General features: G+C 40.3%; 1 protein-coding gene across 1 annotated transcript; it reads left to right on the forward strand.

The window, feature by feature from the left end:
• The first annotated feature begins 47,714 nt into the window (after positions 1–47,714).
• On the forward strand, positions 47,715–193,968 carry LOC120543375 (collagen alpha-1(XXIII) chain-like). Its single transcript, XM_039776417.1, has 32 exons — positions 47,715–47,747; positions 73,706–73,713; positions 75,184–75,210; positions 90,442–90,468; positions 94,669–94,695; positions 97,041–97,067; positions 107,321–107,392; positions 109,137–109,253; positions 117,196–117,231; positions 121,069–121,095; positions 122,801–122,827; positions 130,740–130,793; positions 140,756–140,818; positions 141,211–141,264; positions 141,492–141,536; positions 144,056–144,100; positions 146,328–146,405; positions 152,799–152,822; positions 154,130–154,183; positions 154,299–154,343; positions 156,408–156,497; positions 158,151–158,213; positions 162,017–162,073; positions 164,793–164,819; positions 165,378–165,449; positions 168,101–168,145; positions 169,172–169,198; positions 177,377–177,430; positions 178,631–178,717; positions 182,313–182,381; positions 188,989–189,027; positions 193,616–193,968. Exons 7-32 carry the CDS (start codon positions 107,321–107,323, stop codon positions 193,616–193,618), a joined length of 1,374 nt encoding a protein of 457 aa, XP_039632351.1. The 5' UTR covers positions 47,715–47,747; positions 73,706–73,713; positions 75,184–75,210; positions 90,442–90,468; positions 94,669–94,695; positions 97,041–97,067; the 3' UTR covers positions 193,619–193,968.
• Positions 193,969–206,409: the final 12,441 nt, after the last annotated feature.

Below are 206,409 nucleotides of genomic sequence, written 5' to 3' on the forward strand. Positions count from 1 at the left end.
TAATATTTAAAGTAGTAAGAGGAGAAGAAGAAGAAGATGTCATCAGTTGAAAGTAAGACAGGAGTCAAGATGAGCTGTTGGGGTGCCAACAGACCACCTTGTTTACTCAAAACAATAAGTATGTTCTTATTAACAAGTGCATATTGTCACAATAGGAAAACAAATGCAAAATGTAACCTTAGGCTGCAGTTTATTTGCTTTGGAGGGCAGTCAGGCTTCAGGGTTGGCATTCAGTAGTGTGGGTGGCTCATCACCTGAATGGGACCGCTCCTTCTGACAGCGTCCTGCTTTTATAGCTCATGGACTGAAAAGGTTGGGGTCAGATACCCACTATGAGCATCTTCTTGTAGCTGTGGGTGATAAAAAAATGAGAAAAGTCAGCGATCATGGCCCCTTTTGTCCCATGGTGGTAGTGCTTACCTCTGACAAGCCTGGAAGGTGACCCTCTGATGCACACACGTGACACAGGAGAACCTAATAAGGTAGGATATAGCGCTAAGCTGCATGTAATTGTTGACACTTTGCAACAACCTCAAGAATAATTTGGTAGCAAGCACTAAGATGGAAGGATCAAGACACGCACACTGAATGAGAGTAAAGCTTGATAATGGGAACGTTTATTTAACAATGAATGACTCACAGTACACACTCAGAAGAATCACCTTCCTGCTGTTATGGCCACAGGAAACGCCTTGTAAAATATCAGTTACTGAAATTAGCCATAACTGTTCTGGCTCAGCTTTTAAAGTCACATTTAATCTTCCAGTTTGCCCTATTAACATTCAGGGTAACATGACGTGTCCCTCTTTGTGATCCTCCCTTTTCTTCAGCAAGGCTCTATTTATGTAATGTCTTTGGAGTCTCCGCCCGCCTTCATGAACCTTGAACTTTCCTGGGCTTGTAATTTGTGTAATGTAATTTATGGAGTGCAGAGCTCAGCAAACCTGGGTGATATTTTACTGTTAATCACCCATCCAGCTCCTCCTGTCTTCAAAGTAATATGCTGTTAACGACAATGCAGTTTGCACCCATGGTCACTTCTGTGTTAATAATAGCTCATGGACTCTCCCAAATACTTGTAAATTCAGGAGTAATTTCCCAAAGTGGGAAAATTGAAAAAATATACTTTAACTTCTACTCTTAAGTGAAGGACCAAATTTGCATCATTCCAAGATTTTTGAGTGGGTTAGGATCGTTGTCGTTTGATAAATATGGGCCCAGATCTAACAATTTTAGCCACACAATTACCCTGACCTGAGCAGCTAGCTGTGGCTTCTCATTATGCTTGATCTTACACTTACGCATCTTCTTTCCACACAAAATGTTCACACAAGTGAGCTGTTAATCAGATCTGTGAGCTCTACTAAGGTCCACAAAAAGGGAAAAGAAAAGGACCCCGAACATGTATAGTATCTACCAAACTCTATGTAGCAACGCTGTGGCTGTGCTAATAGGCTGCAGCTGCTTGACAGTCATTTATCATAAGATCCTACCTTTTGCCATTTTGCACACACGTGGTCAGATGGTTAACTGCAGGTCCACCACACAGAATGAAGAGGCTCTTCCTGTCAGAGCAGAAGTTTACAATTAGGGTGTTCTTTTAGTGCATGATTACCACATGAGAGAGCAATGAAGACTTTATTCTTTCTGTGCAAAGCAGCAATTTGTCATCTTTGCAATGCAGTCCATGGGATGGGATCCAAAGTCACAAAAGGTCAAATTGAATTCATTTCATATATTTCTCTTATTTACATTTTTTGTCATTTATGTGGCTCAAATAATTTCCAAAAATGACAGAAATGCTGAGTGGAGTTTTGCCATCCATTCCATGCAAGGTTAGGGTTAAGTTTTCTGAACTAGCTGAACACTTTTTTTGTGTATCTTACGGATTTTGGTCTGCTGATCATAAAGATGTCCTTTGAATGTTACTACCACATACCATTTTATTGCATTTGCTCGTTTTTGTGATTTCCTGTCATATTATATAAGTATACACTGTATTGAAAAGTTAAGCAAAATGACCCCTTTAATTGGCTAACTAGAAAGATTACAATATGCCAGCTTTCAAGGCAACTCAGGCCCTTTCTTCTGGCAAGATGCCTGAAGAAGGGCCCTGAGTTGCCTCGAGATCTTACATATTGTAATCTTTCTAGTTAGCCAATTAAAGGTGTCATTTAGCTTAACTTCTCACCACATCCATAATCAATCAATCAATCAATCAATCAACATTTATTTATATAGCATATATTCATACAAAAAATGTAGCTCAAAGTGCTTTACAAAATGAATAGAAAAATAGAAGACACAATAAAAAATAAACATAATGACTTACACGGTACAACACCCTAATACTATAAGTATACTTGTAAGAGAAAGGCAACACCACAATAAAAAGTTGGAGTACGACCCTGGTAACCCCGTAAAATTGTATGAAATAAAAATGGCAACGAATGTGGAAAGGTCTTTTCAGACATGAGTTCAGGATGGAACTGATCCAAGGTGGCGGATTGTCCATCTTTGCAGACTTTCAGTAGGTAAAGATGGGTTTGGGTAGAATGATATTGGAAATGACATCAGGCTGCAAGGCAGACGAGACACATAAACATAGAAGAACATAGAAGACACTGGCTCTTTACTGGCAGTTTAGAGTTCTAATTTAACAGATAAGCTGTCTTTTAGGATGGTGTCTGATGTTGTGTGGAGTTGTTGACTTGGTATGGAGGACTGTTCTTGTGTTGGAATGCTCTCTATCTCTTGGCGACATGATGCTTTCTTCTTGGTCTGCTGTGCTTTCCTCTGCTTTCTGTTAAGCTCTTGGCTGTGTCCTCTGAACTTCATAGTGGAAAGCGTTACTCATTCTGGCATAAACGTTTAGGCTCTGAAGTTCACTTCTTAAAGTAACGATTGCTTCTTGGTATTCTGACTTTAGTCACTGAAACATAGCTTGGCTTGGCAGAGTGGATCTCAGCTTTAGTTCCCCAAAGATAGAGTGGCTCAAAGGCTTGTATTTTTCAGAGAGAGGTCCCCAGTTTTCAAAGAGAACAGAGAGATGAGTGCAGCTTGTTTTGAAGGAATTTGGGATCTTGGGTGATTGGATCAAAGTCACTTCCAGTTATAGAAGCAGTGCCTGCTCGTAGGCATCTTATTTTGTCCATCAGGTCAGCCACTCACTGAACTATAACTCTTTATTCCAACTTGGATGACTGAAGCTGATTTCACATTGCACCACTTTTTTGTCATGAGGTATTTCAGATTTGCTGATCACTGCTGCTGTTCGACAAACTATGTCCAATTACGTGACTGAAAATTGCAGCCTATATGACATTTATTGACCCTAAGCTGATCTTCCAGTGCCCCCTTTTCTAAAAGCCAATAGCATGTTTCCTGATGGGAAAGTGCTTTGCAGAGAGTTCAGTGCCAATCTCTGCCCTTTACTCTTCTTCCCATACTGTTATGACACGTAAAATTCGAGGCATCAGACAGACGAGCTTCTCTTCTGTTTGTAAGATTTGAAACACGCGTGTTCCTTATTCCTCATCACTATATTCTATGTGGTTCGTTTGGTTGTCAGATCTCATTCGTACACAGCTGGCCCCTTCATATAATGAAAAAAATAAAACAGAATAAAGGGGGGTTAGCAATGGTTTATCAATACTGTATTACTTCTATTTTTGTATAATTGACTAGCAAACAGTGGGCACAGCTACTCAGCATCTCTAGTCAGAATATGCCAGACTATCGTCAAAAATCTTCAGCTTGGAGTTAAAAATTGAGGAAGAAGAAATATCTCTTATATTAGCAGTCAGACATTTCCACAGCTTTGTGGTCCTTTAACTAAAAACTTGACCTCCCTCTGTATTTCAATTAATCCTTGGAATCTTAAAGTATGTTGACATTTTGAGATCATAAGTGTTTCATCATGTTATTAGATCACCTGAGAAATGCACAAACACAGAAGGTACCAATATAACCTTTTAGGTTCTTTTCTTAATGGGGGATCAGAATAATTTTAACTTCTTACCTGTCATTATTGTGTCCACGTATTCAATCCCCAGGACCTCTAATGGCAGGTTGCTCACTGACTGTGACCGTCATTCATATTCACTCCTTTACTTTAACCCAGTTTATCACCAATAGAGACTTCACAAATTATCCTTCATGCCCTGTCCATGCTCTAGACAAGGAATGATTAATCAGCACTTATCAATGCTAGTAAATCAAAAACTGGACACAGACATTGAGTTTAAGGTATTACATAAAAACTTTTGCATAAAAACAAATAGCAGCAAATATAAGCAATACAAAAGATTACTGTACCTGGGTGGATTCATGCAGTCTTCATTTAATACCTTGTGCAGTTTGTATCAAGTGTCTCCGAATTACTCCTAGGAACTGCACTAAAATTTTGAATTGGATAAGAAATTGACCTACCTCAGAGTAGGACATGAGAAGTAGTGATGAGGTGTCCTACACCAACTCCCAGCAAGGAGTAGAAGTTCATGCTTGAGTCTGAATGACATCGCAATTTTATGAAACCGTGAGCCACAAAATGTCATACATGAAGGCGTTTTGTTGATTCCTTGAAAATCATAATGCCGTTTTTTAGTTTCCTGATGTTAATGCTAAACCTTCACCAAAATAATAATAATAATTATACTTAGAATATTATTATTAATAATAATAATAATATTATTAAGAATAAGAAGAGTAAGGAAAACACAATAAGGTAGAATATTTCATTACGCTACATGTAATTATTGACTCTTCACAACAACATCAAGAATAATAATAATAATAATAATAATCCATGACCACCTGTGTGTTGATATTGTGATGGAGCTTGTGATTCATATATACTACGTGCTCCTGCACACTTTAGGCAAAGATTTTTATGTGTGTGCTATGAATCACACCAGTATCTCCAGTAAAACAGGTGATTTGCATGAGTAAATCTTGCTTTAATGTTTTCTCACATGGACTTCTGGGAAAATGTGCAAATCTGTGTATTACATCTCACATTGTGAAGGCATTCAAAATTTGGTGCAAAATTTGAGAAATACAGACGACCCCCGAAATTTGAAGGGGTTACGTTCCTAGAGCACCCACAAATTGTGAAAAACCACAAATTTTGGATGAGGTCAAGAAAATGCCCTTAAATGCCTATTTTTATATTTTAAACCCTAAATATGCCCCCAAAACATTTTAATTTCATTTCAAACTCAGCTTAATACATTACTCTTTTAAAAAAAAGAATGTAAAGGTAAACCCGTATACTGTACAGTACTGTACTGCTATGTCTCCCGCAGTGCTAGAATGTAAAATACTGATGTTACCCCTATATGTACTGGAATTTATGCAAGTGCGTTTTCTTTGGTATGCACTGTCGTTTTCTTTGGTATAAGTAGGGAAAATACGTAATAATTTAATTTAATTTCATAAAAATATAGTAAAAATGTACGGGTTCTCTCCAGGAATGAATGATATTGATTGAAGGTGATGATGATGATGAATTAACTGTGCAGTACAATGAAGGTATGTAATGAGATGACTGCCTGCACAGCAAAGCAGAGGATTTACAGCTCTTTGGGTGACTACTGCGGCATAACATTTTAGTTCTTGTAGCAAATCCAGTAGTTCAACCTTCTCCTGGAGTGTCTTAAACTTTTTCTGGCACTTAATGTTCATTGCTAGAAGCCTTAGAAGGTGCAGGGCGTTTGGGCGCCATCTTAGGGCTTTAAGAAGACCAAAATGAAAAACACAAGAATACTCAGCAAAACACTTCGAGACAGCTACACGCAGTAAACTGTTACGATGCGAGAATGCTAGGATGTATCTGCCAGAGATGCGTCACAGAGTAGCAGCCAATCAGCAGCAAGGAGAAATGAATAACACTCTCAGATTGGCTACTTTCACCATCATAAGCCGCCTTTTCCTCTATGGTTGCTTCGTGTTCTCTCTACAGCACAGTATTGCCATGAAAAAAGCCGTAAAAAATTGGATAGGATAGTTGTGTTGCGTTGCGTATTAGTTAGGTTCTAAGATAAAATCCACAAACTGTGAACTGCAACTTTATGGGGTCTACTGCAGTTGGTTGCGATACACCCAAATCAGTGCTGTTGCAAAGCTATATTTTACACTTAATGTTACCAACACTTTCATTCTGGCTGACAGCTCATGGATTATCTGTGTAGATAGAGCAATCATGGGACATATAAAATTTGTTGTGAAAAATATTTCCTCTCATTGTCATCAATTGTTTCCAAAACATTCTGCCTTGTGTGTGCTGCTCCCTGACTGAAGGTCATATGCTGGCAGCTCCTAGTGAATTAAGACAGCTCACAAGCTTTTCTAAATCCAAGTGAAGTTAGGGGTAGCTTCCTAAACCCAGAAAATCGATTAAACACTTTTACTCTTTTTTTTTTTTTAAGACAAATTTGCTTCAGTCTGAGATTTTTGGGCCAGGTAGAGCCATTTTCCTACTCTGAAATGCTTAATAAACACAGGTACAGATATTATTTTCCCAGATGGTCCATTTCCTTAGATTATTGATTATTTATTATTTGTAACCAATAAATCAATCTTTCTTTGCTTTTGTGAGCAATATGTTCTTACTTATTACTTGTCTTGTTCAGACCCTACTTTTTGCTGTTTTTTATCCAAGTGTGAGGTAAATGAAACTGGCAAAATCAAATCAAAGCCTCCTGTATGGAACAATGGTCCATCATGAACTCACTCTCTGGAATCAGAATGAAACTCATGCTGACTTCAGAAGGACATAAAAAGTGCACCCAGACAGTGACCATGCCAGGAATTGAACCCTGGTTCTTAGAGTTGTGTGGACACAAAACCTCCCACTGTGCTAGTAATTTCCAGCCAAGCTTGAAAGAAGCAGCACAATAACAACAACAAACTCTTCATTTGTCAGAAAGATTTGGGTTTTCATCCCTGCCATGAAACTGCATACAGTAAGTGTACAGGTTAAGGGAGCTGACAAAGTAAAAGGCTTACAATTTTTAAGTTAAATTAAACGCAAACATATTTGATTAAGCAATTAAAAGAAACCATATGCTGGTGCATGGAACTGCCAAGCACTCATGCTTTAGACCGTGGCGCCCCACAGCCCCTTCAAAGACCCTCATCTTTTTATGAGCTGGTTGTCTCAGGCCGAGCTGCTCCTGCTGCGGTTCCTTTGCTATTGTTCTGCTTCGGTACATCAGAGATGCTTGGACAGGTCGGCGTGTTGCTGGAAGGCCTTTCCACTGCTTTTTTTCCAGCTCCAGCTGCCTATCAGATAGCCATATTCTGTTTGCAGATGAGCTGTCCACCCCTGGCTGACATCTAGACGTGAGGCCATGCAGGAATGTGCAGGGTTTTAGGTCTCCAGGTCAGGAAATGGGACGTGCACAACAGTCAAAAATAACAGATATTTGATAAAAATAAGTGTGCTGTGAGGCTGTGCCACCAGTGTCAGTCTGACAAGTGCTAATTTGATTCAATCCAGTTAATCCAGTTTATTTTTATATAGCGCCCTTCACTGAGTGAAGGCTCAGAGTGCTGTAATAAGTTTGCAGATAAATGCAACAACAAACTTTACAACTTAATAGTTAAAAAATGCACACAATGAAACATACAAGTTAGTTAAAACATGCAGTTAAACAAAGCAATTTCAAACTGTAAACCTGTTAATTGATGTTGAGATCTGAAACTTCTACCATTGACACAAGCAGTATGTGTTAAAGTGTGTGTATATATTTAGTGGCCGGGTGCAGATATGACATTTCACTAAAACCAATCTGAGGCGCCAACTGAGCTTTCCCATTTTGTTAACAGAAACTTCAAAAACAAAACAGAATGCCCCTGAGGTGTTCTTAGTCTTGCCCTTGGGCTTCAAACAACACCAGTTTGCTTGGGAGCTCCTTCCGGCAGGTTGCTCTTGCCAAAATGACACCTCCTTCTATGCAGCCAGGGTTCTTATGGTCAGGGAACCGAAAGGGGTGGAGTTAGGTGCCATCACTGGGTGGTTTTAAGGAGAAGCTACTTTTAGCGATAGTGCCCCCCTCTCATCCCCAGCAGGTTATTACATATGACAAAGGCCGTAAGGAGATCCTCCGATGTGCAAGTGTGACTAAATATAAACCAAAAACTGAAATCTCACCTTCATAAAAGTATTCAAACCCTTAATTCAGTACTTTGTAAAACCCCCTTTGGCAGCAATTCCAGCTTGAATTCCTCTTGGTAAGTCTCTACAAGCTTTTAACCTCTGGCACTTTATCACATGTTCCATGGGGTGTAAGTCTTCCTTCTACCATGTCTAAACCGATATGTCACCACTGACCAGCACACGGACATGGTGCAATATTTGGGGATCCAACCTGGCTACAGCCATATTTATTAACTGCCATTTCAACAACAAAAAATATTTCTGTAGGACACATTCGAATATTAAAAAGATGCACAGGTAGATGAGAATAGGCCATTCAGTCCAACAAAGCAAAACTGCCTCAAATTAAAGTAATTGTGTGCTGCTCGCACATCTCATAGGCAGTTACAGAGAGCTTCTTCTTGCTTCATTGCTTCGGTCATAAGACGACATCCATCTCTCTCTCTCCCCAGTTATATCTCTCCCAGAAGGGGTGGGTCTTTAAACACCCAGTAGAGGCGGGGCTAGAACGTAGGTATTGCTTAGCTTACCTGAGCCATCTGGGTGGACCACTAGCATGCATGCATGACAACAGATAGATTTTAAACAGACTTTTATTATTACAGTCCTATTAACAGGCATCAGTCTATATAACGTACATGAAACATTTACCCACAGTATAAAAGTAGACATCCATTTCTGTAGAACATAACACGTCATTTTTACCTCAACTTTGTTTAAATATGTTTATTTAATTAAATAAATAATAATATGCAAATTCACCCTTCAGTCTACTATGAATTGTAAATCTGTATTATTGTCCGCATGTTGATGCCCTTCCTGACGTAACCCTCCCCATTTATCTGGGCTTGCGACCGGCACGAAGAAACACACTGGTTCGTGTATCCCCTGTGGCTGGGTTTATGAATGTATATTGTGAAAATGATGCAAAGAATTTATCTGCCAGGCAAGAGGAAAGGAGGAAGGACTAAGAGAAGGTTTATGGATGTGGTAAGAGAAGACATGCTGGTGATGGGTGTGACAGAGCAAGATGTAGAAGACAGGAAAATATGGAAGAAGGTGATCCACTGTGGCAACCCCTAACAGGAGCAGAAGGAGATGTCTGCTATGAATTGGCACCTTGAACATTAATAAAGTGTCACTGGTTAGTTAATGTCTTCTAGTTTTTAGAATGACCATCTTCGCTTGACTTGAGAAGTTGCCAAGTAAAACTTGCTTTTTAGATCTTATAGAGGCAGAACCTCCAAATACTGTATAACAAAAAGGAAAAAGTATGCATGACATAACATTCAAGCACATTCTAGGCACTGTAGCCCCATTTCAAGGTGGCAGGGACCAGGACTGGGTAAGATGCTAAAAAGTAGACCTGGACATACACACATACACGCACACACACACACACACACACAGTAACAATTTGCCAATTAACATAACCTAGATAACTATAAAAACACTTTTGTAATTAATTCCTTCTTTGCTTGTGTATGTCTGACCATTTTAATTTTCATGAAATGATATTTAGTTATGGATAACGTTAGGGAATAACTGAAGTGAAATGCAAATTTTATTACAGCAACTGACCATTATAGATATCACATTATTGCTACACTCTGATTTTAAAATTATAGTGTCATTAAATAGGTAATCTTTATAACCTGCAGATAATGGAGCTGTGACTTTAATTTAATGTACACTAAATAGTACTGACTGACTGATTTATTCTGTGCACAATGGCTTAAACACCACAGGGTCCTTCATTCATAGCTAGATAATCATTTGTTTTTTTTGCTTGCATTTTATACTTTTTTTGGTTAGGACGATCATTTAACTTGTTGCAATTTAAAGTATCGGTAGTAGTGAGATGCTGATGCACTTGTTCTTTAACTGTTGGCACTCAAGCATCTGGGAAGCCTTTATAATAGAAACAATTTTCTGATGCAGAGCTGGACTTGCAGATGCCGGATTTCCATCCTGTGCATGTGGAAATAGCCATGACAGTGACAGCGTACCTGTACATTCAGTCTGCCTGTGTTTCATCAACTTGTATTGGGGATCTGTTTGCTGTCAGTACTGGTAATCTGAAAAAGCTATGTGTAATATAGATAGAAATGAATGATATAAACAAGCAGATAGATAGATAGATCTATATCTATTGTATTATATAGTGCTTTTCATTATCTGTTTGTCTGACTGTTTGTTTATTATATAGTGGCTTTCCTATGTACAGTGGTGTGAAAAACTATTTGCCCCCTTCCTGATTTCTTATTCTTTTGCATGTTTGTCACACAAAATGTTTCTAATCATCAAACACATTTAACCATTAGTCAAATATAACACAAGTAAACACAAAATGCAGTTTTTAAATGATGGTTTTTATTATTTAGGGAGAAAAAAATCCAAACCTACATGGCCCTGTGTGAAAAGTAATTGCCCCCTTGTTAAAAAATAACCTAACTGTGGTGTATCACACCTGAGTTCAATTTCCGTAGCCACCCCCAGGCCTGGCCAGGCCACACCTGTTTCAATCAAGAAATCACTTAAATAGGAGCTGCCTGACACAGAGAAGTAGACCAAAAGCACCTCAAAAGCTAGACATCATGTCTGTTCGTCAACTCAAGCTGAAGCGATCTTGGGTGCTGCAACAGGACAATGACCCAAAACACACCAGCAAATCCACCTCTGAATGGCTGAAGAAAAACAAAATGAAGACTTTGGAGTGGCCTAGTCAAAGTCCTGACCTGAATCCAATTGAGATGCTATGGCATGACCTTATAAAGGCAGTTCATGCTAGAAAACCCTCAAATAAAGCTGAATTCCAACAATTCTGCAAAGATGAGTGGGCCAAAATTCCTCCAGAGCGCCGTAAAAGACTCATTGCAAGTTATCGCAAACGCTTGATTGCAGTTATTGCTGCTAAGGGTGGCCCAACCAGTTATTAGGTTCAGGGGGCAATTACTTTTCACACAGGGCCATGTAGGTTTTAATTTTTTCTCCCTAAATAATAAAAACCATCATTTAAAATCTGCATTTTGTGTTTACTTGTGTTATATTTGACTAATGGTTAAATGTGTTTGATGATCAGAAACATTTTGTGTGACAAACATGCAAAAGAATAAGAAATCAGGAAGGGGGCAAATAGTTTTTCACACCACTGTATCATATAGTGCTTTTTCTATCTATCTATCTATCTATCTATCTATCTATCTATCTATCTATCTATCTATCTATCTATCTATCTAGTGCCTTTCATATGTATCTCTATTGGTGGGTATCCCTTTGATAGAAGAAGCACTATAAAAACACAGACATAGATAGTGTAACCAGGATGAGATGCCACTGAGCCCAAGACCCAATAATTCCCAATGCAGTCACAAGTTCAAATAATGGATTTTAAATACAATAAAATAAATCACAGCCAATTACCATAAAAAATCAATGAAACTCTTTCTTCTCTTTCCACCTCCAGTTAAATGTTGCCTGCTGCCTCCCGACTCTGACGCCCCGAGGTAAGGCAGTGGGCTCCTTTTATACTAGACCTGGAATGGCTTCTAGTGACCCCACATGACTTGAAGGGGGGCACTTCCGTGTTGTTTGAGAGCCAGGGCAGTCCTCCCTCGACAGTGCCCTCTTGCAGCACCCAGGGACTCTTGACAATGTTGACCTTCTGAACTCTGTTTCCCATGAATCCCTGTGGGTGTCCAAGCTGGGACACTGTGGACCACTAATATCTGAACTTATGGGGGAATGAAACTGCTTCTGGCCTCCGGCGTCTTGTTGTCCACCCCCTGACACCTTCCATCTTGACAAGAGGTCATAACATTGTCCAGTTAGGTTGCTCATCTGTCCTCCATGGCATGCACAATAAATAGATAGATATGAAAGCACTACATTATAGATAGCTATATATAGATAGATCAGTGAGGTATGCTAATAAAATGGGGATTAAATGTAATTATACATCAGCCATATAAAATACACACAATTTCAGAGTCAGAGAGGTTTCCTCTTGGCACTGAGACCCCAATGCTAAGTGAGTCTATTTGTCATGGCCATACTAATCCCCTCCAGAGAGTTTATTGAGTAAATTTTCTTTTCCTCAGAATTGCCCTCTTTGCCGACTTCCTGGATTTAGACATTTAAACAAGCACTCATATGTAGGTGAATGACATTTGCTCCCAGCTGTTCTGTAACAGTTCTTCTGACATCCTTGAGCAGGACAGCAGGCACTTTATAAATAAGGCACAATCCCTTCATGCATTGGAGTTGTTCCTAAATGTATTGAAGCAGTACTGCGAGCAGCAGTCTGGGAAAATGATGGATGAGAGTGGAAGCCACCGGAAGATTAATGTTGTGCCGCCGCTGCCTTTTTTCAGCTCTTTGTTGGCTTTGCTTTCTTTCTGCTCTTCTTCTGACAGGCTCAAATAAAGGCCTCATGTGACTAAATATGCGTGTAGAGAAATAGTCGTGTTAGGAGCACATAAACAAATAAAAAGCGAGCCATGATGTGCACAGCTGGCAGGATTTGTTACTGCGTGGCCAGCTGTTTCAATTTACCCAGCGTGCATATCAAACCGGTACATCTCCGCCTGATGTGGTGCAGCAGGTAAGGCCGGCGAGGGGCTAAGCGGTGACCCCACGTGCCTTTAATTGCTTCACAGATTTCTTAACTCATTTGTTGGCTGCAAACCTACTTCGTTTTTTTTCTTGATAAACAGGAGAATAGATTTACATGTATTTACTGAGCTTTAGTGACCTTCAGAATTCTTAATTATTCTAATCTTTGTTACCTGTCCTGCACTATCTGGTTAGGTAACGTACTAAGCAAGATTTACAAAATCATTTCTATGATTGAAACAAAGACCATCCCATTAGGAGACATTACTACCTAAATGTGTTGCATTTACCTGTTTAGCAAACAGAACACACACAGCTGTCATTTGTTTCCCTTTGCAGTACTGAGGCACACCTGACATGTGAAGTGACTCCCTCACAAAGTCATTGAGCAGGACTGTTTGCATCTAATTCACTAGGCCCTTTGGGGGCCACACTGCCTGATAGATTACATAAATATCAATGATGCAATGTCTGTCAGTGTGAAGAATGCATGCTTGGACCTTCATAAAAGCAATCGAGGCTCAAGCAATCTGAAATAACTTCTGGCTTTTAAAGGATATGAAAAGAAAGTGGACAGTGCATAAAAACAATGCTTGGAGCTCTTTCCATATGGAAAGGTTTTGGAATTTTCGATCACGGGGATAAATATCCAAAGCCAAATGTACACTGTCAGTCAGAAGCTACCATAATGGGCCTCTCTGTGTTCACCATATTTTCTCTGGTTTCTCTTTAAAAATAATTCAGAGCAAGTGTTCATGGGCTTGGCAGGATTTCAGGAACAGTCGAATGTTCTGTTTTTGGTTCTTCCTTTCTTTAAATGCATAAAGCCATCAGGAGATCAAGCTGAACTGTGTGTTGGCAGCAAGAGCATGGTTAAAGATGCTGTTAAAAACACCCTGGTGATTTCTTTTTCTTTCTTTCTTTCTTTCTTTCTTTCTTTCTTTCTTTCTTTCTTTCTTTCTTTCTTTCTTTCTTTCTTTCTTTCTTTCTTTCTTTCTTTCTCCATTTCTCCCTATTGAGTGGATGAGGTTGAGTGGCTTCTTTTATCTTGGACCCAGGAGTATATTTAGAGCACTTCTGGGCTGAGTGGAAGTCCCTGATGACAAATCCCCACAGCACCCTTCTTTGGAATCCAACAAGGCTGACCTATGGGACTGTAGTTCTCAGCGTGCCTTGTGGGTTTCCATACTGGTAGCACTGCCCAGAGATGTTCCCACCTAACATGCTGGGGTAGCATGTAGTCTTGACCAGGTGTTTCCCTCTGTCCTTCCTTCACACTGGCCTCCCAGCCTTGTTTTGTTCCTTGGTTCAACACTGCCGGGACACCAGTGTACCAACTTTCAGACTGACATCTTCTGGCTAAGGCACAAAGTACTTGGCCTTTATTCTAGTGCCTCCTAAGGTCTGGCCTCCTATTCAGGTAAAAGCAATATTAATATTTGTGATGTGCCATCTGTTGCAATACTAATGCAATGCATTGTATCCACCTGAAAATGGATGTGTTTGTGTAAATGTTTGTGTATCTGTCTGGTTGCTATGTTTCTGTTGTTCCAAAAGATAGCGCATAATAAACATTTGCAGTAACAGAATGCATTTGTCATTCCAACAGATGGTGCTTTACAAACATTTGAAATAATAAAAAGCATTACTACAAATGTTTGTGATGCACCATCTCTTGTAATGGAAAATGCAATGCATATGTCTGTGTTACATGCCATATGGTATGGGATTCACAAAAGCAGCAGTGTTAATGTTTTTGATGCACCATCTGTTGGAGTGACAAATACAGTGTGGGTTTAGTTTTTTCTGTCCTCTTGGCCATCTGACCTTATCATTGTACTCATCTATCAAGACTTACAGTATAATACTTTATTGTATACAAGGACGCTACTCTTCTACTTTTATATATATATACTAGCAGAATACCCGCGCTTCGCAGCGGAGAAGTAAAAAGAAAAGGAAACATTTGAAAAATAACGTAACATGATTGAGAATGTAATTGTTTTGTCACTGTTGTGAGTGATGAGTGTTGCTGTCATATATATACAGTATATATATATATATATATATATATATATATACACACACACATATAATAATAATAATAATAATAATATAAACATATATATATATACACACACACATATATACATACATATATATATATATATACATATACACACATACATATACATACACACACATATATATAAACATATATATACATACATATCTACATATATATATATACACACACACTCTTTGGGGTGCGAGCAACTGTTGCTGGGGGTGCCAGAATTCATGAAGGAAGAAAAATGAAAAACATTATTTGTACAAAATCTTAATTTATTTATCCATTCCAAAATAATTAAATGGGCAGGCTATTTCGTATCAGTGTAATACGCTGCTTGTTAAAACGGATAACTCCCGCTCTTACGTGCAAGTCTGCGAGGATATTATGAACTATCGTTTCTGTTCAAGTTCTATTTAAATTTTAAATAGAAGGAATTTTTATTTAGTCTACAGAATATTATTCCGGAATAAATCAACTCAAACCTTAAATAACTTACAATATTTTGCCCTCCATAAAAATATATCCTGTCTAAATTATACAAGTTAGAAATAAAGTAAACGTTAAAAGAACAAACATTCAAATTTCTTTACTCTTATGTAATTTTATATAAAAATAAACTTAAATTTTAAATATCCCAAAAGATTTTGCTCTCCATAAAAATATATCCTGTCAAAATTATACAACTTCAAATATGAACATGGTGCATAACAAAACCTGGAAATATAAATGAAATGTGTTCTTTTCAGCAATAACAAATCAAATCATTCAGTTGTCTTTGCTCTTATGTCATTTTAGAGCTGGACGCCTGGCATCTTTTTTTGGCCACAAGTTCGTTTCTGTTTGCTGTGAGGTTCTGTGTTGTGGAGATTCTCAGGATGGATTGCAGGTGCTCATCAGTGAGGCGACTCCTGTGTGCTGTTTTGTTAGTCTTCATGACTGAGAAGAGCTTCTAACACAGATATGTGCTACCAAACATGCACAAGGTTCGAGCCGCATGTAGACAGAGCTGGAGCATTTTTGCGGGAATGGAGTGAATAAACTGTGCGGGCTGTGCAGTATTGTACTCTGCCTTCAGTGTCCCATTACACTGCAGCTCAATCACCTCCATCTGAATCTGCACAGGTGCAGTTTCCACATCGACAGCAAATGGGTTGTGAAACAACTCAAAATTTTTTTTTTTGTTTTCAAAGTCACCAAAGCGCCGTGCGAACTCAGTGCACAGTGCGCTCAGTTTATCAGCAAACTGTGTATTTGGGAACACCGTAGTGTCGACTTGGTTCAAGATTACTTGGCAAAAGGAAAAGTGGGGCAAGTTGCACTGGTGCATTTGTGTCTCCCATAAAAGTAGCTTCACTTGAAATCACTTTGTGATTTTGCACGGGTAAAAACGTCTGCTGAAGTGTCAGATTCTTCTTTAACTCTTCTGCTTTCTGTATCTTGTGCATTGCATTCAGGTCTTTCAGGTTATCTTGATGTTTTGTCTCATAGTGCCGTCTTAGATTAAATTCTGTAATTACAGCCACATTAGCTCCACAAATGAGACACACGGTTTTACCGGCAATGTCAGTAAACATATACTCAGCCTCCCATCGGTTTTTAAAGGCTCTATGTTCAGAATCACCTTTTCCCTTCTGCATCGTGTGGGCTAGCTTCGCAATAACTTGCAGCATCATAAGCTAGACTTGATTAACGCGGTAAGTGTTCGGCAAGGCAGCTGAAGCGCTGCATTATGGGATCTGTAGTTTATTGTGTTACCAGTGCTTCATATCCCCGGGCCATTAATAACAATAATATATAAAATGATCTCGCGGGCCGGATATAATTACACGCCGGCCGGGTGTGGCCTGCGGGCCTTGAGTTTGACACATATGGATTAAATAGAACTTGAAAAGATATATTTTTTCAAATGTGATCGCGCAATTCAGATCGAGTTGACGTGCACTATAGTACATCGAGCCTGCGTGCTATTGTGGTTTTACCTGCGTGCCTCAATAAGTTACCCTCCCCTCGCTCTTACTTTTTTACCGTTCATCTAATGAATACACTGAGTATGGCTTTACCAAAACAATCATTGATCGCGAATAAAGTATCCATTATTCATAAAGCTTCAATTGGTGATCTGTCTTTCTGCGTTAACCGCATAATTTTTCATACGTCTCAAACCAAGGGGATGCGAGGCTAAAATGAATCGGGAAGCGCGTACATACTTAGTTCATCCCCTCTCGGGAATCGAACCTTGGACGCCAGCGCTAGAGGTGAAGCCTCTACTATTGCGCCACGGCATGTGGCTTGTCTATTTGAGCGTAGCAGTGTAATTCGGTTTTTGTTCAGCACTCTTTGGAACTGTTGCTTTTTGTCTACGCACTGCGTAAGTTAATGTGAGCCGCTGAACATGGTTTTATATGTCACTCGCTCGCTTCTAATTGTTTCTCTACCTTCTTAATTATATAATGTATGTTTTCTTCAGCGGTTTTTGGAGCTCTTCCTGGTTTTCTACGTACTGCGTGATTACGTTGGAGGCATGATGATGTCACACGAAACACCGCCCCCCCCCCCGGCTTTCGAGCTCAATTCCATTACAGTATATGCAGAAAAAAGAGCTTCCAGTTATGACCGTTGTGCGTAGAATTTCGAAATGAAACCTGCTTAACTTTTGTAAGGAAGCTGTAAGGAATGAGCCTGCCACATTTCAGCCTTCTACCTATACGGGAAGTTGGAGAATTAGTGATGAGTCAGTCAGTCAGTCAGTCAGTGAGGGCTTTGCCTTTTATTACTGTGTATACAGGTATATATATATATACACACACACACTGTATGTGTGAACTCATATGTATTTATTTTATGTATTTTTTATTCATTATTATTACCTGATTTTATTTGATTTTTCTTTTCTTGTACCTTTCATTTTAACATTTTGTAAAGCACTTTGAGCTAAATTCTTTGTATGAAAATGTGTTATAGAATTAAATGTTGATGTTATTACTACAAATATTTGTGATCAGACTTCTGTTAAAATGACTGAGGCATAGCATTCGGAGGGACACACAGATACACTTATCTTTTTATTAAGGTGGAAATTATATCATATATTATATAATATTATATTCTCAAACTCATTTACTCCAACATAGAGTCTGGATTCCAGAGCCTATGCCAGCAGCACTTTGTGCATGGCAGGAAACAACCTTCAGTATAGGCTGTTGGTCCATTTCAGTTTATTATATTATATTCTTACCAGTAATGGCGCAAATACACTTGACTTGAGCATTCCTAGTTTTCATCCTTTCTCTATCTCTGTTTATCATTCGTTTGCTCAGAGGTTGATGTTCTTGCTGCTTCCTGAGCAGCTGTTCTTTTCTCCACCCTAGTGGCCTGCTTCTTCTCTTCTTTTCACGTTAAAACTGATTAAGTCAGTGTTTGTGTTGCATTTACTTTGTACGTATTCCTTAATTTTTCACTTAAGCTTAAGTCTTCAATCTGCCTCAAGAATGATATAAGATATGAAGAGGTAGGGGAAGTGACGGCGAAAGAGGGAGGGATGAGGACGGCGCCCATACGTATGTGTCGCACAGATCTCCTGCTACCGAGAGTTGATTCTACAATAGAATAAAAATAAAAAGAGGAATAATCTTGGAGGTCAATCATCACCCCAAAAGCAGATAGTAGATGTCACGTAGTATTTGTGTACCAATAGGTCAAACGGTGATTTAAAATCCTGTTCAAACAAATGAACAGCCAAGGTAGAATATTATATATTATATTGCATTATATTATATTGTATTATACTAGGGGGCTGTGCCCCCTACTCGCTTCGCTTGCCCACCTCCGTGTTTGGTTTGCTGGATATACAATTTAAAGAGATTGTTATTTTCATGGGAATTGTTACATATGCATTATTTTCATTTTTACTTTAAAAACTTTTGTAAAAACAATACTTGTCCTTTATTTCCGGCCCTGGGCGTGGTTACATCTCTTTATCGCAGGACGTATAACGCTGCTCACGTTGTGAAGGGGTGGGGGGGGTTTGAGGGGCTGAATGCACGCTAAGAAGATGCCATCAGATCATCTGCTGTTGTTCTGCTGCTGGTGAGCTGCCTGTTCTGCTTTTCACATGTTGTTGTTTTAAAAGCTGTGAGCACATGATGCATGTCTGCCAAAAGCAATCCAACAACTGTAGGTTAAATGTCCGCGGACTTGTTTTAAATGATGGCTCACTGCCTTGTCTCGCTTGACGTTGTAAAAACAATACTTGTCCTTTATTTCCGGCCCTTGGTGTGGTTTAATGTATGTCTCGCAGGACGTATAATGCTGCTCGTGTTGTGAAGGGGGTGCAGCGTCGATTATTTTAAAGCCTGTACGGCCGCTGTCTTTTTTGCCACTTCGTGTCTCTGCTGCTCGCGTTGTGATTGCTTCTTTGTGATCATAAATATACACCTGACCGAATTGTGTTTTCTTTGAAATTAAACTTGTCGTTGCTTCAACTGTTGCGGGACCACAGATTCCCATAGCGTAATGTCCATTATTGTGTAAATCTACATTTTGTGCATTGAATGATGCGAAGGCGAAAAGACTTTGTTTTTTGTCCTTTGTCTTTTATTTCTGACCTCGCTTGGTCCTGCTATTTTTTCAATTACTCCTGGTCCTGATGATTAATTTCCTTTTGTTTGTGCTAATGCGATCTTTACTATCTTTTTTTGATACTGTAGCGACTGACATAATAAAGTGTCACAAAAGTTTTACTTGAACAATCGCAGACTTCGTAACCCCAAACACAACTTCTAGCACCCTCTCCAACCCCTCATCCCCCGGGTCTCACCCCCCTCCCTTACCGCATTAATCAATACCCTGCTATCAGTCCTCCTGCTGTACTCGGCCCTCCATCAATCAGACCTAACAGTCACTTAAAACAAAAAAGGCTTCAACCTGGCTGGGATGCTACAATACTTTTGAATTTTACTGCTTTCATATTCTTTACCTTTCTCTGCATGTGTATTGCGCCATCGTTTGTTTGAGCCTTTCGAATTTCAATGCTTTCATAATCTGTTATCTGCCTTTTTTACTCTCCAATGCTTTTGGGTCTCTTTTCTCCGTGCTGCTCTTTCTTCTTTGCTTAGTCGTTGCTGTTTCATATAGAACGTATTGTCCTTATACGCCTTATATGTGCTGAGAACACAGGATCTGTGTGTGCAACATGCCTTTACACGACTGAGTGTTTGCTGGCTCTGCTCTCTTATTTGATATTGTTTGCGTCTCGCGGGTCTTTTAAGTGTCTTCAGAGAAGATCACGTCTCATCACCCTGCTTTTCTTTTCTAGGATTTTTTTTTTATTTTATAGAGATTATATTATATTATATTATAATTATAACACAACATAACATAACATAGCATAATACTCATTTGTGTGTCTCTTCAGCTCCTGCTTCAGGCTGACATAATAGCAGAGAGAGCAGCACTTAAGGTGGACTGTTTATCATAAAGTAAACATGAGTATACTTTACACATGTATGTTTCCTATAAATAATTGCATTTCCTTTGTGTAGCTGCTGCACCAATTACATTTTTTGACTCTCCTCTGCTGTCCACACGTGTTTCCTACATTTAGGTTGAGGCAGCGAATGTCTGAGGCCTGTTTTTTTGGCAAGTTGTTTAATACTTGGTGAGTCACTGATGTAAGCTTAATCCACTTACTCTATTAGGGGGAGACTTGAAAAAAATGACATAACATTACTAATAGCTCATGAAGTCTGCATGGCTAGGTCTGAAAAATGATGGGAGCAAAGTGAATTTGGTGTTTGTCTTGATTGTAAGAAGTCTATTTGCTATGCACAAGCTCAAGGCTGTACATCTACAACAGAGATAGAAATGTAAGGCACTACATGCAGTAATTTAGCCAAGCAGCCTAAACGGCTCGTCTTTTGGGATGGGGGAGGAAAACCCACACGGGTTCAGGTAGAACTTGTAAACTCCTCTGAGAGTACTGTTAGACATGAAAGTTTAGTCCAGGACACTGGATCCATGAGAGGTGGCCACCCTAAATAAAAAAGGGAATGTATCTTTCAGTAAACCTTTCATTTGGAATTTTAAAGCCTGGATGGTGAACAGAAGAAGGGCCAGATATTCAAACAGATAAATAATTTATAAGGCAGTGACTTTATTACAGTCTATGAAACTCTTCATAAAGCAGCCCCCGGCTGGTGAATGAAACCTTTGATCCTGTCATCATCACATAGCACTCTGTCGTCATATTTTTAGTTTACTTGACAAATGTTTATAAAACTTGTTTCTCACAACTTACAGTTGCAGTGGTCTTGGGCTAAAGTATTGGATGTAAGGCAGGCCCTCACCCTGGATAGGATGCCTATCCTTTGTAGTGCCCATTCACAGACACCCACACTCACACAGGGCCAATTTACACACTCCGCTTATTGATGGCTGTGAGAATTTTGGTATTTAACCACAGTACAGTACCTGGAAAAGATATTCACACAGGCTGCATGATGCAGCAGTGATGTGCTACAATGCCACCCACACTTTATAATCAAACAATCTTTACTTTATATAGCACCATTCACTATGCATAATGATAGAACAAAGAACTTGAAAACATTCCAGCTACATATTTTATCCTGCTAAGCATAAGACACATCAAAGAAGAAGGGGCCCTTGGCTTAAATTATTGTGTCACACTAGGGAATTGGTTGACTAACGATTAAAGTTTTTAGATGCATACTCACATTGTCATACCCACTTAAAACTATTCATTGTCACAGGATGCCCAGAACTGTCCTGGCAGCATCAGGTGTCGTGCAGGACCCAACCCTGACTGGAACACCAGTCTGTTTCTTAGTCTACTAACAATCTCAAACCCGGCTTTATGTAATTGGGAGTCATGGTGCATGGGACCTTCCTCAGCAGCACTGGATACAAGGTAGAAAAGCCTGGGTGCCAATCCATCTTAGCATATGAATATACGTTCCGTTATACTGTATTTTATTGCTACTGTCCATACATAGTCACAGCAAGAACATACACACTTTACACAGATGGTTTCAGAGTGAGAATTTGAACTCCAGTTCTAAAGGGTACCTACACTGTGCTACCATGCTGCAATCAAACTTTAATTTATATAGCATCCTTAACTGAGCATGGTAATAAGACACTTGAAGAACATACCTGCTTTATATTTTAGCTTTCAACAGTCTTGTTCCTAAGCTTATGCTAGAAATTGGGACACTTGGCTTTAATTTCTGTTGTTCTGTTGTACTTGAACGAATCTGCTAGACTAGTACACAACATTTAGATATTACGCAGTTCTTAGTTTATGGTATTAATAGAGAAAAGGGCAAGTTGTAGCAATTAACTAGGCTCACTCTTGTCTTCTGTTTATTGGCCAATAAAAACATTTATACTTGTCATGATGAGGTTGGCTGCAGTGGGCCTCTTCCTGAGCTATTAGATTCACTCCAGGTGTCCTACGGTTCCAGACAAAAAAAAAACGTAACAAATAGGGCCTGTGTTCTGATTGGAGAATTAATGCTATCTGAGTTTTCAGGTTTCCCAGTACAGGCTGTCACTGCATAGGTATTAAGGTCACCTAGTGACACTTGAGTGTTATAAATGACCACTTGAGCATTAGAACGGCAGTAGATCCCAAGCAAACATTTAACACACCAGAAATTCCCAGTGTCCTGTAAATACAAGCACATTCAAGGGGCTCCAAACAGATGAGGACATCTAATTGGCCAGGAATGTTGTTTATCAGACGACCTCTTCTGCACGCGAGGGCTTTGAAAGCCAGTCTCTGTTAACAATATTAGACACGGCTAACTTTGGAAAGGCTCAGGGTTTTATCTTTTCCCTTTTAATTTGGCATTTCAAATCTTACCTTCATGTAAATTTTTTTAAACCTCTCTGCAACATTGTGCTTATTATTTTCAAGCGTCTATTGTATAGCTGTTTATTCACTCTTTATTATTTTCAAAATATTATACTGTATACAGTATATATATATATATATCTACATACACTGTATATATACGCACAAACACACACAAAGGATTTTTAAAAAGTTTCCTCACTTTTTTAAACTCTACTTATTAAGAATTTCAAAAACAAATGATATCACTTTTCTACATAGTCACCTTCATTTGCGATGCAACTTTTTAATGACCAATTACTACTCCTCCCACCTTCACTGTTTCCAACAAAAATATAAAAGTGAGGAAACTTTTTGAACGTCCCTTGTGTGTGTATGTATGTATATATATATATATATATATATATATATATATATATATATACTGTACAGTATACTGTACATATTTCCTGAAAAAAATATAGTGAAATATTTTAATCATTTTTTTTTATCCTACTGCTAGCACAATTTTAAGTTTAAGCTCATGTCAATATAATTCAGTGAAATTCTTAGTTGCGTGTCTCCCACAGACTAGTGGCAGCCATATAGGTTGTAAAACCTATCTGAAGGACAAGTTCATTTCAGTAAAATGTTTGGCTTAGGGTTGCCCTCAAAATTACAGGTCCTATATTAAAAGAAGGCTAGCTGACTCCTTGTTAGAGAAGTTATTAGCTCAAATACCCAGCGTTGCCCGGGATGAAAATAAAGTGTTTTTATTTTAATTGTTTGAGAAAAATATAATAAAATAACACAATTTTAAAAATAAAAATAAATTAACAAGCAATGAAGACTCACTCACTAACGGTCTTGTGTTATGTTATTATCCAATTGACTCTCGGAACTGGCCAACTCTATTTAATTTCAAAAGCAACAAGGGCATGGTGGCGCTTAAACATAAAGAATGCTGGCAGTTACCTCCACTTCACCCTCTGGTGGTTGTTCCGAGTGTCAACTTGATGATATCATGCAAACAAGACAGCAAGATCACCCTCCACCCTACCCAGAAGATGGTGTGTTAGGTTGATTTCACCCTACAGTATTTTTTAGTTGACCAATGAGAAATGTGTACCAAGTTTCATGAAAATCACTCCAGTCATTCGGAAGTAATGCTGGAACATACATATAGGGTGGTCCAGATCTAATTATGCAATTTTCATTGCAATATAACTTATTAAGTTTATTACATAGAAAATCACACGAAAAATCCCGGACCATCAAGAAGCGTGCGGACTGACGACATGAAGAATCATCTTTGCGCTGAACTGGAATCATCCCCGCATAAATCAAAGTCATCCAGACGATCTGGATCTGCATAATTAGATCTGGACCATCCTGTACATACACACACACATACATTAATGTTTATATATATATAGATATAGTAATGCAAATTAAAGCCATCCATGAATCCATTTTCTGATATCATTTTTCACTTTTGGATTCTTTCTCAGCAGAATTGTGCCTAAGTCAGAATTCAGCTTTAGTTGGGATGCTGAGCCCCTTCTAGTGATGGGTGTTTTGCAAATAATTCATTCTGTTTGGTCAACTCTTTTAAGTGAATCATGGGAATCAATTTGTGAGCATATACAAATCAACTCAGGAGAGCACACAAGGAGTGCTAAAGTGATGTGTGATGCCAGCAGCCACTTTTGTTTAGATGCACATGTGCAAGTGCTGCCTGTGAATCATGCTTATCATTCATTGCCAGTGAATGAGAGCTCTGTCATTGATCATTCTCTCATTCATCATACAAGTATAATACAGTAACCGCACGTTTAAATTGGAATGATTTAATTTTATTGTTTTGTATATTTTATTAACATTGTTTTAAACAGATATATAAGCAAAAAATAAACACATTCACTAATGTACCTATGTACAGTCAACAAATTAGTCACACAAAACTAAAACTTATAAAAAATATTATTCTAAATTCTAAAAATTATTTTGCTTTCAACTTTACTTTGGCATACACTTTTAAACAGCTCATTGAATGCACCAAGCATGTGCCATTCACTAAATCTTTCCAGTCTGAACTAATTGCTCATCACAAGGTTATCATTCATTTAATTCACAAACATATTCATTTAATTTGTGAACTAACTCATTACCTGAGGAGGAGTCACACACATTACGTTCATTTGATTAGTAAACGAGTCACACGATTCTCATTCGTTTAATTTGTGACTTGACACATTATCCAAGAACGAGTCACACAATCCTCACTCATTTGATTTGTGAACAAATCACACCATTTTACTTCATGTAGTCACATGAATTCTCATTTATTTAATTTGTGAACTGACTCATTACCTGAGAAAGAGTCACATGATTCTTGTTCATTTGATATGTGAAAGAGTCATAACAATTCACAGTCCTAAGAATGAGTCACACAATTCTCGTTCACTAGATTTCTGAACTGACTCATTACCCAAGAACAAGACACACAAGTCTTGCTCATTTATTTTGTAAATGTGTTACCTGATTCTCATTCATTTGATATGTAAGAGAGTCATAACAATTATTCACAATATTTGTTCATTTAATTTGTGCACTGGTTCATTACCTGAGAACGGAATCACATGATTTTCATTCATGTAATTTGCGAAGGAGTCACACAAGTTAAGTTCATTTGATCTATGAACGATTCTGGTTCATTTGATTTGTGAACTGGCTTGAACTTGTCTTTTTTTAATTATGCATTGTCACACTTTATACTTTCAAAGAGGTAAATATTATACAATATGAATTACCAGCATGTCTACTTTCTATATATAAAATCCTAAAAGTGCAATGGTGACACTTTTAGGTCACTTTTTTGTCACGCTTAAATGGGGCTTATTTTAAAAGCTGCATATATATGTTTGGCATCATTCTTTTCAGTATGTATCGAACTTTAATGTGATGTTGTTAGATTTTCAAATTCTTATTCCATTTTTAAATTCTAAACTAAAAAATATCAAGACTTTGTGCCAAAAGATTTAACCACGCTGGGGGCCGGAAAAAAAAAACAAAGAATAGAACAGCTGATGTACACGCTTTTAAATGTTTGAAGTGTGGAACGAGATGCAGATCACATGGCATGGCAGCAGCAGCAAGCCAGCAGCTGATCGAGCAAAGAGAAGGTAAAAATAAAAACTATTTGTTTCTCATTGTATCACCGTTTAAGAGAGGGTTTTGGAGGAGCGACGGCGTCTCCTTGGGGTGCGTTCAGCCCTCTTCTTTACAACGTCAGCAGCAGAGATGTGAAGCGGCTGGCGAGCGAAGTGAGCAGGATGGAACCCCCTAGTTTAAAACATAATAAATTAAATAAATAATAGTTTGCAATTCATTCTGGGGAGACTGATTAAAGTTTTTGTTTTTCAAATCTGTAAAGTAACTCGAAATGCCCCTCACTAGCACCTTAATGCACATGCCAGAAGACTCAGTAGTTAATTCTGCTAACACACAGTTCCAGCACTCTCAATTTGAATGCCACAGTTCCATATGGTTTTTGCATGTTCTGCCATTGCCCCAAAAGATAACTGGCTACTCTGAATGGGAGCTGTGATGCACTGGCACTCCATGCAGGGTCGGTTCCTGCCTTGAGCCTCATGCTGCTGAGAAAGTCTCTGACCCACCGTGACACTAAATTTGATTAATATTAATGTAATTGATGTGCTTTTGTGTTTTAGGAAAGAGTTATGCCAGTACTGACCATCCATTTTCCATTTCTAGCTGTTAAGTGTGTAGACAGAGAATTCCCAGGGAAAAAGGATGCTCTGGGCAAGTTGAGGGGATAAGGAAAAGGATGAGTGAGGATTGAGCATTCACAGGTTATGTGTGTTAGTATACCGTACCTTTAAAAATGCATTTTACTTTATCAGAAACTTGAGGTGCATTTTATGATTTTTTTTTATTTTAAATTGTATATTTCTTTTCTTCATGAAGTAAAAACTTGTAAGGTGACTATGAAAACAAAAATCAAAGGATGTAAAAATATAATCTTCATGAGCACTGCAATCATTTCCATTAAAGGGCGGTGACTTCACAGATTAAAGCAAGGAAATCTTTAGTCAATTGACTCTGGAAGGGGGTGAGGCACAAATCAGCTACCTTATCTCTGGTCTGGGGGTGTCACCAGAGCGGAGCGTTTGAAGTGCCTGTCAGCAGACCTCTATAAGAGAAACAGACACGTTACAAGAGAGAGAGAGCCGGCAGCCGAAACTATGAGGTCACGCTTCAGAGAAGTAAAATCTGTTAAAAGCGGGCTTTGGAGTCCACCCACCCAATAGCCTCTCCAGGGGGGTTTGGGGGGGTGCCACATTGGGTGACAGCTTTTGGGTGATGTTTGCACAGTGTTTTGTGTTGAAATCACCAAGGGGGACACACTCAATGAAACAATCCAGTGCCATTAATAGTGGGAATTACCACACTGCATTAAACAGCCAAGTGTCCGTGAACTTCATTGTTTAAAATATAATCAACTCTCTGTTAAAGAGCTCTATTCATTATTTCAACCAAGAACTTGTGGGGGTCTTAATCCAGCATTGGTTACCACACTGAGTGACAACAATCCCATTGATGGCTCTGCATCCACCCATTCAGTGTTACACCCACTTGCTCTGACTCTGAGTTTCGTAGCTGATTCTCCCAATAAGAATATAGGAGAGCCTCTCTGGGGAAGTGGAGGTTTACAAGGGAACGGGAACTTGGGTCACTGTGGTTTTACAATGCTGAATACAAACACAGTTACATTGCTCATACACACAACAACTCCACAGAATAAAACCAAACCAATCCAGCCTTCAATGCCACTTTATATAGTAAGATGCTTTATAACTTGTGTACTTTGACACCTTATGCACATGCTGAAGGTGAATTTCTACATCACGATGCTATCTAAGACCACATTGACAGCCACTGCTTGCACGTACGATAACTTAATTGGATTAAGAAGCTCTCTACAACCTCACAGATCATATTTTATTTTTGCTGCTGAATGCAGAGCCTACGCTAGCCTAACTGGCACGTGTACCATTTTCAAAGTCTTTATGTTTTTTGGTAAAGATAATGTGGAATTTCATTATGCTTACCAATAATGAATTGTACTTTATGGGCTTTTAATTCTTTGTGCAGTATATAGTCTTTGTTTTACACTGCTGCAAGGTTGGATTCTTTTTGAAACTGCTATAACCCTAGTCTGCTGCTATGCCTTTGCTAGAGGTGAAAGGTTAAGTCAAACATGTATATATTTTAAAGCGACCCATCTAGCTTTGTTATTGTATAGCTGAGCAAAGCAGTTCATGAGAATAATTAATTAATCAGTTTGTGGTCTCATAAACCGAAGTCACATGAAAAATTCCTTTTTAAGGACTAATTAATCATTTCTCTCGCCAACCAATATTATATATCCCACTTCTGACACCATAAATGATGGCGGAAAAAGTGAGCCACATTAGACAGTTATGAAACAGTAGGCCTTTTCTTCTAGTGTGTTGATGAATTCAAGACTAAAGGTCTTGAATCAATTGACATACTCTTAATAAAAGACCTCCTGTGTGATAATTGTCTAATGTGGCTCACTTTTTCTTCCACAATATAATGAGTAATATCTCCGTGTCCCGCACAGGAAATAGGTCATCTGTATCCACATGTTTGGGATATCAATCTGTTGTTCTCTGAACCAAACGCCTCTTTTTTCAGAAGCTTAAATTCTGTCTGAGGTTCTCAGTTAAATGATCACAGATGTGTAATCCTATTGATGGATTAAGCACGTGACTAAAGCAAGTCATCTCAGAATTACATGTCTTGGTATTGTGCTCGCACCACTCCAAGTTCACCAGTTTTGTTTCATAAACACAGAATATCTGATTGGTCTGAGATTGCCTATTTAGACTTGAATTGGTGATTTTGAATACACTGAAGGATGTTCACTCCAAAGTGCTCTTTCTGCAATAGTGATGGGCATTTTGATTCGCTTTACTAATTCTTTTGATTCATTTGATTCCTTTTTAAGTTTAGACACATTACATAAAGTTTTGTTTCCCTTCTGATTACAACAAATATATATAATTTAATAATGCACATATAATTTTAAGTGTATGTATGTATATATATATATATATATATATATATATATATATATATATATATATATATATATATATATATATATATATATATATATATATATATATATATAATATACTAAAATACCAGCGGAGAAGTAGTGTGTTAAAGAAGTAATGAAAAAGTAAAGGAAACATTTTAATAATAACGTAACATGATTGACAATGTAATTGTGTTGTCATTGTCATGAGTGTTGCTGGCATATATATACAGTATATATATAGATATATATATACACACACACACACACATCTATAAACATATATATACACAATATATATATCTATATACATATACATACATATATACATATACAGTATATATACACATATACAAATATAGACATATATATATATACATATACACACACATATATATATATATATATATATATATATACATATATATATACACTAACCTAAAGGATTATTAGGACCACCATACTGATACGGTGTTTGACCCCCTTTCGCCTTCAGAACTGCCTTAATTCTACGTGGCATTGATTCAACAAGGTGCAGAAAGCATTCTTTAGAAATGTTGGCCCATATTGATAGGATAGCATCTTGCAGTTGATGGAGATTTGTGGGATGCACATCCAGGGCACGAAGCTCCCGTTCCACCACATCCCAAAGATGCTCTATTGGGTTGAGATCTGGTGACTGTGGGGCCATTTTAGTACAGTGAACTCATTGTCATGTTCAAGAAACCAATTTGAAATGATTCGAGCTTTGTGACATGGTGTATTATCCTGCTGGAAGTAGCCATCAGAGGATGGGTACATGGTGGTCATGAAGGGATGGACATGGTCAGAAACAATGCTCAGGTAGCCCGTGGCATTTAAATGATGTCCAATTGGCAGCAAGGGGCCTAAAGTGTGCCAAGAAAACATCCCCCACACCATTACACCACCACCACCAGCCTGCACAGTGGTAACAAGGCATGATGGATCCATGTTCTCATTCTGTTTACACCAAATTCTGACTCTACCATTTGAATGTCTCAACAGAAATCGAGACTCATCAGACCAGGCAACATTTTTCCAGTCTTCAACTGTCCAATTTTGGTGAGCTCGTGCAAATTGTAGCCTCTTTTTCCTATTTGTAGTGGAGATGAGTGGTACCCGGTGGGGTCTTCTGCTGTTGTAGCCCATCCGCCTCAAGGACCACACCCCTAAATGCATTGAAGCAACTGCCATGTGATTGGTTGATTAGATAATTGCATTAATGAGAAATTGAACAGGTGTTCCTAATATTCCTTAAGGTGAGTGTATATATACATATATAAATATACACACATATATATACATCTACATATCTACATATATACTGTATATACACATATGGCCCCGGCCGGGCTGGAGCCCCACGGGCGCCAGGAGGACATGAGGAGGGCTTGTGCCTCCTCCAGACCGCGAGGGGCCCGCCCTGGTTCTATTGGGAGCCACGGGTCGAGGGCATGGAAGCCCTACCCTGTAGGGGCCCGTGGTTGCCGCCAGGCGGCGCCCCGATGCCGGTTGATCCCATGCAGTCGCCGCCGGAGCTGGAGCCCCGCCGGGACGCCTTGGAGGACGAGAGGAGGGCTTGTGCCTCCTCCACACCGCGAGGCGCCCGTCCTGGTTCTGTTGGGGCCACGGGTTGAGGGCATGGAAGCCCTTCCTGTAGGGGCCGTGGTCACCGCCAGGCGGCGCCCGATGCCGGTTTATCCGGCGGTTGCCGGTCGGGCAGGAGCCCGCCGACGCTTGGAGGACCGGAGGAGGGCGAGTGCCTCCTCCAGACAGAGTGGGGGCGCCCGCCATGGTTAGGCAGGCCTCGGGTACAGGGCTTTGAAGCCCAGCCCTGTAGGGACCCGTGGCCACCGCCAGGCGGCGCCCCGGTGCCTAATTATCCCGGGAGCCCGGCACTTCCGCCACACCAGGAAGTGCCGGGGGGAAGACTTTGTGTGACGCCCGGAGAGCTGCCAGGAAGGCAGCCGACACTTCCGCCACACTGGGGCGTGGCCAAGGAGCAGATGGCGGAAGCACCTGGGGCTCATCCGGGAGCCTTATTTAAGGGGCCGCCTCCCTCCAGTCGGTGGTGGAAGTCGGGAGGAAGCAGACGGAACTGGAGAGAGAGGACGGAGGCGCCAGGAAGGCACAAAGACTGTGGCCCTGGACTTGGGGAGATCGGTGCGAGAAGGCACTGGGGGTGCACGTGAGCACAAACTTTGTAAATATTAGTGTAAATAAAGTGTGTTGGGTGAAACAATGTTGTCCGTCTGTCTGTGCCGGGCCAGGTTTCACAACACATATATATATACAAATCTACATATATATATATCTACATATATATATTAGGGGTGGGACTCGATTAAAAAAATAAATCTAATTAATTAGAGGCTGTGTAATAATTAATCTTGATTAATCATATGTAATCACACATGAAAATTTGCCCCAAATCGCAAATGTTTTTTTTTTTCTTATTTAAAAGGGTTTTAGTGGGCGACAGAATCAAAAATAGACATGGACATGAATATTGTAAACTCAAGCTCTTTTCATTTCTGAAACTAAAATGCTTTTAAACTGCATTTCAATTCAAAACAGAAACAAAAATATCATCCCTGGTTAAAATTGGGTAGACTTAAAAATAAAGTGGTATTTTAAGTACTTTAAGTACATTTTCAGAATAGTATTGTCTTTAAATAATAATAACAAAAATTTCAACATAAAGTGCAGTTTTTCTTCTTAAAAAAATAAGTCAGAAACATAAAAGGTAATTTGACCAGCTTCACCTTTAAACTCTGAGTAACCTTAGCCAAAATTATTTCGTGCATTAGGCTAAAACAGTGTGATCATTGAACATTTTGTAATTAGATGTAATTAGAATTACTAACGGTCACGGAAGTCCAATGATCCCCAGTAAAAGCCGCAAAGTCCGCTTTCTGTAATGCATCTAATTTTGCTTGCTTTTCAGTGTGCACAAAACCACGCTTTTATCAAGGCTTCCGTCGAGTAGTCTTTTGAAATGAAAATTGCCTCTGATCAGTCGTAGGAACGCGCTTTATTCCGACTCTAACATTTAGCTCTGATGTGTGCATCAATGTAATCGATGTACCAGGAAATCATGCATTGACAAAAGTTCCCCTTTGCTTGGAATTGAAAGTGTGATTAAATGCGTTATTTTTTTTAATGCGTTATGGAGCACATGCATCGAAGCTTCTCAGCTGTGCTTGTGCTAAGAAAAGGAAACATTTTAAAATAATGTAACACAATTGTCAAAGTAATAGTTTTGTGACCGTTATGAGTGTTGCTGTCATCAAGGATTTGATTATCATTATTTCTTGCAATCAGGTTCGTATTTGGAGGATGTGTTGTGTTTAAGTTATATTCCGTGTTTGTCAACCTTTGTAAAGATAACAGGTTTCATTCATCGAAGTGTTCACCACTTAAATCGGTACTCGTCAATGTAAGATGTTCAACAGGCATTCCCGGGATTAAGTTGTCGAAATTGCCTGCGAACATTTAGCGGTAGCGTGTATATGAACTTAATTTAATCTTTTCCAGTCCTGCAAAGTCAGTTGAGGTGAGCCGCTCGGAGTACATGCATCGAAGCTTCTCAGCTGTGCTCATGCGATCTCGCGATGTCAACGGATTTATTTAATGTTAGCTAAGACCCGGCACTTAAAATTTTCTTGCTACAGCAATTTTAACTCCGTTATAAAGTGATCCAAAGTCTTGTTTATACCTCGTGTCTTTTCATTAAACTTGTATCTCGCGAATACCACATTCGTCGTAGGCATAACAAACGACAGCGGGAGTGTGTCTATAAACTTAATTTAAATTTACGGTTCACACCGTGCTTTGTTTCCGCAGTAGCTGCATGTATGAATATGCTTGTATGCATCACTCGCTTCATAATCTTTTGCTGCCTTCTCAATTGTGAAATGGCGTTTTCTGTTCAGCACTCTTTGGAGCTCTTCCTTTTTCCGTTTTCTACATACTGCGTTCAGAGTCATTTCACGTGATTACGTAGGAGGCGTGATGATGTCAGACGCAACTCCGCCCCCCACGGCCATCTAGCTGAAGTCCATTACAGTATATGTAGAAAAATAGGTTCCACTTATGACCATTACGCGTAGAATTTCGAAATGAAACCTGCCCAACTTTTGTAAGTAAGCTGTAAGGAATGAGCCTGCCAAATTTCAGCCTTCTACCTACACGGGAAGTTGGAGAATTAGTGATGAGTCAGTGAGTCAGTCAGTCAGTGAGGGCTTTGCCTTTTATTAGTATAGATATATAATCCTAAATTGGCCCTAGTGTGTGGTTTGTGTGTGTATGTTTGCCCTGCGATGGACTGGTATCCTGTGTTTTTTTCCTGTCTTGCGCCCTGCAGTTTAGTGAAATTTTAGCACCTATCCAATAAGTCCAAATAGTAGAGTAAGTAGCAATAGACAGTGGGTCCAAATAGTACATTAAAGTGCCATAAACAGTAAGGAGCAATAATACAGCATACAAATGAGAATATATATTTATATATTTGAATTTACAGATAGTAGTACATTATATGCAAGGAAGAGTAAATAGATATGAATACTGATCAGTTAGTAAAGGTACAAGATGTGATGCTGTCAGCCCATCGCAGGCACTGTCTATGCTGCAGGACAGTAGTAGTTGGCAGCAGCACAACATTAAAACCACCTGCCTAATATCATGAAAGTTCTCCTTGTGCCACCAAAACAGCTCCGACCTGTTGAGGAGTGGACTGCCCAAGACCTCTAAAGATGTCCTCTGGAGTTTGGCACCAAGACATTAGCGGCAGATCCTATAAGTCCTATATTGCCTTCTTCCTATAGTGTATTCTTCTGCCATCTCTGTGAGTGAAAAATCTTTGTCAAGTCCAGGTACAAATTCTCTTCTGGATTGAGATCTTGTTACAGGACATTCACATTGCCTGCTGCACAGATATATATCCCCACAGACTGATGCTTCCACCACCTTAATTCACGGTAAAGGCGGTGTGCTTTTGATTATCTGCAGTGCAATATACCATTTAGTCCGATGGCCAAAACGGTCCATTTTGGCCTCAACAGACTGTTGTATATTCTTTTAGCCTCCCATGAGTCTCCTGTGTGTCTTCAGATGAGATGTCTTCTGTGGCTTTTCCCTCTACCATTCTCCCATTAGGCTGTGACGGTTGAAGGACCTGGGCAACAGTTTTTGTCTGCACTTTCTCTTAAATGTCAGCCACTCTAGCTTGTGACTAATTCGGAGTTCTGTCATTCATCTTCTTCAGTTTCTTTGGATGGCCTGCTCTAGCAGATCTATAGCTTCACCACACTCATTTCATTTCTTAATGACTGGTTTAACTGACTATTCATTGACTTGAAGGCTGAGTCTATTCCAGCAGTAATTAAGCAGAAGCCAACAAATAACCGTGAATACAGTGCCTGAACATTACAGCACCCACTCCTGCATACACCCATGGGGGTTCATTTGTACTTGCTCATTCACACAGAACACATAATTTACAGAAAAGGATGCAACTAGACAAAGAGTTCACACTGGCCTTAGGAGAACATGCAAAATCCACACTCATAGTACCTAGGCTTGGATTTGAACCCAGCCTGCTGGAGTTATATGGTAAAAGCATTCATTGCTGTGCGCATACCATTTGTGTTTTCATGCCTGAAATGACTGGCAGGGGTGGTACTCTAGTGCCCTCTACAGGCCATCTGCCCTGGTTATCTTTTTTGCACTCTGTCATACAATTTCCACATGTGCCTTTTGGCCAGGGGACCAATACCATTAGTCTTGACTCCAGCTGACCCCAGTCGTAAAGAGCCATATCTCATAAAATAAAACAAGAATTGAATAATATTTATATTTACAACAGAAAAGAAGCCACTATGTCACATGTGAAGAATGTAAATAGCTATCTGCATGGCTATCCAGAAGAAGGCCGTTATTTTCAAATGTTCAACAGGATGTTTCTCTTTTACACTGAGGGCCTTGTGTAGCTCTGCCACAATTCATACCGTCTGTCACTCGATATCAGTTGAGGCTCAAAATGAAAAAAAGTTGCAGTTTTATTTCAAGATATTTCATTGCAGTCTCAAGACTTTTGACATTATGGTCTTCATAACAGGTTTGATTGTACCACATAATTGAAACCATAAGAGACAAGATGTTTTTATTAATGGGTCCTCCTCCTGCCCAAGTGGCACTAAACGATGTGTGAAATCAAATATGGTCATCCCAAGGAGAGCCCACGGGATCGATGACTTGGTGGTTTATTATGAAATGTCGCCTACGGTGCTTTTCTATTTTGGTTTTACCCTTTACTGTGAAGCTATTGTGGTTTATGGAATGTGCTGACTGGCAGAGAGTGAATTGTGCTATGTGCCCATCACTGTCAGAGATCAAGCCCAGTCGTGGTGAGTTAACCAGTGTCAAGTTAATGACACGCGCATGTTCTCTTCGGGTTTTTGATACCTCCTGCCTCCTTCTAAAGATATGTTAACTGGTAGGTCTGACTTGGTTCAATGCGGGTGTACAACTGTGTGTACCCTGTGATTATTTAAAGTCAAAACATTTGGGAGACAGTATTTTAGCGAGTGGGACCATGTGATGAGACATAGTCAAAAACACAGCAAAAAAAAATCTTTCCGTTCTATCTCCAAACCCAATAGAAACCCAAAGATAGTTGCCAAAAAATATTTTTGCTTGAGAAAATTGCTAGTCTTTTAGAGGTTCGTCCACAGTGTTGGATAGTTATGTTGGTAAATGGTCTGACCTTTATATGGTCAAGTCTCTAACATTACGAATAGAGTGTTTCGGATGGCAGTACTGGTAACAGCATTGTCACTGGAAAAAATAGCTTCACCTGAGAAATCCATCATGGCATCTTAGAAAGGCCAAAAATAAGTTAACACTAATCTATATCTATATTAAAGACAAATACCACTGACTCACTCATCACGAAATCTCCCAAATCATGAGGACTTGGGACTTGAAATTTGGACTGTAGGTTACCCTTGGCCCATCGGTGCTCACTAAGAAGCGGTTTTAAAAATTCCGTGGTCCAGGCACGTTCTGTCTGTATGTATTTCCGCCTTTCACAAGAGCATTACTTAACGGTTTAGATCTGGTTGTATTCTATAATTTGCTTGAACTTTCCGGTTGATTTTGTGACTTCTCTCATTGCTCTAAGTACAATAGTTCGCTTTCGGTACCGATGTATTTATGCAGATCCAACAGAGTGGCTGTGGGCCGAGAGCAGGAGGGTGGGGCCTTCCTCAGTCACACGCCAGCCTCTGTTCGAGTCAGTCTATATCTCGCTAAATGTTGGAGTGCACCTCGCCTCCGCTTAACTAGAAATACCTGTTTGTTCAGCAGACATTATCATCTACAGATTGTTAAGGAGTAACATTTGACGTTTTTGTGTGAGAGATCAGAGCTCCATGTGTTTTAAAGGGTAGCTGCTGATTGGCAGAGACATCACGGCCATGGGCTCTTTTCCCCACACAGGTGACGGTCTCCCATCAAAGCTGAACACGATCAGATACAGTGCCAACATATATTGATTTTTAATGTTTGTACTGTTTCATTACTATGTGGGAGAAGCCACGGGGTACAGCTCGTTAATTAATATTATTTTTAAAATGTACTTGAAATTTGAAATTCCCACTTTCAGAAACCCCACATAAGAACAACAATGATTATAAAGGTGTAAATAGAATTTGAGAAAAAATAAAAACAAAATAAATTGTAAGACAGTGGACTGACATCCTGTCCAGGATTGATTCCTTCCTTACACGCAGTGCTGCTAGGGTAAGACTCCGACAACATGCGGCACTGTATTGGAATAAGAATTTTTGAAAGATGCCAGAATAAATGAACAGGCAGGTGGATGAATGAAATTGTCCACATGGGGAGCGACTGAGGGGGTTTACTTAAATGTACGATGTTATCGACTAGAATCTCTTCTTGTCAACACTGCCTTGTACCCAATACTTTTGGAATAAGACCTCAAGTGCTTTGTGTCTGTGTCTTGTAATATGTTTCAGTAAATGAGTGAATGGATGAATGAATGAAATTGTTTACTTATGACTCATTGTATGAATTTGATTAATTATAATTTAACCATTTATAATTATAATCAGGCAGACCTTCCAGGGTTGGTCCCTGCCTTGCTCACAATGTTACTCGAATAAAACACTAATGCCATATTTTAATAAGAAGGTTTGGAAAAATGAATAAATGAAGGAATGAATGAAATTGTCAGTTTGTGACTAATTGCTGTTAGTTGCATAATTGTATCCTGTCAATTAAAAATTATAACCTGACAGTTCTTCAAGGTTTGGTTCCTGCCTTCACAAAAAAACTGTTGGAATAAGACTCCTGTCCCATGTGACCCTGTATTATAGTAAGCATATCTGGAAGTTAATGAATGAATGAAATTGTTCAGTTGACTGATGGCAGCCATTTGCATAAGTATACCGTCTAATGAACTAGCAGCTGTGCTGATGTTGATTCTTACCTTGTATCTAGTCTTGCTGGGATAGGAATTCTACACCACGTGACCCTCTTGGAATAAATGAATGAAGAGTGAATGAAAAAAAATGTCCACTGCTGACTAATTGTGAGAATATGCATAATTATAACCAGGCAGGTATTCCAGGTTTGGCTCCTGCTTTGCACATAAGTCCACTGGCATAAAACTCCAATACCATTTGACTGTGCATTGAATTAAGCAAGTTTGGAAAATGAATGAATGAATGAATGAAATTGTTTAGTTGACAGACTAGGGCAATTTCCATTAATCAATCAATCAAATTGTCAATTTTTTTACTAATTATGGGTATTTGATTAATTCTAACCTTGCAGTGTTTACAGTGTTGGTTCCTGCTTTGCAAACAATTCTGGTGGAATAAGCATGGGTCTGTGTATTATATTGATTAGATTTATAAAATAAATAAATTAATTAATTATTTAATTAAATTGTTCAGTTGACTGACTGTGGTCATTTGCATATGTACAGTCATTGTAGGAATTGGCATAATTAAAACCTAGCAGGTGTTCCAGGGATGGTTCTTGCCTTGCACACAATGCCATATAAACCTGTATAATAAGAAGCTAATTTTGACTGGCTGAGGTTGTTTGCATCAGTACCCTTACGGACTGTCATCTCTTCTGGGGACAGTTCTTGTCTTGTGTCCAGTCCTGTTAGGATAAGATTTCAGCACCATATGACCTCGTATTGGAGTAAGGATTGTTTGCATAATGAATGAAGAAAATGATCCCTTTGAGACTTCTATCTATCTATCTATCTATCTATCTATCTATCTATCTATCTATCTATCTATCTATCTATTAAATAGTGTCTTTCATATTTCTCTATCTATTATATAGCTCCTTTCATATCTATCTATCTATCTATCTATCTATCTATCTATCTATCTATCTATCTATCTATCTATTATATAGTGTCTTTTACATCTATCTATCTATCTATCTATCTATCTATCTATCTATCTATCTATCTATCTATCTATCTATCTATCTATTTCTTTCTGCCTTGCACTCCAATGCTGTTTCACCCTTTATTATAACAAGTAAATCTGGAATAAGCAGAATGAATGAAATTGCACAGTTGATTTTGACTGAGGCTGCTTGATTGAGCATACCCTATGATGGGCTGGTATCTAATTTAGGGTTGGTCCTTGCCACGTGCTGATACTTGTTCTTGCTCTTCTTTATAATTTCTTCAGAATTGATGGATGATTGTTTCTTTCTAGCAGCATTATTGCATTGCAGATGACAAAGGGCTGTAATCAGAAACAGATTGACTAGCCCCTGCTCTAATCACTAATTAAGATTTCATATTCTTACCTCACGTTTTTTCCTTACTCACATATGAACATGGAGCAAGGCACGGGGGCTGGGGGTCTTCAAGCATTGGTCTGTTACTGTTTCTGAATGTCGTCCCGCACATCCGGCAGACTGTTAAGATTTATTTCCAATGGGCAGAGCTTCAAACAAGCTTTTAACTAATGATTTCCTTATATTAGCAAATTAAAGATGCAAAAAAAAGAGTTAAAGATAGATTACATATTTTTTGGCAAATGCTGAGATTTTGGCTGATATGTGATTGTTAAAAGTCCTGAAAAGGAACCGTGTGATGATGTCATGTTTCAGGGTTGAGTTTCATGGCTGTTTTGTTTGAGACAGTCGGTGTTCATTATTTCTGACACACATTCCTTCTAAGCTAAAGGCATTGTGGCCTGGTGGCTAAGGCATTGGACCATAACCTTATAATACAGGTACATTAGAAGTTTGACAGACGAGAGAAGACAATTCAGTCCGTTTATCGCTGGCCTTGTTTAGCCAGTAGCTAAGATGTCCCAATAACTCATCCAGATTCTTCTTAAAGGTTGTTAAGGTTTCTGCCTCTGTCTCAGTAGTTTGTTCCAAAGTCCCACAATTCTTTGTGTAATGAAGTGCTTCCTGGCTTCAGTCCTAAATGCACTTCCTCTTAATTTCCAACAGGCGTACTTGAATATGTGATTCACTGTTTTGCCAAAAGAATTCGTCTGGATCTACTTTATCAATGCCTTTGAGAATTCTGAAGACCTGGATAAGGTTCTGATTTAAACTAAACATTCATTCTGGTGCCCACATAACCAGCCTCACCATTTTGGATACATAACCACTGCATCTGTCATGCCGCATAGTTAGAAAAATTTCTGCCCAGGTGTATCTCCAAATCTGACGTCATTATCACCATGCAGCCCTTGCGTCCAGCATGGACACGTCAACTATAAACTAATCAATCCTTCTTTCTGTGCATCTCCACATGCTCTCATATGCCCATCTGACTGCCACTTCTCGATGCTACAATTCAGGTAAAAGTTGGCACCATCTCCATAAGATGATCGAAGCCTGGATGCCAGTCTACAGCATAGCAGTGCCCACTCACACACACAAACCCATAGGGTAAATGTATCTAATCAACACATAACCTCAGTGTTATATTGTAATATTCGTAAGCCCACTTCCAAGTCAGTGTCATGGGGTCCAGAACCTATGCCAGTAGCATCGGAAGTATGGCAATAATGAATCCTAGATGGGGCATAAGTTCATTGCTGGACCACAAACAATTATCAGGAGAGAGACTCAGACTCATTACACAGGATCAATGAGGCAGCCATGCTAATCACTGCACCACCATGCCTCCCTTTTGTTCATGGAGGCATCTGAAAATACTGGAAAAATGATAATCTTGTCTTTCAGAGTTAAAAAGAGTGATCTGAAATTGCCTTGCTTTGACATTTTCCCACAGACAAAAACACTTGACTTCTGACTAGAGAGTCAGTTGAACTTTCATCCCATTGTGTTTCTGATAAATATAATCAATGTGTCACATCTACATTGGACCAGACCTATCATGTCTTCCATTCAGCAGACCACCAATGCTTTGTTAATGTCTTCAGGGAGTGTGAATCATACCATACGGTCTCTGTCACTTGCTTTTTCATTTGGGATTGTGATGAGCTTGAGGAATGGCCACATTTCTCACAGATTTCCACGAATGATGCTGCCCAGATGCATTTGACAGCTTCAGGGCCAGCTCTGGCATTACTGCTGTTTTAGGCGACACTGTTAATGGCACCTCTTTGTATGACACAAGTGTTTCTCAAATGGAGGATTATTGCTATTTTACCTCTACTATAAAATATTTATTTTGCAATCTAGTAGTTTAAATGGATTATGATGGATTTAAATGGATTTATGCACTTATTAGCCACAACATTAAAACCACCCACCTAATCTTGTGTATGTCCCTCTCATGCCACCAAATCAGCTCTGACCCATTGAGGAATGGACTCTGCAAGACCACTGAAGGTGTTCTGTGGTATCTGGCACCAGGTCTTGTAAAGTGTGAGGTGAGGCCTCCATGGATTGGAGTTGTTTTTCCAGCACATCTTACAGATGCATAATCAACTTGAGATTTAGAGGCCAAGTCAACACCTTGAACTCTTTTTCATGTTCTTCAAACCATTCCTGAGCAATTTTTGCATTGTGGCAGGGGACATTATTCTTCTTAAACAGGCCACTGCCATCAGGGAATAACATGGTCATGAGGAGGTGTACATGGTCTGCAACAATCTTTAGTTGGTGGTATGTGTCAAAGTAACATCCACATGAATGCCAGGATCCAAGGTTTCCCAGCAGAACATTGCCGAGAACATCGCATAGTACATCCTGCTGCCATCTTTTCCCCAGTTAAATGATGCAAATGCACCTGACCGTCTACAGGATCTTAAAGAAAACATGATTATTCAGACCAGGCCAGCTTCTTCCATTGTTCCGTTGTGCAGTACTGATGCTCATGTGTCCATTGTAGACACTTAAACAGTAGACCGGGGTTGGCATGGGCACTCTGACAGGTTTGCGGTTACTATTGATAGTTTCTAACCACTGCATACTGGGAATTCCCCACAAGACCTGCCATTTTGGAGATGTTCTGACCCAGTCATCTATCTATCCTGCCTGCCTGCCTGCCTGCCTGTCTGTCTGTCTGTCTGCCTGCCTGCCTGTCCGTCCGTCCATCCGTCCGTCCGTCCCATCCATTGTTAGTTCTTACCAAGACCTATTAGAATATTCATGGGTGTATGCCCATTTTCTTTGTGGATTTTGTATGTCCCCCCAGTATTTATGTGGGTTTTCTTCCCACATTCCAAAACAGGAGCGTATTAAGTTAACTGATGACTCTGCAATGTGAATGAGCGGCGCCCTACGACTGACTCGAGCCTCATCCAAGGTTGGGTCCTACTTTCAGCTTGAGGCTGCCCTGATAGGCACCAGCCTCCCACAGCCATAAATTGTTTTTATGGTGCAGTAAGGATGTTATGTTTTATGTTAGAAGTAGTAAGGCCCGAGAGCAGTAAAATGTTACGACAACATTGTCCTGTCAAAAAACATGAGTATGTTATGTAGCCTTGCAGCCACCCAGACTGGAGTCACATATTCTGAAAGCATTCAGGTGTCATTAGATGATGAGTGGGACAGCTGCCTTAAAGATCTGCCATAAAAAATAAAAATAAATAAAAAGATTACCTCGAGGGAATTTCAATTGGCATTTTCCTGTAAAGTGCCAGCAGGTGCCCTAGGCATTATTTATTTTAAAGGTAGAAGTTGTGTGAACAAAAGCAGAAATGTAAAAAAAAGCCATGTTATGGCAAAGGTCACACTGTGCTGCTCCGAAGGACATCTGCTTCACAGAAAGCTTGTTCCTGCTTGAAGGCAATAATGCATGGAGGCGGAGAGACCACCACATAGGCTGCAATTTCCCCACCTCCCTTTAATTCTAATGAGATCACATTACCGGATGAGGAGGAATTTGTCCATTCATCCCTGGTTTGAAAAACCCAGCCAGCCGCAACCTGAGTTCCATTCATGAAGACGCACCATACATTTGTGCTCTCCTGCCTTCAGACCCACCTTACTAGTCCTGCTTTATTTACAGGTGCTGGCCATAAAATTAGAATATCATGACAAAGTTGATTTATTTCAGTAATTCCATTCAAAAAGTGAAACTTGTATATTAGATTCATTCATTACACCCAGACTGATGTATTTCAAATGTTTATTTCTTTTAATTTTGATGATTATAACTGACAACAAATGAAAGTCCCAAATTCAGCATCTCGGAAAATTAGAATATTGTGAAAAGGTTCAATATTGAAGACACCTGGTGCCACACACACTCTAATCAGCTAATGAACTCAAAACACCTGCAAAAGCCTTGAAATGGTCTCTCAGTCGAGTTCTGTAGGCTACACAATCATGGAGAAGACTGCTGACTTGACAGTTGTCCAAAAGACGACCATTGACACCTTGCACAAGGAGGGCAAGACACACAAGGTCATTGCTAAAGAGGCTGGCTGTTCACAGAGCTCTGTGTCCAAGCACATTAATAGAGAGGTGAAGGGAAGGACAAGATGTGGTAGAAAAAAGTGTACAAGCAATAGGGATAACCGCTTGAACCCTAGAGAGGATTGTGAAACAAAACTGTGGGGGAGATTCACAAAGAGTGGCCTGCAGCTGGAGTCAGAGCTTCAAGAGCCACCACACACAGACGTATGTAAGACATGGGTTTCAGCTGTCGCATTCCTTGTGTCAAGCCACTCTTGAACAAGAGACAGCGTCAGAAGCGTCTCGCCTGGGCTACTGCTGAGTGGTCCAAAGTTATGTTCTCTGATGAAAGTAAATTTTGCATTTCCTTTGGAAATCAAGGTCCCAGAGTCTGGAGGAAGAGAGGAGAGGCACAGAATCCACGTTGCTTGAGGTCCAGTGTAATGTTTCCACAGTCAGTGATGGTTTGGGGTGCCAGGTCATCTGCTGGTGTTGGTCCATTGTGTTTTCTGAGGTCCAAGGTCAACACAGTCATCTACCTGGATGTTTTAGAGCACTTCATGCTTCCTGCTGCTGATGAACTTTATGGAGATGCAGATTTCATTTTCCAACAGGACCTGGCACCTGCACAAAGTGCCAAAGCTACCAGTACCTGGTTTAAGGACCATGGTATCCCTGTTCTTGATTGGCCAGCAAACTCGCCTGAACTTAACCCCATGGAAAATCTATGGGGTATTGTGAAGAGGAAGATGCAATACGCCAGACCCAACAATTCAGAAGAGCTGAAGGCCACTATCAGAGCAACATGGGCTCTCATAACACCTGAGCAGTGCCACAGACTGATCGACTCCATGCCATGCCACGCCGCATTGCTGCAGTATTCCAGGCCAAAGGAGCCCCAACTAAATATTGAGTGCTGTACATGCTCAGACTTTTCATGTTCATACCTTTCAGTTGGCCAACATTTCTAAAAATCCTTTTTTTGCATTAATTGATATTCTAATTTTCCGAGATACTGAATTTGGGACTGTCATTAGTTGTCAGTTATAATCATCAAAATTAAAAGAAATAAACGTTTGAAATACATCAGTCTGTGTGTAATGAATGAATCTAATATACAAGTTTCACTATCTATCTATCTATCTATCTATCTATCTATCTATCTATCTATCTATCTATCTATCTATCTATCTATCTATCTATCTATCTATCCAAGTGTTATTGGCAGTTCTTTTAAACTTATATGTTCTATATGCTCTATGTTCTAAGTATATCTGGGAATGTTGGTTTCCATTACTCTGGGACATTTCTGCACAGTTCTTTTGGATTTAAAATAATTATAGAGCACAGTAATAATTTATTTATTAACAAGTTCACAATGAAGTGATTCGATTTTGTTTTACTTATGGGCACCACCATGTTTTGATTCCCATTTCTGGTTTGCTGGTGGACGTTGTTTTGAAAGTCACAACATCTTATGTCATCAGAGGGTTGATTTAAATACTGGCATGACATTTAATTCATTATCTGTGATTTGGATATGAACAAAATCAAACACAGAGAGAATTTCTCTTGTCTCATTTCTGTTTTCCCTTGGATATTGATTTTTGCTTAATGGTTAGGCTTTGGTGCAAAAGTAACATTGTATCGTTTTTGATTTACTTGTGGTTAGGACTACATTTCATCTGATGGTCTTTATCCAGTCTTTGGGCAGAATACTAAGGACTTTATTTCAACCCTTTGATCGTATCATCTCTGTTAGTTTGTCTGTTTATTTATTTGCTAATTATGTAAAAACATCTGAAGAGATTTTCACAAAATTATGCCAATGGCTTGCCCAACTTACAATGTAGGCTATAAAATGTGTCCAACATTTTATCGAGGGAAGTGGTTTCAACTCTCAAATTATACATTATTCCAAAATGGTTACATCAATCTTAATGAAATTTTGCATGTTTAATAAAGCTGATTCATCTTAAAGTCCAGGCTGTATGGCATTTTTCGAAAATGTCATTGAAATGAGCAGCTGTAATGGGTTGTGGCAAAAAATGCATCACTCCAAAATGGCTGAGTCATTAAATTTTACATGCATATTACTGCTGATGCAGGCTGAAATCTCAAATTTAAAGTCTTTGAAAAGTTCCATCGAGAAACAGGGTTGTAAGATGGATGCCACAAAACCGAGACTGCATTATGACACCAAAACGACTCAGTCAATGGTAAAGAATTTGGCATTTTGTTTAGGTTTGGCCCTACTTGCAGTCAAGGTTACATTCTGCATCAGTGATTCAATGGAAATGACAGTAAGGCCAAGTTGTGGTGTAATGGGGAAACAACATAAAAATTGTGCATCTGTTATAAACGGCTTTACCTACTTTCACAAACTTATTGTTGATGCACTTTAAAATCTAGTCTTTCTAGAATTTCATGAATTTCATTGGTGACCCATAATGGGAAGCCAACACTACAATCAGTCAGTCAGTCATCGTCTAACCCGCTGTTTCCTAACTTAGGGTCACGGGGTCTGTTGGAGCCAATCCCAGCCAACACAGGGCACAAGGCAGGAACAAACCCTGAGCGGGGCGCCAGTCCACCTCAGGGCGCACACACCCATCGACACATCAAGCACACACTAAGGACAATTTAGTATTACCAATACACCTAACCTGCCTATCTTTGGACTGTGGGAGGAAACCCACGCAGACACGGGGAGAACATGCAAACTCCACGCAGGGAGGACCCTGGAAGGGAACCCAGGCCTGCTTACTACGAAGCAGCAGTGCTACCACTGCGCCACCGTGCTGCTCCCAATACTAGAGACCACACAAATTACTCCAAAACAGCTGTGTGGATGTTCATGACGTATTGCATGTATATTACAGTTAACAGAATTTAGCACATAAAGTTTAAAGAGTGTCAAAAATGTAATTATCAGTAAGGGACTCAATAGAGAGAACAACACAAAAATCTGAACTTCTGCCAGCTTACGTACCATATAACTGATTCATTATTCAAAAAGCCATCTAGTTTATTAATGTGGTATTAAACATCAGTCAGTAAACCAGGAAATACAAAGAAGTGGCATCAAGTTGCCAGTGCCAGCAAGGAGTTATTGCAATTATAGAATGGAATAAGACGCAAAAAAACTAATTATTGACTTATGATAGCAGATAAATTGATAGGCATTGAACGTGGTGGATGGGACAGCCAACAATGTCAAAAGGGTCAATATTTAAAAAACACAATCAATATTTACTTTGTTACCTTGGCTTATTATTTAGCTGACGCCTTAAGCTAAGGTGACTTTCAACATTTATTTTAGACACATATGGAGCACAGGCAGGTAAAGTGACATACTTACGGTGTTAGAAGTGGGATTTATACCTACAACCTCATGGTCTGAAGTCCAGCACCTCAGCCAGTACACCATGCTGTCTTATACAGGTACACCAGGGCAGCTCCAGGTACTGTGGCCAGTCTAATTTAAATGAACTTCTGGGCTGTATTGAACTCTTCAGCCAAATTTGTTCTGCTGTGGAATGGTTTTACTTGCAGAATCTGCTCATATTCTATCGTTACAACCATAAATGTAATGTGCAGGTTAGGTTAACTGGCAGTTGGACCTGTCTGAGTGTCTGTGGCATTGACCCCATTCAGGAGGGCTTCTAGCATTGACAGAAGAAGCTTTGAGGATTTAAAATGGATGGATGGATGAAAGATGGAACTTTCAACCTGAAGCATGGAACACCATTTAAATGTGTTTATTTATTTTTACTAAATGTCACGGTTTTGGGGTTTGGCTCCTATACTGCTTTTGGCAACTTAGTGTTATTGATTGAACATGGGGCCAACTTTGGTTGCCATGGGCCGGTTTTGCTTGCCCTCACTGGGCGTCTTTTCTCACTGCTGTGAGAAAAACAAGATACCATTAGTGACAGCGCCCCCTCTCGCCCCTCTGTGGAGTCACATACCCAGTCAAGCCCTGAGGGTGATCCCCAGTCATACATATATGATACCCAATAAATGAGTGGCAAATGAAGTTGTATCCATTTGTAAGACAGTTAATTAATTCATGGAGTATGTGTCTATATCCTGCAAGTGGAGAGGTGAAATTCTTTATAAGTTACAGGTTTTAAGGAATTAAACAATGCATTTAACTAAGAAAATAGCCCCAGTGGGCTGCTCCAGAGCCTTGTCAAGTGTTGGCACATTCTCCTGATGTGCTTTTGGAATTATATCCAGGTAATCTCATTTTCCTCTAACACCCCACAGATGTGTGTCTTAGGGCACTGGATGTGTGCCTATGTATGCCCTGTAAAGAACTGCCCAATTGGCTGATTTCTTCCTTCATCCTGGGATAGGATGCCACACTATGGGCTGCACAACTCCAAAATTAACAAAGCATTTACACATGATGGATGGATGGATTTAAATAATAGCCCGTTATCACATGTACATCAGAAAACATTTCCATCTCATTTCAATGCAAATGGCAGCACTAAAGGTAGCAGACACTGTATATATTTTCAGTCAACATGTGAAATTCCAGCCTTGTGAAATTTATTGCTTTTTGAACATGTTCCTAGAGTTTTCTCAAACTAAAAACATAATAACAGGTATAACAAATGAGCCAGTTGGGTTTTTTGGACAAGTTAATATTCAGTGGCTTGGAGAGCCCCCCAATTAAGAGCAATCAGTAAGTTTAGAAATGCATGCTTTATTTTTTCAGTTAATGTTTTAGGGAGGGGGTAACACCTGTTTTGAGGGCTTGCGAGTCCAGATGGTCTGAGGCAACCCAAAAAAACGCAGAACAGGACGGGACATCTGGAGAAACAAATAGTCCCACTGCTTATGCCTGTCAAGAAAAAGAAAGGCTTTGGTTTTGAGCAATCTGAGCAAAGAATTAATAAATAAATAATTACTGTTGTATTTTCAGGCCCTCCAGGGAAACGAGGAAAGACAGGAAGACGAGGCGATCCTGGTAAGTCATGTTTGTTTTATTTATTTATTTATTTGAAAATTTGGGCTTTTAAAAGGATTCTGAGTGTATTGACTTTCACTTCAGATCTTAAGTAACGGCTCTAATGTTTTTATAGGATGTGGATGCTCTGTTATTATTAAGCTGAGGTCAATCGGGGTGTCATTAGGTTTGGTCGTCCTTCTTTAGTCTTGGGTGGTAAGATAACAAATAAAAGAGGGCAGAATGAAGAGAGAAGCCACTTGGAAATGGATTTCAGCTGATGGCACATACAGCAGTAGGTTACTACTGAACTTGAGTCACAGATGACAGGGAATTCCGCCATGTTTTTTAAGGAGCTCACTTGGTGCCCATTACAGCTAACTCAGCAGGAGATAGATAGATAGGACTGTCCAATATAACATCAAGTCAAGATCTGAAGGTCCCTAAAGTCCTACAATCCACAATTTGCACAATTTATTTTAAAGTAACAAACTAGAACCCCCTGTACTAATTCCTTTTATAATTTTAAACATTTCAGTCACGTCCCCTCTTAACCTCCACTTGCTTTCATGTGTATGCAAAAAAAATAGATATGAAAGACACTAAATAATAGATATATAGACCTGGATTAAGTGGGTTCCTTACTGTTTATTTTAATGATACTTCATGACTGCAGTTATCTTAAGATTGGGCCTGGTGGTAAAGTGTGTGGCTGCCCAAGGCCCAAAAAGATGATTTGGGGGTCTCAGCACTAACCAACCCAACACTCCCTAATCTCTGCATTCTCTTTTCAAACATTCCTAAAATTTGAATGCATGCTTGTTTACATTTTTCAGTAACGCAACACACAACGCTCTTATTTGTATTCAAGATGCAATTTAAAATTTGTGGTAGAGCAGATGTATTATACAAAACTGGAGGCCTGTCTGCCACACACTAATTACAGTGCCTATAAATAGTATTCAACCCCTTTGAAGTTTTTAAATTTTATTTTTATACAACATTGAATCATAGTATATTGAATTTGGCTTTTACGACACCAATCAACAGTAAAAGATTCTTAAATGTTAAGTGAAAACAGACTTCTGTAAAGTAGTCAAAATTAATTAGACATAACAAACAAATGATAAATGATTGCATAAGAATTCACCCTCATTTAATGTGATGCCCGTAAATAATCACTGCCCATTTCAGCACATTGGTTTCAGATGTCCCGGAATGAGTTCCATGGAGGTTACTTGTCTGGGGTTCCACTTGATTGTTGTCTAAATGCACCTGAATGTGGAAGGGCCAGCTTGTGGGGAGTCAGTATGGTGGACTAGCCTGCAGAATGAAGACAAAAGCAACACAACAAGCACAAGTCAGGGGATGGGGACAAGAAAATCTCTGTCAGTAAATACCCAACTAAATCAATAATGAAGAAATTGAAAGAGTATGACAGAGTTGGAATCTACTGAAGGATGCAAGGGCACCAAGAAACCTCTGAAAAGTCTAAAGGACTCACACAAGCACAAGTGAATGACATTGGAGAGACTGGGTAGACAAGAGCTGTGCCCAGGTGCTTTTGCCAGTCATTGCTTTACGGCAGAGATGCAAAGAGAAAAATAACAGGATATTTTGGACAAAAGTGCATAGAAGACTCTGAAAAGGGTTCTATGGTCTCTGTCAGTCTAAAAGCCATTTTTGAAAAATGCAAAAAAAACACCATCCCAGCATTCCAGTGGTGCCAGCATCAGGCAGTGTGGAAAGTTACTGAGGGTAAAATGAATGTAGCAAAATGTGGAAAAATCCTGGAGGAAAACCTGATGGGATATGCCAAAAAAAAAAATTTTTTTTCCAGCAACACTATGAACCCAAGTATAAAGCCAAAGCTTCAAAATATCAATGATAATATCATAGAGTGGCCAAGTCAGAGTGCAGATCTCCAGTCCAGTGGGTCATTTGTGAAAAAGGCTGTTCACTCACTGCACCCATGACACGTAACAAAGCTGAAGCAGTTCTGAAATGAAGGAAAGGGAGAAAAACGGCGGAGGTGACAGAGACCTAAGCGCACAGGTTTAAAGCTATCACTGCTGTCATCTACTAAACATGGACTTGAAGCGGTGAAATACTTATGTAAGGATTTATGCTGTGTTTTAAATTTGTAATTAATTTAGAGCACTTTGCAGAGATCTGTTTTCACTTCAACATTAAAGAGTCTTTTTCGTTTGATCCAATGTCAAAAAAGCCAAATTAAATCCACTGCGATTAAATCTTATATAACAATAAAGTGGGAAAACTTCCATGGGGGTGAATACTTTTCATAGACCCTGTGCATCATCAGTTACAAGTTAAACGTTACTGCACAATATGGTCTAACTAAACTAGTTTGGAAAAAAGAGTTCTTGAAAAAAATGATGGACACAAACGGAGATTGAAACAAATGAATACAGTGAAAGCAAGGAAGGAAACAGGGAGAGCCAAAGAGGGAGGATGAAAATCCATCCATCCATCCATTTTCCAACCCACTGTATCCTAACTACAGGGTCACAGGGGTCTGCTGGAGCCAATCCCAGCCAACACAGGGCGCAAGGCAGGAAACAAACCCCAGGCAGGGTGCCAGCCCATCACAGGGGAGGATGAAAATGTAGCACTTAAATGGTCTTTTGGAATGTTCTTTGTTAAAAAACAAAAAAACAGAAGTGAAGACAAACAGTGGACACTGGTGGTGATCTTGGCAAGATTACTGGTGAAACACCTAAACACAGAGCCATCTCAAATGAGAGGTGAAGCAGGCAGCCACCCAGATGGCCTAGCACAGGCCAGAAACTCAAATCCCACAATCTACAATCCTGCACCTCACACGCTTAGCAATACACTTTAGACATTTCAATACGTCCTTATGTGTTTCTCTCCTCTTTTCCACAGAGAATGTTCACCTTGGGCACAACTGACCCAAAATTAGACTTGGCTGCTTGTTATAAAACCCCTGATTTTGTGTCCCTCAAAATGTAACAAAAATCCTTTGCCAAACATTATCTGCATAATGGTGCGGACGTCTAAGTATTTCAAATTGGCAGTCCCATGTGTGACTTGCATAAGCCTGAATGGATCAGTGCCGTCACCTTTTTTAGTTTTTTAACATGATGTGGATTCCCCCTGAGGGTCATTCAGGTCCCATTGCCTGTTTCACTCTTTAATGCAACACTGGGCTATGGGGTAGGAATTGGGTGGGCACCCTAGTAAACATGAAACACATGTGAAATGCATTTTTTGATTTGTAAAATACAATTTTAAACATAGTTTTTAAAAATATATTACTACCTATATGAATGTATTTTACAGTCTTCTTCTTTCGGCTGCTCCCATTAGCAGTCGCCACAGCGGATCATCTATTTCCATCTCTTCCTGTCCTTGTCATCTTGTTCTGTCACACCCGTCACCTGCATGTCCTCTCTCACCACATCCATAAACCTTTGCTAAGGCCCTTTTTTTCTCTTGCCTGGTAGCTCTATCCTTAGCACCCTTCTCCCAATATACTCAGCATCTTTCCTCTGCACATGTCCAAACCAACACAATCTCGCCTCTCTGACTTTGTCTCCCGACCATCCAACTTGAACTGACCCTCTAATGTCCTCATTTCTAGTCCAGTCCATCCTTGTCACGCCCAATTCAAATCTTAGCATCTTTAACTCTGCCACCTCCAGCTCTGTCTCCTGCTTTCTGGTCAGTGTCACCGTCTCCAGTCCATATAACATAGCTGGTCTCACTACCGGCCTGTAGACCTTCCCTTTCACTCTTGCTGATACCCGTCTGTCACAAATCACTCCTGACACTCTTCTCCACCCACTCCATCCTGCCTGCACTCTCTTCTTCTCCTGTCTTCCACGATCCCCATTACTCTGTACTGTTGATCCCAAGTATTTAAACTCATCCACCTTCGCCAACTCTACTCCCCTCATCCTCACCATTCCACTGATCTCCCACTCATTCACACACATGTATTCTGTCTCGGTGCTTCTACTGACCTTCATTCCTCTCCTCTCATATCTCCACCTCTCCAGGGTCTCCTCAACCTGCTCCCTACTATGGCTACAGATCACAATGTCATCAGCAAACATCACCGTCCATGGGGAATCTTGTCTAATCTCGTCTGTCAACCTGTCAATCAGCATTGCAAATAAGAAAGGGCTCAGAGCCGATCCTTGATGTAATCCCACCTCCGTCACTCCTACCGCAGACCTCACCACTGTCAGACTTCCCTTATACATATCTTATACAACTCTTACATACTTCTCTGCCACTCCCGACTTCCTCATTTGGGATGGCAAATATCATCCCATTATATTAAAAGGGTGACAGGGCAGATCCAAGCAACTATAGGCCAGTAAGCTTAACATGCATCACAGGAAAATTAATGGAAGGAATTATTAAGGATAAGATTGAGCAACACATGGCAAGGACAGGAGTTATTCTGAACAGTCAGCATGGGGTCAGAAGAGGGAGGTCGTGTTTTACTAACATGTTGGAATTCTAAGAGGTTGCAACAAAAGCATACGATCAAAGTGGAGCATATGATATTATTTATCTGGACTTTCAGAAAGCATTTGATAGGGTGCCACATGAGAGGTTGGGCATCAAGTTAAAAGAAGAGTTCAGGGTGATGTTTTTAGATGGGTGCAGAATTGGCTCAGACACAGGAAGCAGAGGGTGATGGTGCGAGGAACCTCATCAGAACTGGCCGATTTAAGAGTGGTGTTCCACACGGGTCAGTGCTAGGGCCGCTGCTATTTTTAATATATATAAATGATTTAGATAGGAATATAAGTAACAAGCTGGTTAAGTGTGCAGATGATACCAAGATAGGTGGATTAGCAGATAATTTGGAATCCGTTATATCATTACAGAAGGACTTGGATAGCAGACAGGCTTGGGCAGATTTGTGGCAGATGAAATTTAGTATTACACATAGGAAGTAAAAATATTAGGTTTGAATACACAATGGGCGGTCGGAAAATCGAGAGTACACCTTATGAGAAGGATTTAGGAGTCATAGTGGACTCTAAGCTATCAACTTCCCAACAGTGTTCAGAAGCCATTAAGAAGGCTAACAGAATGTTAGGTTATATAGCACGATCTGTGGAGTACAAGTCCAAGGAGGTTATGCTCAACCTTTATAATGCACTGGTGAGGCCTCATCTTGAGTACTGTGTGCAGTTTTGGTGTCCAGGCTACAAAGAGGACATAGCAGCACTAGAAAAGGTCCAGAGAAGAGCGACTAGGCTGATTCCAGGGCTACAGGATTTGAATTATGAGATAAGATTAAAAGAGCTGAGCCTTTACAGTTTAAGCAAAAGAAGATTAAGAGGTGACAGGATTGAAGTGTTTAAAATTATGACGGGAATTAGTACAGTGGATCGAGACTTGTATTTTAAAATGAGTTCATCAAGAACACGGGGACACAGTTGGAAACTTGTTAAGGGTAAATTTCGCACAAACATTAGGAAGTTTTTCTTTACACAAAGAACGATAGACACTTGGAATAAGCTACCAAGTAGTGTGGTAGACAGTAAGATGTTAGGGACTTTCAAAACTCGACTTGATGTTTTCTTGGAGGAAACAAGTGGATAGGACTGGCGAGCTTTGTTGGGCTGAATGGCCTGTTCTCGTCTAGAGTGTTCTAATGTTCTAAATACAATACCACAGCTTATCTCGAGGCACCCTGTCATATGCTTTCTCCAGGTCCACAAAGACACAATGCAACTCCTTCTGGCCTTCTCTAAACTTCTTCATCAACACCCTCAGAGCAAACATTGCATCTGTGGTGCTCTTTCTTGGCATGAAACCACACTGCTGCTCGCTAATCATCACCTCACTTCTTAACCGAGCTTCCACTACTCTTTCTCATAACTTCATGCTGTGAAAAAGTTTAGAAAGCTATTACAGCATACAGTATTTAGTATATAATTTCAATGTTAGTTATAATATACTGTATCATTTTTTAGAGTTTATATTATGTTAAACTGTTTTCCCCTCTAGTGGGCAATTTTTGAAACTTTTTGGGACTTATGTACTTTGTGATTCTTCAGTCACAACAACCGTTCGGTGCTAAGTAGATGTGAATGTGGTCCTCTAGATGACAAGCGAATCGGAAGGCCTTTTTCATAACATCTGGTTTTAGACAGTTTCCAATTATGATAAGGCCGAAGCTCCTGCGTGTGGAAGTAAAATCCCCTCAGTATCTCTGTTTTTCATTTTTTGTTTTTTTGTGGAGGCAGTTTGGTAGCGTGACTGTTGTAGCTGCTGCCTGCTGCTTTTTTCAGGTTGCAATACCTTGCGTGTGGCACTTGAATGTTCTCCCTGTGTTCTTGTACATTTTCTTTCAGTCCAGAGTCTTTTGGACTCTAAATCATCCCAGTGTGTGTGTGTGTGTATTTGTGGCTCATGATGGCCTCTTTGCATTCCATTCTGCTGCTTAACTTTTCATTTTTTTTTTTTTTTAGCTGAAGTGGCCTATTGCCAATTTTTTTCCTTGATTTTTAAACACAAACTGATGTACCGGAAAGTTGGACAGAATGAACTTCATATACCATGGCAAAATGCCCTTCGGTTATTACACAAATAAAACAATAGAATAAAGATACAGAATGTTGGTTGTACTACAACACTGTAATGAATAATAGGTAGCGGTTTGGAAGGGCTGTCATTGGAGGAGTACAGGTACACTGGGAAGTTGTGGTGATCACACTGGCCGAAACATGGGCACGGTGGCAATGATTTTGTCTGAATGGAGTCTGGCTGCAAGCAGTGAATAGAACAGTGACAAATAAGTTGTGGTAATCCGGAGGTCCTGTTTGACATCCCGTGTTGGCTGAAGGATGAAATTTTAACTCTTGTCCTATAAAAGTTCAGACCCCTTCACATTTTACACATTTTGTTATGTTGCAACCTTCTGCTAAAATCATTTAAATTAATTTTTTCCCTCATCAAGTAACACGCAACACCCCAGAATGACAAAATGAAAACAAGATTTTTGAAGTTTTTGCAAATTTATTAAAAATTAAAAACTGAAATATTCCATTGACATGTATTCAGACCCTTCATTCAGTACTTAGTTCTGGCGGCCATTCCAGCCTGAAGTCTTCTTGCATCTGACATGACAAACACACCTTCATTTTGAGATTTTCTGTTGTTTGTCTCTGCAAGCTCAGTCAGGCTGGATGAAGACCCTTGGTGGACGGTCTCTCCTGGGATGTGGCTGGGCCACTCACTCACATTCTCAGAGTTGACCCTAAGCTACTTTTGCTAAATGTGTATTAATAAAAGGTATTATTACTAATGTTTGTTTATAATGCAGTGTTGTTTGGAATGACAAATGCAATGCATATATCTGTGATATATTCTATTTGGTATGGAATTCCTAAAATAAGTGTTAAGGATCCACCATCTATTGATGTTCGAGACATAGCAACAGGAAGAGCACAGAAACACAGAAACTTGTCCTTTTATTAAGGAGGATTAGCTGTGCTACCCATCTACAACAGGTTGAAATCTGTATAATGAATGTAGACCTAAACATTAACATTTGCAGTGCCCTGTCTATTGACCTTATGATCTACTGAGATCACATAACAACCACACAGGAAGGATCTAGGACACAAACCCTGGTCTCCTTATTATGAGTCTGCGACGCTACCACTGTGCCTCTGTGCCACACACAAACATATGTAGTAATGCATATTGTTGGAATGACAAATGTGTTGCATTATATTACTACATTCACTTCAAAATACAGTCCAATAGAGGGTTCACTACAAATGTTAACACTGAGGTCTACATTGATTTCTAAGATTCTAACCCGCCTTAGATGGGTAGCACAGCTAGTGCATTATAAAAGGATACGCAGTCTGCCAACTAATACCACCCATCTAGTACTTTTAATCAAAATCAGATACTTTTCTTTATGCGTACAACAACAACGACATTTATTTATATAGCACATTTTCATACAAATGATGGAGCTGAAAGTGCTTTACATGATGAAGAAAGAGAAAAAAGACAAAATAAATATGAATTAAAATTAGGGAACATTAACATAGAATAAGAGTAAGGTCCGATGGCCAGGGAGGACAGAAAAAAAAAAAAAAAACTCCAGACGGCTGGTGAAAAAAATAAAATCTGCAGGGGTTTTGAGGCCACAAGACCACCCAGACCCCTCTAGGCATTCTACCTAACATCAATGACCTCAATCAGTCCTCATTGTATTCAGGTTTCTCATGGAAAAACTTGATGATGACGGTCATGTGGACTTCTGGCCTTTAATCTATCAATATAGGGACATCACGGTGCCTTGATCAGGTGGTGGCGGTGCAGATCGCCACCACAGAAAACCGGAAAAAGAACAGTAGAGAAAGTAGGGTTTAGTACGGATTTTAGAGCCACCATGAATTATAATGATAATTAATTGAATATACAACAACAACAATGTATTTCTTGTATAGCTCAAAGTCATGCAACAAATGCCTCAATCGGCTTTAACAGGCCCTGTTTTTGACTGCCCCCAGAGACTCTCTAAGAAAATTGGAAAAAAAAAAATTGAAAAAATTTTGGGGAGGACAATTTAAAGAGAGACCCCTTTTTCAGGTAGTCTGGATGTGCAATGTATGCCAAAAAATGCACAGATTATGTGTGCAGTGCCAAATGAACTATTTCATCACATATGTATTAAGATAATGGCATGTCCTGAGCCAGCACTACCACCACAGGCTCTGACTAACCTGCATGTAATGTGACATCAGCTTTATTTATTTGCCCCTGTGATCTATTATTCATTTCTTAAATAGATCTTCTCCGTTCAGTTGTTTGGTTCCTTTATTATTCCAGACTAAGGGTCATGAAGACAGCGTCCCCTATCCTCCGACATGATGCTCTCTTCAAAGTCATTTGAATACATTGAAAGCCAAGTTAAACTTGTACAGAAGAAAATTAACACAGTAAATCAAAAAGAAAATAAGCCACTTTGTAACAAGAGTATACACTGATATGATTGGTGGGGGGAGGACAACTCCATTCCCTTGTTGTGCTATTTGGTTTTTATAGCTTCAGGTGGACTGTTTTATTCACTTTCCTTTACCTCCTATGGATACAAAGCCTGCGATTTCTCCATTCACTACTAACTAACAGGACATATTGCCTACAGAAGTTCATACCTTCAAATTCATGGGGTGGAATACTTAAGGAGAAAGTAGCTTTTTTAAGGCTGTGTTTTAAAAAGCCCCCTAATTTAAACATGTGAAGAGACAGTAAAAATTAAAAGGAGAGCCGGAGTCAAAGGGGCTCATTTCCTGCTTTCAGTGATTATTGCTGTCACTTTGTCTAGACATTTAAAAAAGCAGGTGATCATATCTGCCTATAAAAGTGCTTGTTTGGCCAGCCGGGTGAATCTTGTCCGTAATTGTAAACTCCTGCGTCCAGCTGCTGCAATTCCAAAGCCATTACCCCGGACCTAAGATCACGTATGTCTATTACTTTTCTGGCCTGATTCTTCCATTAGATTGCTATGTGCAGCGTGCATCACACAAGAATTGTCTGTGACAGCTGAGCCCTGTGGGGTCATTTTATGGTTCTAAATTTTAGTTGTAACCGAATCAAAACGATTCATTTTGCTTCTCAAATGTGCCTTTGTACATCCAAAGCATTCAGCCAAGTGTTTTCAGAAAAGTCTGTAAAAGATCAAAGTTTACTACTTTTGTATTTTAATTAAATTCCACTGCTGTACAAGAATAAAGAAGCTTATAATTGGACACTGGCAACATGGTTGGCTAACATCACTAGGCTCTTGACGGGCTCTTGATTATTAAAAACAATACACAGACAGTTTAGTATCTTATACAAAATACCAGTGGCCAGGGACCTCATTTATAAAGCTTTACTTGGATCTGAGGGTAAATTTATGCACACACCAAATAAACAGAACAATGTGTACGCCAAAACAAAATCAGCAGTTTACCCTTTATAATGAAGTTACCTCCAACATTGTCCTGAAACATCCTTATATGGAGTATGCTTATCAGCCTCATTTGTATGCATTCACAATGCTTCAGAACTTCATTGGCTCCTGACACATCTAGACACACCCACCTGCATTCCAGAGTATCTGGCTGTGCTACGCAACTGAGAGCACCAGATCATGAGCAGAATTATAGCACATCTCCTCTGTGTTCTGGGGGTTGAGGAAAGGCACAAGGCACCATCGTCTGAGCAGGCAGCTGCCATCACCTGCCACATATAATGACATGATTGCTGTTACAATGAATATTTACAAGCCATAAGAAAAACTGAGGGTTCAGCCAGTGACCTTTAAAACAAGCCAGCTGACATGTACATTGCCATCACGTCAGACAAAGTGATTTTGCCTCATAATAAATAAATCATGGGTAAATTCAGGCCACCAAGCCACAACGTTTGTCAGAGACATCTTGGCATCACCTTTCACTTGTATGTTAATGGAATGTCACTGCTCATAGTTAAAAAGAGTTTCATTTTTGCCAGGTACCCTTATTGTAATATAAGTGCACTAAAGTGCTCTGATTAATGAAGACAGCTGAAAAGATCATCGGTGTCTCTCTTCCTTCCATCATGGACGTTTACAACATATGCTGCATCCGCAAAGCCACCAGCATTGTGAATGTCCCAACACACCCTTCACACTCACTGTTTACACTCCTGCCGTTGGGAAAAAGGTACCGAAGCATTTGGGCCCTTACCACCAGAACGTGTAACAGTTTTTTCCCCCAAGCAGTCAGATTCCTGAACACTCATGGACCGATCTGATATCTGTGTTCTGCTCTGCAATGTTGCACATGTTTGCACATTTGACTCACATGCACCTTGTTATATATTATGTGTCTTTATGTTATGTGTCGTGGATTCTTCGTTGTCCTGGAGGAACGTTGTTTCGTTTCACTGTATCTTGAATCTTGAATCCTGATGCAGATTGCATTTTTATGTTTGTTATGTTTTATGTATGTGCACCCACACCATACAAAAACTGCATGTAGCGCCGGTCAGTTAATGGCTTCCAGCATAGTAGACATGACGGAGTGAAGGTTGATTGACATATTCTTGACCTGCCAGGCAATTCCCTGAGAAGTGACAGCCAATATAAACTGATGACAAACCAAAAAAGCTCTTCAGTACAAATACGGAGCAAGTTTTTTTTTATAGATCCAAATGTTTGCATTTGAAGCTGTGTATAGACATTTTAAGCCTCTTTTTGTGTGTACGCTAGCTATATAAGTTAGGACCCTGGACTGACCTGGCAATATTGAGGTTAACATGTCTGTGTCTTCACCACTGGGTGGCAACACTGCTTTCTTTTTCTAAACCTTGTTTTTAGGTTTATAGAGTCCTTATCGTCTCATCTACAGAGCAGAGTGAAATTCTAATTTTCACGTGGTAATCAATGTGCAACACGTCACCACTCTCCAGTGCCATGATTAGTGAGTAGACCTGTTTGACCTTAGAACTTCTGTTTTCTTTACCGAAGATTACTTCTGAAACTAGAAGCTGTAGGCAAAGCTGGATCTCAGATTGGTTAACTGGCAGAAATCAAAGAATACAGACAAGAGGAGAATGGAATGGGGTTATCAGTGGAGTCCCTCAGGGATCTGTCTTTGGACCCTCATTAGTTTTTCTGATTTATATCAATGACATAGATTATGGCGTAGTTAGTAAATTTGTGAAATTTGTAGAGGGCGCTAAAAATGGATGGACAACAGATACCTTGGAGGCCACAGAAAGAATTTAAAAAGACTTGGACAAGTTTAAAAACTGGACACACAAATGGTGAAGCAGTGGCAGTAGTTGCTGTTCCACTTTATGATAGATAGATAGATAGATAGTTAGATAGATAGATAGATAAATAAATAAATGCATACAAATAAACATACATAATACGTACATTAAATAAAAAAATAGCATGGCAAGTTTGAAAAAATTATGTCATTTATGTGACCAGCAGTGTGCCTAGCAAAGGGGAAATAAACAGCAAATCCAATTTCTTTATCAAAAAAAGCTAAGCACCTTCATGCCATAATGGAATGCTGTTCTGCCCTCCTCCCAAAAAACCAACCCAACCCGTACCAATTTGCCAACCATTGAACAGTAAATTTTTTCAGTAGCAGGATAAAGTTCTTTTTTTTTTACAAGGTGGCTCATTTAGGTGGGATGATGGTGGTTTGGTGGAGGAGATGAAACCCCTAAAATCTATGCACTTATGGTTCCTTTCCAGAGTATTTATATATGTATATCAAACTAAAAGAAATACAGCAATTATGAAAAGAGGAAATGAAGTGCTGGAGAGTGAGGGGGTTGGTTTGCAGGGTTCAATGAATTTATTTGAGCTTGTCATGTGGAGTTGGAATTTTAATATAGAAAAATGTGAATTGCTACATGTGGGCAAAAGGAACATCAATTATGTGCTTCTTTTGATTTACCTGTTAATGACAAAACAGCTAAACTCATTTATTTGGAGGGGTATCCACATACTTTTGACCATATAGTGTATTAATGATTAGGAAAAGCCACGCATTCATTTTCAAACCTGCTTATGATTGGAAAAATACAAAAGTCACTCCCTTATTAAACAACAAAAAAGGACAGCTCCAAAACATTTATGCAGTGGCACCCGCTTCAGCAGCCCATGTAAATGTTATATGACCCACAGTATGTCTGTATATGTAAAACTGGCATTGCCACCACTCAAAGAAGGTTTGAAATCCAAGTAATCAACGTAGACCTCAGCATTCATTTTTGTAGTGCACATCATGCAATGCGTATGTGTATTGTATTATATTGACCCCCTTCTTTGTGATGCCCACTGCACGCCCAACCTACCTGGAAGGGGGTCTCTCTCTGAACTGCCTTTCCCAAGGTTTCTTCCATTTTTTCCCTACAAGGATTTTTTTGGGAGTTTTCCCTTGTCTTCTTAGAGAGTCAGGGCTTTGGCTGTCAAAAGGCAGGACATGTTAAAGACCATTGCGGCACTTCTTGTGTGATTTTGGGCTATACAAAAATAAATCTGTTATGTGCCATTTCGCATAGGATTCGTAAAAGCAGTGTTAATGTTTGTGATGCTTCGTCTTTTGGAATAACAGAGATACAGCAACCTGACAGACACAGAGACAGATCCACATTCACAAATTCTTTTATTAGGTGGATGGCAAAGCGTCTGGCATCTGTCCATGACTGGGCATACTGTCACCCCGTGTCCATATGAGGGATTGGAATGGCCGATAAACAAAGGCAACAAGACTTCCAAAGAAAGGAGGACATAAGGGCTAGCATATCCTGTTGTACAGAGGCTCCTACACGCACAACGTAATTTAAACAGATGGACTTACCATTGTACCGCTGAGACCATTTTGCTGTGCTAGTATTATATAAATTGACAGTACAAGCTTAGAAATGCCTTCTTATGCAAACAACATGTCCTGTTGCTTAAACAGTACAAGACGTGTACTAGTAAAGCTGTGTAATGATTCAACATTATAAATTATGGAGTGAAATCCATGTTCCAGGCATCTACTGGCCTTCTGTTTCTCAGCTTAAATGCCTCAAGGCATCTTACAGCTCTGGGCTCAGCTACACTACATCGACATTCACTGCTTTTACAATCAAGATGGCCTGATTTTTATCAGATGAGCCAGCACATCCATAAGGTATTTAGCGTCTAAGTGCATAAGCAGACTATGGGAACCGTGTTGCCAGGATTTGGGATCATGACCTGCCTCTTTTAAGTGTGTGCTGTTCAGTGAGTTGCTAATGCACATTCTTCTCTCTTATTAATAGACTTCTGCAGAGTGACAAATGTTATCATTTGGGAAAGCCCAACACTGCCCCAAGTGGTCAAATGTTGAAAAGGATTGTGTTGACACATTTGAGCAGTTCAGCACATTACATTTCTGTTTCCATTTATTTGTTCAAACAGACACTTTTATCCAAAGTAACTTACAAAGGAGGTCAACGTAATCTTGCAAAACTTAGTCTTGGGGATTATTTGGGAACAAGTGTGGCAGAACAAGGTGACAAAATTGATCACCACATGTTAAGAGCTCAGAACAAAATACAGGCAAGTTACAATTCTTAGGTTACAAAAACCTAACATTAGTTAGACACAAATTTACCAAACAAGCAAATTTTGAAGCGATTCATAAACACATTGAGGTGCTTAGAATTTCTAATTAAGATTGTGCAGCTCGTTCCACCATCCAGGAGCTACATATGAAAAGAGTAAAGTAAAGTGGGTTGACAGAAGCCACTTTTAAGTAAAAGGCATTTAAACAGGGCAGGATGAAAAAGACTGATGAGGCAAAAACTGAAGGCTTTAGGCAGAACTACAAGCAGTATGTCTGGTGAAGACCAGGCACTGCTCACCTGCTCTCTAATACCATCTTCTACTCTGAAGCACGGTGAAGGCACCATCATGCTATGGTGATGCAGGGACAGGTAGACTGGTCAGAACTGAGAGAAGGATGAAAGCAGCCCAGATCTGCTCCAGTGTGTGGACACCACCTCCGACTGGGACAACAGTTCACTTCTTAGCACAGCAATAACCTGAAGCATATAGCCAAGACAATGCTGGGGTGGCTTTAGAACAAGTCTCTCAGTGTCCATGGGTCACCTAACTATAACCCAGACTTAAACCCCATAGAACATTTGTGGAGCTATCTGAAGATGACATTTTACAAATACTTCCATTCTAATCTAACATAGCCTGTGTGGATCTGTCAGGAAGAATAGGATAAACTGTCCAAATCCAAATGTGCAAAGCTTGTAGAGACATAGCCAGGATGTCTCAGTATCGTCTGCACCATGATAGGACTGACACTGAAGACTATGAAGGCTGTTCTGGAAAAGAGAATGGTGGAAATATTAGATGTCATCATGAACAGTTCTGCCCTCCTCCTTCTAGAGGCGCTCTCTCAAGCACTTTTAGGCACTGGCTCATTCCTCAATTGTGTAATACAAAGAGCCTCGCAGGGTCTTTTCTAACGGCTGCAAATAGACAATTCAGTGCTTTTACCTGACTTCCCTTCCTTTACTTTAGCCAGAAGTCATAGGTTTAGTACAAACTTCAGTTTACTACAGTTATTTGGTACCATAATGTTTATTGTATTATGCTTTTTTTATTCAATTCTCTTGTATTGTGCTTTGAGTCAATATCTGTGCATTTTATGGTTTATTTTTTGCTGTAGTATGCATTTAAGTTTCCCTTTGGGTATTAATAAAGTATATCTAGTCTAATTTAATCCACTTTGATACAAGCATACTGTAAATGTCTGTGTGTCTTTGTATATGTGTGTTTGTCTGGTTGCTATGTCTCTGTCATTCCGACAGATGTTGCATCACTAACTTTAACTCTGCATTTACAAATCCCATGCCAAATGGCATATAACCGAGAAATATGCATTTCATTTGTCATTCCAACAGATGGGCCATCACAAACATTTGTAGTAATGCTTTTTATCATTTCATATATTTGTAAAGAACCATCTGTTGGAATCACAAATGCATTCTGTTACTGCAAATGTTTATTATGTGCTATATTTTGGAACAACAGAGACATAGCAACCAAACAGATACACATTTACACAAACCCACAGACACTTGTCCTTTTTTTAGTGCATACAATGCATTGCATTAATATTGCAACAGATGTCGCATCACAAACATAAATACTGCTTTTATGAGGCTCATACAAAATGGTATATAGCAATGACATATGCATTGCATTTTTAGTTCCAACAGATGGTGCAATAGACATTTGTAATAATGCATTTATAACTTTAGATGTTTGTGATGACAAATGCAGTGTATTTTAATACTATGCATTGCAAATTACATTCCAATTGATGGTGCACTGCAAGCATACATACTGATGTCTACATTGATTACTTGGATTTCAACCCATCCTAGACTAGTAGCATGCTTGTGTAAAATAAGATGGCAAACTGTCCTGGATTCTTTCCTGCCCTGTGCCCTACAGCCCTACAAGTTTCAAAAGTGAATTTTGTCTTGATAGACAGAGAGCATATAACAGTTTGGGGTACCACCGTAATAACCCCATTTAAAGACACAACAATAGTTAAAGAGAAATGAAAGTTAACAGCCTCAGCCATGGCTCAAATTTTTAGCTGATCGCTGTTGAGCAGGAGCTCCATCCCTGTAGGTGCTGGTCAAAAAGTGAACAGCAACTTTTCCAGGTTGCCGGTATGAAACATGGATCCTTACAGCATGAGTGGCTCTTTTGGGTTTGGTGGGGAAGTGAGGTCAGGTGTCTTCTTGGGCTTGCCCTTCAGCACAACAAAGGAGAGTAGAGAAGCAGTTAGAAACAGTACCCTCTCTCATCCCGAGGTGGAATTACTTACCTTGCCACAGTCTTGACATTGTCACGTAAATGGGCACACATGCGTGATAATTGATAAAAATACTCATGCAGTGGAATCTCTTTTCAGGTAAATGAATAAATATAATTCCTAATCTGAGTAAAGCCCATGACACATTAGATGACTGCTCCAGCAATTTTCAGCTATAGCCTTCGTTTACATAATCTTAGTCTGTCAGAGATACTCGTGAAGACAATCGCATAATGTGACTTACTGCACTGACCCCATCTATTCTGCGATTGGCTACAATAAAATCAAACTGGTTTAATTTCATTGTTTGTCAGAGGGGTGGGTTGTGTGTGCAGCAGAGCCAACAACCAAAGACCTATAAAATACCTGGGAGTGCAGCTTGATGACAAATTGGACTGGTCTGCCAATAATGATGCTCTGTGTAAGAAAGGTCAGAGCCCACTATACTTCCTTAGAAGGTTGGCGTCCTTCAACATCTGCAATAAGATGCTGCAGATGTTCTACCAGACGGTTGTGGCAAGTGCTGTCTTCTACGCGGTGGTGTGCTGGAGAGGCAGCATAACGAAGAAGGATGTCTCACGCCTAGAAATACTTGTTAGAAAGGCAAGCTCTATTGTAGGAATAAAGCTGGACAGTTTAACATCTGTAGCAGAGCGACGGGCACTGAGCAGGCTCCTGTCAACCATGGAGAATCCACTGCATCCACTGAACAGGATCATCTCCAGACAGAGGAGCAGCTTCAGCGACAGACTGCTGTCACCATCCTGCTCCACTTACAGACTGAGGAGACCCCACACTATGCGACTCTTCAATTCCACCGGGGGGGGTAAATGTTAACATTATACAAAGTTATTGTCTGTTTTTACATGCATTTTTATTACTCTTTAATTTAATATTGTTTTTTGTATCAGTAAACTGCTGCTGGATTATTTGAATTTCCCCTTGGGATTAATAAAGTTATCTATCTATCTATCTATCTATCTATCTATCTATCTATCTATCTATCTATCTATCTATCTATCTATCTATCTATCTATCTATCTATCTATCTATCTATCTATCATCCAGGAGTGTAAGACATAGAATGTAGCGATGAGGAACATGCATGTTGTCAACTCCGCAAACAGAAGTCTTTCTGATGTATCATGTTTTACGTAATAAAGCAGAATGGAAAAAAAAAAGAAAAGGCCAAGATTGCAGGTCAACTTGCCACGCGTGTTAACTCTTCCACCCATCCATCCATTATCCAACCCACTATATCCTAACTACAGGGTCATGGGGTCTGCTGGAGCCAATCCCAGCCAGCACAGGCAGGAAACAAACCCCAGGCAGGGCACCAGCCCACTGCAGATGTTAACTCTTTGTACTGTTAACTCTTTGAAGGTAGTGCAGTATTGCCTGTCAGAAATAGGAGTGAGCACACCTGTGCTGGAAAACTGTAACTTGGTCGATAAAGTAGACATGCTCAGCGGTTGTGTGTCATGTGATTTGACGTAAGAGCAGCGAATGCGGTCGGTAAGTCTAACACATGTTAAAGAAGTGGAAAAAGAGGAGAGAGACCCACCAGTATCATTGACAAGGCAGGAGAGGAGGAGAAAGTCAATTCAGGGGCAGAACATTATGTGATTAACACTGCCACCCAATTCATCTTTAGCTGACTGGCTTTTCAAGTGGTGAGACGCCCTAAGTTTTCAGTAATAACATTTTGATTTTGAAGCTTATCTTAACTGTGTGGAAATGGTGAGATTTTTCCAAGTTGCGGTGTTAAATACCTTCGCCCACACATTTCTTGTTTTCTTAAAATTTTATTCCTGACCGTAATATTTGCCATAATAAAGTCCAGCTTCCTGAACACTCCAGACGTGTAATCGTCTTTTTTTATTTTCTTCTTCTATTTCTGTGTGCCCCTTAACCCCCCAGCTGTGTCTGATTACCACTGGCGTACCTCCTCACGACCACCAGAAGCCTCCTCACCACCTGCGGTGCGGTAACTGCTCTCATTTGTCTGTGGAAGTAATTAAAGAACAAGGCAAGTCGATCAGGTTGGCTAGAGGCACCCCAGTGAGATGGGGCATAAAGGGCAGCCAAAACCAAGGGTTATTACAGAGGATGAACGTGCATTTGCAGGAACTGCATGTTATCATATTCCGTATTCTTCTGATGTAATCTGCATCCTATCTAGGTCTGGAGTACATGATGGTCTATAGGAATTTAGTCAGATTTGACTATTTAACACTTATTAGGATAACGTCGGTGGAGGAGATTGTGTTTGGGGCGGGTGAAACATCACCAATCACCAACATCGGAGATGGTTAATCATCTGTCAACCTGCAGGAATTAAGCACTGTGCTTTTCCAAACAAATATCTTCTCATTCTCAAGTCCAAGTGGAGGTGTTTAAATATCTCAGAGTCTCGCTCATGAGTGAGGCATGAAGGGACTGGGAGATCAACAGGTGGAACGGAGTAGTGTTTGCAGTAATGCAAATGTTCCGGTCAGTCATACTGGTCAGTCTGTGTTCCAACCCTCACCTGTGGTGACAAGCTTGACATTGAATGAGATTGCAGATACAAGCAACAGAAATGATTTTCATTTGCAGGGTGTCTGAGCTCAGCCTTAGAGATAGGGTGAGGAATGCAGATATTCTGAAGGAGCTCAAGATAGAGCTGCTACTTCTTCACATTGAAACAAGCCAGTTGAGGTAGTTTGAGCATCGGATTAGGATGCCGTCCTGCAGAGCTATCTCAGGCATGTCTAACAGTGAGGAGACCTCGGGGAAGACTAAGGACATGCTAGAGAGATTATATCTCTTGTCTGGCCTGGGAAAGCTTTGGTATCCCCCATAGAGGATGTGGAGAAGGTGGCGAGGAAAAGGGACTTCTGGGCATCGTTGCTTAGACTGCTGCCCCCTCAACCCGGACCCAGATGAGCATCAGAAAATGGATGGATGGATGTTATCCAAATCATAAATCAAGATTCAGGACATCCAGATACCCATAAAAAGCACTCATGGTATTAGAGGTTCTCACATTTGATTGTTATATGACTTTGAGTCACAGTGGACTTTATTTGGATTTTTGGCTCTAGCCAACAGAAATAGAATCTTTAAGTGAAAGCAACATTAAATAATTAATCACATAAACTGATCAGCCATAATGTTATAACCAATATTGTGTGGTTACCCTCATGCCCCCAAAACACCTTTGGCCCAACCAGTCATGGGCTTCAGAAGACTTCTGAAGGTATCCTGTGGTATCTGGCACCAAGAAGTCATCTTCATGTCACCAATAAGGGATCTCCCTCTGCCTTTACAGTGGATTCAGTACATTTTCAGACCCCTTCACTTTTTCCCGATTTTGTTATGTTGCAGTCTTGTACTAAAATCATTTAAATTCATTTTTATCTTCACCAAGATATTCAATACTTTGGAATGACAATGCAAAAGAAGGATTTTAGGAACTTTTGCAGATTTCTTAAAAAAACAAAACCTGACATATCCCACTGACACAAGAATTCAAACTCTTCAGCTCAGCACTTAGTTGGAGCCCTTTTAGCAGCCATTCCAAACTGGGCTGAGATGGACAGCTTCACGCACCGCCATTCTTCACATCATCATTAAGATGTTTCAGCACTTTGTATGGAGTCCACCAGCAATTATGAAAGTCACACACCTGTCTATGGAAGGTCCACAGGTGAGCAAATGAGGTCAAAGGAACTGCCTGCAGAGTGTAGAAACTGGATTGTGTTGATACTGGATCTGTTGAAAGCTACAAAAACATTCTTGGAGCACTGATTGTTTTAAAGAGCACAGTGGCCTACAAATTTCTTAAACAGAAGACGTTTGTAAACACCATGACTCTTTCTAGAGCTGGCTGCCCATCCAAACTGTGAATTTGTTGGTGAAGGGTCTTAGTAAGATAGGTGACCAATAACCCAGTGGTCACTCTGGCTAAGCTTCAGAGAACCTTTGTGGAAATTTGAGAAACTTCCGGAAGGATAACCATAAAAGTAGCACTCCACTGATCTAGCTTTTTTTGGGAGTGAACAGACAGGAGTCTGTCTTTAGTAAAAAGACATTTTGAAGCCCACTTGGAGTTTGCAGGCAACTAAGTTGTCAGACTGTGAGAAACAAGATTCACTGGTCTGATGAAACCTGGATTAGCTTCATGTCTGGAGGAACCAGACTTCGGTCATCACTTGTATAATAACATTCCGATGTTATTGGAACGCATTATGGTGTGGGACTGATTTTCAGTGGCAGGATCTGTGAGACTAGATGGGTTTGAGGGAATGCTAAACAGAGAAAAGTATAGAAATATCTTTAATGAAACATGCTCTAGGGTGGTCTGGACCTTAGCCTGGGATGAAAATTACAACAGAAGAAATCAAAAATAACATAGGACTGCCTGAGAGACAACTCTGTGAATGTTCTTGAGTGACCCAGCCAGAGACTGGACTTGGATCTGAAAATAGCTGTCCACCGACGGTCTCTATCCAATCTAACAGAGCTTGAGAGGATCTGTTTTGAAACCATTCATGATTGTTTTTTTAAGTAGGCTTTGGGTCATTGTCATGCGGAAAGTCCCATGGCGGAGACCAAGTTTTATGATACAGGGTCCTGCGTTGCATTCCAAAATTCCTTGTTAATCTTTGGATTTCATTATACCATTTCCAGTTCCAAGGAACCCAGTGCCAGAGGCAGCAACCCAAAAGCATTAGTGACCCACCTGTGCTTTATTTGATGTGTGTGTATGTGTGTACTCTATACACACAGACACACACACACACAGATGGATTGTCACCCTGGCCAGGGATTGTTCCTGATTTGTGCCAGATGCTTGCTGGATTAGGCTCCAGTCCCCTGCGACCCTGTTAAAGATTAAGTGGCCTTAGAAAATGGTATGGTATGAGATACAGTATATAGTAAGGGTGGCCAAGTAAGCAGATAACCTGAGGAGTCAAAAAATGACTGGTAACCTGCTATAATATATATACTTAAATATATATGAAACTGCACAAAAAATGAAGGGAACACTTAATTATTACAGTCTAACACCAAGTTAACGAAGCTTCAGGGATATCAGTTTGTCCAGTTTGAAAGTGATTGTGAAATTGTGAATCAACGTCACCTGCTTTGGTGCAAATGAAGGTGACAACAGATGCAATGGAGAGGCAAGAGTGAGATAGCCTCCAACAAGGGAATGGTGGCCATAGACATTTGCTTTTTCCTTGTCCTTCCTGAAAGATTGCATTTTGCTAGTGTCCTTGTCACTACTGGTAGAGTGAGGCGGTACCTGCAGTCAATATGTGTAAGTGCCATTGCATGAAGGTCTCTGAAGAAGGCCCATTTGTAATATTTTGAAATTTCCTTTTTTTCAGTTTTTGCTAACCTAAACTTTAAATTTAAACGTTTGGCAATTTACTACTTACCTTTTCATTATTTTAGGTCATTCTTTGTTTTTCAAATAATTACATTTGAGAAAAAAATGGAATAACTTTTGACCAGTAGTGTGTGTGTGTGTATATATATATATATATATATATATATATATATATATATATATATATATATATATATATATATATATATATATACTAATAAAAGGCAAAGCCCTCACTGACTGACTCACTGAGAAACTTTTAAGTGCTGGGTCTTAGCTAACATTAAATACAGCCGTGGACATCACACGAGATGGCACCAGCACAGCTGGGAACCTTCGATGCAAGAACACCAAGCGGCTCACGTAAACTGACGCAGTGCACAGACAAAAAGGAACAGTTCCAAAGAGTGCTGAACAAAAACCGAATTACACAATTGAGAAGGCAGCAAAAAAATATGAAGCGTGTGATACATACAAGCATATTCATAAGTGCAGCTACTGCGGAAACAAAGCACACAGTGGAAAAAGTCAATGTCCCGCTAAAGGAAGACAGTGTAAAAAAAAAAAAAACGTGCATGCAGTGTGTCACATCTAAGATAAAGAGGAAGATGAGCTGTTTATTGATACAGTAAGAAACAAATCGATGAATGAAACCTGTTATCTGCACTGAGTATGTACACGCGCTTCCTGATTCATTTTACCCTCGCATCCCCTTGGTTTGAGACGTATGAAAAAATATGCGGTTAACGCAGAATCATGTTACGTTATTTTAAAATGTTTCCTTTTCTTAGCACAAGCACAGCTGAGAAGCTTCGATGCATGTACTCCATAACGCGTTAAAAAAATAGCACATTTAATCACACTTTCAATTCCAAGGGGAACTTTTGTCAATGCATGATTTCCTGGTACATCAATTACATTGATGCACACATCAGAGCTACAAAAATGTTAGAGTCGGAATAAAGCACGTTCCTACGACTGATCGGAGGAAAATTTCATTTCAAAAGACTACCCGAGCGAAGCCTTGATAAAAGCGTGGTTTTGTGCACACTGAAAAGCAAGCAAAATTAGATGCATTACAGAAAGCAGACTTTGTGGCTCTTACTGGGGCTCATTGGACTTCCATGACCGTTAGTAATTCTAATTACATCTAATTACAAAATGTTCAATGATCACACTGTTTTAGCCTAATGTACAAAATAATTTTGGCTAAGGTTACTCAGAGTTTAAAAGTGAAGCTGGTCAAATTACCTTTTATGTTTCTGACTTATTTTTTTAAGAAGAAAAACTACACTTTATGTTGAAATTTTGGTTATTATTATTTAAAGACAATACTATTCTGAACATGTACTTAAAGTACTTAGAATAATACTTTATTTTTAAGTCTGCCCAATTTTAGCCAGGGATGATATTTTTGTTTCTGTTTTGAATTGAAATGCAGTTTAAAAGCATTATTGTTTCAGAAATTAAAAGAGCTTGAGTTTACAATATTCATGTCCATGTCTATTATTTGATTCTGTCGCCCACTAAAACCCTTTTAAATTAAAAAAAAAAAATTTGCGATTTGGGGCAAATTTCCATGTGTGATTACATATGATTATTCAAGATTAATTATTACCCAGCCTCTAATTAATTAGATTATTTTTTTTAATCGAGTCCCACCCCTAATATATATATGTAGATTTGTATATGTATATATATATATGTGTGTGTGTGTATATATGTGTATAGATGTATATATATATATATATATATGTGTGATGTGTGTATATATATGTTTATATGTGTGTGTATTTTATATGTATATACATTGATTACGTTATTTTTAAAATGTTTCCTTTTCTTTAACACACTACTTCTCCGCTGCGAAGCGCGGGTATTTTGATAGTAAAGATATATATATATAAATATATATATATATACAAATATAATATATATATATATATATATATATATATATATATATATAAATATATACCTGTTTAGAATATTCGTGTTTGTGTATATATGTATATATATATATAAACTGCTCAAAAAAATTAAAGGAACACTTTGAAAACACATCAGATCTCAATGGGAAAAAGAAATCCTCCTGGATATCTATACTGATATAGACTGGGTAATGTGTTAGGAACGAAAGGATGCCACATCGCTTGATGGAAATGAAAATGATCAACCTACAGAGCCCTGAATTCAAAGACGCCCCAAAAATCAGAGTGAAAAATTATGTGGCAGGCTAGTCCATTTTGCCAAAATGTAATTGCAGCAACTCAAAATTGTACGCAGCACTTTGTATGGCCCCTGTGTTCTTGTATACATGCCTGACAACATCGGTGCATGCTTCTAATGAGATGACAGATGGTGTTGTGGGGATCTCCTCCCAGATCTGGACCAGGGCATCACTGAGCTCCTGGACAGTCTGAGGTGCAACCTGGTGGCATTGGATGGACCAAAACATAATGTCCCAGAGGTGTTCTATTGGATTTAGGTCAGGAAAGTGTGGTGGCCAGTCAATGGTATCAATTCCTTCATCCTCCAGGAACTGCCTGCATACTCTCACCACATGAGGCCAGGAATTGTCGTGCACCAGGAGCCACTGTACCAGCATAGGGTTTGACAATGGGTCCAAGGATTTCATCCTGATACCTAATGGCAGCCAAGGTGCCTTTGTCAAGCCTGTAGCGGTCTGTGTGACCCTCCATGGATATACCTCCCCAGACAATCATTAACCCACCACCAAACTGCTCATGCTGAATGATGTTACAGGCAGCATAATGTTCTCCATGGCTTCTCCAGACCCTTTCACTTCTGTCACGTGCTCAGGGTGAACCTGCTCTCATCTGTAAAAAGCACAGGGCACCAGTGGTGCATCTGCCAATTCTGGTATTCTATGGCGAATGCCAATCGAGCTGCATGCTGCTAGGCAGTGAGCTCAGGGCCCATTAGAGGACAGAGGAAGTCTTTCTGGTTGTTTGGTCAGAGACATTCACACCAGTGGCCGGCTGGAGGTCATTTTGTAGGGCTCTGGCAGTGCTCATCCTGTTCCTTCTTGCCCAAAGGAGCAGATACTGGTCCTGCTGATGGGTTATGGACCTTCTATGGCCCTCTCCAGCTCTCCTAGAGTAACTGCTTGTCTCCTAGAATCTCCTCCATGCCCTTGAGACTGTGCAGGAGACACAGCAAACCTTCTGGCAATGACACGTATTGATGTGCCATCCTGGAGAAGTTGGACTACCTGTGCAACCTCTGTAGGGTCCAGGTATCGCCTCATGCTACCAGTAGTGACACTGACTGTAGCCAAATGCAAAACTAGTGAAGAAACAGTCAGAAAAGATGAGGAGGGAAAAATGTCAGTGGCCTCCACCTGTTAAACCATTCCTGTTTTGGGGGTCATCTCATTGTTGCCCCTCTAGTGCATCTGTTGTTAATTTCATTAACACCACAGCAGCTGAAACTGATTAACAACCCCCTCTGCTACTTAACTGATCAGATTAATATCCCATAAGTTTCATTGAGTTTATGCTATGTTCTGATTAAAAAGTGTTCCTTTAATTCTTTTGAGCAGTATATATATATATATATATATATATATATATATAAATATATATATATATATATATATATATATATATGCACAGAGTGGCCTATATTTATGTATATGATTGAAAAGACATTATTATCAGGAAACTACCAATATTATTAACAAGTAAAATAATGTAACATGAATATAAAAACCTTAAATATCTTTTCATCCCCTGTTCTCCACCAATGCACCATCCAAATCGATACGATTAAAAGAAGAAAAAAATACATATATATATATATATATATATATATATATATATATATATATATATATCATATATACGCACTGCTATAGTGAAAATCGATTCACCGTTATTCTGTATTTCAACACAGCAGGGGTTGCCCGGTCCAGCACATCATTACTCCCATTTTCAGGCTACACAGTGATGCCATTTTCATGCAGTAGTTTAAATGCTACAGCCTGTGAAACGTGATATATACATAAATATGGCCACCCTGTATACAAATATATAAATAAATATTTAACAGTTTAGTAATATTAAGTAATTTAGTAATTTAATTTATATGTATCTGAGCTGTGGATCAAGACTGTTTCTAGCTTTTTCACAAACAGACAAATAATGTGACTTTTTTCTCTCTCTTTTTTGTCTCCTCAGGGTCTCCAGTAAGTGTAGCGGTTTTGTGAAGATTTCCTTTCTTACTTTTTTTTATTCTGGCTTGCTTGCTTGCTGTCCCTCTTACTTTCTCTCTATCATTCTCTCTGTACTTTATCCTGGGATGCATTTGTGGTTTCATCAAAGCGCGTGGTGCTGCTTGGTAAGAAAATTGGTACCAGATGATCCAACTTTTGCTCAGTAGAATGTAGACAAATACAGCCTTTTTCAGCTTTCCTGCTTCACACAATGCCCTGAAGGAGTTTCTTTCTCTCTGCAATATAAGAAAGGGGTCAATTAACCCTCCCCTCCCAAAATATAAAAAAAAAAAACATGCTTAGTGAAGCTTTTTTGGTTCTGTTGTGGGTCTAAGAGTTTCAGACGCCACATTGGCATTGTCAATATTCAGGCAACTGTAGATCAAAGTGAGTCATTCCGGCTGATGGTGGGTACAAGAGGAGGAGCTACAACAGCCAATCATTGGGTCCATTAATGGGCAGCCTTGCCAGTACATGCAGTAAATTCTAATTATGAGCAGGCTAATGGAACACTTTCCCTTAACTAACACTGTTTATTAGACTGAGGAAAGGCTGCATCAGCAGTTATGTGCAGAATTCTGAAAAAGCTGGGTATATATAAAGCCTTTCATTAACCTTAATAAAGTTTAAAACTTTCTAGAATCATTTATATTTTAAGTCACCTCTGCTTGTCTGTTTATTTTTCAGTTTTACCTGCTGAAACCCTTGTGAACATGACACAGAGCTCAAAGAAGTCTATCTATCTATCTATCTATCTATCTATCTATCTATAAAGCCATCCAGATCTATCTATCTATCTATCTATCTATCTATCTATCTATCTATCTATATATTCTATAATGCCTTTCAGATCTATCTATCTATCTATCTATCTATCTATCTATCTATCTATCTATCTATCATATAGCTCCTTTCTTGTCTCTATCTATCTATCTATCTATCTATCTATCTATCTATCTATCTATCTATCTATCTATCTATAAAAAAATTGAATTAAATGGCAAACAAATATAAATTCAAACAATATGGAAAACTCCAAGCAAACTAAAATTCAAACAAACCGGGAGGCAGCATTGCCTTGTGGGTAGGGCTGCCATGTCCCTAGCATTGACTCACTTTGTAAATCTGAGGAAATTTCTTAATGTGGCAAGTGTACGATTTTAATCAAAAGATGAAATCCTTTTTGAAACAGTTTGTGATTGTGGATTACTTTGCCAAATGTTATTGTATTTTATGTCTACATGATTACTACTGAGTGACTCGTTGGACCTTTTCTCCGTCTCATTAATTCAGGGTGTCCTTCATGTTTTTGATGTGGCCCTGTATGATGTTGTCATGCTGAATGTATCTTGTTAAATGTCAGGCACTATATACACATGTGCCATTGAGTGTTTGCATGTTTTAACCCTTCAGTTGCTTTGTACTTTTTTCTAATCCTCACAGGGTGTGCCAGGAAGAGACGGTTATCCGGTAAATGATTTTCCTTTGTTGACTCTCTCTCTTTCTCTTTAATTTTGGACCCTTTAAATTATAATTTTACTTTCTTCTTTTTGAAATAAATTTGATGCCACATTTTCAAGAAATGGAATTTAATTAATTGTAGTATTCATAAGTCATCTATAACTTGCTGCTTATGGATGCCTTATAAATTGTTTAAATAGATGTGAGAGTGTGCACTGGATTCAAACTCCTTCACTTTCTGCACAGTTTATTGTGTTATAGATTTAATTTAATCTGGATGAATTTGTAATTGTTGCCTGTTCAGTCTTCATTCGGTAACTCATGATGACAAAGTGAAAACATGTTTTAAGAAAGGTTTGAAAATGTATTAAAAATCTAAAAATACTTAATTCATAGAAGTATTCAGTTTTAGAAGCCCCTTCAGCAGCAATTTGATCTTTAAGTCTCCTTGGGTAAGTCTCTATAAGGTTTGCACACCTTGATTTGGGCAGGAAGCATTCCTAAACTGCCCACTTCTTGGAGCGTTTCAGTCTGGGGTTTTGGCTGGGATACTCAAGGGTTTTCTTGGCTGCATGCTTTGGGTCATTGTCATGATGAAAGTTGAACCGTTATCTCAATCTGAGGTGGCATGCACACTGGAGCAGGTTTCCTGGGATGATCTTAGTGTATCTGGCTGCCTTCATCCTTCCCTCAATTTCTACTTTTCCACCATAACATGATGCTGAAACCACTGTGCTTCACTGTACGAATGGTATTAGGCCGATGATGAGCAGTGCCTGGTGTTCATCCGACTTAGTGCTTGGAGTTCTGCCCAATTGTCTCATCAGATCAGAGAATCGTTTTTCCTCCTGCTCTCAGAATTTTTTAAGCTGGCATATGCCTTTTACTTAAGAGTGGCTTCTGTCTAGTAACTCTACCATAAATGACTGATTGATGAAGTGCTTCTGAGATAGTATGGTGTGGTACCAAAATTCTTCAGTTTCACCATTCTTGAGGCTACTGTGCTCCTGAGAACGCACCAAGCTTTGGAAATGATTTCATCCTCTTGCCCTGATTGTTGCCTCACCACAAATTCATCAAGAAGGTCTATCCTTGGACTTCACGCCTTGGTTTTTGACCTGACCTGCAGTGTGAATTGTGGGACCTTCTATACACAGGTCCACATGTGCCTTTCCAAATGATGTCCAGTCAATTTAGCCTGCCACAGGTGGACTCCAGCCAATTTCTAAAAACATCTCGAGGAGAATTAAAGCAAACAGGAGGCACCAAAGCACAATTTGGAGTGCCACAGCAAAGGGTCTGAATACTTCAAGAATAAGAGAATTCAGCTTTTGATTTTTAATAAATGTTCAAACCTTTCTGCAGATGTGTTTTTAATTTGTCATGATGGGTTATTAAGTGTAGATTGATGGTTAAAATGTCAAATGTATCATTTTAAAATTAAATGTACAACACAATAAAGTGTGCAGAAAGTGAAGAGGTCTGAATACTTTCCAAATCCACTTAAAGTAAATCTGTGATTGGTCTGGATATGTCAGACTGTGTATGAGTGTGTGTGTGTGTGTGTGTGTGTTTGTGCATTTGGGATTGTTCAACCATCACCAACATTTTAGGATGTAAATAAAAATGAGAAAATGTCACAGTTATGGTAATGTTTAACTACATCTTTTTTGAATACAAATGACGGGGAGGAAACCTCATGTTTGTTGTTAACTTCTAATCATAGTAAAATGGGTTAATTGAGATATATATATAAAGGAAGACTATTGTCTGCCAAACATTTACTCATAAAAAATTATACATTCATAAATCAACTTAAGGGCAAACTGTTCTAGACAAACCCCAGCTTAGTTTAGCAGAAAGTGTTTCACAATGAGGTAACTTTACAGCTCTGGATCGCCTTCTAGTGATTAAAAAGGTGTAAAATACAACTATTTAATCATTAATTGTGCAGTAGAACCCCTGTATCTGTGGACTCAGTTTCCGTGGTTTTACTTTTCCATGGTTTCCTGTTGCCTGAAAATATTAAATGGTTAATTTCAAAAATAAACATTTGCTGTATTCTATGTGCAGAAAACCCAGCATATGCCAGCAGTGTGGAAAGGCTTGCCTTTGTGACTGACATAATTTTTGCCTTGCTGATGGACCTAGTACAGTATAAACCATCCTTTAGCCTCTAGCATTCTCACCTGGCAGTCCCAGTGAAGCGCTATACAGGCATATTACTCTTTCTTCTGCTGAATAATGTGTTGGCTGAAACGTCCTCAGTGTTGGTGTGTCAGTGAGAGGATGTGCAGCATTGTTTATAATGACTCTCAGGTTTGTCTCCATTCTTTCCTCTACCCAGTACCTCCACAGAGTCCAGAATGAGCTCCATTACTGAGCCTGCCCTTTTTATTAGCTTGTTGATTCAGTGGGCCTCTCTTGAAGTGATATTGCCATCCTAGCACACCATAGCATAGAAAATTGCACTGACCATCATAGAGTTATAAAAGATATGAAGGATGTCACATCCCACATTAAAGGAGTGCAGTCTTCTAAGAAAAAAGGACCTGCTCTGCCCTTTCTTATATACGGTAGTTCCTCTGTGTTCTGAGACCAGTCCAAACTGTCATTGATGTGGACCCCCAAGTACTTGTAGGAGTGGACCACCTGTACATCCACTCCTTGAATAGTGACCAGACACGGAAAATCTTTGGTGAGATGGAAGTCACTGAGCAGTTTCTTGGTTTTGTTGATGTTTAGTTGCCATCAATTCTGTTTGCACCAAGAAACGCCAACTGACTCCCCTCCTTTGTCTCACCCCATTTATCAGTACAGCCTATTAGTGCAGAGTCATCTGAAAATTTCTGCAAATGACATAACCTGCTGTTATATTACTAGTCTGAGGTGTACATAGTGAAGAGTACAGCAGCCAGGCCTGTTCATTGTGGTGCTCCAGTGTTGCTCACATCCGTATCAGAGACACAATCCTTAAGTCTCACCTGTTTCGGACTGCCTGACAGATAAGCCCATTATCAAGGATAAAACATAAAATAATTATTTCCTGATTCCTTTTGTTGTCACAAACACACAGAAGTATCTGAGAATTTTTTAAGTGACATGACGTACTGCTATATTTACAGTCTGAGATGTCCAGATTGAAGAGAAAAGGAGACAGGGCTGTTCTTTGTGGCGGATGTTGTTTATTTCACAGCACATGAAGGACTAAGCATATTTTGTTAATTAAGAAGTATTACTGATACATTTCCAATATTCAGTTTTAATTATCCCCTTTTAGGCACACTCACTGAAAACAATCAGTCCACAAATGCATGGTGGAGAACATGCAAACTTCATGCAGAGTCTGGAGATGTGAGTCCGGAATGACAGATTCGCTCTACAACTCTGCCTGTGTTAAAACATCTGTACTGAACTTACTTAACTTCAACCGGATTAAAATGAAGTGCATACCTAAAACATTTGTTGAGTTTTTGTCACTTGATTGCTCGCTAACTTCGTACTTAATCACTCCCTCGACACCTGTCACTAGACAACCAAAGCTTGCATATGCACACTGTTACTGGCAGCAGCAGACAATATCTTTGTGAAATAGCACAATGATTATTTGAAGTAACTTGATCATTTTTGTGAAATAATGCAATTCTTTTGTGAAATGATGCAGTACGTTCTTCAAAATGATACAATTGTTTTGCAAAATAAAAATATTTATGAAGTAACGCAATACTTTTGGAAAATAACCCAATAATAATTGAGAACTAATGCTATACATTTGTGAAATAACACAATTTTTTTAGTGATGGAAATAAGCCTCTGTAAATATGCATAACAACATGAAATATAAAAATAAAGAACATGAAATATAATGGTTATTATATATTGATGTATATTTTGTGGAAGCCCCTTGGGAATGTTTAGAGGACAGTAAAATTCAGTTTAAAAGAAAAGTCTCATTACTTGTTGACGAGAGAGCAGGAGAGTTAATAAGAAGCCTTACAAGAAGCCTTAATAGACAGCAGTTTTTGTTAGAACTCCAGAGGGCGACATTTCTGTTTGTAATTACACCAGTGAGCACAGTTTTATTTTGCTGAGGAAGTAAACAAAGACAGCTGGGTTGGCACCCCAACATTTATCTTAGTTATTAACTTGTTATCACGACCACACTATTAATCACCTTAACTCGGTCAGCCGGAAATCGATGCATGACTGTATTAGTTTCTTTACATTATAGTTGATATATGCTTACAAACACCTTTGTTAGTCTCTTTTGACCTTGTCCTTTGGCTTATGATTATTGCTTAGTTTGTGTGTATTTCCTGTTTTTTTGACTTTCTTACTGTGCCCCCTGATTTCAGTTGTTGGTTTCATGAACTGAGTTTCTGTTTCTCGATTCTTGATCCCCTACTTTTGATCTTGCCTAAGGTTACACCTCTTCTTCACACTGCTACTGTTTAGTACAGGCGGTACAAACAGGAGGTCTAATCACGCAGACACTTAACAGAAAGCAATGGTTTTCAAAGTGGAAGATTGGCTTCTAGACTATTTGAAGGAGGTTATTGACCCCCAAATTATAATGAGGGCCAAAAGACATCCATTAAATCGTCCGTCTGTTTTAAAGCCCTTTCAGTAAAGGATGCTGTAAACAGAAGAATTTACAAGGTTAAACATCCTTCTTTTTTACTGTAACCACTGTCTTTTTGTAACTCCTACTTTAACGGCAACCATCCTGCACTGTAAAGAATCATCAGAGTGACCATCAACAGGACACAGGCACAGGGAAAGTCTTAATAGATCATTTACTTTATGAAAACATCTATAATCTTTATCTATAAAAACTTTAATAGAGTTTCCTCACCTGATTCAAGGCCTACTTTAATCTTGCTGTAAGTGCCACCCTTGGCTCTTACCCTCACTCACCACTGGCATGGTATTTGTGACTTTCTCCTTCTGATTCTTCTTGAGCTTTCCCTGTCTGGGAGTATGTCCACATCACTACGTTTTCATTTAAAATATGAAAACGATTTAAAGCTGTACTCTTATTTTAACATAGTTTACGAAAGTATCTCTGTCCACCTTAAATATCTATGATGTAGCCGATCATCTACACTGGGCATGAAAGCTGCCAGTCATGTGATTAATTGCCAAATTTTAGCGACAAATAAATTATTTGCCTTTTGTACATTGTAAACGTCATACCTGAAAAGGAACCCAGAATGACTAAAGGATCGGGGAGTTAGCTTGTTCAGAGTATATACTCCACCGACATGCTAGAGGGCAGGCTGGGAATCATAATCCCGTAAGACAGCCCTGCTGGGTGTACCGAGGGAGCTAAAGGGATTGACCTTCCCTACTTTATGACACTTCCGCCTGACCTGGAAGTACCTTTTGCTGGACTGTGCCCAAACACCTGTACTTTATGGGTGTGGCTTAAAAGGGGAGTCGGAGTTGGCAAGCAGAGCACAATGATTGAATCTAGGAAAAGAAGTGTTAGGAGGAAGCAAATGACACCCCCTAACTTTCACAGCATGTGTGCAGCATTCACACCTTGCAATATGTGATTTAGATGCATCCAGGTAAACAGTGAAACAAATGCCATAGAAAACTCCTCTGTGTCCACTATGTTGGGATATGGTTTACTCCACCGGCAGTTAAAGTATACGTACTGGTGACCCACACCCGACCCACAGAGCCTTGTGCTATAGCGGGTCCACAGCTCCCGTCAAAAAGGCCAGTTTTAAATAAATAATCACCGCACTCATGGCTTAGTGAGGGGACGTGATTGTGTGGCTGAAGCGGGTCCTGGGGAATTTGTGATGTGGGTGTTTCTCACCTAAGTGCACAGGTGAGAGGCGGTCCACATCCGTAATTGTTCCCGGGAGCCGCTGATTGCCACAGGTGAATCACACCCCCGTTATAAAGAGTAGCGCGAGGCGGCTGAGGGAGAGAAGAAAGAGAAGGAAAAGGAAGAACAGAGGTTGCAGGAAGCAGGATGGAGAAAGTCGGTGCGAGCAAGCGAAGGCTCGCAGGCAGGCAGCTGGACAGTTGAACCCTAGCAGGGGTGTTTGGCCAACACCTAGGGCAGTTGGAAGTGGTTGCTCCTGCTGAGCATTTTATTGAGGAATGGGAGTGACCGGCAGTAGGACGGCTGGCCGCATAAGGCAGAGATGGCAGCGGGAGTCGGGAGTCTTGGGTGGTGAATTCCCTGACGTGAGCATCCTGGTCGTTAGGGAAGCCAAGTCTCGATCTGGAGAGTGCTAGACCGAAGCCAGGAACCGGGAAGCCTACAGACCAGTTGAGTGGAAAGGTCAGCTGGAGGTAAGGCCACTCTTCTGTTGCAAAGCCCGATGGGAGAAGCAGGGGAGTCGCCAGGTAAAAAGAAGACACCAGGCGTTGTTTTTTGAAAGAAACTGTTTCCAGCATTGTTTTAACCTCATTTTTGTTTTTAAAAGACTTTTTTCCATTGGATGTTAACTTTCACTTCACTTCTGTTTTAATGGATTATTTATTTAAAGATTTGATGCATTGCACTATTAATTGAACACTTGTTTTGTATTTGCTTTTTGTTGATTTTAAATGAAAGCACTTGGCACTTTAACACCATCCCCTTGCTACATTGTAGTGCCTCACTGCCGTGCTCATCGGTAGCATTACCGACAGTGCAGGGTTCAAGGGCTCCCGGAGCAATCAATCGTTTGGTTGATATATTTTTAATTATGACACAATAAAACTGTGTCAAACCCAGTTATCCCACTTGCAGTACAGAAATAAAGTATTGTATTTCAATGCAGTTAACATGTTGGATTGCATTTAATTTTGGTAATGAATAGTTTTCCATACACTTCACCATCCTGTTTCGGCTGATGTGGGAATACCCAGTGTATAAATGGTTGAATCATGTGCATTTTCATTTGTTTTTGTATTTGCCAAGATATTTTTGTAAAAAGTATAAAATGGCAGTGTGATTCAAAGATCGTTTTTGCTTAAAATCACTATTTTTAAATGAAAACTTAGTAAAAGCAGATGTAGCCTCAGTTGAAGTAAAGGCAATGTGTATAAAGTGATAAAGTGTGATAAAGTCAACCTGGAATTATATTTGTGTCCTCTGCTTGCTTTTCTCTGCTATTATAACCAAAATAATTCAGGAAACAACAATATCAGCAGTCTCAACATGGGGATTAATATCCACTAACATTCTGGCTTTGAAAACTGGACATATTTGGTAGAGTTTAAGTCTTTTTCTATTCACTTATGGAGCCTGATACCCCTTAGCCTCATTGTAAGCTGTATGAACAGACAAGATATAAAAAAACACTTCACTTTAGAACATAATTATTTTTTGCCAATTAATATAAAACCATGACTGTGAAGAATTAAATTGCACCTGAAGAACACCAAACTTGTCCTTTCACGCACAAATGCAAGACTGCCTCCAAGACCCCTAGTGGAAAATAAGTGTAACAACACTGAATTCAGAACTCGAATCAATTCTTCAGACAAAAGTTTATGGAAATCAGAAACAAACTAATCCATCATGCAGATAAAGTGGAGACCATAGTGACGTTTAAAAAATCATCTGCCTAAAATATCCTGAAGACCCAGACGGGGACATGCCATTAGGATAGCCTCTCGGTGCCAGAAAACCTGCAACAGACTGAACCGCTTCAGAAATGGATGGGACAACTTTGTTCTCAGCTCGCCGAACACATTTCATAAACTGAACGTTTTTCTTCTCTCATTTTTAAAATTTTTGCATGTCCTTTGGGAGCTGAGGAGCAGCACCAACATTTATTGCAGATGACTCCTATGTCCCCATTAATCAGGGATCTCAAGACCGTACAAGATCTGTTAACTATCAACATCCAGCCTATAGTTTGCACATTCAAGAAATAAAAAAAGTTAAAGCCATTGATGATTTATAGTGCTCCTAATTATCAAAGCAGATCCCCCTTCTGAAGGAGAACAATGCCTCGCATGTGAAATGTCAAAATACATTTGGTGATTAATGGAGAAACCGTCTGTAGGCTTGAAGCTTGACCCACTGCAACAACTGGCCCGTTGTGGTCATTAATGCGACTTCCATCTGAGGCTGATAAAGATTATGGCAGTGCTCTCTCATGCTACTCTGCAAGATGTTATTGGGACATTAAAGTGTATTTGTTCAAATTTATGGCAAGGAGTCATCATGGTGAGTGTTGTTCCTCTCCTGAGTTTTATAACTGATCTTTTCATCTCCATAGTGTTTGAGAAATGGCAGACTTTCTTTGATAAGACTGTTTGAACAAAAACAGATTCAAAGCTGCCACTATTGTGGAAACTTACAAATATGCAATAAAAAGACAGTGGTGGGAGCAGACAGTCAACAGTGAACCAAAGAATAAGCAAGCAATGTATAATTCTGCGAAACAGTGCCTATAAAAAGTACTCACCACCATGGAGGTTTTTACATTTTATTGTTAAACAACATTGAATCAGTGTAGTTAATTTGACATTTTGACACTAAACAATAAAAAAGACTCTTTAATGTGAAAGTGAAAACAGATCTCACCCCCTTGAAGTCCGTTTTTAGTAGATGGCAGCCATGACAGCCTTGAGTCTGGGTGCTCATGTCTCTGTTAGCTCTGCCATTCCTCCCTATTCTTCTTCTTTGTAGAACTGCTACAGCTCAGTCAGGTTGTGTGGGGATTGTGAGTGAAGTTCAGCCACACGTTATAGTTTGGTTTGAGATCTGGACTCTGACTTGGACACTCCAGGACATCCACATTGTTGTTTTGAAGCCATTCCTGTGGAGCACTGTTACTCTTTCTTGCTGGAAAACAAAGAAAGCAAAAAAAAACAAAGGTTTTTTCTTGCAGACTCCATCGAGATTTCCTCCAGGATTCCCTGTATTTTACCACATACATTTTTCCCATCCAAGCCATCCAGAGCCTGCTGCAGAGAAGCATCACCGCAGCCTGATGTTACCACCTCCATGCTTCACAGTGGGGATGGTGTGTTTTTGATAATGTTCAGTCTTTGGTCTGATGGACAGAAAGCTCAATTTTATTCTCATCAGACCATAGAAGCTTCTTCCAGGTGACTTCAGAGTCTCCCACATGTCTTTGCTGAGATATGCTGAGATTTTCTCCTACAAAGCTGTAACTAGCGATGCAACCGAGCACAGTTGTTGTATATATATATATATATATATATATATATAGACACACTAGGGGGCTTTTCCACCCTTGCTCGCTTCACCTGCCAACCCCCCAGCCTATGTACTCGCCAGCCACTTTGCATCTCTGCTGCTCGCGTATGTGGATTTCACTTTCACCAAACAACAAATCTTGTAATTCTCGCGGATAGGCTTCTTCATTGGGAAGAAACACTACTTTTCCCTGATGTCAACACAAATTAATGACACTTCTGTCATATCATCTATGTCCATATATTCGATCTCTTTACACTGTTCTGTTATTTCACTGAGTAATAATTTCCGTTTGTTAGTACTAATGCGATCTTTACTTTCAGCTTTTTGAGACTTTTAAATTTTAGTACTTTCATAATCTCTAACCTGCTCTGCATGTGTATCGCGCCAACGTTTTTGAACCTCTTTACAACATTCTACTTTGTCTTCTACTCTTTGTCTTTTATTTCTGACCCCACTTGGAGCTGAAAGCGTAGGAACTGTGTCTGACAATAGCATTTACAATGGACCGTGGGTGTGCCAGCCACTTCGCGTCTCTGCCGCTTGCATATGTGAATTTCACTTTCACCAAACAAAAAATCTTTTAATTCTCGCGGATATGCCTCTACATTGGGAAGAAACACTACTTTTCCCTGATATCAACACAAATTAAATCTCTGACAAAATCTACATACTTTTGTCATATCACCTATATCCATATATTCAATCTCTGTTCTGTTATCTCACCGAGTAATAATTTCCGTTGATTAGCGCTAATGCAATCTTTACTATCAGTTTTTGCGATGGTTGTAAATGTTTGAGAGGAGGGCGGGACTTTTCAAAATCTCTTGGCAAAAAGTCTCGTCTTGCAGGACCTGAAATTATCTCTCGCGGGAGTTGAAGTTATTTTCGAGAAAGTCTCGTCCAAGGATTTCCTTTTATAAATGAGAGATATACACACACACACAAGCACAATTGATTATTCTCGAGAAACAGAAAACCATTATCATGATTAAATCATATAATTTACAATATAAACATAAACATTTATAGAGTACTAATCATATAGTTATCTAATTAATTAATTTAAACTTCCAGCTAAATAACTGGTCAAATAGCTAAGAATTTCTTGTTAGTAATTTAGTCAGTCAATATATATGTAAATATATACACATACATACATACACTACAACAAGTCAAATGTTTCAGCCATTTAATATATACTACAGTATACAGTATATGCTGTTCTGTATGTTGATATTTTGACTTTCCTCTCTCTTTCTCTGTGCCTCCACTCCAGGTGAACATTGTCAGCTCTGACTTACCTGGGTATGTTAGATTGGCTTCTTTTATACCAGACCCAGGAATTCTTCCAGTGTCACAACATTAACAACATTGCAGTCCATTAGAACCACAATTCCCAGGCAGCTTTGCGGTTGTGCACACAGGAGTCCTCACTGAAGAATGCTACCACTTGGCACTTTGGTGGAGCCTTCTCCTGTCCTCCTCTTAAGCTGACCTCCTGACTGATCAAGTGAACCATCGACCCAGGCTCTTCATCCTTTGTGGTCCCCCATTAATCCCATACGAAATGTCAGTCCATCCGTGTCTTCTGTTACTATATATTCATATGCATACATAAGAACATAAGAAACCTGACAAATAATAGAAAGATTATACAGTATATATATATATTTTTCCCCTCAGGACAAATAAAGTTCTATCTATCTATCTATCTATCTATCTATCTATCTATCTATCTATCTATCTATCTATCTATCTATCTATCTATCTATCTATCTATCTATACAGACGGTGACAAATGTGTTGGTACCCCTCCATGATAAAAGAAGAGTCCACAATCGTCTCTGAAATAACTTGAAAGTGACAAAAGTCATTGGCACCCATCATTGTTTATTGTATATTTAACAAAATTCAGACTACACTTTAAAATTTTTGATTCAACAGAATACTTCAAATAAGAGCATTGATCAAAATGTCATGGACAAAAATGATGGTACCCTTAACCTTTAGAGTTTACAGTCACTGCGCACAAGCGTTTCTTCAAGCTCTCTATGTGTCTTCTGCACCTGTCCAACGGTTGTTTGGCCCACTCGTCCTCAGCAAATTGCTCTGGCTGCATCAGGTTTGAATGGAGCCTTTTCTGGACTGCATGTTTCAGTTTTTTCCATAGATATTCGCTAAGGTTTAAAATCGGGGCTCATAGAAGGCCACTTCATAATAGTCCAATGTTTTATTCTTAGCCATTCTTGGGTGCCTTTTGCTGAGTGTTTTGGCTTATTTTCTTAATGGAGGATCCAAAGCCTCAGAGGATCCTTGCCCATTGCCCCATGCACTCTTCCATCAGCAAGACAGAATTTTACTTGTGCTCTTTCCCTTAGTTGTACATGAGGAACTTTAAGCTTTTCATAAGGGTATGAATGCTACCTGTATCTACAACTGCCCCTCCAGTGACACCTCACACTTGTATGAGCATCACTAAGAGTTCAGCTGGGCTTTCCCTCGTTGTTTGGGACAGGGGGCATCCCAAGGCATGGAACCCTTACAAGACCCACCAACCCCAATGGCCATCCAGTCCTTTTCCACTTGGGACTCCAACTTTACCAACTCATCCACCTACATCACAACTCCCCTCAGAATAGTTGCCACCTGAGGGTCACATGCTTTAAGGGCACATTGCAATATCTCTTACTCATGCATGTCAGAACACCACAGAAAGGCACAATGCACAGAATTCAAAGAAAAAGTCCTTGAGGCTCTGTGATGGCTTTTACACAAAGTTCCAGAGGTTCCAACAGCGCCTGGTATTCATCTGAGAGAAAGGCATCCAGAAAGACAGTACAAATCTCCACCCATTTGTTACATTTGTGCCGCTCCATAAACCACCAAACGTGTTCCGGACTACTGAGTGCCGTGTTCAGAAATACCCGCAGTTCAGCACCACTGAGAGGATTCAGATCCACGAACAAGTCGACCTTCCTCTACAAAGTCGGCGATGCTTGTGAGTACACACTTTATATAAAACAGCAAATAGAGTAGATGCAAACAGTTGTATTGCAGCTTGATATTCTAATTCATGTTAGCTAAAATTGCACAGTTAGTGTTGTTAATAACTGAAATCCCCATTGGAAATACTGGCAAACCTGCAGTCTCCTTGCAGAAAGTGCCCTGGTTTACTGGAGTCCAATGCTCTAAGTGTTGGCACTATTTGCAGTGCCCCCTTGATATCAGTGTCGGTATTATTTTTCTATAAAGTGACCATTAAACCTGCAGTGGGCTGGCTTCCTGCCCAGGATCTGTTCCTGCCTTGTGCCCTGTGCTGGCTGGGATTGGCTCCAGCAGACCCCCGTGACCCTGTGTTAAGATATAGCGGGTTGGACAATGACTGACTGACTGACTGACTGACCATTAAGCCTGACAAATGTGAAAATCCCAGGACTATTTGCCTTTTAGTTTATGTAACTTGTCCAAAGCAAATGGAGGTTCCTCTGTCTGGCAGTATTTTTCATCTGTGACGCTAAATTTAAAGGTCATTAGAAATGGACTGCAGATGCCCCCTGGGCAGATTGCTGGTTTACATATTTCTAGATTCTACAATTGGTTTCTAGCTAAATGATACACCACATGCCAGGAGAATTGTGTCACCAGGTCCTCTGTTGTGTAAGGCTGCATGAACACAAAAAAAACTTGTTTCTCATTTCAGTGCCTTTAAAGTTTAGAGTTGCGGGAACCACACTGTTTTCTCAGGTGCTGACAAGAATACAATCGTTTTGTTTTCATGGAAATCTGTGTTTTCTGGTCTGGCTCATAAAATGGAAAGCTGCGGTAGCACATAAGGACTTGTGGTCTGAGGTGACTAAATTACGATAAGCACTTTTTATGTTCTTTTTCTTAACTCTTTAACAGATGCTGGGATGTCTGTATAGTCTTCATAGAGTCTTGTGTTACCCTTCTAGAATTATATACTGGCACAGTAGTTAGTGTTTGCTCCTCATAGCTCCAGGGACCTGGGCTGAATTCCCAGCCGAGTCAATGATTTCTCCCCTCATCCTGGAGATATCTGTCCTGTTTTAACTGTTGATCTCTCTGGTGAAATGATGTCCATTTCCAAGTTGCTCAGCCTTGCAACCTAGATAGGCTTTAGATCTCAATGATGCTATAATGAACTGAGTAGATCGAGAAACTGGATTTATAAATATTTATCTTCTGTACCTGCATCTACCTAGCTGTATCTCTTAGTCACATGCCACTGTTGTCGAACAAACCTTAACACTCTTAAAAAAAAGCATCAATGGCAACACTAGAATAAGGCCTACCTATACCACATCTGTTAGTCACATACCGTAAATATGATAAGAGCTTGATCGAGAGAATTTGATTTGTCACCCGAGGGGAAAATTTTCGCAATCACTTCAAATGAAACTCAGCACAGTTATTAACTTTGGAACATGCTAGAAGCATACTGAATTTGAATAGGCATGAATTGCCTTTGTATTTGTTATACAATTTTCGTATTATAGAGTAGCAATCATGATCATGGACTGTACTTTATTTCCATAAGAGAAGTGAACAATAGCCTACAAGTCATGTCACTTATCACAGCTTTATCTTTTTTTCACTCCTACATGCACTTCTCCTTCACTTCCACTGGTGTATTCCTTTATGTGATTCACCATTTAGTTGAAAGAATCCTGCTGAATCCACTTTATCGCTGCCTTTGAGGATTTTAAAGGCCTGGATGAGGTACCCACACAGTCTCCTCTGCTTGGGACTAATCAGGTTTAATTCTCTGAGTCTGTCACAGTAAGACATGCCCTTTAGTCCCAGGATGCACTTGGTTGCTCTTCTCTCCACAGCTTCAAGTGTTGCCATGTCTTCCTTGTAGCGTGGTGAACAGAACTGTACACAATACTCCTGTGGTCTCACTAGTGTGTTATAATGTCCCTTGACTTCTATTCAACAGTGTTTACAATATAATCTAACATTTTATTTGCCTTTATAATCACTTCTACACATTGCTTGCTCAATTAAAATGTTGTATGACCACAAAGCCCTAAATCCTTTTCACAGATTGTTTCCTGTAGCTCAGTGTCTCCCATCTTGTATTTGTAATTGACATTACTTTGCACATGGTATAGCACTTTGTACTTTCCTACATGAAAGATTCTCAACACAGTTATTACTTTTGGACCATACTAAAATTTGAGTAGACTTGACTTGCCTTCATATTTATAATACAATTTTTGTATTGTAGAATATCAATCATGATCATGGACCATACTTTATTTTCACATGAGCCTACAAAATTTATCACAGTTTTAAATGCACTTTTCCTCGTTTCCATTAGATTTCCTCAGTACGTGATTCACCATTTAGTTGAAGGCAGGAATTAGGTCCCCACACAGTCTCCTCTGCTTGAGACTAAACAGGTTTAATTCTTTGAGTCTGTCATAGTAGGACATGTCCTTAAGTCTTGAGATGTTCATGGTTGGTCTCCTCTGCACAGCTTTACAGTTTTTTCTTTTTTTCTTACAATGAATTTGGAGATGTGCCAGTGTACTCGGGTGTGATCAGTTAGCTCCTAAAGAAAGAGAGGTCGCCTGGGCTCATGAGAGAAAAGGGACTGTGCTTGAGCCACCATAGCCACCACTTTGTGCAGTCCATTAATGAGAATGTTGAGAAAATTGATGAAAAGATGGATGTGTGAATGGATAAAATAAATTTGCAAAAATGTTGGTTTATTTTTTCCCTTTGATGTGCCTCATTTGCTATTATGGTGTTACATCATTCGATGTGAATAATACTTTAACATTCAGGAAACCTGAAGGGGGAAGAAAGCTTTCTCAAGGAAAGGTAAATAGCACAATCTGCGCTTAAGTGCCTGCATTCACAGTTGGTTAACACAACTGTGTGAAACTGCTTAGGAACTGTTTTGCTTGGGGCATCTCATCCACCGCTGTCTCCTTAAAACCTTCTGCATGCCATGCGTACTGTATGTGCTGTTTGTGTAGAGTTTAACTTTTATTAAATTGCTTTTATTTTCTTTTTCATTTTAGGGTCCACTTGGATTGGATGGAAAGCCGGTGGGTAGCCAAAATGATAAGAGATATTCTACATTAATAGAATGGAATATTTTTTTTTATTTCACATATATTTGTGTAACTCTGGCAATGAGACGTTTCTGTAGTGACTGCACAGGGCAAACGTCGTTTTGAATAAAGATGGAATCAGATGATGGATCATAATGGATTAGGTAGAGCAGCTTTTTTTATCTTAGACCTTGGGATACTAGATCATAGGCCGTCGGAAGTACTTCTAGGTCAAACAAAAGCCCCACAAAGTAGGGTTTACTAATCCCAGCAGCTCCCCTGATGCATTCCATGGAACTCAAGAGGGCTGCCCCATGGGACTACAGGTCTCAGCGTGCCCTTCAGGTGTCTGTTTGGGAGTCCTAGCCCAAGGATACTGCCATCTAGTGTATCGGGGGAGCCACTAGTCCAAATACATTGTCTCCCCCGTCACTCAATTATACTGCCCTCCTAGACAGGTAATGAACTTTGGTCCATCTCTGCAAAGACTCTAGCATATTCACTCTGAGGTTGCCACCTCTTGCCAAGCTTCTGGCAAATGCAGAGAATAGCACGCCTTTCTTCTTGTCCATTTAGTATGGAAGTATTGGCCAGGTGATAAATCATACACTATCCTGGCCAGATCACAATAGATAGATATGAAAAACACTATATGATAGATAGAGAGATATCAAAGGCACTATATGAAATGGTGCCCATTGCACTCAAGCGCTATTTAAAGTAACGGTTGTTGTTTTATCTTTGTTGTCCCTACTTGATCCTTCAGTCTTCTAAATTAACCGACAATTCCAACTCAGGGGAATGTGGCATTTCTGTGAAGGTCTTGTTCCTTGAAGCCAAAACAAATTCCAGCTGTAATGGAAAAAACTGATTTGGAAAATAAATGGATGGAGAAACAAATGATAGCCTCAGACCCAGCCAGCCCTTTTTACATTTCAGAGTTCTAGTGCCCATTTCTCTGTTTTGGTCTTTTGGTCTAATTTAGTGAGCAGTAAATGAGGAGTCTAAACAGACTTCCTGTGTTAAGTATGTTTATTTAAAGAACATTAATGTTCGCTGCCTTCGTTGTCCCACTTTGTGTCATTTTTCCAATAAATGTTTAGATAAATTTCCTGAAACACTTTAAGTTTCCTAACAACAAATGAGTATTTCAAGTAAACTCATTAAAACAAAAGTGAAACTTTTATGAGTTTCATCACGATCAATCCTACATTTATTTTTTGTTTTAATATAGACTGCATTTTTAAGCAGCAGACATGTGGAAATTAAGACCATTTGCAAACATTTTTCATAGGGTAGTTCAACACGGGATTCTCTTGACATGTTAAAGAATATCAAAGATACTCCTGGGAAGAGAGGTCTGTAAGCGATTTCTATCAGGCAGCCAGCTTCTATTTACCCATTTGTCTTAATTCTAAGACTTCTAATAGTTTGCTTTTGAGAATTTGTAAGTACAAGTTCCAGGTGTGAACTATTAGTTAAGAGTGGTATAAGTATAACGTGACCAAGAAAGCAGACTAGGGCAGGCAGGGAGAAGGGCGGGGGAGTACCAGCTGGGTCACCCATTTTAACTGGAACAAAAATAACAGCCATGCAGCGGTAAAACAAGCAAAGAAAACACATTCAGTGTCAGCCTTTCAACGATAATAGTGGCATCAATTGAGATGAAGCTCTGAACTTCTCGGTATTGCAGGTCAAATACTGACACCAGCTTTCCTGGCGGTTCCTTTTTATATCACTGGTGCCGGAAGAGGCGGAGACTTCTCAGAGCATTGTGGACAGAGCTATTGCTGTGTTCCATTTAAGGTGGTAATTCCAAATTTCCAAGTTTCTAGTTAGAATTTTAAACTGGAACGCCCCCTTATGCTGAATCTGCAACTCAGAAACTCAGTGTTTGGTCTGCCAAGTCAGAGTTTGTGTGACTTCAGATTATGAAATCAATCCAAAATGGCAACAGTTGCCTGTTCTTAGCTGACAGGAGTGGCACCCGGTGTGGTCTTCTGCTGCTGTAGCCCATCTGCTTCAAGGTACAATATGTTCTACATTCAGAGATGCTCTTCTGCATACCTCAGTTGTAACAAGTAGCTATTTGTGTTACTGTTGCCTTTCTATCAGCTCAAACCAGTCTTGCCATTATCCTGTGATGGCTGGCATCAATAAAGCATTTTCACTCAGAGAACTGACTCTCACTGGACATTTTCTGTTTTTCTGACCATTCTCTATAAATCCTAGAGATTGTTATACATGAAAATCCTATTAGATCAGCAGTTTCTGAAATACTCAGACCATCCTGTCTTGCACCAACAACCATGCTACATTCAAAGTCATTTAACTCACCTTTCTTCCCTATTCTGTTGCTCAGTTTGAACGTCAACAGGTCGTCTTGACAGTGTCCACAGGCCAAAATGCATTGAGCTGCTGCCATGTAATTAGCTGATTAGATAATTGTGTTCACCAGTAATCGGACATGTGTACCTAATAAAGTGTCCGGTGAATATATGTATGTATTAATATATGTATACATACATACACACACACACACACACACATATATATATATATATATATATATATATATATATATATATATATATATATATATATATATATATATATACTAGCTGTGTCAGCCTGGACTCCTAGAAACTATTGAAATTGTCAGAAAAAAATTAAAATGCAGAGTTGCCGGTTTTGTTTTGTTGACGTGCTCGCTCCCCTTCTCTATCATGAGGCTAAGTGGGTTTCTCTCTCCTCTGCAGTTTCACTTTGGCGATGGAGTCGCTTTCTTTCAGCTTCATGCTGTAGCCTCGTACTTCCTTCTTCTTCCAACTCGTGAACTTGGGGCTGCCTTGCCAGCTCTTTGAGCTTCATGCTGTAGCCTTGCACTTCCAGGCCAGACAGATAGACATACACACACTTTCACGCATTGACGTTTATATATATATATATATTGTGGTAGATAGGGGGCCCTCTCGCTCCCTTGAACCCCTGTCCATGACTCCAGACACCAGGTAAAAGTCCTCAAATCGACTTTATTTTGTTGCCACAGTGTACAAAGCACACTCTCTTCCACAATACTCATATAAATACTCAATAATCACTATAAACCACAATCCTCCAGCTCCCAGACACGTTGCCACCCTTCCACCCAGCTCAGCTCGCCGTCTGGGAGCTCTCACAGTCCTTTTATATCACCTGACCCGGAAGAGTTCCCAATCCCCAGTCCATGCGATTCTCAATCACTTCCGGGTCAGGTAAAAGCTCTTCTCTTCAACCCGGAAGCCCGTTGCTCTTCCTATGACGAACTTCCGGGTCATAGGGCACGAAGAAGTCCTCGGTCCTCCCTGCAGCTCCCTCTTGTGGCCCCCATGGCATCCATGAGGGCTGTGCATCAAAACCACATTGTCCATGATGCCCTGCTGGTCTTCTGGGAACCTCCCTGCTGCAAGGAGGGCTCCGCCTGGCGGCTTGGGGGTATTGGCTGGGATAAACGGCCGGCCATCCACCACAATATATATATATAAATATATATATAATATATATATATATATATACACCGTATCAGATAAGCATTTTGCTCTATTGAGATTGCATGTCCATTTATTACTGGCATTCAACCCAAGCCACAGAGCAGTGTGCCACATTAGTGCACAGGTGACAATATATCGTAAAATCCTAAGGTCTGTATGAGTGTGCGTGTGTGTGTTTGTGTGTTTGGACCCTACAAGCAATCTGATCGGTCAGTTTGGCTTTGGTAATACAAATGAAAGAGTAAGTGCGAATGTGATACGCACAAATAGATATAAAGGTGTAGGAGTCACTTTCAAAGATGAGATGTATAAAAGGGAAAGGAGGCAAGCAAGGTGCCACAAAAAAAATGACAGAGTCTGAGAAGTAGGCTTTATAGGAATGCGCTCAACAGAGGGAGAGCTAGGCAAATAAGGTTTAGACATACATACTGAGGAAAGGCATTGAAGGTACTCATAGGGCAAAAGAAAACAAAAAGTTTCAAATGATTTCATTACCTTTCTTTCACAGGTAACGTGGCTAGAAATATCATAACTAATTTTTTTCCTTGGATTATGCAACTAGCTAATGTTTGCTCAAATTTAATTTTGGAATAATTAATAATACTGTCTTATAATAATAAAAAATAGATTTACTTAATATTTCTTTTCTCATATCTTTTTTCAGGGCCTACCCGGACTGAAAGGTGATAAGGTAAGAAACATTTTGATTGAAAGCTTTAAATTCTCTTCCATCTGCTGTGGTGCCTTTAAGGTTTCATTTACTCCAGAGAACCTGCACATGTCATTAGACTCTCAGTTTTGACTTCTAACTGGGATTCATGCTGTTCTATTTCAAGCCTTTTATGCAAAGGGCAGCCAACCTGACCATCACCATGCAGAATTTTCTTTAACAGTTCATAAAAAAACATTCAACGACATCTTTATGGCGCTTTTTGTCTTGCTCACTCACAGTATGACATACATAGAATTGGTGTGATTCTCATTAGCTGGAGGAACCTGAGGAGCCTGGAGGTGGCAGCTTTACATTTCTTCACTGGGTTTGCTCCAGTCAATCCTGTGATTGAGTTATAATGGGCAAAATTAAAGATCTGAATTCACCAACATATCTCCTAAGCCAGAGAAGATGATTGAATGTCAGCAATATTTAAAGTATCAGGTGATGCTGTGGTTAGTTTCAGCCTTGATGACTGGTGGTTGGCATCGCGTCTTTTAACATTTAAACTCCAAGATCCTTGGGAAGGGGGTGGTTGGTCGGGTCAGTATTAAGAGGTTTTAGGGGTTTTTTCTCTCTCCCTGTTATCTCACAGTTGAGTACCCCAGTGTCCCTACTGTAAAGAATTCACAAGACATGGGTTTAAAGGTGCAGGGCATCAAGCCAGTTAGACATGTTTACTAACAAAAAAAAGCCCACTTGACTTAGCAACAATAATAAAAACAAGAGAAAAGGAAGACAAGTGTTGAGTATGTTTGCATCAAAATAACGTCATTGAGAGCTCTGCCTCCAGTGGTAGCAAGTTCAAAAGTAATGATGTCCCGTTGTGGGTTATCTGGTTAAAAGTCCAAGCCTGGAAGCGGTGGGGTTTGGATGCTGCATGGGAAGGATGGGGATAGGCGTTGCCTCCCAGGGTTGGGGATTACACTTAGCAACAGCACCCCCTCTTTCTTTGGAGTGGTTCAATATGCATGTGCATGATAACACATGTATATATGTTGTAGCAGGGTGTGGGAATGACAAGTCTTCCAGACAGCAAAAGAAAGTTTGGGACGCCAAGTTGGGGGATTCTTCTTTTTATTGTCCGTGGACACCAAAACAGTGAAAGCAAAGACATAACACTCTTTGGTGTGCATCTTTTATGTGGGAATTCAATAAACAAGAGGAGTCGATTGCAGTCAATTCTAGCGGAACTCCATCCAGTGGTTGCTCAAGCCAACAGATGACACCTGGGGTTTTATGGTGGCTGGACCAGAAAGGGTGTTGCCAAATGTCTTCACTGGGAGGCTTTCATCAATGCCTAGTATTGATCAGTAAATGAATTTATTTATTTATTATTTCAGTCATCAATCAGTCAGTTAGTCATTGTTCAACCTGCTCTATCCTAACGCAGGGTCACGGGGGTCTGCAGGAGCCAATCCCAGCCAGCACAGGGCGCAAGGCAGGAACAAGTCCCCGGGCAGGGTGCCAGCCCACCGCAGATTTATTCTTTCATTCATTTATTTATTCTTTAATTTATGGCAAGGATTTATTTATTTACTTTTAAGTCATGTTTTGTCCCTCTATAATGCAGGAACTCCAAAGGGAACACAAGATTGCACTTAAGTGGTATACTACAATTTGTTAATTTAATTTTCAACACTTATGCAGGCATATTTTAGTCGATTACTTACAATATACAATATGTGTTTTATTATCGGTTCATTCATTCTTTAAACCCCCTACTTTCACTTGGCTGCATCCCTCTGCATGAGGCATCAGCCCATTAAAGTCCATTGTGGTGCTCACTCATTTACAGCCACTCTCCCTGATCCAAGGCCAATTAGCCTAACATGCAGAAAGTTTTACATCAAAAAAGTTCAAGTAATTGAATAAAAATGAATATACGGTAACCGTGTTCTCAAAACCTCAGGTTCACAGGGAGCAAAGGGGCAGAAGGCAGAAACCAAACCTGGATGAGTTGCCAGTCCATCACATGCCTCACTCACTCACACAGCCACCCATTCTGTGCCAGTTTAGAGTCAAAAGTCAGCCTGACATGCACATAATGAGATGTAAGAGGAGAAGATGTGCAGGCAAAAGGACTCAATGTGAACCAGGGTTTGTTTGTGCAACTGATGCTGCTGAGATAAGCACTGATTGGCCCCAGAAACTGAGTAAAGCAGCTAAATAATAGGCAGTCTGCATTTAATGGAAGTGGAAAAAAACAAACTTTAATCCAGATTGGTTAACTTTTCACATTTTAAATTATGTTGTACTGTGCACTGTGTACAGATTGAATGTAATACATGAGTCATTAAATAACACTATAACATGTTTTGCAGGGTGAGCCAGGAGATATTGGACCACGGGTAAGCTTATTTTAAGATAATTCAATTCTGGATGCTGTAGATAATATAAGAAACAAGGTTTAGATTCAAATCACTCCCCCGGTAATGTAATTGATAATTTCTTTTGCAGGATTGCTTTACCTTTTTGTGATGATATGTGTAGCATCTTTAATGGTACCCTGGAAAGCTCAGAAGAATGCAGTTCAAATTAGAAAGCTTGAAATATTTTAGCACGCAGATGAAGGTGGCATACCTGTAGATCACATCTCATGAATATGAAGAGTGTGCTAAGTAGTTGTCATTCTGTTTGTACTGTGGTTTAGCAGTTAGAATTCCATAAGTCGAGAATAACTGAAATTATAGTATGGGTCACCTGTCATTTATCTCATATCCTACTTCATATTTTTTAATAACAATTCATGAAGGTTTACAATACCGTGTATGTGTCCTTCAAGCACTTGAGATAACATTTGCAACATTAAGCAATATTGATCAGTTTTAGAAGGGGTTTAGGTTTTGTTCTAAGACTTTGTATCTCTCACTCCACACACCCCAATAGTTGAACTGAAGCTCTAAACATGCCTCCACTCATGGCACAGCATGGCAAAACCGTTTGTCCCTTGAAAAAGACTGGGCAGACCAGTAGTTTCCTGTCAAAACATAGTAATAGTAGTAATGAAACAGAACAAACATACAGTCATGTGAAAAAGTAAGTGCCCCCCATGAAACGTCTTTTTCATATCAACATTTCATCTTCATTTAACCAGCAGCTATAGATAAAGGTGATGCCATTTAACAATCAGTATCTTTAGATAAAGGTGATGTATTTGGAAAAAAAAACAACTAATAATTTGAATTCAATGAAAAATGAACAAATATGCCATCTTGAATCAGGTGGGCTACAACAGCAGGAGCCACACCAGGTGCCACTTCTGTCAGCTCAGAACAGGCAACTGAGTCTAAAATTCACACAGTTTCAACAAAATGGAACAATAAAAGATTAGAAAAACGTTTCCTGTTCTGATGAGTCTCAATTTCTGCTGCGACATTAAGATGGTAGGGTCATCAACATGAAAATATAGATTCATCCTGCCTTGTATCAGCAGTTCAGGCTAGTGGTGGTGGTGTAATGGTGTGTGGGATATTTTCTTGGCACACTTTGAGCCCCTTAGTACCAACTGTGCATCGTTTAAATGTCACAGCCTACATGAGTATTGTTGCTGAATATCTTCTGATGGCTCCTACGTCACAAAGCTCAAATCATCAACTGGTTTCTTCAACATGACAGTGAGTTCGCTGTACTCAAATGGCCTCCTCTGTCACCAGATCTCAATCCAATAGAGCACCTTTGGGATGTGGTGGAACAGGAGATTTGTATCATGGGTATGCAGCCAGAAAATCTGCAGCAACTGCGTGTTGAAATCATGTCAACATTGGCAAAAATCCCTGAGGAATGTTTCCAGCATCTTGTTGGACTTATGCCACAGAGAATTACAGCAGTTCTCAAGGCAAAAAGGGGTTGAACCCGGTACTAGCAAGGTGTACCTAATAAAGTGGCCAAAGATTATATATTCTTCTTTCTGAAGGCCTCAGAGAGCTCTTTCGATCACAGTATGGTGAAAACACACAATTGTACAACAAAGAGCAAACAAAATGTCTGAGTTAGCTTAAATAAGATTGCAGTAGACACAATCCTTTCTAATGATGTTCTAATCATTTGGACCCGATTCTAATTTAAGATATTTGAGGTAGTGGTAAATGAAGGGGTGCACTTACTTTTTCCACATGCAAAATTTGCATTTATGTTTATTTGAATTAAACAAAAGACATCAAAATGTAAATGTGCTCTGATGGTTGTTATATCACCTTTACCTATAGGTACCTAAGAATAAAGATCGTGAAATATGTAGACATATGTTATGAAAGAAAAAACATTTCATGGGCTGTACTTAATTTTGCACATAAGTGTAAATAATGGAAAAAGCAAAAGAAATAAATGTATAAATCCACCTTTATAAAAGGATAAGTGCCTGTGCATCTGGCTGGTGGCTATTTACAGAAGGTGTCATTCCAAGAAAAGGGGAATCACAAATTTTGCAGTAAATTGCATTGTTTTTATCATCTCAACAGATGGCACATCACAAACAACAGCACTCTTTCTATGAATCCCATACTAAATAGCATATACAAGAGACATATGAATTGCATTTGTCATTCCAACAAATGGTGCATTACAAACATTAGCACTACTTCTACAAATCTCATACCAAGAGACATATAACAGAGACAAATATCCTAACAGATGGCACATTCACAAGAATTTGTAGCAATAAAATGCATTGCATCTGTCATTCCAACATATGGTTCATCACAAACATTAGAACTGCTTCTACAAATCCCATACCAAGTGGCATACAACAGCGATATCTGCATTTCAATTGTCATTCCAACAGATGTGTTTTATTACTACAAATGTGTGTTATTCGCCATCTGTTAGAATGACAAATGCAATGCATTTTATTACATTATGCATTACAAAAGCATTCCAATAGATGGTGCACTGTAAATGTTAATGCTAAGGTCTACGTTGATAAGTTTGAATTCAATCCATCTTTTAATATTTAGCAATTTTTTGTCATAAACAAAATGAAACAAGCATATCTCCGAGTGTTCTCCTGTGTGCTTCTGTTCGGAAGGTTGTTTATGTGTAATTTCCCACCTGGAAACTCATACTTTTCATATTTCCAATATTACATTTTGTTCCTGATAATCTCAAACCTAAGAGTTATCTCATAGCGCACCCAAAGTAAGTTGAACATGCATAGTTATGTGAAATGTAGAATATTGTATACAATATGTCCGACCAGTATGAGATGTTTTTATAAATTCATTATTTTTTAATTAAAGTTTTACTTTTACTATCATTATTTTTTATGGTCTATATTAAAACCACATTGTCTATTAGTCTCACTAGTTTGGTATTTTAGGAATCTCCTCCTAAAAAACAAGACCTTTGTAAGTAATGCAGGAGAGTATCATATAAAATATTGGTGAATTGCAAAACACTAGAAGGGTGTGTTAATGGTGTGCTGGCTGTGTCTTTGGAAAAAAATCATTTACCTCCTGGGAATTCTGCCTCAGGGCTCCAGGAGATCTTGGTTCAGTTCCCATCCTAGGGCTACAACGAGTACGCCTACATCAGAGCTGAATTGAAGAAGTCAGTTTATTTCTCTTGTTCCTACAGTGTAAAGATGAGAAACTTGAAAAACAAATATGGGATTTGGCCTTTCAACTCAACAAAGCCCATCAGGCCTATTCTCCCACCTTTTCAAATGTTTCATGGGTACTTTAATTTGGCCTGATCTACTGTATGTGGGTGTGCATCCCATCTGGGGTACGCTATGTGCAAGGCTATGCAGATGGACTCCAGCGCCTCACACAGAACTCACCCATGGACAGAGGTAACTGCTGTGCCACCATGCCACCAGTGGAATGATCAATGAAATCAAAATAAGGAAACAATGCTGCAACCTGCTTGATTTGTAAATCAGTAGGAAAAAACAATAAACCAAATAGTATTTAATATTATATATAAATATATTATATTGTTATACAATAATATAATGTTGTAATTACAGTATTTAGTTCTGTTCAAGAAACAGTTGTAAATACACATTTAATTCAATTTCTGTACACTTTATTGTGTTGTAGATTTAATTTTAAATGGTTACAGTTGCTCAATTACCCATAATGACAAACTGAAAATATGCTTTCAGACTTAAAAACTGAAATCTGTCATTCCTAGGGGATAAAACTATTTTTAAAGCTTTGAGTATTCCCAGGAGCACAGTGGACTCAATAATTGTGAATTGCAAGAAATCACCTGGACTCTTCCTGGAGTAACTGAGTAACCGGGCAAGATGGGCCTTGGTCAGGGAGGTGACCAAGAACCCAATGATCACAATTACAGGGCTTCAGAGGTCCTCTGCTGAGGCGGGAGAACCTGTTGGAAGGATGGCCATCTCAGTAGGACTCCATCAATTAGGCGTTTATGGTGGAATGGCCAGACGGAAGCAACTCTCAAGTAAAATTCTTACTATTTGACACCCTGCTTGAAGTTTGCATTTAAATAACTTTGAGAGCAGGAGGAAAAAGATTCTCTGATTTGATGAGACAAAAACTGGTCTTCGAGCACTGTGTCTGGTAAAGACCAAGCACTGCTCAACACCTGCCTTATGCCTTCTCTGCAGTGAAGCATAAAGGTGGCAGCATTATGCTATGGGATGGCAGTGCAGGAACAGGGAGACTGGTCAGAATTGAGGTTAGGATTAATGCAACCAAATACAGAGAGGTCCTTGAAGAAAACCTCCTCAGATTGTTGACACAACAATGACCCAACGCATACAGCCAAGACAATGCTGCAGTGACATCAGGACAAGTCTGTGAGTGTCCTTGAGTGGCCCAGACTAAAAATCCATAGAACATGTGTGGAGAGTTCTGAAGACTGCAGTTTACAGACACTTCTCACCCAGTCTAACAGAGCTAGAGAGGATCTGCCAGGAAAAATGGGATACACTTCCCAAATTCCGGTGTGCAAAGTTTGTACAGCCTTACCCAGGAAGACTCAAAGCTGGAATTGCTGTCCGGGGGGCTTCTACAAAGTACTAAATGAAGGACCTGAATACATCTCGGAAAAAGAGTTTTTTAGTTTTTGATTTTTTAATAAATTGGCTAACCTTTTTGAAAACATGTTTTTTTTTTTGTCGTTCTGGATTATTGAGTGTAGATTGATGGCCATAAATGGCAAAGTTATCCCATGGAAATGAAATCTAAAACTCAATTAAGTGTGCAGAAAGTAAAGGGGTCTAAATACGTTCTGAATCCCCTGATAACTCCTTGAATGTTAACCCTGGCCGTTATAATATGTGCAATCACACTGTGGTTTCAAATGTGTCTGACTGTTGTATTAAATCAGTCCTGTGTTGTATCCCCAGGGATTTGACAGCCTGGCGCCTTTATACAGTAATCAGATTCTCACCGTGAAGGTTTGTGTGCCCCTGTGTATTTAATTTGGTCAGACTTCTCTCTGTGCTCTGGCCAGACACAAGTCTTCTTCCAGACTCTCCTTGTGTAATTTACTAATACTCTTATATCACTTTTCTGACATTTCAACTCCATTTTACTCTGAAGGTTCTACAAGAAGACAGGGTCTATTCTTTTAGTAATGGGCAGAAGGGAGGGATTCACCGCCTTGGTATTTTTCGCATTTTATTGTTGCACAGCTTTGAATTTCAGTAAATTTAATTTAGCTTTTTTGACACTAATTAACAGAAAAAGTCTCTTTAATATCAAAGTAAAAACAGGTTAGGTGGAATCTGGCCGGGAGGCCTTTATAACGGAAGGAGAAAGATGAAAAGATGTTCCAATAGGCTTAGTTAGTGGTAGCTTTCCCATTTGGTAGGCCATTATAAGGGTAGGACTGAGGGAGACTGACTCTCAGTGTCTTGTGTTTCCCAAGTACACTGGGTGGCATTGTCCCACTGGTTTGGCTCCCGTTTGGGCAGCCGCAGAGCTGCATGGGAGTTGTAGTGCTAGTGAAGAGCCCTGTTGGGGTCCTCGGGTGCTGCAAGCGGGAGCTGCTGGAGGCGGCCTCTTCTGTCATGGGGAGGTTATATATGTCCTAGAAGTTCCTCCTAGGTGCAAAATGATGACCTCCAAAGGGTCCAAAGGGTTCTGCTCCATTTCACCCAGGCGAGATGGAGTCAGGTAGAAAAGGACAAAGCTCACCTAGGGGGAGTGGAGAAGAAAAGAGAGAACAGAATGTATTTGGTGTTCAATTGAGATAGAAGCCTTTGCGATAGTATTTTATTAAGTAAAATATTTTATTTTAACCTGTGAGGTTGAGTCTGGGGTTTGGTGGTGCTGCTATGCACCCTTAGTGATCACACTGTGCAAAGTGGTCTAAACTAAGTACTTTGTACAAATTTATACCTTTTGGTGAGGTATTGTTGTTGGTATTAGTGTTGGCAAAGTCAGCAGGGTGCGCTTACCCTGTGGTCTGATTGTGGATCCCAATGCCCCAGTACAGTGACAGGGATATTGTGGTGCAAAAATGGCACAGTTCTTTGGATGAGAGGTCCTGACTCTCTGTGGTCATAAAAGGTCCCTGGACATCTTTCATAAATTGAGGGGTTTATCTTGATGTCCAGGCTAAATTGCCCTCAATGGCCTGGTCATTCTAGCCCCCTAATCATCCTCTGTCTCTAATTAGCTAACTATATCTCAACCCTTCACCACCTAACAGCTCATTTGTGGTGAGCATACTGGTGCAAAAATGGCTGCTGTCGCATCATTCAGGTAGATGCTGCACATTAGTGGTGGTTGAAGTGGCACCCCACCCACTCTGTAAAGCACTTTGAGTAGTGAGAATAAAGCTATAAAAATGTTAAGAATTATTATTATTGTTATTATTATTATTAAAAATATTTATACTCTTTCAAGCACTGTATATAAATTTTAATACCGGTAGTTGTAAAGGTGAATAAAAAATAACATTCTCAAAGCCAGTTAAACCAGTTTATGGTTATGGGGAACAGGAACTATCGCAGCATCCTTGGGATATTAAAGAGGAATCCACCCTAGACAGGGAGCAGCTCCACCTCAGGGCCCAGTCAAGTAAATGCCCACACAGTGCAGCACAGTGGTTAAGCCTGTGGAGTTAAAACCTAAAGACATGAATGTGACCCGGTGTGACCGTAAGCATGTCACTTCAACTGCCTGTGCACAACTGGGAAAACAAAAAGAAACGTAAGCAATTGTACCTCAGATGTTGTAAGCCATGTTGGATAAAGATGTCAGCCAAATATGTTCATTTAAAATGTAAGAATTACCAATTCACCAAAAGAAAATGGGAGCAAAACCTAACCAGAAAACTCCCACAGATTTGGGGAGAAGGTGCAAGGGAAGGAGATTTGGACTGAACATGTCAGGCTGAATCACTATGCCACCATGATCTATGTTCATTATAAGATATTTTACAAAATGCTAATTTAAAACGTTCCAAGGCACCTTCATGATAAAAGTGAATTGTGCAAACTATCAAATTTCACTCGAACCTAAAATAACTGAACTTTATACTCTAATTGATTTACACATAAAATCATCATAAAGACCTAACATGCTTCTACACTAAATGGCCAAATGTTTGTGGACACCTGACCATCACACCTATATGAGCTTGCTGGACATCCTATTCCAAAACCATGGACATTACTATGGAGTTGTCAATCTTATTCCCCATACCCCACCCCACCCCCCCAAGAATAAGAGTGGGATACTGTACTGGAAATTTGTGTCCATTCACCCAAAAGAGGATTTATAAGGTCAGGTGCTAATATTGGACGAGAAGACATGGTCTGCCAATTCATCCCAAAGGAGTTCAATAAGGTTGAGGATAGGTCTGTCTGCAGGCACTTGAGTTCCTCGAAGTGATTATGCTCCTGACTTTGTAAAAAGTGGTTGAGTTTTGCAAGAAAAGGGTGCCACTAAGTTGCCTAAAATGTCTTTGTGTGCTATAGTATTAAAATTGGAACACAAGGGGCTGAGCCCCAATCTTTGCCATTACTCCCACCCCACCAAATGTAACAGTAAGGCACTATGCAATCAAGAAGGCAGCATTGCCCTGGCATTCGCCAAACCCTGGACTGGTCCAGTGTGATTTATCAGTCCACCGTTCCACTGCTCCAGAGTCCAATGGCAGAGTGCTTTACACCATACCAGCCGTGTATTGCATTGTCCATAGTGATCTTAGACTTGTGTGTAGCAGCTCAGCTATGGAAACCCATTTCATGATGCACAGTTCTTGTGCTGAGGTTGCTTCCAGAGGCAGTTTGGAACTCTGTTGTGAGCAATGGCACAAAGGATAAGCTCCACTCTTTGAGTCTGTGCGGTCCACCTCTTCATGGCTGAACTGTAGTAACAACTTGAAGCTTCCACTTCACAACAAAAGCACTTATACAGTGGGATGCAAAAGTTTGGGCAACCTTGTTAATAGTCATTATTTTCCTGTATAAAACGTTGGTTGTTACGATAAAAAATGTCAGTTAAATATATCATATAGGAGACACACACGGTAATATTTGAGAAGTGAAATGAAGTTTATTGGATTTACAGAAAGTGTGCAATAATTGTTCAAACAAAATCAGGCAGGTGCATAAATTTGGGCACCACAAAAAAGAAATGAAATCAATATTTAGTAGATCCGCCTTTTGCAGAAATTACAGCCTCTAAACGCTTCCTGTAGGTTCCAATGAGAGTCTGGATTGTGGTTGAAGGTATTTTGGACCATTCCTCTTTACAAAACATCTCTAGTTCATTCAGGTTTGATGGCTTCCGAGCATGGACAGCTCTCTTTAACTCACACCACAGATTTTCAATTCTATTCAGGTCTGGGGACTGAGATGGCCATTCCAGAACGTTGTACTTGTTCCTCTGCATGAATGCCTTAGTGGATTTTGAGCAGTGTTTCGGGTCGTTGTCTTGTTGAAAGATCCAGCCCGGCACAGCTTCAGCTTTGTCACTGATTCCTGGACATTGGTCTCCAGAATCTGCTGATACTGAGTGGAATCCATGCGTCCCTCAACTTTGACAAGATTCCCAGTCCCTGCACTGGCCACACAGCCCCACAGCATGATGGAACCACCACCATATTTTACTGTAGGTAGCAGGTGTTTTTCTTGGAATGCTGTGTTCTTTTCCTCCATGCATAACGCCCTTGTTATGCCCAAATAACTCAATTTTAGTTTCATCAGTCCACAGCACCTTATTCCAAAATGAAGCTGGCTTGTCCAAATGTGCTTGAGCAGACCTCAAGCGGCTCTGTTTGTGCTTCCTCTGCATCACTCTCGCATACAGCATCTCCTTGTGTAAAGTGCGCCGAATGGTTGAACGATGCACAGTGACTCCATCTGCTGCAAGATGATGTTGTAGGTCTTTGGTGCTGGTCTGTGGGTTGACTCTGACTGTTCTCACCATTCGTCGCTTCTGTCTATCCGAAATCTTTCTTGGTCTGCCACTTCGAGCCTTAACTTGAACTGAGCCTGTGGTCTTCCATTTCCTCAATATGTTCCTAAATGTGGAAACAGACAGCTTCAATCTCTAGGACAGCTTTCTGTATCCTTCCCCTAAACCATGATGGTGAACAATCTTTGTCTTCAGGTCATTTGAGAGTTGTTTTGCGACCCCCATGTTGCTACTCTTCAGATAAAATGAAAGGAGGAGGGAAACTTACAATTGACCCCCTTAAATACTCGGATTCACCTGTGTATGTAGGTCAGGGGTCACTGAGCTTACCAAGCCAATTGGAGTTCCAATAATTAGTTCTAAAAGTTTGGGAATCAATAAAATGACAACGGTGCCCAAATTTATGCACCTGCCTAATTTTGTTTGAACAATTATTGCACACTTTCTGTAAATCCAATAAACTTCATTTCACTTCTCAAATATCACTGTGTGTGTCTCCTATATGATATATTTAACTGACATTTTTTATCGTAACAACCAACGATTTATACAGGAAAATAATGACTATTAACAAGGTTGCCCAAACTTTTGCATCCCACTGTATTTGTCCGAGGCAGATCTAGCAGAGCAGAAATGTCACATTCTGACGTGACAATGATTGCATCTTATGACAGATCCACTGAGCTCTTTAGTGTGACTCAGTAGAGACTGAATGGCTGTTCGCTTGTGTTTATGAACTTGTTAACTATGGGGGCGGCTGAGTTCAGTAATTTGGAGGGGTTTCCTCATGCCATACTTTTGGCCATATAGTGTACACAGGTAAAGAGTAAATGCACCTTACAGTGAAAAATCTGTGTACCCAATGCTTCCATGCATCCATTTAATTTTTTAACATGTTTTATTCTATTCAGCATTCTGGATCTTTCAAAGGAATGCCAGTCCTTTATTGAACACAACTCCATAATAAAGTAGTGTGATTTGCCAACTTAACAGCTTTTGTTAGAACACAAAGGTCCACATACTCATCACATCACAGCCAGAGCTGCAGGTTTATTGCTTTTCTTTGGATATTCCGCTATTCCATACAGATGGAGTGTTCCTACTGTCTCTTCTTTCCAATTGCTAACATTTTGCTCCTTGTCTCCAGAAGTGGAATTACAGCTGTGCCTCTTTCATCTTCTGCCTGTTTTCCTAACCCTCTGGTGACTTTCTCTTTCAACCTTCCTCCTTTTCTTCCTCCACGCCTTGGCCAGATGGTCTTTCCACGATTCGATCATGGATTCCTCTCTGGCGATCAGCCTAACTTTCAAAGACGGATTCTGAAGGTAGAGCTAAACGTCCTCTAACTCCTCTCCTTCTCTCTGTCTCTGCTTTACTGAGTTCCTGCATCTCAAATTGGTCACATCTGGCTTTCAGTATTGCATGAGCCGTGTTAATGGCGTCTGCATGAAATATTGAGTGTCAAGCTGAAGGTGTGCTTTTAAAAGAAATCTGCTACTTATCTCATCCTGTAAATTACATTGCATTTGGAGGCCTTTGACAAAGGATATCACAACAGTGAAGTTACAGATTCAGAATATTAATAGTATGATGAAAAAGAGACAGAAAGGCAGGCACATTACTTTAAAGGCCATCAAGCTGCAGAATTCTCACTTCTTCATGTCCAAATTACAATGGCAGTCTCCATATGAACCAAAGAACCACAGCCATTTGCAATTAAGAAGATTGTAATGATTTTAATTTGTCCTGGCTTGATGATATAAAACAGTTAAATTTACAACATCATAAAATATAAAGTCAATCAATGATGTCTGTCATTCAAAAAAAAATGCACAAACACAATGTAAAGTCAGAAGGGCTAAAGAGTTCCTTTCTGTCTATTATATAGCATCTTTCATATCAGTTTACATATCTTATATAGTGCTTTTCATATACCTACAGATCTATGACTTTTCCTATCTACCTATTATATAGAATCTTTCACATCTGTTTACATATATAGTGCTTGTCCTGTCTTGATGCATATCTATTCTTCTGTACAGCCTTTGCTATCTATCTGTTATTTGTACCTTTCACATCTATTTATATATGGCATATAGTGCCTTTTCTATCTAAGTACAGAGCTATTCTATGTTCTGTTAAATCTGTCTTGCCTATTATATAATACCTTTCAAATCTATTTACATACCATTTTTAGTACCTTCACTATTGATCTAAAGATCTATTCTATGACCTTTACTTGTTATGTATGTATATAGTACCTTTCATATTTATTTACAGTTGTGCTTGAAAGTTTGTGAACCCTTTAGAATTTTCTATATTTCCGCATAAATATGACCTAAAACATCATCAGATTTTCACCCAAGTCCTAAAAGTAGATAAAGAGAAACCAGTTAAACAAATGAGACAAAAATATTATACTTGGTCATTTATTTATTGAGGAAAATGATATAATATTACATATTTGTGAGTGGCAAAGTATGTGAACCTTTCTCTTTATCTACTTTTAGGACTTGAGTGAAAATGTAATGATGTTTTAGGTCATATTTATGTGAAAATATAGAAAATTCTAAAGGGTTCACAAACTTTAAAGCACAACTGTACATACCTTATGTAGTGCCTTTCCTGTCTAGCTACGAGTTTATTATGTGATGTTTCCTATCTATCTACAGATCTATTTTGTGGTCTTTGCTATCTTTATATCTATTATATAGTTCCTTTCACACCTATCAACATGTCTAATATAGTGCTTTTCCTATATACAGTAGCTACAGATCTGTCGTCTTTCCTGTCTATTTATTTTACAGTCCCTCTCACATCTACAGTATTTGCATATCTTATATAAAGCCTTGCCTATCTATCTACAGGTCTATTCTATAGACCTTTCCTATCTGTCTTGATATAACATTTTTAATATCTGTCTTTTATCTTCTATTAATTCAGTCTATTATTTAGTATCTATCTATCTATCTTGTAATTGATCGTATTGACTACATGTTTATGTGTTGCATGCTTTTAAGAGTTCAGCAATTTTGTCTGTGGCCATTAAAATATTTTTTTTTCTGTTAGGGTGATCAAGGACAGGCAGGACCTCCAGGCCCTCCTGGTCCACCTGGTCCTCCTGGGCCAAGAGGTCCCCCTGGAAATACTGGCAAAGATGGCCCACGAGGACCAGTGGGAGAACAGGTATTGCTTTTTACTTGTTGGTGGGACAGTCTTTGATTGGTTGATACTCTGTTAATTTTTGAAGACTTCATATTACAGAGGCTACCAAAGTGAATGAAAGAATTCCTGATATCACCAACCAATTCAACATTTTAGATATCTGCAATAAACTGATTGGTTGTTATTTGCTTCACAAGAGCTCCACTCACAAACACACACATGCTTTCAAAGCAATTGTCAGCACCAGAGGGACGTCGTTTGAAAATGAGTGTTGTTTACTCCCAGTCAAGGCAGTACATGAATAAATATAAATTGAGATAAGAACCACTGAACAAGTTCAGGACCAGAAGATCCTTGACTGATGCTTTCCTCACCGTGTCTATCTGAGTTTTCCTCCACATACTTGGATTTTCCTCTCACATTAGTCTAATTGGTGAGTCCAGAGTGTGCATGAGTGAGCTCTAGTTCCATGTTCAAAGTTGTTTCCCACCTTGCAACTGATACTGCATCAATTTGCTCCAGCCCTACCATGACCTGGTATTTAAGAATGGTCAATTATGTTGTCTTCAATTCTTAGGACTGTTAACATTTAGGATTTGTTCAGAAAGTCTGGCATTAAGAATTAAGATAATGTTGTGTTCATTGTGTTCATAATTACATCTAAACACTTTGAAATCACTTCAGTTGCCCCTCCTGACACACAAGTATGTCTGTTTAACTTGTCTTGAAGTCCAGTTATGCAAAACATTGAGTCCCCTCCTGTTTTTTTGGCCCTCTAGACCCGATAAACCCAAATTTGTAAACCATTTTTGGTCCATATTATGTGCAAAAAAATTACACCCTTATGATAAATAGTAAAGAAATAGGTGTCTTCACCAAAAATGATCAGAAGGACTTGAAGCTTTGAGTACCATCTCAATCGACTTCAGGGGTTCAACCACTAATATGAATAGTCAAACGTACTCCTTTTCACAAAACCTCCAAAAAATGTGGATTGGCAAATCAGCATGTTAAGTGTTAAGGTTGTTGATCACTAATATGATCATATGCCTTACTGGTGGACGTAGACCTCCCTAAAAGACACTCCCAGAACCTTAAAAATGACAAATTCCAAATATAATCATGTGGGGTACCATTTTAGAATACTTCAAGGTTAGAGAATATAAATATGATCATATTTTTGATCCTTTACTAGGGGTCTTGCCCTCTATGGATTTCTACCAGAGGGTGAAAAATGACAAATTTCTATTACAATTGAGACTATTTCGATTTTAAACGTTTACATTGAAACACAAATTTTTATATTTCAAATATATGACCTAACTATCTGTATTTATTACTGGTATGTCATTTTACCTCATGAAGCAGGGTTTCCAAAAAGCAGACTATCATAAAAGACAGCAGTTCTAACATCCAAAACACCAGGGGCCAAATCACCAAAGCTGGAGCTTTTATTTAAGGGTCAGAAGTAGCCAAATGTATTACCACATTTAGCATAGAATGTGCCACTAGTAGGTTATGACAAGTACCGTATGTTCTGAGATGTTTCAGAGGGGGAAGACAGAAGTTTCAAGGAAATAGTGATGGTTGAATTGCAAATGATTTTTTTATTTATTTATTTTTTTTTTTTTAATGACTCTTTACAGAGAGTCTTGTGAATCAATTTGCAAGCACCAACAAATTAAATCAACAAAGCTCAACAGGATTGCAGTAGCATATGCCTCACCAGAGAAAGAGGTACATATACTGTATTTGATTATCATACATTTGATTCTCATATATTTGATCCATGAATGGATCATTACCCAATAACAAGTCCTGCGGTTCTTGCTTATTTGATTTATGAATGGACCATTTCCTAAGAATAACACTTATAATTCTCGTTCATTAGATTCATGAACAAGTTATTACTTGAGTTTGAGTTTCATAATTCTCATTCAGCTGATTTACGAATAAATCATTATCCAAGAACCAGGGGCATTATTGTCATTCATTTGAGTTATGAGTGATCATATCCTGAGAACAAGGCACATGATTCTTGTTCATTTAATTTGTGAACTGAAACATTACCCAAGAATGAGTGTCACAGTTCATATTCACTTACGATTCTGTGATGTTTCATATTATTTTATTTATGCACTTTAACTGTTTTGTCATTCTCTGTGTACTGAAAGGAGGCAAAGTCAAATGAATGACCACAATCTTTAATGTATATAATTTATTAAATACAATAATGTATGAATTTTTTAAATTATTCTTTGCAATGTGATCAGAGCTGACTGCCATCCCTGGACTTTCCAACCTCATGTTTTATTCATGAATCACTTAGACAGATAATTCAAAAGAACTGAATCAGTAAAGTGAATCAAAAGCCCATCATTATAAGGTGAAATAGCTATTTAAGGTAGGGAAGACAAAAGGTTTGAGGTCAGGTAGTTCAGCTCACTAATCATGTTGTGAAATAATGGTGACGTGTTGAATGCCTATTAGCACGTGCAATGAATAGTTTCAGTTGACTCAGTACGCATGACAGTAAGTTCCCTATAAACCTATAATACCTCAGCAGAAATTGAGGGTTGCAAGGCGTTACATATGGTGGCTGTCCCAGCTGAAGCTTCAAAGGGGTCCACCCTTTTGGCCTTAACATATAAAAGATAGGGAAGATCTTCAACACAACTGAGAAGAGATGAAAAAAGAAATCAGACAATGATTATTGAACAAGACAATACTCCCTAAAGAATAAAAAATACAAAATAAAAAAATGCAAACATATTTGGTAACATAAAATACATTTAAAAATAGGAAATAAACAAATAAAAAACAAAATAAAAAGCCAGGGAGGGATCCTTGGCCAAACTGTGACACTGATCTCTCATCACCCTGAATTAGATTACGTAAATTTGGCAATGAGATGTTATTTATTTTTTTCATTTTTCAGTATATAAATAGTTAAAGACCGCATCTTGTAGTAAATGTCTTACAGCCCAAGCCACACTGTTGCCATGTGTGACCCCAAGTAGTTCAACTCTCTTGTGGACGGTCTAATTGAAGCAATGTGGAAATGACTGCACCGGAGCTGCCACCATAAAACACTGAGCCAGTGACGCTGGTCATTTGTTTTGAGAAAATCCAGTTGAATTCCACCATTACAATTCCAGCTGTAAATCAATCAATCAATATGGATTGTATATGTCATAATTATTAAACACAACCAATTACATCAACATAAGGTGCTTTACAAAGCAAGAACACAAAATATATGTGAAAATCTAAATTCCCTTTAAAATATTGTATTATATTGTATATATATATATATATATATATATGTATGTATATATATATATATATATATATATATATGTATATATATATATATATATATATATATATATATATATATATATATATATATATATATATATATGTATATATATTTTTCGGACCTCCTCATTGATTATAGGTGGGCCTAGGAGGTGAGCATGTGCCAACTCGCATATCTCCGCCCGGAAATGAATTAGCAACAACTTCCGCACCTCGCCCTCATGGGTAGCCACCGGTACAACAGATCATTTCAAGGACAAAGAAGGGTTCCCGGTGTGGATCCGTCCGCTGTCGAGCTGTTAGGCAGAACAATGCGTCGGGCAAAGCGCGGGAGTCATCATTCCACTGCTCCCTCTTATTGATGGTCCAGGCGCAGAGGGTCTTGGGGCCTGGGCCGGGAGAGTTCCTGGCTAGTCCCTTCTCCGGCGGAATCTTCGGGTCAAGGTCCGTAGCCACGGAAGGTCCCCGAGACACCAGCGCCCATAGGGCCTGCCCTTGTGACGGCGTGGAGGCGCGGGAGGGTTGCCTTTTCCCCTCATGACAAGATCCAACGAGGCCCCGGGAGCGGCGAACGGCTTACCGCTGATTCTTTTCGACCAGTCTTGTCCCAGGATCACTGGGAAGGGGGGGTCAGGTAACACAGCGACCGCCATTTGGATTGGTTCCCCTTCCATACGATATGACCTAGTCCCCCATGTACACAGGTAACCAACAAATGTTGCTTTAACCACTGTTGGTAAGGCGAAACGGCGAGCAACAATGGTAATGTTGCTGCGGAATCAAACAAAGCCACCACGGCGTGCCCATTTAGCAACACCAATCGGATCGCCAAGGGATGATGTCCAGCTGCAGTCCATAGGCTCCGGGCGATGTGATGGGGCAGTTTGGCAGCAGGTGGCGGTCTCGCCACACTTGAAACAGCAGCGGCGGACCCGGCCTCTCTTGGCTCTGGCTGGCGCTTCTGCAGCGCCGAGGGGCTCGGGGTGGCCGCCCGTCCCTGCGGTTCCAGCGAGCAGGCTTTTCTGACCCCCAAGTCGGAGGACCGCCAACTGGCGCTCCAGGGCGTCGAGGAGGCCCGACATGTTTGATAGGCGTGCCCGGACCTGCTACTGGGCATTGATTGACCAGGCCTTCACAGGCCACCCGCTCGACGATATCTTGCCCCAGAACTCGAGCGCCTAATCGGGTCAAAGACCCAGTTCCGCCATTCGCCGCCTGCTGGCCGGGCTAATGCCGTAGCGGGCCAATATTTCGGGCCGTAATTAGCGGCCTCCTCCTCAGGGAGGTCATAATAGGCCATGGGTCCCTTTAGGTATGGCGCCAAGATGGGCGCCCACTCGGACCGCTGCCACTGCTCCGGTGGCGTCCTCTCAAACATGCCCAGGTAGGCATCGGCGTCCTCGAAGGGCCCCGGTACCATAGGAAGGCGGCTGCCTGGGCGAGTCTGGTCTCGCCCGTTGGGCTTCCACTAACCTGGCCTTCGTGGCCTCCATATAGGGCCTGGAGCTGGGCGTTCATTCCCTGCAGCACGGTGTTCAGGTCCTGTCCCTCCGTCATTCGGGATCTCTTATCCTGCCGACTCGCCACTTGTAAAGGACCGAGAGACAGTATATTGTAAAACAAAAACAGGTATATAAACTAAACAGTTCATATGCGGCGCGACTCCTGGCGTCGCGGCCATATGGGGAGGAGCGGAAGTGGAGGAATGTGGGAAGGACCGCAAGGGAGGATGGGAAGGATGGCGTCAGGGCAAGATGGCGGAGGAAGGGCGGAAGTATCGCACTGCGGTCATCCATGCCTATGGTGCAGGAAGGTCTTTTTTCCTATGAGGAAGCAGAGGGAGAAAGTTAATACCCCACCATTCCCTAGTGGTTTCCCAGGTGCTGTCGAATCAATCCGACCTCCTACTCGCGTGCGTGACAATATATATATATATATATATATATATATATATATATATATATATATATATATATATATATATATGTATATATATTTTTTCCCTTAATTTACTGGCACTCATCCAGGTCCAAAACAGAGCACAGTACACATTTGAAAATAATGGATACAAATCATCTGCACTTAATAAGAGCCTTTAGGGATGGGGCAGACTGGAATGGGCTGAATCAGGTTTGGAAAGCTCCAGAAGAAATTCTGCTGACAGGGCACCATCCTTGATATTTTTAGAGAGAGAAAGACATGTGAATATTGTAACTGACGTGCTCAGGGTCACACTGGAAGGTGGAGCAGGAAATGAAATCTGTGGCCTTGTGACAGATAGATAACAAAGTAAAAAAAAAAAAACAATGTAGTCAAAGTAAACTTAAAATTTACAAGTATAGGAGAAAGGTAGTCACAGAGCAAATAAATAGAGAAAGTAACTCTAAACCATTAGCTGAGTATATTTCCATTGAGAAGCAGTCCATACTTTTGCTCGGCTGCTGCTCCGGCTCTGGGGACTGTTCGTTCTTGCCAGCGGACCCCGGAGTGCAAAGCCTTAAACACAAGAAAACACAAGAAAACTGAAACCAACACAAGATGTTCAGTTTTCAGGAATGTGGGCCATAAATCGTGTGGTTCAGCCGCCTCTGGCATGTTGTCAGCCTTGGAATGCTCCACAAAAGCCGCAGTTGCTTTAACCTCGGCTCTGTAACGGGGTGTTTTTCAGCCGATTATTATTTCCAGATAAAAGAATTATTGAGTATCATTTGTCTTTTCACTTACAAACATCTCCTTCTTCATATTTGTGGAATGATATATGATCAATCTTTTTAAAAGCAGCCAATAACAAAATAAAGGTTAAAAATGCAGCCCTGAGTGAACAGTTCACTTCCTAACTGAATGAATATGTGACGCTGAAAGAGTTCAAGTGCCATGTTGAATTCATTTGAATATTGCGATATGTTGCTGGACCAGTTAGGTAAATTTACACTGAGTGCTATCTGTGGTGTCAGGAGGAATTAAACTCAAGTTGCCCATGAAAGGCAGAATTGTACTTTGTAAACACAGGGACACTTTTTCAGTTGCCTACAGCTATGATTTTGTTTATAAAGTCTTGCAACCAGATGATAATGTTTGAATTTTATTTTTAAATGTAGTTGCCTTGATTAGCATGTCGCTTCCAGGCATGTTAAATGAATGACGTGGGGAAATAAGAGAGTGGTGATTTACATGTGAGAAACAGTGACCTCTGGTGGCTAACTCTTGACATTAACCAACAGGTGGAATTAACTTTTAAAAAGTCCATCCATTTCTCTTTCTAACCTGCTTATCCAAGGCAGGTTTACAGGTCAGCTGAAGCCCATCCCAGTAGTCATCAGGCACAAGGTAGGAACAACACCTGGACAGGGAGGCAGTCCTTCGTAGGGTGAACACACTCCAATACACACACACACACACATTGAGCAACACCAATTCATCCAGCCTTCATACTGTATCTTTAGACTGTGGGAGGAAGCCGATGTGGATATGCGGAGAACATGTAAACTCTTGGTAGGGAGCACTAACCTTCTTTTTTGCAAAGCAACAGCGCTGACCACTGTGCCGCTGTGCATTCTGCCTAGATTACTAGTAAAATACCACCTTCTAAACCCACAAATAGAGAAGGGGTCAACAAACACCCAGACATAACTAGACATACAGTCACTGGTTCAAATAAAGTTTCTTTTTATTGCACCCTTGTGCTTTTTACAGGTTCTTTTTTCAATTGACAAATCCCAGTCACAATTCCTTATTCTTATTTCTTTTCCTCCTTAATTGCTCTCCAGTGAGCATCGTCCACCACCTATAGACTCCAGCTTCCAAATGCAGGTGAGGAGGCTTCTTTTATGCCAAACCTGGGATTACTTCAATACCACAGCACTGCATGGAAAAAGCTGTTCCAGGTCAGGCAGAAGCCCTCACAAAGTAGGCATAGCCCTGTAGTTCCATTGGAGGAACCAAAGTAGTACTCCAACAGGGCCACTCATCAGGGCCACAGCCCTCAGTATACTCAGTGGGTGTACAAGGGGAATTCCACCAGAAGGATGCTGCCACCTTGTTTATGGGGGGTTTGGGGAGATGCATCGCCCAGGGTATCAGTCTCCCTCTGTCCTTCTGTTATGTCTTTCTGGCCTGGCTACCCATGCAAGTTATTGATTATAGTTTGATGGTCAAACATGGCCAGTTTTTTCATTTTAAAATGAAACCTATAATACCATAAAGTGTGCAGACAGAGACGGGGTCTGAATACTTTGGGAATCCACTGCATTTCTCTGATAAAATGCCTATCATGCTTACCTAGTTTTTCTAGACCTAAGACAGATAACATGGATGGCTACAATTAAAATAAATCCTATGCTTATGAACAGAGGAAAATGTGAGTCAAATACACTGAGCATGTAATGTATTGTGATTATTTCATAATTCAGTTATTGTATTCTTACATCATAAACTATGTTAGGTTTTGTTTAAGGCAATGTTTTGAGGGTCTTAGTGTAGTCTTGCTTTTCTTTAGTATACAGTGTATTATAATGCTTGATAATTTACAGTCTCTGCAAGTTTTCTATAAAACTGTACCTTCTGAAAATAACGAAGCAGCCAAACAATTCAGAGAGTTTTTAGGTGTTCTTATTATCACTTATTATAATTTTTTATTGTACAGGGTGAACAGGGTGAGCCTGGTGAGGATGGAATTCCGGTAAGTACACCATACTGCAGTATTTTAATGGCCTGGGCACATACTTAGACCCACTCAAATGACTAGCAAATCCACTTTCGATTGCATTGTCTTTAATATGAAACATCAAGTGGTCCCAACACATGTGAAAAGCAGAGGGAAAACAGAAGAAACAATCAAAAACAACAAAATATATTCATATTTTTACCACATTTAAAATTATTAATATTTTACACGTAGGAAGAGAATACTTCACGTTATTGAGGTTATCAGTGGCATCTTTCAAGGGTTTGTCCTTGGGCCCTCATTACTTTTGCTGCGTTCTATTAATAATATTAAGTTTAGCTTAAATTAGTAGACTATGAAATTTTCAGATAACACTAAAGTTGGACCAATGGCAAACACTAAGGAGGCAGCAAAACAATTCAGATAGATTTAGTCAAGCTACAGAACACTTAAAAAAGTGCAATGTGCTACACGTGGGCAAAATGATTGTCAATTGTAAGTACAAGATGGAAGACACTAAGCTACAGGAAGCAGCCTCTGAAACAGATTTATGTTGACACAACAGTCTCATCATCTAAGCAATGTGCAGAAACAATTAAAAGGACAAGTAAAATGTTAGGTTATATCACCAAAAAAAACGTTGAATATAAATCAAGGGACCTTATACTCAGACTATGCAGTGCTCTAGTGAAACCATATCTGGAATACTGTGTGCAGATGTGGTCACCACAGTACAAGAAAGACATATCAGCACTTGAAGCTGTACACAGGAGAACAACCAAAGACCTTTCAGGACTTAAGGACATGCCCTACTCTGACAAACTCAAAAAATTTAAGCTTTTTAGTTTTGAGCAAAGTATGGTACATGAGAACCTAATTCAGGTCATCACACTTCTCAAATGCATTGATAAAGTAGGCCCAGTAGAATTCTTTCATCTCAAAAGTGAATCCCATACTCAAGAACATCGGTGGAAATTGAGGAGAAGTGCATTTAGGACTGCAGAGAGAACGCACTTCTTTACACAAAGACTTGTGGGAATCTTGAACAAACTACCAATCCGTGGCATTGAAACAAAAACCACGATAACCTTTAAGAAGTATCTGGATGAGATATGGGGACTGATTAGCTATTAGCTAAACTAATGAGCAACAACTGAATGGTCTGTGCTCGTTTATCAAATGTCTTATGTTTACCACTTTTAAGTTGCCATTCAGATTTCAAACTGATTGGCAAAAACAAACTTGGCCACACTTAATAAAGTGTCAAATATAGTAGTTTGTTTGTGGGCATGCTCATCAACATTTGGTAACTGTTGTGAGAAGGAGTCACAAACGTGACTAAAGGGGTTGACACCTTCAAACAAAAGTGTATAAAGGCAGGCCCAGATGAGGCACACCCAATCCAGCTTGCTCCATACAACTAACTTCTGGCTTCGGCCTGGCTAGGCCCAAAGTGGGGAAAACTGGTTTAACAATCTAAAATATGCAGAAATGTCCCAAAATATATAAAAAATGGCCCACAGGAGAGAGAATTATATTATTGCCTTGGCTTGTAAAGAAGAACAACAAAGAATCTTTGTAAAGGAAGAATAGGAAAAACAGAGGAATATGCTCAAAAGAGCAAAAAGGGATAGAAGCTGTCTTTCGTAATCACCAAAGATGTTTTTCAGGAAACAAAACTTTTGAAAAAAGAATATGTTGTCCAGTGTAATCATACCAGAGTCAAAGTTGCTTAGATCACACATCTTTCCCATTCCAACATTTGACTGAAAACCAACTAAATCTTTCATCCGTATCTATGTGCCATAATGACTGAACTGTTTCCACATGATTGGCTGTTTGGAGGGGCAGACTATTTGCATTAAAAACAGGTGGTCCTAGTAATGTGGCCAGTTAGTATATGTTACAGCTGTTTATATGTTAAATTATAGGCAGGGATTGAATCTGCAATGGTTGCTCTACTGTTGTGGATAACACTTAGTGAATAAAAGAGAGTTGTAAGCTATTGTTATACATTAACTTCAAATAGGGATGTCCTTTATTTACACCTACATGTGGAGTCCCACATGTTCTTGTTAATGCAGCATAGCAGACTGAACAAATCTTAACAGAAAGTTTCCTTTACATAAATAACTATGTTTTTACTGCTGCCCTTGGAATCTGACCAAGCCCAGAGCAGCTGCACAATCAGAATACCACTATCATAGCAGCTACAATACTTGGTAAAAATCTGTTTGGGTTTCAGTGATCTACACTCATCCTTGTTTAACCTACTCACCACAAAATCCCAGACCAGCACTCAGTGAACACCAGTAAAGAATAGAAAATGTGTATTTACAACTTTACAAATAGTTTTCAACACGAAATCCCAAACATCAGATACAATTCCTGAACAAAGCTAGAAATTAGGGTGCATGATGCAATTGCTATTATTAACCCATTTCATCACTGTACTTTTACTATCCTTAATGTTCAGTAAGAGGTTGAATGAAGCAGGAAGGAATCCCCAGAAAGCTGACACAAGTAATATTCACATTATGTCCTACCAGAAACTTAGTTGGGTGCTCCAGAAAAAAATACAAACAAAAAGGTTTGTCTTCTGAGACGCGTCTCACTTGTAGCTCTGGACAGAATTTCCAATGGCTCCAGTGCTAGCACACTATTGTTTTTCTTCACCCCGATGTCTCTGTTTCTCTCTTCTCATATCTTTCCTGGTCAAATCTCCTTTAGGCCAACTATCTATACAGTGTCTCCTTCTTAAAGGTGCAGATCCCCATTTAGAAGCAAATCCACATTAACCCATTTACCCAGGTGTACATTTAAGGAGAGGGCAAACTAAAAAAAGGCCAACAGTGCATGTGGCACTCATTACGTGTTTATCTTATATATATATATATATATATATATATATATATATATATATATATATATATAAATAAATGTCTATGCATGGAAGTGTGTCTGTCTGTCTGTCTAGCCCGGAAGTGCGAGGCTGCAGCATGAAGCTCAAAGAAAGCAACCAAGGTGAAAGTGCCAAGAAAAGAGAAATTCGTTTAGATAGATAGATAGATAGATAGATAGATAGATACTTTATTAATCCCAAGGGGAAATTCACATAATCCAGCAGCAGTATACTGATACAAAGAAACAATATTAAATTAAATAGTAATAAAAATTAAAAGAAATTAAAATAAAATTAATGTTCGCATTTACTCCCCCGGGTGGAATTGAAGAGTCGCATAGTGTGGGGGAGGAACGATCTCCTCAGTCTGTCAGTGGAACAGGACAGTGACAAAAGTCTGTCACTGAAGCTACTCCTCTGCCTGGAGATGATCCTGTTAAGTGGATGCAGTGGATTCTTCATGATTTAGCTGCTAATACGCAAGCAAGGTGAGCACATCAGCAAAACGAAACCACACTGGAAAGAGAACTTCGCTTAGCTTAGGCTTACACAGCTAGTTTACATATAATGACTACAAAACATTTCAAACACACCGATGAGCATCCAGATAAATGGTATGGTCCAGAACACACCACTGTATTAAGTATTATGTAAAGTTCCAAGCTAGTTAATCATTAAGGGTCATGGGTGAAACCTAGATAAAAGAAATAAGACTTCTTATATGTAAAGTTAAATATTACATCATTTGAATGAAGCAACCTTCTTTTATTCTCACATATGAAGCTTCACTTTTTAAAAGATTTACAGAAATGTAAAATTTGTAAGTATATTTGCATGAACCCAGTAGGCGAAGTAAATGAATGAGGGGTATTAAAAAGTAAAGAATTCATTTTAAATGTGTTAAATGTGTGGCTGGATAAACATTCTGAACAATTATTTCTGATTTACAGGGTCCCAGAGGGCCTCCAGGACTCAAGGTATTGTGTTTTTCTATAATTACTTTATATATAATGTGAATTTCCCCTTGGGATTAATAAAGTATCTATCTATCTATCTATCTATCTATCTATCTATCTATCTATCTATCTATCTATCTATCTATCTATCTATCTATCTATTCTGGTTTATTCACTATTTTGTTGTATACAAGTTTTGTTTATTCAGATAATTTGGTTTAAAGTGAAACTTATATCACTTCTCAAAATGTAGCAACATTTAAAAGTGAAAAGAGACACAGTGATAGTAAAATTGGAAGTATTTGAAAATTTCTCATCTGGTGTCTATTCCTACTTGCACCCAATACTGATAATTTAGATAGGCAGATCACAAAATGAATTAATCAATGGATGGCTGGACTATGGGTGAAAGCTCATCTTTGCAATAAGTCTGAGCATTAAGTGGGTTTGAGGATGTATGTATGAATACATTCATTAAATAATGTGCTAAATTAATATTTTATTAATTTAAAAATCCCACTCAGTCTATAATTTGTATTTACAGCTCCAGTGATTGGGGTTTATTGTCCAGCATATTTACAGTCTTGCCATATCTACCGTGGTGTTTTGTTTGACTCTGGCTATGCTTCACATACATTTTGGGCTAATTTGTAGAATCCGAACTGGCATGAGAATGCACCCCAACACACTAATATACCATCTAGGATTCTTTTCTGTTTAACACAACTACCTGAATAAAGTGCCTTTAAAGAGTATTTGCCCCTTAGAAGTTTTCACATTTTATTGTTATCCAACATTGAATCACAGTCGATAATAACACATAATGGTCACATAAGTATTTATCCGCTTTAGTGTGACAGCCCTAAATTGTCACTGGTGCAGCCCACTGGTTTTGAAAGTCACAGAATTAGTTCAATGGAGGTCAGCTGTCTGGGGTTTCACTTGATTATAGTCTGAATGCACCTGAATGTGAAAGCAGCAATTTGGCAAAGAGGAAGGCCGGGGAGAAATGGCAGAGCTACTAGAGAGAGAGAGACAGAGAGACTTGAGCACACAGACATAAGGCTGGCATGGCTTCCATCTACTAAATGCTGACTTCAAGGAGGTCAATACTGATGCAATGAATTATTTTGTGTTTTATATTTGTAGTTGAATTAGATCACGTTGTTCAGATCTGTTTACACTTTAATATTAAAGAGTTGTTTTCTTTTGATTATTATTGAAAATGGCAAATTAATTGCACTTTGTTTCATTCCTGTATCCACCTTAATAAAAGGGTATATGTCCATCCAGTTGGTACATCTCTGTCATTCCAACAAATGGCACATTTGAAACATTTGTAGTAATAAAAGGCATTGTTACAAATGTTTCAAATGTGCCATCTGTTGTGCATTTTATTACAACAAATGTTTTTGATGAGCCATCTGTTGGAATTACAAACGCAATGTTTTTTTATTACTACATACGTTATAATAGATGATGCACTTCAAACCTTAATGCCGAGGTCTACTTTGATTACTTAGATTTCAATTTGTTTTAGATGGGCAGCACAGCTAGTATAACAATAAAATGGCAAAACATCCAAGGGGGCGAGGCTAAGCTATACATTGAAAATGCCCACAATACAGTAAACTATTTATGAAATTACATTGTGCATTATAACTCTGGAGAAGACTATCTCATATACTCTATCCTAACATCTCCCTCTCTTTTTGTTTTTCCATAGGGCGAAGCTGGAATTCAAGGAAGAAAGGTAGGGATATTCATCAATGTAATGAAAAGTTGTGACTGACTGCTTCTGTGGAAAGTGGCCCTAGGATTTCATCAAATGATGAAAGTTATATTATAAGTAATATTGGTACGAAAGTACAGCAATATCTACTGGGCGCTGAGCTTGAATGCCTACGTGTGTGGCCTTGCTCAAGGCATACGACTCAAATGTTCTTTAATTCATTCCACCTTCAAGACAAGCTATGCAAAAAACAAACTGTCTGAACCCAGTCTGATCACTTACAGCGAGAAAGATTACTAATATGGCCTTTGTTTCAAATAGCAGCTTTATTGGCCAATATACAGTACAGAATATTTTAAAATTACAAAATAATTTGATATTGCATATGCAAATCACAGTACTGTGATGGGAACATTGTGCTGTAAAAATGGCGCATGTGACGTAAAACCAAGGTCCTGACCCTCTGTGGTCATTAAAGATCCCTGGGCATCCCTCGTAAAGAGTAGATCCCGATATTCAGTCTAAATTGTCCACCACGGCCTAGTTATTCTGGCCACCTAATTATTCCCTGTCTCTAATTGGCCATCTCTCTCACCTCTTCACTACCTATCAGCTAAAGCGTGGTGAGCGTACTAACGCAAAAATGGCACCAGTCACATCGTCCAGGTGGATGCTACACATTAGTGGTACTTGAAGTGGTTCAACACACACTGAAGCACTTTGGGTAGTGAGAAAAATGGTATATTAATGTAAAGAATTATTCCTATTGTTAAATCTGCAAAGGGGATGGAATGCTTTCTTCACACCTCTATGGAGCTGGCCTACATTTGCACCCGTAATTTTGTGAATGTTCTCCAGTCATTTTGTTTTACTCCCATATCCCAAAGACAAACATGTTAGGTTGAGTAGTACATTATTACTTATCACTTCACAATTGTTCCTGTCCTCATGTGTGTTACAGCATTGCATTCTTGGTAGATTTGTAATTCACCTTTTGATAATACCAATGAGTGGTGCTGTAGCTGCACTTTTCCAACGTTTTCAAAAGTCTAAGGCTTCGGATTTATAGAAGGATTCATGCAGTGAGTGTGACATGCATGCAAAAAAATTAAACATTCCAAGAGTCTTCATTTCATGAGTTTTTTTTGTGAAATTCAAAGCAAAAACAGCTCACGCCCCTTACTAACATGAAATATGTAGAAATAAACCCAAACCATTGTGGAAATATCATTCAATATAATATAGGATATGTACTTTAAGTGTATATTTTAAAATTATATCTCAAATAAAACAATGTAACACACCTGAGTAATCACAAACACCTGTGATGCCAATTGTGCCAAACATTATGGTGCCCTGAAATGAGCAAATGTGTAGAAAAAGTGTTGTCATTTCTACATGGCATAACCCTAAAATGGAAGTCTGCAATGTGCGCTTTAATCACAATGTCTGAATTGTTTGATTTGTAATTTTAAACTGTGGAACAAAGAGATAAATCAAGAAAAAATGTGTTTTTGTCCAAAACATTAGAAAAGTGAAGGGGTCTGAAATACTTTATGAATCCACAGTTTATATTTTCATGTAACGAATTAAAGATTAAATTTATTTATTATGTTTGTATATTGACAAGCCTCACAATGAACATGTGCTTAGTGGCACCTGTATGTATTTTGCATTTTTCTTAAAAGTAAACTGTTGCTCTCTTTTTTAGTTCAGTTACATCTGGCCTACTACTGTCAATGAATGCTCACATATTAAATTAAAAAAATACTCAGAATTTTATGTTGTACCATTCATGTTGCTATTTATCTCAAGGAGCTTTATAGATCCGTTGAATTGAACAGGTAGATTAATGAGATGTCAGGGAGCAGCCTAATGGGGTGCACTCTAGCTGCCACTTTGTAATAATTACATGATCATAACAGATGATCTCTGGCTGGACAAATCCCATGCGAATAGTGCTGAGCACATATGGACTTTGGAAAAGCTGTTCAAAGTTACTCAGCCTGATCAACATGCAATAGCTTTTTTTTAAAATGCTGTATTAGAACTGGACCTAAAAATAGTTTCTGTTATTAATTTCTGTTCTCCCCTTCCTGTTATTAGGGGGGAATACAGAAATGATGGATGATTCTAAAGCGGCAGCTCAAAAGCACAACAGCTACACTAAGTTCATTTTTAATATGCTTCTCCATCAGTTTATTACTGAACCTACTTGAACCAGTTCAGATTCACCAGGCCAGAGCCAGTGCCGGCTGCTAATGGGATTGGGGCACCAGACTATCATGGGGCCAGTTTAGGAAAACACTGGGCAATTCAGAATTGCCACACAACTGTCCAGTCATACAGCACACATATGCACACACTAGACTTGCTGAATTTATACCTGCAAGTAAATTGAATCGGAAAGTCATTCATTGATAAGTGGAAAAATGCACAGTATGTTGTTAGAGATACAGACAAGGGAAGAACATGAATACTCAATACATACAGTGACTAGGTCTTTATTTGAAGCAACGACCCTGAAATTGTGAGGAAGCAGGGCTAGCCATTGCACTACCATATGGTACCCTTGTAAGTTTTCCCATTTTATTATTATGCAACATTGAATCACAGTTCTTGACACTGAATTACAGAAAAAGTCTCAATCTTTGATTGCATAAGAATTCGCCCCCTTAAATATGATGCCCCTAAATCATCACTGGAGCATCCAAATCCATAAATCATTCACAGTGTGCTGGGGAAAGAGTAAAGTCAATATCTGGTTGAACCTCCTTTGGCAGCAATAACCTCAAATATAACTTCAAATATAACCTCGCTTTGCTCGCCAACCCCCATGTTTGATTTTCTAGATACACACTTTTAAGATTTTTTTTCTTTGAATTGTTGCTATTTCATTAGTTTCACTTTTATTTGAGAACTTCTGTAAAAACAATATTTGGAATCTTTCGTGTCCTAATATGCCGAATCTTGCTAAAATGAGGTCAGTGAGACGTATGTTTAATGACTTTGTACCCTAATTCAGGATAGGTTTCTCTGTTTGGAATTTCAGCACAGACAAAATGATCAACATCATCAACAGTTAATTATTTTTTTTGCAAAGTGACCAATAAATGCATGTGAGGTAAACCACATTTTTGAAATTCTCTGACTTAAACTTCAAAACCTTACAATATTTACGTACTTCTGACATATCACCTATGTCCATATATTCGATCTCTATTTGCCTTTTCGTTGTTTCTCCGAGTAATAATTTCTCTTTTTTTGCGCTAATGCGATCTTTTCTTTCTTTTATTTGACACTGTCATTTTTTTTCTGCTTTTTTATTCTGTATCCTGCTCTGCATGTGTTTGGCCCCTTTGTTTTTTAACCTCTTTATGACATTTTACTTTGTTTTCTACTCTTTTATTTCTGACCTCGCTTTGTCCTGCTTTTTTTCTAGTGACACCTGGTCCGTGGTGATTACTTTTCCGTTTGTTTGCGCTACTGCGATCTTTGCTTTCTTTTTTTTTATACTTTCTAATTTTCCTACTTTCATATTCTTTAACTTTCTCCACATGTGTATCGCTACCGCTTTTTTTTAGCCTTCGAATTCCACTGCTTTCATAATCTCTAACCTGCTCTGCATGTGTATAGCGCCAACGTTTGTGAACGTCTTTCTGAAGTTCTACTTTGTCTTTTACTCTCTGTCTTTTAATTCTGAGCCTGATTGGACGTGCTTTATTTCAATTCCACTTGTTACAGGCTGATAATTACTTTCTTTTTTTCTGAATTTGCACCTAGATTATTTTTTCTCCAACGCTTTTGAGTCTCTTTTCTCCGCGCTGCTTTCTTCTTTGCTTAGTCATAGACATTTAATTTATAACATATTGTCCTTATACGTTTAATATGCGCTGAGACCCTGGATCCGTGTGTGCTCCAAGCCTTTACATGAATAAGTGTTTTGCTGCCCTTTGTCTTATTTGATATTGATTGTAAGTAGGGCGTGTCTTGCAAGAATCTCATGTTCTACGTCATCGCGAGATGGTCCTGGGTCAATCTCTTGGAACAATGCCTCATGTTTAAAGTCCACACGAGACGCTTCGTGGCCATTTCTTTCTTTTCTTCTCGCAGGTCTTTTAAGTGTCTTCCGTGATCTTAACGTGAAGATCACGTCTCGACACCCTAGTGTTTCTCTCCAGAATTGTTTTTTTATAATAGAGAGATGTCTAATGACATCTTGAGGTCATCCCACAGTATCTCAATTGGGCTTTGACTGGGCCAATCTCTTTTTCTGAAACCATTCTGTAGTAGATTTACTTTGACTATTTAGGATCATTGTTCTGCTGCATCACACAGCACCTGCTGAGCTTCAGCTAGCAGACAACCATGCTGACAGACATTATCCTGTAGGACACCTTGATAAATGTAGGAATTCATTTTTCCTTAAATGATAGCAAGCGGTCCAGGCCCCCAAGGCAACAAAGCAACCCCTAAATCATGACACTCTCACCATTCGTCACTGGTGTGATGATGTTTTCATATTATGTTGTGGCCATTTTTATGCCATATGTACTGCCACATACTCCTCCTGTCAAATTAAACCTTAGTTTCATCAGTCCATAAAATCATTTCCCAGTAGTATTGTGAAGTGTCATGGTGATCCCTTTGGCAAACTTTGGAAAACACCAACTCCCTCTTTTGTGTTCTGCCATGGACACCATGCCTGTTCAATGTTTTGTGTATGGTAGTCTTATGAAAAGAGATGTTCTTCTGTTCCAGTCATTCCTTCAAGCCTTTAGATGTTACTCTAGAGTTATTTTTATTATTCTGGGAGAGTAACTACAGTACTAAATAGCCTCCATTTATTCACAACTTATCTAACTGTCAGCCAGTCAGTCATTTTCCAACCCGCTATATCCTAACACAGGGTCACGGGTGTCTGCTGGATCCAATTTCAGCCAACACAGGGCACAAGGCAGGAACAAACCCCAGACAGGGTGCCAGCCCACCGCAGCTTATCTAACTGTGCACTGATGAATACATAAATTCTTTTTACCTTTATACAAATCAACAGTTCTTGATTGTAGATCTTCTAAGAGATCTTTTTTATGAGACATGATTCCTATCAGCAGATGCTTCTTATGAATTGTAGGCTCACTAAGTCTGTTTTTATTGGTCAAAGTAGTCTCAGCCACACCTCCAATCTCATCTCATTTGCTGGACTCAAGGTCTGCTGACTTCTGACTCCTGTTACCTTTTGTTAAAGTCATCAGCATAGGGCTTCATAGACTTTTCTGCAAATTACAATACACTGTGAATGTCTGAATAATTTTTAATTTTTCTTTTTGTTTAATTTTGATTTACTTTGTTAATCTCCAAGGGGAAATTGTCATTTTATGTGATCTTTTTGGGGGTCAGAGCACAGAGTTAGCCATTGTACAGCACCCCTGGTACATATTTCAGGTAAAGGGCCCATTATGTATTCAATATGTACAAAAACAATCCAATAAGTTGTGTGTTCTTATCTGAAACAGGTTGTATTGTTTATTATTACATGAAGATCAGTCATATTATAAGACTGATTTATATATAAATGTGATGACTTCTAGAGGAAATATGTCTATATACTGCTTGTTTCAGTAAATCTGTGTGTTGTCTGAGTAGCTGTGGTTATTTACTTTACATAAGGAACTGCAGTCTACCCAGCTAGCAAGGCTACCGATGCATGCCATCATACTGTGCTTCAACCAGATCTCAAGCACCACCTATCCTTAACGTGATGTATAACACACCAACATGTCTACTGTCCAGGCACACACCCTTGCAGGGTTGCTGTCTTTATATGAACAGGGTATCTGATATGAATGAGGGTACTACGGTAGGTTTAGAAAATGAGTGGATGGAATTGTTAAATGACCTCATTCACAATGAAAGGTGTATTATCTCTCTATTATAATAAAAAAAATCTTGGGGAACGAGACGTGACTTTCCGAGAAACTTTTTGGAATGAAGTCCTGTGAGACGGTGACTTTTAACATGAGATTCTTTCAGGTCACGCCCTACTTATAACCATTTTCAAACAAGACCATGGTCATCTAACCTCAGTCGCTCAGAGCTCTTATAAATTTTATCAGGACAATAATTTTATACGTTCTAGGTGACACGTCAATGACTAAGCGAAGAAGAAAGAGCATGGACAAACATTCAAAAAAGTCGATTTATTTATTAGACAGAAGGAAATGAGATTTGCTCACGGGCCGTTATACATTGAGTTGTCATGATATAAGTCCAAACACGGAATCAAAATTCAATGCGATCTTGAAGAAAAGTTAATTTCAAATATTGTTTTTACTAAAGTTTTAAAGTAAAAGTGAAAATAATGTAACAATTCCCATGAAAATAACAATCTCTTTAAATTTTATATCCGGTTAACCAAACCCGGGGGTGGGTGAGCAGGGGGCAGAAGCCCCTAGTGAAATTAAATAATTAACTGAAAACCACAGGTATATGTTTGCATGTGTTTTGGGGTATTCATTTTACATTTTTTTGACGCTAGGTTTATTTTATAGCTAAGGTAAAGTTAACTAGTCTTGAACTGGAATTGGTTTAATGGTTCCTTATTTTTTATTTTTTTTTTTTCCTGTTCTTTATTTTGCCTTATACAATTTCTCATATTAGGAATTTGTTAGTTTTCGCATACCCCTTGGGGTCAGAGCGCAGGGTCAGCCATTGTACAGCGCCCCTGGAGCAATTGAAGGTTAAGGGCCTTGCTCAAGGGCCCAGCAGAGTAGGATCTCTTTTGGCAGTGATGGAGATTTGAACCGGCAACCTTTGGGATACCAGCACAGATCCTTAGCCTCAGAGCCACCACTCCGCCCCAAAGGTTACCAGATGTCCTGTATTTTCAAGGGCAATCACGTATTTCTTGCCCGATGTTGGTGTCCTGGTTAATTTTTTTAAATTCCTCATCAGAGTGGTGTCTTTTTGGCTAAGGATCTGTGCTGGTATCTGAAAGGTTACCAGTTCCATTCCTGATACTGCCTGAAGGAATCCCACCCCGTTGGGCTCCTTGACCAAGGCCCATAACCTTAAGAAAACTTTGCCCCAAGGATGCTGTACAATAGCAGACCACATGCTCTGACCCCCGAAAAGTCATGTGAAAAGACAATTTCTCTTCAAAGGTTAACAAAGTAAAAATTGTCTAGTATTGTAAACATGACTCATTTCTAAGGTCATTAACAGAGCAGTACACAAGTCACTGTGTGAAGGGCACATTGGAGCGCACATCCTTCAATGCATTAAAAAAATCCCTCTGTATTCCGTATTGATGAAGCAAAGCTTACAAACTAGGAACTGCGCAAATGTCAGATCAAGGTGCTCAATTCTGACGGTTCACTGAGAAGTACCACCCCCAGCCCAGTGGGACACAAAGACACTTACATGGTAAAAAGTGGGTCACAACACCAAAAAGATTGAGAAACACTGGTTTAAACTACACAAATAATAAAGTACTTTATGATAGAGAGATAGATAGAAACTTTGTATTAATCTCAAAGGAAATTATAGGGTTAAAACAAGAATTATCACAATCTTAAGTTTGTAAACAAGGTACAAATACACGAGTGGCTTTGAAGGTTTTACTTGTTTGGTTTTATTCTTTAGAGTTGTCACATGTATGAGCTTATAAAAGTACTGTATATCTATACAGATTTGCAGAAGAGCGACACCCCCCAGTTCCTGCTCCCTAATAACCTCCCCCTTCTTCAGATGGGTTTTCTGGTATTCCTTTAAGAAGAATCTGGTCGCCCTAAATCTAGAATAATTTTTACTTGTTTTGGTCAGTTTTTGTTACTTAATCTTGTAACACTTGTTTCAAAACACAATGTTTTGTAGACCTCATCTGTCAAAAGTGTTTGTTAAATGAATAAATGAAATGTCAACTTTTTTCCAGGGTGATGATGGTGAACCAGGACCACAGGGGACTGAAGGACCACCAGGACCAAAGGTAAGTAACAAGTCATGACATAAAATTCAAATGAATTCTTCGTCTTCTTTCGGCTGCTAAATCTTTTTAGGAAAAACAGATGATAACAGGGTGGAAGTCTCCGTTAAGATGAGAGTTGTATAAAGGATGCACTGTAGCAGTGGTTCTCAAACTTTATTCCAATAAGGTCCCCTCAGTGTATCACAAGAATATGTGAGCCCCCACCTCTCTATAGGCCATGACATTAACCCTAGTGCCTGAATTTACTAGATGTGACTATAAACTACCAGGACAGTGTTCAGAGGCCTAACCATGTTAAGGAGGCTAATGGAATGTTGGGTTATATTGTGCCCTAATGTGTACAGAACAAGTCCAAAGAGCTTATGCTCAAGCTTTATAATGCACTGGTGAGGCCCCATCTGTAGTATTGTGTGAAGTTTTGGTCTCCAGGCTACAAAAGGGACAATGCAGCACTGGAAGAGGTCTAGAGAAGAGTGACTAGGCTGATTTCATGACTACAAGGGATGAATTATGAGGAACAATTAAAAGAGCTAAGCCTTTTCAGTTTAAGTAAAGGGAGATTAAGAGGAGACATGACTGAAGTGTTTAAAATTAAGGTATATAAAGGTATTGCTGGATGTCATCTACATATGAGTGAAACCTACCCCTGCCAACCCTCTAATTAACCCCACATTTTAAACCAGAATGAGATTTTCTCTTTGCCTACGGCATCTTACACTCTATTGCAAACAAACTAGAAAGAAGTTTTCTAATGAAAGTTCTCAACTGAGACATGTAAAGTGAAAACAGTAGATGTCCAAGTACTGAGCTCTGCAGAACACAATATTTAACTTCTAAGTATAATAATGGAGTCCTGTCAGCAAAGTTTTGTACATATTGAATTTTATTTCTTAAATATGAACTAAACCACATAAGGACAGTGCCTGTGAGCCCACAAAATTGAACAATCGATGGTGTCAAATGCTGCGCTTAAATCTAACAACATAATTACTGTGAAATTTTCTTCAACAGAGGATATATCAGAATGTTGTATACAATACTGGTCTATGAAAGCGCAAGGTTATTTAAGTTAAAAAAAAGGTAAAAGATGGGACATGGCTTCTTGATTAAGGGATGTGTGGAAATGAAAGTTTGTTGGCCCTTGAGCACACTAGACAAACAACAGTGCAAAGATAACGCCATCTTGTTCATATGATATGGTCTGGAAGTCACGACTTGAGCTTTCCTGAAAGGAACCTTCATTCAGTGTGATGTTGCTGCCCCTCATTGCTAGATTGGTATATGCTTTCCAGAAGTTTACTTTTTTGGTTTATATTTTCCTGTCAATCAGCCAACACACCTTTGCACAAGTGAAAGCTTCAGCTAGCATTCCGTAAACAGAGCTGCTGGAGGAAACACAAGGAGCTGGCTTTACAAGCCTCTCCACCTGAGTTTTCCACTTTCCTTTTCAAGTCCTGGAAGCCTTTTCATGTTTGTGGGAATGCTCATGAAAGTACTCATGTGCTACTGAAGCCCTGTTCTTTCCAAAACACACAATCAAGAAATAAAAACCAGACTGCCAGCTTCTCTCAAACAATGCCATGCCTTTCAGAGCAGTCATATGGTACTGCTTGGTTCTGCTGCCCATTAAAGCCAACCTGGCTCTGCTTTCTATTTGTTTATTTTTCATCAGTCTGCCGGTGACACATTGTGAGCTCACTGCTGGCATGGACTACCATGCCGCAAGAGCTGCCTCCTGGGTAATAAATAACATGCTGGTAGTCAAATATTTCTAAATGACAGACATCTTTTATGCAAAAAAAAAAAAAACTTGGCATGGCGTATGCTGCCGGCTTTTAAAGTTGCAACACCACGAAAGACAGGAGATATCAAAGTGTTATGTACAATGGATTCAAAAAGTATTCAGACCCCTCCGCTTTCTGCGCAATTATTGTGTTGTAGACTTCATTTTAAATGGACACAACTGCCATTTTTGCCCACCAATCTACACTCATTAATCCATAAAAACAAAGTTAAAGATTAGTTTTCAGAACGTTTTGCAAATTTATTAAAAATTGAAAGCTGAAATACCCCCCATAGAAGTTTTAAGACCCTTTGCTTTGGCACTCCAAATTGTGCTTAGGTGCCTCCTGTTTGCTTTAATTCTCCTTGAGATGTTTCCGGAACTTGATTGGAGTCCACCTGTGGCTAACTGAACTGATTGGACAAAAACCAAGTCATGAAGTCCAAGAAACTCTCTCCACAATCAAATTTCAGTGAGGCATAGATCAGGGAAAGGGGATAAAACCATTTCTAAAGTGCTTAAATATTTCCAGGAACCTCAACAATTGTGAAATGGGAAACTTTTGGAACTTTTGGAGTTTGGAACTCCCAGGACTCTGCCCGGAGTCAGCCGTCTAGCTAATCTGAGTAACTCGGCAAAAAGCGTCTTGGTCGGGGAAGTGAAAATGAAACTAATGGTCACTGCAACTGAGCTTCAAGGGTCCCATGCTGATATTGGAGAACCTTTCAGAAGGATGACCACTTCAGCAGCACTCCATCAGCGAGGAATATAAAATAGATTGGCTAGACGGAAGCCACTTTTGAGTAAATGGCATGAGCGCATGAAGAAAAAGATTCTCTGGTCTGATGAGACGAAAATGGAACGGTTTAGGCAGAAGTCCAAGCTCTATGTCTGGTGAAGACCAGGCTCTGCTCATCACCTGCCTAATACCATCACCTGTGGTGAAGGATGGTGGTGGCAGCATCATGCTATGGGGTGCTTCTCAAGGGGAAGGACAACAGAGACGGTCAGGAATGAGGGAAGGTTGAATGTAGCCAAATACAGAGAGATCCCTGAAGAAAACCGTATCCAGAGTGCACACCACCTCAGACTGGGACGACCATTCATCTTTCACAACAATAACCCAACAAACACAGCCAAGACAGCGCTGGAGTTGTTTTGGAGACAAATCTGTGACTGTACTTGATTGGCCCAGACTTAACAGGTGTGGAGAGACCTGAAGATGGCAGTTTACAAATGCTTTCCATCCAGTCAAACAGAGCTTGGGAGGATTTGCCAGAAGGAATTGGATAAACTGCCCAAACTCAGTTGTGCAAAGCTTGTACAGACTTCCCCTAAGAAGACGCAAACCTGGAATTGCCGTCAAAGTGCCATCTATGCATTGCTGAATGAAGGGACTCAATGCTTCTATGAATGAAATGATTCCAGTTTTTAATTTTTTTAATGTACAACCCCAAATCAGAAAAAGTTGGAACAGTGTGGAAAATGTGAATAAAAAAATAAAGCAGTAATTTACAAATTTCCCTTAACTTTTATCTCATTGCAGACAGTATGAACACAAGATAATTCATGTTTTTTTTGGTCAACATCATTTGAATTGTAAATAAACATCCATTCTTGCCATTCAGGCTTGCCATTCCAAAAAAAGTTGGGATGGGGGCAATTCAGGGGTAGTAATGAGGTATAATAACTAAATAATGATGTGATTTGAAACTGGTGATGTTAACAGGTGATTTCAATCATGATTCGGTACAAAAGCAGCTTCGAGGAAAGGCCTACTCCTTTAGGAGCAAAGATGGGCAGAGGATCGCCAGTTTGCCACCAAGTGCGGGCAAAAATCTTTGAAATGATGAAGAAAAACTTTTCTCAAAGACAGATAGGTAGAAATTTGGGCATTTCTTCCTCTACAGTGCATAAAATAGTGAAAAGAATCAGGGAATCTGGAGAAATTACCGTGCGCAAAGGCCAAGGGCGCAAGCCTAAACTGAATGGCTGTATTCTCTGAGCCCTCAGACGGCACTGCATTAAAAACCGTCATTCATCAATAAATGATATTACTGTGTGGGCTCGGGACTACTTCAGGAAGTCACTCTCAAGCACTACAGTACGTAGTTACATTAGGAAATGCCAGCTAAAACTGTACTGTGCCAAATGGAAGCCCTACATAAATAGTGTACAGAAGCTCCGTCGACTTCTCTGGGCTCGGAGGCATCTGGGATGGTCCATTGTGCAGTGGGAACGTGTATTGTGGTCAGACTAATCGGTTTTTCACATCTTTTTTGGAAGAAATGGACGCCATGTGCTGCGGACCAAAGAGGAAAAGGACCATCCAGACTGTTACCAGATACAAGTCCAAAAGCCAGGGTCTATCATGGTATGGGGTTGTGTCAGTGCCTTCGGCAAAGGTAACTTGCACTTCTGCGATGGCACCATCAATGCTGAGAAGTATATCTCAGTTTTGGAGGAACAAATGCTGCTTTCAAGACGACATCTTTTCCAGGGACGCTTATATCCCATGCTTATTTCAGCAAGACAATGCCAAACCATATACTGCGTGCATAACAAAGGCATGGCTGCGTAAGAAGAGGGTGCGGATGCTTGACTTGCCGGCCTGCAGCCCTGATTTGTCTCCTATAGAGAATGTTTGGTGCATTTTGAAATGAAAAATGCGTCAACGAAGACCCTGTACTGTTGCGCACCTAAAACGTTGTTTGCAGGAAGAATGGGACAAACTAACACCTGCAACACTTAGTCACTTGATTTCTTCAATGCCTAAACGTCTTTTAAGTGTTGTTAAAAGACAGGGGAACTGTACAAAGTGGTAAATGCTGTACTCTCCCAACTTTTTTTTAAATGTGTTGCAAGCCTGAATGGCAAGAATGGATATTTATTTATAAATCAAATGATGTTGACAAAAAAAATGAAATAAAATTTGAGGAGAATTTATAACTTGCTTTTTTCTTTTTTTATTCACATTTTCCACACTGTCCCAACTTTTTCTGATTTGGGGGGCTGTATTTGCAAACCTGAAAAAGTGAAAACATGTTTTTACTTTGTCATAATAGGTTATTGGGTGTAGATTAATGGGCAAAAATGGCAACAGTATCTCTCCACCCATCCATCCATTATCCAACCCACTATATCCTAACTACAGGGTCACGGGGGTCTGCTGGAGCCAATCCCAGCTAACACAGGGCACAAGGCAGCAAACAAACCCCAGGTGTGGCGTCAGCCCACTGCACAGTATCTCTCTATTATATAAAAAAATCTTGGGACGAGACAAGACTTTTTCAGAGAGACGAGAGGAGACATTTTCAGAGAGATAATTTCACTTCCCGTGAGATGAGACTTTGTGCCAAGAGATGAATTGAAAACCTAACAGTTCCAAGCAGGAATGGAAATAAAAGACAAATAGTAGAAGAAGAAAAGACAAAGTAGAACGTCTAAGGAGGTTCAAAATCGTTGGCGTGATACACATGTAGAGCAGGTTAGAGATAATGAAAGTACTAAAATTCGAAAGTCTCAAAAAACTGATAGTAAAGATCACATTAGCACAAACAAATGGAAAGTATTACTTGGTGAAATAATGGAACAGCAAAAAGAGATTGAATATATGGATGGATGATATGACAGAGCTACTTCAAGTTTAATTTCAAAGAAACTACAATTGGGTCTGGTTTATATTTATGATCACGGAGAAGCGATGCAACATGGAATTGAAAGAGTTAAACGATTGGACGTATTAGAAATTCAACAGCCAATAATGGATACAAATCCATAGGTCCAAAAGTATCGTACTTTACACGAAATTTATCTAAAAAACACAGGCAAAGAAGTTTTCTTGGATAAAAAAAGAAAAGGTTTGATAATGGCAGGCACAGCAGGAAATCTTAGATGCTGTAAGTAAGATATTGTTTCGTTCCTTTTCTCATAATTCGGAAAACTTCATATTTTCTTTCTTCAGTTACTTTCTTCCATTTCAAAATAATTAAAACCATTTAAATTAAATTAAATTAGATAAACTTTATTAATCCCAAGGAGAAATGTAGCTGCAGCAGAAACAAAGACAGACTTTTAGGACAAACGATACAATAAATCAATAGACAGATAAACATATAAATAATAAATAAATGTATATTATGCAGAAATTATAAAGTGAATTTAAAAGCGTTTAGTCCGGGATGTTGGAAGGAACCATTGAATTGTATTATATCAGTGGGCAGAAAAAAAACCCAGAGGGGCTCCTCAGCACACCATGAATTAATGATGCTACGTTCATATGCTCTCAGACTATTCAGAACTCCAAGATGTGATGTTTCACCTTCCCACTTCAGTAAATTCGCATGGGCTACCAGTCAGACTATTAGGAAAAATGTGAGGTTGCTGTAGATTTATAACTTGGTTAGCAAAAAAAAAAGAGGTTAATGGCATTTTTGGTGAAAATAAAGACAAAATAAACAAATTGAATATGTATCACTTCATCCCTAATGCATTTAGGCCAAAAAAATGGCTTTACTGGCTCACCGGGCTATATGATTAACTCGGACAATTTGGGTCACTTTTCTTTGTACAAATCTGAGTTGTAATTCCATAGTTTGCTGAGCATTCACATGGTATTTCTGACTCAACATCTTGGATTTACCGTCTGTCTTAGAACATGTAAACACAGCATGAGCCTGTGACTAAAAATGTTCCAAGAGATCATCTCCTGGAGGGGACAGAGGGAATTTCTTTTGTGATGCCATCCAGTTTTACCACTATCCTCTTTTCCACAGAACTTCAAAAGATCTCTGGTCTCAGAATTAATTTAAATAAAATTGTGCTCTTTCCACTGAATTCCCAAGCATACAATATTAGATTCGACACCTTCCCTTTTATCATTGCAGATCAGTTTAAATACCTAGGGGTAAATATCACAAGTAAACATAAAACTCTTTATCAACAAAATTTCACCGTCTGTATGGAGAAAATTAAGCAAGACTTGCATAGATGGTCAACCCTTCATCTCACTCTAGCAGGGAGAATTAACGTTGTTAAGATGAATATCCTTCCTATGCTTCTCTTTTTATTTCAAAACATTACAATATACATTAATAAATCATTTTTTAAGCAATTAGATTCAACCATAACCTCATTTATTTGGAACTCAAAACATCCACTTATCGAAAGAGCGACCCTGCAAAGACCTAAGGCAGAAGGTGGCATGGCTCTACCCAACTTTCAGTTTTATTACTGGGCAGCAAACATACAACATATAAAAACCTGGACATGGACACAAATAGACGAACAGACACAGGCTTTGTGCGCAATAGAAATAAAATCCTGCAGTACTTCTTTATATTCCCTGCTTTGTGCCCCAATAAATGCAAGTTATCACCAATATGCTAATAACCCAATTGTGCTTCACTCACTCAGAATATGGAACCAAAGTAGAAAGCTTGAGAACAGAGAATCTTTTATCTGTGGCACCTCTGCATGAGAACCACCCTTTTCAACCCACGCAAACGTATGCAGTTTTTAATATCTGGAAAACATTTGGGATTAAATTACTTAGACATCTTTATATAAACAACATCTTTGCATCCTATGAACAATTACATTCCAAATTTAACTTTCCAGCAACACATTTCTTTCACTATCTTCAAATTAGAAACTTTGTTAAACAGAGCCTGCCGATTTTCCTTATCTCCCACCTTCCTCTATGCTGGAAAAAATATTGCTCAGTTTCGAGGACTCAGACAGCATTTCTGCAATATCTATACTAATAAAAGGCAAAGCCCTCACTGACTGACTCACTCACTCACTCATCACTAATTCTCCAACTTCCCGTGTAGGTAGAAGGCTGAAATTTGGCAGGCTCATTCCTTACAGCTTACTTACAAAAGTTAGGCAGGTTTCATTTTGAAATTCTACGCGTAACGGTCATAACTGGAACCTACTTACGTACATATATACGGCCATAGCCTGCAGCTCGGTCGCCATGTGAGGCGGAGTTGCGTCCGTCATCGTCACGCCTCCCATGTAATTGAGTGCCTGCCCATATAAGGCTGTCCGTCAGCAGCAATCCAATAGACACGCTGCCGCTAAATATTCGCAGGTGAAGGACTGTGCTTATGCAAACGAAGATGAGATGATCAGGGATAGACTAGTGTTTGGCACAAACTCAGCGAAAGTGCGAGAGAAACTTTTAAGTGCCGGGTCTTAGCTAACATTAAATAAAGCCGTGGACATCGCAAGATCACACGAGATAGCACAAGCACAGCTGAGAACCTTCAATGTATGTACTCTGAGCGGCTCACGTGAACTGACTGTGAACGCAGTACGCACACAAAAAGCAAGAGCTCCAAAGAGCGCTGAACAAAAAATGCATTACACAATTGAGAAGGCATCAAAAGAATATGAAGCATGTGACACATACAAGCATATTCATAAGTGTAGGTACTGCGGAAACAAAGCACACGGTGGAAAAAGTCAATGTCCAGCTAAAGACTGTAAAAAATGTGGTAAATTGAACCACTTCGCTAAACTTTGCAGAACTGGGAAAGGTAAACCCATGCATGCGGTGTGTGATGTCTCAATAAAGAGGAAGACGAGCTGTTTATTGATGCAGTAAGAAAGGAACAACCCTCTGAATCTGAACAAGCCTTTGTAGACATATCAATAGGAAAGCAAGGTGTAAAGCTTAAGTTTAAATTAAGTTCATAGACACACTGCCGCTAAATATTCGCAGGCAAATCCACAAGTTAATACCGGGAATGCCTGTTAAACATCTTAGATTCATGAGTAGCGATTTGGGTAATGAACACTTCGATGAATGAAACCTGTTATCTTTACAACAGTTGGCAAATACGGAATGTAACTTGAACACAACACATCCTCCAAATATGAACCTGATTGAAAGAAATAATAATAATCAAATCCTTGATGACAGCAACACTCATAACAGTCACAAAACAATTACATTGACAATCATGTTACGTTACTTTTAAAATGTTTCCTTTTCTTTTTAATAACTTCTTTGACACACTACTTCTCCGCTGCGAAGCGCGGGTATTTTGCTAGTATAAAAATATTTTACAGTCCCTCCCTTTAAACGATCCAAGAGGACAATGGGAAAAAGATCTCTCACTCAACATATCAGAAAAGGAGTGGAAGGTAGCAATGCAGAGAATTCACTCAAGCTCCCTATGCGCAAAGCATACAATTATTCAACTCAAAATTATATATCGAGCACATCTGTCTCGCTTAAAACTGTCCAAAATGTTTCCAGGGTGAGATCCAACCTGTGAACGTTGCAATCAATTTTCAGTCTCAGTGGGTCACATGTTTTGGGCCTGCACCAAATTAACATCATTCTGGACAAAAATCTTTAAGTGCCTTTCAGACAGCTGTGGTGTCCCAATCCCTCCTAACCCATTAACAGCTGTGTTTGGTGGGCTCACAGAGGGGCTTCAAGTTGAGAAGGACAAACAAACTGTGATTGCCTTTACAACACTATTGGCATGCAGACTTATTTTGCTAAACTGGAAGAATCCTAACTCTCCTCTTTTAAGACAGTGGGTAACTGATGTTTTATATTATTTGAAATTTGAAAAAATCTAATTCTAACTTAGAGGATCTGTACAGAACTTTTTCAACACCTGGCAGGATCTAATCAATAATATTTTAGAATAAGCTCTTAAAGCACTGAGGAAGTAGATTCTCTCCCCATTTCTTTTTCCTCTCCATTTATCTGTATCCGCCTATTAAACTCATCAATGTATTTATTTTTAAGTTTTATTCCATTGGCCATGCTCTCTTTCTCAGGGGTGGGTGTTGATTTGTTTTCAATCCTATTTTTTTGTAAAAATTGATCTATTTGTATGGAATGATTAAAATACAATCAATACAATTTAAAAATAGAAGAGACTTTGTGCTGCAGGTTTGACAAGGCGAATGACAGGAAGAAAGCCATTCTTTAAAAGGACAAAATAGGGCCATGAAATAATGGCTGTGGACTACTGCAGACTGTACAAAGTGGAATGTAACTGGAGACCACAGGTGTGACAGTTGGAATTCTGGAATTTCCTCAGTTTTGCACATGGGGCTGGCAGTAATGGAGACAGTCTGGACTGACAAGAATGAGTCAATCCTTTTGAATCCTGAAGAATACATATTAAATGATATTTCTTCTCTTTAGGGAGACCAAGGAATTATGGGCTTACAGGGAGAAAGAGGACTGGAAGGTCCAGGGGGAGCAAAGGTAACATATATCAATAAGTATATTTAAAATTTTTGAAGGAAAATTCAGAGCTGATTCCCTGAAGATAAAGACAGATGGTAAGATCTTGTCAAATGTGGCTCAGCTGTCTGACTTGGACCTGATAGCTCCAACAGTCATGTTTTAAATGTAATCTCTATAATTTATTTGAGTTTACTGCAGTTGTTTTCATATGCTTACTATATGCATCTTGATAGCTAGCTAGATTGATTGATTGAACTTTATTTGTCCCCAGATATGTAGGGGCATTGCTCAGGTCTACAAGAGAAATCAAGGATTAAACTGAACTGTATTTTTACCACTTATTGTTCAGTTATAAAGTCTTACTCTGCACGTATCCATCTTAAAATTCTTTTGATCTTTTCCTTGTCCAGGGAGACAAAGGAGAAATGGGAGAGCCCGGCCAATTAGGGACTGGAGGAATTAAGGTTAGTCCTGCAGCTTCAAAACCTGTGGTTTCAAGTGCAAAAATAATTCTGTTATGTTCTTTACTAATAACATTTATCATCTTGCCTTCAAGTAAGCTTTTGGATGAATGACAACTCAGTGACAAGATTAAAAAATGACAAATTAAATACAGGAAGAATATGATGATGTTTACTCTGCTTGGGAACTGAAAGGAACTCAGACTGTGTTTTGTTCTTTTTTCCTACAGGGTGAGCCTGGAGTACCTGGCATTCCTGGAACTCCAGGCGTTAAGGTACATCATTTGGGACTGTTTCCTTTTTAAATAAAGGCTGTGTATCAGGGGATTTAATATATCTGATATGAAAAAAACCATGCCATTTATAATATTAGATTTTAATATAAACAAAAGCATGAGACAGAAACATTTTAATGTGAAAGCCTCTCTGGAATTTTTTTTGTATTACTATAAATAATAGTAATTTGAATAGCTGATTTTTGTCATAGCTGATTTGCACATTTTAGAAAAGAGTGAGAAAACCTTATTTTTGCTAGAGCCATAATGAAAGGAAATATCCATAAATGTGAAATAGAATGTCTTTCTGTCTGTTCCCTATACAATCCTACACCTTTTGACTAATCTGGACCAAATGTTGCATAGTTTTACTCTTTAGAACCATACAAACAAGATAGACTATTTTAGAACTTTAAATTTTGATCCTAGGGGTTCTAGCATTTTCTTTTTTTTCTGTGAGCTACAGTTTGCGCATCAGTGCCACCTGCTGGCTCAGAACAAGTGAAACATTTGAACAGACTGAAGCCAAACCAGCAGACAAAATGACCAGAGCTTAACAAGACTCACCTGGGAAATGGCACATGCTGCTTTTATAGTGCTGTCCATAATGTCTGGGACAAAGACACATTTTTCTTTGATTCCCTCTCTGCTCCACAGTTTAAAATTACAAATAAGGCCATTCAAACTTTGTGATTACATTTCACATTGCAGACTTTCATTTAAGAGGATCTGCATACATTTCAGCAGCAATGAGGCTTGATTCAGAAATTACGTACTTGGAGGATTTTTGCTGATGAAGACAGCACATTGTTGCAGCTAGATAAAAAAATGCAATTCTATTGAAATGAAATTCAAATTTGTTCTGATTTTGTTCAGGTTTGATGCTCCATTATTTCAGTACCCATATTGAAACCTTAACACACAAAGTGTAGAAAATTCCTCTAATTACAATGAGAGGTCTACGACATACCCAAGAACGTCTTACCCTTAGTAAGAGTTTAATTCAATAGGTTCAGTAATGGATAGAACCTTAGCTCTTATCTGATCCATTTTTCTGATGATGACTTTCTGTAAATCAGGAAAGAGAGAAAATAACCACCCATACAAATGAACACAGTAAAAAATACAGTACATATATTAGAGAAAACCAAACATAATTATACATATATTCTCCCTTAGAAATTCAAAAATAAAGAAAACAAAAAAAATAATGATTTAAATGGTAATATTCTTGAATAATCACCTCTATAATGGAGTTGAACTAGTGGAAAGAAAAGGAAAAGGTTACAGAGGGAACATGATTATTAACTAGCACATACCAGTATATGTTAAACAGATACACACCTCTCTTTTATATAGATAGATAGATAGATAGATAGATAGATAGATAGATAGATAGATAGATAGATAGATAGATAGATGAAAGGCACTATAAGATAGATAGATAGATAGATAGATAGATAGATAGATAGATAGATAGATAGATAGATAGATAGATAGATAGATAGATAGATAGATACTTTATTAATCCCAAGGGGAAATTCACATAATCCAGCAGCAGTATACTGATACAAAGAAACAATATTAAATTAAATAGTAATACAAATGAAAAAAATAAAATTAATGTTAGCATTTCTTCCCCGGGTGGAATTGAAGAGTTGCATAGTGTGGGGGAGGAACGATCTCTTCAGTCTGTCAGTGGAGCAGGACAGTGACAAAAGTCTGTCACTGAAGCTACTCCTCTGCCTGGAGATGACACTGTTCAGTGGATGCAGTGGATTCTTCATGATTGACAAGAGTTTGCTTAGTTTGCTTTATTTACTTTTACCCCACAATAAAAAGACCCCCAGTCCCTTTTTTACCCGAGCATCCTTATCTCTGTATATCTTCTAAAAGATTCAACCAGCCTATGTAATCCACAGTTAATTCCAGGTTACATCAAAGTCTAAAGTCGAAAAACATAGTGCGCTTTCCCTTGAAGCTATAATGGAGTGTTCTCATCAGTTTGGGGCCAAATCCTGTCCTTGAAGCCATTGAACGTGTCACTCAGGTATCATTGCATTAAACCATCTCTCAATATGAAGCAGATGACGCAACCTTCAATAGTAAAAAAAAGGCAGCATCTCACACAGACATCCTCCAATGGTCCATCCACCACTTTTAATCGCACATCCACACATGTCGCTGTCTTGTGCTTTTTTTGAATGCCCCTTGAACTCCCTCTCCAGTTTCCTTCTTTTTGCTTTTCCAGAAGCGTACCTCCTTTTTTGAAGAAAATACATCACCTTACGTCACAGAACAGCACATTACACTAGGACCCACAGACACAGCTTGACCACCTTGTCCCCTTAAATTAATATCCTACAATTATTTAATTCCCAAGACATATATTTTCAAGGAGAACAAGTTGGCAGAAACAGATCAAGTAGACATGATATGTAGAATCAGCTACAGCAGAGAGAAGCGGTCTGATAAAATCTAACATGTGTATCTTTTCTGTCTCTATGTTTTTTGTTCAGGGAGAACCTGGAGACAAAGGCGATGAGGGTCCTGCAGGTCCAAGAGTAAGTGGTACACTTTATATTAAAGAAGAAAAAGTCTCTTAATGTTAGATGAGGGCACTGGTGACAGTGTTTAACATGCAATATGTGATGTAGTTATATATATATATATATATATATATATATATATATATATATATATATATATATATATATATATATATATATATATATATATATATATATATATATATACCCTGTATATATATTGTAAAAATAAATCTTGGAAGGAGACAAGACGTGATTTTCTCTGAGACACTTTAACATCCCACGAGACAAGGCAGTGAGACAAAAGGACAGCTGCTGTACAGGCTTTAAAATGATCGACATGCAGTGCGACAAGCAGAACACGCAGCTTGGCAGCAGCAGAAACAGCAATCCAGCAGCTGATTCGCCCTGAACTCCTTAATGTGCGTTCAGCCCCCCCTTCACGACGCAAGCGGCAAAGATGCGAAGTAGCTGGTACGTAGCCTGCCCCTTGGGGGGTGATGGGGGTGGGTGGGTGAGCGATATATATTGTGACAGATAGGGGATGCTCTCACTCCCTTGAACCCCTGTTCACGACTCCAAACACCAGGTAAAAGTCCACAAATTGACTTTATTAAATCGTCACAGTGCAAAAAGCACACTCTCCACCACTATACTCATAAATCACAATAATACAAACAATAAACCAATCCTCCAGCTCCCAGACGTGTGGCCGTCTGGGAGCTCTCACAGTCTTTTTATATTCCCTGACCCGGAAGTGTTCCCAATCCCCAGTCCATGTGACTCTCAATCACTTCCAGGTCAGGTACAAGTCCTTTTCTTCACCCCGGAAGTACGTCATTCCTCTTGTCCATGTGTGCTTCCGGGGCATAGGGAAAATACCCGTTATTCCTCCCTGCAGCATCCCCTAGTGGCCCCCATGGCATCCAGCAGGGCTGAGTATAAAAACTATAATGTCCATGATGCCTTGCTGGTCTTCTGGTGACCTCCATACTGCAAGGAGAGTTCCACCTGGCGGCTTGGGGGTATTGGCCGGGATAAACCAGACACCAGATAAAAGTTCAAATTTTGGATAATAATATCCAAATAATAATAATGTGCACAAAGCACCCTCCACTATACTCATAAATAATCAATAATTAAATTAATACAATAAACCTCCACTCCAAGACGCATTGTCACCCTTCCTCCCAACTCAGCTCAACCGTCTGGGATTTCCCACAGTCCTTTATATTCCTTGACCCGGAAGTGCTTCTGATCCCTCAGTCCATGTGATTACCCAGCACTTCTGGGTCAGGTAAAAATTCCTCTTTTTCTTCAGCCCGGAAGTACTTCACAGTCACGAGGACAGAAGAAATAAAGTACTTCCGAGCTGAAGAAAAAGAGGAGTTTTCACCTGACCCGGAAGTATACTGAACATACGAGTCCTTGAGCCTCCCTGCAGTGTCCTCTGGTGGCCCCCATTGATCCAGCAGTTTCCCTGTGAAGGTACACTCCAAGGTCCATGATGCCCTGCTGGAATTCGGGGCATCTCTATGTTGCAGGGAGGGCTACACCTGCCGGCTTGGGGGTATTGGCTGGGATAAGCTGCCAGCCATTGTCCACAATATATATACATACTATATTAATTCTTGAGGAGAAACTGTCTTTTCACATGACCTTTGGGGGTCAGAGCATGGGGTCAGCCATTGTACAGCTCCCCTGGAGCAATTTTCAGGTTAAGTTGTCAGTCTTTACAGATGGAACTGCAACAAGGTTAAGGGGGCACAAGGTTAAGGGGACATTAGATGGGAGGATTCAGGCTGGTGCAAGAAAGGGATATCAAGGAATACAGCAAATTCTTGAATTATTCTATGATTATGTTTGAATAATTCTATATTAAATTGCTAAACTGCCAAATTATTTATCTTAATAATCCAGTTGCTATATCTGTGTCATTCCAAGAGAAGATGCATCACAAACATTTGTAGTAATAAAATGCATTACATTTGTCACTCCAACAGATGGCTCATCACAAATATTAAAAACGATTCCAATAATAAATGGCATATAACAGAGACATATCTATCTATCTATCTATCTATCTATCTATCTATCTATCTATCTATCTATCTATCTATCTATCTATCTATCTATCTATCTATCTATCATGTAGTAAGCAGTAAAAAGAATGTTTGTTGTTAATTGTACTAGTTTCACAAAATACATTTTACATTTATTATTTTGCATGTTTTCCCATCAGGGATTGCCAGGGCCAAAGGGTCAGCAAGGACCAACAGAAATTATTGACTATGATGGAAGAATACATGAAGCATTTAAGGTAAACAATGAATAAAGAATAAAACATTTAATGTGACAGACGCCTGTTTAGGAAGTGTAGCCCCCAAGTGGCTAAAGCATTAAGGAGTAAAGCAGTTCAGTTGCTACCAATGACTGGCGAAGAGTGAGTCAATTCAACATACAAGGTCCAAATTTAAAAACATGAAAACATTCATACTGCACCTGTAATACACTATGGAGAGGTTTTATAGGAAATGCAGTTTGTGCCAACTGGACAACATCTAACATAGAGAGACTCCAGAAAGTATTCAGACCCTCCATGTTTTTTTTTGCACTTTGGTATGTTGCAGCCTGATGCTAATATAATTGAAATTTTTTGCTCTTATCAAACAAACCACAATACTGTACCCCATAATGATAAAACAAAAACAGGATTTTTTGAATGTTTACAGATTTCTTAAAAACATAAACAAAAAAAATATATATCCCATTGACACAAGTATTCAGATCCTTTGCTATGACACTTGGAATTTCACTTAGGTGTATCTCATTCTATTGATCATCGTTAAGATGTTTCTACTTCTTGTTTTGAAATCCACCTGTGGTCAATTCAATTCATTAGACCTGAGTAGAAAAGGTGCACAGCTGCCTATGGAAGATCCCACATTTGATAAGAGAGGTGACCAAGAACTCAATGTTCACTCTGGCAGAGCTCCACAAAACCTTTGTGGAGATGGGAGAAACTTCCAGTAGGACAAATGCAGCTCCTATACTCCACCAAGCTGGGTTTTATATGGGTGACACATGGAGTTTTCAAAAAGCCAGACTGTACTGTTAGCCCTCAATTCTAAGCATTGCATCAAGAGCAAACCAGGCATCGCTTATCACCTGTACAATACCAACGTTAAACATGGTGGTGGCTGCATCATACTGTAGGGCTGTTTTTCAGTGGCAGGGACTGGGAGACTAAACAGTGCTGAGGGATTGGTAAACAACAACAACTAATAATAATAATAATAATGTATTGTGTTTATATAGTGCCTTTCCCATGCTTAAAGTGGTTCACAGAAATTCACTTAAACAGGGCTTTTTTAATATTGCATAAAACACTAAATACAGATAAATACAGGATATACAAAGCATTGAAACTGAATTAAAGACAAAGAAACAGAATAAACTAAAAAAATACAAATAGTACAGGAAAAATCTGAACAAATAATATAATTTGTGATACAAATGCAAATCATCCTGACCACCTTGGTGGAGAGTCTCAACTGAAAGAAGAGTCAGGATGTCCGGGTCAGTTAAATGCCTTCCTGGACAAATGAGTTTTGGGTGAATTCAGTTGGCTGATGTCATTAATTTAGGGAGGTCATTCCAAAGTCTGGACACTATAGAGCTGAAGGCTCTGTCACTCATAGAACGCATGTTACTTTGGGGCACAATAAAATGGCCGGAATCAGTGGACCTTAGTAGGCAGCAGATGAACAGAGCAAAGTGTAGAGATTCTTTTAATGAAAACCTGCTACAGGGCACTCTGAACTTCAGATTGGGCTGAAGGTTCTCCTTTCTGCAGGGCAAAGCAAATAAAACACAGGAGCAGCTATGGGGTAGCTCTGTGAATTTCCTTGAGTAGCCCAGCCAGAGCCTGGACTTAAACCCAACTGAACATCTCTGGAAACACCTGAACACAACTGTCCACTGATAGTCCCCATACAACCTGACAAACTCTGTAGAGATGAATGGCAGAACATCTCCAAACCCAGGTGTGTGAAGCTTGTCACCTCAAACCCAAGAATACTCCAGGCTAGAATGGCTGCCAGAGGGGCTTCAACAAATTACTGAGTAAAAGATTGTGACACTTAGGTTGATGTTACATACATTGATTGTTGATTCCATTTTGGAATATAGAGTCTTGCATGAAGAAGGAAGAAATTAATTTAAATGATTTTAGCACAAAGTTGCAACATGACAAGATGTGAATTAGAGAGAAGGGGTCTGAAGAGTTTCTGAAGGCACTTTGTGAAGCCAAATGTCTGGTGGTCTGGCATGCAAACCCACCTTTCAAGGTTTATTCACCAAATTTTGCACAGATTCCCCATTTGTAAAGGAGTAGACCATTGACTATATTTTGTTCTGAAATATTTCTCTTTTGAACTCTCCACCTGCACTTTATTATAGCAGCATTTTTGGGATATGGCTCAGGTATGCAAAGTTGTTCTCCACGGAGGGCTTAATCAGTGAAATTTGATTTGGGGCCAGAATTTTCTTTCCCTGATGCATTTTTTAGTGACTGCACCTGCACTTTATTCCACCCCAGGCAACACCGGGTACCCCAACTAGTTTATTATAAAAAGGAAGCTAAATAAAATACATTCATCAATCCAGCTATTTTTAAATAATCATAATACAGCTTAGGGCTGCAAGGATCAAGAAAACTGCAATCAATTAAAAGTAATACCAATACATTTCTTATTTTTTCATGCATGCTGTTACATCATAACTGTTCTGATTGCTCTAGTGTAGAGTTGAATTGCTGTGATCTTGCACCACAAAGCCTCTCCATTTGAAGATCTGCACTGTGGTGAACTGTTGGTGGTCAGTTTCAAACCTGCAGTCTCCTTCAGAGGCAAGCACTTTGTCACATGAGCTTAATTGAGAGCTCCATCCTTCAGCCCCACAGAGCACATCTTTTACCACTGTGAATGGTGGGCTTCTCTGGCAACGTCAACTGATCACTCTCTGTGGCAGCCCCCCCACACCTGTTTCTGTGTTGCGTGACCATTACACTCCAGCTGTCCACAGTGCAAACACATCCTTGTAGACTCTCACAACGAAGTCTTTCAGTTCGAAGATGTGTACTGTGGTGAACTATTGGGAGTCTGTTTTGAACCTGCAAACTCCAGGGGCCTCATGTATAAGCAGTGTGTACGCACATAAATGTTGCGTAAGAACTTTTTCACGTTCAAATCGCGAGGTATAAAACCTACACTTGGCGTAAAGCCATGCACTTTTCCACAGTACCTCACACCTTGTCGTACGCAAGTTCTCCACTCAGTTTTGCAGACTGGCGGCACCCAGCGTCAAAGCAGTGCTACTGTTGCGTGGTTACTCTTTAATTTTCCTGAAGCGGCTTTATAAATACAGTACACTGTAACTAACCGCATATTGTTTATAACTGTAATGCATCGGAATGTAATTAACTTGTAACAATATAATGGTCCAGGGAATAGCCATAGTATTCCAAATGCCATAACTGCTTTAGCGTCGTTACTCTCACTGCACCATCTTCTTCTTTTTTTTCTTCTTTCAGCTGCTCCCGTTAGGAGTTGCCACAGTGGATCATCTTTTTCCATATGACTCTCACTGCACCACTCAGAGTATTTATATCACTGCATCTGAGTGTGAATCACAGCAGCAGCTGATCGGATAGATAATTATCGGTATACGGCATCAAGCACACGCTGCCTCAGCCACGGCAAAACATTTCAAAGTCTTTCCTGTACGGACCTCGCGGTTCAGAAACAGTTTCATCCCAAGAACTTTAAACGCACTCAATCAATTGCTCCTTGTAGAACTGTTTGTACTTATAAGTACAATTACCTCACTGTAAACTTGCACTACAGTTATAATATTACACAACCTGAGCTACTTTATAAAGCACATATTTACATATGATGACAATATCATTTTAAGATGAAATGCAGCAAAATATGTTTATTATATTATACAGATAAAACTTTAACTTCATTTAAATAATCTATATTCTTCACTGGGACTGGCGTGAAGGATAGAATAATTAAACATGTACTACGAAGATATTTCAGTGTTTCTTTAAACGTTTTGAAGAATCGGCGCTCTAAGCTTACAGATGGCTTAACGTCTATTACAGAGCTGATTGTGTGGCAATACTTACTCCCTTACTTGGAGAAAGAAAAGCAAGGACTGCAGGAGCGGCCACACCAATATATATTGAATATAAAACAGAAAGAGAAAATAACGACACAGCTAAAAACACAGCAGCAAATTTCGACAAAAGGTAAATGCTTGTGTCATGAGCACGAGGCGGCTATGCAGTGTCTGCAACGGATGTGGCCATCCACTGTGCATAAGATACCATATTGACATTGGTGGGCGAAGGAGCCACCGATTCTTCCTCTGCCCAATGCCACCGCAAACCTAGAGCCGCCCATGAGTACTGCTGCAATAAATCATTTCATCGAAGGTTGTGCACAATCACTGCGCCGTGAAACCCATGTTTAATAACATGCTTTAACTCCTATCATCATGAAAATGATATCACGTTTACATCTCAATATTTTAGTTATTCAGAGAGCTGTAATGATTATGTCCTGTGGGAGGAAGAGAGCCGGTTTAAGAAGCAAGTAGTGGTTCACACACATAGAGCACATAGAAGATCAAATACAAAACAAAGCATTTAACGTGCTACTTTAATTACGATGTGATTTGAGAAACTGGTTAATTAAACGATTTTGCTGAAATTCTTATATTTTCCCCCGTGCTTTTCCCATTGTCTTTTCACAGAAGGCTGAGCTTAAGGGCGATTAATATTGATTTGCATATTCAAAGAGGCATAATTCTGGGATAAGTTGGGCTGGGACAGAAGGCACATGCACGAGCGTTACTTTTAACGCTGACCGGGATTTACGGAACGGAAGAACGCGGAAGTTGGAGTACACACAAATTCCTGCATCTGGATTTTTCTGTGCGTAAGCACATTTCGGCTTTTGTGCTTACGTCATGTTATAGTGCGAATTCTACACACGCTGTTATACATGAGGCCCCAGGTCAGAGGCAAGCGCGTTGTCACGTGACCTCAATGGAGAGCTTCATCCATCAGCCATGCAGAGCCAATCTCTGACCTCTGTGAGTGGTCACGTCAGCTGATCGCTCTCTGTGTCCGCCCCCACCTTTTTCTGCACAGCGTCACCACTGCACACTACCCGTTCACAGTACAAATTCCACCCTTGTCAGCAGTTGAATTACTGTGGACTTGCACCTCTAAGCCTCTCAGCGTAAATATCTTCACTGTCGTGAATCGTGAGTCAGTTTCAAACCTACATTCTCCAGTTGCAGAGCTGAGTTCCTTGTAACTTGAGCTAAATGGAGAGCTCAGTGCTCTTCTCTGGTGACATCGGCTGACTCTCTCTGTGTCAGACCCCACCTTTTTCTGTGCAGTGTCACCAGTACACTCCACCCACCCACAGTGCAAATACCACCCCTGTCGGCAATTGAATTACTTGTGTACTTGCACCACAAAGCCTTTCAGTTTGAAGATTTGCACCATGATTAAGTGTCAGTGGTCAGTTTTGAACCCACAATTTCCTGTTTCAGAGACGAGTGCTATACTACTAGTACAACACAAGAAAAATCCATAAGAGAGAGACGTACTTTCAATGTGAATTGCCTCTATATTTAAATTGAGTCTCATACATTCAATTTATCCTGGTTTGTTTGAGGAAAATTAAAACTTAATATGAACGGTCCGTAATTTCAAAAACTGAAGCTTCTATACTACAGGACAAGAGTAAATTTCAGATAATAAAGAAAGAGAGACTATTACAGCAGGCATGTATGTTATAGGGCAGCACAGTGGTGCAGTGGGTAGCACTGCTGCCTCGCAGTAAGGAGGACCCGGGTTCGCTTCCCGGTACATCCCTGTGTGGAGTTTGCATGTTCTCCCCGTGTCTGTGTGGGTTTCCTCCGGGTACTCCGGTTTCCTCCGACAGTCAAAAGACATGCAGGTTAGGTGCATTGGTGGTTCTACATTGTCCTTAATGTATGTGGGCTGGCGCCCTGCCCGGGGTTTGTTTCTGCCTTGTGCCTTGTGTTGGCTGGGACCCCCATGACCCTATAGTTAGGATATAGTGGGTTGGATAATACAATACAAGCCCAAAATCACACAAGGAGTGCCGCAATGGGCTTTAACAGGCCCTGCCTCTTGACAGCCCCCCAGCCTGGACTTTCTAAGAGGACAACGGAAAAACTCCCAAAAAAACCCCAGTAGGGAAAAAATGGAAGAAACCTCGGGAAAGTCAAAAAGAAGGGGGTCAATACAATATATAATGGATGGGTGGATGTTATAATGGCATTTATTACACTCTATCTTGCTTCTGAATGACACCTTTACCCAGTGCACCTTACAAAAGAAAATTCATTTGAGTTGTTTTACACACATATTTTAACAATCTGAGGCCAATTTAATAGATTTTGTCAGGATCACACAATGAGTTAGTCAAGACTGATCGAGCAACCTTAAAAGTTTAAAGTCCAAAGCCATAACCACTACACACTACCTGCTGGTTAATATTCCAGTTTATTATTCTGTCATTTCCCATCTACTTTATTACTTTTAAACAGTTCTTTGGCATACCAATCCTACTTAATTTTTTACCTTTTCCTCCATAAACAGGCTATCAAGACCATCAGTGTAATGGTAATGTGGACCAATAGCATGGCTGTGTTTTTGCAACTAACATTTTTTGGTTGCCTGATGGTGTGAGAGGATTGCTGGACATTGCAAGTCTCATTGATCTGATCTTTCACCTGCGGCTATTAAACATGGCTGTTACAGCTGGGAGCTTTGTCCTGATCCTTGTCCCATTCTACACTTCATTTTTTTTTTAAGGCTTTGAACCTCATGGTTGCATACAGTGAATGTCAAAATCCCACTTTAATGAACATTATTTTGAATCTGTAAATAATGTTTTATTTAATCTGAACATGTACTAATAACAAATAAGTAATGGTGACTGACTGTGAACTGATTTTGCTCTTTCAAATCTTTAATGGTAGCACCTATTTGCCATGTGTTGTTGGTGATTGTTGATGGTTAAATTTTGCTTGTTGATAGATCCTTAGCCCGTTGATATTGATTAATTTCTACTAACCTGTTGTGTTTAATTTAAAATTGAAAGTACTTTTTCAAACAATCTCTTTTATCACCATCCCCAAATCAACTTAAAGTTCAGTAGTTTTCAAGTCCACGTTGTTTTGTTCACTAACATGGTATAGATGCCTTTGCCATGCAAAATTGTGTTCTTAAGTTAAACATTTTCTATTATTTTTTTTTTAACACACACAGCCAGTCCTGGCATGTACACCACTCAGGGCATGATTGCCAATCTTGTACCCACATTCTCTGCTTACACAGCCACACACTTATAATCCGGGCAAAATCTGGTTTGACATCTTGCTGAAAAATGCAGGGATGTCCACTGTAAAGATGGCATCTATATAGCACCATAAGCTGCTCCAAAATTTGCTCTAACTCCCCCAATAAAACAAAAGATGCTGGCTTTTGGATCTGATGCTGTTAACAGCTTGGATGGCCCTTTTCCTCTTTGACCCAGAGAAAATGATGGCTGTTTTTTTTCCAAAAACTATTTGAAATGTTGACTCATTAAATCACAAAACACGATTCCACTGTGTGACTTTCCATCTCTGATGAAACCGAGCTTAGAGAAGTTGGCAGCGCTTCTCCACAGAGTTGATGTGTGAGGACCAAGAACAGCAGACTGTGGGTAGATAAAACCTTGAAAGGAAGCTTATGAAATATCATGACGACACATGTGAGGAATTTAAATTCTAGATCTCCTAACTATAACTCTTCATCCCAGTCAAAAACAGAAATAAATCGTGTCTCCATTCTCCAGCCTTGGAGATTGCATGACAGTGGTTTATTTTAAATGTAAGCATAAAGCAGTATTTACATCTTACATGATCATTTTTAATTATTTTTAGGGTCCTCCTGGTCCTCCAGGTTCACAAGGCCTTCCAGGACCTCCAGGTCCAAAGGTAGGTGAATATGAAATATTAAATTTCTGATGAATCCAAAAGATTAAGCTGATTGATTGATCAGCAGACAACGAAACAGTACAATGTGTAATTTAAATCCATTCTGTCAATACAGGGAGAACTGGGACTTCCTGGACCCCCTGGAGTGGATGGAGAGAAGGTAAAGAAATTTGTATTTTTATTGCAATGTCACTGTTTTTAAGAAACACCTATTTGTCCAGCTCTTTGGTTTCCAAATAAAACATTTGTGTGTCAGGTGCACTCCAAACAGATGTTCCCTCGGGTACAGGGAGTGAAACCTGGTGACATTCACAGAACAGTAGGCTGTTTGGGTACCTGTCTAGTGCCAACTTTACGGTACACCAAGTCATCATGCATTATGGCATGGGTAGATCCTAATGTGCAACAATGGTAGACAACGTAATCTGTTAGTCTTCTTTGATGAAGGCATTTATTTACCATGTCAACATGCATAATGTTAATGTTCGACCAAATCAAGCTTCAGTCGGTTACACTTGTTCTTCCTGATTTAAACCTTTCACTTCCATACCTGGCCAATATCCTTTGGTGAATCTCAGCAGGTTTCACTCCCCATTGCCAAAGAAATTTCATCCAGCGTTCATGTTCCTTTGACAGTGGCTTCAATTAGACTAATGGAAGAGCGCTGTGCTGTGCATTTTCAAACTTCACATAAGCCATCACAAGCGTGTTGTATTGTCAGCTTCTATCCGTTATAGTTACTGCGTAATTTTTAAATTGCGTTTACTTTTGGATTTAGAGTCCAACATGAAAAACTTAATTAAGATTGACTCAGTCTTTTCAGAATGATGTTCTGTTTTTGTAATGTTCCCCCATTTCAGCCCCCCTTCTCCTCAATGAAATTTTTGAAATGTCACAGAGTCTTTATTTTAAGTTGCATCAACGACAATCTACATGCATGAAAATCAGTTCAACCATTTATGCATGTTTGGGGAACAAACAGACACAATGCAATCATAGGGTTGAAATGAGGTCCTTAGAAGCAAAAATAAATAAATAACATTAAAGGCGGCACGATGGTGCAGTGGTAGTGCTGCTGCCTCGCAGTAAGGAGCCCTGGGTTTGGTTCCCGGGTCCTCCCTGCATGGAGTTTGCATGTTCTCCCCGTGTCTACGTGGGTTTCCTCCCACAGTCCAAAGACATGCAGGTTAGGTGCAATGGCGATCCTAAATTGTCCTTAGTGTGTGCTTGGTGTGTGTGTATGTGTGTGTGTGCCCTGCGGTGGGCTGGCACCCTGCCCAGGGATTTGTTTCTGCCTTGTGCCCTGTGTTGGCTGGGATTGGCTCCAGCAGACCCCCATGACCCTGTAGTTAGGATATAGCGGGTTGGTTAATGAATGAAGATGAAAAATTCAAAAGATATATATAAAAGATATAGATGAGTAGCCCAAGTACCTAGCATTGGTGGTGTGAATAAATAAGGAAGAATTTTCTTTCGGAAATTCAGCATGGCTAATAGCCCACAATAAGACAAAAAGGTGTATTTTACAAAAGGCAAAAGCTGTAATCCAGCAAGAAAATGAAACTTATTCAGATTAGATGAGAAGAAAATGCTGTACTGTATGTACCTGTGGTTTTTGTCCCAATCTCCTCCTCCACCAGCCTTAGGGCACTCCTGCTGCTCGATGGGAATTGTAGTCCCCACTGTCAGTGCTAATTTTTGGGTTACCCCAATCCCATTATAACCCTTCACACCAATATGATATATAAGGCCCGTGTAAAATGTTGTGAACATTGGTTCATCTGATTTTGTGTGATTAGCGAATAGACAAACAGATAAACAAACAGACATACAAATCTCTTATTATTTTATTTATTTAGATAGACAAGAATGCACATATCTTTCATTATGAGTGGCTGTTAAATAACATTTTGATCAGTGAATAAAACTATATCATTTGCTTTATGGATTTTGTAATTAACATCATGGACATGTCATTCATTACTACAGAACTTTATAAAGCAGATAACAAAATGACAGTAACTGATAATAATCCGGTATTTCAAAGTGGACCACATTAGTTTGGTTGTGACATCAACTCAAATGCCCACATACATAAGTTTGCGTGAAACTGGACTATTTGCATTTTATGGCATTCCTTTGACACAGTTTGGGATTCATTCAGTGCTTTCAAGTGCTTCACATCAAACATAATAACAAGGCACCTATGTCTTTTAATCTACAGGGCCCTAAAGGTGCCAAAGGGGATGCTGGAAACCCTGGCCTAGATGGCCAGAAAGGAGAACAAGGCGAGATGGGATTGTCAGGTCCTGCGGTTAGTATATCAGTACTTGACCATAACAGATGTTCTTTGAAAAATATCTTTTGTCCTCACTCCAGTTCCAAAGGATTCTGCTATAAAGAAGTCACATATGGGTTCCTGAAAAAGAACAGCTTCATGATGTTTCATACAAACTGTTCTCGAAAGTTTCTTTCTTCACACATAAACACACTATAGACAGTGTGATTTTGATACTTCTGATGCCTGTACTAACCTGGATGCAAAACTAACCTAGTTAATCGTCTGTCTGGACTTTCATATGCCAAACATGTCCATGTAGCTATTCACAGTTTACTCCATTTCCTCTGTGAGTGCCTATTGATGGACTAGTGTCCTGTCCAGTGTTGGCTCCTGCCTTTTGCCTACTGTTGCCCGGGATAAGTTCATCTGTCCACAACACTGCAGCAGGAAAAGTAATTTCTGAAGATGAATGGTTGGATTCTTCAATGTGCTTGATCAACCTCCTCCATATAGCTCGGTCCTGCACATCTTCCTCAGTCAAGACCTTTTGTTTCAGATCTTCTTTTACTTTGTTCATCTACCTCCGCTTTGGCCTCCCTCACTTTTATCTTCCTATCATTACCATTTTGGTTAAGTTTTACAGCTGGGTGCTTTTCTTGAGACTAACCCTCTATATTTATTGGGGCTTGGGACCTGCACCAAGTTGGGCTGGTTTGGCCCCCAGTGGCTAGATTAAAATGAATGGCTGGATAAATACAGAAATTAGTCACCCCCATGGACGTTTTCACATTTTATTGTTATACAACATAAAGACACAGTAGATGTAATTTGGCTTTTTTGACACAAAGACTGTTTAATGTCAAAGTGGAAACTGGTTAGAACTGTTTAGATGAGAACAGGCCATTCAACACAAACAAAACTCACCAGTTCAATCCACATAACTGTTCCAAAATAACGTCGATTTCAGTTTTTGAAGGTCCTCAAAGTCCTACTGTCTACCACACTACTTGGTCACTTATTTACGGTTCTCTGTGTAAAGAAAAACTTCCCAATGATTGTGTGAAATTTACTCTTAACAAATTTCCAACGGTATCCTTGTGATTCTGTCAAATACATTTTAAAGTAACGGTCTCAATCCACTGGTTTAATTCCCTTTATAATATTGAACACTTCAGTCATGTCTCCTCTTAATCTTTTTTGCTTAAACTGTAAAGGCTCAACTCTTTTAATATTTCCTCATAACTCATCCCCTGTAGCCCTGGAATCAGCCTAGTTGCTCTTTTCTGACCTTTCTCTAGTGCTGTTATGTCCTTTTTGTAGCCAAAACTGCACCCAGTACTCCAGATGAGGTCTCACCAGTGTGTTTATAAAGCTTGAGCAAAACCTTGTTGGACTTTCACTCCACACATCAAGGTGCTATATAACCTGACATTCTGTTAGCCTTCTTACTGACTTCTGAACACCATTTGGAAGTTGGATAGTGTTGAGTCCACTGCGACTCCTAGATTCTTCTCATAAGGTGTACTTTCAATTTTCAGACCACACACTGTGATCTAAATGAAAACTTCCAAGGGGGTGAATACTTTCTATAGCAACTTTATATCATATCAGGTTTTTTCACCACCCATACCTTTACTTTACTTATGTGTTTGTTGCACACTTAATGTAGTTTTGTTTTGGTTGCAGGGTGCAGATGGACATAAAGGAGACAAAGGAGAGCCTTGCCCATCCACTCTTGAAGACAGCCTCGTAAGTTTAAAAGCTCATTTAACATGCCAGCAGTAAATATATATTATTAATTATGTTTACATACAATACTTTTTAATTATTTGTAAATCCCTTAAGTCTGTGTTCACCTGGGGTGATGCACTATGGAAAAGGAAAATGATAAACTCTGCAGCACATAGATGATGAACTCTTTTATCTTTTAACAAAGGTAAAGTTACCATAAAATATCAGGATGAGTGTGTTAATTGCTAATGCGGAATTTCATACAGGAATTGTATAACGTTACTCTATGGACAGTGCAACAACCTGGATACACTTTACTCTTATAAACTCCTAAGTGCAGTTCCTGTCAGAACAAAAGTGAACTACAGTTCTAAAGGATTCAAATATTTATCCTTAAAATAAACTGTATACTCAAATACTAGTCCAAGCTGCTACTCATTTATAGCAAGCAAAATACGAAACTGAACTACAAAAGTGTAAAGCTGACTCTGAAGAATGTATAGTGGATTCGGGAAGTATGGAGACCTCTTAATTTTCTGTACACTTTATTGTGTTGTAGATTTAATTTAGATGGACAAATTTGACATTTTTGCCCATTAATCTACACTCATTAACCCATAATGACAAAATGAAAATGTGTTTTTAGAAAGGTCTGCAAGTTTATTAAAAATCCAAAACTGAAATCTCTCATTCATAAAAGTATGCTGTCCCTTTGTTGTTTCTGTCCAAATTGTGCTCTGGTGCATCCTGTTTCCTATAATTCTCCTTGAGATTTGTCTAGACCTTGATTGGAGTCCGCCTGTACCAAACTGAATTGACTTTGTTTAGGTGGGCGCACATGTATCAATTTACACTATGTGTCATGACAAAATCCAAGCCATGAAGTTCAAGGAACCATCAGTTGACCTCCGTGATCAAATTTTGGTGAGGCATAGATCAGGGCAAGGGGATCAAACCATTTCTAAATCTTTTAGTGTTCCCAGAAACACAGTGGACTCAAGAGTTGTGAAATGGAAGAAGTCTGGAACCATCAGGGCTCTTCTTAGATTTGTCCGTCCAGCCAAACTGAGTAACCAGACATGAAGGGCAATGGCCATGGAGGTAGTCAAGATCTCAATGGTTACTCTACCAGAAATTCAGAAGTCCCTGCTGAGATAAGAGTATAAACCATTTCAGTAGCACTCAGTCAATCAGAACAGAAGCCACTCTTGAGTAACAAGCATATGACAGCCTATTTGGAGTTTTGCAAATGACATTTAAAGGACTCTGAGAACATGAGGGAAAAGATTCTGTAGTTTGATGAGACAAAAATTTAACTCTTTGGGCAACACCCAAACACAACATCACCTACCTAATGCCATCCATACAATGAAACATGGTAGTGGCAGCATTATGTTATACAAGTGCAGGGTCAGAGAGACGGGTCAGAATAAAAGGAAGGATGAATGCAACCAAATCCAAAAAGGTCCATGAAGAAAACCTTCTCCTGAGTATGTGCGTCCTCAGTCTGGGGGGTGACAGTTCAATGACACAAAGTATACAGCCAAGACAACACTGGAGTGGCTTCAAGACAAGTTTCTAAGTGTCCTGGAGTGGCCCAGATTTAAACCCCCTGGAACATGTATGGAGAAACCTGAAGAAGAGAGCTTACAGATACAGTACTTCCTATCTAATCTAATGGAGATTGAGAAGATCTGCCATGAAGAATGGGACAAAATTGGCCAAATCCAATTGCATAAAGCTTGTAAGAAACTTAACCAAAAAGACTCAAAGCTGGACTTGCTGCCAAAGGAGCTTCTACAAATCACTAAATTAAAGTTCTGAAGACTTCTAGAAATGGGAGATTTCAGTTTTTGATTTTTAATAAATCTACAAACAATTCTGAAAGCGTGCTTTTACTTTGTCATTATTGAGTGTAGACTCATCCATCCATCCTCTTCCGCTTATCCAAGGTCGGGTCGCGGGGGCAGCAGAAGCCCAGACTTCCCTCTCCCCGGCCACTTCTTCCAGCTCTTCCGGGAGAATCCCAAGGCGTTCCCAGGCCAGCCGGTAAACATAGTCCCTCCAGCGTGTGAGTGTAGACTGATAGGCAAAAATGGTAAATTCATCCATTTAAAATGAAATCTGTAACAAAATACAGAGTGCAGAATGTGAAAGAATCTGAGTACTTTCTGAATAAACTGTAACTGACTGGGTACATGGAAAATTCAGCAAACTACTGTTGAAATTTCAACGCTTTAGATTTTCTTGGAATTGATAAGACCTTGCATTCATGAAATAATTAATCAAGTATTCATAAATATAGAACAAGTACAAGACAGGCAAAGACCTATACCATGCTATAATAGACAAATAAATAGTTAAACATAAAGGATAGATAGATAGATGGATGGCCGGGACCCATGCCTGGTCGGGACGCCGCTTTGACACTGGATCCGGGGGAGCAGTCATGGGATGCACACTACGTCCCCCGGAGCACTTGTTGGCAGCCCCACTGGGTTGTATCGGGGCCAATAGTTTGGAACACAGGAGCTCATTTCTGTTGGGCGCTGTGGCCACCGCCAGGGGGAGCTGCATGGTCTAACGAGCCCATTGAGGCGAGAACGCAGCCACACCCGGAGGTGCAGCCGGAAGTAGGTAGCACCTGCAGCACTTCCAGGTGGGCTATAAAAGAAGCCGACAGTCACCACTCTGGGCGCCAGTGGGGAGGAGATGGACAAAGCTGCCCTGGGAGGAGAGGAGAGGAGAGGAGGAGGAAGAAGAGTTTGTTGTGGTGTTTTTGCTTTTGTGTGCTTTGGGACTGTGATGTGTCTGTGGGTACGAGGAAGGTGTAGTCCACAGACAAAGAAAAATTAAAACCTTTTTATTTATTTCTACACATGCCTCTGTTGTCAGTCTGTGTCGGGTCAACACCTATAAAGCGCCTTTGTCACACTAGATAGATAGATACATAGATAGTAATTTGAAATAGATAAAAATAATAACTAATAATAAGCAACAGAGACACTGCAGTTTCTAAACCACACAGTGATGCAGCTGGTTAGGACGTTCTCAATGGTGCCCCTGTAGATTAGCTGAGGCCCAGAGTTTCCTGCTTACAACCAGAACACATTCCTCAGCTAAAAAGATAACTTTCAGGATGATTTTCTGGGATGTTAACAGCAAAAAACAAACATAAAACACTCTAAGCGCAACAGAAAATCCATTAAAGCCAATGGGAGGTTAAAACTGACAACAAGGACATGGTAGTTTTCAAAATGTGTAGCAGCTGTACAAAAATCTCAATCTTTTTGTTGAGCTGAAAAGCTGATATTTAGGACATTTGTATGGGTTGTGAACAAACACAGCAACTTAATATACTGTAGCAGAAAATGTATTAAAGCCAATGGTGGGTCAAAACTGACCCAAAGGGCCTGGCAATGTTCAAACTCTGTAGCAGTACCACCAAAATGTAAAATTTGGAAAAATGCTCATGCTTTTTATAAAGTTAGGTCACTTCACTAAAAGCCTTCAGATGGCTTAGCTGCAAAGATGACTTTTAGGATGTTTTTAACTTTTCATTAATTTGGGGACATATTTGGAAACGTTTCATCCTGAACAGGTGAGATTTTGAGTGCTTTTACTGATTTCAAACACAAAAATGGATCAAATTAGACCTGGAGATGTTGTGAAGGTTAAAAAGTCTTTTGTTTACTGATACTTTGTGCTATGCAGCTTTTCACATTTACACTTTTCATCGTTGGCATAGTGACTATTAAATTATTACTTATCCAAATTCATATTTCCAGGTGGTAATTAATGCCCTTTCTGTTCTATTTGAGGTTCAAATGATCTCTCAACCAGGGCCCCCTGGTCCACCTGGTCTCCAAGGTCCAATTGTAAGTGTTAAATTTGTCTTAAATGTCTTCATGGCGATGTCTTCTAAATCAGACCAGACATGGTGATGTTCTTTAGTGAGGCAGACTAGAGACAGCTACATGAGAAGGCCAACTGTGTCATTTATCAGTGCAGGGACAGAAACTTCAACATCTCTTATAGGAATACTCCACTCAAAAGTGTTACTTACCTCTTGTGGTATATACTGACTGAAACATACAGTATACTATACTGAAACATTTTTTATTAATATTATGTTTTCATGGAGAAGAAATAACAAACTCTTGACCAATGAATGAACGGGAAAGGCATCTCTTCAATTCAAAAGCTCAGTCTCATGTGAACAGATTTCCTCTGCGTGCGCTACATGGATTTTACAGAACTGTTTATTTACCAATATGTTAGCAAAAAATGCATGTGATTTTCCTATTGTGTGTATGAATTCATGGCTTGAAATGTGGATTATATGACCTAAAGTAACATGACAGATTTTCAATTAACATTTTATATTGTTAGCTGAGATCTAGCATCAGTCTCCATAGACACCCATTCTGTAAGAAAGTTTGTTATCTTCATTCTCCTTGAAACATGAGATTAATTTTTCTTATCTCAGCCATCATTGCAAGCCACACAGGGTAAGTAACAAATTGTTCCACTTCTTTTACATACATTTGCATTTATTTTCTTATCAGATGTTTGTAACCTAAGTGACTTAAAAAAAGAAGTCAACATAATTGAGTAAACATCAGTTCTGGGGTCTGTTTGGGAACAAGTTTGACAGGATAAGGTTACAAAATTGACCATCACAAGTGAAGAGTTCAGAAGAAAAATCAAGTGAGTTATAATTCCTACATTACAAGATCCTAACAGTTAATATGAGACAGAAATTCACCAAACAAGAGAGTTTTTGAACACTTGTTAAACACACTGAGGGACTCAGAAGTTCAAATGGAGGTGGGCATTTCATTCCACTTGCTAGGAACTACACATGAACAGAGTCAGGATGTAAATGTGCTGCCATACAGAGGTGGTATCACCAGATGCCATTCATCAGCAGACCTAAGTGGTCAAGAAGGAGCACAGAACCTCACAAGTGTCTTCATATCTACAAGTTCTGATCCATTGACTACTCTGTAGGCAAGTATCAAGGATTTAAACTTCATTTGTGCCAATACATGAAGCTGATATAGTGATCTGAAAAGATGCCCACCTTGGCTGTTTGAATACCAGACACTGGGCTGCATTTTGAATCATGTACAGTAGCATGGTGATGCAGGACGGTGCTCCTGCCAGCAGAGAGTTGCATTAGTCCAGACATGACAAGACCAAAGTCTGGACCAGGACTTGTGCTGCATACTCTGTCAGATACATCTGATATTGTATAGAGGGTATCTGTAAGACCGAGAGACCATTGCAGCATGGTCAGTGAAGGACAGCTGGTCATCCATCTCTACCACAATGTTGCATACAGTCTTGGTGGGTGTTAGCAATAATGAGCTAAAGCTGAACAGAGATGGGGTGCTGAAAGGGGCAGATGAGATGGGATAACAAGATGGTCTGTGTTTGCTAGGGTAAGTTGAAGATGGTGTCCCATCATCCAGGTAGCAGTATCAGTGAGACATGCAGAGATTCCCGCCCGAGTCCACATTCTCAGGATGGAATGACAGGTTCAGCTACATATCAATAGTATAGCACTGATAAGAAAAGACATGGGACTGGATAATAGGGCCTAGTAAGGAACAGTACAGAGAAGAAGAGGAAGGGTGCACCCCTATATTTCCCTGGTGCACCCTTATCATCTCCTAACTCAAGCACATGGTAATATCTATCCAGGATAAGAACTGAGCCACCTGAGGGCAGTCCCAGTGATGCCAGGGTTAGAGAGGGTGACAAGGAGAATTTGGTGGTTGACTGTGTCAAAGGCAGATGGCATATTGATAACTCCAGCCAGCCGTAATGTGAATAGAAAACCAATGAGAGCTTTTTGAAATGTAACCAGAAGAAAAGGGTAGTTGAAAGCTAAAAAGAAATTGAAACTGGGAGTCAGATGTATCAAAGCCAAACTGCGAGACAAAAATACCAGCTCAAGTTGAGACCAGAGAAAACCTTAAGGAAAAAGATTTGATTTGAACAAAAGAACGAATGACATAAAGAGTTTTTTGTATCTGCCAACTTGGATAGGAATGGAACTTTTCAATGCCACTTTAAAACCAAGTACTGCTGACAACGTTTGCAACTTCTGAGGACATGTCCCCTTACAACACAGGAAGCATCTTAACAATGGGGGTATAAATGGTGATGATCGTAAAAGCAATGCAACGTGTGGTGAAAATGGTTCAAATAACTTTAAAGAATTGAAGCCAAGTCACTAATCTACAATTTCAGGGTGAAATCAGATTCCACGTTATAAATGCTTCTAAAAAGAGTCCAAGAATTCACAAAAAGGTGGTGGATTTCATACAAAAAAATTAAAGTAAACCACAGATTTTACCACATACTGTATATACTGTAGAAAAAACATCTTAATTTTGGTGGAGTATTCCTTTAAGAATGTATTTTGAAAAGTGATCTTAATATTACTGTCAAAGGATATTTCAAACTTCCAGATTATGAGTGTTAATTTTATTACCCATAATATTTGAGTGCAAAACCTATAAAGTGTATATATTACATTGATTTGGAGCGGTTTGATTTTTAAAACAGAATTTTTTCTAATTATAGGGGCATCCTGGATCTGCAGGGCAAAAGGTAAAATTCTGGATTTTGTTTTTATTGAACTATGCAGAACTATTTATTGAACTATGGTATCTCACAATAAGGAGACCAGAGTTTATGTCCCGGGTCCTCCTTGTGTGGAGTTTGCATGTTCTTCCTGTGTTTGGTTTCATCCCAGAGTCAAAAGACATGCAGGTTAGGTGAACTGGTGATTCTAAAATGGCCCTAGTGTGTGCCTGGGGTGTGTGTGTGTGTGTGTGTGTGTGTGTGTGTGTGTGTGTGTGTGTGTTTGTGCCCTGTGATGTACTGAGACCCCTTCCAGGGTTTTTTCATGCCTTGCGTCCTGTGCTACCTGGGATAGGCTCCAGCAGAACCCCGTGTCCCAGTTCAGGCTTAAACAGGCTAGAAAATGACTGACTGTATGCAGATAGCCTGATAATTATTTCTCTTTTTCTGGTTCATTAAATGCTTTCAAAACAGGTAATAACAAAAATAAGTTTTCTGTAACCCATAGAGCTCAATATTATTTACTTTAGTGATTCTTGTGGTCTCTGCATGGACATGAGTTAAAATATTTGCTTCATTTTTCAGGGTGAACCAGGACTTGATGGTATGAAAGGTGAAAAAGGAGAACTCGGAGAAAGAGGAATGCCTGGACCAAAAGTAAGTTTTCCTTTGACAACTCTGAATTTCCAAATGTTCTAATATATAAAATAAAATACTATCATGTCAAACAAAGGCAAATTCTTTGAAATACATAAAAATGTGATATCATTTTCAAACCCACTAAATATTGACCAGGGTCACCGAGTGGTGAGTATGACCAGCGCCTATCCCAGTTAGCATAGAGGACAAGGCAGGAGCAAACCCTGGACAGGGTGCCCGTTCATCACAGGGTGAACACACACACACTTGTGCCCTTTTTGAATTGTCAGTCCACCTAACCTGCATGTCTTTGGACAGTGGGAGGAAAGAGTCATTGAAGCATGAAGGGTTTGAACTTAATATGTGCTGCTACAGGACACCATTGTAGTGATATGAAGAGAGAAGTGACATGTCCCTGTCTCGGCTGGCCTACAAAAATGTTCTTACAGCCTTGAAAAAGGTATTTTATTTTTAAAAATAGAACTAGTGATTCAGGAGATAAGCTTCTAATTCTTTTGTCTAACACAATAAATAAAAAATAAAAACAAAATTGCTTCCATTTTCTAAGTAACTAACATATTAGTCTTCTTGTGAGGGTTCACAATGAAGAAATGTGTCAGGTGGATCAGAGTAGTGGTTAAGGCTTTGGACCTCAAACCCTGAGGTTGTGGGTGCAATTCCTGCTACTGACACTTTGTGACCCTGAGCAAGTCACTTGACCTGCCTGTGCTCCAATTAGAAAACCAAAAGAAATGGAACCAATTGTGTCATAAATGTTCTAAGTCGCCTTAGATAAAGGCATCAGCCAAATAAATAAATGTTAATAGGAATGGGAGACACACTGGGATAACTGAGTTGCATCTCAAGGACAGGATCCTGAGTTGACTAAAAGGGAATTGCTGAGAGCTTTGTTAATAAAGATTTTTTGTAACAATTCCAGGAATTTTTGGGTCCCCCCTCATATATGGCATATTATAATACCAACATATTGAAAAGCACTGCATGCCCCTAACAGAAGAGTGCAGCATATTCCATCCATCTATTGTCTGAACCCACTTACTGCAGTTCAGCATCATGTGGGACCAAAACAGCTATAAATACAAAACATGAGCCAACCCTGAGGAGGGTGTTGATTTAGATATAAACGATCGAGTTTCAAGATTAAGGGGGGTGAAGAACAGATTAGTTTTCACAGTTGATAGAAATACTGGAACAAATGTTACTACAAACAAATTTGAAATCCTCAAATCCAGATGTGTGAAGCTTGTTACGTCAGACACAAGAAGACTGCAGGCCATAATCGCTACCAAAAGGGCTTCAAATAAGCACTGAGTAAAATGGTCTGAATACTTGTGTCAATATTATATTTCAGTTTTTCATCTTTAGTAAATCTTCAAAAACTTCTGAAATCCTCTTTTCATTTCATTTAATTTTGGGATATTGAGTATTGCTTGATGCCTCGCAGTTAGGAGACCCGGGTTTGCTTCCCGGGTCCTCCCTGCGTGGAGTTTGCATGTTCTCCCCGTGTCTGCGTGGGTTTCCTCCGGCTCGGTTTCCTCCCACAATCCAAAGACATGCAGGTTAGGTGGATTGCCGATTCTAAATTGGCCCTAGTGTGTGCTTGGTGTGTGGGTGTGTTTGTGTGTGTCCTGCGGTGGGTTGGCACCCTGCCCAGGATTGGTTCCTGCCTTGTGCCCTGTGTTGGCTGGGATTGGCTCCAGCAGACCCCCGTGACCCTGTATTCGGATTCAGTGGGTTAGAAAATGGGTGGATGGATGGAGTATTGCTTGATGTGTAAAAAAAAAAAAAAGTTAAATGATTTAACCGCAAGGCTTCAACATAACAAAATGAATAAAAAGTGAAAGAGTCTGAATACAGTCACAGGGCACTCACTGTATGTTAGTAAAAGCCAGGGGACAGGTTTTCTTCTATCGAGATAGTTTCCTATAGACTGTAATTACAAATGGGTGCCACTAAGCCCTAAACAGACACGATGTCACCCAACACAACTCTGGGTTTAAATAAAGGGTATTTCTTTGTTACTAACGAGTTCCAAATAATCACCAGACCAAATCAACACCAGAATGTAACAAGCTACCAATTTCTTCCCTCCTTCCTTCCTCCAAGAGTGATAGTTGCTTACTGCTTCCCAACTGTTAATCCTTAAGGTGAGACCTTGGGCAGTACCGGAGACTGCTTCTGGTGTCACGGCAAAGGTCATCCAAAGCACTTCCGTTTCATGTGGAAACCAGGGGCAGTCCCCTCTGATGGCACCCAGGGACCCTAACAGGGCTGCATTTCCAGGCTCCAATCCTCATGAAACCCGGCGGGTGTCTTAACTGGGTTCAGCCCAGACACTGCCAACTGCCATGTGGTAGAATGAACTGCTCGCCGCACTCATGTTCACCCAGTCCATCCACTATTTTTCTGTCCCAGTTGGGATGAAGATTGTGAGGCATTCCAGCTGGGTTAAGTCTCCACTCCCGCTGTTCTACCATTATGGCCTCCTAGCCAGGCAAGAAATCTTCATCCACCCTGCCCAGTATGTCTGTGCTTCCTCCATGGCACTTACAAGACAAAGTAGCTCAGACCACATAGCAAAAAAAAAATTAGTTTGATAAATTCTGATTATATGGAATTGACTTCATGATTATTCTTTCATTTGTTAGGGTAACACCGGTTTAGTAGGACTTCCAGGCACCAAAGGAGAAAAGGTAACGGTTTATTCTTTCATTGAACATTTCCTTACACAAAGCTGAAATTGTCACAGAAAAGCTTAAATATTATTGTCTAATTATACTGATGTACAGAAGATAATGATATTTTTTTAAGTAAATTTTGCAGTTACTGATCATTACTGTACCTGACCCACCACATCTACTAGTATACAATTGCTTATCCTTCCATCAGGTTAGATGCTTGGCCTTGGAGTCATTGGCATTATCTCTAATTCTTGAATACTAATGAAAGGATTTTGTTAACTTGGTTTTTTAGGGACTAGGGGGATTCTGATCATTACCATTGTTGTTAGGTTGTAATTCTGAGCAAATGTTTTTATGTTTTATTATAATACACAAAAGAACATTTGAAACTTGAAAGTACGCCTTTTGAGAAAGATCAAAGTGTCAAAGTGGACTTGTCAATACCTCCATCTAAACTGTACAGAAGTGACCAAGAAGGCTAATAGGATATTAAGTTATAAAGCACCTTTAATGTGTCCAGGGAATTTATGCTTAACCTTAACAATGCACACATGTGGCCTCATCTGGAGTACTGCATGTAGTTTTGGTCTCCACATTATACAAAACAGAAAAAGCAGCCCTAGGAAAAAGTCCAAAGGAGAGCGACTAGGCTGATCGGGACTACGAGGTATGAGCTATGAGGAGAGACTGAAGGAGTTAAAGAACAGGGACACCGGTAGGGAAGTTGTTAACACAGACCTCGCCGAAATGTTAGAAAGTCTTTCTTCACACAATGAACCACAGGAACATGGAATAAGTGACCAAGCAGTGTGGTGGAGAGCAGGATGTGGAGACCTTTAACATCTCAACTTGGTGTTATTTTGGACAATCAAGGTGGACAAGCTTGTCTATTCTTGTCACTATTGTTCAAATGTTCTGTATTTTTATGAAGATCATCAAATCTTAATTCTTTTTAACTGGTCGTGTTATGACAAAAAAGATGAAGTAAAATGAAAGAAAATGCTGTAAATTTTAACTTGTGATGTTTTTGAATTACAGGGCAAAACAGGCGAACCAGGATTAGATGTAAGTGTTTTAAAGAGTGGTCTGTATAATATATTGTCACAAGAACGAGACATGGACAGATAAAGAGTTGGGGCAGCCACCCGTATATTGTGGTATCCTGGCTGCAAAGTCGTTTTTCTTGTAAAAATACAGAGCACTGAAGTGCATACAACCGAGTCCAAAACAAGACTGAGGAAACAAAGGAAAGGGGGCAGGTTTTAAAGGGGGAGACAGGAAGTGAGGTCGTATGGATCTGGCACGTGGTCTTCCACCATTGGCTCAGTAGCGGAGGTGACATCAGAGGGACTGGAGCTGGTGTGGCCGAGTTCCATTGGCTCAGTCCCGGAAGTGATGTCAGGAGATCCAGGTGAAATCCCCCGGGGATGGTCTACAGGCAAGGAGAAAAGAGTCAGTGCACTCTGCCACACCCGGCATGCCTCGAACTGCCTTCACTCAAGCCCTTTAGCTGCCTCCCATGCGCACGTGTGTGACAAGGCCCCCCCCTTAGCCCAGACCCGGCGGGTCGGGCGACCCTAACCGAGAGGTCGTGAACCCGAGAAAGGGCATCAGCGTTGGCGTGGAGCGCCCGGCGATGAACGAGCGAAAACTTGCGGCTGCAGGTCAAGAAACCACCGGGTGACCCGCGGATTCGACTCCTTGTGGAGGGCCATCCACTGTAGGGGTGCATGGTCCGTGACAAGGGTGAATTCCCGGCCCAACAGGTAGTACCTCAGCTGAGTAATCGCCCATTTAATCGCCAGAGCCTCCCTCTCCACCGCAGCATACCTGGTCTCCCAGTCCAACAGTTTCCGGCTCAGGAACATGATGGGGTGCTCCACACCATCGACGCTTTGGCTCAGCACGGCGCCCAGGCCTGTGTCCGAAGCGTCCGTCTGGAGGATGAAAGGCAAAGAAAAGTTAGGTGCCATCAAAACAGGTGTGGACGTAAGGGCCTGCTTTAAGTCACCAAATGCAGCGCCTGTTTTTTCAGTCCATGCCACAATGTTCGGGGCCCTCTTCTTTGTTAAATCAGTCAAGGCGCGCTCTCTCCAAAACCGGGTACAAACCGGCGGTAGTACCCGGCTAAGCCGAAAGGCTTGGCCCTGCCGCTTGGTTCGCGGACGGGGCCATTTCAGAATGGCATCAATTTTGGAGCACTGTGGCCTTACGGTACCCCACCCACCAGGTAGCCTAAATATTTGGCCTCGCTTAATCCAAGAAGCATTTCCTGGGATTAATCCGGAGCCCGCCTCACCAAGTGTCCGTAATACCGCTTGGACATGCTGTAGGTGTTCCTTCCATGTGCTGGAATAGATGACCACGTCATCCAGGTAGGCAGCACTGTATGAGTTATGAGGCCGAAGCACTTTGTCCACCAGACGCTGAAAGGTTGCTGGAGCCCGTGTAACCCAAATGGAAGGACACGATACTGCCAGTGTCCGCTAGGGGTACTAAGCGGTTTTACCTTCGGAGTCCGTTAAAGGACCCTGCCAGTACCCTTTCGTCATGTCAAGTGTGGTCAGGTATTGAGCCTGTCCAAGCCTCTCGAGGAGGTCGTCCACGCGTGGCATTGGATAGGCATCAAATTGGGAGACTTGATTAAGCCGACGGAAGTCATTGCAGAACCTCCAACTTCCGTCAGGCTTACCGGCAGCACAATGGGGCTGGACCAGGGACTATAACTTTCCTCAATCACACCTAGCTCCAGCATGCGCTTGATCTCAAGCTCCACTTCAGCCTTTTTGCCTCGGGAAGACGATACGGCGTTCTCGGACAACAACCCGGGCTCTGTCACGATGTTGTGCTCAATCAGAGAGGTCCTTCCGGGTTCTCACTGACTACCTCCCGACGGTCCGGATAACTGTTTCCAGCTCCTGCCGCTGTCTGGGACTTAAGTCCGTGCGAAGTTAAGGTCGTGTGTGTGGCGAAGAGTGAGCGGGCTGGCGGAGGAGGGATCGGGGTCCCTGTCCTTCCACGGTTTCAGCAGGTTCACATGATAAACCCGCGTCTATTCTTGTCACTATTGTTCAAATGTTCTGTATTTTTATGAAGATCATCAAATCTTAATTCTTTTTAACTGGTCGTGTTATGACAAAAAAGATGAAGTAAAATGAAAGAAAATGCTGTAAATTTTAACTTGTGATGTTTTTGAATTACAGGGCAAAACAGGCGAACCAGGATTAGATGTAAGTGTTTTAAAGAGTGGTCTGTATAATATATTGTCACAAGAACGAGACATGGACAGATAAAGAGTTGGGGCAGCCACCCGTATATTGTGGTATCCTGGCTGCAAAGTCGTTTTTCTTGTAAAATACAGAGCACTGAAGTGCATACAACCGAGTCCAAAACAAGACTGAGGAAACAAAGGAAAGGGGCAGGTTTTAAAGGGGAGACAGGAAGTGAGGTCGATGGATCTGGCACGTGGTCTTCCACCATTGGCTCAGTAGCCGGAGGTGACATCAGAGGGACTGGAGCTGGTGTGGCCGAGTTCCATTGGCTCAGTCCCGGAAGTGATGTCAGGAGATCCAGGTGAAATCCCCCGGGGATGGTCTACAGGCAAGGAGAAAAGAGTCAGTGCACTCTGCCACACCCGGCATGCCTCGAACTGCCTTCACTCAAGCCCTTTAGCTGCCTCCCATGCGCGTGTGTGACAAGGCCCCCTTAGCCCAGACCCGACGGGTCGGGCGACTAACCGAGAGGTCGTGAACCCGAGAAAGGCATCAGCGTTGGCGTGGAGAGCCCGGCGATGAACGGCGAAAACTTGTACGGCTGCAGGTCAAGAAACCACCGGGTGACCCGCGGATTCGACTCCTTGTGGAGGGCCATCCACTGTAGGGTGCATGGTCCGTGACAAGGGTGAATTCCGCCCAACAGGTAGTACCTCAGCTGAGTAATCGCCCATTTAATCGCCAGAGCCTCCCTCTCCACCGCAGCATACCTGGTCTCCGGTCCAACAGTTTCCGGCTCAGGAACATGATGGGGTGCTCCACACCATCGACGCTTTGGCTCAGCACGCGCCCAGGCCTGTGTCCGGCGTCCGCCTGGAGGATGAAAGGCAAAGAAAAGTTAGGTGCCATCAAAACAGGTGTGGGCGTAAGGGCCTGCTTTAAGTCACCAAATGCAGCGCCTGTTTTTCAGTCCATGCCACAATGTTCGGGCCCTCTTCTTTGTTAAATCAGTCAAGGCGCCGCTCTCTCCAAAACCGAGGTACAAACCGGCGGTAGTACCCGCTAACCGAAAGGCTTGGACCTGCCGCTTGGTTCATGGACGGGCCATTTCAGAATGGCATCAATTTTGGAGCACTGTGGCCTTACGGTACCCGACCCACCAGGTAGCCTAAATATTTGGCCTCGCTTAATCCAAGAAGCATTTCCTGGGATTAATCCGAGCCCGCCTCACCAAGTGTCCGTAATACCGCTTGGACATGCTGTAGGTGTTCCTTCCATGTGCTGGAATAGATGACCACGTCATCCAGGTAGGCAGCACTGTATGAGTTATGAGGCGAAGCACTTTGTCCACCAGACGCTGAAAGGTTGCTGGAGCCCTGTGTAACCCAAATGGAAGGACAAGATACTGCCAGTGACCGATAGGGGAACTAAACGCGGTTTATACCTTGGAGTCCGTTAAAGGAACCTGCCAGTACCCTTTCGTCATGTCAAGTGTGGTCAGGTATTGAGCCTGTCCAAGCCTCTCGAGGAGGTCGCCCACGCGTGGCATTGGATAAGCATCAAATTGGGAGACTTGATTAAGCCGACGGAAGTCATTGCAGAACCTCCAACTTCCGTCAGGCTTACCGACGAGCACAATGGGGCTGGACCAGGGACTATAACTTTCCTCAATCACACCTAGCTCCAGCATGCGCTTGATCTCAAGCTCCACTTCAGCCTTTTTTGCCTCGGGAAGGCGATACGGGCGTTCTCGGACAACAACCCCGGCTCTGTCACATGTTGTGCTCAATCAGAGAGGTCCTTCCGGGTTCTCACTGACTACCTCCCGAACGGTCCGGATAACTGTTTCCAGCTCCTGCCGCTGTCTGGGACTTAAGTCCGTGCGAAGTTAAGGTCGTGTGTGTGGCGAAGAGTGAGCGGGCTGGCGGAGGAGGGATCGGGGTCCCTGTCCTTCCACGGTTTCAGCAGGTTCACATGATAAACCGCTCCTTTGGCCGGCGATTGGGTTGACTCACCAAATAGTCGACCAGTCCCTTCCTCTCCTTAACTTCGTAGGGGCCCTGCCAGTGGGCAAGCAATTTAGAGTGGGAGGTAGGCACTAGGACCATGACCCGATCTCCCGGGCGGAACTCCCGAAGAGACGTGCCGCGGTTGTAGTACCGGCCTGTGCTGCTTGAGCCTCCTCCATGTGACTTTTAAGGACAGGCGAATCTTTCCAAATCTATCGCGTAACTCGCGCGATATACTCCAGTATGTTTGTGGAGGGAAGAGCCTCTTCTTCCCAGCCTTCTTTCAAAATATCTAATATGCCCGAGGTTGTCGCCCGTACAGTAGTTCAAAGGGGAGAACCCGTGGAGGCTTGTGGGACTTCCGATAGGCAAAAAGGACGAGGGGGAGGAGCTGATCCCAGTTCCTTCCATCCTCGCTGACCACCTTACGCAGCATTTGCTTGAGAGTTTGATTAAACCTCTCTACTAATCCGTCGGTTTGAGGATGATACACGAGGTCTTTAAATGCTTTATTTTCAGTAATCTGGCAGTCTCCTTGAGCGTTTCCGAGGTGAAGGGGTCCCCTGGTCTGTCAAGACTTCTTTGGGGATCCCCACGCCGAATACCCCTAGTAATTCCGTGCGATGGCTTTAGAGGTAGCTGAGCGCAACGGAACAGCTTCGGGGTATCGTGTAGCGTAATCCACGAGGACTAAAATGTACTTGTGTCCTCGGGCTGAGGGCTCCAGGTGTCCCACCAGGTCGACCCCGATTCTGTGGAAGGGAACGTCAATCAGTGGAATAGGAACGAGAGGAGCACGGTCCCTCCTAGGAATTTGTCGCAGTTGACACTCCGGGCAGGAAGCGCCAAAGCGACGAACCTCCTCATTAATTCCTGGCCAGTAGAAACGGAGCTTGATCCGCTCCAGAGTTTTTCGGTGCCCAGGTGGCCACCTAGGAGGTGGGCGTGTGCTAGCTCGCAGACCTGCCGCGGAAGGTGCGCGGCACCAGCAGCAGCCTCGTCTCCTGCCCGTCATGCATTGCTACACGGTAAAGGAGGTCATTATCTAGCACAAAGTAGGGGCCCTGTGGCATCGACTGATTAGTGCGCTGGCCATTGACAAGGACCACTGCATTTTTTACAAACTTCAGGGAGTCATCATTCCATTGCTCCCTTCTAAAAGAAGCCGGCGTTTCTTTAAATTGGAACCGCAACACGGAGAGAGGGTCAGCGTCGACCTCAATGGGCGTGGTTTCTTCCCGCTCCGCCGCGTCGGTGGGGGATGGCGTGTTAGCCAGCGGCGGCCGGGAGTTGCCCGTCAGTCAGGGCGACGCCGTCTCTCTCTGCCGGCTGATTACACGGCGTGGAGGCAGCTTGAGACGGGTTATCTCCGTCCATAACGAGGCCCAAATTAACCCCGGAGTGGTATGTGTCTCACCGCTTTTGATTTTAGACCAGTCCGCCCTAGTATCACCGGGTGTGGAGGATCAGGTAGGACGCTACGGTGAGTTCTGAACTGACCCTCCGTAACTGATGACACAGCGGCGGACCTGTACCAGCGGATGTCTCCGTGGACACAGGTTATACCGGTCTTAAATTTTAGCCACTGTTGCGGTTGCACAAAGCGGCGGGCAACAATGGAAATGTTGCTGCCGAGTCGAACAAACCTGTGGTCTTGTGTCCGTTGGCGATCACCACGCCAGTATGTGGGACCGCCAAGCGGATTAGCAGAGCACACCAACCCTCCTCGCCCTCCACCTGCATTCCTCCTTGCCCCAAGCGGTTTGCGCCACGCGCCCGCTGGACGCCGCATGAGCTCCGGATTGTACAGGGAGGGGCTAGGTCTTGGAACGTACCCGGCTGGGTTTGACATGAGGACGGTTCTGCTCCCCCAGAGTGTGAGGCCGCCCTCTGCGTCTCCATAAGCTCTATGAGCTCAGACATGTTCTTAAACTGCTGCCCCAAACCGGCTGGGTGAAGCCACGGGAAGCGCTTCCAGGAGCAGATAGCAAGCTACCTGCTCTATTATTTGGTAGGGCGTGTTTTCAAATGGCCGTAGCCAATGCCCTACCATTGCCCATAAGGACCAGGCTTGTTGTTGGTGGCGCTCAGGGTCCAACCTCCATTTTTATTTTATTCACCTGCCAGTCTGGGGCACCCCTAGGTGGTAAATGGGGCTTTGGTTTCGAGGGAGGCAGGCACTCTCCCCAAGAGAGCATACTGAGTCCCTTTGCCTCCCTCCAGGGCAGCCCAATTCTGTGAGCCCCACCCGCACACTCCCTGGCCTCCAGATGGCCTAGTTATGAGTGCTGGGAGCGGAGCCCGCGACCGGTCACGCCGACCACGGGCACCCTCCCGCCTGAAGACTCGGCCCATGCACTCCCACCTGGGTATATTGCAGGTCCTGTCCCCTTCTCCTCTGGGACTTCTCCATCCTGCCGACTACGCCACTGTCACAAGAACGAGACATGGACAGATAAAGAGTTGGGGCAGCCACCCGTATATTGTGGTATCCTGGCTGCAAAGTCGTTTTTCTTGTAAAAATACAGAGCACTGAAGTGCATACAACCGAGTCCAAAACAAGACTGAGGAAACAAAGGAAAGGGGGCAGGTTTTAAAGGGGGAGACAGGAAGTGAGGTCGTATGGATCTGGCACGTGGTCTTCCACCATTGGCTCAGTAGCGGAGGTGACATCAGAGGGACTGGAGCTGGTGTGGCCGAGTTCCATTGGCTCAGTCCCGAAGTGATGTCAGGAGATCCAGGTGAAATCCCCGGGATGGTCTACAGGCAAGGAGAAAAGAGTCAGTGCACTCTGCCACACCCCGGCATGCCTCCGAACTGCCTTCACTCAAGCCCTTTAGCTGCCTCCCATGCGCACGTGTGTGACAATATGTTCTGGGTAATCCACCTTAATAAAAGGATAAATGTGTGTATGTGTGTCTGTTCGGTTGCTGTGTCCCTGTCATTCCAAAAGATAACGCATCACAATCATTTTTTAGTAATACAATGCATTGCATTTGTCACTCCAACAGATGGTGCATCAAAAACTTCAACACTCCCGACTCTATGAATCACAATACCAAGTGGCATATAACAGAGACATATGCATTGCATGGTGGCACAGCAAATGTTAAAACTGAGGTCTACCTTGATTACTTAGATTTTAACCCATCTTAGATGAGTAGCACAGTTAGTTCACACTAATAAAGGATAAGTGTCTGTGTGTCTCTCTCTGTTTCTGTCCGGTTGCTATGTCTCTGTCATTCAATAAAACAATGAAGATCTCTAATAATTCAGGCAGCTAAGATGACTTTTAACTAAAGGTTTATTGTTTTATTGTTGGGGCAAATGTGCTCCTTGTTAGGGGCATGTCCTTAGAGTCATGATTTTTTATAATGACTCGATGGGTTAAATGTCCCCCTGGGCAGAGCTGAACAATCCAATAGGTGACATAGACGGCTGCCTTTAGCGGCATTTTTGAAAGTTAAGAGGCACATCCCCTGGATGCTGAGAAGCAGCGTTTATATAACTCAAGCAGTGTAGGTGGGTATTTCAAGTTATAGTCTTGGTAGTGTAGTGGCTGGTCTGGGTAAGGGGTTGGCCGTTACAGCGGCATGCCCTCTGAAATCTCCCCTGCCTTGCTATGGACACTAAGGAATGCTGTTGTGGTAACTCTAAGAGCATGTGCTGTGGACCTTTCTGAGCTCCGACCCCAGGATGTGCTATGGACACTGAGGGCTTGCTTAGGTAATTCAATGGGCGAATGCTTTGGACACTGAGGGGAACCCCTATCCTCACTCAGCCCTTGTAGTCTAATAATACTGAATGTATACTAATGACGTTGAGGGGTGCCGTTCAAGTAACTACATGGGATAAGTAACATATAAAAAATATTATTTTTGGAAGGAGTATTCGCTAATATATCAGTATTGTAGTAATTTAAATCAACATAAATGAAGATTAAAATTGTATTATTCTGTATGCTTATAATCATTTTGACATGAGTTATGCTAAATGTGCACCATCTTTATATTTTTGTTTAGGGTTTTCCAGGCTTAAGAGGTGAAAAAGGAGACAGAGGAGACAAAGGAGAAAAGGTATGAAGATCTTATACTGGGCTACTCCTGTGTGTCTGGGCCTTTGCGTCATAACACAATTAGAACAAAGTGAACATTTGACGTGCATATTAGCTCACTGCTCTGAGCGGAACCCCGTTTGGAAGCTTGAATACTGATCTCAGCTGAGGCTAGAGAGGCTCCCAGTTCTTTGGATGTTTTTGTACAGTCGTCTGTGTGTTGCCTTCCCTGAAAAGGTTCCCCACTGTTCCGCTATTTTTCATTTGGAGATAATGACGAACTCTGTGTTGTACTTGAGTCCCAGAGGCTTAGAAACAACTTTGTAATGTCTTGCTGATTGGTTAGTTTCAAGTTCCACAACATTGTTCCTCATTACTGTAATTTAGTTTGATTGAGACGTATCTATCAATCTATTTTCTAAACCTGTTCATCCAGAGAAGGGTCATGAAAGAGCTGGAGCCTATTCCAGCAATTACATGGCAACAGGCAGGAAAAACACCTAGACAGGACACCAGTCCATCACAAGCGCACACATACCATACACACACAAAATAGACCCAGTTTAACAAGGCCAGTCCTCCTAACTGCATGTTTTTGGACTGTGGGAGGAAACCCACCCAGACACTGGGAGAACATGCACAGTGTTTTAGAAACTTTATGGTGATAACTTCACTGTCATGTTTACGTGTTAATGTTGCACATCAATCCTAGGGGATTTTATTTTGTGCTACTGCATGCTGCTATATGGTGTATTGAGGGTATAACAATAAAGCCACTTGACTTGACCACATGACAGAAAGACCCTCACAGGCAGAGTGCTCCAGAGGGAAGTGACCACAGCAATGGATGAACAACAACAACAACATTTATTTATATAGCACATTTTCATACAAAAAAAATATAGCTCAAAGTGCTTTACAAAATGAAGAATAGAAAAATAGAAGACAGTAAAAAATAAAATAAGTCAACATTAATTAACATAGAATATGTTGAACATTTGTTCAAAGTTTAATAAGTAGGATTTTGGGTAAAAAGAAACAAAGCCAGCCGGCCAGCCATCCACACACATAATTTTAATGGACAGCTACAGTATGTGGGATGCTTAATTCGTCTTGTTCTTACTCCGATGCTAGAACCTGATTTGAATGTTCACTTATAAGTTTAACTGTCAGTAAGATCAACAAGAATTTTAATAACATGTTTCTGTTTCATTTTTCCTAGGGGGAGAGAGGCATGCAAGGCAAAAAAGGGTTAAAAGGACAAAAAGGCGAGCACGGACCTCCAGGATTGGATCAGCCATGTCCTGTGGTATGTAGTCACAGTTGTCTTTGATTTACTGTGCTGTTACATTGCAGGTGGTACACTTGTTCAGTGAGACATGGCTGTGGGATGGTGGTATTCCTTACCACATCATGTAGCTAACTTGAAATTGTTATTATATAGAAACCCATGCAAAGAAATAGTTTCCATAAGAGGCAATAAAGCCAAAAAACACATTTCTCTTGGGAAGAATAGAAGCATGCAATTACTGTGTCACTCTGTAATTTGCACACACAAGATGAGTGTGCAACAAAGCACTTGACATGGGTTCCGGGCTTCTTTTTTTTGTGCCACTCATTGTTTATCACGTTTATTCATGATTATAGCTTTTATTATTTATTTTGAATTTTGGTGTCAATACTTGTCTGTACCATGCTTAACAGTTAAACTTTGGGAATCACTCCTGAATTCACAAATATGGATCTTTAAATTTACATAATTAGCTGACACAATGAAAGTTTATGTACAGTTTATGTGTACAACAGATTTGCTGCTTTATGGCCAACCGAGTTGAGGCCGTTTGTACTTACGGCCAAGAGATATAGGAAAATGTCAGGGTATCGATGTTCTACAAGTTCCCAAAACCATCCACTAGAGGCCACAAAGGCTGTACACCTTACTGCAAAAACGTTTGTAAAATATTTAAAATTGCTAGTGTTTTTGAACTTTTGGTTGATAAAAAAGATGTTTAAAAAAATATTTTATGTTAGAAAAACAGATAACGGAACACTTATGGAAATGAAGTCTAAGAAACGCGAGAGACTTCAAATGATCGACAAGGAAATGCGCGTCTGTCTTTCGAAAATTGATTCTCGCATCAATCTCAACGTTCACATTAATTAAATTTAAGATTTATCCTTTGATTCCTTTATTAATAAAATGTCTTTCAAACTTGTAAAATTAACTGTTTTTATTGTCGATTGTCCATAGATTGTGTCATCACGACTTTATTTATGGGAAGTCCCTCAGGTGTGGACTTTTTGGACTTAGTGCGCCGCAACTCGAAAAAGGTTGCCTTTCACTGATCTAAATAATCAATGTAGGGTTGATTGTTAATTATGAGATTATCAAAATAATCAATGTAGGCCTCAGCATTAACATTTGCTGTGCACCATGCAATACATACTGTAGGTCTCTGTTATTTACCATTTGGTATGGGATTCATAAAAGCAGTGTTAATGTTTGTGATGATGTACCATCTTTTTGAATGACAAATGCTATGCATTTTATCACTAAAAATTTTGGTGATGTGCCATCTTTTGGTATAACAGAGACATAGCAACCAGACAGACACAATGACACTTATCCTTTTAACAAATTGGATTATTTCACATGTTTTCTGACTCTTGTAAGGTGCTTTAGGATTTATTTTGATCAGTATGGCTCCACGTGGGCATACAGACCCAGTCTGTGGTACTCTGTACTGGCAGTTAAAGTATGGGTACTGGTCACCCACCCCAGACCCACAGAGCCTTAATTACAATGACCAGTAAACTTTGTGTGGATAATAATAATAATTGTGTATCCAATGGAAAACATGGCTGGGAGTGGTATTCATGTTCCCCCGCAGTGTATAGATTTCCAATTGAAGGCGCACAGGTTCCTGGTTACTATGTGTCCTGGCAGAAAACAGACAGGATACAATTTTTAGGAAAAAAGGGAGATGCACGTACAGACAGAAAAAGGGCCAGTCCTGGAAAATCAAAAACATCAACCAAATCCAGAGTGTGAGGCGAAAACTGAGAACAAAAAGCTCAAGCAAAAACAGTCAAAAATGGAGATGGGTCCAGCTGCAGACCTCAGAAGTTCTGACATTCAGTAGCTCTGCTGGACAGCTAGTTGGATTGCAGGTCTTTGTCAATTTGCTTTACTTGACTTGCTGTTAATAACCGTCCCCAAGCCCTAATCTTAACCATAGTGCAAGCAGGCGTATCACTGACGTATGATGCAAAGTGACAACCTCCTCAATGAGGCAGTGCTCTGGAGGTCTGTTGTAAAAACAAAGAACATGAGCAAGAAAGAAACATAGCAAAAAGTTTTTGAAAGTTTTTTGGAATCGAATAAGGATGTGAACCAACAGCTGATCTTTTTACCCAACAGGTCACGACTTCCAAGGCCATGTCCCAATAAACGTGGGATGTGGACCGTGCAACGGCCTAGTGTGGGCGCTTAAAATGGCGTCCATGATGTTAAAGTTACACAACTCCTAAACTACCAGTAAAATTTAACGAATAATCACAGAACTAGAATCCTTTACTTAGAAAAGCCACCAAATGAAGCACACAATTGTACCACTTGATTACCAAAACAAGCAAACAATAAACAGCAAAACCGGTATCACCACGGATGAGGAAGGTTTTACGTGCAAGCATCGTCCTAATCAGTAGCTAATTCCGAATTCTAACTAACTAGCTAACTCAGAATTATTTATGGTTTAAGTGCTATGCTTTGTTTTAGCAACATCTTGGACACCACTTTAGGTCCTAAAAGTTGCCATGGTTAGGCCCGTTTCCCCGTGTTTCTAAGGGTATGGCCTCAAAGGTTGTGACCTCTTTGTAACTAACACAATGGGATAAAAGGAAGGCCAGCGGTTCATTTTGGTATCCAATCTGAAGGTTGTGGAAGGAGCCCCGGACACAGACAGGCAGACATGTTGTTAAGCACCACCACAAGTTTATTTACAATTTCTATTTACAAGTTTAGTGCACCACAAACCCCCGAGACTCCCCAAAGTCCAAGCCTCACACTGCCTCTTTTCTTCAGGCCGCCTCCACTTTGTCTCCAAGTAGCTCAGTCCTTGTCCTCACCTGACTCCAGCCATCATATGAAGGGAGGTGGTCCCTTTATATATGCACCCGGATGTGCTCCAGGTGTCCTCCAGTGACCTTCCGCCGACATGCCCCTGTGTGGCGGAAGCACCGGCTGTGTACCCAGAAGCACTCTGGGTTTGGCGGAAGTGCTGAGGTCCAAGGCTCTTTAGGCACAGGGGCGCCCCCTGGCGGTGACCAAAAGGAACCAGGGTGATCATAAGCCCTCTTCTGGTCTTCCTGGGCGTCCCGGCCGGGTCACCACCCCAGTCACCCCTGACAGGGTACTAAAACTTTATCAAAAAAGCCCTGCTCTAATTTTTCTTGTGTGTTAATTCATTTTTGACCTTTTGTTCTATGGACTTCAATTTTGTCTCACATCTTGGCTTCATGTTTTCCCACCTTACTACTTTTTTGTTTTCTTCCACGTATTTCTTGGTTCTACTCAAACATTTCACCTGTCAGGACACCCAATGGATAGCCATTCAAACCTGAACCATACTCTGGTACAGTGAAGTTTATCTTGGTAAGATTGGTTTCATGGTGCCTGTCCCAGTTTTGCCGCCCTAAATCTACCTGATTTACCTTCTGTTTAGTCCCAACAAATGGACAATTCACCAAAACTCGGTTTTCTGTGACAATACAGTCACTCACTTAGCATTCATGTGGTACAAACAAAAAAGAAAAAAAGAAAAGATAAACTGAAGTTGCAGTCTCATGGATGGTTTGGAATTTTCTGCTTCACTGGTAACAAAGGAGGTTAATTTCACAAACAGGAAACACCAGGATGCAGAGGAGACAAGCGGGAGGTGGGCTTGCCAGGCCTAGATGCCCCCTGCCCTTTGGTACAGTATCTCTCTGTCTCTTTTCCTTTCCTTTCCCTTTCTTCCACTTCTTTTGCATGCTTCTGCTTGTTGTACTCCATTCGAGGCATTGCATGTTTATGTAAAGAAAACCGTATTTGGTTGAGATTTTATTTTGTAAGAACCAATCCCATCTAGTCTAGTACTTTTACTCTATTATCATCAATTATATTAATTAAAGCACCTCAGTCAGCCATACACTTATACATCTTTTTCCAATGAAATCTAACATCTAGAAAGCAAAGAATTCAGAGAGTTTGAGTCCAACCACACGACCCAAAGATGTTTTTATAAAGCATGAAATGTTTGAATTGTGTGAATGGCAAAGTGGGCAGAGGTTAACGCTGTGGCACAGAGTAGGCAGATGCACCGTAAAAGATAATCATCAACAAAGATAAATATCAACTATACTAATCCATATTTACATCACACAAATACTGTAAATTGTTTATAATGTAAACTTACAATATGAAGTAGGGGTCTCACACTCATTAACGCATACAAATTTTTGAAATTACAAAGAAGTACATAAATGCCACTAACCATATTTAAAGGATAAGCGTGGTACTTTTCAAGTCAAAATTATTTCTTCACAAACATGATATAATGCATTTGATAAGCACAATTGTGTTCTGACGTTAAGCGCTTTCTATAAATTAAAAGAATGATCTGCCTGCATTAGCACTTTATAGTAGAGATCTTGAGACATGGAGGAAAAGCTTTTGGTGCAGTTGTAACCTGCTAAAATAACTTCACTGTGAAATGGTCCGCAGTGGCTTAAGTGAGGCAGACTTGGACAGATTTGTTGTTACCCTTACAGCTCATTGAAAAAGTGCTGTAGCCCCCTGAAAAGTCAAGAAATGAAAAGCAAGTGTGTCCCCCTGTAGACCTGAGACAGACGGGTATCAGCAAGAGTGAAAGGGAAGGTCTACAGGATGGTTGTGAAACCAGCTATGTTATATGGGCAGGAGACAGAGCTGGAGGTGGCAGAGTTAAAGATGTTAAGATTTGCATTGGGTGTGACGAGGATGGACAGGATTAGAAATGAGGACATTAGAGGGTCAGCTCAGGTTGGGAGACAGTCAGAGAGGCGAGATTGCGTTGGTTTGGACATGTGCAGAGGAGAGATGCTGGGTATATTAGAAGAAGGGTGCTAAGGATAGAGCTGACAGGTAAGAGGAGGGAAGAAGGCCTAAGAGGAGGTTTATGGATGTGGTGAGAGAGGACATGCAGGTGATGGGTGTGACAGAGCAAGATGATGAGGACAAGAAGATATGGAACAAGATGATCCATTGTGTCGACCCCAAAAGGGAGCAGCCGAAAGAAGAGGAAGACCTGCATGCCTTTGATGTGCCATTAAATAAAACAAAGCAAGTGTGACAAGAGATCCAGTGTTGCTTATTCTACAAACATCTCCTAAAATGGCCTGGACACATTTGCTGGGACCCATAAAGAGGATCCTAAATAATTGGATTTGAGCGATTTTATCAAACTAGCTCTTTTCTTGAATTTGTATCACACATGTCTCTAATCACGCAATCAGTCATACTGACGATTTAAATGGAAGACACCACTGTTGAAAGAAAAACATAAAAAAAAAACAGACTGGCCTTTGGACATATGAGACAAAACTCACATCAGCTGTGTGTCCACAGCTGAAAACAATGAAGCTTTCAAAGAGAAGACCACCAGTCCTACTGTGAAACATGGAAGAGGCTCGGTGATGTTTTGAGGTGCTTTGCTGCATCTAGCATGAGGTGCCTTGAGTGTGTGCAGGGAACAATGAAACCTCAAGACTATCAAGACATTCTGGAGTGAAACGTCCTGCACAGGGTCAGAAAACTCTCTCAATCGCAGGTCATGGACCCTCCAACAGGATAAGGAGCCAAAACACAACAGCTGAAAGCACCCAAGAATGACTAAGAACAAAACATTGGGCTGTTCTGACCTGTCATTCATACTGGTTTCTGCACATCATAAGTGAGATGCTGTTTAGTAAATATGCGATTGGCCTGAAGCAACATGATATTGTAAAGAACACCGAGATGGGAAAACCAAGACACACACATCATATGGGAGTTAAACCTGATAATGGCCACGTTTACTTAACAACAAATGATTCACAGTCGTGCTTCTAGCACAATTACCATCCCCTGATAAATGCCCGTAAAAATGACAGTCACCTAAACTAGACAGGCCGTTCCACTTGTTTAGTGTCCACAGTCATTGTCCAGGGTCAATTGCTGTGTCCTTCTCCATCCTTATTATCTACAAGGCTGTATTCATAACACCCCGGTGGTCTCCACCTGCCTTCTTGAGCCTTCCCTGACTTGTAAGGCGCCGTGAGAAAGTTCCAGGAATTTCTGGAGCTCAGCACACCTGTGAACATCCTGGCATCAATCACCTGTCCAGCCCCGCCCACCTCCAGGGTGACAATGTTGGCTGCTGCAATATGAACGACAGTTTAGGTCTTTGCTGCAACGTTCAGTCTGCTCAGATCCTTTCAATGCAGGGGTAGCATTAAGCAGTCATTATCCCATTCCTGCCACGTGCATACCTAGCACACGTAGCAATACTCGATTCTGAATGAACTGCATCACTCGGGGTTTTAATTTATGATGTTAATGGTATGGAGTGCAATTTCTAACATGTCTCTGTAAATCCACATGCCCTCCTGCTCTACTCTTACATCAGCTCTTTACAGTTTTTCCTTCTTCTTCTTTTTCTGTGATTTGGCCCTCCAGAAAGCCACATGTTAAAATGTTAAAATAAAGAATTGTAATGCAGTGCCAAAACAACAAATACTTGTACAGGTAATGCACTCCATTATATATACTGTGGAAGATGTATATTAACCTCCTTGGCGTTAACCCTGACTGTAACTCAGGTTCGAAATTCTATGTAATTACAGTTCAGCCCGAGTCAGACTCTGGGTGACGCGTATTGATCCACTTCACAGTGTGAAGTCTGAATAACTCTTGGGACAGTATTCTGCTGCCATCTAGTGGCAGAAATAACATTGTGCTGCAAACAAACAGATGAATAATTTCTGTCATCCTACCATTTTATGGTAACTCATGAATATTTATGAGTCAGCCAGAGCACCCAACCAAAAACACAATGGTAAAAGAAAAGCCGTAAAGTCAGTTTTGGAACAAACTGAAACTGAACCACTGCTCAAATCGAGCGATAGCGGTGATGCTATAAATTGGTCAACAGACGTTGACAGGGACAGTAAAGCTGACATCTGTGTGGTAGGCTTCACTGATGTTCATGTTTGGTGTCGGCTTCATGCTATTGCTGACAATCCTAAACTTCCTCGTTTCCCAGCTCTAAAGATGTCTGTTGATCCCGAGTATCTCGACTATTTCTGACCTGTCAGTGGCAGTCTGGTGGAGAAAATAGTTGTTGAAGTGACGCAGTATACTGTGAAGTGTCGTAAATGTCACAGTAAATCCTGATGACACCCTGTCGCTGCAGACCTTTCTTACTAAGCCTCTTCTCCCCCAGTTGCTCATTTTCCAGCCCCAGGTTGTACTGTGGTTGTTCCAAACGTCTTCCATTTAAGAATCATGGAAGCCGCTGTGCTCTTGAGGGCCTTCAGTGCTCCATACGTGTTATGTAGCCTCGACTCTCCTGCAGGAAGTTCCTTCGACCTCATGGCTCGGGACTGTGGGACCTTCCCAAGACAGGCGCGTTCCTTCTATAATTACATACAATACAACCACAGTCATCCTCAATAGAGCAGATGTAATACAGCATGACGTATCTGGTCATCCATGTTGATAGCTGAACTTTGACTCTTCCCCTCAATTCAGAGCAGACGTGTTGATCCTCATACAATAAGCGTAGACCTCGAAAGAACAAGGTGAGGGTGGAAGGCAGGAGGGAATTCTAGGAGCTTTTATTATATTTTTTTCTTTGCCTTTTTACATGATGATATAGACACTGTTTTATTAGGGCAGTTGTTATTGTAGAGCTTATTTGATTGGTTTTCAGTAAACACCTGATTGCAAAAAATGGGGCAGCCCATCTAAAACACCCCTTCAGGGTCGACGCAATCAGATGTGACATTTATTGCATCATTGAAGTGAGTTTCTACAGGTGAAAGACAATTAGCCATTTTTACAAAAGCGGCTGCGTCACTCACTTTACACTCTGATTGCAGGCAGTGTGGTTACTGTAGTGGTTAAGGCTTTCAACTTCAAACCCTGAGGTTGTGGGTTCAAATCCCACTACTGACACCACGATGTGACTCTGAGCAAGTCACTTGAGCTGCATGTGCTCCAGCTGGAAAAAGAAACGTAACCAATCGTATCGTAACTGTGGTGAGAAGTTCAGCAAAAGGAGGAGGAGGAGGTTAGGAGCACACACTGATACAGCCACCACACGACAGACCAACTCAGGATCCAGATTAGGACCCGAGTGCAACCAAGCAATGGGTGACACCTCAGCACCTTAAGCAAAAGGACCCCTTTTATTAGCTAACCAGAAAGATTACAATATTGCAGCTCTCGAGGCAACTCAGGCCCCTTCTTCAGACAAGATTTAAGCTGTAATGAACATCTGCCTGATGAACGGCCCTGAGTTGAGTTGCCTCGAGAGCTGCCATATTGTAATCTTTCTGGTTAGCTAATAAAAGGGGTCCTTTTGCTTAACTTCTCACCACATCCATAATGGCTGACACGGTACAACACCCTGGTACTACACATCATAACTGTTGTAAGTCGCCTTGTATGAAGGTGTCAGCCAAATAATTAAATGATTCTCTTTTAACCTCCTTTACTTTAGAATTCTCTTCACAATTAAAAGGAAGCAAAAGATGGCCGTTTACTTTTAAGACGTGGACTCGAGGCGAGACGTCACCTTCCACAGATGCCATTGTGTTGTTTTTTGTTAATAACGTCATTCTTTACGAGCTGCAGAAGGAAAAAAAAAATCACTTATTGCTAAAAAACATTGCAATTCAGTGTGTATTTACTAAACAAAGCCACGTGTAGTGTGGTGCATGGCTGTGCTCCCTGGGTAATGTTGTGTGAATATTAAGGGAATACTGCACTCAAAAATCACATTTTCATTTGTGTTACTTACCCCTTTGTGCTTTGCAGTAACAATCGAAAGAAAAAATTTTGATTTTGTGTTTTAATGGAGAACGGAGGCAACAATTGAACAAACTGGTGGAGTGTTCCAGTGGTGGTCGTTTTTCTTCAAGTTTCTGCCATCTTTACGGAGGTCCTCTGGAGCTCAACCAGTGTGACCATTGGGTTCTTTAGTCTCCTTTCTTACTGAGGCCTTTCTCGCCTAGTTGCTCCATTTGGCCAGGCAGTCAGCTCCAGGAAGAACTGTGGCTGCTCCAAACGTCCTCCATTAAAGACTCGAGCCTGAGTCGCAACACAACCGAATGAGGAGGAGGAGATGATCTTCACTTCAAAAGATGGGCCTCATATGAAGGCGTTTTCTCTTTATACGTTGTGCTCATTTTCCAGAAGTATTTACTTCATAATATTTTAGCAAAAAGTGTATGTGTTTTGCACATTGTGACCATACGACTGGATCACCTGACCTGTGGAGTAAGCGACTCGAGAAACTTTTCTTCATGGGTCACCATAGAGCAGGGGTCGCCAAGTCCAGTCCAGTCCAGGAGGACCACCATAGCTGCAGGTTTTCATGCTAACCCTTTTCTTAATGAGTGACCTGTTTATCCTCCAAATTGACTTCTTTTGAATTGATTTGCTCTTGAAGACTCAGACCCTTTCATTGTTTCTTTTTCCTTAATTAGCAGTCAAACAATCACGAGATACAAAATGCGCCAAAACAACTGGTGTCCATCACACAATATCTGAAAATAAAGAAAGATGAAGGTCTCAGGAATGTCAATCTGCTCAGGTCCAGAAAACATTTTAACAGAAAAGAGAAAATCGGCAATTTCAGAAATGTCTGCTAATGCACCACGAGGGCAGCAACAAGCCACGGAATTAAAGAACAAGTTTAATTAACGACAAGACTCGGCGCCTCATTAAGCAGCTGGTTGGAGTGAAACTGGTGTGAGTTTGAGGCCCTGACTTAGTTGGTCTTCTGTTGGCTCCCTCACTTCACATTACATTTCTGTTTTAAGGAAAGAAATGAAGAAATTCAGGGGAACAAATCTTAAAAAAAGCAATTCAATTCAAATGAATTCACAAGGAGTTAATTAGCAGCACAAACAGGGCACTCATTAAGAAAAGGGTCCCCTGGTGACCCCTGCCATAGACGACTGTTTTTTTCATCCATTTGTTTTTTAATTTCCGTTCACTATGCAAACATGAGATTCACTTTTTTTTCCTCTTGCTTGTCAGTACAAACTACAATGGGGTATGTAACATATTTTTAAAAATAAATGTCATTTTAGGTGGAGTTTTCCTCTAAGGATTTGTAATAGCAGCGCAAGTCAAGAGATGACAGGACTTGTGTCACTCAGGCTGTCATCTTTTATGCTTGGTGGCTTGCAATGCAAAGCTGTAAAGAAATATGCACAGTGTGTGTGTTCATGAATATGTATTATTATCATTACTATTATTAAGTAAAATATTTTTTTCCCATGACACCACAGGGTCCCGATGGACTTCCCATACCAGGATGTTGGCATAAGGTAACTCTTTTCTGTTTTTTTCAACAATTCAATCTTATTTGTTTATTATCTTTTTTTTTAAGAATACCTTTTTTATATTAATGGTACCCAGCAAAGTAGTCTCTTCTTTCCTGGATCAAATGTTTTACTGATATTTGTTAATCTGATCTCAGCAACTTGAGGGTTTGAATGAATCCTTTCTGTGCTGCAACTGGCAACTAACCAGACTCATGTAAATGTAATTCTGCGTTATATAAATACAGAACACAGAAACACCACTGGACAAATGATTTAGAACACCTCCGTCTTTTAATGTCTTAATGTTTCATTAACTCAAGGAAGAACAAATAAACAATGTTAAACAATGGCAAATGAAAAAACAAACAAGTCAAAGAATCTCTGCTTGTGTAAAATTTTATTCCAGTTTTTGATTCATCACAGTAGCCTGTATAACAGCCAAACTGTGCTAACCCTTGTGATTCAGAACGCCAGTCACTCTGTGCAGGTCACCAACTCTGTCCCCAGTCCATCGCACTTCCTGCTCCATGTTTGATAGCTGGTGTCACATACTGAGGAACCGTCCTGTCACCAACTCGATGGTGTACCTGTGTGACAAACCCAGGATTTCAAGTTCCATAACACTTTGTACCAGTCTGCAGTAGTCCACGGCCATTATTTCAAGGCCCTATTTTGTTCTTTAAGCGATGGCTTTTCTTCCTGCCACTCTCCCTGTCAAACCTGCAGCACAAAGTCTCCTCTTCACAGTAGAAACTGAGATTTGCTTTTGTTGATCTGCACTGTTAAGCTGTTGTGCTGTCAGGCGCCTGTGATCACATAAGCTGGTGACCCTCAGAAACGTGTCTTCTGCTCGGGTGGTGACTTCTACCTCTCAGAGTGTCTCTCAGTTTCCAGTTACCTTTAGATTGTGTAGGATACCACTGGACTCACTGATTTTTTTTGTGCAATTTTTGTAAATGAAAGGCCTACATGTCTAAGGGTACTAATGCCCTGTCTCGTTTCATTTCTTAGTTTCCATTTTCCATTTTTCCATCATACAATGTAATATTGTCCAAGTTGTACTTCAAAAGGTGCAGGAACTTAGTCTGCTCTAACGCTGCTTTACGACACACAGAGGGCTTTAAAGTAATCAACAGAGGTTGGGACACCTGTGCAAATTGTAAGGCTTCACTTACTTTACTTGCTGCATAACATCTGCAGGTTCTAACTTATAGTTGTTCCCTGAAGAAGACCCATTTCTAATATTCTGAAATGTTCTTTTTTCAGTTTTTGCTGACCAAAACTGTACATTTAAACTTCAGGCAGTTTACTGCTTGCCTCTTCAACATTTTAGATCATTTATTATAATTCAAATGATTACATTTGAAGAAAAACAGGAAAAACTGAGGTGTCCTAAAAAGTTTGACCAGTACAGTGTGTGTGTGTGTGTGTATATATATACACACAGTACATACATACAGTCATATGAAAAAGTTTGGGAGCCCCTCTTAATTCTTTGGATTTTTGTTTCTCATTGACTGACCTTTCAAAGTAGCGACTTCCTTTTATTATACGACATGCCTTACGGAGACAGTAGGATTTCAGCAGTGACACTAAGTTTATTGGAGTAACAGAAAATATGCAATATGCATCATAACAAAATTAGACAGGTGCATAAATGTGGGCACCCAACAGAGATATGACATCAATACTTAGTTGAACCTCCTTTTGTTAATCTAACAGCCTCTAGACGCTGTCCTCCTATAGCCTGTGATGAGTGTCTGGATCTGGATGGAGGTATTTCTGACTATTCTTCATACAAAATCTCTCCAGTTCAGTTACATTTGATGTCTGCCGGACAGCCTGCTTCAAATCATCCATAGATTGTTGATGATATTCAAGTTAGGGGACTGTGACGGCCATTCCAGAACATTGTACTTCTCCCTCTGCATGAATGCCTTTGTAGATTTTGAACTGTATTTTGGGTCATTGTCTTGTTGGAATATCCAACCCCTGCTTAAGTAACTTCAACTTTGTGACTGATGCTTGAACATTATCCTGAAGAATTTATTGATATTGGGTTGAATTCATCCGACCCTCGACTTTAACAAGGGCACCAGTCTCTGAACTGGCCACACAGCCCCACAGCATGATGGAACCTCTAACACATTTGACAGGAGGTAGCAGGTGTTTTTCTTGGACTGCGGTGTCAGTCCAAAGCACTTTGTTCCAAAATGACTCTGGCTTGTCTAAATGAGCATTTGATACAACAAGCGACTTTGTTTGTGGCGTGAGTGTAGAAAGGGCTTCTTCCTCATCACCCTGCCATACTGATGTGCTGAATTGTAGAACGATGTACAGATACACCATCTGCAGCGAGATGTTCTTGCAGGTCTTTGGAGGTGATCTGTGGTTGTCTGTCACCATTCTCACAATCCTGCTCATATGCTGCTCCTGTATTTTTCTTGGCCTGCCAGACCTGCTGGGTTTAACAGCAACTGTGCCTGTGGCCTTCCATTTCCTGATTCCATTCCTTACACTTGAAACTGACAGTTTAAACCTCTGAGATGGCTTTTTGTAGCCTTCCCCTAAACCAGGAGACTCAACAATCTTTGTTTTCAGATCTTTTGAGAGTTGCTTTGAGGATCCCATGCTGTCTGTCACTCTTCAGAGGAGATTCAAAGGGAAGGAAGCACAACTTGCGATTGACCACCTTAAATACCTTTGACCACTCGTGATTGGACACTCCTGTCTATGAAGTTCAAGGCTTTACAAGCTCAGCCAACCAAGTAATCAGCATTGAGCAGTGACAGGCATTCAAATCAGCACAATGACAAGGGGACCCACATTTGTGCACAGCCAGTTTTTCACATTTGATTTAATTTCCTACAACTAAATTCTGCTTCACTAAAAATCTGTTTGGAAAACACCCCAGGACTCTGATGTGCCTAGGAAATGAAAGACATACCACTGGTATCTTTATTGTTGAAAGGAGAATCAATTATTATGGAGGCTGAGAGGGGTTCCTAAACTTTTTCATATGACTGTATGTATGTATATATATATATATATATATATATATATATATATATATATATATATATATATATATATATATATATATATATGCACACACACACACACACACACACACACAGTATATATAGGGTGGTCCAGATCTAATTATGCAGTTTTCATTACACTTTAACTAATGGGGTGGAGTGGTGGCTCTGATGCTAGGGATCTCCACTGGCAATCAGAAGGTTGCCGGTTCGAATCCAGTAAAATGCCAAAAGGGTCTCTGCTCTGTTGGGCCCTTGAGCAAGACCCTTAACCTGCAATTGCACCGTCCTGGGTATGACACTAATCTGCCTCCATCCCTGCTTGTAGGCCCTCCAACCTGCAGGGAACAAACCTGGGGGTTGGTGTCAGAATTGGCACTCCAGCCTCCATAAAAAAACCTCACACTGGTCTACTCCATCTGACCTCGTGTGGTGCTGAGGTGTCATCTGTCGCATGGCTGCACTCGGGTCCTAATGTGGATCCTGAGTTGGTTTGTCGTGTGGTGGGTGCAGCAATGCGCTGTATCAGTGTGAGCTCCTAACCTCTCTCTCTCTATCACTTATTAAGTTTATTACATTGAAAATCACCTGAAAAATCCCGGACCATTGAGAAGTGCGTGAACTGAGCACATGAAGAATCGTCTTCGCGCCGAACTGGAATCGTCCCACCATAAATCAAAGTCATCCAGACGATCTGGATCTGCATAATTAGATCTGGACCACCCTGCAGATATATATATATATATATATATATATATATTTAAATATAAGTTCGCATTTCAGTGGTGTCTTTGTAAACAGCAGCCTTTTTTTCTGCAAACTGTCACCTGCCTGTGGCACTTGTTTGCAGGACGTCACTGTGTTAGCACCTTACGTATCTCTACACTTATTGAAAAAGAAGTATACACTCACAAAAATGATAGAGGATGTGGGCGGCACAGTGATGAGCACTAGCTGCTACTGCATCACACCTGCAGGCTCATGGGTTCAGTGCCCGGCCTCGGCTTCTTTGACCTTAGCATGATGACAGCACACACGTCAATAGCAAAGAGAACGCCAGACCCCTCAATGTCCGCACCTTAAATAAGACAGTCAGGTCCACCTATAGACTCTTTGAGGAGCTTCTCATCATTGGCCCCCATCTGAAACACCCAATTCTAAAGAGGTGATAAATGGAGGGAGGGGGTCTGCTTACCTTTTCCAAGTAACAGATCTCCATTTTTGTTCATGTGGGTTATGAGAATAGTATCACCATATCAGTTTGATGTGTCGATTTATCCGTCGCCAGCGTCTGCATGAAGATCTGACGTCCGGCTGTTCAAACAGTTTCCATGGGGTGCACTTACTTTTTCACACAGCTGGTTTTTTTTGCTAGTGTATACTTCCTTTTCAGCGGCCTTGTGCTCTTGAGGTGCTGCTGTGCCAGTCGATGCCATGCAGCGGTTGGCCACACTGCACTTGTCTGCTGTTATTTTTAAGCTGCTTTCACTGTGGTTGCCTGACGTTGAATTAATCTTTTGGTCTTTTTGTTTTGTTTTTTTTTTTTGCAGTAATCACTAACCATCAGGCATGGAGTGTGTACATATTAATATGGTATATTTTTTGGCCAAAAGGCTTTTTTTTTTCTTTTGTAAAGAAACCTTTTTTATTAATATATTGAGCATTTATTAAAAAAAAAAACAAACATTGTCGATTATCCAGTACCTCTGAACATGTACTTGTTTTTAAAAAATGCCAAAGACGCTAGGATATAACCAACCTGCTACCGAGTGTCAAGTGCTGTGGGCTATGAATGCTGCTATGTGGACTAAAACTTAACGGCTGTCGGCCCGAAAGGGAGAGTAGCATGGAAAGCTGGGCTGAAAATGTCTACGCTTTACAGCAATGGAACACTCAGCTTTTTTTCCTTCCTAAAAAGGGAGAATCGACTCAAATCAAGCATAAACGGAAAAGAACGTCTCAGCCATAATGAAAAACACTGAATCGTCTAATTGTTTAGGGGTCTCGTCCACGCCAAGGGAAGGATGTGCTCAGCCCGTGACCCAAAGTCGGGAAGAGCTGTGATGCCTCTCTGCGCATCGGGATTGTGACGTGTTGACGTCAGACTTGGGAGCCATCGCTGTTAGGATGCGTCCCGGCTGGGAAGGAACAGAGGAGCATGAAGGAACATCCTGCTAAAATAAATAAATACATAAATAATAAAAGCGCTGTGAGATATTAAAAGAGTTTTGGTTGCCGTTGCTGAGTGCATTCTAGATGAAGCCATTTAATAATCCACGTGTGACTATTAAAGCTGCCTTGTAACTGAAACGAGAGTAGTGACGCCAAAAAGTGTGTCTTGTGTGCCGAGGTGGAGGCTGCTGACGTTTACGGACAATCGTATCGCATCGTAACCTGACCTGTGCGCTGGCATGGACAGTCTTCAGGAATCCCCGTCTCTGGGAATTGTTTGGAAAGGAATTGTACCTTTGGACGAGCAGGATCAATAAAAGGTCAAACGTTAGTGGTGTGAGGTCAAAGCCAACATATATATATATATATATATATATTTTTTTTGTGCATAGCATTTCTATTTGAGACTCAGCATGTTATCTGTAACTCAGCCACAGTGTATATATTTAAAAGGTAAAAAGCTGGATTTCTCTGTGTATTTTTTAATTAAACTTGGAATTTAAAAAAAAAATAATAATAATTTGTGTAAATGGTCTTTTTTGGTCAAAATTCACTGAGTGATTGTATGGCCGACGCAGAGAAGATGGTGAACTCTTCACATTTTAGAATGTCGACATCGTCCACTGGCAGGAATGGCAATGAGACCAACAGGAAGGGCAGCATGGAGGTAAAGTTATCATATTTAGATTTATCTTGAGCTTCTGTAAAATGTTAGCATGTTTGGGGTCAAATAAAGTATTACTTACTTACCTACCTACCTACCTACCATACGGGGCCTTTCATATCGACCTACCTGTCTAAAGTTCAATCTAATGTGGAGATGAAGGCTCACTTGGATTTGGCAAAAGACGCTTAACAGACTCTCGGACTGATGAAACCAAAGTTGAACTGTTTGGCCTCAGTTCAGGTCAGGAGTTAACCAGGGACCCCATTACAAGTGTGGAGGATACTGGTGAAAGAACAGAGGACTGGGAGACACTCTGGACCTCAGACTGGACAAGACAGATAGATAGAAAGGAAAGGCACTATATGATAGATAGATAGATAGATAGATAGATAGATAGATAGATAGATATGAAAGGCACTATATAATAGATAGATAGATATGAAAGGCACTATATAATAGATAGATAGACATGAAAGGCACTATATAATTGATAGATAGAATATGAAAGGCATTATACAATAGATAGATAGATATGAAAGGCACTATATGATAGATAGATAGATAGATAGATAGATAGATATGAAAGGCACTATATAATTGATAGATAGGAAAGGCACCATATACTATGTGATGACTCGCAGGTTACCTGCCAGGTATGAACACGAGAGCTGCTCTTCTAAAGTTTACTGAAGTTCTCTCTCTGTACTTTTCTGGCTTCACAAGTTTTTAAAACTTTTAATAGAAATCGATTGTTTCAGCCAAAAAGACCTTGAGAACTCAAGTGTATGAACCACAAATGGCGACTAAGCCTGTTGGCCAGGCAGACCGAAGAGATGGAGTGCAAGCATTGAGTGGACTTCACCGTTCTGTTTCCAGGGTTTGATAGTCGACGTTCCCTCTCATTTGTTTTTATACTGATGAGTGGCTCTGAATGACAGATGAACTGCAACTTTCTGTTTATGATGACGTCTTCAATCTCCTTTACAAGTCGCACAAAATAATACAAGCAAGTTCTCATTAAGTATCAATCAGTCAATCCATCAATCGCTGTGAAACACCAACAAATGAATCGGTGATTGGCAGGAAAACAGCTTAGAGGAGACACAGTTAGTAGGCCATCCTCAAAGACAAATGGCTTGCTTTGCTTTATCGGCTACTGACTTGCCTGCATAGACTACACACACGAAGCCCTCCATAAGATTTGGGACAAAGACACATTTTTTCCTTGATTTCCCAACCTGCTCTACAGTTTAAAATCAAATAATAATAATAATAAGTTACATTTATAGAGCTCCTTTCAGAAACCCAAGGTCTCTTTACATACAGAGTAAAAAATAAATAAATTACACAGATGATAAAAGATCATAGAGGTGAAAAGTTTTCAGTTGAGATTTAAAGGTGGAGAAAGAGGAGCAAACTCGGAGAGACTGAAGAAGAGAGTTCCAGAGTTGAGGGGCATTGAAGGAGCTGCCCTCCCAGGGTGGAGAGTCTGGTGTGTGGGACAGTAAGGAGAGGACTGTGCGAGGACTGAGAGCACGACAAGAAGTGTAAGGAACGAGGAGCTGAGTGAGGTAGAGGGGAGCAAAGGTTAAGTAGGGCTTTGAAGGTGAGGAGCAGAATCTTGAATTTAATCCTTGATGGACCCAAAAGTGAAGTTGGGAGAGAACAGGGGAGATGAGACCAGAACGCATTGTGTGAGTGAGGACTCTGGCTGCAGCCACTGAATGTACTGTAGCTTCTGTATAGATTTTACAGTCATCAATACAACACATTATGAAACAATGACCCAGTGTTTGAGCATCATTAAGGGACAGAAATGGATGGAGGTGGGAAGAGTGATGGAGATGATAGAATGAAATTTTGGAAAGAGACCTAATGTGTAGCTCAAAGTTAAGTGATGAATCAAACAAAACACCAATACTTCTGACAACAGGAGCAGGTTTGACAAGTGGACCATCAACAGAAACAGAGACATTGGATGCCTTAGAAAGTTGGGATTTTGGACCAATCAGTAACACTTCGGTTTTATTGGCATTGCGTTTGAGAAAGTGATTTTCCATCCATAGCTTAAGATCAGTGAGTGTGTTGGGAGGCGAGTCTCTACTGAGATACAAGTGTAGATCATCTGCATGACAGTAGAAGTTAAGGCCATGTCTGTGAATAATCTGACCCAAAGGAAGGATATCAAGTAGAAGAAGTAAAGGACTGAACCCTGAGGGACACCACGTGACACAGGCGAGGTGGAGGATTTCTATCGGCCGAGTGTGACAAACTGCTGCCTGTTAGAGAGATCTGATGTGAGCCATTGAAGGGCTGAGCCAGAGGCGCCTACAGCAGAGAGAGACGTGACAGGAGGATTTCATGATTAACAGGGACAAGTCAAGAAAGGAGAATATCAAGTGAACCGTAGTGTGCAGACCGGAGAAGAGCCGAATGAAAAGGCTCATGGAGTGTATTGTCTAAAACGGCAGATCAATCCATTTAGAAATTGTGATTAAAGTGCACACTGCAGACTTTCATTTAAGGGGATATGCAGACATTTTGGTCAGACAACAATTTTTCTACACGGCGCCCCCATAATGTTTGTCTATTAAAGCCGTTGTCATATTTAGTTCTTTGTCTCGTATGCAATGTCGGCGATTCACAGACGTCAGCAGGTGCGGAGGGTCTTCTCTCTGGTGATGCTCTGCCAAGCCTCTCATGCCGCCATCGTCCGCTCCTGCTTGTTTCGGGGGCTCTGCAGGCCACTGCGTTAGGTTACTTGTTACTTTAAAAGAAGCAATCGGACTATATAACGGGTCTCACTCTACGACTCTTGAGATTGTGTTGCTGAACTTAGCACTGTACATTCTGCTCATCAACATAAATTTTGCAATTTCTGAAATATTCAGACTGATTATTCCAGCCAGGAGAAGGAATAAAGCAACTACCCGAAACATACGCCTCAGGAAATGGTGGCTTGTTGAAAGTGTGTGCAAATCAAATACAAACCCGGGGCTCACCTGGTACTTTGGATTTCGAAAACAAATCTCAACAGGCCAATGAGTCTTCAGATCGACGCGACTTTACTTACCGAGATGTCGTCCCGGGCTGACTGACAAGAAACACGGCCTCCAAAAAGAGAGCGGTCAGTTGAAATAATGGAAAGGATTATAAAACTCCTTCAAGAAGGCCATTCAACATGGCAAAAAGCGACTGTGTCTAAAACAAACAAAATGGCAAAGTTGGAAACATACGGGAGACGACAAAGCATCAGGACAGAAAATGCACAACAAAAGAAATGAAAAACAAAATGGGCGGAGGTTTGTGACCAAACTGTAAGAAATTACCAGAAGGAAATGGGACTTACATAGAGAAAAGACAAACGTAAACCGACATTAACACCTAAACAGAAGAAAATGGTGGGCTAAAGAGAAGCGGTCACGGACTGTGGATGACTGGTGTGGTAGCCGGCCCGGGCACAGACAGGCGGACATGTTTGAATCACCCACAACGCGCTTATTATACCTACTAATTACAACCCCAAAGTCCCGGCCTCACTGTAATGCCTCTTTCTCTTCGCCGCCTCCTTGCCTCTCCTCCCGAGCTCCGTCCTTCTCTCCCGACTCAAGCCATCGTATGGAGGGAGGCGGCCCCTTTTATACACACCCGGACGAGCTCCAGGTGCCTCCCGGCAATCTTCCACCGGCAGTCCCCAGTGTGGCGGAAGTGCCAGCTGCGCACCTGGAAGCACTCTGGGTGTTCCTGGTCTTCTTCCCCCCAGCACTTCCGGGTTGGGTGAAAGTGCTGAGGTCCAGAGCCTCCACGGCACTGGGGTGCCCCCTGGCGGTGACCACAGGCCCCTACAGAGTAGGGGGAGGCATAAGCCCTCTGCATTTTTGTTAACTATCCTGACAGAAGTAATGACGGCCAAATGAGGCTTTTTGACATAATGAGGCTTTCCAGCCCACCGAGTCCTTCATTCAACAAAACTCACTGGCGACACCTACTGCTCAAAGTTATGAATAGCAGCCAAATCAATTGACAGTCCCGAGCCTTTGGTTAAGCTGATCTAATCGAGCCGTCCTTCTGTCACCACTGCAGTTAACAATAACAGTAATGACAACAATAAGTCATGCAATCCTTTTATGATGCAGACACACACACACGTGTGTATTTATATGTATATATATATCTAATTTATGGTTAATTGTACTTAAGTGTAACGCAGCGGTTCTCAACCTTTAAGTATTTGCGACCCGAGTTTTCATAACAGTTTTAATCGCCCCCCCCAACGTTTTTTTGAAAGGAGCCCACTAATACCAATTTGTTCTTTTTTAATTAATGATATATCATAGATGCATATTTTATTATACCTACTTAACTTTTACTGACATTTATCTAATCAGAATGTAGTTTAAGTTCATTTGTTTTGGTTTCTATAGATGTGGTTTTCATATTTTCGATTCTTGTTTTCTTTTTTTTCACGCCCCTCTAGGGGGGCCCAGCCCACAGGTTGAGAACCACTGGTGTAAGTGATGATTACGTTACTGGATTTTCCAAAAATAAAGGATGTTTTGCTTGTCAGGAGTCAGTGCTTGTGTGGCAGGATTGCAGGAGCTCCAAATAACTAAGCATGCATGTGATAAGAGGGAGAGAAAATGGCGATTTTTATTTAGGTAAAGATTTTTTTTTCTGTGGTTGGGCTGAGGCTGCCTCTTTTCACAGAAACATCTTCCCCATTCTTGGAGAACAGCCTCTCACATGGGACGAAGAATGTGAACTTCACATAAAAACAAGTGCAAGTTGGTATGGGTGAGGGCACACATTTTGTTTATTGCAGCAATAAAGTGGATGCTCAATTCTTTCTAAGTTTTCTTTCGCTTAAATAACAATCCACGTCAACAGATGCATCGACAGTGGCGTTTGAGGTCCTTCTGCTCAGTTCAACACTACTATTCAGCAGATGGCAAGTGTCACTTAAGAAATATAAATACAGTATATGAAAACTTAGATAGGGTGGCATGGTGGCACAGTGGTAGTGCTGCTGCCTCGCCATAAGGAGACCCAGGTTCACGCCTCCTGTGTGGAGTTTGCATGTTCTCCCCATGTCTGCGTGGGTTTCTTCTCACAGTCCAAAGACATGCAGGTTAGGGGCATTGGCCATCCTAAATTGTCCCTAATGTGTGTCCTGCGGTGAACTGGCACCCTGCCTGGGGATTTCAGCAGACCCCCCGTGACCCTGTAGTTAGGATATAGCAGGTTGGATGATGGATGAAAACTTAGATAACAGTGATTATTCTTCACATTACATGATTAGTTTTCACTGTTAATATTATCAGTAGAAATCAACAGAACCAACAAACACGTATACAGTACAGCGGTTTGTAGACTGAACAGGCTGGCAGCTGAACTCAGAGTTCACTTGATGTTGCAGATTGCACTTCAGTGTTCTTATTTATAACGGCACATTCCACTTTGAGTCGACATATTGTTTCACATCTCTTGTTTCGGCTTAGGGTTTTGAACCTTGGATCAAGCACGATTGCCATTGTCATTACACTTTGGGACTCCTTACACGTCACACCAGGTTGTCACTTGTTATGCTCCCTGACATAGGCAGTATACACTGATCCAGTATTTTCATCAATGGTATGACTTCTGTAGCCGATACCCTTTTCTCCTCTGATAGTTCTACTATGGCCTGATGCCACAGCGCTAGAAACGGTCCAGAAAAGAGCAACTGGGCTGATTCAGGGCTACAGGGGATGAGTTATGAGGAAAGATTCAAAGAGCTGAGCCTTTACAGTTTAAGCAAAAGAAGATTAAGAGGCGACATGACTGAAGGGTTTACAACTATGAAGGGAATTAGTCCAGTGGATCGAGATGGTGACTTTAAAATGAGGTCATCAAGAACACGGGGACACAGTTGGAAACTTGTGAAGGGGAAACTTCGCACAAACATTAGGAAGTTTTTCTTTACACAAAGAACGATAGACAACTGGAATAAGCGACCAAGTAGTTTGTAGACAGTAAGACGTTAGGGACTTTTAAAACTCGACTTGATGTTTTCTTGGAAGAAATAAGTGGGTAGGACTGGCGAGCTTTGTTGGGCTGAATGGCCAGTTCTGGTCTAGAGGGTTCTTATGTTCTAAAATGGGCCCGGCGCATGTAGACCATCTGCAACAGCCTCGTAGTCACGTGCACTCGGTGGGGAAATGTCTGTCTTTAGAAACACCACAAGGTAACCCCACTGGTCTCTCTGATGACACAGGCATTCCAAAATGTGGAAGGTGCAGTTCCAGACTCGATGGTCACCTTCAGAGTCCGTCTCCTCCTCTGTTCCTGTACCAGTTTCTCTTCTGCTCTCTTTTGCCAGTTTTCGGAGGACCTGATCAAATTAATTTCTCACTATTAAGTTCAGTGCATGTGCTCTACACTAATGTCTTGACACAAGAGATCATATTTTGGAGCAGCATTTGTGATGAGGCACCTCACTTTTATTTTTTTTTTTTTTTATTCCCCACACCTCAATAAGTTTTGTTTTTACTAAAGCTATATTATCTGCCTGCGCTGGGATGGCGCCCTGCCCAGGGTTTATTTCCTGCCTTGCGCCCTGTGTTGGCTGGGATTGGCTGCAGCAGACCCCCCGTGGCCCTGTAGTTAGGATATAGCAGGTTGGATAATAGATGGATGGATATTGTCTGAAGTGTGACTACAAGGGAAATGTTTCACTCCAAGCAAAAAAGTGACAACCTTGTCATTTTCATCTATAAAACTGGAGGTTAACGCAATGTCAGCAACCATATCCATTGATGCCCATATATCAGAAGTGAGACTGACTGCCACCACCTTCTGAAATTTTGCTTTGGCATTTTCTTTGGCTTCTTGGCATTTCTAAACTACCATACCCTTTAATGACTGAGGATGGGAAAAAATTAGCTGAGTGCACGTAGTCACCGACTTACAACCATTTGACTTACGGCCGCTACGGCATCTCACGGGCAAACCACATCAGCTCCGTATGCCATGACTCAGTTCATCTTGATCTCAGTTTATTGGCTGCAGTGGTTTCAACTCCATTCAGTTACATTTGTCTTACAATTACTGGAAAAAAGGCAATCGATCTTGACACAGTAGTGAAGGTGATCAAGCAGTATGATCGTATGGGACTAAGTTCTGCCATTGTAACTGGTGTTCATTGCACTGTTGCACTCTGACTTTCAATCTGCTTAACCTCTGGAGCTTCTGCATTGTGACTCACGATGTGCCGCTTTGTGAAAACTGCCTTGAAGGGGTAATGAAACCACACTGAACTGAACTCCTTTATCTGTTTATTATTAACAGGCTGAAATGTTAAAACTCCAAACATACGAGTGATCAAACTCTACCGGTACAACCTCTCCTCTCACAGTTAGTACAATGAACACAGAGAGGCTCACACTGATGACATAACATAACCCAGACTAGGAAAGGATTCGGGAAGCTGTTAAACGTTCAGCACCCATGCGAGCAACAGTAACAATGAAACTAAATAATAAAATTAAGAAATAATTTACCCAAAAAAAAAAAATTTAAGAAAATCTACACAGTGCTTAGTATGACGATGGAAAAAGGATATAAAATAAACAATAGAGACTTTTTAATACAGTACTATACATACGGCCAGATTTATCTACCTATAGCAGTCCATCTTATGTCCAGATCTACTTACAACTGGTCCGTCAGAACCAATTGTGGTTTAAGTTGACGACTACCTTTATTCATTTTAATTAGTCAGGCTAAAAGGAACTACTGTACACATACACACCTTCCTAGTAGGTTGAACGTAGGTGGGATCCAAAACATGCATGAGCTCACTATATGCCACATCTTCTACTATTGAAAATGGCCAAGCGTCCTGTGGAAGACGAATGTTCTCTTCGTTGCCTTGTACTAATTCATGTCTGGGAAGTAAGCTTTACGAAACCAAGTAACAGCATGCTTTGTTTTAGCAAACAGAAAAATGTTTGTGCAAAGGACTCAAGGTCTGAGCATTCCACACATGAGTCTGCCTTATCACGTTGTCCCTTAGCTTACATCTGAACGCCATAACAAAAGGGGCCAAGAAATCAAGTTGCATAAGGGGCATTGAAAGGGCTCAAGGATTGTGTATAATAAAGTGTTGACTGTTACATTTTATAACGATATTAAATCACGCATTCTAGGGTTATAAAACTGGACCCCACCCAACAGACGGGGTTCAGAAGAGCCCTGACGCTGTCATGTATATTTGATTGTCTGCTTTTCTGAAACTCTTCTCACTGTGACTCTGAAAAATAAAGCTGCTTTGTAACCGCACCTGCTGTCGGGTCTGAGATTTCGTCCACAGTTCTCGATAACCATGTTCACCAAGGCCTCATCTGTCATTTGCACTTTGGAATCTACAGTACAAGGATGGTGTATTGTACTTAATACATGATTTTGATAAAGAATCCTATTACTTGATTATTACTTTTGGTTGTGTTTTGCCTTCTGGCAGGCTGTGTCCTCTCATGGACAGCTCGGTAATACCCAAACATTGATGAGGTATTACTGCTGTACACAAGTTCCTTCTGGTACAGGAAGCATAGAACAGACAGCCTTTTATTGTCATTACACAGATGTACAAAATAATATTGGTGTGTCCCCTGAATAGTACATATAATAATAAAAATCAAAATCAACTACAGATTCAACATATGCTCTGCATTTTGAACTACATACATGCATTAATATAAAACAATAAAACCAATAAAACATTGAAGGCGGAGAAATAGAAATGGTAAATAGTGGAGTAGTTCCCTTTTACAGTGATTGCAATGAGTCTCCAAGATGCTGCACTTTTGTCCCATTGATGCCATGGGTGACACTGAAAGACATAAAATCAAAAGCACTGAAGAGACAGTAAACAGTTATTTAACAAAATGTACTTCTCTAATTGCACTCGGGTAGAAGCTTTTCAGTAGTCTCAACAGAATTATAAAGCCTTGCAGAAGGCGGAAGAGTAAAAAGATGGTGGCCTGGGTGAGATGGGTCCCTAATTATTTTTTTGGTCCTTTGTAAACATCAACTTCTGTATATGTCCTCTAGTGACAGTAACTGGGTGTTGGTAATTTCTTTTGTGCTGATTTGCTGACTTTCTGAAGAGCCTTCTTGTCAGCCTCAGAGCAGCCAGAGTACCATACCAGGAGGCCACAGGTAGGTATCCTTTCGACTGAGCAGTGATGGAAGGACAGCAACAGCTGCTTGTACAAGCTGTCCTTCCTCAGCATCCTTAAGAAGTAGAGCCGCTTCTGTGCCTTCCTCACCAGAAATGCTGTGTTAACAGACCATGTGAGGTCCTGGGAGAGGTGTGTGCCAAGGAATTTAAAGCTAGGCATTCTCCCCACTATGTCTCCTTTGATGTATAGAGGAGCAGGTTCCTCTTCTTGCCTCCTGAAGCTGATAATCAGCTCCTTTGTTTTGGAGGTGTTGAGTGCCAAGTTGTTAATGAAGCGCCATTGCTGACCTCATCCCAGTTATGTATCTGTCCTACCACAGTGGTGTCATCTGCACATTTTATGATTGTATTTGTGCTAGGTGTAAGTGCACGATCCTGGGTATATCTATACTAATAAAAGGCAAAGCCCTCACTGACTGACTCACTCATCATTAATTCTCCAACTTCCCGTGTAGGTAGAAGGCTGAAATTTGACAGGCTCATTCCTTACAGCTTACTTACAAAAGTTAGGCAGGTTTCATTTTGAAATTCTACACATAACCGTCATAACGGTCGACAACATCCGCCATGTTAAACTTTCTTATTTATGGCCCCATCTTCACGAAATTTGGTAGGCGGCTTCCCTGCGCTAACCGAAACTGATGTACGTACTTATTTCGGTGGTATGATGCCACTGTCGGCCGCCATATTGAACTTTCCAACGGTCTTTGTTACTTATGGGCCCATCTTCAAGAAATTTTGTACGCGGGTTCCCAACGCTGAGTCCTACTTACGTACATATATACGTCCATAGCCTGCAGCTCGGTCACCGTGTGAGACGGCGTTGGGTCCCCCATCCCAACGCCTCCCACGTTGTTGGCTGCCTGCCTATATAAGGCCGTCCGTCGCTCCGGTCTCTTCATTCCCTTCCTTGCTTCGCCACAGGATTCACGTCTCCCTGCTGATAACTGCAGCCTTTTTGTTTAATCCACGGCTTCTCCACTCTTTTTTTGTTCGTTTATTACGATTATAGTTATTGTGTAGGTATTTTAGACTTACTTTACATTGTTCAGGTACCCATTTCCTTTATTGTTGCAACCGTACCCCATTAACATGTGTGGATTCAGTTGTAGAAGTGGAAGACGCGGTGAACTATCCGGTAGAGTTTCTCCACACTCTGAATCCTCCAGGCACTCCTGAGCATAATCTAATTTTGAAAGTTGGGGCACCAATAATGCTACTGAGAAACTTACAGCCACCGAAACTTTGTAGAGGCACAAGACTTCAGGTCACGTGTCTGCAAAAGAACCTAATTGAGGCAACTATTTTTACTGGCTGTGGCTTAGGGGAGAGTTTTTATTCCTCGCACCCCAGTTATACCCTCTGATCTCCCCACATTGATGAAAATTTCCTTTGTTGAAGGCTCCATTTCTGAAAAAAGTTCACCAAAAATGGGAAAACTATAAAACTATAATTATAAAATGAGATAACAAACATAAATAATAAATCTACTACTATAATAATCATTATTAACTTACTACTACATTATTTTATACTGTATTAATACCATAATTTAATATACCACTACTCTGAAATATATTATTTTATTCAAAAATTTCACAGCCGGGCAGCACAGTAGCACTGATGCCTCGCAGTTAGGAGACCTGGGTTCACTTCCTGGGTCCTCCCTGTGTGGAGTTTGCATGTTCTCCCCGTGTCTGTGTGGGTTTCCTCCCACAGTCCAAAGACATGCAGGTTAGGTGCACTGGCAGTCCTAAATTGTCCCTAGTGTGTGTGTGTACCCTGCAGTGGGCTGGCACCCTGCCCAGGGTTTGTTTCCTGCCTTGTACCCTGTGTTGGCCGGGATTGGCTCCAGCAGACCCCCGTGACCCTGTAGTTACGACATAGTGGGCTGGATAATGGATGGATGGAATTTCACAGCCAAAACACAATACTCCGCTGACATGCAAACCAAACTAGCATCTAAGTGATGTGTCGTTCGTGAAGGAGGTAGCTCTAAGGGCCGATTCTTTGTAGCCAACGAGAAGAGCCGAATTTTCATCCATGCAGGGAGGGGCGGGACTTTATTTTGATTGGCACACCATGCGGTCAATCACATGCAAAGATGGACCAAGGGTCATAAATCCGACTGATTTAAATGCAAACGTGTCGGGGAAAAAGTAAAGAAATGGGAGAAAACCAAATAAGAAGCAGCATCTGGCTGCATTTCAATGATATTAGAGACTGCAAAGGTGAGTGCAGAATTTGTAAAATGAAAATATCCGTCAGGCCAGGGTCACCAACAA

This window comes from Polypterus senegalus, chromosome 13, assembly GCF_016835505.1.
Source record: "Polypterus senegalus isolate Bchr_013 chromosome 13, ASM1683550v1, whole genome shotgun sequence".
NCBI lineage: Eukaryota > Metazoa > Chordata > Cladistia > Polypteriformes > Polypteridae > Polypterus > Polypterus senegalus.

Bases quoted from the DNA above. Each gene is read 5' to 3' on its own strand.
- LOC120543375 (XM_039776417.1), top strand. From the start codon at position 107,321: ATGGTCTTTCCACGATTCGATCATGGATTCCTCTCTGGCGATCAGCCT. The intron at 109,254-117,195 runs GTATTGCTTTTT...TTTATTGTACAG, and splicing joins GAGGACCAGTGGGAGAACAG to GGTGAACAGGGTGAGCCTGG. The intron at 154,184-154,298 runs GTAGGTGAATAT...CTGTCAATACAG, and splicing joins CAGGACCTCCAGGTCCAAAG to GGAGAACTGGGACTTCCTGG.